This window comes from Agelaius tricolor, unplaced genomic scaffold (genome assembly GCF_023055355.1).
Source record: "Agelaius tricolor isolate 1412-34295 unplaced genomic scaffold, bAgeTri1.0.p SCAF_10, whole genome shotgun sequence".
Taxonomy (NCBI): domain Eukaryota; kingdom Metazoa; phylum Chordata; class Aves; order Passeriformes; family Icteridae; genus Agelaius; species Agelaius tricolor.
The window spans coordinates 8,662,501-8,932,947 of NW_027269270.1; the positions used below are offsets into that span (position 1 = coordinate 8,662,501).

Sequence of the window (270,447 nt, forward strand, 5' to 3'; positions counted from 1 at the left end):
TGGCTGTCCTTTACCACCAGCGATAATCCTTGAGCTACCCTCACATGAAACATTATAAAAGGCACAGCAAAGTTACCACCCCTCTGTCTCTGCTGACCTCGCCACCTGTACAAAAGGCACTGTCCCAGTAAACGCAGCAGCAAACACAAGAAACATATTGAAGCTGACTGAGCAGCTTAGGAGGAAAAAAAAAGTTATTTGTAACCCATAATAAGCTCATAGCAACCAGATGACATACTAATTTACTGGCTGCTTTACACTGTGCAGTCCCCAAAACTAGTGTAAACAGTGCATTGCAGGAATGATACTTGGCTATATATTTTCTCACCAAACAGTTCTGAGTTACAAATGTAGAGGTTGGTTTGGTTTGTTTCTTTAATGTATATTGCCCCAAGAAATATCAGCAATAGTAAGACAAGACAAAAAAGAAATTGCCAAAGACTGGTTCAAACATTTAATTTGACACCTATGCCCCAATGCCAGATGATCTCTTAAGTTTGCTCCCAGCCCCCCCATCCTGACTTCGTTTATACCTTTCCAAACATGTAGTATCTTCCTCTTGGAATGTGCGGACCCTATGAAGCCAGAACTGTTGCCAATTTCATCCAGTTTCATTCAAAGACTTTTCCAGATTCGAGTCTATCTGTTCCCACTACATTGTGTGCTAAACGTCCTTCTTCCAGAGTCCTCATAACTTACATTCTAGAGTTTGGGAAAAGCATCACAGACACTTGGCCGAGAGCAGCAAGCCAGCCCTGCCTCTACCAGGTCTTCCCATATTTAAAGGGCAAATAAATTATAATATTAAAACAACAGGTTTTGTTGAGCCATTTCTAGGTTCTGAGAGAAACTTGCAAAAAATAAACTTATCTACAGTAGTTTGTGGAGGAATTTAAATTACATCTGGCTCTTAGCCAAGTTCTGCCATTAGAGAGCACTACACTTCCTTGTCCTTGTCTGTATGCGTCCAGCAGAGGAAAGCCAGAGGACAGGCACTGCATAGCAACACCCCGAACTTGTGTTCTCCTGGCGAGCCTCAAAAGGGTTCCCTCATCCCAGCAGAGCATCTGTCCCAGACAAATTAGTGCTAGATAGCTTGAAAAGAAACAGAATAACACCTATACCTCCACTTGCCCCACCCAGCACACAAAAAAGCTTTTTTCTGCCTCGCTTGCCTAGAGCATCACGACAGAAGAGGCAGGTCTGACCCTCGCAGGGATCAAACAAGCCATCTCATGCACATTTCCATCTCTTCTGCAGACACACAGAACAATGGCTGAATGGCTGTAAGAAGCAGCACAAAACCCAACTGGCATCTACTCTGCACAAGCTCAACCTCTTACTACATGAGCCACTTCTATGTCCAAATAACTACCCCTGTTTTTCTGCAAAAGGACTCCTTTTCACACCACACGTGCGTAAAGCTGTTATCCTACAGTTTCTCTTCAAATACAGTGCAGCCTTCCAGATTATTCTACCTCCTCCAGAGCACAAAGGACCCACTCCTTCTCCTCTTTTTCCCAAAGAGACGCTACCGCCATCCAGGATATACAATAAATACACAAAAGTACACAAACAAACCAAAATAAAAGACATTTCCAGACTAAGGCAAAAAGTCTTACCTCAGGAAGATAAACGTGCACTGCCACGCTGTGCTCCAAACAGGTGCCTCTCCTCTGCCTAACTCCTATCAGACTCCAGCCAGCCCATTAGCAGCTAATTTAAAAGTTCACAAGTGTTAATAGGATAAGTATCAGAGTATTCTGCCTATTTTGGTGTGGCAAAACCCTACTGCGGGGATATGGTGCACTCCATGCAGAAGAGGTGAAATGTTTTCATCAAACTAGATGAAAAGTATAAGAAAGTATAAGATAAACCTCTCCAGCTCAGAAATCTTTATTTTTCTTGTGCAAATTTTAAAATTTTGAAGCCACTGACTGTTTGCATTCTCCCCCTCAGATGATTAGAAGATTGTGGGGATTTCTCTACTTCATTTTCGCTTGCCCTTAGCTGTCTGAAACATGCACTTTCTAGCTATGCAATTTAGTACAAGTGCTTCCTTACCAAGTTTCCTTTTTTTTCTTCCACCCCCCCCCTTCCCCCCAGTACATATTGCTGTAGTGCTGGTTATGCAGAGGGCCAGAAAATATTTACTTTTTTTGCTTTTGCTTCAGGTTGAAACTTACCTTCTGTTATGATTCCAGATGATGCTGGGAGTAAGTTAGAGACAAAAAGTTAATAAAAACATTATTTTCCGTCTTGATTTCGTTTGCTTGGACAACTTCAACAAAAAGAGGAATTTGCTTAAAAGGTTATTCTACCTGCTTTGGTTTCCCAGGCTATTGCCAGGAATTTGAACTGAAAAGATGTGGGAAGAATATGCTGTATAAAACAAGATATGATAATGAGGAAAATACACTGCTGAGTTACAAATGCAAGTGGTTTTGACAGTTGATGCTAATAAAGCCTTTCTCAAATCTTCTATTGCCTTGTTTGGGCTGTGTGGGCAAGACGAATGAAGAAAGCACAAAGAGGCTTTTGGCCTTTGACTTCCACCCAGGAGATGCTGGATTGTGCTGCTGAAGGCTTCAGGCTAATCTGTGTCCCACGGCTTCTCCACAGGATAGGCTGAAAGGAAAAATGATTCAGCAGGACCAATTTTACATGTGGTTTGCATTGTCATTTCCAGGCAAATCCCGCACCTTTCTTGAGCTCATGTTCAGGCTGATAATGTATCTTGTACCTATGACAAGAACACCTAGCAGCCTGTTTTCTGGCCTCTACCTAGATCTCAGAGAGAAGTGACCAGGTGACACCCCCCAGCACATCCTCCCCAGCATCCTGGGAGCATCTCAGAGGTGGAAGGAGAGAAATAGCACTGTGCAGTTCACCAAGCAACAGCCAGATTATTTCATATGGGTTATTGTGTCCTCTGCCTGTTCCATCTACCCAAAACATGAACTCTGGTTTAGTGGCTGCATAAGCCCAGACCCAAATGTTTTAGATCACCCATATGGAAATGAGTAATAATGTCCTCAATTTGTACTTTTGCACTCACACAACCGTTTTTCACCAGAAGCTCTCAAAATTCAGTGGTTCCCCTTATATGTATTCCATAGAAACAGCCCTTTTGTTATTACCCCAGAAACCATACACGTGTGTTTCTTATGTAGTACAGAATAGTTCAGCTGCACAGTTCACAGCCTAAATACACAGATTAAACAACACAAGGCATGGGAACAGAAAAGACAGGTAAAATCTCTTGCTCAAGACCAGCGATGCTACAAAACCAGTTCCACTCCACCCACCACCCTTTGCTCTATCACTTTCTCTTGCACTGCTTTAATTGCTCTTGATCATTTCAATGAAGCCATATTGAACTGGAAAATGATGATTCCTTCAGGCCATTCACATTATCTTAGCAGACCTAATGGCCTCTTGAAATAGGTTTTTTTTTTGCTTCTACTACTAGGAGGATAAATTCTGGAGACTTGGTCCTGCACACTGTTCTACACCTGGGGTGCTAACACATGAATACTTCAGTAGTGGGATAACACCAGTTCCTGCAGAGAGAATGTGGGCAGGGATCCCATAAGTTATGCTTGAAGAAGAGCTGACAAGGGATGCCAAGTTTTGTCCGTGTGTAAATTTACAGTTGGTGGCATTTCCACTGTAAGTGCCATTGTCAAGATTTTAGGATTGGATCAAAAAAAAAAAAAAAAAAAAAAGCATTTGACTGAAACTTGCCATTCAACTTCTCATCATCAGAGTAAAATACCATACTGTACCAAGAATGAAAAGAGAGAGAGAGAGAAAACAACAACATTTAGCAGGTTTTAAAATTATGCAGATATTTTTAATGGCTTTGGAGTATTCAGACACTCACTCATATGTCAGAAAACAGATTTGATTTATAGGAATGACATTTGGCAGAGCAATTAATCCATACTATGTTCTAATCATGTTTGGTATAGGGAGAGGAAAAAAAAAAAGTCAAACTTAGGTTTAAAGCTGATTGTGCCAGGAATTATTTTCAAAGAAGGCTCATAAGGGTTTTCAGTAAGCTCAAGGACAAAATCTGGTCTTTTATTCCTTCCCCACTCCATCACCCAACAGAAGAATGAAGACTACATCCCACTTGCTAGTTGAAACTCAGCAATTAAATCTTCTTGCCTTCACTACAAGTGAAACAGGAGTACTGACCTCTTTGGCTTTTAGACTCTTCCCACATTATTCTTCAGCTCTAATAAGACTGTCTAACAGAAATCTTGAGAGGGAAACTATGGGTGGTTCATCAAAAAACGTTGAGGTTTCATCCAGCAGAACAGAAAATTGCCTTTGCACAAGCACTCTTTGGTCTGCTTTGTCTTTCCCAGAATGAAACTTTAATTGGTTTCCATAAGGTCCATTTTAGAAACACAGTTTGAGACAGGAATTTGCAGCTCCCCCCCACCTGGCACTGCTTAGATCTCCACTGCCAGAGCATTTACACTTGGCTATGGGGGCTCCTGTGCTGCAGGCAGGAGAGCTGCTGCTCAGGCACCTGCAGCAATTTCCACTGCAGCACAGCACAGGCCAGGGGCAGAGTAGCACCTTCCCATCTGAGGCCCTGGGCCCCCGTGTTCCCAAAAAAGGGTGCTCTGCTGAGACCCAGAACACCTGGGAGGGCACAGCTCCTTTGCCCAGCACCTGTCCTCGCTCCATGAGGTTCACCTGTGGCTGCTGACACCTTCTTGTGCTGTGCTGGGTTTGTGTAACCATGAACCTGTTTCTTTTACTCTGTTTGAACCCCTGGTGTTTCACACCCAGTGTGACAGACCACTAAGGAAAACTTCTCTGACAAATCCATTATGTAACACAAGAGCAAGCACTACATGGTAGTTTTCACTTATGGACTTTACAAAAGCCATGAGTTATCTCACACAGTAACTGCACCATGTCTAACACAGCACTCGTGCCAGTTTGCTGGAAGAAATCTTTCTTAAAGGCTATTTTGTCTTAAATCTATCAAGTTTAAATCTAACAGCTGTTCCACAACGTACCAGAGCTTTATCTGTGCCTGAGGATGTACCCTGGACTGCTCTCCACTGGTGGTTGGACATTTACCAACAAGCAAACAAAAAAAATGCAACACATAATTTGATTTTCCTGTTGCTGGTTTTTTTTTTTTAAATTATAATTTTTAAAACCAGACCTCCTCCCTTTACTAACTCTACTAACTCTCCTTTACACCCCATCTCCAGGATCTCCTGCTTAATTTACTCACAGATGAAAATATATTCCTCTATACTTCTTCCAGGCTAGCTTTAAAAATCTGAGGTTACACTTTCAAGACAAATAAATAATTATTTTAGCATAATGGTTTTAACACCTGCTATGAAGATTGCAAAACCATTCACATTCTACCTATAACTCAGTTTTGTGACACCCATAACTCAGAAAATATTTGCCTCTGGGTTTAATAGCTTCCATACTCTTTTCTGTCTGAAGATGTATCGTTAAATATTATTACTACTGGAGGTATGTTTGGGCAATATCTTTCAGACATTTTTGAATTACAGGGGGAAAAAAAGAAAACTTCTGACCAGATAGACTATTTTTGGAAGATGAGTACAGCAAACAGCTGGCCTGAGCTAGCTTCTACTGAAAATTATACCTCCAGAAAAGAGTAAGATAAGAGAGAAAAGTTCAAAAGACCTTCAGGAGTAACTTTTGTGCCTCACGTAAGAGTTACTGCCTCCTTTTGCAGGCAAACAAGGATTTACCCCTTAGCAGGTTTGTGCCAGCACACACATAAGAGCTTCCTTGCTGCCATACCTGGGCAACTCAAAACTTTTGTCTCAACTAATCTGCCCTCAAAACCCTCCTGTGCAGTCTCGTGCCTGGGAGAAGGGAAGGCAGCACTGGGGCAGCTGCTGAGATTTGCTCCTCAGGCTCTCAGGCCACACTAGCTGGGGGGCAAGAGCACACACACAGATGCCCCAAGGATGCCACCCTTGGGCCACCAGCCAGCCTGGAGTGGAGCTGCTGCTGTCTCAACAGAGACTCATAGTTCTGCCCTGTCTTTCTATTGCCTTTCTGTTGGAAAAGCTCCTACCTGTCCAGATGTTAGTCTCTGTGTGTCAAGGACAGTCCATTCTCTCTTTGCCCCATTCCCAGCAGCCAGCTTTGTTCAAGCCCTGGCTTTGATCTCAGCATGATGCTGTGAGCTGCTTTCACTGTGTGAAGTCAGCTGGAGGATGGGTTACCCAAGGCACGAATTCGCAGATGACTTTTAGCACAAATAGTCTGACACAAAAAACCCCCACAACATAAAATTAAGAAAGAATAACCAAATGTGGCATTTCAAGTTCCCTGCCTTTTCCAGAGGAGCATCCCAGGCTGTTATAATCCCACACAAATTACTCAGATAAAATTCAAACAGATAAAGATCCCAAATCAAGCAATATTTCATGTGCAAGCAGGAGGTCTGGTCCAGGGCTCAGCTGAGTCAAAAGACACCTATTTGCCTCTCCAGGCCATAGTAACCTGGTGTCTGATTTACATATTTTCACATATAACTTGATATTTTACCATGAAAACTTTCCATTATACCTGTCTGAAGCTTTACCTCCTAGATTTACTACTGATCAGTGCTTTTTCCCTGCACTGACAGACAGGCACTGTCTGAGGAGTCATTATTTCTCATACAAGTACACAAAACTGGTGTTTTAGGTTTGATGTTACAAGTGCTCACTGTCACCTTGGTATCTGCTGCTGACAGTTATTCCCTCCACAGAAATCTTTGTCAGAGTGCTTACGTTTTTGCTGGAAGGCTTTCAAGTTCTCTTTGAGAGCTGAAATCCACATCACACGCAGGCATGCACACACACTGCTTTAAATATCATAACAAATGATACCATAAGCCTTTCTGAAGCATCTAAAAGAGCTCTTCTCTTTCACAGGATAATGTATGTGGATTTTTCTGAGGATGATTTATACATTGTTTTTTAGTTGGCTGGTTTGGTTGATTCCTTGTTGGTTTGGGGGCGGGAGGTGGTTGTTTTGTGCTTGGGTGTTTTGTTGGGTTTTTTGGTGTTTTGGTGGGGCTTTTTTGTGTGTGTGGCAGGGTTTTTTGTTGGGTTTGTTGTTTTTTTTTTTTAATAATAGGAAATAAGTGTTTCCTCAATGCCTAGATTTTGAAATCTGGAGTGTGGGTTCTTCAGTAGATGTGGCAGCATGTGGGTATTCTCTCCTGTTTTTAGAACTCAAGTTGCTATAACAACCTACAGCATCTGCTCAGCCCACTACCTAAGCGGCCTTTTTTCTTTCTTTCTCTTTTTTCTTTTTTTTTCTTTTTGGGTCTCCTATTCTTCTGAAGTCAAGTGCTTTGCTTTGATTTTTATTTAAGGAGCTAGCTTATGCTCCAATGTGTATATGCAGAATGAGCTGAAAGAAGCCAAAATCTGTGCTGAAAAGATCACAACTTTTGGAGAGTATCTGGCTGAGTGGGACGAGCTCAGGGCTGGGCCCTGTTCCCACTGAAGTGAAGACACACCAGTTCCTGCTGTGAGCCTGAAATTCACTGCTGCGTCTCATGAAAGTGGGGCTTACTCTGTTGAATGACAGACAAGTGATGGACACTACCAGGGAGCCATTGACAGAACAAGAGCCAACAGATGGACAGTCTTGTATAACTGGCTCCGTATAATTATTATGTTTCCTCCTTATCAACTGCTTTCTTCTCTTCTGGAGAAAATTTTGATTTTTTTCTTGAAATGGATTTTTTCCAGATTGATGGAGGGTGGGCAAGGAAGAAAAAATAAGGAAGATTTTTTTTTTTTTTTTTTATTCATACCAGAGCATCAACACTATATCAGTACTGGGTTTTGGAGGATATCCCACCTCCTCCATGGGTTAGCTGCCCATATTTCATGCTTCATCATAGAACTCTGCCTGTGAAAAAGAGGAGTTTATCACTGCTAGAATCCCTGGCTGCAGTTCATCAAAGAAGATACAGGACAATTTCAAAGTCCTAAGCACATAAAAGAATGGGAACGTATCTACAATTCCCATAAAGAAGATAGACACTGGCTCCAACAGGAATATTTCTGGTTTAGGATGAAACATTTTGGCTGTGAATTTTTAAAAATACTTAGGATTTTCTATCCATATAAAACGCTTTCATTAAAATTTTTCCACAAAAAATAAAAAAGCTTTTCACAAAAGCATTTGCATTTTTCCATCAGTCCAGCTCCAAAATGCCTCTACTGTCAATCAGCAGATAAGCACGGGTGGGCATACACAGGTCTGCCCAGCTCCATAACCATGGCTTGTCAGGAACCAGGAAAGGAGATGGCATTCCTTAGGGGCTTTAGAGCAAGCATGTCAAATGTCTTAGGAGCAATGGAGCAGTGTTCAGAGCAATCTGCTGAGCAGCCAATTCTCCCATTTATAATTCTGCACACAAGTAACTTGTCAACAAACTGAGGTACAAATTGCCCTGTCCTGACCCAAATGCACCTTTGGCTTTGTCCCCAAACTAAGGCACTGCCAAGGCATGTGCTCAGAGCTGTAGAGAAGGAGACAAGGCTCCTTGTGGGTAGGATTTGCAGGCTCTTGGCTGTCACAGGAGTTCTGCAGGGAAGCATTACATGAAAGACAAGCTCCTTGTTATCTCATGCAGCTGTCCCTGCCTGTAAGGAAGCTCTGCAGCATAAGGAGATCACACAGGTGTGAGAAGCCAGGTGTTCTTGAGTGATGTATGGTGTCACTCCAGCCCTACTCATTCCATGCCACTCTTACATCGCATATTGAAGGCAAGAGTTCAGAGGGACTAGGAGGCTCAGCAGCCTGCAGGGCTGAGCCACACAGGTGGGAGATGGTGGCTCTTGGATGGGAAGAAGCACTTCTGCAGGGCAGGAACTACTCAGAGCTATCCCAGGGACTGGGAGCACAGCAAGTTCTCTCAAGACTTGCCTTTCTCCTGTGCTACCACTAAACCCAACCTTCACTTGTACCTAGATACAGTGCAATATGCACATCTACTAAGGGAAGACATAACCAAGGTGTCCTTCACCTCACATAAGGACTTTTAGAGCTAACTGTTAAGTGATTCAGTGCCATGAAAACTCCCATGAGGGGCAATGAACCTGGTTTCCCATTTTTCTCAGGAATCATGAAATAATATTCTCTGAAATCACACCTTTCTCCTTCAAAGCTTCTGTGTATATTTGGTAACTTGTACATATGTCATTTCTGTATGACAGCCACAGCTCCCACCTGGAGTTTTGCAACATTGTCCACATGTTACCTTTCCTGGAGGATATAAATGTGTTACTGATACTATTTTTGCATTACAGAGAGAAAATGAGAATAAAGAAAAAAAAAAAAAAAAAGCAGAAGGAATGAAGTTGCATGCCAGCTACCAAACTGGGACTCATCTTGCCCTGTGGAAGAAAGACAAAGAGGAGACACCACTCCCCTTCACCTTCCAAAGACACAGAGTCTTTCTCTGAGCACAGGGATGAACACCATCTTGATCTTCCAGCAATGCTGTTGCTTTCAGGGTCCTGAGGAGACACGTCTGAGCTGCCACACCTCACCCCAGCAGGTAGCACCGGCCTCTGAGAAGCTACAAGGCTGAGGGCACTGCCAAGATGGGAGCGTGAAACCCATCGGTGCAGGAACAGGCAGTGAGAGAGGACCTTCATTCATCAACAGCCAGCAACAGCCTTGGCCCGAGAAGTGCCTGCTGCTTCTTTCCCATAGCTTGAGGGCAAAAAACCTGTGGGCATCCTCACTGTGATTCCAGCAGGATTTTTGTGGAACTGCTTGGAAAGAGGTGGAAAAGCACAGAAACAATTTTAGATATCATAGAGATCACATAACCCAAAGTGAAAGTGGGAAGTGTATCCCCAAGAAAGATTTCAGTGTTAGGGCAGGAGCCACATTTAAGAATCTAAATAGTGTGCCAGCTCCAGATCAAGAGCCAAAGAGTGACTGCAGATGGATTTATCCTGCAAATGCTTCCTAGTGACAGCAAGTTTCACAGTGCAGCACATGGATCCTCACCTTTGGAGACACTCATGCACACAGACTCCAGAGTAGAACAACAAAACTAGGCTAAGAATTGAAACCATTTTCAACGTGCATATGTTTGGTTCTGCTCTATAGGACAATGACTTCCTCTTAATCTCCTTCAGTCTTGCCCAGGGTTGCAGTAAATGAGCACAAGTTGGCTTTGCTGTGCTAGTTTACATTAGCTGAGGATGTGGCATTCAGTATAAAGGATGTGTGACAAAACTTTACAATGTTCCCAAAAACTGGTTGTTGGAAAGGCAGAAATCTCAAAATTAGTCTAGTGGAGAACACAGCCACACATAAATTTGACTTTCACTCTGAGAAATGCTAGGGTGACCAAAAGATAACATCTGAATATTTTAAACTTACCAATTTATTTCTGTTCTACTTTACCAAGTGTGTGTCTCACTGATTTGGGCAGGGAAGAGGACATGTAGGCATCTGTTCATTCATCAACTTTCTCAAAACTCAGGATTAATAGACTACTACTACTATGAAGCCTGAGCAGGAGATAATATTGCTAGAGTCTGACTTTAGTGTAACTTAATGCCCCAGTCACAGAAGCATGACCTGACCAGAGCCTTAACTCCTGAGTGTAGATTATAAACAAATGAAATAAATATTTCTTTCATTGTAGACATAACAATTTTGATCACAAATGACTAAAGCTCCTTATGAAAAGTTAAGTAAACAATACTATGAAAACTACCTCTTTAAGCTTTGTTTCAAAATTTGATACTTCATTTTCATCCCTATTCTGCCAGGGTTTGAATCCAGACAAGTCAACCAATCTTCTGGTCCTAGCTCTGCACTGATACTTAGAAATTGCAGATATAAAAGAATAGAGCTCCTTTTTTTAATAGGAGTTGCACTAAAGCTTTTAATACGAGCTGGACTAAAGTTCTGATGAGAAACATCCTGATCAGTATGGCTGTCCTCTAAATTAGGATCCAGAACTGGGTCTCAAATCTACTGGATGTCTTTGGAGGTCACACTGGCTGCAGGAGAATGTGTTCCACCCTGACAATCAGGCAGAATTACAAATCCCTCTGAATATTTTGAGTATTTGGTTCTTTGGTACTGTTTTGATTTCCTTGCAGTTCACTTCAGTGGCATTAAAATCTGGACTCTTCCCTATGTGCTTTCCATTTCAGCACTGACCACTTGTTAAAAAATTCTTCAACCTAGCGAGATGAACATAAGAGATTGCCTGTGTTCCTTGGGCAAGTTGTGACCAAACACAGACCAAGAGATGTTTAAAAGTATTTTCATTAGGCAGCATTTCCAGCTGCACTACTAACACTGCTCAAAACAGAAAGCAATTCTCTTCCTGGCACTGTTTCAGAAGATTTAAAATGCATCATTCTAATTACTGCCTGACAAATAATCCCGGAATGCTAGCTGGGAAGTTTGCAGTGCAGACAACAGATATATTATCATCACACTGGTATATTGAACTTTTTATGATGTCTAATATCTCTAGATTATAAATGAGGGAAAGCATCCTTTGCCACTGGCAGTATACAGCCCTCGCACACAAACTGAAGGCTCAAACATTATCGTGACACAGCTATAAACCCAAGGTCATTTTGTGGTAAAACAGTCTAGAAGAGTTGCCAATTCTGTCTTTGGACTACTCTTGATCATTTTGGACAGCGATTTCATTCAGTCATTCTAGGAATCCATAGAATTCCTTCACATTACCCATACTCTTTGCAGTTCTGCTGTTTTTATAGAGTGACTGCCTAATCTCAGGAAGATCAGAGCTTCCTTTATCAAGTCCACAGAAAGACCTGAAACTCTTTCTAGAAGCAGAGCTCAATTCACACCTCTTTGAAGGTCAGAATAAGTCATTCTTTTCCCCTCCCCAGATTTCAGGCAGCAGCTGGGATTTACAGGTTCCAAAATACCAACAGGAACTTTGTTCTCTTCTTATGTACAGCATTGCTGTGGCAGTTCAGGCGATGCAGAAACTTCACTGGGCTATGCATATGCCTGCTTTGGCTACATGTTGAGGAAGCTTCCATGCCAACTCTTCTAAGCACTGCCTGTCACCCACGTGAGGTGCACTAAGCATGCAGAGCTGATTTAAAGTCTAAGTGAATCCAAGTGAACAAGTGTGATTCACATGTCAGGAGATCAAAAGAAATTTCAAGTGGGAAAAGCAGCCATTAGGAGAGGTAAGAAAGTGAAGAGAGATTTAAGTCCCCCACGCCCCTGCAATGCCTATACAGTCATGAACCAAACTGAATAATGTAACTGAAAATTTTGCTAGCTGCCATCTGTAAACACCTCTGGAAGTAACTGCTTATCACTCGGGCTAGCAATGTGGACTCATTAAATGACATTCAATTAATTTAAGCTCCCCTTTCTCTCTGCCTTTTTTTTTCCTTCTCAGAAATAACTATTTGACATAAACATCTTTGTTTGGCATATCACTAGATCTGCTGCTAATTATAATGCTGAACCCAGATGCTTGGTGGAGGAAATTAATCTACGTCCTGCATAGTTTGTTGGGCTTGTTTTAGTAGGTTTGCCAAATATTTAGTGAAACCCTCATATGACTTTTATTATCTGAAGATAGATATTAAAGGGCCAAGTACTATTCTTATTCTCACTGGTATAAACATGGACAGCTCCATGAAGGGAAATAGTTACATTAGTATGGATTTACGTGATGATAGTCTAGATTTGCAGTATTGTAAATCTTCAGCAGTGGAACCAGGAAGCTAAACCACAAATACTCCATCGTGTAAACCTGGGCTCTTCCCTTTACTGAAAAGCACAGCCTTAATCCTAAGAAAAATGACAGTACTCATAATGTATGTTGCTAAATTGGCATACAGAAATCACTCTTTTCTTTTGCAAGTTGGCCTACAGAAAACACCTGTGGAATAATTGGCATCAAAATTTCTCTATTCAGAAAAGCAAAACTGTTCCATTACAAAACAGTTGAAACAGTTCAAGCTATGAGCTGCTTCAGGAGCCAAAGAACTCATTTGCCTGCTTGGCTCACCTGAGTTTCCCATAAAACCCTGTAGCACATCACTAGTGGAGAAAAGCTGCTGGTGGTGGAAGCTGATTGTGAAGGCACAACAAACTCAGGATTAGCACTGGCCTTGGATATGTGGACTGAAGACCTGAAGTCCCAAGGAACACCAAGAGACCACTTGGGCCCAAGAAAACGTCACATTCCCCCAAAGGAAGTTTCACTAGAAAAAATAGTCCAACCATAGAGAATACACATTTCAGCTACAGAAAAATTGACTATATCTCTGCAGAAAACACTGGGGTTTGCTAATCTCTCTTTTCCCCATCCATTTTTACAATATAATATTTTCCTGGTGAAAAAATGTGAGGTAGGCAACCTGCAAAATAACTATTAATTCCCACACAGAAAACAAATGTAAACTTTTGGCTCTAAGCTTTAAAGTAACTAAAAATAAACAAAAAATGCCAACAAGCTTTAAACCAAAACCCCCTGAAGTCAACATTTCCCAGACAGAGGCCAATATATGTAGTGAAAAGTGTATTTTCTATGAGAAACAGAACTGACAGAAAGCTTTCCATTCTATTTGCAGAAAAAACTGAGTAAGCCAGAGGACCACTCCTGTATCCAACTGACATTTGAGGATCAGTATCATTTAGGCAATACAGACCTAAAGACAGGAAATTTCTGAGAGAAAAAAAATTTAAAACCCCGCTGAGAAATTATAACCTCTGGTACAATGAATGGCTATTAGCCCCAGCTGGTCATAGTTTGCAGAAATGCCATATACCTTAGCTGGGGTGATGATTTTAGAAAGAAAATACATATTTTAAAAGTAATAATGTATTTTTTAAAACTTAAATAGATAATTTGGCCTAATCTATAGCATTTACAGTGCACAGTTAATTGTAGTTACACTGTTGGAAAGTCAGTTTTCAGAGAAGCACCAGGAGCTATGATTATGAGTGTGAACCAGACTGCTGCTATCAGAAGGGGCAGCAAGACCCCTGCCAGGAAGGCACGATTTCCCATCTCATGGAACAGGCTGAGGAGCTGAACTCTCACAAGTTAAGAGATCCTCAGGGATCCATGTAGATCAAAATAATTTACAGGAGCCTGAGGCTAGAGCTGTACAAACTGAGCAAAGGCCAGTTCTCAGCCCAACAGTAATTGAGTGGGACAGATTTTAGGCAAAACAAATTCCTGCTTTGTGCAGTACTTAGAAAGCCTCCCCACTTTGTTCCTTCACAGGTACAGTAAGCAGCAGCAGAAAAAGTTCCCTGTTGAGCCGATCCTCTTTCATTGCAGATTTGAAGACACTGCCACCAACTAGTAACTTCAGAACATTTCTCTCTTACATCCTTTTGCTCTGATATTCTCCATTAAGCTGTTTGCCACCCAGGTTTGTTCTGCATTTTGCCCAGACCACACAGGTTTAATTTTCAAGTGTCTTCTCCAAGCAAGAAGGGGAAAAGTAATTTGCTACATTAGCAGGAAGTTAAGTATCTCTCCATGCAGTGGCAAATGCTTACCCTTTTTGATAGATGTGTTGGGAGCAATGGAGGGTAAGTTCATCTTTGATGTGGGTTTGGAGAGCTCCAGTGCTTTGTGTACTCTTTTGGGCTAAAGCAAATACAAGATAATTTGCCTTTCTGCAGCATGGTTTCAACTCAAGCTAGAATTTGGCAAAGAAAAACAATGCTAATAAAGCAAGTGTGAAGGAAATCCAGATATTCATGTTGTGCATGGCAATATCGTCTACACTCCTTTGAACATTAGAATAAAAGCAGGACCTTAGACTTGTAATACTTTGCTAAAAGCCCAGCTACACATCACAGCTTCCCCCTCAGTACTATCCAGAAACCAGAGTTCAACCTTGTTTTCTAGAGGCAGGCCTACAACTAACACCTCATGCTGCAGCTGCTGACAAGATAAACCTTTCTCCCTGCTCAGGGATCTGAGGGACAGAGATTTCCCCCGGAACACCTCTGAGGACAGTAGTAAGAGTACAGAACCCCCAGACTATTCTAAAGTACACTCCATATATGCATGAATGGAGTGAGGGTATAGAGGGTGCAGTTCAAAAACCAGTCCAATTACCAGTCTAAAGGGAAAAAACGAGTTCCAAAAGCAGTCCAGTTATGAGTCTAAAGAGCTGGGAACAGTGCTGTTTCTCCCTTTTAAACTGCAGCAGGGCTTCCAGAAATCTCAGCAGAAATGCGGTTGCCGTACATTTAAGAAACTGACTTCAGGTGGGCAACCTGCTCCAACAGATTTTGCATTAGCACACCAAACTGTACTTGCTAACACTTCCCATGGAAAAGCAGGTGCCTGCGCAAGCAGCAAACCAGGACTCCAAGCCATGATCCAGTTGGAGCTCACTCCAAGGAAGCATGGGACACTGCCAGGGTTCGAACATGAGGCTTGGCTCCAGAAAGGATGGGAACCACTAGACGACACACTCTTTGGCACAGGTGGAGCACAACCCCAGAGATCTGGAAGACAATCAAGTACAGACAAGCCACTGCAGCCAGCACTCAATACAGCTTCACACAAGCGTCCTTCTGTAACCCTCCAGCTTTACAATCCTTTGCACGGTGAAATGGCAGCAGCAAACTGCAATATACAGAGCAGCCATGCTTTCAGAAATCACTGTGATATACGGCCCTGTAGAATAATTCTTCATACAGGTAAATGTTGTCCAGTTATTCCTGTTGCATGCTTTTGACTGTCATTCAATCCATGGTGAGTGCTATCAGTGGAGGAAGGTAATAGAGCTGAAACCTTAACTATTATTGATAGTGCCCTGTATCTAGTCCTTTATAATCTCTGCATAGAGATTGTGGAGTTCATAATAGCTAGCAATAAAATATTTTTGTTCATAAAGCAGGAAGATAAACAATGCACAGATACTTTGCTTAGAAGTACTCAATGTTTTAAAATGTAAAAATATACAGTGCTTGTTCCATCTAAAATGGCATTATTGTTTCATTAAAAATTCACTGTCCTTTTAGTTAGAAATTTTGCTTTTTCAAGGACAATCTAATACAGAGTCATTTAAATTACTGGCACTTATATCTCTCATAAACTGTAACCTGATAATCAAGAACCATAAAGGATTATTTTTTTCTCTTAAATTATTCCAGAGAAGCTGTAAAAGTACAAAATCCATGGAACTGTGTGTACCTAGTCCTAATGATAAACACAGGGCTTCATCCTTCTGGCCTCAGCAAAACCCAATAGACCGGGCCCCTGAAAAGACTAAAACGGTTGTTGCCCTCAAACATTTACTGATACTTCCTCCTTTCTCAAAACAGATGCCAAGCCCCTGCTGCCTCTTCATTTTCAAGAGTGTTTGGCTCTTTGTTTTAACTCTCCTGGTGCTCTGCAGGAGCAGGAAGGCCTGGTGCAGATTGCACCCACTGTCACATTCACACCAGGAAGGGACTGGGAGGAGAGCTGCCGCTTCTCTTTTACGAGGGTGCTCTGGGCGTTGGCATCTACATACACAAAGGGGCTGTTTTACTTCCTCACAAGGATAGATTTTATTGACTTATTTATTATGCCTTCATTTTACTCAAGGTGAACAGAAACACTCAGTTTAGATTCACTTTTACACAGAAATCCAGTAACAGCAGGAGAACTATGGCTCCTGGTACTAATACAATGAGAACCTAAAGATGGCCTCAATGAGTTTACCCTGTGCCTCGGCCTGACTTGGGATCTTTCTCCAAACATTAAATTAAATGCCCTAAACTCTGCATCAGCCAGATACTGATGATTTACTTTGTTCACCTAATTTCCATTCACTCTGAGTTCCAGCCATCAGCACCATGTTCCCCACACCTTTCTCCTCCCTTTCTTGAATGCCCTTTCCCCATTCACTTTTTGTTGCGTAAATTCAAGCTATAGATAAATTTATGAGAAGAAGAAAATAATTTGTGGGCCAAAATAAGCCAAGACAGGTCTGAAAGTAAACAAGGTCCATCCTTGCCTTGGGCCAGTCACACATTCTTGCTAATATGGGGGGAATGGCATTGCTGGCAGGATATCTGTGGGGAGCACGGCTGCCCCATGTGCTGTCTCCCCAGAGACAGACAGCATCACTGCTACCAGATTCTCCTGGCCTTTCCTGTGTTAAAAGGACAGGAAGGAGATGACCATGTACAAGCAATATAAGTAAGTCCAAATAGAGACGTAATTAGCCATCTTTGCAACAATACCAAGAACAGCAAAATCACAAGCCTTTAGTAACAAATGACATTTTTGGTCTTGAACAGATTATAAGTGCTATGGAATTGAAAGTCAACATGTTCCTTCCATTCACTAGCTCACATTTCTCTCACAATGGAGCCCCCTTTATTAGCTAATCACAGTCACCACATCCAAGGAAAGGAAGAAGCAAACTGGCCTACAAGTCTTCAGCTCTGTGAGATAGCAGCTGCATGAAAGATTTCAGGGAGGGGTGAGCTCAGCAGAGGCACACTGGGGACACCAGGGACAGCTGCAGCCCTGGGTACTTCTGCTACTTAACACTCACCAGAGTAAAGGGCTCCGAGAGCCACAGCCATCTAGGAAGCCAATAGCTAAATCCTCTTTCATTGCAGTTTTTGTTACTAATGATTTAATTGTTTCTCCGCAGCAATGCCAACAAGCATTCATTCTTCTTCCTCTTTGTTTCCTTCTGTGCTGGTATCTCTCTTCTCAGTTGCAATTTTCTCTGCCACCCAGAAAAGTGTGCACAGGCTACGTGCAGTCACTCACACCAGTGCACAGCAGATGAAAATTGCTTCAGGATCAGGATGGCATTTGGTACCTTGCTGCACTGCAGGCATCCACCCCCCCTCAGCCAGATGTGGTGCAATGGTGATTCCAGCCTCAGGCCTTTAAAGGCTGCAGCTCTGCTCTGTCCCATTCCCTTGCCAAAGGGCCTGTCTATAAAGTTTTCAGCAAGACACATTTATTGAAACTCTGAGTAAACCAAAGATTCATTAAATGCCCTATCAGATGTAAAATACATTTTTCATGGTCCTGCAAAGGAAATTTAGCAGTAAGATTAAAAGAAGTCACTGCCAAATATTTCAGAAAACCAATGTTTATAGATTGAGACTGATTCTGTCCTCCCTGCTGGAGCAACAGGCACACAGTCAGTGTAAGCCCAAGCAAAACCAGGTTCTGGCTAATTTTAAAGTGATGCATTGCTGAACCTCTAACTAGGCAGGGCAGGAGGGTGGAAAAGCTATTAGTAGCAAACAGATAATTTTGGCTACCTGGGAACTAGGAACTCAGGGAAGAGAAAAGTGGAAGGAAAAAATACATCAAGAACAACCAATCACCTTAAATGGGTCAGCATTTAGGAATGCAGAAGTTTGTCATGCTCTTTTAATTATAAGGGTAAGTTTAAGAATAAAAGACACAATTACAGCTGAAAAAACACCTCACTTAAAGACCAAGGGAATAGTTATGCTTCCTGCAACCTTCCAAAAGAAACATTCTAATACTTATATACATTAAATACCATCAAAAACTCAGTAACAATTCTTTTATAACTTCTGACCCATGCAGGAATCCCTTCCTAAGAATGTACTCTAGGTTTGGAAAGTGACTTTGTAAACACATTATGATTTTACAAAGGCTTTGTGTTGGAGCAGAAGTGTTCTCCAGTCAAGCAAAAGAACAAGACCAATCTGTAGAACTCCCCAGGGACAGTCATCCTGTCCCCAGCCACAGCATCTCTCCATAGACCTTCAGAGATGGACTAAGCAACATGGCACAACATTCATCCTCTGCTAATATCAGGCCCATTATCTAGCCTTCACCTTTTCAAGTTCTGGATCCCAGTTCTGCTCCCTCTGGTATCAACAGATACTAATGCAAAACTCCTTCTCCACTACTTTACTCCCTCGTTTTCTGGCCATAATGCACCCAGCTAACATGGGAGTCACAAGCCTGCACAAGGAACTGCAGCTTTGGGTCTTCAATTAGGTTCTGAGGTTTCCCTTGATTCTCAGAATTTTGTAATTTTAAAGTCCGACCTCAAGGGGGAGATGCCAGAGTTAAGGATTTTCATTGATCAGCATGCGCATATTGCAATAATCCTAAAATTCAGGAAGGCCCAAATTGCATTGCCAAGATAATCCCTCTCCTACAATTTCCCTTAGCCCTTGAGCTGTGCTTTCAGTGACAACTCACACTGACCTTCTGCCAGCTGGATGCTGACCACCACTCCTGAAACGTAAATCTACATGGGTGAGTCAATTCCACAAGCCAGTCTCGAAACCCATCCTTGTAAATGGGTTTCAGGAACTGAAACTGGCCCCATTGCTTGGAGCAGATTTATGCATCAAGCATACACTGATCATAGGAATGCCAAATGTGTTGCAGGATTACATCCTTAGTTTCCATTAATTTGCAGTGCATCTTTCCAGACAGCTAAAGCAGTAACCTTCTGCTTAATTTTCCACAGTTTGAATGAAAACACGGCTATTCAGCATCCTGCTCTCAGCAGCATGGACATCAATCCAAGCCTGGATCGGTTAAATTGATCTATACTCTCAGCTTCATCTGGCTCCCCATGGCACATTTGGCTTTCTCATCAGGACAAACTTGATGCCATGCACTTCATGTCATCTATGGCACAGGGCAGCATATTTACAGCGTTTGCAAAAAAGAAAATATTTACCTTGTTCATTTGATCAGGGTGCCCACAGACTCCACATTTCTAATGACAGATGCACCACTAGGCTGCTTTAAGGAGTCTGAGGTAATAGGGAAGATCCTTGACTCAAACTGAGGTCAAAAACCTGTAGATGGTTTTCGGATAGATTCACTAAACTGGAATGCATTAGGTCAGCAATACCTGGAGAATACTCCTGCAGGGGATTTTGTTACTGAATATGAGAGGGAGTACAGATGCCTGCAGTTTCTGGGCTTGCAGGAAAGCAGTCATGCAGGTGATGAAGCAAGGTGGATCAGTGAATAACAAACAAAGGCTTAAATGTATTCAGAATATCTGGTCCCAGACACTGTCCCTACATCACAAGAGTACATTCAAAAAACAAGGCAGACATTTGTGCATGGGTCAGGACCCTGTCTCAAAACTCACAGAACTTAGATGAGATTCAGGGACAGAAGATTCTGACAGTTGAAGCTGAGTTTGGTTCAAGCCTGATCTCATCCTTTATTAGAAGTTGGACTTTATCCTGTTCATTCAGTATGGCAAAAACATGCACCTTCCTTTCAAACTATGGCCACATAGAAAGATCATATTTCAAAGGTCTTTTGCAAGAGAAAGAAGGATTCTTCTCAACCGTCATAAAGTTATGGGCAATTGTATTTTGTCCTCTACATTTCTCTAACATTCCCTTAAATGTAAATCTGTGCTGTAACCATGACTCATTCTTACTCAGCTTTTCTCAGATTTCCATAAGCAAACACTTGAAGCATTTGCATATTTGTGCACTGAACATAACCTAACTTGCCTAGGTCTAACATCATATAAAAAGCTCAGTATTTGTATCTAGCTCTGACATAACATTCAGATTTGCTGAGGAGGAGATTGGAAGGTAATTCAGGGGGTTAATATTCTGGTGTTTTTCCAGCAGTCCCCTGCAGAACAGGCAGGCTTTCTCTAAACAAAACCAGAAGGGAAGCCATCCATGCTGCAGGCAGCAGCACACACTGTTTGAGGTGTCCCCTCCTGCAGGCAGAGCTGGTGGGGAGCTGTGTGGGTAGAAGGGAAAGGCCAGCACAGGTGAGAATGTGGCCTCTGCCCAGCTGGTCACATGCTGCTCCCAGGCAGCCCATGCAGTCACTCTCAGTGTCCAGTGCACATGGTGAGGGCTGAGAAAGCAGCCAAGCTAAGGGCAGTCTCAATATTGTATCATTTGTCCATTCAAGTTTTCCACAAATATTAATGGGAAGATGGAATAAGTGATTGGTGATCCAGCTTCTACTGGCTCAAACTGGAGCTTGAAGTTAACATGTACAGGCAATAAACTCTTTAAAGAAGATTTACAAAGCAACAAATAATTTGGTTGAACAAAGCTGAGTTATAAGACATTTGCAAAGCCCCAAGCTCACCTAAAGGCACAAAGAACTCAAGAAAGTATCAAAAAAGTTATACTAGGAAAGAGAGAGAATAAAATAAATTCCCCTAATGTACCACAAATATCAACCACCACACACTACCTACAAACCATATGTTTTGCCCATCTGTTCTGTTATCTTCAACTAAATTTATAGTATTTGGGCTATCGGAAGAATTGTCAAGCCTGAGCTGGGCAGGATTATAAAACCTAGGTGTTATTACACTTTAAAAGACATTTTCCCCTCCCCCTACCACACCAGGCACAAGATTATACATTTCTCTTGCTGCCTCCTGGCTCTGGTACTACAGAGGATGCTATGCTTGTTCCCAGCTACAGTAAGCAGTAGGGCATCCCAGCCCCCAACAAAAGAATAGTTCCTCTGCCTTTCTGATTTTGCTCTTTTCCCCATCCTTCACTCCAGGCAGGTCTAAGAAAGAGGTGCCAAGGCTGAGGGTGCAGGGTCACTTCCTGTGGTGCTGCAAACCCCTGAAGCTCACGTTAAGTCAGGAGAGAGCTCCTAGCTCTGCCTCAGCAAGGGTCAGCTCTCTGGGGCAGGGCTCCAGGAGCAACACCTAAATTATCCTGCTGCTGAGACAGAGTTTCAAATTTGAAGCATCAGGGGTTGTAGATCAGGGCTGTGATCATAAAATGGCAGTGCAGGCAAAGGATTAGAGCAGGAGAGCAGCTATTTACTACAAAAGCATATGTGCAGTGGATGTCTCCTTGGGAAGAAAACAATAAGGCCCCCTAAGTGAACCCTTCCCACCAGTCCAGATGCATCATAAGCCAGAGAACATTGTGCTCCTAATACAGAGCCTACTTCCACAGACTGCAAGTTACTGCCACTGAGAAAGCCAACAGCTTTTAAGCTGGTCTAGGAAAAAGCGCTTCTAAACACAGCCTGGAATGGCTCAGTCTACTTCTTCATTGCTGATCCTATACCCAGTCTTTTGGGTAGAGCTCAGCAGGCCAGATATTCAAGACTTCAAAATAGAGCCCAAATCTTGGGGGCCTGCATTTCTAAGTGCTGTTCTCCACTGCATGCTTCCATCCATGGTTTGTTAGCTCTCTTCTGCACGTACAGCAACAGTGCTTTTCAGAGTGTGCACACACAGAGAGAAACTGCTTGGAAAAACTCAATTCTGTCAAGTCAAATAACAGACCTTACTGCTGAACCCTCCCCACCTTGTGCACCAGACCCTGCAGTTAGTGCATCGCTTGCAGCAGCTGTCTACCTCTCGGCACCTCCTTCCAGAACACAAAGTGACTTGCACAGCTCCAAAAGCTTCCTAGGAAGTCCCCAAATAAGTACAGCAGGGAAGATTCCAGTTTGCTTTTTCACTTGCAAGGATTAGGATAAACGTAACAATTTTCCGCACAGAAGGGCTTTAAAGAGTGTGCAGAATTCCAATAGGTGTCTCATTAATGCCAAGCCGTGGAGCACATGGTGCTGCACTCCTGCTGTCTGGTCCACCTGCCCGGTGCCAAGTGGCTCTCTCCAGTGCTGCCTCAACCTGCCCACTGCCAGGTGATGGTATCCTGCTGCCCTGGGCCCTGCTGGGCAACCAGTGCTGCCTTCACCATGTTCCCTCCTTTGCTTCAAGAGCTGATTTCTGAAAGGTGCTAAAGCTCAGCATCGACCCCTGGGAGACTCCAGCTCCCCTTTTGCCCTTAAACAGCATGTACAGAGGACATGCTGGCACAGCATCATCTCCCTTCTGCTTTCCAGGATGGATGGCAGATTGCAATGCAATTTTCCTCCCAGTCCCTCTGTATTCATGATTTCCACCTATTGTAATCAGCAGTCATTTCTGAGCCTGTCACTGTCACAGAAGAGGCAGATGAGTTCAGAAATAAGTGAGAAGTGCTGTTCCATTTTTACAAATATTGCTGCACACAATGGAGTTGTGGATATCCATTCAAACTGCACAAAGTTGAGGAGAGGGTTTTATTTTGTTTTGGAGGTTTTGGTTTGTTTTTTTTTTATAGACCTTTTCAGTAAGGGGAAAGACTTGCATTGTGGACACCCATGTACTAGAAAGGAAGGCTAGGCTACAGAGTGAGTCCTTCTTATACTGTTCAATCAAGTCCAGGCAGGTGGAGCATCAGACACCCTAGAATGCCCTGAAGAGTGGTAATCAGAGCACAGAGGCAATGTGGAACAAATCCTACTTCTAGGCAATAATTTCCCTGGCTTTTACTACAAATAGAGCTGCTTTCAGTGACTCAGAAGAAATAATAAAAAATTAAATTTTACAATGAATAGGAAGACTTAAGAAGATCTGCTCCTGATGAAATGTTCCTTTTTCAGCCCTCTGAGAAAAATCACCTAGGTTTGAAAGAAAAAAAAATTCAAAATATTCTATCCTTTTTCTTTAGACAGCAGGAAAAGATATATCCATTTATAAATCTGAGTTCTTAAGCTTGAATTGTCACTGCAGGAAAAAAACCTCCATCTCTACTTTACAAATGCCCCAAACTGAAATGCTTTGAGAAGTACAGAGCGGAGTTTTTTTTTATACAGGTATAGCTATATGGATATAATACAAACTATTTCAACACTTCTAGCCAAAACTATTAATTTAATTTGATCCAAAGTAATATCTGTCTTTCATTGCTTCAAAATTGCATTTGTGGCAAATGAAATTGATTAGGTAACAAGAATCAATTTTTTAGCTAAGTTGTTTGTCTTTTCATAGGTTTAAATTCAATGTTGTATTACAAACATACTAAGGTCATAAAAGCTGTTCCATCCTTCAAATCTTCCTAAAATCTTATTAGCAGGGTTGGGTCACTTTTTCCTGCACACATCCCCATTAACAGCTCTAAATATGAGTCCAAACTCCATCCCTCATAATATCTGGGCTGAAAAAGTCAACCACAGAGGCAAGAGAAGAGATTTCTTAGAAAGGAATAGCTCTGCTCATCTTTATCCAAGGAAGTGGGCAGAGGGTTATGAAACATCTTCACTTCTGTAAAGCTAAGAAGTCTGACTTAGAACTGGCAAATGTGAATCCAGGAGTCCTGCAATGCCATTTGGACAGAATCACTTTGAGAGTGGAGCAGGGCATGGAAACCACCCACATTTGAAGGAAATAAAAATTTTATTCCAAACTTAATCCAGGATTTCAGAAGTCTTTCTGTATATATGACATGAAAGAGTTCACTGTACGGGATAAGCAAAGATAAAATCTTGCACAAGGGCAGGAGAGCAGGCCTTGGCACACCAGGATTTAGGAGCAGGGCTGTGCTGCATTCATTCCCCTATGTGTGCACACCTACAGCTGTGCTCACACTCTTGCTCTGTCCATCTGAACCCTCTTCTCCTCCCAGGAACTGCCCCTCAGGAGCACCATGTGCTGCCAATGTTGCAAGACAGGACAGTCAGTCTGTGATCAACCAGCCAGCCAGAAAGAACAACACCACTGGGGATGTACAGCTTTGCCTTTTCCCACATTGAATGGGGCATTAACTTCAAAGTCTATGATCCCTTAAATCTTTAACAATAATTAATAGGAGAAAGATGACTAATATTTGTGTTTGCCCTTAAACCTGCTCTTGGGAGAGAAAATAAAAGCTCAAAGAAAGTGACATTTTGTGCAAGCAAAGTCAACAGTATTAGTTATTCCTGAATTAGTTTGTCTTAACTCTGGTGTTAATGCTTTACTTGGCCTTGTGCTCCCAAGTGGAGTGAAGTGCATTTAGCACTTCAGTTCCTGCAGCATGAAATATTTCACTGCATGGATCTCCCAGTGCTAACTAGAGCAACCTCAGGGCTGTAGCAATGTCTGCTGGTTACCATGGGCTACTGCAGCCCTAAGAAACTGTCACAGTCCAAGGAAAACCAGCTCACACTGTCCAGTCCACTGGATTCCAAGCCTAGGGTACTGGACCCTTGCTCCAACACACCAAGTGGGCTGATGCTTTCCTAGCCCAGAGGAAGACTCACATTATCATCTCTAGGCATTGGCTTCAGCACTGCTCACAGCCAGTCAATATTTCACTTCAGAAAGTTTGTTTCCTTAAGATATAAATAGTCTGATGGGGTTTGGGTTTTTTTTCATCCATCAAGACCAATGTATCCTAGTCTAGACTGTAAATTTACAAAATGAATTTAAGAGGACTCTGTGTTCATACCATATCCAAAGTGCCACCTCAGGGAAAACTGTAAAAAATTGGAAAGCTGTTCTTCCAGAAACAGCAACCAGAGGTCTTACAGGCAAAGCCAGGTTTCTCCCACCCTGTGTGTAACAGCCCTACCAAGAGACATATGTGCACATGTAAAGAGTTCAGAGTCCAAACCAATAAAAAAGACAAACTCTCCATTTTTTTCCTGTGCCAGCTTTAAGCAGCCCAGGGAAAGAGAAGTAGTAAAGTTGTATTTTTTTTTTCCTAAGCTTTCACTGCAGATGCACACAGGGCCATTTTAAGATGCTGCCATTGCTGACCAGATCCTGGCATTGCTTTTTGCATACCAGTATGTTAAGCCAGGTCAGCAGATTCCCTCCACTGCTCACTCCTGAGCCAGGGACAGCAGGCAGTGAGAATTTGTTCAAGTCTCCTGCAAAGATCATGGGGAAGTTGGGATATATAGGAATGTCCTGTGGTAAGGAGATTTTCATATCCAGCTCTGCTGAGTGCTCTGAAAGCACAATCTAAAGACATGCCAAAACAAGTGGAGCCTGGGCCAGAAAGCATGGAGCTAGCAATTGCATTCCATGCTCCTTCTGTCCCCTGTTCAGGAAAACTTGCTACCACATTCAAGATTAGGATGAGCCCCAGGATCCAGAAAATAACTGGATGAGTAAACTAGCACTGCAATCCAGCCCATGTTTAAAAGATGTCAACTTCCTCTGGAATTTTCAATCCCACAGTTTGGGGGGTTTTTTTGTTATTTTTGCCCTATTTTAGGCATCACTTTATGCCAGGCTGCCATTTAAAGGCTATTTAAATTACTGTAGGAAAAGAAAATTTAAAATCGATTTTGTCCCATTTCAGATTCCTACCAATCAATAATGGAGAAAAACTGAGATGGAAAATGAATGTCCCTTATTTGAGGAGAGCCCACTGTGAAGGCCTGATCCAAAAACCACTAGGGAGTTAATGGATTATATTCTTAACAAGTTTCAGATGATCAGTCATTTCCATCAGTCATTTGCAGAGATGGGAATGAACTTCAAAGGGTTTGATGTAGAACTGAACTTCCAAGGCTTTCTATCTGAACATCCTGGGACTTATAGGTATGTTTCCAATCATCTGCAGATGCAGCCTGCAATGAAAGGAAACAGAACCCTAAAGGCTCTGTATTTTGCAGACATAGAGGTAAAAAAAAAAAGTGTTTTGTTTGCAGGAGATGGCCAGTTCAATCTCGCACTGATTCTTATCAGGCACTCACCAAAGCTGGCAGTGAACCACAAACAGGAGCCAAACTACTGGAATTTAATGGCTCATTCTCCAAAAACTGTATTGGCTTATAAAGATACACTGTGTTCTCATTCAGTGCTAATTTACTTTAACAATAAACTTATTGTGACTTGTATTCCACTTCAAAGAGAGTTTTTATGTGGCAACTGGGAGGGGCATAAGTGGGAGTTTTCCTCTGTGAATAAAATAAAGATACAGTAAGGTGAAGGAAAAAAAGCTCAGTAATTATCCTCCATAGGGTGTAAGGCTATATAATAGCAATACCTCAAATTATTTGCAGACATGTCCATGTATTTGAGAGAAATAAAAGCTTTCAGAGGATAACACACCTGTGCCATGGGTAATTGCCTTCACTTGCAAACTAGAACTGCCCAACAGATGTTTATTCCACCACACACAGACAGCAGAAGCAGTAGGAAAACCTTACCTCTTTGAGAAGTGGAAAATTATTAAGCTCACCCTAAACTACAGAGCAGCTTTGCCTTTACCTCCTTCTCTGGTAGCTGCTTTAGCCAGAGAGCTGCTCATCCTTTGACAGGACAAGCCCGGGTGCGAGCTGGCCCAGAGGCTGCCCGTGAGGTGGGCAAAACTCCGAGGGGACGAGAGAGGGACATCTGCACCTATGGGAAAGTGCCACCAGGCAGGGACGTGCAGGGAGAGCAGCCTTGAGGTGCCCAAGGAAGAGGCAGGTGCAGGAGGGCTCCAGCATTCCTACAAGACTCAATCAAGCCCATCGTGGAGCCCTGGCAGCAAAGGTGCTCAGTGATTGCTGAGGCACGACCAGCCCACCCCATCAGAACAACTTGGATCCAGCAGCCTGAGCTTAAGGCAAACTGACACTTCAGCATTTTTGAGCCACGGTCCAGGATTTTCCAGCATGTTTGCAACCCCACTCCAGCATGTCTGGCTGGGCTAGTCCTTCACAGCCATGCAACACCGCAACACATTGAGGGATGGATTCCTAAAGGCACCTGCAGCCTACTCCCATTGATTTAGCTCCAAAACCACAGTGTGAATATCTGTGAATAGCAGGGTCTAGCATCTCCCCTTTCCATTATTAATATGCCCAGAGCAAAAGCATTTTGCTCTCCTCTCTCCTCCTAAGCAGTCCCAGCTTCCTTTCACAGCATTTCATTCAATCCAAGCACCCCTGGAGCACAATGCCTCCCCAGGCTTATCAAAAACTCTACTCTGGAAGAGCAACCCAACAGAAGAGCTCTTTGCAGGATGCTGGAAGGGACAAGGTCAGCCTGACTTCTACCCCATGGTCCACAGCTGCCTATAAAATCACTGACTAAAACAGTTTTTCTGGAAAAAGATCAATAACATTTTGTTCAAACCAAAATGTTTGGGGAAACATGTCGATTATGATAAAACTGTAATGGGGAAGAGAGTCCAAACATTCCACTGCAATCATATAATATAGTTTATGCTACAGTAAATATTTACATTGACCCTTTGTAGCCGTGCATTCAATATTTATTATGACTATTACATTTAACATTAAAACGAATAGAACAATTTCTGGGGAAATAATCAACATTTCCCTGAATTTGCTTAACACAACATGCTGAGATTTTAATTTTTCAACTTCAATTACAAGTGAATTTTAATTTTTAGACACTTAGACTTCCTGCCAGATAGGAACTTTGGCTCCTCACCACCAACAGTCCAAGGTCAGAGTAGTTCACTAGAATTGCTGATACACCTCCAGCCTCTTGCTCCTGCAGGAGCCACTGGGAGGTGGTGCACCAAACAGGTTGTCACAGGGCAAAGATGCTGCAGCACAGAGCTGACACGCTCAGCACAAGTGAAGAGGCATTTGTCTCCATTGTAATCACTTAGCCTAGCAAAATATAAAATCTCAGAAGTATCTGTTTCCTCCCTTAATGGTGGGCATGGAAAGGTGCTTAATTAGGGACATTTAAAGCATGTTTAGAGTAGTCTTTGAAGTCAGCCACATTTTCTTTTCTCCAAGCCCATCACCCTTTCTTCCTCTTCCTTGCCTTCTGACAATTTTCTGAAATGCCAAGTGCACTGCCTGGTATAACCAGACTCATTTTTCATCAGAAATGCTCTAACTGATCCTGCTTTTCACATGGAGCTTGTACTAGATGGTCTCAAGAGGGCCCTTCCAGCCTTGCCTGCTTTCCTTCAACACAAAACCAAACCAATGTGGGAGAAAAATCTGAACAATAAAGCATTGTTACTTCCAAAGGAAAAAACTCTGTTCTTCCTGCTTCATTCACAACCTGCTGCTGCAGCCTTTTCCAGAATACCTCCCAATACTTCATATAGTTGAAACCTGATGCATTATCTATCAGCTGGATGCAACTGGGAATCTTGCCAAAATATTTAACAGGTGTCTTGCAATATTTGTCAACCATCTTACAGCATCAACTGTGAGTCAGGTGAATCTGGGAGAATTCTAACTTGCATTTGTTTAAACCACACATTTGCAAGCTGTTCCACTTACTGGAGTGGGTTGTGCATGCTTAAAACAGAAGCCCAGTGCACCTGAAAAAAAAAAAAAAAAAACAACCCAGAAACTGGGAAGCAATTGAGGTTCTTTCACTCTAAACTCTCATAAATTTTACTATTCTATTTGGTGTGCCTGAGTTTACCAATAGCTGGACTTGAGAATATTGATATTATCAACTGAGAATGTTTTTAAAACATTATAATGTAAAATAAATAGCTTTGCCTTATAACTGTCATTTTTGTGAATTGCATGCAGTACACATTATAAAATCTTTCAACTGGATTAGGAAACCCAAGACTCAAAGGAGGCCAAATAAGATGCAGGTAATTTCCTGGTATTTACAGGGTAATTTGAGGAGCTTCTTTTCTCTCTTCTCTTGGTTCACCAAAGGACTGTGACTATGCTGACATGCCACAAATCTAGTACCCTAGAGGGGATTTCTGACCAAACTGTATATGTATAATTCCAATTCTGCTTTGGCCATGGTGAAAGTTAACAATTTTCAGGTTTTTCCAAATGATGCTTTGTTTGTATCTACTGATATTTTATTCAGGGGAGGAATGAAAAGGATACCTTTCAGTTTACGTTTTTTACTCTGCAAATACCTCCATGCCACCTTAGACACTTCTGAAAATGACAATTCTCTTACAGGCAGTATAGATGCCCTCCTTGGCATCCCTGCTGCTTGTGGGTGCAGTCAGGTTGTCAGTTTATCAAGAGAATTTGTCTGCAACACCCTACACTGACCATGAAATCATATTGCACATTATTTTCCTTTCCCTCTGCACTTCCCATGAACCACAACAAGGAAGCAGGCCTTAATACTTCCAATGCATCTTTGCCTGACAGCTCTGTTACTTGAATACACTCTGTACTCCCCGCCTGGTGTCCTCCAGTCCCCTCTCCCTGCTGGCACAGAGCTGCCCACTCTGGTCTGCTCCCTGCCAGCATCCATGGGCAGTCATGGGATGCAAGGGCAGGGATTTGAGGCAGTGAGTTGCCACAGGCAGCAGAAGGAGCACCTCAGACACTGACATGGCTTCACCCAGCACTCACTGGGTGAATTGAGCTGCACTGTGCTTGGGCTTTTCTTGCTCCTGCTCACCCTGTGAAGCAATGCTTATGTTTTGTTTTCCCCCAGGAAGATGCATGCCAGTGTTTGTGTGGGATGGAGCAAAGGCTTTTGCACCCTTGTTCATGCAGTTCACCCAGGCCTGCCATGGTTGTGAACTCCACACTGCTGTTGTTGCTAGTCCTCTATGGCCTTGACCTTACAGTTACTCCTGTGCCATTGAGGTGGCTTGGCCTGAGCAGAGGAGCAGAAAGAATTCCCTAACCTGGCAAATGAAAAAGGGAAGACTTAAATGAGGTGCTACTCAATCAAGGGACTTTGCAAGGACTTCCTTCTGGGAGCTCCAGTCCAGGGGGCACAACTTTCCACAAGAGAGAAGAGGGAATTGCTGTATTCAGTTTAACCTGCTGTTTGTGCTCCCATGTGCTACCACCATGATAAGAGTCCTAAGAAGCTGCTGATAATGAGGGTATGTACATTCATGCTCCTCCTTCAGCTGCAGCATAGAAATACTCTGAGATGCCCTGTGCCTCAGTTTATCTGTAAATATAGCCTACCTAATAATATTTCCCTATACCTTATTTACAGCTGAAAGGTGCTGAGATAGCAGAACATGGGGGGGTGTAGGAGTACAGCAGTGATGTGTTCTACAGCTGACTCAGGTTCTCCAGGTAAAGGTGTGATCCACCACTGATTGAAAGAAGTACCTTATATCAGACCTATTGCTTTAGACAAAAAAAAAAAACCCACACAAAAAACAAACAAAAAAAAAAAAACCCCACCACAAAAACAACAAAACAACAAACAAGCAAACAAAAAAACCCAAACAAACAAAAAAAAACCACCCAAAAACCAAACCAGGAAGAAAAAATAAAAAGGTGTTAATGCTTATAGAACAACAGAACAACACCACCTTCTAACACATCTTCCACTTCCACAGAAAGTTTTATCCAGTTATCCAGCATTAATGTCAGTGATATGAGAAACAGGTGTTCTTTCTAGGAGAGGTCCAGCAGCAAAGGCAATTTGTGTCTCTGCCATTTAAAATGACATGTCTGCAGGAGAGGAGATGAGAGCTATTAGATGAACATTTATTTGCTGCATTTTTAAACTCTGGCACACTGTATCAGAAGACACCTTAGCCTACCTGGGATTCTGGTGTCAAGGAGGCAGCCTGCCAGTTAATGAGTTACTTAATAGCTCATAAAAGTATCCCCTAGACTCCCCTCAAACTATAACCATTCCCATGCAGCAAACCAAGCATTGATCACACACTTACAAGCATTTTCCTTATCAAATGTTAGAAAGCAGAAGAAAGATGGTGCTAAGATCCAAGATTAAATTCTTGATACTTTTTGCTGAGGAGTAGACTCAGGCAGGGAAGACTGGCACCCTGTCTGCATGCTGGGGGATAGACCCTTCCAGGCTGCCATTTCGTTTGGTCACCAAAATGTGGAGAGACAACTACTGTGTAATCACCCCACTTCAGCACAAGCATTATACCAGGATTCTAATACTGAGCTAAATCAAGACACAGTTTCTCTTTTCCTGGAGAATAGGCACAGCCTTTGGTGGCTCACACAGACTGCAGCAGGAGGAGAGTGTGGCAGAAGCTACGCCTGGCTTCCTCTGGATCAAAGGGCACTATCCATTGGCACAATAACCCCAGCTAAAGTGTCTGGATGGACTTTGAAATATGGCAGAAAACGTGAAAGTTTGCAAATTAACTTTTATGTTCCACCCTATTTGGCTTGTGTGAAGTGCATAAATGCTACCATGGAGTGTGTCAGAGAGGATACTGGATGGAGAACATTTAATATGAACATCTGCACTTACAGGGTCACTGGCAATAGCAGTGGTTATCTAAGTGACTGACAAACCAATTCTCCAGCTCAAAGGTTGCTATTTAATTTGTATCTGTGATTACATCCCACTACTAACACGTATTTCTTTCCTCATACACAAATCCTCAGTAAGAAGCCTATTTAAAGTAGAGCATCTGATCAATAGTAGAATATGGTACAGTCATAAACTATAAAAAGTATTAATGAGAATTTGAAACTATCCAGCATGTACTCAGAGAGCTATCATGCTGTCCTAAAGGGTTTTATTCCAGGAAAGGTCTGGGGTAAATGAGTATTCCACATGTAATGGCTTATGGATATGCAATGTATGCCTAAGCTAGTATAGCAAATAATAAATGAAGTCTTAGCAGGAAACACAGGTCATTTAGGGAAGAAGGTTTTTCCAGACAACTGTGATTTCAACATTAGAATTATAAAATACTTCAAAAGTCAACATTTCTTCATAGTACTTGATTGCTATACTTCACAGATTCAGCACTGCATGCAAAGCATGAATCACAAATGATGCCTGCTCACAAGCAAGTAGCTTATCTGTAAACATGCATTCTCTGAACACATGCTCTGTACCTGTGCTTGCAGGCACAGTTTGCAGCATTCAATGTTCCTTAACTTCCAGAGAATCTGTGGGCTGTTTTAACAAGAGAATTAAATACCCTTTTCAGTAATAATCTCTCCTTCCCCAGAGCCTTCTTGAGAATTTTGTTGGTGTTTTTTGATTTTGTTTGCTGCCAAATGCACACAGAGCTGTGTAAGGCAGCTTTTGTCTTCCACAAGAACAAGCTTCATTGACCCAAGAACCTCCAAGGCAGTGTCACTTCACTCGTGTTAGTATGCATGGCTGTGCTGCTGGAGCTGCAGAGAAGGCCTCCAGAGCTTGGCATTTCAGCATGATGCCAGCAATGACATCATCTCTCAGTGAAACCTTGGAAGAACCTCATAAGTTTGGACTGGGCTGAGCAGATCTGGACAGGTGCTGGTGTGTGGTCAGGCAGAGCTTTCCAGGAGCAAGGCAGAACATTGTCCCACCGCAGGCTCACGGAGCCCAGCGTGGCCCTGGAGCCTCAGTGCACCCACTTGGGTGAGCTCATTCCTCTGCTACAGCTCCCAGGAGCCCCTTCTTGCTGCTTCTGCCTTGGGCAGAGTGAAAGGGGTAACTGAGCTGGAGGAGGCCTGCAGAACCTCTCTGTGCAGGGGGACATGCGCCAAGGAAAGAAGCAGGTTGACTTCAAAAGTGTGACGATGCATTTAACCAAGCTGACAGAACAGGAAGAACGAACAAAGAAACAAACTCAAGGCAAACTGCATTTGATCTGGAAATTATTAATATTTGAGACAATAAAGGCAGACCCCCTGAATACTATTTGCATAGAATCCCTCCTCAGAGCCAAACCACACTTTAAAGCACTTCATCTCGAAAGAGCTCTGCCAAATTGAAACTGAACTACTACCATGACTAGAGGGTTTTGGTGCCAAAAGATGTCAGATTGAACACAAAACAGAATTTTCATTCTTTTGTGTCCTCCATAAATATTAACAACTTGACACCCCATAATGAAAGCAAAGTGCACTTAAGCACGGGCAGAAAAACAAAACTAGCCAACCATTCTTCTTTTAGGATTACAATTGGAAATTAGCTGTAGAGGTCAGAGTTTTCCAGCATCACTGTAGGTTGGGATTAACTCCACCGGACATTGAGTGCCCAAGAGGAGAATGTGGCATTGCATGGTGCAAGAGGATTACAATTCCATTAAATAACCACCCCATCCTTCCAGCCCTTAGCTGGATGGAAGCAGCTGCAAAATCCTTGTCTACCAACTGGCCTCAGCCCAGACTCATGGCCAATGGGCAGAGGATGGAAATGCAGCACAGGGGGGCCACAGCACCTCTCTGGCCTGCTCAGGACCCCTCCTGAAGGGACCCAACACTCCCTGTGGCCAAGAGGCAAGAAGTGACAGGAAAAGCACAACAGCCAGGATTTTCTGACACATTGCTTTGATTCACTTTTCTCATGTAACTGATAAAAGTATCTGAGTCTCTTTAGGGGGGAATAACATGTACCTCAATTTAAAGCAGAAAATAGTATTTTTGTATTCGTCTCCATGCCCATTAAAAAAAGGACACTTCCTCTAGGCAAGAACTTCCACTCTCCAAGGCATGCAACAAAACACTAACTGCAGTGAGAAAAATAAACACAGAGTGCCCTCCTTCTCCCAACATCCCCCCCCACCACCAAAAAAAAAGAAAAAGGCAAGAAGGTAAAACCAAATCAGTCTTGGATATCTACAAACCAGAGGATGTTCTCAATTCTGTGTTTCTCTTCAAATATCTCTCAATAATATTTTTCTAAATAGCCCTTTCAGAGAACAGAGGAAGGCAGGAAACTCCCTCTGTAGGAAAATATTGGGGAATAAAAATAGGGAAATATTTGTTTCAGTTATTCCTCCTGCGCAAGCCGACAAAGGCTTTTGCACACACTATAAGGAAAGAAACATTTAAAACACTGAGGTTCTTGACCAGAGCAGCACAATTCACTAAGTATATCTCTGTAGTACCTTGATGTTACTCAAAATAATTTAAAAAGCAGAACATTGCTACTACCATATTTACTGGTACCTTCAGATATTTTCTTCCACCAGTTTTAGAGCCAACTTCAGAAAACAAAATGAGAATTAAAGGAGCACTGGTGCATCAGGCAGTAGAAGTACCCCCCAGCCAATCACAAATATTTGAACTTTTTACTCTTCAGGCTTTGCAAGTGCCCAGAGAGTCTTTTGAATGCCTATCCTGCTTACCACAGAGTTTCACTTGCTGTGTGTGCAGCAGGAGCAAACAGACCTCACTGAAGGCTTCCAACACCAAGACAAAGAGCAGCTTTGCTCAAGGAGAGCTCCTTCTCAATAGTGAGGGCATGCATGAATGCTTTGCCTGCAATGTCCTGCTGCAGGAATCAGGGCCTGCCTTAGCTCCAGGTTATGTTTCCACATTCTCCAGTACCAAAGGAAGGGACTGAGAAGTCTGTTACTTTAACAGTTTCTTTGTGATTAATTTCTACATGGGAAAAGGTAAATTTCTGAACCTCAAACTACATGCTAGAAAGATGGTCCCAGCATTGAAGAAACACAGGAGACAACAAATCCTGTTGTTTCTAGCATAAAATGAAGTTTGTTTAAAGTCTAGGGAACCCAGCAAACAGCTCTGTGAGGGAGATATTTCTGCAGTGAGTCCCTCAAAATTATCTGTGGTACCAGTTACTGCCACTGTCCTGGCTCCTTCTTTAGCACAACCTTGGAAATGCTGACTTCACCCATCAAACACCTTCCGTAGAAATCTCAGACCTTCCTGAAGGGAACCCAGCCCTGCCTGGAAAGTCCTGCTGTCTCCTACTGAAATAAATTTTATTTTCATGCTCCAGTAAATACAAACTGTGGGTGTACCCCCTTCAAGGAAGGGTTAGAGCTCTGCTATGTTCCTAATCTCTAAATTGTTTAGGTAATTTCATTTGGCTTTGCTGATAGATCAGGAATGTATTTTGCAGAATCATTTACTGATTGCCCATTTCATTCCTTTTGAAGTGTTTCCAGAAAGGTAGGGAACGGACAGGGACATTTTTAATATTGTCTTTCCTCCACTTGCACAACTATGATATTTGTTCTTAGGTGTTCAAATATCCTCTCCAAGTGAAAGAGGATGTTCACTCTCTGGCCCCTGGTGCCACCACTGCCTTTACTGCTCCCTGGCAGCTGCTTTGGGGGGATGTGCAGGAGCAGCTGTAGAAGTGCCAGGGGAGCAATGACCTCTGGCAGAGGTAGCTCACACCAATGCTTCTAAAAGGGGCCACAAGCCATCTCTTACACCATCACCCGTTTAAAACTCCTGCCACAAAACTGCTCTGAGTTCCCCCAGCTGCCTGTACAACACAGCCTCCAATGTTTAACCAATCCCAAAAGAGTTTCCCCAGGTCAACCTACATTTATTTAAGATCATTTTGATGAGGTTGTGCAGGTATTTTACTGCACAGTCAGCAACTGTTCAGGTGAGGAACTTCTACTCTAACCCCAGCAACCGGATCCCTGTCCTATCCAGCAGATGCTACTACCCTTCCCAGGTTTATTTGATCCAGGCTCAGGTTTATTTGATCCAGCTTTTATGCAAAAGCACATAAAAACAATATAAACACATTTATATAAGAGACAAATGTGTGTGTTTAAATTAGCTCATTCCACAAACACAGGCTATTGAACAGCCCCATCTGCACATGGGGAAGGCAGCAACGGCCAGGTGCACACGTAGGAGAAAGGAAGGATGAAGCAAGGAGGAAAAAAAACAGGAACAAGAGCTAAGTGCAACATGAGGATGTACAGAGAAGGAAAGAAGATAGACCCTCTTGTGTCTTAGCCACAGATGGGGCTGACCTGTGTCACTACTGCTAAAGCTGATGTGGAAAGGCAATTCCAGGGCTGTGGGTGGGGATCCTGCAATCCCACCACCATCAAGCTTCACTCCTCAAGGGCTTTCTGCAAGATGCTGGGCCTTGGCAAATCTGGCATTCACCTGAGTGTGTCTGGCAGCCTGTGGGCTTCCTATGCTGTGATGGCCGTAGCATTTTACTGGGAATGAACAGGGGTCTGAAAGAGTGGTAAAAGAAGGAAAATATCAAAAAAACCTATCCAAAAATCCTGGTGCACCTGCCTGCCATCTGCTGACATGCAAGTGGCCTGTCCAGAGAAAGATTTATAGTAGCCCTGAGAGTGGCCAGACCCCAAACTTCTCTGGGAACACCAGTTGGGACAGAGTCCCCAGCATTACTTCATGAGTTTGACTTAGATATGTCATTTCAGTTTGAAAGAGGTTTTTTGAAACATGTTAAAGTTGAAGTAGAAAGTTAGAACTTCCAAAGGGGCATCTTCAGCTCTGACCAAGAAGCCAAGATGATAGGTGCTCAAGGGCAGCAGGGCTACACCAGAGCAGAACACCCCTCCTCTTGAAAAGGAAAGCTGCACTGAGACAGAATCCATAAATACTTGATGCCTGGAGTCTGGTCTGGATGAAAACCACAGCGAATGCCCTCAGGACTTAGTGTAACACTCCATACTTTAATGATACATATCCCTGCGTTGTTAAATCTGCTCTTTGCTAAGGTCTGGACTAGCTGAGCACTCCCTTGGAAAACCTGGGCATTACATACCCAAATATTTGAAATTTAATGGACATTGGTCCCTTGACTCCCACAGGACTCATCTCAAGAGCTTATTCTCAATTCCTATGCATCTCCCCCTTTATGTGTGTACTTAAAATGAGCAAATATCACTGGATCATATTATGAGTATCACTGAAATTGACATATTAAACATGCTTGTCCTGAGCTGGCCATAGACAATCCTCTCTTTTTAACAGAGAAAATGTCAGTAATTTTTTTTTCAAAAAACCCTTTAAAATATCCATAGATAAATTATTCTGTTAAATCTTTTGATATGAATTAAAGCCACCATATTAAAAAAAAAATCACAATGTTGCTAATCTAATTTAAACCAGCCATGAAAACAAAAGATTTAACTACAGTGCAGTTAATGATTCCAATAAAAAAACCCAAAAAACTAGCTGTTTACATGTTTTACACAAAGACTTTTCTGGCCCCTTTTAGCTGTCCATACAATACATTGTTAAGTTAACACTTAATAACATCAGCTTAATATATAACAGAGGGAAAGTGCACTGCAGCCTCATTTGCTCTATTTAGCAAGTCCTATTAAATTCTGGTTTTCTCCCTCAGAAGATTGTAAATATACCAATGTTCACCTTTGAGAATGAAAGTCCAAAGTGCAACATAATATGGGCAAATCACTCAACAAGTAATTTGTGACCCTCAATTTGAAACCACATTAAAAGTACCTATTCTGCTAAATAGGGGATCCAAGGCCAACTGGAGCATGAAGCAGAAGAAGGCATAAGTTGCCATTTCCCCTCTCTCCCGAAGCCTGAGAGCCCAACTGAGAGCCAGGCTGACTGTGACACTGCGTGCAAGCCTTGGCTTCCAGAGGAGTATCACTGTGCAGGCTGGCACAAGCCAAATCCCCAAAGAAACAAGTGTAGGAGGAGAAAATACATTCTGGCTAGGACTTCAGCAGAGACACTGTTCTCTTGTCAATAGTTGGTGGAACACCTTCAAATGTATGAAAGAACTATAAACAAAGCTACAAATACATCTGAGTTTGAGTAGCAACAAAAAAGCAGAGCTCCTGCTAGTGCATTCCTGACAGCACTGACTGACACTCAGTGTGGGTTTTGGGTGTTTTTGAGGGTGGTGGTGGTGTGTATTAGCTCCTTTGCTGGAGTCGAAATTCTTTCAAAGGATATTTTACTGCAAAGCACTTAGTGCCTCAAAGCCTTGCCTGAATTCCCAGACAACACAAGCACCCTCAGACAGGAAGTTCCAGGTCCAGCTCTAACATGCATACATTTCTTCCAGTTGTTCAAGGTATAATGTAATTAATTATAACAATTCAGCAGCAATTGAGCATGCATTTTACACAATATTATAATATACACAAATGAAGAGATAATTTCCAGACACATCTTTTCTTTCTAAACTTCAAACTTTTTTGTGATTTGTTCTAAATGAGGCAAATTGATACAGCTGCAACATTACCAGGGCTCTCCTGCCTCATACTGAGGTTTGGCTGGCAGAACCTGCAAATTCCCTTTGTTAGGAAGAGCAGAGAATGCCTCTATGCCCTTTACTTCCTGGTGACTATATTGTAAATGCAAAGCAGAATCTACAGCTACCCCAAACAGAGAAATACAGGACATTTCTAGCTTTGATTCTTCATCACCAAGCTGCACTTGGCACAGGTGGTGACTGAATCATGCAATTCAGTTCAGGGCAGACACCCAAGGTCACTGGGGACCTCAAGTCCAGCAGGGTGCTCTGCCCAGGCTAATTATTTGGTCTGCAAAGGACTAAGGCAGCTCAGCTGCTGTCCCACTCCTATCTCGCTCCAACGAGCTGCTCTGTGCATCTGTTCAAACCCCAGCCAGCCTGCAGGTCAGCTGGGCTGTAACTACGGCACGCACGAAGCAAAACAGAGAGGCAAAAACTGCAAGTTCTCCCTTCAGGAGGCTGTACTGGGTTTGGCTGGGATAGGGTTAATTTTCTCCATCACATAGCTTTATCATGCTATGTTTTTGATTTGTGTTGAAAACAGTGTTTTCATTGCACCCCTGACATCCCTGGTTACTCACTCCTACTAAACACAGGCCTGCTGCAGAAGAGCTGTTCCAGCTAGAGCATCTCAAAGGATTTTTTTGCCTCAGAGATTCCCTGGTGTCCCCTTGTGAGGATTAACTCCTTTTGTAGATGGTACCAGTAAAAGTCACCCCCACTCCCCCATACATGCAGCACTTACACTGTGATCCAGCTCTCTAGAAACTGTTGCACACAGCGTGTAGGGATGCTGTGGATTTCATGAGATGCAGAAGACATCCAGCTATAATATTGATATAGGGTGGATCACTGGGCTGTACATTTGCAGAGACATTCCATAATCAATTGTCATCCAACACTACAAATTGCTGGCCTTCAGAATCTCTGTCAAATGCATAATTGGGAGTTTTAATTAAAAGACTACCCACAGCTTTGTAAAGAGCAAAAGATCAAGAGCCTGCAAAAACTGAAGAGAGATGAGGTTTGTCTTCTTCTTTTTACCCTCAGATTCACTATGAGTGGTGGCCATGTACTAATTACAGGTTTCTTATAACGGCACACTGGGCAGTCTTCCAGACTGGTATCTCCACTGCAAACAGAGCCAAACTGCAGCTTATCAGACTCTGTTCACTTTGTCCCAGCTGGAGATGTTCTGACACCTCAGCTTCAGTTCTGGGGAACTAGAATATTTTATGCTTCAGGCATTTAAGCTCTATAATGGATAAACTGATGGATTGATTTCTCCTTCTGGATGCTCACCAGAGCAAAACTTATTTTGAAGAGGCTAAATGAGCAACAGAACCCACATCAGTAGTGCCAATACACCAGAGGTGATCATGCAGTTCAGAGTGCCTGCACTTGGGGCAATGGGGGCTGAAACCCAGCCTGGCCGTCTCCCAGCTGCAGAGGCATTCAGACAATTTTCAGCTGACAACTTTTGGCATAGAAAAGATTTGTGGAGAAGCATTGATAAGGCAGAAGAAGCCAGAACAGCTGCAGAGACTGGTGAATGGATCGTTCCCTCATGTAGGTGGAAAACATAAGAGTTGCTCCTTTAGGCCTGAGCTCTGTCCCCTTCCTGCTTGGTAGTCCCAGGAAAGAGCTCACTGCCAACTGCAGCATTAGCTGCTTGAAATACACACCTTGCATGCATGTTACTTCCCCCAGCTAATTTGTTCTTCTGCAACTATTTACAATTCCATTGCCTAGGCATCCACTAGAAAAGGAAGGTAGAGATTTACCCTATAAGACTTCAGTGGATTTTCCCCTTTCTCTCACCTGATTCTCCCCACATTTTCCCAAGGCTGGAGACCCAGTGTTATGCCTAGGCTCTGTTCCTCAGCTGCTGCAGCTTTCCTGTACAACCCCTGCCAATTAATTACCAGTCAGTCACACTACAGGATGGATGATGAGAGATTCTCATGGCTGGGCTGGAGAAAGCATGGGCTGCAGAGCAGCACTCATTAGTAAGCAGCACATAAAATACCTGAGAGCAGCACAAGGACATTGGACAAGGCACACTATTTGAGCTGAGTCTAGTTTGGTAAAACCCAAAACATGTTTCATGCCATAGCTTCTTCAGGTTAGTGGACAGCTGCAACAGCCCTGATTGTGTTTGCCTTTCCTCAATTCTATGGTGGCAGCACCAGAGAAAAGGTCTTTCTGTGAGAGCAGAAATCTTGCTGCATTTTGCAAGCTAGCCTGACGTCATACAAGGGAATGCACAGGAGTCTTTTCTAATGGCTGTTGAGCCTCCAGAGTTTACACAAAGTGTGGTTTTCTCTCTACACCCTAAAACATGTCTACCTTTTGCTAACAGTGATGTTCAGAGAGATGTTGGCAGCTGATTGTACCATTTCATATAAGCTTCAGGTGCTATTTGCAGTGGACTCCCAAGGTGTCTCTGAAAATTTTTGTTCAGTTGCCATTCCAGATAGCAGAAATTCTGAATTCTCTGCATTTGGCGCTGCATAATCTGTCAGAGACTGAATCCTAATGCACAAAACAATGACTATACATCCATTTACCAGTGGAAATTACATATTTACAGCTGTTAATACACAAATATAGCTAAATTGCTAATTCTGAAGTGTATCTCTGTTCTCTTGGTTCACTTTGGTCCACTAAACCCTATGCATTTGTGGGCTGCTCAGTAAGGATTCACAAAATGTTCTTCAGAAAAACAGTGTCAGATTTCAGTCAGGATTCACAGCTCTCCAGAGAAAGACTGCTTGGCATTAATAAAGAGGAGAGCTGAGTCTGTGTAATGAGGGCTCATATCACATATTACCATGTATGCTTAACCTACTGTCTATAATATAGACAAGAGCCTGTAGTTCTGGCCACTGCATGTTTGGCAATATATAGGTTTAGATTTTAAGCATTTATAGAACAAAACTAATTCCACTTTGGAGCTAAAAAACTATTATAGGCAAGAGTCTTTCATATCAGAAATCCTTCACATGTTTGTTATTACACGAATCCTCCAGAATATATTCTAGCAGAAATACTTGGCACTATTAGAAAGCTCCAATGTACTTGTTCAGTTTTAAAAAAAAACAAGCTAAGATTGCAAGGCTAGAGATGCAGTCATATCCCTGAATATAACCTGAGATGCAGACAAACCAGTAGTGGGAGGACCATTTATACTTAGTGACTAGGTTGTCAGCGTGAAAACCACAAGTGGGTTGTAAGTGTAGGGTTGGCTGTATTTAGCTTTTTTGTATTTGCTGATTCAGCCCTGACAATCAAGGGATGTTGTTGCTCAATCTGACTAAGCAGACAGTTTTGTTTGCCTTATCTCAGTCCATTTGGCTGATAACTAGGCCTGACAAGAAGCACCAGCATTTTCTTTAAAGATCATCTTCTCCAAATCTGATCTTGCTTGTCTTCACCACCCAGACACATGCAAGAAAGACTCCAACTATGTCCTCTTTATGTCACACAAAACCAGAATTGAAGACACTTGGTTCACAGGAAGGATTTGGATGCTAGTGTCAGTTGTGAAATGCACTGCCAAACAGATCAATAATTTGGGGTTTTTTCTGTTTCAGAAGTGTTTTTTAAAGTGTTCATTAAATGCCAAAACACTTCACACCATGTTATTCTTCAAGCCTGGCTGTATGACACATGTTGACCTTGCCCACAGTTATTGGTCCCTATTAATCAGAAACAGCTCCTCTTCCTTTTCCCCTTCATTCAGCAAACCTTGTTCTCAAGCAGTTTTGGTGCCATTTTCAGAGAGGCAGTTCAAAAAACTAAGGACTAGATTTTTTTTTTTTAAGGTCTAGTGCTATTTTGAAAGTTTATAAACAGTGAGAAGTGACATCACTTTTCTAACATATGTTCTTAAGTGGTGGGAATTTCAAAGCCCATTCAGCATTGGTCTTTTTTTCTTTTCCAACTGAATCAACAGTCAAACTTCTATTGACCCTAATGGTAACTAAATTCAGCAAATACTGTAAAAGCCTCACTCAAAGTAAAGCAGTTAAGGAGTTTGATAAAACCTGCAGTCCTGAGTTTCAGGATTAAAGGCAGCATAGGACTCTTCATGTTGTTCCTCTTCTCCATTCATGGCCAGCACCATCCGGGCTCCTCAGACAGTGTGTGCCTCTGCACAGCCAGCAGACCTGGTCAGAGGCTACTGAAGCTGGGTTGCCTGCCTGAGCCCTCCTGCCTTCATAAGGCTCTCTCACCTTCCTACACAGTATGAAAAAAATAATAAGGCACTGTTTTGATAGAGACAAAATGGTTGTTCAAATACTTCTGCTAATTTCACAAAGATGCATGATAATGTTTCACATATGGCTCTGTGCCTTTTAATAACAGAAATTGAACACACATTTCAAGACACAAGTTTTGTTGATATGCTGCTGATAGTCCAGAGTAACTGTTTGCCTTGTGGTTTTAATTATTCTAAAGACAGCCCAGGGATCATTTACCCAGAGCTAATGGGTTTACAGGCTCTTTAAGGAGCATGATAAGCCCACAGATGTGGCAGGGAATGGCACGGGGGTCAGAGCCACCGTGGGGGCCTACACTCTGGAGGATGAGGAGGTCATAGGGAAGGCTTTATCCAGCAGCCTCCAGCCTCTAATTATCACATGGCCGTTAGGATAGCTGTGTTCTGTGTAAACATCCCTGTTTTCTCTGGAGGGGACTCTGATCTGCAGAGCACAGTCCACAGCCTCCAGAGCCGTTTCCTGGCTTTGCGGCAGCACACCCGGGGACAGGGCCAGAGCGCTGGTGTGGGGACAGCCCTGAGGGCCCGGAGCCCTGAGGGCCCGGAGCCCTGAGGGCCCGGAGCCCTGATCCCTCATGGAGCCCCAGCATCTGCCCCAGCAGCCACCCTCACCTGTGCTGGCCAGTCCCTCACACTGCCACAGTGCCTCAGGAGCCCACGGCTGCTCTGCTCTCCTCACGCAATGCCTGCCTTGCCAGTGCCTCATGCACATCGTGGGCCCTTTTGAGCCGGGGCGGAAGCGGGCAGCTGGAAGGGGACTGGCTTCAGCTACTTGTACCAGCTAAAATGACACCACTTTGGCTACATAGAGAGCTTTGGGTTGCCCTGCACAAGGAGCTAGGCAGTGTTGTCACTATCTTGGTCTTCAGCTGCACAGCTCACAGGGAACACACCTGGGCATCTCCAGAGCCAGGAGGACAACCTCTCCCATGGCTACAGCTTCCTAGTTGCAATGCTTTTACCTGGATAGCAAGTTTGGAGGGTTTAAAACTGTATCAGGATGTTTTAGGCCCAGCTCTCACTTAGCGCTGATCTAGCACAAAGTCATGGCTGCGATTCCTAGATCACACACACAACAGAAAAAGGTGGGTAGGAATCTGGCCTCTTCTATAAAGACTATGTTACACAGCTTCTTTTAGAACAATACTTGTTAATTGTTCTAGATAATGACTTGTATTTTATTAATTAAACATAATGAACTTATTGTATAAACCCTGGAAACATTTTGCAGGCAGAAGATGATTTTATCAAGCATATGAAAAGTACAGGTACAGAATAGATTAAGCCCTAGCAGGTAGACACCAACAATATTTTAGGATTCAAAGTGAAAAACAGATTTAAAGCACTGGAAAATGCAACAGGTCAATTCCCCCTGGACTGGGAGTAGGTAGGAGGTCAGCAGCTTCACAGACAGAACACGCTGATCCTCTTGTCAAGAACAGAAGAGCAATCAGACTTGCCAGCTGCAAAGAAATCTTTGCAGTTCATGTGGACCTTAAGAAAGGGATCAGGCCTGCCACATTATAAGTTTCTCCTTCTTTGCGAGAGACCCTATCAATTTTGCAGAGATTTTCAGCCCATTATCACATTACAGGTAGACAGTTGTCATAAAGCATTAGATCTAAGCAAGGCTGACAGCATAACTGCAGGCTAGCTCCAGGCTTGGCAGTCTGTGCAGCACCTGCAGGCACAGGACCAGAGTGTGCTCCATCAAGAGACAGGCTGGTGTAATCTGCTGTGAATCACTTTGAATCGCTGCCCTTAATTGACAGTGCACTCAAGACCTGGCCCACTACGTAGACAAAACTCTAAGTACGAGTATACACACAGTCTTGCCAGAAACCTGCTTGCCCTTGGATGAGCAATGGCTACAGACCCACCTTTTTCACTAGAGCAAGAGCTCTGTATTTTGCTCTGCTCCTTCATTATTGCAGGCTCATCAGCACTGCAAGAATAAGCAAGAACAATGTTTCTCCTAAAAATTGCTGGGGTTTATGGAGGAAGAGGAGGGTAGGGATTGAGCAGTCAATGTGCTAGTGTATTGAGGAAAAGGAGGCACACACAGAGTTCAGGCAGGATCAGAAAGCCCAGACCCTGGAGAAGTGCACAACCAGTATCAAAGTGCTATAGGACAAGACCCTTGGAGTGACATGACAACCCCCTCTCTCTCTGGGGATATCAACATCCCAATTCAGGTATCTCAGCATCTTTTCTTACAGAATACATAGGGAAAAACACATCCAGACAGCAGAGGACAGAATGCTTAATTGTCATCCTTGCACTTCACCTGAGCCTAATCCTGCTCCCTCCAGATCTGCAAGCATTTGCTAGAGATTTAAATAATCGGGTGCTGAAACTTCCTTGGCCAGGTGAAGAGGATTCCTCTTATGACTGCTGTCTCTAAAGCAGTAATAACAAACTCTCACCTCCTTTTGTCCCAACCTAGGTTGTAAGAGGGACATTTCCTTTGGCTTCAAAGTTTGTTGTTGTCATTGATATCAGAATTTTAATGGTCTTTTAGATCCAAATTCTTACTTGTGCTCTCCTGGAAGCATCAAAAAATTGAAACTGAAAGTGCTTAAATGCCTACCTCTCTGCTGCCAATAGAGGATGTAGAAAGGCCAGAAAACAAAGGCAATTCAGGCCTTAGAAGCCCTTTAAGAGTCTCAATTTTTAAATTGAAGTTCCAAAAACGTTTGCTGAAAAGATAAGGAGGAAACACAGAGCATGCTGGGTGGGACATTCTGGTTGTTGAGCTAAGTCCCTTCTCTGCCATAGATGCAGTTTCTGGCTTCCTGGAGAGAAGCCAGCTGAAAAAAAAGCCATCAAAGATTGCATGGCTGAAGGAGCAGTTTCCATAACCAGACAAACCCTTCTCCTTATTCTCTCAAAGTCTGCAGGGCCCAGCCTACAGTACCTGACCAGACTGGCAGCAGCTTGCTCAGAGCCACATGATCAACCCAGGGCTGCCTGCTGCATCCTGCATAGGCTCTGCCTCCCTCAGCACCCACAGGGATCCCTCAGCATCCAGTCCCATCTCCTTGGCATTTGTTTAACCCCACATGTTCATTTCAAGAGCCAATTTGTATGAGGGACCACCAGCAATAAATGTCAGATCTGGGTTAAGACTTGGTTTGAAGGCATTTAGATAGAAGAATAATCGCACAGGGATGTGGTTTACTCTGGAGAAATAGAGGCTGTGTTTAAATGTCTGAAATTCCTGGTGACTCTAATAATTGTAAACTCCACCTCAATAAAATGCACAAATGATGTTACTGAAACATTTCCAATCAAAAGGTATCATTTTTGGTTTAAAACAGATGCAGTAGCCAGTATTTAAAAGCAAGAGGTCTGGGCGGGCTTACCTCTTTCAGGGGAAGAGAAAACTACTGGAACGCTGGTCTAGTCTATCCTTCTCTGTTTTTATAGCCTTCTTATTACAACATTATAACCTTCATACAGTTCCTCTGTTGCTTTTTCTTACTAACCAGAAAGTAGCTCTACAGTCATCCACTGGAGAGGTTTTTACACTAATATGTGTTTCAGAGCTTGACCTGGGAAGACATTACATCCCTGGAGAAACACTGTCCCTGCAGTAGTTGAGCATCCTCAGTACCACAAACCCCAATGGGCACCAGCAGTGCTCCAAGCCTGGTTATCATGCCAGTCTAGCAGGCACCAAACAAATTCAGGAACCTGAGAGCCCCTTGCCAATTTTGACTTGGCAGATCACAGGGCTACGAAAAAGTGGCTTGTAGGATGAGGATTTTATTTTCAGTGGCATCTTGAGACTTTATGACACCTACAAGGGAGTCTCAGAAGGTATAAGATGGTAAAGTGGCCACCTGCAGCTTTAAATGCTTAAATATCAAGTGCATGTATTCCTTCTGAAAAGAGACTTCAGGATCCCCAGCACTCTTGGAATTTTGCCTTGAGCTCTCTGCTGACCTGCATTGCTCACATGAACAAAGTCAGATGCATCTCACAGAAGCTGGCAGAAATTGGGCCAGTGTTTCATGATTCACATGCCTATAGGATTAGTTATAATTAGTGTCTTCAAGTAAGACAATAACCATATCATGCTATTGCACTCCATGGATGCACTATCAGCACATATGGAAGTCATTTATTGCTATAAATATTCGGGCACTTGATTGTTATCCAAAAATATAAAATCAGGTTAATCGTTCTATCCTACAATCCCTGGCAAGAGATTTGAACTCAGGTTTTTCTGGCTCAGCCTAAAGTTTCACATACAGGATCACTTCTGCCAGCTGGCAGCACTAAAGTCTTAGGCTAAAGTTGTTCTCCAGGAGCCAATCTGCACAGTAAGGTTACAGAGCTTAGCTTTTTGCATGCCATATACTACCTAAAGCTGTCTTGCTGTTGCATGGAACTATGAAAGTTTATGTAGGCCAGATAGAAGAATTACTTTTCTTTTCACAGTTAATCATTAACATCTCTCAGGGAAATAAACAACTGAGGTTATTGTCTTATTTCCTAAGGTTGCCCTGGAGCTAATGAACTTGTCAATTTGCCACATAATACAAGGGTAGCTATGCTGTCCTCACATTTATACATGTAAAATTGTTTTCAAAAACAGAAAGAGAATAGATAAAATGGAAGAAAAAATTTCTGAAAATGTATAGCTACCCATTGGAGCAAAGGCATTGGAGAATAAACGAACAAACTTCCCTTTTCAAAAGCCACCCAGCAACAGGAGCATCAGTGCTTATTTGACTTCCAGTAACACAGCACGCCATCCTTGGACTCACCAAGTCTCCAACAAACGCAATAAAATTCAATGGCCATTTTACAATCTATTAGGTGTTATAAAAGCTACAAGACCCATGTATTCCTCTCTGGTGCTGCTCTTCAAGGGAAACTGCTGGGGTTTCACAGAGTACTCAGCTCATGATTTGTGAAGTTACAGCAAATGCAGGTCCACCCTCAGCCTCTGGACCTGCCTCAGCCCACCTGCAGCATCACTCATGTGTATAAAATAAAGTCACTTCTCAGATACCAAATATTCAGAGGCCTGGCTGTAGTTCATGAGCCCAGTCCCAGCACCACATAACACACAGGCCAGGACAGCTACTTTCACAGGACACAGAGTCAGAGCCAAAAAAAAAAAAAAAAAAAAAGAGGCACTGAAGGATCAGTGCCAGCCCAGCATGGAGGCACTCCTGCAGGGAGCTTCTTGAAGTGGGAGGCGGGCGCAGAACCAGCAGGACCCACACACAGCCAAAGCCTCCAGCAGGAGCCAAGCTGGCTCTTTACAGAGGGTCTGTGACACATCTGTGCCTCATCCTTCAGTGCATCCCAGAGTGGATGTACTACCTAGGTTACTGCATCAGCCATCAGCTTATGGGCAGTTGACAGAAACTGCTGTCAGTTTCTGGAAGTTGCTGGAACCTTATTGCAGATGATCATAAAAAGAGAACAGCAACTGACAGCTGGACAAAGTGATGCTGGTGTCTCCCTGGGGTGGGGATTCCCCCCAGTCACAGATAGCTGCTCAAGTGTTTGCTTTTAAAACTTTTTTTTTAATGAGCTGTGTCAACCTGGCATCCCTGAATACCAAAACTTTCCTGTATCATCAGAATAACAAGGTGCCAATAGAAAAACACCCACCCTTTGAGCCACGTGCAAAAAGGCTGAAGCAAATGAACACATACAAGGTTTTGCACTACATAACATAGGACCTCATGTTCTCTCCATTCACTGGAAAACCTCAAGTAACTCAAATAACCTGTCCAAGGAGGTTCAAGTTTCCCTCTTCCAGCCTTCATCTATTTTACAGCTTAGAGACTCATCTCCACCATCTCACATCCATGCTCAGAGGGCATCCAGGCTCCTCCTCTTTATCCTGTTTGCTTTCAGAATGAACCCACCAGCATTCTCACCTTCTGTAGTCCTTCCTGCTCCTCTATCAAAATGCTGTAGGTAGGTTTCCCCTGCTTGGGGTGGCAGGTCAGCACATACCCACAGGCTGCAAAGATCCCAGGAGACCACCTCTTTCTCTTGCCTGCCACTCTCCTCTGAGCCCTTCATCACCTGCTCAGTAAAGGAGCTGCCTCAAGCCCTGGCAGCGAGGCAGTGGCTGAGCTAGCCAAACCTCCTCACAAACACACCTTGAGGCATTTGAGTGGCCCCATCCCACACACCCACCTGGGTCAGGTCCTACAGCTGAGTGAACCCCTCTCTGGGCTGAGCTGCTCCTTTGAAACACCTCCACCTCCCAGTTCAAGCAATGTACCTCTCCCTGCACACTGCTGCTCTTTGGGCTGGGGGACAAAATACCCAGGGCACTACACTGCAAGTTCTGTAGCTCAGGGGGGAAGGCTGGATCAGCAGCTGGATATTGTAGTGGTTGATGTGTTCCTTTGCATACCATACATGCAGGATATGCTGCATTTTACCACATATATGCATTTGCAAGACAATACATTCTTTTTTTCCATAGAGCCTTAACTAACATTGATCATGCATCATAAAGAAAGAATGATTTGCAGAGGATAAATGCCTGTTAATCATAAGCTAAAGGGGAAAGGAAAAATTTTAAGTGATATATAAAGGGAGGAAGTGACTCAGTGGGTGGGAGGGAGGGGACAAGCATTCCAGACAGATGGGACATGAATAACTTTTCCCTCTCCCTCTCTCTCTTCTCCTTGCAGGAGCTGCTGTGTTGAAATAGTCAGTCATTAACTATTTGATGAGGTTTTAAAATCTGAACTGAATTCTCTGGATGTAACCACTATTATTACAGGGTCTGCATCATAGCAATGCAAGTGCTGGAGCCCTTTGGCAAGGCACAGCACTGAGGGCAGGATGGAGCACTCTGGAGGAAAAGCCACTAAATGGCGTCAGCTGTGGAGCTCTGCACAGCCCTGGGCATGCTGAGGGAATCAGAGCAGTAGTGACTGGTGAGCTGCACTGTGACCAAGCAAGAGGGCATCCATGCACACAGCCAGCACTGCTCATCCCACGGGAGAGACACCCTGGGCACACTGGGTTTCCTCCAGTGTGGAGGGAACTGCTGTGCTCCTCCCAAAACCCTCTGCCTTTTGTTGTCCTTCTGCAGGGCACTCCCTGGGGCAGAGCCTCCCACTTAACAGCATCCACCTTTTCAGAGGGCTGGGGCACAGCAAAAATACCCTTTTGGATCCAGTTCAAGAGCAGGATTCAGACCATGGGGAACCTCTCCTGCTCAGTCCACCTTATGCTACACAAAGAATGTCTGAGAAAACCTGAATGAAGCCTTTCCTTTCATGGATGCCAAAGGCTAATTGACCAGCACAAGACCTGCTGAACTTGGTGGAACCAGGGTGGATATAATCACTCAAGAGAGCCAATAACCAATTAACTGAATGGCTCCAGCAGTTTTGAGGTCTGCCTTTTTATTCAAGAGCAAATCAAAGATCAATTTCCTAATAAGCTTTGTAATATCTGCTATTCCTTCTCATTATTATTATTAGCTTTGCAGCAGTGTTTTGTGCATATAATGAAAGAGTGAGATGAGTTGGAGTGACCTCAGTGGTAGGAAAGGAGTGGGTAAAGTCTCAAGCCAAAAAAACATATACACATCCACACACATATATAAAATCAGGAATGCTGTACAAGCCCTTCATAGCACAGCTCAGGTCATGAGGGGATTCCGACCACAAAATAAGAGTCTACCCCTGCTGATAACTTTTGCCAGTTCACCAGGTTTTGCACAAGGAAAAGCAAAAACCTTGATTACATGCATCAAGTGTTGCAGTGTCATGGTTAGCCTGGCTCTCCCAGCACTGCTGCACTGTGCCATGGGCCTGGTCAGTCGCTGCCAGCAGGCAGAAAGCAGTGGGACCAGTTGGGAACTGCATGGCAGCCCAGAGTCTGGCTGCTCCTGGCCCTGTGGCAGTGACAGAGCACAGCACGCAGGGCACAAGGACATGCTCCCTTCTGCCGCAGGCCTCTGACAGGGGGTGGGGCAGGTAATACCTTCCTCTGTTTCCATCACATCCACCAGAGCCCCAGGAAATGTGCTCCTCAAATCCCATCATTGCATTGCCCTGCAGTTCCCCTATGTGTTTTGCTTTTGAAACTGCAGGTTCCAGTTCTCTCTGCAGCTACACCACCAGCTCAAATCATGTTCCCTTTGTCAGAAAGTCTCCAGCACTCAATACAGTCTTCTCTCTTGCAGTAAGGCAAGAAAAAGTAGCCCGAGGTACAAATTCCTCCCCTGCCTCCCGCTCCCTCCTTTTTTCCTCCAGTGAATTCAGGGCTCCTTGGAGATAATGATCTCACCTACAAAGATCAGTATCATTACATTTTTCGGCATCTCCAATATATTCCATTGTGTGTTATCAGGCAGCCTTCTGGTGAGAATGCAGGTTTCCCTTTTGGCTACATGGCTTTGCATGGCCCTGGGAAAGTCCCCTCCTCAACAGCAGTGCAAGACTGCTTTCATTTCTCTCACATGCATTTTAGCTCAGTGTTTTACTAGACTGCACAATAGGAAAAACATTGCAAAATAAGTCTCTGAGTGAGAAACTGAAAACTCGGGAGGAAGGGGATGAAGCTGGAGCCCTTTTTTAGAGGAGCTGTAGCTGGATAATTGTCCAAGATAGACTGGCTTGTTGACTTTCTCACAGCAAAAGGCACAAGGCTGTTTAATTGATTTTAGCCTGTAACTAAACATATACTTCTTTCAATATAATGAACAACAATGCTACAATACTGCTCTCCTAATGTAAATTGATCCATTACAGATGAGTGTTTAGATCAATGTGTGATGTCCTGATTGAAAATAAAACTGTTTGCTCAAGATCACTATAAAGACAATGGGCACTGATAGATGATATTTATGTGACAAGGAATGGCTCTTCAAAAGGAGATTGCCAAGACCATGTCCATCAATTATGAAACCAGCATTCACCCGGCTGCCATGCAAGTATTTTGAAAGACAAGAAGAAAGAGGAAAAGATCCCAATTATTTCTCTCAGCCCCACAGTCCGGCTCACTCTCCAGCATGGAAACTCCTTAGCTCCAGGCTCACTGGTGTGGGAGCCACAACCGCCTGGGCAGGGCACCCAGCAGCCGTGTCATGTAGGGCTGAGCAATGCTGTTCATCTGCCTGCATTGCACTGGGGCTCATTTCCTCCCAGAGCAGCTGGCTTCCACTGGGGAACTCTGCCATGCTCTGTGCCCTGTATGCTCACAGCCCGTGCTTTGTCATCTCCCTGCATTCAGAGAGAAGCTAATGGCTCCAGATACCTTCCCAGTCCGTGGTGATCAATCCACGTGCCTCTCTTGCTGGTGGCTACTCGCTGTGGTCTTTCATTACCTCCCTTGCATGGGGCACTCCTGGTTTTCCCTTGTGTACTGAGGGGTTGCTGGAACACGGGCTTGCCTGGACTGCGTCCCAGCCATTCATTACCGGGGCAGCTGCAAGCACTTCTCTCTCTCCTGGGGCTGAGCATCTCCTCCTCAGGGCTCTGTCAGTGCTCCTCAGGGCTCTCGGTGGGACGGGGCAGCTCCTGCGCCCCCCGGGGCCCGGCAGCCTCCTGCCCGCAGGCAGCCCCGCCACAGCTCGGGGCCGGGAGCAGCAGCGCCGGGAGCAGCAGCCGTGCCTGTCGCTGCGGGCCCGGCAGCCCCAGATGGCCGTGCTAGGACAGGGCTGGGCTGGCTCGGCGCAGGGACACCCAGCTTGCAGGGGGTGCAGTTGCTGTCTATGAATATATTGGGTGGTGGGTGGCCAGAGGTCAGGAAGGGACGCTGGGTGGGGGAAATTAAATGAAAGGACAATGTTGACACAGAACAAATGATGCTAAATGGCTTGTGAAAATAGATCCATTAAGGGAATGATATTCTGCAACAGCCTTTAAATACAAATAGGGGAGACAAATGGCCTTTAAATACAAACAGAGGAGACTTCGTGGGTTTGAGAAACCAAAGGCTGAACCCTGTGGTGAAGGACTGCATTTGCTGGTCATGTCCTGCTCCACTTCCCTTGCAAGAGTCTCCTTCATGTCAATGAGACCAATCTGCTGCATTTTTTCCTCTCGAGGCTAACACATTCCAAACACTTCTCTAGTCATCTCTGATCATAAATAGCTGAGTCTGTGATGAGTGTAGCATGCACTTCGTCATATGGTAAAGGGGGACCAAGGCTGGACAAGCAGGGAACAGTCTGTTAAGGCATAGAAGAGTGCTCTCTCTCTCTCTCCCCTCTGAAAGCCAAGGGAATGTAGTCCCGCTGACCTGGCCAAACTTGGGCCACAGAGATGCCACCTCCTACATGTTCTTGTAAGGAAGCTGTTAGGGGACATCATGGTGGTTGTTGCTGCTCAGGCATCACAGTTGATGCTCAGGCTACTCGAATATTTCTTCTCCCCAAGAGCAGATGTCCTGAGGCTGAGCATCACCTCCAGCGCTGTGTCCTGCTACCTCCACAGCTCTGCAGTGCACAGAGAAGCGTGACAGGAAACGGATGAACACTGCAATGGAAACAGCTTTTGTGTGAGTGGCTGTGCTTTGGGGCAATGGCAGCAGTTAACTTTGTACTTGCAGTCCTACCATGGCATGGAGCACATCCATTTAAACATGAGACCATGGGTTAAGGAACAGGCAGGCACTGGCCTGCTGACAACACCTCAAACAGGGCTCAGACTGGTGTCGCCTCTGCAGGGGTCGACAGAACTTTCTGTCTCAGAAGGATTGTGGTCCATGCATGTGCACTTAGTTTGTGTTTGGCTGTCCCTTCCCACCCTGAAGGAAGCCAGTTCCCCAGAAAGCCCCAGGCTGAAAGTCGTGCCCAGAGTCACTCAGGAGGGAACATTGGCTGGTAGCACGTTTAGTCTGGTGCTGTAACAGGAGTGAACACCACCTGCATTTCTGCTCTTACAAATCAAAACTGTTAAGATTGGTCATAAAAATAAAGTCTCTTTTCTGAGAACATTTTGTTGGAGATCTTCACCCTATGCCAAGGAATGTCATTCTTCATGGCTATGAGATGAAAATCTACAGTTATGTAGCATTTATGCAGAATAGAACTAAGGATACCTTAGATGTGACAGATACTTTCTGTGAGCATTCCAGTCTCACTAGCAGCAAATAGCCTTTTTTTCCTAAAGCTTTTCTTTCTATCATTATCTCGATGGACTCTCAAAAGGAGTACAAGGGGGAATTCCCTCACCAGCCAAAGCAAATTTTTCTGTGAAACAGCCACAGCTGAACAATAAGGCCTCAGTTCAGGAAAATTCATTTGATCAGGACAGCTACTTCTGAGGGAAACAAATATCCTTCATTACCAGGAACTTTGACCCAGGAGAGAAAAGCCTGACAAAAGACAAAACCAGGAAGGGAAAGCCAAATCCCCCTTAGAATATGGTAAAGATTTAGTAGGGAGAGAAACCACCATTCAAACAAACTACTGAGGGCAACAGTGATTTTCCAGCTCCTGAGGTCTTCAAATCAAGACCAGATCCCTTCTGAAGGGTATATTACACCACTCCTCTTAGGAGGAACCAGCTGTAGCTCCTGAAACTGTACCACGGGACAGAGGGGATGACTCTCTCCTTGAGCGAGCGCTGCCTTGCAGACAGAGCCAGCAGTTGCAGGGCTGGAGCGTGGTGTGCCTGCTGTGTGTTCCTGACCCTGGCAGAGGGGAGTGCTCAGGAGAGCCTTCCAAAGACAGACCTGCCAGGGAGCAGCAGCCACAACTCACAGCTCAGCAGATGAGCTTCACTTTGCTTCCCACCACCTTCCTTCCCCCTGGCTCTAGCGAGCCACCCCTCCCAGTCAAGCAGGACCAGCGTTCCCCAACAACAACCAAAAATTTTGGAAGGAGGGGAGAGCTTGCAGAAATCTGCACGTGAACCACTGCTGTCTGTCCCTCACCCGAATGCTCTCTTTGCCTGAGGTAGGGCTGACTCACCCCGAGCACGCTCTGCTGCTGGCAGGCTCCCACCGCCCGCACCGCCGCCAAGGAGGGAGCACACAGGTTCCTGCCATCCCAGAGACGGGGCTCTCACTCCTGCACTGTCTGTATGCGAGCAACAAACAAGGGGGTCTTGGCAGGGATGCCAGAGCCACCTCTTTCCATCCTTGCTTCTGTGAACTTTCCCAAAGGTTTCAAGGGTATGGCCTGCATTTGCTGTTCCCTGTTGGCTTTGTCACATTGCCTGCTCCCCAAGTCTCAGGCTGCCAGTGTCTCTCCCCTGGATGACTTGGCTTGTGTTATTTTGTGTTAAAACCAGTATGTTTTTTTAATGGCTATAAATAAGTTAAAACTGCATCTTTAATTAATCACTGCACTTTATATTGTAAGTGGAGATTCTTCGTAATGATTCGTTTATGATTTTAAGATGCCATTTGCTTGCTGTCAAATGTATCCAGCTTTTATCCCTCTATGTTTAACAGGTTCAGGATAGAAACAAAATTTCATCATTGAGGGACTTTAATCCATTTAGTCTAGAGCAAATAATTGGTAATTAAGTAAGTGGGAAAAGATTGAGTGGATACTTTTATCTAAGCAACAATGAACTTAAGACACTAGTCAGTATGTTCATCATCTTAAAACATTTTAAACTAATCTTAGTATGTTTATTTTTCACTGACACAGGTTTGAAATTGGAAATACATATGTCTGGATGACTAAAACATGAACAACAAATAGGAGAAGCAGCATGTAAAGTATAGAGAAATAGAAGCATTAATAGAAATATTTCTGCTATAGCAGCTATTAAATGTTTTTTTTCTTTACGGTTTGGAAGAAGAACCCATATGTTTATAGGATTTTCCCCCCAATTAAAATATTTGTGTATGAGTGTGTCTTTCTCTAAATATTATTTAGCTACACACACACACACAGGGCTCATGTATAAAATTCTCTCCCAGTGAAGTGAGTGCTGCTTCTCCTTTAGTTTCTTGTCCGGCTGCCAGGCAGAAAGGACAGACACCCAATCCAACACCATCAGCACCTTCACAGCACCTGCAGGAGCAGTTTTCAAGGCCAATTTGTGCCCTCTGTCACCTCCCATGCCCGCTAAGGCCTGCAGAGCCTTGGGCCACCTGCCAGCAAAGACTGCCCAGAGTTCAGAGCAGAGGCAGCAGAGCCAGGCACCAGATCTGGCTGTGCCAGCCAAGCGCTCCTGTGGGAAGGGCACAGGCAGCCCAGGAGCCCTCAGGGGTGAGTGCAGGGACAGCAGTTGTGCACCCCAGAGAACATCACAGCACTCCACAAAGGCTGCTGCGCACAGCTTCAGGTGCCCAGACATTCCCTGAGCACACAGAAAGATGCTTGGTTTTCCCTGGTCTCAGATTAAATACAAGTGGCACACAGGTGGCTGGGTACACAAAGATGTGGTTACTCTGAACCACCTCTTATTTTTTTTCTCAGGAGAGCACATAGATATTTTATATAGAATATAAATAAGCCACCAAAAAGGGAAGAACTATTGTATTGGAACTACAGCAAAAATAAAAAATTATTTTGAAAATTGCTGTACCTCAATTCCTAGACAACTCAAGTTTGATGTGCGGTATATGATTTGTCTGCTAGGATTGAATCCAGATACTTACCACTTTGTTAGCTTAAGAATTTTGAGCAATTTTTTCCATTTATCTGTATTCTCCCCAAAAACATTTCACACATTTCTCAGATACATCAATCCTTCCGGCATTCCTCTACGCACTCAGTAGGATGCCCTGCTATAAATACAATAAAGCCTTTTATTATGTCCATTAACCATGGACATGTGTGCTCCAAAAGTTTCCTGACACGCAGTCATTTGTGGCTTTTTAATTATAAACAGAAAAAAAATCTACCAGTGAAAGAAGACAGCAGACTGGGAGTGGATCTTTAAGTGTGTGTTTTGAGTATATTCTCCGACAGGCTGAAGGCACCCCCACCCTCCTTCTGACCCCACCAGAAACACCCAGTGCAGGCACCTACGAGTGCACAGAGAGCCACTCACACAGCAGGTTAGTCCTGGTCGTACTCATTTGTCAGATGTGCCAGCTCCAGGGGACTTATGCAGGTTTTCAAGATCCAATAATATTGATCAAAGCTTTTCTCAACATGCAAAAATATGTCCCCTCCATCTTGCAGACCTTGTTCCACTTGAACTCAGGAGAAAAGAAAAAAGGCCCAGTAAATTACTTGACAAATTAAGTCATATTTATTGAATGCGTTTTATTTCAACAACCAAAAAATTCTAACAGCCTAACAATGCACATAAGTTAAAAATTAATTATCACTTAGTGATAACGAAGATAAAGTTGATTTACATGGAAAAATGAACATTTACAATATGTTAATCCTTATTCACATTGTTGATACCGCAATAAAACACAATTTGTTTTTTTTATTTTTTATTTCACAAAAAAGGCGGAAAATTGTGCTTTGTTAAGAGGCACTACAAGAAAAGTTTCTTTCTCCAAATAGATATTATATGATGGATATTGAATAAATAGACATATATGCATTGTAATTCGCAAAGTTCTGGCAAGACCACAGGCTAAAATGCCCACAGATTCACTTAGAACCACTGCAAAATTGGCAGTGAAATTAAAAATAAAAAGGCAAGACTCAGCATTGAAAAAATACCTAATAAAATTTTTGGTTGAAGTGTAAAAGATACCAAATGTCGATGCCATCATCAGATGAACAACTTACATAGCTTGGCAAAATTCAGTTTCCTTTCAAATGTATGGAGTGATTTCAGCTACAGGATAAGAAGACAGTTTTGAAAGCATAGCTCTGAGAGAAACATAAAGCAGCAACCATCGAAATTCTGATTAAAGCTGCAGCATACTACAGAACTAAAGGATGAAGAGCAAAAGGGGCATTAAGTAAGCAACCCACCATAATTTTGCAAAGGTATATGAAATTTATGCAGAGATACTCATGTTTCAAACATTAGCTCTGAAAAAATCTCATAAAAACTCCAGAGGTTACTGAGCAGCTAGAATTAGCTTGTATTGCAACGTCTTCTCCCTGTATATTGTCTGTTCTGAGTAAATATCTACACGTAGAGGTTTGTTTTTCGTTTTTAACTCCTACCTTTTATACCTTTCAAATATATAAATAGTATTAACAGTTATATTACATTGCCTGGTGTAGTAAACAGAAAGTAACTTTCAAAGTAATATTGCATGAGGTCTTTGTCAAGATTACATGAAAAGCCCATGTGAAAAAAGGAAGGAAAAAGCCAGAAGCCTTGTTGGTACCGTTATAGCTGCAGTTAACAGGCGTCTGAAATCAATCCAGCTGCAAGGTGAGGTCTTTGTCTCGGAAATCATTGCACGAAGTGAAAAGTAAATGCTACTTGGCGTCTCTCTCGACAGGGTGCCTCAGAGCGGGTGGATGCTATGGCAGACTGCAGCTTTGGTGCTCAGGCCATCCAAGAGTCAGTCGGGACAGGCTCTGCTCTGTAGCTGCTACCTGGGCGCTGCGGAGCCTCGGCCCGGGCGGGCTGGGACCTGCGGCTGAAAACACTTCATTGCACTGGCACGGAACGCGGGACACGAGGAAGCCCAGCTACAACAGGAACACGGGGAGGCTGCGAGGAGGGCGAGAGGGGAGGCAGCAACGCAAACCCTCGGGCTGTCAGCGATTTACCTGGCCAGGGTTCTCGGGATTGTGGCATTTTGTGTCGCAATGTAACTTTACATGTGTGTGTGTGTGTGTGTGTGTGTGTGTGTGTGTGTGTGTGTGTGTTTCACTTCAGTATAAACAAAAAGCAACAACAAGAAGGAAGCTTATAAATTTTAAGATCTGAAACAGAGAACAGGTAAATAAAATCCACGGTAAAATGTGGTTGATAGTATGAATTCCATACATCAAATCTCAACACATTTATCTTTTTTTCCTCTTTCTATAAAGACCTCATTAATGGACAAGTCTTCTATGCACTGCATTTCTGCTTTAGTCATTCTGAATCCCATGAAAACTCATCTGTTCACTACAGAAAGGACTATCTGGAGAGTGGAACATGCTGTATCCTTTTAAGTGTGCATTGTGTTCAAAGTACTTTTAACTTACTAGTTTTCTTTTTAAGGTGCCCTGATTTGTTTTTCTATTTTCTCTCTTTTTTTCCTCTTTTCTTTTTTTGGCAGTGTTGATTTATGTCTTTAAATACCTCAAAAATTACCCATCAAGTTGCCAGATAGGAAGCCATATAATAATGAAAAAAAAAATCAGGGATAAACATAGAAAATAAATAGGAATTCAAAAATAGTCACCACACCCTGAGAGCAGGCGGCAGTTTATCAAAAAGCCAAAGCAACTCATTGTGAAGTGGTTTTAAAACATAAACAAGTCTCATCTTTAAAGAACTCATTTCACAGTCTATACTTTCAGGTTGTAAAGTTCCGTCCCATGCAATTTAATATATATATATATATATATATATATTATGTAAATATATATATACACACACAAAGTTGTAAATTTCCCTTCACTGATTTCATAGGACTTTTTCTTCCCATTTACTTGCTAGCTGTCCCTTTCATAAGTGCAAGATTGATGAAGGCATAATCCTATGTGACTACAACGATTGCTTCAGTCAGATGTAGCAAGTGTAACACTCGAGTGTCTGTGTCAAGGCGGTGTCTGATCGGGCAATGCTGAATTCATTCGGTTTGCACATGGATCGTGCGCAACGGAAACAAACAAAAAAGGAAAACGAGGAAAAAAATCAAAAATAAAACCAGAAAATCCTTGGATCAATGTATTGCTTTCTGCACTCCTATCTCACATTATCTCTGGTCGATGTCTGCTGGAGCTGCCTTGCTTTTGTCGGGATTCTCCTCCTCAGCCTCCACTTTGTACATTTCCTCAGAGCCTTCCTCACTGTCGTTCTCCTCCGACTCCGTCAGCAGCTCCTCATCCTTGTACTCTGCCACGTCAACCACCGTTCCCAAGTGCTCTTTTAGCTTCCCATGGTGCTTTACGTGGTAGCGCTGGTTCTGGAAGAATTTGATGATGGTGTGTTTGGGGAGATCCAGCTGAGCAGAGAGGGTATGGATGGCTTCCTGATCGGGGTAGAGACCCACGTCATGAATAAAGCTTTGAAGGATACCTAGAGCTTCCAAGGAGATCTTGGTACGGGATCTCGGCTTTTTGGCACAACTGTCCTCAGCAGGTGGAGGAGGAGCCTCTTCTCTAGGTGGGGAATTCTCCTTGGCAGGCTGGGACTGCTGTCTGTGCAGCACCTATAAGATCAAACAGACACACACTTCACATGTTGACCCCCTCGGTGCTTGACATAAGGGCACTTGTACAGGTCTGTACACAGGACATACTTTGTTTTGGTCAAGAAAAGTACAATTAATGTGCATTTTCCACTGCCCTTCTCACCTGTAAGACAGCTACACCTGTCTGCACAACCAGACTGAAAGGAGGAAGTCATGTAAAAGGCAAATGATATAAAATAAATGCAAACCCAAAAATAAGTAAGAAATACAAAATATAAGTAATAAAAAATAAAATAGCCAAAATAAAAATTAAGTCAAAAGGTATTACAGTCTCATTGTCATGATGATTGGCCAGTTGTCCCATCCCAGAAAAGTCATTCTCCTGCTTTACCCCTCTTCTGCCCACCCTTGTTTCCTCTCATCTTTTCAGGCTAGACACTTTGACCATTTCTTTAAGATTTCAAGTACCACAAAGGCCTAGGCACATGTGGGATTGTCAGGTGCTACTTTATGAATAATGCTTTTGCATTAAAATCTATCACAACTACTTTATGGAAAAAAAAAAAATAGAAGTGCAGAGATTTGTTAAGATTTCCCTTCTCTCAAGAGAGACAACAGAGTCAATTCAGTTGCTTGACATAGGTAGCTTTAATGTGTCTCCTGAACAGATTTCTCTGTATTACGTTCTCTATAGTAATTTCACTAGTGGAGGAGTTCTGAGTTCAAATAATAACAGCCCTCCATTCTGAAACACCCTCTGGGCAAACACACTTTGCAGTCTTGTAACAGATTTTCACCCACAGTATCTCCTTTTCGTCGAGTTTAAAGAAAGCATATGTAGCTCTTAATCTTCCTAACAGCCACTTAAAATGACTAAGAAAGGGCCTCGTGCTGCCCTTATTCCAGGGGAAAAAATACCTGCTCTGAATCGTTCAAAACACAGAGGAGCTCCATACGCTTTCCTTAAAACCAAATCTATACAAGGGAGATTAACAGAAAAAATCCCCTACAGGATTGAGGGCTGTATTTGCCCAGGGGTTTCTTCAGATGCAGGGAAATAATTATTAGAGCTTGACACTCAAAAGCTAACAAAATCAATATGGATAACTATTTTCTTCCACAAGTAAGAGGGAATTCTGGCTCTTTATCCAAGAAGAAAATGTCTTTGCTTCAAACTGTAACATCCAGAGAATCAACCCTACATTAAAGCTCTCTAAAGAAAAAACAAACCAAAAACACAAGGATAAATAACGGAAATGTGCTGAGAACTTACACTGAATTTTACACACATACCGAGCCCCCAGTAAAATCCTACACTAGTCAAGTTATTACCGCAAGAGGGAAGTCCACTGTGGAATATCAGCCTGTTATGCAAATAAATGAAAAGGCTCTGGGCCGAAGAGCCCTTTATTCACTTCCTCCATCAAATGTTCCTGCCATAACGATCTGTAACATCAGCCATCTCCAGTCACAGCTTTTAGGAAGCAGATCGCAGCCCGCAGGCGCTGCCCACCGCCGAGGAGCTGAGCCTGCCGGGGATGCTGTGACCGGCCCGGGGCTGCAGCCGGCCGGGGCTCTGCTCCCCGGGGATGCTGTGACCGGCCCGGGGCTGCAGCCGGCGGGGGCTCTGCTCCCCGGGGATGCTGTGACCGGCCCGGGGCTGCAGCCGGCCGGGGCTCTGCTCCCCGGGGATGCTGTGACCGGCCCGGGGCTGCAGCCGGCGGGGGCTCTGCTCCCCGGGGATGCTGTGACCGGCCCGGGGCTGCAGCCGGCCGGGGCTCTGCTCCCCGGGGATGCTGTGACCGGCCCGGGGCTGCAGCCGGCCGGGGCTCTGCTCCCCGCGGGGCTGCGGCTCCCCGGACACGGAGGCAGCACCCGGCACCACGGCCCGGTGCCTCGGCGAGCAGCGGGGGCGAGCGAGGGCTGGCAGTGCAGGAACACAGCTGCACATCCTGCTGTCCCCACGGGCACAGCCGTGCCAGGACAGTGGCAGGAACACCCCAACACGGAGCAGCTCCACACGGACAGCGGAGAGCAGGTGCCAGCACAGGACCTGCCACCCGCGGGTGAAAACTGAGGCTGGGCAGAAACACCGCAAACTTGTTTCGGTGCCAAGGTGAACATTTTCCTCCCAAGCCTGTAAATACTGATGGTGCCACAGAAATGGCTAACCAAGGAGCGGGGGAAAAGGGGGAGCTCAAATGGAAATGACAGATAATCTGGTTTATGTTTTATTACATCTCTTGCAATAAAAGAGCATAATGTTCCAATGAATGGAATCGCTCAGCTGCTCTTTGAGGATTTCTTTTTTGTCCATGGATTGCTTTCAAAGAGAAGGGCTGACGTTTCCAAACAGAGGGTTACAGATGAGGGTGGGATCCGTACCTACGTCAGTGGGGAGCACTGAAAGCAGCAGAGCCAGCAACTCTGGCTCTAGCCAGGGACCAAGCCCCATAAATGTGTCACACAGACCCTACCTAGTCTCTCCTGTTGTGGCTTCTGGCCCTGTCCCCTGACGACGAAGTAAGGCCCAGAGCCGCCAAAATCGAAAGGATTTAACACCACAAATAAACTGCCAGGGAACTTAGAGACAGCGTCACACAGAACGCTGCAAGCAGCATTGCTAATCAGAAGCTGGATTCAAGTAGCATCTAACAGAGATAGAAACACATCCAGAAAGGGTGTGAATTACTCAGTTCATTCTTGTTGGAGTTGGAAAGGGGCTTTTTTTCCCCTTTTCAGTTGACAAATAGCATGAGAAATGATCCAGCTTGAAAAATGTTACAAGACTTCCAATCAAATATAATGATGAAAAAAATCCAACAATACAGGATCAGCAGCAGTAAAATGTTTAATTTGAAGGAGATGAAGAGATGCCTACAGCATCTATAAAGCAATCAACCAAAGAGAGGGCTGAGTGCAGGAGGGAAGAATAATTTCAATTAACCCTTCCTTTTCCATTGTGACCTCACCACCTTCTCCAAAAGGGAAAATGCAAAATGTGTGTGTTATCAGTGTAAAATACTAGAAAAACGTTGTACTTTATTTCACCTCCCGTTATCTTAGGTAATGAAAAAAACTAAATCTGCTCTTATAACAGATAAATTTCATTATTTTACTAATTTCTGGGGGTCTCCCTAGATTGCCAGTAGCATTAACAAAGGATTTCAGCCACACTGTATTTTTCAGCAATAGAACTTTAGCCATGTACAGAGAGATGGATAAATGCACAGGATGTCCTTCAGATTTGGGCTGTGGTCAGTTTTACAGTCCCTTCTGACAGGACAGGCTATTTAGCACAAAAGAGAACACTCTTCTATGCAAACCAGATCAACTGCTAAGCATACAGTACAATAAATATGAAGCCTAAATTACCTTTATGTTAAATATTTGCTTTAAACGACACTTGATTGATGACTATGCTGGCCAGTTTGAGTGATTGGCTTACTTCATGTCTGGCTCTGCATGCCACAGCCTCACAGAGGAAATGGACCATTCTTGGAGTTCCAGATTTTCATATCCTGGGTCATTAATAGGCTCCTACATCTGCAGGTAAAATGTCCAGCAGCTTCACACACTGCTGTGCACACCCTGCCACATCTCTTTGGGTTTTGGGTCAGTGCTGCTCTGCCTCTGCCCTGCCAAGAAGGAAACATCCCTGATCCTCCATGTGTAGGGTGCATTTCCCAGTGACCCCTCAGTGGTGGCCAGACCTACCCCAAAGCACCACGTACAGGATGGGCTTCTGAGATAAGGGATAACAACAGTGGCCCTGCTCAGCTTTCCCTTTCCCAGGAAAGCTGCTGCTGGGCTCAGAATGGTGCATTTTATGGCACAGATGTCCCACACTCCTCTTCCCCACTCCCATTTCCATCCCACATGCCCTTCCCCACTGCTCCCCAGCCACAGGTGGGACAGCCTCCTCCTCCTCCACAGCCAGCACCATCTGGAGCTGACTTCCCTTCCCCTTCCTGACTTCTCATCTACTTTCAAATCAAATGTGAAGATACAGATTTCCTTCCATGCCCAGAGGATTTATTCTTTTCATTCCTTCAAGAGATTTAATTCTTAAACTCTACAGATAGGTATGGCTGCCTTTCAACATTTCAGAACGAAGTATCTGTGGCAGATGCTGCTTCATGAAGGTTCATTCAGGTAGACTTTCTCCTCACAGACAAACTTATCTTTCTGAAACAAATTCACCAGCCCTGGGAGAAAACATGCAAGAAAATGACTGTGATGGAAGTTGACTTTAAATGATAAAGTGACTGGTCTTAGATCGCACTGTACTGAAATATGATTTAAAGGCCACAATGAAAAGCAGCTGGAAGCCATGTGTTAAATATAATAGTACATGCCTACAGGGAAGGAAGTGAGATATTGAATGATTGAATTTAGGAGAGTAATGTAGTGTATCATTACGGGAGTGATCAGGATTATTTGTAATAAGCTAAGGGTTTGTGGTCTATCTAAAATCCAAAGCCAAGAATTATCGGGAGAAGGGACTGTTGCACTGTTTTACATGTATCCACTCCCCATGTCTCCGTGTGCTCCCTCAGGAGAAACCTGACTTTGGTGATCCCACAGAAAAGAGAGGTGAGCAAACCCAGCTGAACATCAAGTTAGATGAACATCAAGTAATTGCAGTCTGTGCCTGTACTGTATTTAATTTTGGCTGGATTCACTATGCCACTGATGTTTGTTTCCATTTCCACCCACTTTCTAGCTGGAGCTACACACATGACATTGGTGAGAGGCTAAGGGAGCCAAGCAGGAACACACACACACCCAGGCACCACCAGCAGTGAGGCACCAGCTGAAAACACCGGCTCTGGGACGTGTTCACCCTCCATTGCTTGGACAGCCTTTTGAGCACACTGGAATCAGGAACTGCATTTCTATGTGAAAACCCCAAGCTCTTTTGTTTCCTAGTGTGGTTCTAGTTTTGTTTCCTAGTGTGCCCTTCCCTTTGCAGAGAGGATCACTCATGTGAGCTCACTTCCACTGGGATTTGCGGATATGAGGAGATGCCCCTTGCTAAGAGAAACACGAAAAATGTTACATTCTTGAAAGACTGCATTTGCAACAGAAACTGCCCCTGCTGAACAGGCACCATCTGCCTCTGTGCACAGCCAGTGTGAGCACTGACAGGTACCTTGATGGCATGAGATAGTCAATATTAATTTTGATAACCCAAACCCACAAGGAGCAAAGTTCAATGGACTGGCCTTCTCTTTGCCAGAGGAGGTTTAAATTGGATATTAGTGAAAGGGTTGTAAAGCATTGGAATAAGCTACCCAGAGAAGTGGTAGAGGCACCATCCCTAGAGGTACTTAAAATATATGTGTAGATGTGGCACTTAAGACATGGTTTAGTGGTGGGCTTGGCATTGGTGGATTAATGGTTGGACTCGATAATCTTACAGGTCCTTTGGCAAACCAAATAATTCTACCAATCTAGTCTCAGTGGTGGGGAGGGGTCTCACCTTTCAGCTTTTCTTCACCTTTACACTGTTCTCATAGCCAACCATAACACTGTATCATATCAAGGACTTCTATGTCAAAGACAGCAAGATTTTAGCCCACTTAAGGACCCCAAAATAAAGGCAGAGAGAACAGACACACACTACAAAACATAGGTCCAGAACCTTCATTTCTTGCACCTAGCACCAGTGATCTGTTACTGTCCTTACAAGCGTTCAGGGCTCATCATCAGGAGCTGCCACCAGTTTTTGCCTCCATGCAAAAACAATTCATCACACCTCTCCTGTCAGCAAGCCACTGAAAAAGCTCCTTCCCCATGGCCAGCTGGGCTCAAAGGCAAAGCAGAAGACAGGCTTAAACAAGGTCTTCAGCTGCATTTTACTGAGCAACACCACACCTCTGTAAGCTGAGAGCCCCTGGGCAGTGCCCAGCTATCCTGGTAAGAGTTTACCGAAGAGACAAACTTCATTTCGTTGCAACAAAATCTCACACTGAGAAGGAGACGCTGTCCCTCTTACCAGAGTTTACAGGAATAATCTGCAGGAGATTATCTATTCAAATAAACAGCCTTACACTCCCTAGCCCTAGTCTCTCTTCACATACAGAAATGTGCAAGAAGAGAAGAGAGGCAGCAGCTGCCATAACCAGGCCTCCACCCTGACAGCCTCCCAGGCTGGGGCTCGCAGGGGTAAGAACATTAATTACACAGCCAAGACTCTTTACAGGTTTCTAGGAATGTCTGTACAAGAAACTGTAGCAGAAGTTACAATTTGCACCTGTGTTCATTTCTTTCCTATTAAAAATGTGGTTCTTAAGACTACTCTTTTTTCTTCCCTTGCAAAAATATATTCATTTGGGTAAACACTGCAGCACTAGTCGCAGCACCAAAGGAAGTATTTTCTTTGGGCTCATTCACAGAGTGATTTCACACCTTGACACCATAAAACTGTGTTAAAGACTGTGGTTTAGTTTCCTTGCTTTTCTTGGATTATACAGTATCCTAAGGTCAAAACTCAGGGAAATCCAAAACTGTTATTAAAAAAGAAAAAGTATCTATGAAGTGATGACAAATTGCAGACTACAGGTGTTAGATTACATTTTGACTCCAGGCAGGTTTAATATACTTTAGTTTCCTTCTACAATTGCCCTTAGCAGGTACTGTTATCGGTAAGGGATTTAAAAAAAGATATGGTACTCAATAAAAGAAGACCGTGTCAAAAGAAATCAATATGAGCGTGCAAAATGGTAGGAAGTCTGACATGGATAAATATGTTCACTTTCATCTAACTTCAGTCTGAGCTTCTTTTAATTTTGTAGCTCAAATGCTGGCTGCACATCCTGTGCATTTTCCAGTGCAGCTTAGTAAATGCTTCACAAGAGCAAACACCCTTATTAGAGGTAATTAACACTTGTCTGTGATGTGATGGACCCCATCTCATGAACACCAGACCAAACCAGCCAAGAAGAACTGGTGGCTACACACCACCTTGTAAGCCAGCAGCCCTGGGTGCCATTCATTTTGTCTGCAAAGACAAAGCAGTCACACACTAAAAAACCCCCAAATATTCAAGCCTTTTCTATCACTCTTCATCTGTTCCTGACCACCAGTGGAGCCAGTATATTGGATTAGACAAACTGTATCCTAAAACTATCGGCTCCAAGGTACAAGTCACGCCAAGCTACACAAAAAGCGACTTAGAGAGGACTCTTGAGGAGAGAAATGAGTTCCACAGGGAACCCAAAGTCAGAGGCAAGTTTGGTTTCCAGGCTGGAATGTAAGCTGGGTGAAGTGATTCATTCCAACATCTTTGGAGCACACTCACCACATGCTTCCCTTTGCTTTATGGCGGCTGCCTTGCTCAAGGGCAGGAAATAGGCAGGGATTTGAAAGCATGGCAAGACACTGAACACACAGCCTCTGAAACAGCAGCCCCATCCTGCAATTCTCCAGGACCGAACTATCAAAAATGGTCAAAAAGGTGACAAAAAAAGGCAACAGGAATTTAAAAAACCCACAAATTTTTCAGCTGTAGATTGCTTTTGGCATCCCACACAGTGATAAGCATAAGCAAAACATAATTAATCTTGACTTGAAGGCAGGGGGAAGGTGTCTCTCCCCCTCCCCAGCACACACTGCTTCCATTAATGCTAACAGGAGCTTACCATGCATCAAAGAGCAAATCCACCACAAAACATTTTTAAGTGCTATCATCACTGAAGATAAAATATAAATTACAGCCTGATTACACTGCGTTGCTAAGAGGCCACATGTGCATCATAGCTTGCAATGACAACTTCAGATGACCAGATAACTTTGGGACAGGTCTGTAGGTTACTGTAAAACATCTGTGCAGTGGAATCTTTCCTTGTCTTTGCTTTCCTTTCAAGAAGCTGTGGCACTGCTGTCTGCACAGTTGTTTGAAGAATGTTTACAAATCAGCTTGACAAAGAGAAAAAAAACTTCTGCCACCACTTGACCACAATCATGATCTTATTCTTCAGTAATGCGTGGTTTATTTCCCTTTCCTGATCTCTGTTAATAGACAGCACGTGCCTACACAATAGCCACTATTTTGTCTGTATAATGTTAAAAAAATAAATCAGAAAACTCTGACAATGCAGAACAGTGTCCCGGTGTTTCCTGGGGTAACTGCTCTCCCTCGAATGCTAACTCAACTCTTCCCACAAAAGCTCAGGCACAACTTTCATTGCTGTGCAAGTGCCTGAGAACTGGCTGATTTTATGGGGCAGCATAAATGAGCTCATGCTGATGAACATTCATGCATTAGCTCTGAATTTCCCATCTTGGGCTGGTTCAAGCCAGATCCTTAGGTTCACTGCAGAGTAACTGCAACCAGCACTGGGTACCTCTTTCTGAAATACCTGGCTGCAGCCTGGGAGAGCTGCCAGCAGCTCCTGCCCAGCCCTCAGGTGGAGCTGGCACGTCCCTCCTGTGCCCACAGGCGACCAGCCAGATCTGCTCCGGCTGCTGCTGGCACAAACCAGGGCGCTGGTGACAGAGCGGCCGATGCGGTCAGGAAGTGTTGCACAACCTCGCTGCAGACTCTCTCCTGAAGGCATCGCTGATGGATGGCTCCATTGTCTGGGGATGGGGCACAGCCAGCACAGCTGGCACAGGGGCCAGTTTGCTGCACCCCTGGCAGGCAGGCAGCACTCTGCTGGCCCTGGAGAAGCCATGCGAGTCTCTCTTGCCTGTAACCTGTGGTAGCGAGGCAACCTCATCCGCAAGGGAAAAAGCAACAGCCCCAGAAACACTGCCCTTCTTCATGGTGATGCTGAGTCCCCTTAAGTGGGACTTTTCACATCTGTGTGCACCTTGAGGGCCACAAACTTTCCAGTTAACACTCACCTTCTCCAAAACTAGACCATAAGCTCTGTGGGCCTCTGACTTGCCTCTTCTGTGCTTTCTCTCACAGCCCCCAGCAAGGCTCCCTGGGGTGCTATGGTGTGCAGAGCTTTGCTTAGCACTTTACACACAGAGCCTGAGCTTGGTTATGGCTAAAGGGAGGGTCTGCCAAAGATTTCAGGTCAATTCTGCATTTCCCCGTCCCAGCCCTGATAATCCTAATGAGGAGCTGGCAGAATGCCACAGGAACTACAGAGGGAACAAAAAGTCTTTTGGTTTGGTTTTCTGCAGACAAAATACTTCGGGTGTCCTCTATGCTTTCTTGTTTAATTAACACTACACACGTTCTCGTCTTCTTTTGAAAATCAGAAGAGTATTTGTGGGCAGTGTGAGCAAGATCGTCCCTGACAAGCCCCAACCTAGAGCCACGCTTAAGGTCAAGCCCTAAACCCCTAACTATGGTGGCACGAATGGCGCCACTATAATCATGTTGTTTTCCAGTTACTCAGACCAGGAGTAGGCACTGCATTATTTCAGGAAGGATATGTTTGGATTAGACACTGGATTCTGGTGGGGGGGTAATTATTTGTCCCATCAAACTGTTTTAGGTCCTTACAGATGGCTATTTGGGGTTTCAAGAATACCCAACTGTACTGCTAATTTTTACAATGGAAGCAGTTAAAAGTCAAGAGAACCTGACTGTTATGGTTAGTGAAAATAGCAGATTTGTGCTGATAAAACACTACTCAGCATGTTTTTTGGCTTTTGAGATGTAACCACCAATGCACTTAATAACAGGACTTGTGCAAACTATACTGTGTGAATCAAACACATAAAAGTATAAATATTCCTTTTTTTAGAAAGCAAGTCTTAAAAAGTGCATTATAATCAACTACCATGGTAAAAGCAAAATATCCAGTATTACCACACACACAACTGGCATAATGTGCTTTATTATACCCTTAGCTTGAAACTGGATAAATTAAAATCAAATGACCAAAGTACAGTCTCCTGCACAGATTAGGTCATTGAAGACAGGACGCCTCAGAGAATTAGATCTGAAATCCTTTGTCTTCCTGGTTAAGCTTTAGAAAAGGTGGGCATGTGCAGAAAACAGAGGAAGCTACCCTGGCATCTCAGCCCGATGCTGTTGAGCTCCATGTCTCACTACTCTGACCTGTACCTATTTTATAGACTCTGGATGCTGGTAGAAAATTACTTTATAGAAAGTCAACAGCACGTGCAGTTTATAGTCACAGGTTTTTAGTTTGTTTAAAATAAAACAGTTTAATGTAAGGCCAGAGGGGTAGTATTAGGACAAAGGAGAAGATGACATGGTTATGGCCCTGGGATCCATCCAGCTTTGCTGCTGACTGCTGTGGGGAACTCCATGGACTGCTCTGTCCATGGCTGGCTGCACACATGTAATCACAGGGGTAAAGCTCACGCTTAACACAAGCCTGCAGCTACTGTAGGTCTGTGTGGAAGGAGCCACAGGCTTTTGCTAGAAATGCAAAACACTATTCTTTGCTTCAGTAAGGTTGGGATTGTGTGGCATTTTTCAGTCAAAAATCTTTTGGTCAAAAATGTCGACTGAGTGACATCAAAGTATTGACTAAGTAAAGTCTACTTTGCCAAACTGTATGCCTGGGGCAGCAGAGGGGTGAATATTCTGACGAAGTTCAAGCAGCTGTTTAGGCATTTTTCATGAAACAGCATATTTTGGTTGCTTTTATTCAGAAAAATTTTTGCTCTTCAAGTTCTTCCTATTTTCCTTCAAAGCATTATGTTGCTTGTTGCTCTAAACTGCCGCAAACCTTTTTTTTTTTATTTGAACTGAAAATAATAATTTAGAAAGGACCAACATATTTTTTTCTTCCAGCATTTCAGAAATGTCAGCAACCCCTTTAACTCAGCTCAAGCAGTTCTATAGCTCTAGGCTGTACCACCCAAGAAAGAGAAGCAGCTCACTACCCACCTACCTCCTTCACCATCATATTTACTAAGGGCTGTGCTGATGGGAGCTCTGAAAGAACAAAATGTAATGCAGTTTATAAAAGGAGATGGATGAGAATCTTTTCGATCTCAAAATCCAATAAAGCTTATGATTTTTAAGTCCTTTGGTCAATGTAACACTGATTAGCAGCTTGGCCAGTAAGTCTGATAAAACCAGAAAGTAGTTCTGAATATATTCTGGCCAGAGACACCTGGGGGCAAAGTGTGAGTGTGGCAGCTGATGGCCTCAGGGTCACACACGTACCTTGGGATTTCTTCACTTGTTCTGTTCTGTCTGGCTATGGTTTTCTTCCATTCTCTCCAGAAATAACTATTCCAAACCTCTCTTATCCTTCTACCTTCCTAAAAAGGGAGTATCATCTCAAAACTATTCCCCCTCACCTTTCCAACATGCATGAATGAAAACAGAAGATTTACAATCTGATCCAGGCAGGGGTCCAGACTGGACTTTAATGGATCCCAAACATAGCAATGCAGCATTCTTACTCCTCATCTCATTTAAACAAGTGAACACCAGGAATAACATTACTTCAAGTCAGCAGTACTTCCCTGGTGCTAATCAGGCCATTAAAAAGGCATAAGCAGTTTGTTTGATGCAGAGGGACAAAGAGAACCACAGAAGTGAATCAAAAACCAGAGATTAAAAATCAGAGATTAAAAGTAATAATACTCCTTCCAGCAAACAACAGTCTGAATGCATGATAAGTGGCTAAAAAAACCAATCACTGCAGATCTAGAGACAAAAACGTGTCTCCTGACTGCATGAAGTGTAAATTAAACTTGCTCTGATACAGAAGCATTTCCTTCACATGGCAGTTACTCACTGCCATCGGGAAATCCAGACCCTTTGCTGCAAACGAGAGCTGCCATAGCTGACCCTCCCTGATCCCGCCTGTGGAAAACACAAACGCTCCGAGTCAACAGTTGGAGAAAAGGAAGAAAAACCCAAATGCGGCAGACTTGCTAGAAGAGATTTCCATGGAGGTTTCCTCCCCAAATAAGCAGATGGTTTCCAGTTAGTCAGGGTCAGGGACTGCCCGTGTGGTTTCCTGCCTGCTTGCCTTTGTAGCTTATCTGGGCCTCATCAAGATATACAGTCCGAAAAAATTAGAATGGCTAAGTACAGGAATTAGGGAAACTAAATACAAATGAGCTCTGGTCTGCACTTGTGCAGAGGAGCAGGGGAATGCGTGCCCGCGGGTGGGATGGAGGCAGCAGTGCCGACCCCTCTGCCGAGGTAGCCACGCTGGGCTGCAGCACTGCACATCTGCAGGGCCGGGTCAGGTCTCGTTAATGCTGCAGTGGCTCTCCAGGCACCAAAGCCGTGCCTGACTCCATCCAAAGCACCCTCGGCAACAGCCCAGCTGCTTTCAAAGTACCCCTGACGTCAGTTTACAACCCTGCCTGCTTTAACTGTGATGCTGCTGCCCGGCGGCAGCCCCGCTCCATGGCGTATTCCCAGCCCCGCTCCATGGCGTATTCCCAGCCCCGCTCCATGGCGTATTCCCAGCCCCGCTCCATGGTGTATTCCCAGCCCCGCTCCATGGCGTATTCCCAGACCAGCTCCATGGCGTATTCCCAGACCAGCTCCATGGCGTATTCCCAGCCCCGCTCCACGGTGTATTCCCAGCCCAGCTCCATGCCGTATTCCCAGCCCAGCTCCATGCCGTATTCCCAGCCCAGTGCACGGCTACGAGATTTGCAAAGCTCCAGGCACACACTGGCTCTCATAATGCTGTGCATGGGAGCAAAGCAAAACTCCACCAGGAATGTATGCACAAGCTGCCATATGGAAAGGGCATTCTCAAATTAAACCCTGAAACCCAGATGAGATCTGAGCGAAGGACAGTTTCACTTAAAGGAAATGTCTGAGGTCAACCAGCAATTAACTGAAAGGTTCTGATTGAATACGCTATTGACTGCGCTCACATCAGACAGCTTCCTGTTTATTATACCTTATGGGCTGTCTAGGTGCCAAGACATTAAGCTGTCAATAATCTATTAATACTAAACAGCTCCTCCCTCCTCACTCCCCCCTTGCAAATCCTCTTAGGCTAAGAAACTGCACTAAAAAGATGGAAATTTTTGAAGTGAGATGGAAATTAGCTTTTTAGGGGATTTCTTTGCTTGGTTCCAGCTGAAAGTACAGCAACATTCATAAACAATATAACACGCAGTCTATAACTACATGGAAAAAATTGTGTTAAAAAAAATCAACCATGATTGAGACCATATCCTGAAATCTGGCTTTCTTTTCCAAGACATCTTTAAACAGTCTAAGTTAAATTTAATTAACAATTTACAACAAGGAGAGAGAAGTTATTTAAAGACAGGCCTACAGGTCCTTAACATTCAGTGTCTGGGAAACAGTTGTATATTAAAAAAAAGTTTTAATGAATTTAATAGAGAAAAGCACTTTAATTAAATGCTGTCAAAGAGGATTGTATTAATGACTGCACACAAAGGAATTTAAAGCAAGCCAAGTATATTTAGCAAATAGGAAGTAGGCTTTCAGAGGCTGCAACTATTTATGTTTCTGCCATTGCAATGCATCTAGGAGATCATGTTGCCAATTGAAAGCAGTTATGTTATTAGATATGATTTTATTTATTATGGATTATTAAAATTTCAAATGCTGCAGGGAATACATTTATTTCACTTCTCAAATGAAAGAACAAAGATATTTCCTCCTTGTTCAGTAAGAGGAAAAATAGGAGAGGAAATAAATAATAAATAATAATAATAACTTAGCACTTAACTAGTAAAGTGCTGTCCAGACAGATCTTTTTATGGGGCTTGTTGAGTCCTGAAATTTTAGCGTGTCTCTTTCTTTCTGCTACAACTGGATGGATTTGCAGTTGCTACCACAGCTTCCCTCAACACAGCACAGAAAGAGGAGACAACTCTTTCTTCTCGTGGGTACAAGGGCCTTCTTTGACACCCTGCACGGTTCAACTCTAAGGTACCAAAACCCCAACAAAATAAATCCTGGCTGCGAAGCTTTAGCAAGCAAGACTGAGAATACCAAGTTTTTTCAGATGTAACCATGAGACTTAGCCACATACTGCTCATAAAAAGCCAGAACAATTATGGCTCTGCACTAAGACTTTGTGCACGATGTGCTCACTTTCCTCAACATACACATGATGGAACTTGTAGCAGGAAGGAAGGGGCTCTTCACAGCTCTCTGTGCCCATGTGCCTTGGATTCAAGTGTGGCACATCAAATGGGCATGGCTTAATAATCTGAGGAAAAAGCAGCTAGAAAATTCAAGGGTGTCAACATTATTTTGGACTATAACGGCACAATAGTATAAAATAAAATTTAGCCTCAACAGGAAACAGAAAATGTTTTTAACACAAATTAAATGAGATGGCTGCATCTGTAATATCCAGGATGTGTTCTATGATTTACCACATCCTTTTTGCCATATGTAATGGTAAAAGGTTAATAATGATTTTAGAAGAGTCAAACTTCCAAATGTTCCACCAGAGGCACCTTATACGTGCTTGTATTCCTTTATTTCTGAACACCAAATCCTTTTTAAGTTAGGCACCACAGTAGTCCTAAATTACTGGTTTTTAAATGTACTTGTTTGTAGTTAAGATTTTCATCTTCTCATTTGCAACGTGAAGAAGAAGTGAGTAGAACTGGGAGAGAAGTCATTGGAAAGGAGGCACAAGGGGATACCAACTTCCTTTCACAATGTGAGTAGCATCATAAATGATGAAGTTTAATTTTCTAAATACATTATCTGATTTTTGTTTAAGACTTTAATAAAAGTCATGTGTGATGTGTGTTGAGAATGTAGCCTTTGTTGTTCCACAGCTAGGGATCTTGCAAACAGCTTCACTTTGTCTGTGCCAAGATATTTTGGAATATTCTTTGAAACACTGTAAGCATAGATGACTGTGAGAAAAAATATGTGCTACTGTACTTCTGGATACTTCATGCGTGAGAATAGTGCATGCACACAAAAACGCTTCTCCTTTCAATCTGCAATTCCTATAAAAGTCCATACAAACATGGAACAACATACACAATATACTGACCCTGAAAAAACCCTTATCTCTGCACACATTACAGTCTCTGGGTATTTCCAACCATTCAGAGGACCAAAAAAAAAAAAAAGGAAAAAAAAAGAAAAAAAAAGAACACACCAAAGAATTTCCAAAAAAAGACTGGCCCTGGGCAAGGAGACTGACCATCTCTGTCCTGCTCTGTCACAGCCTAACTCCCAGCACTGCCCAGAATCTACACCATTTCCCTGGAGGATGCTGTGCAATACAGAAGGAAGAGTAGCTCCTTGAAGGTCAAGCAGTGCTAAGTGCTCTGGTAGCACTATTCTCAATGCTTTCCCTCCCCATGTAATTTTTATAATTGCCTATCTGCAGAAAAAGACCAGCTGAAATGATCCAGGCCTCTAACTTTATCCCAAGATTTTTGTAGAGAGCCTGAGAATAAAATGTTGCATACAGCCAATAACCTATAAACATTTACACATCTCTGAAGCCTGATACTATAATTTATGAACAAGTGTGGGGGACATAGAGTAATTAGGAAGCATTAAAATTAAATTTAAAAGAGCAATATTTTTAACTGCAAAAATTTTCAAATGTAAATGGAACAGAGGCTCATCTAGTGGCTTTTCAGCCTTCAAGGTTTGCCTGCTGGCAAGCTTCAAAGGTTATGTGAATTTAAAGAGCTTTATTTAGTGATCTTGCTCTCTATGTTTGCTCATCCTCGACCTACTACAGCTCCTTAAAACACTAGCAGCTTAGCATTTACAACGGGGCCAGGACTGTAAGAAATGAGGACTAAATCTGGTCAGATTGTGTGTGAAAGGCAAAAGGGTGAGACAACAGGGGCCAGAGCTACAGTGATGTCATTTGCTAAAACGACAACTTGTCAGAGCAACACCAACACAAACCACCACCCTGCTGCTCACTGCCAAGTCTCAGCAGCGCTAAATCTGCACATTCAGATTTTAGGGGAAGCTTCTGCCTGGAGCATTTTGCCATACGAGCCAGGGCAACCCAAGCAGAGCTGCTCTGGGACAGCCTCACAGAAGATGTACCCTCAGAGTCATCTTCATTGTAAGATGCTGCTGAAGAAAAGCACTAGTCATATTCTCAGGGCTCCTTCATGTCCCACCTCATTCCTGCCCTGTTCTCAGCTGATTCTGGACTAAACAAAAGCTGTCTGGGAACAGGTGTCACTGAAATGGCCTCATGGTTTCAGGTTCTGTACAAATGTGAAAAGGATGTATACTATTCTGACAAGACTAAACTTGCCACCACAGGAAAACTTGAAACTGCAGTTTACTTGATCTCCCATTTCTAGGGCTAAATGGAGCAGTACTAAACCTAAACTAATTTCAGAACAGAGGCAGTTTGGCTTTAATTGCAAGTACACTCCCAGCTATCATTCAAGGGGAATAACAGGCCTAACGTTAATAAGAATCAGCAGCATTTTCAGCCACATTAGATATCCACACTAAGCAGAAACAGCTGAGATGGTGCAGTAGGCAGGTTTGGCTGCAGCAGTCACAGCTCAGCACTGTTCCCTGCAACTGTGGCAACTATCAATCACAAGATCATCCGCTGGACACTTCAGAGTCAAATGTAAGGGGGCTGTTATCTGATTTGTGCCTCTGTTGCCTCTGTCAAACTTGTGCAAGGCTCCTGAACTACTGTGACCCATCAGAAAAATGGTGTGCACCAAGAGGATGGAGAAGCAGAGCATGCAGCCACAGCTGGTGGCTGAATGCACCATCTCTGGCTGTAGGGCACAGGCACTGGAGAAGCATGAGAAAGCAGCTCAGAAGTGGAAGATGCCTGCGATTTTTTTTTTGTATGTACCACATGCTTTAAAGACAGTTCCTTTACTCTGACCCAAAAGCAGTCACACACGCAGTAGAGATAAATGCAGTGTGAGTGACATTTGCAATAAATATTACTTTCAGCTTTAACACTGCATAGAAACAGAAGTTACATAGTTTGAGACTTTTTTTAGTAGTTTTTAATAGTTTAGACGGAAAGGAGATACTGAAATTGACTGTTGTCTAATTTCAATGAGAGAAAGAATAAAACTCCAAGTAACTAACAACTAAAAAAGAGAGATATTCTCTACTCACAAAATTCACAGACCTCATTCTGACACACATTTCCCTCTGTAATTCTAAATCTAAGAAAAAAAATAATCAAAGTGCAACCCTCCCAAACCAAAGCTCTAAGCATTTTGAGTGTAATGAATAACCTACAATACAAGTTTCTCTTGAAGTCCACCTGGGTTTGCTGAGTACAAGTTGTGTCACCAGTCTTGACCACTCCTGTCTGAGCAGATGTCACATCCAGCCATGGATTAAAGAACTGGGGAGTCAAACAGCAGTGGGTATCAATCTATGGTCTGTATTTTGGGAGCAGAGAAATGATCAAAAAGCAAAACGATCACAGCACAGCCACTAAGAATGAATCACAGGGCACAGCATCCCCACAAAAAATGTGTATCAAAACAGTAAGGACCAGAGTCAGAGAGCTAGCACGGTTTGGGAAAATAATTTTGTCTAAGTCTCACAGACAACTCAGTCCTAATTTCCAGCATGCAAAATCCCCTGATGTAACTCAGATAAACACAGCAAAACCTCACTGTGCACATCATCCTATGGATCATTGAGCCCACCATGTTACACTGTGGAATAACACAGCTTTGCTTCACTTATCATCTAAGATTTCCAAAGTATTATTAATTAATATTATTTTTAAAAAAATTTCAATTCTCGCTGGTTTATCCATCTGTGTGCTATGCATTATGTGACCCATGAACTCCAAGACATTATTTAGAATCAGATATTTCATTAGGAAGCACTACTGTGGTGTTCATCCCCCTCTTTATTACTTCTAGAAAGAGAATATGAAATTAGTTTCATTGGATTGCCACTGCCACTTGCCTTGACCCATTTTTATGAGGGCTCCATGTTCTGCTCTTTTGTATTTCATTGTTATTTCTAAAATACTCATTCCCTTCTATCCCTCACAAAATTATAAAATTAGTATTTCATTTACTTCTGTGCTGTGTTATTTTCTGCATATTTAAAGAGAGATTACAATGTTTGCAGTGAACACACAATACAGAAGAGCTTTCCTAGAGCTTTTTACTATGCCTTCTTTTATTTACTAATGTTCCTCCACAATTTATGATCTGAACAATTATATACTGCCAGATTTGTCTAAATCAAAGCTTCTGAGAAATAAAAGGGTGGAGGGATGTCATTTTAAAAAAGTGACAAAAGTAACAGTGTATCAGAAAGCAACATTTGATTGCTCTTAAATACGTATGTACCTACTAGCTTCAGATCTACTTGTCAACTTAGAGAAAATGAGAGGCAAGGCTCCCACATTCTCTGAATAGAAGGTCCTTTGCTGCAGTGGTGGCTCATTACTCCAGAGAACCAGCTTACCCACCCGGACACTCCAGAGACAACAGCCTGATTCATGGCCCTCCCAATGGAGTCAGGTTTCTCTGCCCCAGCAATAAACAATGAATTAGCACTATATTAAAGTGCCAGGCAAGATGGTTACTCTCTGGAGTGGTCACCTTGGACACAGCAGACAAACAGTGGGAGAAGGGAGAGAAATTAGATTTACTGTGTCCCAGCATGTCTGTAACAAACACGGAATCCCTGGCTGACAATGGGAAGCAGCTGTAGGCACTTGTCAGCATTAACACTCCAGGAAGGTCCAGTGCCAGCAAACAGCCAGGGAATGGTGGGATTTAGCAAGGGATGGAAAGACAGGGAAGGAAGATTCACCTCTGCAGAGCACAGAGCTAAACACAGAAGCATGAGGACTGCTTGCTGCAAAGGGACTACTTGGCACACTGCTAAAAGCCAGGCCAGATCAAAGGGCCAGCGAGGATCCCACTCCTGCTGGTAGTGGAGGGAGAGGATGAGAATACAGCAAAAATGTAATAATGCTTTCCAGGATACCCTCCCACCCTCCAGGAACCTGTGGCTTAGGCACTGTGTAATTCAGAGGTGATGTCCTTATGGTACCCAGCTAGCAACAACCTCACTGCTCTTCTTCCTACCAGCACTTGGCTATTACACCACTGCATGGAATGGAGGGAGAGCCTCCAAATGGATACCTCAATTTCCTTAAAAACCAAAAGAGAGGCTGTGGCAAGCTCAGCCTGCATGCCCAGCAACATGTAGGTGTAGCATGGATGCCCCGTAACCAGCGTGTGAAGGAAAATCCACACTCTGACATGTCCATATGGCCACACCCAATGCTGCCAGAGAACACAGCCATGTCACAGAGCTCCACAGGGCTCACATTTTACGACTCTTCAGCACAATAACAAACAAATCTAGTATACAGGGAAAAATTTTTAAACACTCAGCTTCCACTATAGACATCATTCATTTCAGAAACAGTAAAATAATTGATTAAATGGATTAATGTATGGCCAATGGAAAAAATGTAATGGAAGACAGAAAAATAAACATGTCTGGTTTTAAAACACTGAACTTGAAGCTAAACAGTGAAGTGCAGGCTAGTAATACCAAACCAGTGAGAGCAAGAATCTCTCACAAAGGAAACAACAATCCCTTAAAACATGAAGAACCAGCCTGTGTCCAGCTGATCTCCTACAGCACAACTGCTCCACTGAGAACACCCTGCCTTATAGAAGACAGAAACCATACCCAGGCCTTGGGGTAATTCCCTCACTTGAAGTGTCCCCAACCCTGTAAGCAGCAAGTGAACTACACAAAACCCATCACAATGATATCTCTGCCATTTCCAAGAAGCCATACTGATGAAAAGGCTGCAGTGTAGCCACATCTTTTGCCTGGTCATGCCTCTTGTGATGATAGCTAGGATATTCATCCAAGTCTGACAGGGGATGTCCTCAGCCCAGACAGGGTTAAGTCACGGTGGTTGGTTAAGTCTGGCAGCAGTGTGCGACAGCCTCTCTGTTTTCAGGCTCTCCCAGTCTCTCAGCTGAAGGAGCAGGACACTCAAGTATCAGAGAGAAGTTACCATAACACACCTAAGCCATCAGAGCAAAGAGAAAGATGGGCTAGGCAGAGAGAGAGAACAGAGGTAAGATCCTGCCTGCTTCTATGTTACAAGTCTGCACCTGCTGCTATTCACAGCACCGCTGCTTGTATCTCCTTCAAAGGGCTGTCATTTTGCTATCAAGGCTGCAGGTAAGGGCTTGACTTACAGCACACTTCTCACCAGCAAACCTGCAAAGCAAAGTAGGTCGGTGACTGCAGCTCTTGGATGTTTTCACCCCCTGCTAAAATGCAGCCAGGCACTGTGGCAGACATTCTGCATCCACCGCTGCTTTGAGAAGGAAATGAGAGTTGCTTTCCCACTTGACACTACAGGGGGAATTTCAGATAGGCAGAATGTAATTACTTGGCCTGGATTTCAGCCAGGAGCAGGGCCCAAGACCCCTACCCTTATGTAAAGTGTCACAAAATCTCCAATGACTGCAAGTGTGAGGACCTCGGCTTTACATCTCTGGCTGCTGTCATTGGTTTTTCATGGCTAATTACCTAATAGTGACCCTTGCAGCAAAGCTAAAAAACAAACCTTACTTCTCAAAACAATTCAAGTCCCAGAGACTGAAAACTATGCAGAAATTACTTAGTCTTGGGTATCTTTTGAAAGTAGGGAGCAGGTGGACAGCAGATCTCCTGTGCCTGGCACTGGTAGCGTGTCACTCAGAAACCTACTGGGGTTTTTGGATGGCCAAGCATAGCTTTAAAATGCAGCACCCCCAAAACACAAGCCTACTGTATCAACTGCATACCAGCCTCCAGAGTTTTGTTGTATGAAGTTGCCAGCTGGTTCCATTTATTTTTCTTCATTTTTCGTATTTTGACTGTAATAAATAATTAATCCATGGCTTTGTAATTTGCTGACAAATACAAATGTGCAGCATTCCAACCCAGTGTAACATGTCACTCACAAAAGCCAACCTGCATGATGCAGAAAAGTGATGTGCAGAAGGCTTTGGAAAGTAGGCTAATCATCAAGGTCACTCACAAGATCCCAGGGAAACTTTTTGTGTCCCTTAGACGATATTCCCACTTGCTGTGGGCATCAGAACTGGGTTAATATGTTTAAGTTTACAGAGGTCTAGTTGCCTTCCCACATTTCAGCTTGGTCCTTTCTTTACCTGCTTGCAGCTTCTTGCTTCCAAGATCCCATAAACTTTTTGGGACGTGGAAGACAAAACTTGCTAAATTAATTACTTAGAGGGCTTCCCCTTCTTTACAGCCCTAAGAACCTGAACCCAAGGAAACAGGTTGTTTTTTTTTCTTTTAGGCAAAGACACAAAGGTGAGCAAGGAGAAAGAAGTTAGCAGAAGAGACAAAAGGGTCTGAACTAGGCAATAATTAATCTGAGTGAGACCTACATGTTTCTGATGGGCAGGACAAGACAGAGAAACCTCTTGCCTTCAGAAAAAAGGGGGCCAGATAACTGGCAGCAGTGGTAGCAGCATAACAGCAGCAACAAAGAATAGAGGCTGAATGCCAAGTTCACAGCAAGAGTAGCAAAGCAGTGCAATCCACCATCAAACAATGGGGAGAGTGAAGGTGGGAGGAGGAACTGCAAGATCATCAGAGAAATGCACAGCACAAACAACCCCCAGAGTGGTCACATAATCTGGCAGCAAGTGAACGGTACTGAGTGCCAGAGGCTGAATTGGAGGGTTGAAGGGAAGCAGGGCTGCTGTGGAAGGTGTTGCCTCAGCTTTTTAGACCGAAGAAATGTCTCCTGAGCCTCTCTTGACCATCTGTAGATGTTTGAGTTTGTGACATGCATTACTAGTTATTAGGAATACACACGAATCTCATTTTTTCTTCTGACTGAAGCTGGAATTGCAAAGAAGAGAGTCTGTATTTTCACTTGGTTTTCTGTACACATATTTATATTTTTTTCTCATTCTACTAATACCTGAGACAAGACTAGAACAAGGGTGTACAACCAAAAATTCATACTAGTCAGAAATGTAGAGAGAAGTAAAACAATCCCAATGAGGCTATAAAACAAAGGCCCATTCCTCACAAAATGCTCAGCATGGTCATTTCAAAAGCCCTTTTAAGGTTCAGTCAATCCATAAAAAGCCCATCTCCGTGCTGCACTCTTGACCCCCCTGTGTTACCCCAGTCCTCCCAGACAGACACGCTGAAGAGGCAGAAGGGCTCTGACCTGCACAGGCTCTGGGGTGAGCTGCACCACGTGCTGCATGCGCTCGCTGTGGTGGTGCCTGGACTCCTCCTCATAGATCACATCCCTCTCGTGCTGGGGAAGGTTCAGGAAGCGGCGAATGGTGCACAGGTTCTCCCAGAGGGTGCGGTTTTCCGGGCTTGGGTTTTCCTTCCAGCGCAGCAGTTCACACAGCCAGCCCTGCGAGGGTAGAGTCAGCACAGTCAATTCACCGAGCACCAAGGAACCAGATGTGAGCGGGAGGTCAGCTACACTTAAAGCTCTGGGCTGGAAGTTTTGCTGGTCTCATCTCACACATAAACCCCCACCACCCCAAGCTGTCATTTGACAAATCCATGATATATTCTCTTTCCTGCAAGTTGGAAAAACTGAAACAAGCAGCAGTGCTTAGCAAAAACCAGCATCTCATCCTCATCATATACACACCATGTTCAAAATGCTCAGATATAAGTATTTTTCCTACAGAAAAGCAAAGATGAAACAGAAATGCATCTTTACTTCCATTTCAGAGCCTCTTCATTTCTTCCTCTAAGCAAAAGAAAAGGAGACGTAACTCCTGAGACTTGCTAACAATCCTCACTGCAACCTGCAGCCACAGAACCAGAAATTCAACACTACTCCAAATGGCTAGTAGAATATACTATCAAGACTTCTGATTTGCTGGCACTGTGTTGCACTGACTCCCCCAGCTCTGAACCCCACTAAAATTTTACATCTTTAAATAATAAAATCTAAGAGAAGATGCAGCCTTACATAAAGGGAACCCTCAAGCATCTAGCACAAAAGCAGAAAACAAGGTCATGCAGAAGTTACTAAAGATTCCAAGACACTAGGCAGAAGTAACTCTAAAACAAACTACATATTGTAATAGGAGCATATTTTATTTGTGCTGTCTTGTTTAAGGCTAGTTTGAAATGCCTTTAAAAGGCCACTGCTATATGGAAGGAGCTGTAGGACCTCTCCACAGGCACCGACTGCTCAGACCTCTGAGGTGAAAGCATCTGCACTCCAGGAAGAGGAAACGACCCTGAACTCCAAGGGCAAGGACAGCCAAAGGGCAAGAGCTGTTGGGGTGAGGACAGCCCCGCGTGTGCCGAGCGTGACCCGGAGTCCCCAGCAGGTGAGCCAGGGATGGCGGCTGCTGCTGCCGCTCCTGCGCGGCCTGGGGACACAGCCAGCCCCGTCCCGCCTGCCAGCAGCCGGCCCACTGGGGGCTGGGGACAGTGGCTCCCCTCCTGTGCCTGCACGGGAGACGCAATGCAAATGACAGAAGATGAGAAGATAATGCCGAGGATGCTGTCAACGCGCCTTACTGACTCCTGTCAAAATATTTTACCTAGTAGCTTTATAACCCATCATTTTCAAGCTACAGCTCAGCATTCTGACACCATTTTGACAGGCACCTTACAATACCTAAAAGATAGCTTGATCAATGTTAAAAATGTTTGGTACAAGAAGTAGCCAAAATTGTTTTTTTCTGAGCAGTGACCAGAGCAAGCTGAACAGCCGGGTTCATTACCAGCCCACAGGGGGGGCTTTTTGGTACTGCTTTTTTGTGTAACAACTTGTAAGCCATTGACAACTTCTACCGTGCACTCTAAACCCCGTGTATAATATCATAAGCCGTTGTTTGTGTTACTCTCCACTGTGTCTTCTGCCTTCACCCCCCCAAAAAAGGCAAGATTTGATTATCTCCGCTGCATCAGCCAAGACAGCAACACCAGCTGTTCTCATTGTGCAGCCTCTTCCTCATGGCCTACATGTTAATAACCTGATCATTCCATTTTCTCCTTCAACTGCCGGCTGCAGCACAGCGAAGAGACAAAAACCCAGGCCCATCTGCAGCAGCTGTAGGCACTGAACTGTGAAGCCACCAGGGATTTATAAACTAATCTGTAACACAACACTGCCTTGTTTTTACAAGTGAGAGGCCACATTTGTGCAGACCTGATCTTTTCTTGCAATAAACTTGGAGGGCTGGGGGGTGGGGGGGCAAGGATGAAAACAAGATATATAATAATTTACTTAGGGAAAAAAAACCCTCTGTGTTGTATTTTCAAAGTGTTTTGATTGGTATTTGGGCAATCTCTCAGCCAGGTAGAGTCTACATTTTAATGTGGTTTGGCCACATCCCTTACCCTCAATTGTCCTCCTTCCACTGCTCAGAAATCTCCCAAAACTTTGTCTCTTTTAGAGAAAATATAGAAAGAAAATCTCCCATCTTTGCAATGTTTTCTCAGGGGTTCCATACCAAGGAAATAATTTTTGAAATGGAAAATAAACCATCTGTAGAAAAAAATCAATTCCTGTTGTTCCCTGTTTTCAGTGATCTGAGTAAGTCTCCAGCTGAACTCTTTCAAGCTGTTTCAAGCAGGTATGTTTAACACCTCCTGGGGGATGCTGCAGCATGAAGACCCATCGTGTAGCAGAAAATGCAGGGTAAGCCCTGTAGCTGGTGGAGCTGGAGCCCATTGCTGGGCAGACCTGTGAGAGGATGGGGTGCCTGGTTCTGGCAGAACCCAGGCCCAGCTTGGCAGGGCCAGCTCCCCTTCCCAGGGCTAGACCGGGCCGCCCGACGGTGACTGCGGTGCTTTGATTTATCTGTCCCGTTATAATCAGCGCTCATTACAATCACTTAGAGCAACACTACAGGCCTCATTACGGACTAGGCACTCGCTGCCATTAGTCTTTTAGAAGGACAGCGCTCAATTTGCCTGGCAACATGCGAGGTCCTGACCTTGGAGCTATTAGGGAAAAGATTAGACTGCAGTGTGACCATGTGTGCAGACATGAGCAAACCAAATTAATTTCTGGCAAAGGGAGGCACCAGGCAAGGACCCCGCCATCCTGAGGACACCTGAGAACTTCTCCATTTCCCAAAGGAGATAAGCTAATGGCACGTTTAAAGGAGCCTGGTTCTGAAGGTGAAGCACATCCATGGTATTTAGAGAGATATTAATCCAGTTTCCCCACAAAGTATTTGCTTGGCTGATCAGATTAAGGGATCTAGCCTTCAACAGCACACCCCCACCACAGCAGGCCCCAAGAAATCTGTGATACTTCACAGCCTCAGACATATTGCACCATGTGTACCCAGCTGCTACAATAATTAGCTTATGAATGTATCAGCTGGTTCTGTGATTTTTATAAATAATAACTAACCTACAGAGCAGAAAGATTTCCACGAGCCTAATATTAGCAAGAAATTGCAAGGTGCGCCTAACTGAATTGTCATTGTGCTAAATGCCCTGTCTTCTCTCATGTTGTGTGAGACTGGATCTCCCCCAACACCATTTTATAAATATTTATTTTTGCAATGTATTTGTGTCAGCTTTCTTCACAAGAGCCATTATTCGCTCACCCCCACACATACACACGCATACCCACTGCGTGCATGTGTACACTTATCTGCATCAAGTCTGTCCTTTTGCTACTCTTTTTCTATCCTTCCCTCTCTTTATTCAAGTATTCATTCAAGACCCTCTCTATCCATCTATGGGGCTGTTTATTAGGCAATAGCTTTGACTAATATGTGAGAAAACACAGCGTGCTGCAGCTTACTCACACGTTCTTTATGGCTGCAAGTAACCGCCTTCCCCATGCACAGATGAAAAGTCTGCATCGGCTTTTTTTAATTATTTATTTAAATAATCTTAGCACGCCATCCAAGAAAGTTTTGCAGTACCAGGCAAAAAAAAAAAAAAAGTGTAAATGTCAAATAAAACAGTGACAGATGACAGTATTCTCTATTGAATAGCACCGTTTCTTCGTGCATGTTCAATGAGAACTCATGAATTATTAATACACAAAATCTCCTTTTACTGTTAAAAATCTCAACTTGGCGTTTTTTGGTTACAATTTTTAAATTTTGTTTTATTTATTTCTTTGGGGTCTGTGTATGTTACACAGAGCTTTCCAGGAGAATTATTTCATTTAAGAAATGCTAACATACAGAAACTTTTGGAGCTACAGCCATTCACAGTGAATTTTCATCTATAGCTACATTTATTGGCATGAAGAAGGAAAAGTGAAGGAGACACTATCTCACCACCTTTTCCCCCACTCACCCACAGCATCTGAGCTCACTGCATTGCAAGCAAATACAATTTCTGTGAACATATTCTGAAAAATCTAACTAATACCACACTCCTCCCCAGACCCGTAATACGCTGTGTTTCTGGTCCTGCCTCCTCTGCACATCACAGGTCTTGCTCCACCACACAAACAGCCCCCCGGCTGCCAGAGCTACCAGAGAGCTTGATACACACCAGTGTCAATATGGGTGGCAGAATCCAGCCCTTAATGTCAGCTTCTAAGGTTCTCAAACGGGAATGTCTTCCATTAAAAATAAGAGGAGGAAAAACAGCACAATTAAAGGATGCTCTGGGCTCTACATTCAGGCACACCCAGGGCTTGTGGTTTCAAGGAATTCTGCTCAGAACTTCCTTTATTTCACCCCAAAACTTCTAGAGGCATCAAGAATGCAGCCCAATTTAGCTCATTAAAGAGAGCTGCAGAGAAGTGGTGGCCTCTGTTTTTGTTGTTCTCATGAGACAAGATAAACATTTTCTAAGCATTTTGTTTGATTAAAAAAATAGTACCATATTAATGTCCTATTTTTAACCTCTCTGTCTTCCAATCAAATACATTTACACATAGCTAAGCAAACAACAAAAATCTGCAGAAAGCCAGCCATTCCCATTGTGCTTATATGCTGCTAAAGAAAAAGCATGCTTAGAACACCAAAGTGTGAGGCTTGGCGCCCTCAAACCCCCTCAAGGACAGCGAGCTGGGTGCAGCAATCCTGAGCCATATCTCTGTCACTTATCCCAGAGCCCTGTTAGCAGCTTGACCCTTTCACTTTTGCTGGGCTTACCCTGGAGCAGGGCAGCCAGATGTACCAGACTACAGTAAGGTCAGTTTTTCCAGCACTCAGTACAGATGTGCACAAACACACTGACCCCCAAAACTGCTTCCCGCAGATCTGCTGTCCTGCAGCCTGCCAAGGACCACATTTCTGACCAAGGACAAAGAAGGCACATGGGAAGAGCTCAGGCTCACAGTCATGCTGGAGTACAGGCCCATGTTTACACTTTGCCAAAAGCCACTGCAGGAGGTGGCAGTTGGGTGTCCACAGTGACTTAGTCACAGGCAGCTGTTCTGCTTTGAGCATGGATAAACCTGCAGCTTAACTGACCTTGTGTTTCCCTGCACTTACATTAAAATTAATAACAATAGTAACAACAATAATAACAATACAGTTAGTTGTCTGCACTGACATTTTCTAGGGTCTCCAGTGAAAGCATGAGTAGGCAAATGAAGAGGTTTTTAGTAAGACTGATTCAGGAATAAATCTCAAAAATAAATGTAAAAGGCCGTTTCCTCACCCACATCATCAGTGCAGAAAATGTCAACATATGTGACAAAAGGAAAAAAAAGCAGCAATGATTGACGCAAGTCTTGAAAGATTAGTAAAGAAATGCACTCTTCAGAGAAGGCTCCCTTCCCACATGGGATCACAGGAGTCCTCTGGCCAAACTTCCCCAGCATCTCTTCTCTCTGCTTAGTTTGGGACTCCACAGTGCAAAATGAGCTAGATAATATTCAGCTCTTGTTCCTTAGTCGCCAAACTCTCTTACCATGAATCCAATAAGTGTCTATTAAAATAAATAAACCCCCTAATGATTCAAGATAACCTAATCAAGAAAGCTGAAATGGATAAAAGACTAACTGTAATGGAGAGTTCTGTCATGACTTCAATGAATTCTTGATGAGGGCCGGGGGAGGGGGACTGAACCTGAGAAGCTTTACTTGGAGAATTTTGATATAGTTCAAGGTTAATCACTCAACAGTCTGGATTTTCTGAAATGCTTGGTACTTTTCCTCCCCAGAAAATGCAAAGCACTTTCATGAGGGCCAGTTTCTCACTAGCCTCATAAAGCATGAAATTGTAAGAAAAAAAAGGGAATGAGACATGAGTCCTGAAGTACCTTAGGTTCATGGGAACACCAAGTCTGCTTAGAGCTCCCGGCTTCAGAGGGAAAGATGCTGTGCACTGAGGAAATATCCAGCATTCCAAGTTCAAACTGGCTTCTCCCCACACTAGAGAGGAAGTGTGGGATTGTGGTTAGGGCAAGCAGCCCACCATCAGCTCCTGGGTCTGCCAAGGGCTCTGTGAGCAAAGTCCCAGCTCCACAACTGTCCCTTATTCATTCAGCTGCTGAGAGGCCAATGCACTGCTGCAGATGCTGTCACAGAATCACAGATAGTTTAGGTTGGAAGGGACCTTTAAAGGTCTCTAGTCCATCCCCCTTAACAATGAGTAGGGGCATTTTCAATAGATCAGGCTGGACTCAGAGCAACCTGAATGTTTAAAGGGATGAGGCATCTGCCATTTCTGTGGGCAGCCTGCCCCAGTGTTTCACCACCCTCATTGTAAAAAGTTTCTTCCTTATATATCTAGTCTGAATTTACTCTTTTTTAGTTTCAAACCATTTACTCTTGACCTGTCACAACAGGCCTGGATAAATAAGCCCCATTTAAGTACTGAAAGGCTGCAACGAAGGCTCCCTGGACCCTTCCATGTCCAGGCTGAACAGCCCCAACTCTCTCTGCCTGACTTCACAGGAGAGGTGCTTCAGCCATTTGATCATTTTTGTGGCCCCCTCTGGACTTGCCCCAACAAGCTGAAGTCCCTCCTGAGCTGGGGACCCCAGAGCTGGATGCAGTGCTCCAGAGGGGGTCTCACCAGAGCAGAGGGTCAGAATCACCTTCCTCAACCTGCTGGTCACGCTGCTTTGACTGCAGCCCAGGACAGAGTTGGTCTTTTCGGCTAAGAGTGCACTTCTATAGCTCCTTATCAGCTTTTCACCTACCAGCATCCCCAAGTCTTTCTCGGCAGGGTTGTTCTCAATCCCTTAATCCCTCAGCCTCTGCTGATACTGGGGTTGCCCTGACCCAGGTGCAGGACACTGTACTTGGCCTTGTCAAACCCCATGAGGTTCATATGGGCCCACTTCACTTGTCCTGGATGGGGTTACACTGTGATATACAAGTCTGTGAAAAATAAGCTCTAGTCTAAAGATACATAGAAGAAATTCTAAGTTCAGTCAAGGAGAGAAATGTCTTTCTGCATTTCCTCCATATGTGACAAGAACATCAACATATCAGCACAACAGATACACCCCAGCTGTAGAGATTCAAAGCATCATGAAGAAGGCACTGAGAATAAGGCTGTAAGAAGTGCCCTGTATGCACACACAATACACACTCCACATCTTCACCACCAGCTGCTTTTTCTAGCTGCTGTTCATCATCACTGGAAGCTAATTAGTTTAAGGCCAATAAAACACCTATTATAAGCTAAATGGGAGAGAGAAGGCATCCCATCCTATCAAATGAATACAAGGGAATGTAAGTTGGGAAGGAAACAGAGGAAGGGATGAAATTAAGGGTTTCTAAAGCTAATCCTTCCTCAAAGTGCCACTGCTCATTCCTCTTGCAGTTCCCGTACTTCCCTTTTGGAGGATGAGCAGGAGATAAGGGCATGGGAAGGCAGCCATGGGGTGGACTCCCACCTAGCCTGGGATCCTGCTGTGGGCAAACACCCTCCTTGGCCAGAGAGCTGGAAATGAGGCAGGAATCTTGACATGAAAAAGGAAAGTCAGAGGAAAGGCAAAGAATTATCACAGTGATTTTCATCCATAGGCCTGGGGTTTTTTTCACCACAAGGGCCTCAACTGAAGGGCTTTTCTGCCCCCAAACTCTTAACTCTCACCAAGTTTATTCTTTGTTTGCTTGCTTTTCAACAGGATAAAAATATAATACAGAGACTGATCCTTGGTAGCTTAACATTTTTTCAAATGTTGCTCCAAGGGGTCTCTCTTGCTTTACTGTGGTCCAACTGGAATAAACTCCAGTCTCTTGAACTGGAATTTCACTTTCAAGGCTATACCTTTTGTTTTCACTGGACTGGTGGAGGTTCCATTTGCCCTTCCCAGGGCTGATCCCCAGCAACATGCTTCCCCCTATGCCACCCCAGGCTGATTAAGAGTCTCTTACCCTGGCAGAGCTGTGGGAAGTTTGATCTCCATGTTCATACAAACTCTGCCCTCCCTCAGACTGTCAACAATGGCTCTGGCCATCAGTGCCCACTATTTATTTATTTTGATAGTCATTGTTTACTACAAACAGAACTACATTCCTACTACCCATTTTGCAAACACTAAGGAAAAAAAAATCTGCTGAGCACAGCACAGTCTTTGACAGGACCCTCACTAGCAGAGGTCAAAGGGGTGATGCTGCTGCACAGCATCAGAGTCACACGGTCATGGGGAAAGGGTTTTCCTGGAGTTGTACTCTAGAGCAGTTGAGGAACTGAATGTAGAAGCCAGCTGTAAAACCAACACTCCAAACACAATCCAAAGTCTCTGCCTGTCCCACTGCCCAGCTCTGCATACACACAGGCCACCAAAGCTCTCTGAAAGAGCACACCAGAAACCTGTCTTCTTGTGAATTAAGTACAACCAGGGCAGCCTGAAGGGTAGACCAGAAACCAAACCCCGGTGTTTCAGCCACACTCAGAAACATTCCCAATGTGCTAATACAGCTCCCAGGTTTAGCCACTAAAAGGGCACTAGCAGGCAGTATCCCCAGACAATCCTGCTGTCCATTGGTACATCCCTAAGAGCTGACAACTAAAATAAGAGGGCAGCTTTGGAGGATGTATTGTGAGGGCACTGAGCTCTTAGCTCTTGCTGGCTTAAAAAATACAAAGGGATGCACAGCACTTCACAAAGGCTAAAAAGATCTAGATATAAGTTGCAAGGAATAAAATGCATATGAGATGAATAAGTGACGAATAAGTCAGTGTCTAAAATGAATGGCTTGAAATCTTTATGAAGGTGTATTCCCTTAAAGAATTCTCACCATACTACCTTGGTACCTCCATAAGGCCCTGAAACTTTCCTTTATGTTGACTTGTGAGCTCTGTGATTTGCAACCTCAGTTTCTAGAAACTGCCTTTCTCTTCAGTTGCTGAGACACTGCCATGACTTAAGAATGAAGATGGTTACTTGTTAAATTAGAGATCAATTAACTCCACCAGTAGATGATGCCTCTTGCAATAACTGTTCTCAGTGGGTACCACTCTTCCTGTACAGAGACAGAAGAGGAAAGGAGGTCTCTGTAGCCTCTGGATGTTCTCTCGGGTACATGACACACAGCCCTGCGTATAAAATGTCAAAACATCCCTGTCGGAGATTCAGTGCCTGCTAAAACTGTGAAGATCTCACAGCACCGTGGATTGCTGTTGACAGAACAGCAGCGCCCAACATAACACATGCCTTGTTAGCAAACTGGAAGCCTCTCAGTAGTCTGGGGTGAGGGAATAATAGAGGAAGCCAACACAACACAAGCCAGGCCTGTGGAGAATAGCAAGTGAACGAACCTTGGCGGAGAGTCCAAGCAAAGCCTCAGACTAGCTCTTTTTTCCCCCCTTTCAAACTCTCTCTTCTGCAAACATGGGCAGTTTTCAATGAGCGCTTCCCACCATGTAACTCAGCTGCTGAAATCAGCAGCATTTGCACCAGAAATTCCCACAACTGGCACAGCTTGGCCTGTGCAAAGCACTGGGAACACCCAACTGCTAGTTTGCATGCAAGCCAGACCTAAGGCTGACCATGCCACCATGGCTCTCCCCCGTGCAGGCAGCTGTGTCCTTGCTTTTTGGCACTTCTCCGGGCCACAGAGCTCCCCAGCCAGCGGCAGGACACCACAGGCACACCAAGCCAGGCCAGGGGCAGGCACACAGGTGGGCTTTGAGGCAGGGGGTGGCCCTGAACACTGTGGTTCTTGGCTGTGACTTCCTCTGTCCCTGCCTTCCAGTGTCCCCATAAACCACTTTCATGCTCCAGCAGAGCGCTATGACATCTCAGCATGGCAAATGCTGGGCCATCCCAGGGAGCCAGAACTGCTTTGGCAAGGCTGCGAAACAAAAGAAACATCAGCCTCAGAAACACTTCTTTATTCGCTGCTGCTGAAGAAACAAAACCTTTATGTGCAGTAACTCTGCTTTAAACAGTAACATTTGTGGATCCTGCTCTTAACCTTTTGCATCTGGTGTTCAAAATCTGCCCTGCTTTTTTTTCCACGTGAAAGACTACAGATCTTATTTTTGTTTTGGCGCTGGTGTGCAATGCTGCCAGAGAAGTGCACTCAAGCTGGCACAGACCAAAGCTGGTGAGCCACCCAAATTATTGTTGGGTGGTTCAGTCCCTCTCTATTTCAAGAAGCCTCTGGGTATAATGACAGGAAGCTTGCAGGCAATTTTAAGCCAAACCTCAGAGAGGCTGGCATTCGGTCTGTGTTAAAACACTCCTTATTAAAAGCTGTCCAGTCCGGATTCTGGGTGGAACTTTGATATCTGCATGGAGCAAAGAATAAGGGGCACGTTTGCAAAATCAATTGTGCAGTTTTTATATTTACTGCACGTTTACCACATATGTCATTTATTACACAGTGGAAAACCGTTAAATGCACAGTAGTTGTGCCAAGTGGCATTATGCTTTTAACAGCTTTATTCGTTTAACAGCTCCAGTTCTCATTATATTTTGCCATGTGGTACATGAGATTTTTATGCATTTAACAGTTTAAGAGGGTTCCATGGTATTTTCCTTTTATGTATTTCATACTGAGCCTGGGATTTGGTTTGGGGGTTAGAGGGACTGTGACCCCTTTATCCTGACAAGAGAAAGTAAAATGCAAAGAAAATAAATTATTACATTAAGAAGGAAAAATTAATCAGCTCTCCATGTGTCAGGACACAAAAAATACCTGTAAGAAGGACAAGGCTTTCCCATGTGCTTTGATAGCCTTTGATGCTTTCTTTATATGCCTTTCAACTGCTTATTTTACATCTGCTTTAATGACTATAATGTTGTTTCCCTGCACAGAGGGAAGTGTGTGTTTTTCAGAGTGCATGCACCTAGATACTTCTATCCCACTCTCTCATTGTCACGTGCACATTTGTGCATTTTCTGTGTGCATACTGATGCCCTCTCCTTGATGAACTGAATCATTTCATCCAGGATCAGAAGCAGCTCTTTTCACTGAGTAAACAATTCCTTCCAACAATCCACTTGCTGCCCTTCAATTCCTTCCAACAATCCACTTGCTGACCTTCAAAAAAATCTGTCCTCCTTTCCACAAAATCCCTTCTGGTGCATTATATTTTTTTAAAGAGCTGGATGAAATTTTTAAATTAATGGATTCTCTTCAAGAATTTCACCCCGACCTAGGTTTGCTCGCATGTATTTTTTACACCCAAGGTAGAAATGAATCCAGCAGAACTCACTGCAGTGCCTTCTCATGCCTTTTTGTAAAAATGATTGGATCCAATGTGAATTATTCACATGGCAATACCGTATGCAGCACATACAACATGCTAAAAAGGAAACACCTGCCTAATATTGCCTTCCCTCAGTTAACCACTTGAGAAAGCAATTTCATTACCTGCTGAATGAGTAGGATACCACCATTTTGGAAGTTCCTTGTCCTACTAGCAGAGGTGTAAGTTATATACCACACATGGGAAAAGACAGACATGTTTGTACAAAAAGGGAGAAAAAGCTTGGCTGTGAACTGACCCTTTCCTCAGCCACTTTTAAAAGGGAAAAGGAAACCACTTAAGCAGGCAAAAGCCAAACATGACAGGTTCCCCAGAGATGAAAATTATTATTATGGTAGGAACAGATGTAATTTTATTGGTAGGAGGAAGAGATGGATCTAGTCCCAAACCCAGCGCTTGCTTTAAAAACAAAACCCCACAAAGCCCCACAACAATGAAATCCCCTATACCACTCACCTGACTTTTGTTGGCAGCCACTTTGGCAAACAGAGCTTGAGATACCTTGGCCCTTTTCATCTCCTGTTGGATCTCATCATAAATGGCAGCTGTGATGTTGACGTTGGCGCTGTCCGCCTTAATGGGGAGGTCTGTTGTTGGTGTCGAGGTTTTGGCCTACCAAGAGACCATGAAAATAATAATTAAAAAAGTGCTGCTTTCAGCCCAGCCATCTGTGCAGAAATTATCAAAGGATTTCAGTCAGCTGATGCCAAACTGCATTAGCTACAGAGGGACACTTCCTGTCCATTATTCTAATCAGGTTAATTGTGATTGGAAATAATTGCAGTGCATTCCTATAGGACATGCAAGGCCCTGTCAAGCCTCCCCCTCTCCCTCTCCCAGCATGTTTATTGAGCAGCTCAACAACAGGATAGGTAGCTGGGGCACTGGGCTGCAGGCACACACTGACATTGGCTTTGCCAGCCAGCTACTGCAGCACAGCCACCAGGCTCTACCTTCTCCCCCTCTCTCTCTAGAAGTGGCCTACACCTTGGAGGAAGAGCCAATTCTCCCAGAAAAAATGAGTAAATGGGTAGAGGTCTCTAAATAATAAATTATTACTCAATTTAATGCACTCCCTCAAGTCTCCCTCATCCTTTATTAAAACTATACGTATGTCACTGGAGTATGTATGGTTTCCCAGCCTTATCATCATTATGCTAGCCAGACAGTCACCTAATTTCACCTAGGAAATCAGTGGAAATGGAAAAAAAAAATCATTTCATAAAGCTGGGCTTTGGCATGCCTTTGATGTGCTGCCCTCATTCTCCTAAACTCATATTGAGATTTTGTGTATTCCACTGCACTCCTTTTAATTGAATGATTTCCCATCAGCTTCTGTGACAAATGAAGGACAATAACAGACGCTGCCAGTGCTTTCCCTGGGCTGGACTACCCCTGCAAGGCTTCTGTCAATACAGCTCCAAAGACTGCTACAGGATGTCCATTTTAAAGCCCCCTGGACTGGTGGTCCCCAGAATGCACTGGCAGGAGAGGGAGTGAGGGCAGTGTGCTGCTGGGTGTCTCCCCTGGAGACAGATCTCATTTACTTTCCTGGGCTGAAAGAAGAGAGATACCAGGGCTGATCACTGCACCCCTTAACATTTTAAGGGAAATGTGGGTTACTGATACAAAATCTCTGTTTTGTCTTGAGACATAGAGGTCTTAGGAAAGCACACAACCTAAATGGCAAAGCTCACAGTTCCCAACAGACCCAAACCACACATACACCCCAGTGACCCTCATATTTGGCCCAATTATGAACCTTTTCAGATGGATCCCGTTTTTGTGTCAGAGTGGACGTTTGCTAGAGTACATCTAATGTTAATTTTTAACTAGGCAGACATGCTCAAATGTTTACTTGTTAATAGGAAGGTTAACTAGGCAAAACCAAACCTTCTGAATTTCTTCTGTTTTGTTTACTCCAAATCTTCTTCTTCCTGACATCTCTTCTGTATGGGGGTCACATTAATAATGGAGCCAAAATCAGTTAAGACAACACACTAGACTAATCACTCTTCCTTACGACTTTGAGATAAAGCCTTAACCAACCTGTGTCTTCTCCCTTTCCAGGCTCAGCAGGCACTGCTCTGGGCTTGCTCCCTGCCTGACACAGAAAGGGAATAAGATTTTCCTGTTCCCTGAGGCTAGCCCCGTGTGCAGGCAGAGGCAGCTGGACACCAGCTGGGGCAGAGCCCAGCCACCACGGCCCAGGAGGCCAGGGCTAAGCCACTGCCAACCACAGGCCATGAGCTGGGTACAGTGCAACACAGGGACCCGCAGGGACACCCTGCTCTGAAATTCAATGCTTACAGATAGGTGAGAGTTAGGGCAATTGTGGGAAATGTAAGAAAACAACAAAGAGTTCATGGAAAGGAGAAGGACTGTCCAAGTCTGTCAGGACTGATTTAATGGAGATTTGTTGGGTATAAAAAAGTCTTCCCAGGCACTGGAGCCTTTGGCTAGCACAGCAGCTGAGGTCACCATGGCCTCAAAGGCTGTTATGGATGTCTGAGATCCTGAGAAGAACAAAATTAGCATGTAAAAGAAAGATTTAAAATATAACTCCATCCTGCATGAATCTCCTACACTTCTAGGTCCACAGCCATATGTCAGGAAAAAGCCTGCCCTGCACACCCCGAAAGCTGCTTTTTTATTTAATCACCAAAATAGGAAGGGCAAATACCAAGCAAAAGTCATTAAAATAAAGTATTTAATGTTAGAAGTCTAGATTCAAAGCTGGTCTTGACATTTCGAAGGAGTTTGACACTACTGATACATCTTATTGACAACAGTGGGGAAAAAAAGATAAAGTGTTTGCAACCACAGTGTCAGAGCACTGCAACCCAGCCCCTTACTGCTGGAGTTCTGTGTGCATACAACAACTCCCAACAGCTCAGAGCATCTTCCCCACAGCAACTGGACCCCATTTTCTGGATTAATCTCTCGTTCTCACCTTGAGGTAGGTCCTGAGCCAGGGATATCACAAAAGGGTGGCTTAGGGCTGGCTCAGAGTCACAGAGAGCTGAGCTGGGTTACTCTGCATGCCCTTACACCTGCCTGCATGACAGCCCCAGCACGAGCACTTCCACAGGTATCTGCCATTCCTCTCCCAGCCAGCACACTCAATCCCAAAAGCCTTGCTGCAGGGTATCGGTATCTATGGAAACCACGTTTCCAATTGCCATTCCATCACCTTCTCTGGCACACTGACACAGTTCCTGCAAGGCTGGTACAGCTCCTACCCCTGCTGCCCCAGAGCACCCCAGAGCTGCAGGGTAGGTTAGGGAGCTGTCTGGGTAGCTGCTGCCTGCGAGGACGGCGTTTGTCTCGTCAGAACTCAGAGCAGGCATATGGGGAAGCACAGTAGCCGTGCTGCCTGCCCGGGAGCTGGGAAGAGCCTCATTTGCAGAGGTGTCTAAGTTGTCAAAACAGCACCTGTGCTGACTGGTGCTGGCCCTCTGAGGGCTGGGGAAATGTTACACAGCGGGCACAAGGCAAGCACTGGGTACACAAACCTTTGTGTGCTGCTTTTGCTGATCAAAAACCTCAGAAAATTCTGTTGGATTCTTCGAACTGAAATAAGGCAAACATGTGCTGGTTTATACTTCTAGACTATGGTTTTTTAGCAACATTTCGCTCTTACAAAGGCAGGCAAAAAAATCCATTCTTTTAAATCATGCTCTGGCTGTGGCTAGAGCATGGGAAAATGGCATATTTCAACACAGGAATAAAATGGGGCAAGAGTTCCCATTTTTTTTTTTCTCACCAGATTGCATCTAAACTCTCAATTTTCTTTTGGTGCTTGATTCTAGTACAAAACCTATTGCAATAAATGTATGCAGGAGTAAGCTATTTCTTTAATGAATTGATACCAATGCAGAAAGTGGCTACACTATTTAAATAGTAAAATAGTGTACCCATTATTAAAATCTCTCTATATGTTTATTTTCACCTAAAGGTAACTATAAAAGATAAGGAGCATACAATGAGTTTCCCATGTAATGAAAATTCAGTGCCAAATTTGGGTTGGCAGGATAAACTTGCTTTCATGAAAACAGTTCTTTACATCACATATTCGGTGAAGTGCACCTACATGTCTGGGTTAAACTGAACAACCTCAACAGTTTCTACAAAATCAACACACCTTCTCTAAGGATGGTCAGTTTGAATGTAAAACTTCACTCCCCCAGCAGTGCTTGATTGCTTACTTTTAGCAGCTGTGACTAGAGAATGCAATGAGAAGTGATCATTGATATTATTAGAAGGGTTACACAGGCCTATTTACTAAAGATCAGTTAAGTGCTAGAGCTGATACATCATGTCTGAACTGTTAGAAACTTAAGTTAAGCAAATGTCAAGATAGGAATTCATCAGCAGCCCTGTACAAGCACCCTCACTTTGCAGAGTACACGTGTGGGGCTGCATCATCCTGGTACAAGGGGTGGGTGACTATTACAGTGTAGTTTGTGGATGCTCCCTCTTAGTGCAAAGAACAACCTACCCAGGGAAGAGTGGGTGGCAAGAGCACGTTAATAAACACATGCAGTTAAGTGAATGAGATAACAGCTGCTTGGGAGCTGTAAGCATCATCTTCCTTCCCAGCACACTGTCCATCTCCAGTTTCTGTACCTCAAACATTTGCTTGTAAAAATTTCTAATGCAGGGACCATGATCTCCTATGCAGAATATGGAGCACAGTATTTTCTAACAACATCCATCTAATGCACTATCGACCTCTGTTCACTAGACACTTTTATGGCAACATATATGAACCAGAAGCCCAGAAATTCCCTGTGCTCTGAAGAATGTAATCAAAACAGGTAAAAAGCTACATGCACTGTCTTTCCATATAATATATTCTATAATAGCCATTTAATGGACATATATCAACAGCCTGCATGTAATGCCCACATGCACTCCTCAGGCACTAATGCTACATAATCTTTTGCCTCATGGTATTGATTAAAGATAGAATGATCATCACAGTGTCTTGCTGACATCCACTAAATGTCTCTTTAACAGCCACAACAAAATCTTACAAAAGATTTTCCACAACTCATGTGGGCAAAGGGAGCAACAGATAGGGCAAGGGTGGACAGAAACTCCTGGAATTATCTGGACAACAAACACGCAGCAAAGGATTGCATCTTACCTGGGGTGTTCTGGAGGAGCTTGGGCTGCTGGCAGCTGAAGACACCATGCTCACGTTTGGGTTCATACTCCTCTCTCTCTCATCCTGATAGATACGATCCCGTTCCGCGTCAGGCAAGTTGAGGAAATTCTGCATTGCCCGTAAGTTTACCAGGAGGGACTGGGAAGCTGTCCTAGGGTCTTCTTCTTTACGCAGGATTTCTGACAACAAACCCTGGTTTAAAAAAAAAAAAAAAAAAAAAAAAAAAAGCCAGTCATGCGTTGATGGGTTTCTTTGGTTTTTAAAAATTTGTTTAGTGTAACCAGCTGGGTTGCAATACTGAGAATCTACATCAGAATCTCATGGGCTCTCCCTGAGGGGATATTTTGTAGGAAAGTGTTTGTCTTCTGGGGGCTGGGGTTTATTTTGGGACTGTCCTATTCTGGCACAGTAATAAGCTTCTGAGTATGGAGATGCTGGATAGGAAGGTAGGTGCACTGGTTAGAAGAAATTGCAGTTATCACCAGGTGCTTGCTGCAAATATTTTAGGAGCTGTTAGATCTTTCTCTCTCTCTCTTTTTCTCTTTTTACTTGAAGCAGGGAACACTTGGCAATCCTGTTCATCTTTGACAAATCTGCCAAGGTTGGTAAATTTAGTTTCGACATTTAAACAGTGCAGGAGGTTTATAAAGAAAAATGTTTGGCTGGGTTTTGATGTTACAGTCCGCTCATTTCAGTTTGGACAGTCATTTCTGAAAGGAGAAAAATGAAGCAATAATAAAACCTTCGAATCTAGCTTCAGGGATTTAACCCATTCTTTCATGCCTCATTTTAAAATACCACAGGCTTCACATTGCAACTGTGAATGAACACCACATTAATCTAGCTTTTACAAAAGCCATTACACAGCATTTCTAAAAATTAAAGAGTAAAAAAATAAAAGAATTGGAGAGATAAAATGTCATTAAAAGAGGCTTACATCTAATGATGGGATTAAATTTATGTGTAAGAGTATGCACTCACACTCAATAGTTCCACAGATTATCTAAAAGTTAAAGGCACAACACACAAGTCTGGATCAGGGCCCACAGAAACTACCAAGGACACAGCATGTGCCACCAGCTTCCCCCCAGGCACTCCCTCATATCCGACACTTCACAAACTGGGACTTCATTCCAAATAGCAGGAACAGCAAATTTCTGAACTATTCCTGTTTTAATGTACTGGGGTGCAAGGAAGCAGAGAGGGAGCATTTCTGTCCATCAAGGCTACTTACATCTTATGGTAACATATCAAAATGATATCTTTACTGTTAACATGCAATTCGATGTGCTCATTATTTCAAAAGGCTATTCTGCCAATCTGCTTCCCTGAGCCATGTGACACTGCTCCTGCTCCCGTGTCACCCACAGGCTGCACTGCTGCTCCCAGGAACGCTGGCCACAGCAGCCCTGTGAAATCCCAGTGGGAGCTGGTGGGCTCACCCTGGAGGGCTCCTCTGGGAGAGGAGCACTTCAGCAGCACAGGGACCCTGCCGGCCCCGACACGGCCCCGCTGTGGCTGCTGACACGAGTGTTTTGCAGTTACTTCACAGCCAGGACCCAGGCAAGGGTCCAAGGACAGGCAAGCCTTACTCCTTTCTTGTCAGAAAAATGTTACTAGAAAGCAGCCACATACCCCAAGCCCTGTAGTATTTAGTTTTCATTTATTTTCTTCCATATCAGACAGCCTCTTTCAAAAAGCCTTGCTAAAAGCACTGTCACTACAGTTGGCCAATTAACCAAACACCAACATTTTTCATATATACTGACCTTATTTACCAGTCTTCCTGAGAAAACCAACTGACCAATAAATGACGTACCTGTACCTGCATTTATCTGCCATTCAACACCTATACTAAAATACACATGTGAAACCTCTACTTCAGCAGAGTTTATACCACAAGTGCTGTGCTCTAAAGCAAGCTCCACACACAACCTGAAGGCAGGCTCCATCTTTTCAGCCTCTCATTTATATAATCAAGCTGAGACACTCCCAATTACGTTTTTCTGCAATGATCAGTGTGGGCACCAGAAGGACTGAAGCTGGGAATGGAAGCATGGTTAGCACCACTCAGAAGTGGGATGTGAGAGAGAAGCTGGCTGGTGAAAAAGGTCTGCTCTCTGGGAACCAGCAGTGCTGGGCTGTCCTCTGGTATTTTGTGTGACCTCAACATAACTGCATGCTCATATCTGGCTTCTTCTTCAGGGTTTACCACCTCTCAGAGAAGCTAAGGACATTTTGAAAAGCTTTGTAAAGTTGAAAGGCTCATAGGCTGGGGGAGGTTAACCAAAAAGTACATACAGGAGCTTGAAGCCGCAACCTGCATGATTCCAAGACCAATGCAAGTCCCTGTTAAAATTTCCCCTGAAGTGAGTAAAAAAATCTTTAAATGAAGTAAATAAAGGAAATATTGGTTCCATTGATTCTCTAAATTTCTAATTCCCTGTGTCTTTGAAAGGATATGTATATAAAACCTTTTTTTGAAGAAAAACTCAACTTCAAAAATTAATGAGTTTCGTATGAAAGAAAGGGACCTGAAAGCTACTGGAGCTGACTCTGAAACAGTTTTTTTCTCCCTCCCATTTCAGCCTCACTAAATTTATGGTCCAATTTCAAAAATGGAGAGCAGAAACATACGTGAAAGCATGCCAGCAATTACTTTTCCATGCAGTCATTGACTCTGTATGTAAATCAGAGGCTCACAGGTACGAGTGGCTTGCTCATGGCACTAAGATGTATCTCACTGCCTGAGATACCAACCCTTGTGCTTGCAGGCTCTGATTTATCACCACAAACATCTTTTCCCGCTGTAGATTTGGTGCCTGCGCTGCTGCTCCCAAGAGGGTCTCAGCCTGAGCTGCTAGAGGGACACAGCAGTATTGTGCAGCACTATTCCTGTTCCATCAGCAGGCTGGGAGCCTCTCCTCCTAAGGCAGGCACCTGCTCCAGGGGGTCTCGCTGCTTCCCCAGCAGCCGCTGGCAGGGGCGAGCCCTGCTCCCCGTGCCCCGCTCCAGGCCCACAGGTAGGAAACCTGCCTGCCAAGAGGGTTTTTCTGCAGCTCCTCTAAGTGCTTTGGCAGCTTAGGAACCATGTAAACAGCAGGAGAGCTAATAAGAAAACTGACTCATGAGGGACAAATCTCGTGTCCTCCTGCAACTGAAGATAAACAACAACAGCGGTAAACAGCAGCAGCAGATAGCTGAGTGATAGGGGAGGATAATAAAATAAAGTGTCTTGAGAGCAATAGCGTTGACAATAATATAATTCTGAGCTACTGAAGTATACGCAAACTAACCAGTGAGCAACATTATAAAAAATAAAGTGATATTAAATAATCTGTTCAGCCTTTTTGTCACCTGCAACAAATTAGGCTTTCAATATGCAAAACATCTTCCTTCCAGAAAAACAAATGATCATGATTTCATTTAATTGTAATTTAATGAGGCATAATGTATTTTTTAAAGTGATATACACCAGGTGTGTGGTGAGGAAACTGGCCCAGCCAGACAAACCCTACTGTTTCTATTTTTGAGAAAGCCCTAAAGCCAGCCAGAGACTGTTTTCATTTCTCCAAATTATGTTTCTACTGGAGGGGGTGAGGGAGGGAAACCCACAGCATTCACAGATTTCTTATAAAATTCCATTGGCTAAATTAGCTCATTCCAACTTACTTACATCTCACGTATTAAAAAATAAAAATAAAAAAATTGGCAGTTTGCAGAGTAACCAATTCTGCAAACCTAAAAGATCATCTTCAGGGACTAGAAAGTCTCAGTATAACTTTAAATAGCAAAACAGATCTTCTACATAGAACACAGCTCCCAGGATACATTTTAGGACATGTAGCTTGATAATATCTTTGCTTTTCCACTCCTCTGCATCATTTTTAAACCGGCTGCTGAAGAGGCAACTGATGAAGTTTAATGTTCACACAGGCTGTGCTTGCAAACGAGGGGTGTGATCGCCCTAAGACAAGGGCTCTGCACAGCCTGGTTTACCCTTGGAACTTGCACTATTTTTAAAATTACACACTGGATCCATAATTGACTTTAAAAAAATAATACCTGTGGTGGAGAAAAAAGCACATATCCAATCAAAACAAAAAAGTCACTGAATCTATTTAAGGCAGGAGTAATTTTGAGCATGTTTTTTCAAACTAGCTCAAACGCAGTCCCCTCAGGCCAGCAAAGTCACTGTCACAGGGGTTTGCTTTGCATTTTTCTATGAAACCCCATTTGTGAACTTCTTTTATTTTTATTAACTACAGCATTTCCAGGACAAACAACTCCAACCTCACTGGCACCTAATCTTTTTTTAAGCAGTTTCTGAGAGATGATGCAGTGCAATGTAGAGCGAGTGTTATTCCATGTGACTCCAACACCCAGGGGACCAAATGACCAGCCTCTGAGACAAACCCAGACTTGACCAAAGCACACAGAAGTTGAGCAAAGCCTCTGTGCCCTCTTCCCAAAGGGCTCCTGCTAAGGCCTGGAAAGGGTTGCAGTGAGAGCTCAGTGGGACAGCAGACTGCACTACCGGTGACCAAAGGCAGGACAATTTTGCAATGGAACTTTTGGAAAGCAATCTGGCTGGGGGCAAGACCATGCTGCTGGAGTGCAGCCCAGGAACTCGTGTCCTTGATGTCCAGGGCCATGGGGCAGCAAGAGACTCACACACATCACATTCAATTACTTGGATAGAAGTCATGCTCTCCCTCTTATAAGCTGACCTAAGCCATCTGACTACAAAACCAGGCACTAATGTTAAAGAGGTTCAGAACAGGCTTTGGACAATCAAAACACTGGCCAAGGCAAAAATTTAAATAAACCCAACTAATGTGCTAAACCTCAGTTTATATGTTCTGGATAAGGAAATTATATATATGAAAGACTGAAAAAGCATAAACACTTTTTCAGACTTTCAGTCTATTTGTGCTTCTCCATACTTCAGCTATGGCCAAGAGCAACAGAGAAAATGCTGAAATACCAGAAAAATATTGCTTCTGCAGTGCCTAAAGTTCCAAGTATTTTTAAGCCCTGCACTTATACTGACAAGTCTCAATAGAAAAGCTATTCTGCTTTCCATCAGGGATAGATGTGACCCTCAACAGGATGAGAAAATATAGAGATTTATTCTATTTCAACATCTGGATCTTAGAGGTCAGTGATGTCAACCTGTCCCCTCTCAGCACACAAGGCCTGTTTCCAGCATGGAAGGCAGCACCCAGGGAACCCCTGGTTAGCTACACGTTTCCACCAAACTACATCATAACTGTACCTTGAGCATACAAAAACAAACTTGATTTTGCCAGGCTAAAATGACTATTTATATTTACAGTTGTCTCCTACTTGCAGTTGCAAGCTGGAGACAGCAGGTAAGTCCAGGAGCTCTGCAGCAGAAGCACTGACTTCTCACAACCCTTCAAGGAATAAAGCATTTCCACCCACTGTGTTTTTCTCACATCAAGGCAGGATTTTACCATGACATCTCTCTGCCTCTGCATTTACTCCAGGTCTCACCTTCAGTATTGTATGCCGGGCTGAACAAGATTCAACAAACATTCAACAATTCTGAAATACTTCTCTTTGCCTTTTAAGTATTTAGCACTCACCAAGAACCTCTATATGAAATACCTGTAGGTTTCTTGGGACGCAAGCTCCTTTTCAAATGCTCACTGCTTTGTTTCCATTCCCTTGCATCTCTTCCTAATTCCAGCTAGGATATGAAGCAGAAGTGCTGGAAGTCTATCAGAAATGCTTATCCTGGCAATGTGTCCAGTCCAATTTTGCTGAACAAAATTGTTTTAGATAATCAGTGGAAAAATCTGAGTGGTTAGCCAAACCAAGCACCTTCATATCCATTCTGTCACTGTTTCCATCAGGCAAAAGTGTTTTTGCACCCTGTTCCCTGACCAGCTCTTCTTTCTCAATAGTCAAAATGTGTGGTGCTACATTTTTATCAGTTTTACAAACCTCAGAACTTGAAGGACTCTGACTGAGACTAACTCTCCATGAATGGGAGACCAACAGTCAGTCACCCAGCACACTTCAGTGTACACATCACATCAGTCCTTCATTTAGAAGAAATCTTCTGATCTTCAGATTCAGTGCCTACAGCCAGAGTATGAGCCTTGTTCTTAAACTCATTTAACTAATGCTAAAATGCATACATCTCAGGAGAGAGCTGCTTAGGCACAAAGCATTTAGAGGCTGATTTGAATAAAACTTATACAGGGTGCAACAATGACAATTTGATTTTTATTATTAAAAATGAAGTGTTTAAATCCTCAAAGAAAACGGCTTTATTGCATTAGTTTAATAAAGCCTCTTTTTTATTATGGTATCTGTTTTTATGAGGGAAGACAGGATGTGCATGCGGATCTAAATGTGGATGCAGGAGGAAAAGGAGGCAGAGAAAGACCGACCACCTGCAGTCACAAAGTGCCACCATTTATATGACATGCATGTCAGACCTTTATCCTGAAATATGCTGGGAAATGAGCAAAGACACACAGCTTGTGCACACTGTAGATCTGTGCCTTTGCTTCCAAGGCTCAGGACTCCTGTGCATCAGCTGAGCAGGCAGCAGCCACCTCCTACAAGCACTCATTCTGAAAGCCTGACTCACATGCTACTTAAGATCTTTTCATTCAGCCTATTGAATACAATTTAGTTAATTGAAACTGAAATTTTGGGCAGTGCAAAACCCACTGTTGGAACAAATATCCCATGTACAAAAAATCTGCAATTTATTAAAGTAAGCACTTCCCTTACAGACTGCCTTCCTTCCTACGAGTACAACAGAGCACTGCTTGTGCCACATTACACCCAAGAATAAAACAAGCAGGCAGCATGAAAGGGTTTCATGCTATAAGAGGGAGTTTTCTATGAGGGTAAAAACCAACAAAAACTCCCCCAAAAACCCAAACCAGAAGCCTGGCTAATTGAAAGTCTGTGCACAATGGGGCAGACACCACAGCAATGAATGCAGCGTGACTGTCTCACTAGATACCAGGCAGAGAATTAAAGCTCCTTGTGTTCCTCTCATTTGAGTTAAAGGGAAAATTATTTGCAAAAGGAATTCTGTCCAGGATTTGGCTCACAAGCAAATAGAGGTGGAAGAGTCAGTTATTTCAACAAACCATATTTCTGGTCTTAATGCCTTGTAGAGGACTCTTTTCTGAACCCACTCCTGTTTGGGGGAATTTTGCCAAAGAAAGCAGAATTAAAACAAGGAGTCACAACCCACAGCCTTACTTCCTTAGCAACCACACTCCTGCTGTCAGAGCCCCCAAACTCTCTTATAGGTGACCAGTAACACTTTTGTATGCCAACAAAGGTGTCACTGATCACCTATAAGAGGGTTTGGAGCACCTATAAGAAGGTTTATAGCACCTATAAGAGCTATTTCCCTCTTCCTCATTGCGGGACCCTGGACTTGCCTGCAGTTTCACCAGAAGTTGGGGCAACACCCAATATCAATCCTGTGTTCCCCTACACCTCAAACCACACCTGCAGCCAAGGTGTGACCAAATCCCTTTACCATGGAGAATCAGTGCAGTTGATTTCATCATAAACTTCACTACATGTGAAGCTGGTGGAGTTTCCTCCTCCTCAGGCTGTTACTTGCTTTAATCCAAAGAAAGTGGTTGGCACCAGCTACCCAGGCAGGAGCTGAGCTGGGTGTGTGCTGCTTTCCCATCTGCAGGCTGGGAAGCCAACGCTCCCACATGGAGCTACTCAGGGCAGGAAGGAGGGAGCAGTGCTCTTTGGGAAGAAAGTTACAAGCAGCCTGGATACGATGATGTTTTTATCCAAACCTCTGTATCTGGCCCCACAACAACTTGATTTAAAAAGCTCAGATTCAAGAATATTTCCAGTTTCAGAGGCTGTTTAGTTAAACAAGCACTGGCCACTCGCCCAAACATTTTACTAGTTTTGGCTATTGTATCACAACATTGGCAAAAAAAAGATGCTTGAAAAAAGAGAAAGATACAAACTGAAACACTCCTCCAGTCTGTAGGCTTTGCAGTCCACTGGGCACTCCCAAGGAGAGCAGCAGTTCACTGATCAAGTGATTTAAATTGTCTGGACTCTTTAGGAAGAGCACAATAAACTGTCCTGACTACAGCTCCAAGAGCCTGCAGCAAAGAGGAATGCTGAGCCAACAAGGACAAGAATAATACGTTCATTTTCTTTATGCAGAACAGGATTCAAATTACCTATTTTCCAGTTTGTATTCTGAAGAGTGGGATCACTTCAGCCCCTCCAGATATGCTGAAAAGCTCTCCAGCAAAGGACAAGGTGCATTTTCATGCATTTCCTTTAAAACAGTCATCTTAGTCCTACTTTTTCCTGTAACCAACATTACCTACCAATTTATCAAAACATTAAAACCTGCAATAAGCAAGTTCTGGTTATTACAACCTTTTGGTTGCAATCTGAATGCTATATTAGGAGACAATAAACTGTAGGACGGTACAAGGACTCTGCCCCGAAGATGGGCCAAACTCCATGTGTGTATTCTCCTCCAGGAAGAAGTTCATAACCTTGGCTATCAGGTCCCCTTGTCCTGCCTCTCATTTCAGAGTATCTCCACTGGCCAACGCACACTTTCAGGGGCCACCCATCTCCTAGAAGTTATCCTGATGTAAAGACAATGCAGGCTTCAGCCAGGCTGGCATTTTTGAGAACTCCAGCCTGCACTGGACCAGGACTGCACTGTACTGACAGCCTTTGACTAAACTGCACTGTTTGAGACCAAGGAGAGAGATCAGCTCCCTCTGTGCACTAAAACCTCCTCACCCTCTACAGTCTGTACATGTAGGACATGTACAGAACTTGTCACACAGCCTGAAGTGCTTGTTTTCATGTGTGCAGACAACATGGCCACAGGTATAAGCAAATATTGCTGTCTTCAGTTATGTATTTCCAACTTCAAGAGAAGATCTGGATGTTTCACAAACCATACAATTTCATCCCTCCATCTTCTGACCCTCCTCACGTTCTCCCTCCCACACACACAAGTGTCAGCCACTTGTTCCGATGGATTTAGCCTAGTTTGGATCAAAGCTTCCTCTACTTCATTTAACAGATTTGCTCAGATGGAAGGTCTCAGGGGAGAAATAATGTTAGTAAGAAGGGGCTTTTCAGCATTGAGTATGTAGGTCATTGGACTTTAAAATAAATTAGAGAATAGTTTATCTATTAAACAAGCCTCACAGTACATATTTCATGAAGATATACTTAATTATAGGCTAATGTGCACCACAGAGCTACCATGAAGAAAAATTAAGCAGTGGCCCATAATGCAGTGATTAATGCCATTATTAGCTGGCTGGCACACAGCATCTATTATTTGGTACCATCAGGAGAAACAACAGACCTCCAGTTTCCAATGCTGGCACTTCTGTAAAATGCAACAAACCCAAACCTTTCCAGAGAGAAACATGCACCTCTCTGTACCTCAGAGGCAGCATGGGGAATGCAAGGAGGTGAGAGTAGACTTAAATTTCCACTCCAAGTGCCTTTTACAGAGTTTGCTTCTCCACCATGGATGTATGGAAATATCCCACACCTTCTATAATGCAGTGCAACACTGACTGCCTGAGCCCCTCTTAATACCCTGAACAGTTCTTTATGTGAGGGGAGCTTGATTTGAGTTGGAATTAAAAGCTGAGGACATGGAAACTTAAGTGTGTATCTACACTCTTTTGCTACAGGGATGGCTCCTGGGGGCATGATGCACTCTACGTAAGACCACTGGTCTTCTGTATTAGGGCACTGTTGACTGACAAAACACTTGTGAGATGTGCAAATCTTCTACGGATGCTGTAAGACCTGCCTGTTCTGGAATCAGGATGTACATCGATTTACTTATGATGGAGGGCTAAGAAGCAGGTAATATCTTTCTTGTTGGGGAACAAGCCCCTGATTTAATAGCAGACTTGGGCATTACCAGCCCAGGTCTCCCAGTGTGGCTGAAGGAGAGCTTCATGTTCCTTGACAGTGACAAAACCCTCACTGGCAATGTTATTGCCGACCTCTCACTCCAGTTCAGAATATGTCATTCTGTCAATACCATCCACCTTGATTATACCAGGCTTTATATACAACAGGTTTATGATCCCAGAGGGATGAAAAGCTTTTTCAAATTAAAAGCAGCATTTTAAAGAGGAAATACTCATGCATTCCTATGTAGTTTTCATTTGATATCCTCAAGGCTAACCCCAGAACTCAAGTGTTTTTTTCTGAGTGTAGCCATCTTATGAATTTAATGGAAGAAGGGAAGTAATAAAATGTGCTCCATACTTTAATTAGTTCCCTCATAACATGGCATTTCCAAAATGGCAGTGCCAAAGAAAATCATTAATCTAGGAGAACAGACGACGGTACTGTATAGGGCATGGGACAGACCTCCTAGAGATATATACTCCCCCTTTTCTTCTCTTACTGGTGAATCTTACTTCAAATAACAACTCCAGCTATTTGTACCAATATTGAATATTAAGCCACATTCTATTTCTTAAGCCTTGCTACAGCGTATCACATTTGAGAGATCACATGTTGCATCCTGTAGGATAAATGTAAACGGCCTGTCTTTCTGAGTACACATTCACCCTGGTACTCCATGTGCCAGGCTTGAGCTGATACTATCATGCAATCATTTCAACATCTGCATTTCACTAGGTGAGGGAGAAAACCTGTGTCAGATGTATGAAAGCAAACACAATCTGCTACAAAAGGCAGACATTTTTCCCAGCACACTTGCCTTACACACTTCTTGTGGGAGCAGCCTCTGGCACTAGTTGTGGCATCAGTTGTACCACAGGAAGGAACTGAGGAAGCACCAGTAGGAATCCCAAAAACACCTCTGACTCTCAGTCTCTCATTACCTCTTCCTGGCAATCAGGCAGGGGGAAATATGGAGGTTTATAACCACAGAGAGGAGCTCAGGGAAGAACTCCCATGAGCAGAATGACTGCTAGAGAACAAAGCTCAAGTAATGGCACAGGAGTGGCCAAATGCAAACAAACAGCTGTTCCGGGAAGAAACAGCCTTGTTCAAAACCGACAGAGACTGGAGAAAAGACTGAGAGTGGTTTGACATGTTTCAATGGTATGCCCTCTTCCCTGACCTGCAACAACCACACAGCCCCACAAGAGCCACAGCTTTGCCCCTTCTTGGTTATAGAATAGAAATTGGTACCTGTGTGCGGTTGAATGCTACTCTTGCAAAGACAGCTTGAGACACACTGGCTCTCTTCAGCTCATCTCTGACTTGCTGGTAAATATCTGGAGAGACTTCCACCGATGAATTTGATGGCTCTGGCTTGACAGCTCTAGGGATGGGTGGATGATTCAAGAACTGCTGGTTGATAGCCTGTGGGTGCTGGTGAGCCAAGAGTCGGCTGACAGCAATCTGCTGGTTTATCAGATGGGCCATGGCTATCTGCTGCCTCACCAGCTGTGGACTGAGCTGAGGAGACAGGAGCCCAGGGTTGATCATGGTTTGCATCGTTGGCACTTGGTTTCGGATTGGAGTACTGTGGTGAATTTGGCCGTGAGGAGACTGTTCATTAGATTTTCCCAAAGTTGCCAGCTGGTTGATATTTGGTAAGTGCATGGGACGTTGACCAAGAACACAATAGTCTGAAAGATTTTCTCTTTCCACTCTTTCCACTGTTAAAAGAGAAAAATTATGTTGCTGTCATTTCAGTTTGCACTTAGGGCAGGGATTATATTGCAGGTGACTGCACACAACAGCATCTGCTTTACTTTGTAAATCTACAATTGTACAGAAGTATCATAGAAACATAAGCAAAAGAAACACAAAGTAAAAGCAACAAGAATAATTAACATTCTTTCAGACTTCTTAGGCTTCATCCACAGCTCATGAAGACTCCCTACAAACCAACAGCAGGAATCCTCCCTAGCCTCCTTTCCTAAAAGAAAAAAGCTTGGACACTTCTATTTATACCATTACTAACATTTGAATCTGTCACAGCAAATTGATTAACCTTTAAAAGTGGTCAGTGTTTCAGAATCCCTGGAATCTAGGCAAAGGAAAGAAACTCAAATTGGTATCCACTCACACAAACTGAATGGAAGCAAGGCCATTCCCTGTGCAGCTCATGGCACTTCTTCCCATTACAAACTTGGCAACTATTATCTTTTCCACATAAACTCTACCTTGCACTGTGTGTGGATAAACCTTTCTGGTACCATCAGCTCACCCAGGTGCACCACAGCAGACTCATGTTGGTTGTGTGAAAGCATAGTACAAAAAAGTGAAATTCATGTTACAAAACAGTGAAATTCACACATGAGAAAAGTTTGAAGCTATGGTTCTTTATAGCCAAAGCCTCATTGCCATGAGTTTGTCCAGAAACTTTTAAAGCACTTTGCACAAATGCCCACTTGAAAGAAAGTGCCTTCACTCTCTTCAAAAAAACTTTGTGTAACACAACAGTGATGTCTAAGTGACATCACATTACAAAAAAATTAAAACAGTACACACTAAATGCATATACTCTTGTTTTATATACTGATGTGCATTGTCCCTATTAAATATCTTATGTCAGCAATATCACAGTATCTTTTCAGGTAACTGCAAAACTAAACACACACATCACAAAATAAAATTTACTCTAAAAGTACCATTTGAAATAGGAAATGGAGTTTAGCAAGTGCATAAATATTATTCCTACCTAGGTTATTTTAAGCAATCAGAAGTCCTTCTACAGTAGGTTGCAGATTCCATAAGCCTCCCTACGCGCAATTGAATAGGCATTTTTATATTGATCTGATATGTAAGTGTTTAGAAACATGTCATCATAGAAAACCACTACCTCATCCCTGTATTGGTCTCAGCAAGTAACAAGATAGGATTTATTTCAGAAAGGTCATAATACTGTTATAACTTGTGCAATGATTAACTGTATGAGGTTTTGAACTCTTTTTAAAAACCTGATCTATATAAAGCTTTACACAGTTAATACTCAGAATGATAGCTTACTGATGACTTGCTCTCTTTTCTTCTAAATAGAAAGAGAGCTCTTTTCTCCTCCCAGAGTTAATCTAAGGCAGAGAGGGTCATGCCCTGAACACATACATACACACAGTAACTATTTTTAGAACTGTCACTCTGGAACATCACAAGTACTGAATTTTATAACTAGGTGAATTAATACCCAGAATTTCCTTGTAAGAAATTTTAACTCATTCTTCCCATTCTTTAAAAGGAAAACACAGTAACATCTTTAGCCTTCTTTAAATAATTGCTTTAAAAAATTCAAAATGAAAATTAATTTCTAAGAAAGCTATGAATCCTACTTTCCCACAAAACCCAATGCTTAAACCCAACTGAATTTATAAGTAAGTCTTTATTTGTATTTCAACTATGAAAAGCAATGCAAAATGTGTGATACACAAATATTATTGTCAGCAAACGACCATTTTGCTCTGTTAGTCACAGGCTGTCAGATACATAATGCAATACTTCATCTTACTGAAAATACCTATTCAAAAGCTGCTCCTCATGATGTCAGAAGGCCTCCATGATATGAGGCACAGAAAGCTCTATACCAGGAGTTCTATACCAGTTCTATATTCAGGAACAGACATGTAATCAATGTGAAATATGCAACAGGAGTAGTGCTAATTCCATGGATGGACCCATCATCAATGCAGAGATGTGGGCAGGGCAGTGAGGGGCTGCTTTGTCACAGCCTCAGACCACGTTCTGCAAAACAGATGATTCAGAGCCAAAATGGCAATACTATCGCCTCCTCAGCCTCTCTGCACTAAGCTGCACCTGAGTAATGCCATTAAACACACACTGTTGCTAGCCAAGTGCAATTAGTCCAAAGGTACAATAGCTACTTGGCAGGTGTAAGTAGCATAAAGCTGTTGTTCAGTATAATGAAATACTTGGACCATCCTGCTACATCACTGACAACCCTAAAAATAAAAGAGTCCTTCCGCTAGAAGTTTCAGAAGAGCTGAAAAAGTTCTGAACTATTTGTAGTTTGAGGAGCACACAGAGAATAAGTCACTGAAACCAACAAATTATTACTTGTTAGAACATAAAAACAGTAACCAAGTGTTTTTGAAAACTTGGTGAGAAATAAATATAAATAACATTCACTTTCTGGGCTGAACCACATTTGCCAAGTTTCCACCCACTCTTGACTTCAATGCCAAGTTATAAACCCCTATAAAAATAAAGTTTAAGATGAAAAGGCTGCCAGGCTGTTAATCTCTGCAGTGCTACTTGGAATTACACAGAAACATCACCTGACTTGCTTCCGCAGGTATATTTTTCCCTTATTATCAGTTTCCTTTTTTGATCACATTAGACTACCCAGCCATGCATGTACTCCCTATAAACAAACCAGATTCTAGTCACTTCGACCACTTCAGTAATAAAAGGTTACCATTAGCAGTTACGCTGGATGGAAAAAATGTGCATTACTCAACTCCTCAAGACTCTTTCCTTCTTTAACACACTGCCTGTATCTGATTCCCTGTTGTTCTTTGGTAACTATGGATTGGTTACCAAATCTGCAGGGCTGAACAGGAGCAAGACTGAGACAGCCTGGAGATGGAGAGTGGCACTGTCCTGAGACACAGGCCAGCTTGCCAGCAATGCTCTAAGAAGAAAGGGATACAGGAGCCACAAAGCTTCTTTGCAATCAGCATTCAGCCTCAGATCTTCCCAAGACAGGGCTTTTACATTTGCATCCTCCGTTTTCCATGTTCGTACCCAATTACAGGGGATAGTTTCAGACCTCTTGTAGTCCTGTACTGATTGGAATACAAAGCTGTACTGATTGGAATATAAATATGTGAGGAGAGAGCAGCAGGACCTTACTGGGAAGGAAGGGGTTCCATGGATATGTACTGTCTACATTCAAGTACTGCTCATAAACTACTTCTGCTAGCAATGCCTGTGGTAGTTAAATAAAAGCTGGTTCAGGAGGCTGTTACCTACCTCCATCTGTGGTGTGACCACAGCAAAAGGCATTGCAGTGTTTTCATTTTCTCTCTGCATCACTCGCTTGGTATACAATTCTGCAGTTCTTTGCTTGAAGAGCTTATTTAAACCAAGTACAACAGCACTGTCATATTGCAGAGCCACCCACCCTTCTGAAGCCCATCACTAGGTAGGCAGAGACTTGTGTCTGGACAACAGGTACTGCGTTAAGCTCGGCAATTAGCCCTGAGAGCACTCTAGAATAGCATCTGCCCTTCTTTTTTCTATACCTCCCTACAACATGTCACTACCTCTGCAAGAGTCAGAAACCAACATAATCCCCAGAATGGGAGCAGCAAATTATTGTATTTGAATATTCCGTTCTCATCTTGTAACGATTACCATGTGTGTCAATGTATTTCAACTCCATACTGAGTTAAAACTTCCTGGATCCAGCACAAAAGGAATTCAGTGCACCCTTCCCCTGTGTGATGCTCTTAACCTCTAGCCCAGTCTTCCTTGCACAGTCAAGCAGCTGACGCAGACCACAGCACAATAGCTTGGGGTGGTCTGCATGCAACTTTCCATTTAAAATAAAACCAGCTCAAAAGATTTAAAATAAGATTTATTTCTCCACCTTCCCTTCCCTTCATACTTTATTTGCACTGAGTTGTTAATAGGAACATTCTGACAAACAGCCCGTGGGGCATTTAGGGCTTATGCGTGGCACTGAATTGACTGACAGCACTGGAAACCAAATTCCTGTGCACAATGAGGGATGCAGCAGGGAGAGCAAGAGTGTAACACGTCTCCCAACACTGCACTGCAAGCAGGGACACAGAGGACCCGCCAGCGTCCATGACCCAGCGTGTCCGGAACTTTTCAGTCCCACAGGCACACAGGCACTTTGCCCCAGAGTAAGAAGAAGCTGGTAAAGAAACGTTTTGTAATAAGTTACTAGCCGGCAGAATTGCCATGCTTCAATTGTGACAGGATGTCACCACCCAGGGCTGTTCTCCAGTGCTTCAGTTTGCTTCTTTGTTTTATTTATTATTTAAAACCTGGTGATCACAAAAGCCATTTCTAGCAGTGGTCACAGCCAAGCCGGGAGAGCTCTGTGAACTCTGGTATACCCTGCACTAAGCTTGAGACAGAAAGGTTTCCACAATTTCTCCTGGCTTGGCACCATCTTGCTCACTGGAGCAAGACCTGAACTTTGGAGTCATGTTTGGGGGACAAAGCACAGCACCAGCTCCACCTCGGAGAGACAGGGCTGCTGCACTACACCCAGAGGGTGCCCTCTTGCTTCTGCTGCATAATTATGAACTACCACTTTGTAAATAACAGAACCACTCCAGAGCACAGGAGGTGCTTTTAAAGTGGTAATTCCATATCTTTTTATCTGTAATTGGGATAATTACTCATTTCTTTTAATCACAGCCCACTTAACCACTTCAGTGCAAAGGGCTGATCTGAGGAGTCTCATTTCAGTCAGCATCTAATCTTTGTATTTACCCATAGTCATTCACTGGCTTCAGTGCCTGATCTCTGCCTAGGCCACTTGTTCCTGCATTCAGGACTGAAGGAAAAGCAGGCTGACCAGAGAGACAGACGTGATAAGAAGCTGTAACTTTTAAAACCTTTCCCCCTACTCCTACAGGACAGCACAGAACCTCAAAACAGCTATAGAGCACATACAGAAATTGTTTGCCCGCCGGCTGTGGGTAGCAAAGGCCTTTATCCAAGCCTAATGGAAAACAGACAGGAAAGGCCATTGTCTGTTCTTTGTTGAGTTGCAAACCATTCAGTTCCCACCATGCACAAATCACTATTTTTTAAATTTAGAATCATCATTAAAAGTGAGCCTTCAACCACCAGTCCAGTGCTCAGAGGTAAACTGAGCAGAGTGTACTAACATTGCTGACTCTCTTTGTGCAGCTGACCTGCTCACCCCTTATCCTCAAGACTAGCTCTAAGTCATCCCTTGGGACACAGGGATGCTAACATGTCTTCTGCCAGTGCTCAAGTATAAGAAGTCATATTCTTTACATGGGCTTTGCCTGGACTGCACTGCTTCCAAAGATGCCTGTCAGAAGACAAGTATCATCATCTCATTTTTAGGTTTTTGGGGTTTTGTACAGGTTCAAGAGGCACACAGAAGTATGAACTCAGTTCTTCATAATCATGTTAAATTGTTTGTCAAAAGGACATGCCAGATCCATCTGGCAGAGAAAACCATGATACTGAAGGTATTCTAGTGACCACCTGCTCTAACCCATGAATACTGGTCAGGTGAAATGGAAAAGGAGAAGCAGCAGAATCATTAGTTAGAACACTGACAGAAACACAGACAGCACTGGTTTAGATGGACTGATGTTACCATTTGATATAAAAGTATCTCCCTTCCTGTCAAAATTTTAACAGTAGACTCAATCTTTTGTGAGAGGTACAAACCTCCTAGATGACCCAGGCAATTGTGCAATTCTTCTGAGATACATACGTGCATATTCCTGATTCATACCACCAGAGATGGTGAAGGGAGGGAGACAGAACACAAACATCACTAAGTCAGAGATACAAATTCATCAAATTTCAAGCGAACAGAATGCCACTCTGCTCTTGGACTTACATATTCTATGAAACCCACAGGATCAGAGAGACACTTTGCAGCTTTTCACATAGGAAAGCTTATGCCTGTACCTAAGCTTCAAGTTATCCTCCTGTCTGAAACTTATCTCCACTAATGCTTACTTTGTGAAAATAACTTTTCTTCTAAGCTAACATGTCGTTGTTTGGCAGCACACAATTTTTAAATATGAAAGAAAATTAATTTTGAGATTCCAAAGGTTAAAACAAAAACATGTTTTCTTTTTAGAAAGTGGAGATGACCATTCTTTACTAAGAATTCAAAAGGGCAGATGTCCCAGCTGCAGCACACAACTGGTCCTCTCTGAGAAAAGCCCAGTACTGGAACAGGAGACATTTAAAAAAAAAAAGTTCAGTGACATCCTTTGAGCAAGACATGGGACAAGTGGCTGGACAGCTTCTCCACAGTAGGGTTTCCAGTCTTTACTGCGTGGCCTGTGTTGCCTACAGCAGTGCTGGCTGCAGCTCCAGCCACACACAGGCACAGGAGATGCCACTCAGCAAATCTCACGTCTCCTCTGCCACAGCACAGGCACTGTGAGCAGTGAGAGCCACTGCCCCAGAACAGCCACAAGCCAAGGAAGACATTCTGAAAGCTGAGATTCATCTATGCATTTACCTTAGATAAAAATTACTCTTAATTAAAGAAATAAACCCAAAGCATGTGGTTTAATTCTCTTTACAGAGAGGAATAGCCAAGAGGGCCACAATTCATATACCCCTGGAACACACAGCAGCAGCTAAATTGGTTTTTAACAACACATGTACAAACCCCCAAACTGGCACTGAACATCACTGACAATGCTGAAATGCAAAACGCTAATGTGGGTGGGGAAAACAGCGGTCAAGTGGTCTATAATTCTTGCTGAATCTTGACACTTTTAACTCATATTTAAAGAGAGAGGCCACTTTTTCCTCATCATTAGTGACAACTGATGAACTACTCTCCTCATAAAATAGCACAGCAGGCTACTGACTAAGAGGACATCCCTGAGTCAAGAGCTGATCTTCAGGTCATGTATGTTACCTAAATGCTGACAAGTTTGCTGTGACTGATGTTATTTTCCTTCCTTTTTATTTAAGAAAGTGAGAAAAGTCCTGGTTTTAGGGAAATGAATACACAGTAAGGAGTATAAAAGTAAGCAAAGAAGTTACAGTAATGTCAAGAGCCTCACAGCTGACCCTAAATGCTTTGGTGCCAGAGCCATAACCAATATCCAAACAAGATATGATATGTACTTCCTTAAAAAACTTAACATTTCTGCAAAAGGCCAAGATATATGCATATAAATACATACTATATATAAACCCCTCTACTTACATAGAGAAAGGTAAATACCTATGCATGTATCAGTAAAAAGAGTATTTTTAAAAGTCAGAAACTCTGTTCAGGAAAGATCTGGTGAGCCTCTTCATGAGGCCTCCACAACATCTGCTCCAGAGGAACAGTTAAAAACTCTTCCTCAAAGCACATAATGACAGTTTTCCCTAGGCTCACACTGGCATTATCACTGTGCTGCAATCCTCAGTTCCTTCAGCGTGGAAATAAGAAAGCTGGGAGCCTTTCTGAATCACGTTTCTAACCTCTCTGAACCTACACTGGCCTCTAGGAACACATTAAAAGAGAAACAGATTGCTCAGTCTATCCATTATTGGACGTAAGCAAACAAACTTTCAAGAATAAAAGAGCACATAAACAACAAATCAGTAATATTGGAAAAATCAAAGAGGAGCCAAAGCAGATTCTCAATTTAAGGAAGCTATGAAAGCTTTTTCTTGCATTCATGATCTGTTGAAACAGAAATAATTGAGGCCTCCTCCTTTAAACTGCAAAGCCTCATCATTCCACAAAAACTTTGAGACAGCCACAGCCTCACATCCACAGAAAGTTATATTTTGACAGACACTGATGGCAGGAGCAAAGATGACGTGTTCTTCATACACACACAAAAAAAAAGTATGTCTTTTTAATTTTAAGTCCACAATGTATTTATTTTTTCCTGCTGCCTTTCTAACTGCCTCCCACTGAGCTAAGTTGTGTCATCAGGCAAAAAGAAAATATTCACACCAGTTAAAATTTTCAGTTGTGAAAGAATTGTGATACAGTGATAGTCCTTCTGATAAAAATAGAAAGCATGACACTTTGAAGTGAAATATCTATTGAGAAAGAGAGCTAAAAAATATTTTAAATGCTATGAACCCAAAGCACTGGGACACAAATAGGTAACTGGTACAAGCTTGATCCCTTGAGAATTACCTGAATTGCATGTTTAAGTTCTGAAATACCTCTCTCCATACATACACATATATATATATATACACACACATGTATATAGTTACTTACAAAGCATTGTTTTTATTCCTGTATCTATTTGTAAATCAAATTTAAAACCAATGCAAACCTTTCAAGCAATTATTAATATCCTGCATTTCAACAGTGTTAAATGCCTTCTCCCAGCTTCAGCAAGTTCAACTTCTAGAGAAATCAGACAAGCATTTCTCAGACTGACAGAAGCATCCCCGTGGGACTGCCCAGGAGAAAGGCAGCTTGAGAACCACTGGAATAAGCCATTGGTCTGTAGTTGTCATTTATTAGTATGTATTCTTTAGTAAAAAAGGGGGATCTCTAATTCTTCAATGAGGCAGGTTTAAACATAATTAAGCCTTGTCATGTATGCACAACTTTGTACTATAAGGTCTTGCATCCCTCAAAAAAAAAAAAAAAGTAAATAAAAAAGGGGAAAAGAGGCTTCACATAGCAATCTTAGATTAATTCATGGTGCATATTTTGAGCAAAATTACAACACACACTAATAGCTTAATTACCACCTCAAGTGATTACAGATACCCTAAAGGCAAAAGGCCCACAGTAGAACTGTTAAGCCTTTTGTTTCCCAACCACTGTACACATTCCATTATAACTGGTTTTAATATAAGCTCTTCTTCAAATATATACGTGTATGCCAGAGAGACTGGAAAGAGCAGACATCCCATTATAATCTCCCTCACATCTTCACACACACCCTAAGTGGCAGACCCAGGGCCAGGAGGAGACAAAAAGCTTCTATCCTCATACCTGAAAATTCCCAAATCTGGCTGTACACTAACTCTTGTGCTGCTGAGTAAACTGTGAACGTTTTAAAACCTTAAGGGGATGGGACAGGGTGGGAGAAAAAAAATTAAAGCAGAATTTTATTCCAGCATCATCTGACATAGGACAAAATTGACATGCTGAGCTGAACTAACTGAAAACTTTTTTAGAATTATGAGCATAAGTAGTTTAGCTGTCTTTTCGGTGAGTTCAACAGAATGCACACTGAGAATGTTTACTTGAGATTTGATACAATTCCATTTGTATACAGCTTTTACATCTGTTGCTAATGATATCAAATTATTGATTGTTCACTTTCTTATATTATTTAAACATTAGCTATGCACTCAGCAACCTGATGCTTTTCTTTTTTTTCCTTTTTCCAGAGAACTTTTTATTTCTGTCTGTCTTTGGTTGTAATTACTTTGATCTTCCAAGGAGTATGATTAATTTACTGTTTATTTATTTCTATGAGAAAGGAAAAAAGTTTGACCTAGTAGATCTATATGTGGCAATTTGTAACAGAATCACATAGCTTATGTTTAGGAAATGATGGTTTTGATTAAGAAGCAACCATTTAGTTCCCACTGTTTTATTAAAACAGACATTAGCAGATAATATGAAACACATTTAACACTGTAGGCTGCATTTAGTTTGCAACATCAATAAAGTTATTTTGAAGCCCCTTCCTATTTTGTATTTACCACAGCTCATGTGAATTGTTTTTTGCTTTTACTTTCTAGTAACCAGCTCTAGAGTTACACGAGGATACGGGTGCTGGTTCCAAGAACTCTAAATCATAGTTTTACCTAATCTATCCAGCTACAGCCCAAAAACCAAATCACTTCATCATCCATTCACCTTCATGGAAGTCCTTTTTTAAAATATTATTAAAAGGAGCACATGATGACTGATGCATGTAACTTGAGTCACTGATTTTTGCACACTGAGCTGTCCTGCAGGACTATCTGGCTATAGAAAAGAAACAAAACAACATTAAATGAGAGATGATGAGAAATTGGCCACCTAAAGCGCAGAAGTCTTCCTGCTTGTAGGCAGTTAAGATTACTGCTCTGAAGTTGCTGTTTATTCTCCATGCACCACTGTACCTGCCACAGACTCTTTGTTTTCTCTCCCACTCATATGGTTGATGAATCAACACTACTTGAACTGCTTTATAGCAGCTTGTGTTTACTTCACACATACCTTAACCTTCCTTTTTCTCCTCCTACTAACACACACACAAACTTCCAAGCAGCAACGACTGGCTATGTCTCTGAATAGCACAGATACAGAGTTATCTGGCAAACTCTTCGGGTTTGGATCCTTGACCTTTTGATTGAGGTTTCATTCTGCTTTTACTGCACTTAAAAATTTAACTGTGCACTTACTAAATAAAGAAAAATTAAGAGCATAAGCTCTAAGAGTGGAAGAAAGTAGAAGACAACAGTGTACTAGAAATACTCAGAAGCTGTAGTAATGTCTCTACAGTTAAGAACACTACAGTTAAGGGCTTCCAGTGCCTCTGCAACCGGCACCCTTGCCCAGTTTTGAAAAAAAAAAAAAAAAGGCAAAAAAAAAGCCTATTTCTGTTCTCCCAGAACAGCAAGTAAAAGCGAATGGTGATGACCTTGAAGCTGTTTGATTCCTTTGATTGCTTTTTAACCAAGAAGATATGTTAAAGTACTTTGAATAAAATTCTGTTATTAAGAGACACCATTTAGAGAAAAGAAACACTTCTCAGTCACACAATGGCAACTTACAGAGAAAAGAAAATATCCAGTTTATTTGGCATGAGGGTAACCACATACTAAAATGTCCAATCAACATTTTTACTTCTAGCCTAAACCATTTTAGTAGGTGAAAAGCTACATCTCCATTTCCTTGCCTGCACTGTTACCCCAATCCTGCCCGGACAATTTTCCTTCTAGACACAAATAATTTCATCACAGAACATTCTTTCTTTTTTCCCCCTACTGAAAATCTAATCATTGCAGAGCCCAGGCGTAAGTGTCTTACAGGTATGCTCTGCACAAGCCAGATGTGCAGAGAAAAAACAGATGCCTCAGAACTTGTTCTGATGTTTCATGCAATTTTGTTTCATGTGTTCCTAACTCAAGAAGCAGACTTTTTATGATATTATTATGCAGATTTCTAGCCTGTCCTAAGGAAACAAAACAAGCAACCTTTTGTGGCTTATGCTTCCCAGCCTTTTATGAGGAAAAGACAGCACTCTTTTTGAAAGATGCTAATCTTCACAGAACTGAAAATACAGCAGTTTCTCAGAAAGGACATGACATTACCCTATTTCTTCATAATGTTTGTGAATTCTGTTATGATTTTCCTGGCTACTGAAAGGATCACAGACAGAAATGACAATAACAGTCTATGCCTTCTTTCAGACAATGAATCTTCCGTTCAGTGGTGTAAGAGAGAGAAAGAGTGGTAAGTGTGGAAAAACCCTACCCCAGCATACAGCTAATGTCCAAGGGTGATGGAGATTTGGAGAGAGAGGTCCCAGGAGGAATTATGGAAAAGCTTTTCACTATACTCTAAGTCTCTAAGTCCTGAGCACATGAATGTTAAAAAAAACCCCAAAAACCAAAAACCTACTAAAACAAATAGTCCGGTGCACACTTAAGTCCCTTGACAAAGGAAAGGAGCAATAAAAGAACAAACCACACACGATGGATGCTTGTCACATCATTTTGTGCACCACTGACAGGTGATCAAGACAGTTCAGTGGTGAGAATGGGATGAACTTAAAATAGTTTTACTGCCTCAGGCACTATGGACCTACTAATACAATTTCAGTACAGAAAAAATACATACAATGGGCTATTTTTCTCATGACTTCAGTGGGTGCAACACCTTGCTATTTATAAATGTCGCCCAACAAGCAGTACTAAATCCTCTGTATCCAGATTCCACAGAATAAAATACAGCAGGAATGCCAGTACATTTCATAGTACTGAGAACAGAGAACAAGGGCACATGTAAACTTAAAAAGTCAGGTTTTTAGCTTTCAGGAACAAAACAAAACTAGGGCAACTTACATAGCAATTTAACTTTTAAATCCTGAGATACTAGAATGTTTTCTTTCCAAAATGTTTTTGCTTAATTCAAAACACAGTTGATCTTTCAGCACAGTGAAATGGGATATTTTAAGCATGTTTTGTGTCCTGTGTTTTCATGCCAGCCTTGTTTGTAAAGTATCAGATTTAATTACAAATGTGCTGTGACTGTGTCCTCTTTGTAGACAAATTCACAAATATTATTATTGCTTATTATTACTTTTATTTAAATCAAATAACCTCCAACTGTGAGCAGAATTTCAAGAATTTCGAAAGCAACAAAAGAAATCAATTTACCTTTAATCTTCTTGTACTTTTTGTACCATCTCCCAAACTCCTGGCACTTGGTTGCTGACACATTGGCATAGTACGTACTATTTACAATGGATGAAATCATACTCTGGAAGTATAGAAAGAAAAACAAAAATGATTTAAAATATCTTCCATGATTAGAAATCTTTTCCAGGGAAAGCAAATGACACGTGAGTGCACAATGATCATCCAACGTGTGACTTTAAACCCAAAAGAACCATCTGATGAGTACAAAATATTCTCCATTCTATATGCCCAGCCATGAATAAAATCACAATAATAATTATTTTGCATAATTACGTAAAAAAAATGTAGTACAAACCTACACTGAGACCTGCAGCTCAGGCTGTGGGGGAAGTTCTACTTTGCTTTGTACTTGTGATACTGCAATAGCCAAACTTCAGTTGCATAACAACAAGCAGAGCTGGGCTGAGTAACACATGCTCACTGCACCAAGCACAATTTAGGAACCAGATCCTAAAGGTAAGATTAGATGCTCCAGCATGCATAATCCCAATAATGCTTTTCAGATGTCTCTGTTCTGCTTCCAAATGCAGCAAGACTGCACAGCCAAGAACTGGAGAACATCCGTGCTACTCGGTGCAGAACAACAGTTAGGCAAATAAGTTAAATTAATATAATTTATAGAAACGTGTGATTAGCTCTTGTGTGAAGAATCACCCAGAAGAGAAATTAGCAGTGCCATTCAGAGCACAGGGAGCTACACATACTACAACACAGAGCAGTCAAAACCCACAAGAAAGCTCAACAAAACTGAAATACCACTTGCCTAACCAGCACCCTTCCCTACTCTGCAAATTCCCCCTAAGCAACTCCATACAAGCTGAATGAAGAGATGGCTGCAGACTGGTTTTCAAGCACCTGATACCAATAAAAAGGGTATTTTATACCTGGGGTGCTTCTGCCCATAGGGTGGCAAACAGCCTCGTTACTGGTAGTTCTTCCCTTTCTCCATGCTATAGAGAAGGCATCCTTTCAACAATATTGCACTGTCTTTTTCTCCTTTCTGAACCCTTCCAGGGTCAAACTGCTCCCAGCACATGTACACTGTCACCAAGGAAATTCAATCTAACAGCACCAAGACATAGGAGTCAAAGAACATTCTCCACAGACTGTATTTTATTTTCGTCATGCCCCCTTTCTGCACTTACAGCAAAGCTCAGAGAAAGCTGGGCCACCTTGTGCAACCATTCTGCACCAAGAGGAAAGAGCAAGATGATCCCAAAGCTCAAACCATGGCTTCAAGCTCTGGCCTACGAGCTCCTGCAGGCTCTTGGCCATCTCTGGAAAGCTACGAGGCTTATGCATTGGCTCACTGAATTTAACAATGCTTTAAAAACAAAATCATCCCATCCCTCTGCCAGATTTACCCAGCCTCCTGTCCTGTTCACTGCAGTATCACAGGACTCTGTCCCTAACTCTTGAGTTTTAGAAACTTAAAAATCATGAGCAAAACTGAGCAACTTAAGATAACTGGGTGATACAGATTACTTTCAGTCTTCAACAGGTAATTTCTCTTTCACTGAAGAGGCCCAACTGCCTTTTCACTCTGCCTTTTCCATTCAAAGAGTGCTATGGTGCAGTGCAGCAGAGTTTGCAGGCTATGAAGTAAGAGCCTTAAGTAGCAGCTCCAATTTCTAAAACTGAGATTCAATTTTCTAATTAAAATCAATATTTTGAGACATAAACCTAGCATTGTGGCAGTCAGCAGCAATTCCCTGCCCATAAATCCTCCCTTGCTCTACAGCATTTTAACAAGCAATAGAATTCTGAAAGCCTGACATGGCGATAGCCTCTGCTGAAGAGGGTTTTTGAACAAAGTTGAGCAAACCCAGGGGTTTTTTTTGTATCGCTTCAGTTAAATTTCCATTTACTAAAGAAGGGTGGGGAAATTGTTGAACTCCGTCTACATATCAATTTGGTTCTCTTAAGTTTGGTGGGGTTTTTGGGGGGGGGAGGGGGGGGGAAGTTTCCTTCTCCAAATCACCTAGCTCTACAAGAAATCAACACTACTGAAATCATGAGGCTATTAAATATCACAGAATATATTAACCCATTAACCTTTATTTGAGAAAACAAAACTTGAACTAAATAAAAAACGTAAAATCAAACAGTAAATCAACCACTGGTGAAAAAATCCCAGGACAGATTCTCTTCTGCAGGGGAAAGAACTATAGCAATTTTCAGACCACATATCCTCACTATTACATGTAAAGGAACACTAGGGGTATTCATCTTAGGAATCTTGTTAAGTCTGAAGAAAGGAAATACCCATTTAAAATAGAGTGGGGGAAAAAAAAATCACTCACTACTTACAAACTTCTAAATAATGCATAATATTTCTAGAAAAATCCTTAACGAAGGAATAAAGCAGCAGATATGTTTGGTATGTGTGTGGCCATGACAGCCATGTGGAATGAATACTACTTAGACCAGGAGCTAAGAAATACCCACACAAAGAAAATCTGGTGCAGTAAGTTCAAGGAGAAAAACATGGGACACACTCACGTCCTAATAAAGCTTGTTCCAGCAAAGAGACAAAAATGCATGGTCAGTTCTGAAATAAGTGATATGGCACAGGAAAGACAGATCTCTATGAAAAGATGGAAATATTGAAATAATTTGATTTCTTTCTGCCACATAGACTCCCCCTACCTACCCTCCTTTTCCCCAGCTTGGTTAACCGGGATTTATTTGTTTGAACAGGAGCCGTATGCTAAGGGTAGCTAAGCTGCAGACATGCAATACAGCTAGCAGAAAAAAACCAGAACAATTTTAAATCAAAGTGAATGATTACATTTCCCATTAGCAGCAATCAGAATCCCCATCTGGGCTGCTTGGAGAGCTGGGGCACTGAGAACCAGAGACAGAGCACCGTGGCTGGTGGGAGCAGCAGCTCCCCACGCTGCCCCTCTCTGCTTCTGTACTTGAGGCACTGTGAACACATTAATAAACAGCAGCATTTACTCTGCAGTTTCACTCCTAAGAGACCACTCTGCAATTTGCTGCTGTCAATAATATATTAACCACAAGGGGGTTGTAATGACATTTCACATTTGGCACGATATTTTTTTAAAACTGATTTGGGAGAAGGAATTGTATTAGAGGCATATTCAGATGATGGTAATAGACAGCTTCTATACAACCTTCCATTGTATCTTCTGCATTTTGTGAGCTAAACCAAAAGAGACTGAAACTTTTTATGGCAATAACAATAACAATACAAGCTGCATTCTGCAGTCTTAGTTGAAGGGTTAGTCACTACCCAAGGTCATTTATACCTGTCCTTAAAAGTAAGCAAGCTCAATTTCCTACAGAAGAATCTCTTTTTCGCTTTTTCCACCAAATAAATACTGGGGCAAGGATTTTGGCTGCTATGCATCTGCCATCAGTAATTTTGTAAATATATGTCAGACTAAGCCTATAGAAGGAGTAAACCAACTGCAGTGTTTCCACCTGGTAGGCTTTGAAACTGAAGTGGGAGGAAACAGACCCAGACAACAAATGAATTCTGCATATGAAATGATGCATAGTTTAGTTATGCTGGATATTGAAGAAGACTGGGCAGAGACAACCATATGCTGCAATCATCATTAGCTGACCAGATTCCACAGATAATTCTATTTTAAAAAATGACACTTAAAACTGTGTGAAAATGAAAACACTTTCGTATTCAACGTGCATTCCACACTGCGCATATCTACAGTGTCTGTTCCTCCTTTACTAAATCAGCAAGTTCCGTGGCTTTTCCTCACAAAACCCTTCCATTCCTGTTAGCTCTGCAGATCCCACATGGCTAAATAAAGTGAAGAATGTGATTCCTACCAGCTCCATATTTTACTTCTGTGCTTTCCCTAGAGTTGTAATCATAACACAGCGAGGCAAATTTGTGGTGAACAGAGAGAATTATCTTGGTTCATGGAGGCTTTGGATCATGAATTGCAGGATGAACATAGAGCGCAATGGAAGACACACAATCACAGGAGAAAAAATGTTGGATATGAGCAAGCAAAGCGCTGGCTTTTCAGGAAGCTAGAATTACCCATGTTTTGACTTTTCAAAGATACAATGGACAGATTAACTTGATTTCAGTACACATTTTAGAAGGCAATATATTTTTCATGCCTAGCAAAGTTACCTGGTCTGGGTGTTAAAGTGTTATTCCGTTTTTTCTGAGAGGCAAGGAAAAGTCATAAAAATTTTATGAATGTCTCATTATGACAATCTGAAGTACAAATAGAGCTCCGTGGCATCTGTAGGAACCCATGTCTTAGACATGACATCAGTGCCGTTTAAAAAGCAGTCATGGAGAATGAGGCTGAGTTTTTGTTCTTTTTTTAACATAATTACATATACATTTCTTTGTTGCTGTTTCCTAGAAATTGGGCCACAACTGTTAAAACTGCATACTTTTTATCATGCTTGCAGGCTGATGAGAGCTACCCATGGGTTAGGGGGGGGAAGGCAAGCCTCTGCTAGTGGGAAGAAGCCACTCGAATCTTGTATTTGAGGATCATTAATCCTATTGCAATAGGTTCAGATAAAAATCTAAATAATGCATTTACATCCCTATGAAATCAATTAATTCATCATTTTTACCTCACAACCCACTAAGAAAACATGGTGTAAAGATACTACTATTTAACATATTAATTAGTATTTCTCCTTTCTAAAGAAAACAAGAAATTTATTTGGTATTTATGGAATTGTTTAGTGTAGGCTCTTTACAGAAGAAACATGAGGTTTACTTCTTGCAAATCTTTCTTTCCCTAAGCCTGCTGAAAGCACTGACCTGTGAGAGAGGGCATTCTTTGGCTAATGTGCTCTGATTCATCTCTTTGAGCAGTTCCTTTAAGGCATTGCGAACTGTGGCATGGTTCCACTGCTCTGCTGGCAAATCTTCCAACTTTGAACAACTGTAAAAACAGAAAGCAAAAAGCAGATAGAAACATCACCTTCACAGATGCTTACTTTTTGCATGCAAGTGCTATAGACCTTTAAGCAACAAGCACAACCCTGGAGCTTCCTGCTTGGCCAGTCCAAGGTGCTTCTACCCTCTATCTCTCTCCCACCAAGGACGATTACCAGAACATGTGCAGTTCAACATGCAGCTGATGATCCTCCTATGGCATGTGTGCATAACCATTCCTGCTGGGGCCTGATGGAGAGCAAAGAAACTGCATAAAGTGAGCCCCAGGAATGGCTGAGTAAAGCCATCCTCTCCAGACAAAGATACTCCTGCTGGGATAGAAAAATAAACATATATGCTGCACGCACTGCCACTAACAAAATCCCTGAACAGTGAGGGCCCTCATTGTGTGGAGGTGAGACTTTGAAAGATTAGTTTCATTTTATACAGGTTCATATACTGCCCTTATCACTGAAGTATCCAAGAGCCTTTCAGAGACACGTCAAGCCATATGCCCAACATCTGTCACGTGCAGTTCGTTCTCACTTTCATTCCACAAGAACTGCATATGTAGTGAAGCTATTGTCTTCATATGACTTGTGCCTCTTTTAATTTAACAAGCTTATGGTTTGTGTCTACATGCATGGGGATAGACCCAAGAAGCACATCAAAAAGATAGGAGAAGCTTGTCACTGCCATTTCTGCTGTAGAGCCTTAATGCATACTCTCCAATGGCCCCAGAAGGTGGTTCTGCCTTCTGCCCTCACAGCCTGGCTTTTGCCTCAGAGCTGAACCTTCAGCTGTGCTTGAGGAGTTCAAGTAGTCAGTGATCATCTTTATGCCAAAGTCATGGACTGTCTTTTATTTATGTGGCATCCAGGCACTTTGAAGATAAAGAATGAGACCTTCATGTCAGGTTCATACCCTTTGCTAATACAGAGGTGACAACAGACTACATGGACTCCTGGTAGCTCTATAGCAGCTATAGGGTCTAGACACTCTTTTACAACTACGTAGCAGAGATGCAGCCCAACTGAAAAATTTTCACAGTATATAAAACCAAGGAAAGACCTGCTCATGGAAACCAGAAAACCCAAGCACCATCAGAGATTCAACAAGAAAGAAATGTTTCTGCTTGGAAGTTTAATGTCAGTGAGGCATCAACTATTTCCAAATTCTAAACTGAACGGAACATTTGGAGGGTATGTACCTGTCACCAAAGGACACGCACAGATCCCTGTGGGCCCCTCTTCTGTTCAAGCCAAAGCTTCAAAGAATTGTCAGTAAGTTATTCCAAACTGTCTGTTACTTTTTACTCTTTGCTCTGTCATGTTCTGGCCACACAGCTACAGGAGGCTGTGCAATGTAGGCTTATCTGCAGCTCTGGCATATGCCATGCACTGCCAGGGACCTTACATTTGAGGACTCTTTAGAGGACCAAGGGAGAAAGGAGAAGAAAAAAGGAGGGAAGAGTGGGAGGAAAGGAGGGTAAATAAGTGTAAAAATGTTGAGAGCTCTTGCTTTGCTAATCAGAACTAGCCCTCAGGGAAGGAAAATATTTTCCAAACACCAAATGGAACTGCAGTGACACTCTCCTTCCTTGTCTTCTGTTTTCTGGAAAGACCACTGGAGAAAAAAAAAAGGAAAGTAAAAAAAGATCCCCTCTTCCACATCTCAGCAACTGGCTGCAGAAGACCTGGATTTTCACAATGCAGCTTCTAGAAAAAGGCAAGGAGTTTATTATTTGATAAAATTAGAATTTAAGAATCCATTAAATCATGGACTGTAGAAAGGTGTGCCACTAAAAGCCCCGTATCTTTACTTGATTGGGGTTCTGCCCTTCCCCTCTCTTACCATATTGCTACTTCAGAGAACATACAGTATCAGTTGGAACACGCACCAAAAAGCTGCCAGGTGACCCACCCTTCTCTCCATTTTCTTTTAATTTCATCAAAAGCCCAGAAATTAATGAAGACAGGATGTGCTAATCTCTGTAGTAATGCTGTAACCAACAGAGCAGCTCAGAGAATAGGGAAGGACAGATGTTCAGAAACACCCACCTTTGTAATTGGATTTTCAATGTCACAACATGATAGACATCTTGTAGCATGTCGGCTACTGTCGCATCTGGTGCATCAGTCACATAACTGAGAGGGAGGGGATTCCACCTCCCAAGCTTGATTATTCCTGAAAAGAAAACAAAAAATCCATACTTTATATTTTATCAGCCATTTATTAAACCCTTCAGAGCAAGGTTGATTGCTCCCACAATCCAAGATCTGCCTTGAGGTTTACTGCAGTCTTGCACAGAAAGACATGTTCTGCTTACTCCTGAGGAAACAGTGGAGAAGAGCAGGAATAGATTCAAAATCTTAAGCAGACAGTTGCTGACATGTTCCTGACTCTTAAATTACTGCAAGGAAACACAGGAGACTTCCTTCACATCCTTCATCAAAGCTCTAAAGCCTAGTTCTTTAAGTTAGAATAAGCTTTAAGCACTTTCTAGCCCTAATTTTGCAGTCTACAAAAACTCTTCAGTAAATAAATGCATTACTATTGACTTGAACAGGAAAATTCCTATGCATGGGCTTTCAGCACTGTTACAATCTAAGCATGGTACGATTCCCAGTGTGGACAGAAACCCACCAAGCAGGAAGAGTTCACTCCCAGATACAAGTTGCACTATGCAGACAGCTGATTTCCTTTGTGGGGAAAAAAAAAATAATCAAACAACTGCAAGCTGCTGACCACAGATCCAAAATAGCTTTTTGGAGGCGGGGGAGAATGCTGTATGTTCTGTTTCTACTTCTGTTCATTCTTTAATAGGGATCATCACCTCTTCTGGATGAGCTTGTCACAAAGACTGTAAACTTGGATGGTAAACCATTTGGTGCAGAGGTATTATTTCTGTTTAGACAATTACAGAGGGCCCACCCACACCAAAAACAATGACTAATCCCGGGAATGACTTCCAGGAAGACACCAAACAAAGAAAGCCACAGTGCCATCTTACATGACAGCAAAGCAGTTCAGTCTTGTTCTGCACTATTGCCACTACTGCTTTTATTCCCTCCTTCATTGTGCTCCCATTGCCCCACTGTTCTGCTCACTCAACTCTCCTCAGCTCAGCCCTACAAGACACCATTCTCTCATTCAAACTGATGCCTTCTGAGGTTTCTTTATATACTGTGTGATCTTTGAAAAGACATCCATAAACTCAACTGCCAGAAAAAAGTAATACACTGATACATGAGAAGACTCCTTCTTCTGAGATAACAGGCACGCCAAGAACTCCTCTTGGGTATCTGGAAGGATGCTGTGGTGCCAAGAAACCTCAACCATCTCCTCCTCACTTTCTAGTCCCGGCTCTTCACCAGCTCTGGAACTAATTGAACTGCAGTAAATGACAAAACCCTGTTATCCTGGTCTCCCAAAAATGATCCTAAGATAACCACCACACTGAAACAGTGAAACAAAGCTTCTTGCAGAGACAATAACAGAATACAAGGAGCCCATGAACTACCTGCTATAGAGTATTTTTCCCCACTCCTACACAGATTGAAGAGGAAGTAATTTTAATACAAGTCCTTTTCTGTAGCACTTAAATCTTTGCATTTACCACCGACCTGCTTTGCAAGGCATTCTGTCACCACACACTGAAAGAAACTGGAAGTGACCTAGCTCATCCTCAGTGGCACAAAGTTTCACTGTAACATACTGGTACAGGCAGGCTAATACTTCAAGAGCAGATTAAGAAGCTTTTGGCAAAGAAATATAGTGTCCAAATGAAACAAAAAGTTACTAAGTGTTGCTTGAGATCCAATGCTTGAAAATGGGACATAAACAGAACAAAAACATTTCAATGATGCACTGTTTCAGTATTAAGATTTAACAATCTGGTGCTGAATATGCTGCAGTATAAATAGTGCCTGGACTCAGATCCAGTAGAGTAACACACAGCACTCATTCACAGCACCGTATGTCTCCAGTGCTGGCTCCTTGAGTCATATTCCACTTGCCAAGAAAAGCTGTTTTTCTTAAGGGGATAGTTTACTTAATGTTATCTCTGGTGACAACAAGAAATGCATATAGTACAGCATATATTAGTCATGAAATGAGCATCAAGGGTCCACTGCGTAAAATACATGCTGGAAAAACACAGTTTAGCTGCTGACTTCCTTTACTTCCTCCTGCTATATAATAATTTAAAGCAAAATCACCTAAAAATCCAGAAATCTATACCAGCTTCACAGAACACTTGGCTTCCTATGTTTAACACCGCCAAGTTTTCATGTAATTGAAAAAATAAGCATCATATGTGCCCCATAAGTCACATCTAAATTGGTAATATTTTACAAGAGGCTTTATTTTTCATTCAATTAAGGAAAGCACTCAGAGAGCACACCATCTGCAAGTGCTCGGGCCTGGCAATGCTGGCAAAGGACAAAGAGATGGTTGGGAAGCACTGAAGTTACTAAAGGTGTCCCCAGACTAAAAGGGTTTAAAGAAAAAAAAAAAACCAGTGGAGTCAGAGTGCACCATGGGAAATACTATGCAAATTGTTTTACAGGAATGTCTGCTACTACTGGAAGTTAGGGAGATTTTTTATTTTTTTTTTAATCCTCCTCTACAACTGGAGAGGAAATTGTTTTGGCTGGATTTAAACAAACACAGGTGTTACCATAATGCTCAGTGCCTCTGCACGTTAACACCTGCTGAGAGTCCTTTACTCTGTGTTACAGCACTGCTGATGCATGCTATTTTTTCAGCCGGTGTGATATGACGTGTGAAATATTTTTTTCCAGAGCACATTAAGCTGGTCCAAACCATAGCCAGAAGCCATGGTTTCCATTCAGCTCCTCAGCAGACTTCACAGGTGCTTATCTCATGGCACCAACACTGTACTTAAGGCAACTCCTAGGCTATGTTTGGGAAGATGATGCCAGCTTGTTGGGCAAATGTGTTCTCAGCATACTGAATGACTACTCAGTAAAAACTGAGCAGGCCAAAATTTTCCCCCTAAAAAGGTTCCTTCTTATCCAGACTGGATGTTTCTAGCCTAACAGCAACCCCAAGATGAAAACAGCATGGCAGCAAGGGGTCACTTCCACATACACATTTTTTATTGTTCCTCTCATTGACTTTAAATGGTACAGCTCAGGCCTTTAAAGAAATCACTTTAACTGGCCTGGCTAAGCTTTTATCCTACCACAACTGAACTTGGGACAGGAGATAGGAATGAGGAAAGGTCACTGTGTTATTAATGAGCATACTACTTCTCTGGGAGTATCGCTTTTCTGTCAGCTCCAGACCTTCTCAAAATTGTGTGAATAAAGCACAGCAGATCAGAAAGCTCAGGAAATACAAAAATACGTCTTCCTTGAGTCCCAAAACTCTCCTGTTAACAAATCTGGCTCTCTTTCCTGTATCTGTTGGGTCTTTTCTCCTGTGAAAGTTTTTTGAAAGGAGAGCTAACAGATTTCAATGCTTGCACCGACTGAAGAAATGGCCATACAGTAGAACAGCTCTCATCTCACCAAGAAATGACTGAATGCAGCCCAGGCCAGTTAGGCAATTAAAGACAATAAAGACATCAGTTTTCTCAAAAGATTTTTTTTCAAAACTTATGTTAGAAGAGATTCTCTATCCACACTGGTTGTTGGTTCTTGAATGCCATGTACTTCTACAGTCAGGTCTTTTATTAACTTTAAGCCTCAGCTTCATCAAAATGCAGACAGGGAAAAAAGACAGAGTAGCTTTGTGTAAAATGGGTGTAACTCCTTTTACCCACCAGAATGGCAGAACACACCAGTGGCAAACTTCTGTGAGCTCAAGTGTCAAGTCTGTACACATAACAACCACTGAATTCACTGCCGTCCCTCCACTCAGGCCAATGATGTGCCACCCTGCCAGCATGTTTCCAATTGAGTTTCATTCAAAAAGCAGCTCCTTTGGAGAAGAAAGTGATAACTACACAAGTGAGAGCAGAACTCTACACTAAACAGAAGCCTTGCCCTGCTATATCACAGCTAACCCATTCTATATCCAGCAGAACTCATCACAGGATCATCACGAGCTTTATTTTATCACCTAAAAAAATGATGCACCTAAAGCACTGGGATAATTCCTAGGACATCACCCTACTGAAATTTGAAATGAATGGATGCAAGGCTGGGGCTAAAGCAGACTTCCAGAATAACTACTTTGATCAGGACTATAAAATTACTAAAAGCAGAAAGCTGCTTTCTAGAAAAACGCTAAGCTGGCAAACCCTTTCCATTATTATGTAGTTCACGTGAAAATTTCAAGTGCCATGAAAATTATTCATCTATATAGAGTAGAAACCTCATTTGTCATGGCAAATGGAATGGTAGCCACATAGCACACTCATTCTAAGAATGCCACATCTGGGTTTTAGAACATACATATCACAGTCTGGCTATGACAATGGAATAGGTCCTAAATGGAATGAAGGTCAGGTCCTGCATCTCCCACTCACATGCACCGGTAACTTTTAATCTGGATAGCCTCATAACAATTACTGGAGCACCTCAGGTACCTTCCAATACATCACTGCTGTAAAATTAAACTCTTCAAATGGGGCATTTTCCAAATTCCTTTTTGTGGCTAAACAGAGCAAACAGTACCAGAGCATACCCTGTCACTGGCTCCCTTCAAACCATCCCCTGCTCCCGCCATGGCTATACTCTTGATTTCAAATTATGAGCACACCTGAATTACAACTTAAATGGATACTTGTAGTATTAATGCAAATGCATATGCAGCATTAATGTAATTTTTAAAAAATGCTAATCTGCCATGGTTAAACCTAGTCAAGTGTCCTAGAATTTGTTTCCTTGCATCTCAGGGATCCCAGGACCACAGCCTGAGACTTGTGGACTGCAAACACAAGGCTGGTAGAAGAACACAACCAACATTTGCTGCTGCCTTGTGAATTCAATCAAGTAGTTTTGATCAAACATCGTGCTTTTCAACAGCAGCTCTTATCAAAACAACAGACACTCAGGAGAAATTGCAGGTTAGCATTAACACCCAAGCACCTCTGATTTCTTTTACAGCTCCAAATGAAAGACCTCAAAGAGATACCCAATAAAAACCCCACTTCTGGGACCACCAAGCCATTTCTTTATCAGCCACTATTGCAGACCTTCCTTCCAAAATGGGTAGGCTCCTACCACTACCACCATGCAGTGGTAGTGACTGCATCTGTTTATCCCCTTCAAAGGAATCTTGTCCCTATGCTTTAGCATGAAATTTTCTTTTGTTGAACTGTATTTTCTACAGAAATTGAAAACTGCCTGTCCCATGTAATAACTACAAAGAATTATTTATTCATAAACCAGATGCAGAAAATCACTACCCTGCAGTATGTAACATCTCAACCTGTGTTTCTTACCTCTACACTGGCTGTAGTATATCATCACACTGTAACAACATAAAGCCATAATTTGTAGTTATTACTGTTAATCCAGCAAAGTGAACAACTTTTCAAGCAGAAAGGATGAAAAAGCAACAGGAAAAATTACCAGAAGATAAACTGATTATATTAATTTTTGTATTATATTATTGAGCCATCTTTTCTAGCTTTTTGGAAAATCTAAGAAAATAAAATACCACCTTTGCCCATTGTTATAAGGGTGCCAGTATTATTCTACTGAATTTCAATCAATGACACATTGGGGTAATAGATGGGAAAAAATAATCAGCAGAATACTCCCCCCATACTTCTAAAGCATCTTGCGTCAGAGGGTCCCAATGCACTTAAAAAATATTAATTCATTAAACTTTGCAACATCCTAAAATGTGAGGTAGACTGTATTCTGCCAATTGACATATCGGTGATGTAGTGATTGAAAGCACATAGTGAACATAATCCTATGCTTATGCCAATACAAAAGAATCCCCCTCCTTCCTCATTTCAGGCCTTAATAAATAATTCAGTGAGAGACCAGGAATAAACTATGCGATTACACTGTGATGTACACAGCCACAAATCAACAGGAACACCCACAACCCTCGAATGACAAATGCTCCACCCCAGCTCATGAGACCTGTGCAACTTCAGGGCTCTGCACAAAAGTGTGACCTTCACCCAAGGGGAAAACACAGCCAAGCCACACAAAGGTCTGCAAGCACAAAGCCCCCTGAACTGCTGCTGCTGGAAGTCTTTGATCTCGCTGTTTAAAAATGCTCTCATAAACTCTGTGTACCAGCGATGGTTTTGAGCACAAAACAACACATCTATGAGCCGGTCAATTTAAACACTTTCTGGCTTGCACATCTCTATCAGTACACAGACTTTAATATAGACTATGCAATTACACTACTACATATGATATTTATATGATTATATATTAAAAATTTTATGGAATTATGGGTGTAGCCATCAATAGAAAGACTGTTAGTGTTACAAGATTTAATGCCAAACTTCAGAGTACATTAATAGATGAAAATCATTTTGATACATGAAGCTTGGTTTTGTGTTTTAAATTTTCTGAATGCGAGCATTGCCCCTTCCTTTCCTCCAGCATGACTGTATTGAAGTATTTGACTTAAGTAACATACACTAAACAGTTTAATGGCTTGTAATTCCACATATCGGGTTTACATTTTACAGTAAAAAGATTGTGCCTTATGTAATAGATGCTGCTTCACATTTGGGAAACATTATGTGAGGACCCTGACTTTTATTAGATTAATTTAATATAGGCACTAAGTTACTAGACTAAATTAATTAAGATCTTCTTAAAAAAAGAAAAAATGAGGTGGGGGAAGAGAGAGTGAACAGAATGAACCCACAAATTAAATAAAATTTTCTGGAGCTTGTTATTTTGGAAGTCTTTATTTAATTTTCCAACCTCTATTCAGTTTGAAAAAACAGTCAATAATTGGTAAGGAAACAGGAAAAAAAAATTGATGTTATTTACTTCAGGGGATTATTTTTAAAACTGTTATATGATAGAACAGGAATACCACAAATAAATAGAAGGGCAAGGAAGCACAGGAAGTACTACTAAAAAAAACAAGACAACGGGCCATTCACTTAAGTTTCCAGAGTGGATTCAATGATCTTTGCAGGTCTCTTCCAACTCAGAATATTCTGAATATTCTGTGATTCTGAAGTATTTTTTACATTTCCTGTATTACTTATAAAACTACCACCTCCACTGAGGAAAACCACATTCAGTCCTGCATAATATCTGTCTTTTGTCATTTTTGGGCTAAGTGTGCACTTGCCTTGGACAGCAAGAAAATGCATAAAGAGAGAGAAACCCACTTCTCTCATCTGAGACACAGAACCACTCCTCTAAGTATCACTTCCAGGGCAGAATACAAAGTCTTTCAAATCATGACAACTCATGACAGAAAGGCTACTGCATCCAGGTATCTTTCATAACCCTGCCAGCCTGGAGTTCAGCTTCACCCTCCACCAAGCTGCCCTTCCTGAGAGGCACCCTCACCCCTAGGGCAGTCTCAGTGGTAATATTCAGTAGACCCAATGCCCACAGGATTGCAGCACCCACTGCATGTCACTAACATCATCCCCACATAATGCCCAGAGCAGGGCACTCACCCAGTTCTACATGAAATTACTGCCTTTTGGGCAATCTGTGCTCTAATGGTAAGATTGTTCCTAGCTTAGCCCTGGGGCACCAGGAGCACAGGCTGCGCCTCCTCCCAGGGAGCAGTGCCCACTGAACACCCTGGAAACCCAGAGTGTCACAACTCAGCTTATTCCTTGATCAAAGATCTTCTTTACCTGCTGCCATGAGTAGAGGTTTGCTTTGGCATCTTAAATCATAGCTGTTCCTCTTGCTTTGGACTTCAGCTGTCTCTCCTTGAGTCCCAGGGTCCCTGGCTAAATGTGCTACTCCTCTGCCATCCCAGTGTGGTACCAGGACTTGTCTCTAATTCAGGGCCTCCCAGAGAGCCAACATAAGCAGATACAGCTAGTGGGGACCTGCAGTGGGCTTCCAGCTCAGCCTTACAGACTGAGAACTGGGGCTTTAGTGCAGTTGCCTCAGTTGCTAAGAAACATGAATGCAAGTGTACTCAACAGGTGGTGCTTTTCTCCACTGCACATGTTCCTGAACAGCCATAAACAACGTCGGGATCATCTCACAACAAATTTTGGACCAGGTGACTGTACTGCCACCTCACCACCTATAAAGGGCTGCTCATGAGTGAAAGGACCAGAGCTTTGCACAAACATTTGCTGTCCAACCTTTTTTGTCAGCTTTCTGCCAGCCCATTGCCACCAAGACAATCTGCCTCACGACACGTTCAGCAAAAACAGGGTATCTGGGCAGACAGCCTTTGGTCCCTACCTTCCTGAAGCCTAGTTTGAATTTTATGTATTTCCCAATAGAGAAGAGGAAGGGTAGAAGACATTCTCTCTCTTTGGGGAAAACCCTGCATCTGTTTCTAAAAAGATGCCAATGCCCCTAACTCCTTCAAATTCACCCAGCTTTAATGCTTGCCTATAAGCTTCACAAGGAAAGTCAGTCTACTGAGCAGAGGAAACAGCACAAAAACGTGGCATTGCAGCTGAATACATAAAACACATTTTAAAGGTTATAAAAGATTATAAAGGAGCATTGCTAACAGGACATTGTAGAGGATAATAAGCTTAGAATTAAGCCTACAGACATTATCTGGCCTTGTATGAATCTGAATATTCTGCCCACTCACAGCAACAGCTACAGAGAGCACAGAAAGTCTGGCTCAGACTGCAAACATACAGTAGCCAACTATCTTTGTGTTGAGTCAACTACAAGTAGATTTGAAAATTCATGGGTCTCAAGTCCAAAGAAAAATAAGGGCATACAGCATGCTGTGCTGCACAAACAATCCCCTAAACTAATGCAGTTTCATATTCTGGCCTATGTAGTTTAACAGCTTAATCTCTTTAGTCTAAGATTTGTGTCTTGGGGTTTTCCTTACTCTGTATAAAGACTAGCAGAATGTTTTTTTCACTAAATTACTACTTTTGGTTTGCCTTCTGTCTTTTCTTTCCTCCCACCAGACATTCAGTTCTTGACTTCTATGAGAAAAAAACAACATGAACAACTGAAAAACTAGTAGGGCAGCATCTAACTATCAGGACAGAAAAGCAAGTACTGCTGAGGAAATAGAGGTATTGAGGACTTTACTGATAATCTCAAATGACTGCTTCCACTAATTCAACATGAATGCAGTAAGTGAAGACACAGTTGCTGTAATTTTTGCCATTCAACTCTGAAGCCCTCTGCTCTTTGTAGCTGCTTTACTGTAAGAGTACAGCCAGATCCATACAGGATCAAAAAATATCCACAAGCTTATTCCCAGTGTCACTAATAACATTCAGTTAAGAACTAATTCCACCACGAAGCAGTTAACAAGGGAGGCAGTAACACCTCTATTTTAGCATTTTTATATGAAAAATTTTTATGGAAGCAGAAGTATCCATGAAAATCTGCATGCATATGTATATTTAAGAACAGGCACTGTTTGTTGATACTCAGGCTCAGATCTCACTCATAGCACAAACAGGTAGAAGGTAAGGGACTAAAACTCCCCCTTGCCTTACAAATTGATCAACTAGAGGGAGACAGGAAATAGTATCTTTAAGGTTATAATATTTCTTTTCAAAATACATTTTAATAACCCTAGTTCTTAGTTTGCACAGCATTGCAAATTCAGATGAATTTGATTAAATTAAATAAGAAATTTTCCTTTACTGATACTTATTTCAGTTGATAATCTGATCTCAAGTCCCCCATCTCTTTCTTTTATTCCCAGGAAGACCAAAAAATTCTGCATTTCTGACAAGTCTAAATAAAGCTCTGCTGGTTACTGAACTATGTTACATTTCCTATCAACAGAAAACAAAAGCAGAAAAAAAAAGACTAGTTCACCACTAGAGGAGATGACTCAGAGCAAGCAGGAACTGTTACCAGACTCAGAAAAAACAGTTTTCCCTTGTACCGTTGATGAGCCCACATTAATGCTGAAATGAACCTAGATTTGTTTTCTTAGCCCACATCTTCCTAGAACTGAACCTATTTTCTTACAAAGCCACCAGATCCTTTTTGGATCCTGTTAGCATTTTAACTTCACGTTAGTCATTTTGTGAAGAAGAGACCAAAAAATAGAAAGACAGAAATAACTATTTTTTAATTTAAATTATAAATTTCTGTGCACATGGTAAAGACTGGAAAGAATTATTAACATTTTGGATCTGGAACTTTGCTGCACACACACATCATGCTCAGAAACATTTCCAGTTCCCCACTTCTTTAGTAGCAGCTAAGATTGTCACGTAATCACCACATATAGAAATTGTGGATCTGCTATGTAGAAAAGTATCTCCATCCCAGCCAAAACCAGTATGAGGATTTCATGGACAGACTCTCCAAGCCTCAAGCACTGGCGGCACTGTGAACACCCTTGTGAGATGGCGTAGAGTTTTAGTACCTCCTCTCACCACTTCTTTCTCTTTCCTAAACTCTACCTCATGTTCAAATCAAAGAGCTAAAAAATGCTGCAGGGTGCTATTTCAAGAGAAAAGGGAGGAAAGACTGTCATTTCTAATCATCTCCCAAAGCCCCAGGTGTCTGGGGCCCACGTATGCACAGCTTCTACGTGCAAAAGCAGAAAAGGAATCTAGAAGCCCATTCCCACTTTGGGGGAATATAATTAAAGAAAGATACAGTGGGATGATGCCTTATTCAGAACATGGCACCAGCACTGGAAAATCCCTGGAATCTATCAGAGATACCATTTCACCATAAGGCACAACCTATACTGCTGCCAGCAATCTCCTCTGTACCACAAATACAGAGTATCTGACTAGGGATTTCAACTAATAGTATCATGCCATAGGAGAAAACAAGATATAAATACCTACTTCACGAAGTCGTATGTAGGAAGATGAAGACTCTGCATACATCTTCTCAAAGAACAGGCTGAACAGCCCTCATATAATCCAGATATATTCTCTTTTCCTTACTGGCACAGGGAACCAGAGCAGACCTCAGCACTGAGGGAGCATTACTAGCCCAACACACCAAGGCAGCTTTGGGAAGTCTATCGTTTTCACAATCTGATTGATTTCAAAGGTCACCCTGGAGGAAAAGCCTCAATCTGGTTCCTGCCGACACAGCCGTTTCCCACAGCCAGGTTCTACTCTCTGCTCTTGGCACTCACTCAGGTGGTGGGACGTGGGTTGCACTGTGGGTATCTGCATCTTAACGCAAGTCTTTTTCACTCCCCCAAAGCCTATTGTTCATTTGGAGGCATGGGGTGTTACCGGTTGTTTCATATCGGAGGTCTTAAGACAGGTATGCACACCAAAGGAATAAAGACTTTCTGAGTAAGAAAAAACTTTGGAACTATAGAATTAGTTTTGGACAACTTCCTTTTGCTTCGTGCTAAACACTCTACAGACCTCCGTACACCTTCTAGAATAAGACTGGGGATGTTTCTGTACTGTGTAGAATTATCCTAAAAATCTGAGCTGCCTACAATACTATAGTAATTGACACTTAAAACTAATTGTAAGTCTTTCTAACCAGCAAAAAAAATACCCTCCTTTCTTCATTTGACATCTGAGTTCATGGTGGATGAAAATCTAATCAGGGGGGCCTATCAGCACTAAAACAGCTCTCATTTTCTCGTGATGACCCTGGTTTACAATTTATCACAGATTAACTCATTTGAAAAGCTCATGCAGTAAGGGTCCCAATCTGTGTGACCAGTCATCACTGTAGTGTGGATGGAAAAGATCACAGCCCCACCATTAAAACTGCAATCTAGAGAGTAAAATTAAATATTAAACAAAATTGATAAATTAGAGATGAATCTATAGGATTTTGTGAGAAATGGCTTAGTCTAGGTAAACTGCTCTAGACTAAACATGTTGCATTGATGAAATTCAAGAGGTTGTCCAGCCAAGCCATACTGAAAATTAAGGTCCACCCAATCTTCATAACCAGGAATAATTTTATTGCTGGAGGCCCAAATTGTTACCTCCTTTACCTACTTCTCAGGTGAAATGTTTTTTGTCACATGTTCAAAGATGTGAACTCAAGACACAGAAGCCTCTCATTTGGAGATGTCTAAAGAACGCCCTTCATTTAGAAAAAGTAAGATAAGAGTTTGAAATCTAAATACTCTGTGTTAAGGCTAAGCTAAAAAGCTCTTTACAAATGAAATGGGGGCATTTAGGGACTTAAGCCAGCTTTTATCCAGGTATGCAGTGTACAAAAAGCTTCATATTCTATTAACTGTGGTGAGTACCTCCATATGCCCTACATAAACAAAAGGAATGTCATACCTGAAGCGTCTTTTGAGTAATTTTTATCTGGAAAAAAAATATTAGCCAATGCAACTAAGTATCACAACCAAAACTTTTGAGCAATCTTGGCAGAACTGCAAAATTATACTATTATTATGGCTGAGGAGTTTTCTGTCAGTAGAGGAAGAGGAATTTGCTGTGTCTCACGAAAGACAGGAAGGCTTGACAGGTTGATGGGCAAGAACAATGCACACTCTCCCTCAGCCTTAGTGAGACAGCAGAACTTCCCACCAGCAACTGCCTCCAGCCAGAAAATGGTCTCAACCTTGTTAACAGCCTTTTAGGCCCTTCTTGGGTACAAAGAACACCATTTCAATTTTGAGCTTGAAAATCAATGAATATGTTTTCTTTCCTGCCAAATCAGACCTCAGATTTGTCATAGTGAATACGATGAAACAACCCTGTCTGAGAATCCCTCATGGCAAGCAACTCTGCTGGTCAGTGCCTGCTCACCCATCCACTCAGGACCACATCACTGTCACCTTCCTCCTCCCACCCACGCCTCGCTGCTCCCGTCTCTGAATGACAGCCAGCACCTCCCAGCTCTACAGGAATAAATCTCTAGACCACAAACCCCAATATCCCTTCCTCCTACCCCCAAGGCAAGAAGTTACACTCTGTTTGGCTGGAGTCATGACTTTTCTTCCCATCTTCTTCCCATGCATTTTACTCAAATTTATAAGCAGAGGAAGAGAGCACTAGAGGTGCCATAAGAGGGATGAGCCACAGATGCCTGTTCCAGAAGAGCCATGCCCAAGGGTGCCTGCTCAGTCCATCCAGAGTGGGGCAGCCCAGAAAACACCAAGGTGCAGTTCCCAGGGCAGGGAAAGCTGCAGTGGTAGATGAGGAAGGAGCAGGGCAGGCAGGCATGGTGATGGCTGCCAGTCAATTCACACCTCGGCATTAGCCCTCTTCACTGTGCTCATATGGGCTGCACAGCCAATGGGCCAGCTGCACACACCCCTCCCTCACTGCAGCCAAGGACAGGAAAACATTCAATTTTTCCACTAAAATGACCCACTTTACTGCCACAACAACTCATTTTTGATACATTTGCTTTGGATCTGCTGTCATGTATGCAATATCAGATATTCAACAGAATAAGTATTTCTAAATAGCAGGTGTGATATTTTAAGTTAATGCAAATATCATGTGCATAGCCGCAGTAAAGGGACAGAACACAGCAGTAAGTTTAAATCCTGCTTCCTTTACTGATTTTCACAGTAGAAGTATTTGTAGGGAGCTGATACAATATAACACAAAGTGAATTAACATTTAAAGGAAAAAAACAACAACTTACTTCAGGAACTAACACTTTTCCCCCTTCCTGCACATAAAGATATGTGTTGTTGTGTTATCTCTGGACACTACAAATTTGATATGTATGTTGTAAAATTAGACACAAGTACACAGCTTGTTGTTATAACTCAAAAATAAAGCACATAAGAAGTAAAAAAAAAATATTGAAAAGCAAACTAGTTTTTTTCAGCCGTTTCTCCAAGAAATGCCAGAAAACTCTGTATTTCAAATTGGAGTATGGACATTCTATGACAATACTTATATGAGAAGCTTTCAAGCTATACAAAGTTGGTTAAGTCATGATTCCTATTGCACAAAATTATGTTCAATCCTTTTTTTTGCCAAACCACCACCAAAAGATGACATTATTTCAGAATATTCCCTGTATAATGCAGAGCAGCAGATTGTGAAAAGTAACAGATATCTTGCTTTGGTGGATAAAAATCAGGGGAGAAAAAGAGAGAGAATCAATTCATAAAACCACAACTTGCGTAACTGGTTTGCTTAAATGAAAAACAAATCAACTGATCATTTCCTGGCAGATGAAGCATTACATTCAAACAGAATTTAAGAATTTTAATCTTTAATTATTTAGCCATACTCTAACTCTCTCTCACGCTATTCCCTTTTTATTTAAAAACTTGTTTTTAAGCAGATAAATTTTGAAGGTGGAACTCGGTCTCAAACTACAAAAAGTTTGAAAAGGAAAACACCAAAACCAAATCATCTCAAAACAACATATTTTTTAAACTTATGTCCGTGCCTCCTCTGCTGTTTAACTTTCTCTCTTGACAAAAATATTCTAAGAATTTTAAAAGACTACTGATATATTTGTTTAATCCCCCAGTCCCAGCCCTCCAGAGACGGTTTTGAGGTGGATTTGTTAATAAATTGTTAATACTTTGTTAATAAGCAGTGGCACAGCCTTGGCGGGGGAGTTTCCCAGGTGAGAGCTGAGCCCTCATGGATCCAAGTTCATCACTCGCCACATTGCTAATGAGACAAGTGCAGCCCAACACGAGGTTAATTGTCAGAAGCAATAATCTAAATTAAACTGGCCAACGTTCAAGTAAAAGGTACCATTTAAAATATCCTTTTCCAATGAAAGCAATCTCAAGAGTTTATTTGCCTACTCAACATAGAATTCCAGGTTTTAAAAAAACCCTTCTTCTTCCCCTCTAAGGAACCAAAGTAATTATTTTTAATACAGTGACATATGTTAGACAAAAGTATTAAGGAGGGGGCTTCATTCCACTCCAAGTCTCAATGGAATTTTCCCTTATGTGATCACACATCTGAGCTCAGATTTTACCCTAACCAATGAAGATTTTTTGTTAAACAACTGCTATTAGCTGATGAGAAATCTTCTCACAAATAATACCAAAACACAGAAGATCTAGTGTGATGTTCCCAGCACTGAGAAATATAATTAAAACAACATGGGGAATTTAAAAAAAAAAAAAAAAAAGTGAGAGTTCACAAAAACATTTGAGAAACAGCTCAAGTCAAGTCCAAGCTCACTTGGTTTTGGCTGGGACTGCAGGCTCACAACAGCTTCAGCCTGCCAAAACAAATATAGCCACCCGTTTGTTCCCGGTGCTTTCACCCAGGGAGGGACCTGCTCCTTTGCTTTCCCCTGCTATGATAATGACATATCTGCTAGGATTTAACTGGGGTCCATATCCCTGCCCACCTCTGACACTAATATTATTCTGTTAATTGTGAGAAGGAAAGGACTTAGTGCCACCTCGGACTAACATAATAACTAATATCTTCGAGATAATTATTATGGGCTGTAAATAAAATAATGCACATCATTCAGGCAAAAAGTTTAAAAATACCTTGGAAGGAAGTAGTTTGGTATATAATTCCACACAGGGAATCTGTTTAATTGTGGTTGCAACCGTAGAGGAAAAATATAGCATTTAAGATAACTATTATTCATTTACAATGCAGAGACAGTATAAAAACACATCTAATAAACATGAATGTTGTGGTTGAAGCCACAACATTTTATGCATATGTTTACCAGTAAGGAATGACTGCAACACATATTAAAAAGTAGTTTTCAATTAACCTTTTTTGTATTTTTTAAATTATTTAGTTGTCATTTTTAAGAAAAGTTGTTAAGTGGATACAAAACTCCTTTTCAAAGCACACAGTCATCTACAACTAATCTCTGCACTAGTGACCATTAGAATATCCAGGTTTTCACAACTCCTTAATTTTATCCTTGAAAATGAGATCATTTTAAGGTAAGGAAGACACTGAAAAATCCCTCAATTGAATAACAACAAATGCAACAAGGAAGAAAAATGCCTCACAAAATACTAGGAAAAACAGTGGATTCAAGTAAGTAATATTAAAAAAAAAAATTGGCTCAGCTTTTAATGATATTGCACAAGTGCCTTCCTTTTTCTAACACAAAGTTGAACTCTTGAATCACTACAGATGCCTTAGTCTAAGAGGTAGCTGGCAAACATAATGGCATGAAAAGCATCTTGCATTAGACACGGCCAGTTCCAGATTAAGACGCTGACATGAACTAGTTAGAAACATTTTTACATTCCTCTTTTTTTAAATTCCCATTTGGGAACCTGCTGGTCCCTCTTCCAAACTTATAAAATTCAATCCACAACACAGAAGCTTTGTCCCATTCCATTCTTTGGATTCATTGGCCAGTCTACTGTCTACTCAAGAACCAAAGGGACCAAGGGGACCAAGGCATTCCAAGGGGAATGTACAAAATGACATTCTCAGGGTAATAAAATGAACTCTGGAAGTTTGACAGCAGCACGTATTTACCTCAGTTAACCAGCAGAACCACCTACAGCAAGCTGTGCTAGTAGTACAGCTAAAGATGACTTTTTGAAGACAAATAGGGAGTGGCAAAACTGACAAGATTCTAGAGTTCCTGAACTTTGATATAGGTACTAATCCTATATCAAAGTGCTCTTCCTGCCCGATTCTTAAGTGCATACAAAAGCAAACAGCAGATGGTCAATTCATAAGGCTGGCGATATTGGCATAACCAACGCAGAGCCACCGGCCCGTGCCCACATTCAGCCAAGCAGAGGCTGATTGATCAGCTGAGATCAACAGAGCAAAGACCAGAGATGCTTGGAGAACACCTACAGAAAGGACTTCGCTCACCAGGGCACCCTGAGTGAGGTTCTTCATGGTCCAAGGTAATGCATCTTCAAAAAACATTGTTCATTTCTTTTTCTATATAGTGGTTTGTTTTCTTTCTCCTTTTAAATCTGAATCTCCTATGTCAGATGTGGGAAACAAGCATTTTAATCTTCATTTCTCCCCAAATATTATCAAAGGACAATAACAGAGACCCACTTAAAAATGTAAGGAAATGCTTTAGTGAGTAACTCTTACAGATATAAGGAGACAAAACTGTTTTGTTTTCAGAATTTAAAGTGAAAAAAAAGTCCAAGCAGCTTTTCTAATTGCACTAAAAAGACACTAGGTAGCATCCATTTTATCAGTTCTGTTTCTGGAGCTTATTCTTCATCACTTCATTGCTGATTTGAAGAAGGGCACAACTGCAGTAAGATCAGACCTGTTAAGTACTCAGGACAGGGCAGCTGAATAAGACAAGCAACGAAAAAAAGCCTTGGTTTTTAACTTTTTCTCTCAAATGAAGTAATGTACCATAGAAGTCTCCTTCTTGCCTGACACTTTGTACCTCCAGCAGCCAAGGAGCAAAAGGCTCATTAGACACTGTAGGACTTCTATCTGGAAGAAACACATTTCCTGTCCAAATCCAAACACAATGATTTCAAACCAGCGAACTATCCAGCAGCTGTGTAGGCCAGATTGGTGAGGTTATAGTTAGCTATTTCTGTCAGTTTAAAGCCCAAACTGCAAATGCTTATTCAGTCTTCTTACAGATTTAACAACTCAATCACACTGGATGATGACCATCTTTGCAAGGCTAAGCTACTATTTATCATTAGTTAGAAATAAATAAAAGCACAAAGACAGATTTTGAAAACCTAGAGCACATTTAAAAAATTACACTCTGCTCCAAGACCTAACACAGTAATAAGACTCTCACAGGAATAGCTATTTCGCTGGCAAGATAGTGCAATAATGCAATTACTGCCATTTAATTAATTTATATTCTCAAAATCTGTCTTCTTACAATTTCTGAGTATTTGACTTTAACATCAAGACAGGATTTTCTGCCCTGGTTTGCCATAGCAACCCTTGCAACAAATGGCAGTTGTCTATAAAGAGGGGGGACTCTGAGTATGCATGCATGGTTTAGTATGGTTTGTTTTAAAGCAGGTCAGAGCACAATGGACCTTTTCTACCGTGTGGGATTGAACACCAACAAATCTCACTTCAAGGGCTGCCACGCTCCTTTGCAAAATGAAATGACACTGCTGCTAAGTCTGGATGTAATTACAGATATGAAAGGATGGCTATGAAAGTTGCTTGTATCTTCCTCTCCCTTCTCTACTCTAGATGCATTTGCCATACAGCTGTTAACATCCTGAACAAGTAACATGCAGCAGACTTAACATTTCCTTTCATTTTAAGTATTAGTATACAGTGGTGGCTATTAAAGCACATTTACCACTAAAGAATGAGACCTTTGTCTGTCTATTGCAAGCAGAGCTCTGCCCTGCCCGTCTGTGCAGCCCAGGGCAAAAGCTGTACCAGGAAGCCTTGACCTCCAGCCCAACAAGGACACTCAGTAGGGCTAAGGGTAATCCCGACTTCTCCTTGCTCATTCAGCTTCTCAAGCTGTTTGAAGTAATCATTACCAACACAGCTACATTTTGCGGTCATATTATAAAATGAATCATTGTTCAACAGTCCAAGATTGCTAAACTTGTTTTATGTGTGGTTTAGAGTAGAGTCACTGGTAGCTCAGGCCCCTCAGAGATGTACTCCGCCAGCCCAGTCGCAGCAGGGAAAGCACTCGTCTTTGGCGCTACCCCAAACATAGGATGGTATAAGCAAGCAGCATTTGGCCTCTAGTGCTCCTTCTCACCAGTTCCTCACAAGATAGTCAAGATTTTTTCCAGCTGCTTCCATAAGAAGAGCCTTCATCTCAAAGAATCTCTTTTCTACAGTTTTAACACAACAACTTCTGGGAATTAAAATATCTACCACTCTTTTTGAGGTACTCTGATTATACCCTGCAAAACATTACTTCTCAGTACATGCTCCTACAGGCACAATTTCTGTTTTAAGAGAGCCTGTGGAATATCTGATGTTGGGATTTGGTAGGAGTGAATGAATGCTCCATTATTCACCCTGGTGGTACAGCAGTGGTTGCTCTGAAGTTTTACAATGCAGCGAATTGCTGTAATGACATCATATGACATCATAAATCTCCCACAATTTCTAAAGCTTCTGATGACTGTTTATCCATAAGCACCTTGTTAATAATTTTTTTTAAAGAGTTAATCAAATAAAAATCTCTTGCATATTATTTAGAAGTCTACAGACAAGTACTAACAACCTTGGGCTTTAAAACTCTTTTACCTTAAGCTTCATAGAAGAGAAGGCACCATCTTGATTTACAGATGCAGTCAGACAAGGTACCCTGCTTTCCACCCTACGTGAAAACCTCACAAAATATATGAATCTTAATTTGAATTAATATTTCTAAAAAGTTCTCTGGAAACAAAAAGTTACTGTATTTCTCCTTGTTTCAATGAAAAATAGCCCAAATTAACAACTATTTTCCCCTTCTTTTAAAACCTTCCTACATACACATACATATTAGTCAAGTTAAAGACCAATTTCTCAGTCCTTGCCAGAACAGTGAGTATTTGCTATCCCCACCTTCAATCAAACACAGACATACATACACAACTATAGCAACACCTTACTCTACTTTAAGGTTCTTAACCCCAGGTTTCATGTGTCTCCCAACACTCTGCAGCTTTTTCCTTCCTCCAATTTTAAGGAAAGTACTTGAAAGCAAATAAAATTTTATATATATTAAGACACACATGGCTCCTTACTTTCAGTCTTAAAGAGTTTCCACACTTCTGGCCTCTGAGGACACAGGTTGTCTTTCTCCATGACTCTGGAGTGGTAAGAGGACTCCTACAGGCAATCCCTATTTTTTTATCCAGTCTTAGTCACTGTCTCAGATATTCACATAAGCAAGCAAGAACCCAAATCCAAACTTTGATGATATATTAGAAATAACAATTAAATTACTTTGAATATAATTAAACAGAAAGTATTCTGTGAAAGGATGGCTTTCATGGAAGGAAAAATGTTCTGTAGTAAAATGGCTTTGGCCTGTATCTCCTGTAGCTAAACAACTCACTCAAGAATAGCTGTATTGTGTTTGGCTTTCCATATTAGGATACAGATGAAAACTTACATGGATGGAAGACCTCAAACAAGCTCTTTGCAAACCATCGAGTATAGGATCAGTAACCACATACTAATATACATTAAATTATGTCAACCTGGGCTGCCTATGATCCCAACCTGCCTCAAAACACATTATTTACTTCTTCATATAAAACAAGTTTGAAATACAACTGGAAACATAAATCATGTTTCAACCTCTGCCCTCCACTGCATCAGTGGAAATCAAAAACTCCACTGACTTCAGAAGCATTTGACTTTATTTACAGTTCTGTAACTGAAAACATGGCTTAATTTTCTGGTAAAGGATCCCTTATTGAAGCTACAGCATCAACAACTATGAACTAACAGCAATGTGTGAGCTGATTTTGGACCCTACATCACAGCACCAGATGCCTATTTAATTTTTCTATTTCACTTAGTCTTCACCCCAAGTCAAAACTTTCTAGTTTAATTTTTGGCCTTATTACAATTGCAGCAGAGCCCTGATTTCAGTTTCCACCATTGTGAGGAGATAGGCACCTCATGCTTATGTTTTAAGAGGTCAGGACATTATCTCTACTACTATCAGCTTTTTCACTCCTGTTCTTAACTCTTCCTACTAAGGATGCAAAGTTCCAAATGACATTGTCAGCCTGGACTCCTCTTGGCTGAAAAAGTCATGTTTGTGATGAGCAGTTCCTGCTTTGGCACTGCTGGTCCTTTCCCATCTTCCCTCACAGTACATCTGTTGGAAAGCACTGCTTTTCCATAACCTTCCCTAAACTCTGTTAGCTCCCTTAAATCACCTTCAGCCCCAGTTTCTGTCAATCCCTGCGCTGTTCTCCCAGAACAACTGTAAGATGCTAAATGGTATGTATAGTTTTAGGGAAATACCTAATCTGCTATTTTTGAAAGTTCAAATTGCTTTGCTGCCAATAGTTAGAAATATGATAACAAGGTATTAGTACTGAAATCCTCTTTTTTCTGGGAAGAATTAGAAAATGTATGAACTGTCCTACAATACTCAGTGGTTTGCTGAGCATAACTATGGTCCAGCCACATGCCATAGTGTATATATAGCCTTACAAGTTTATAACATACTGAGGTTTCTGCTTAATTTAAATCTGCTACTGAATTCTAATATCCATTTCTCTTGTTTCCCCATCTCCACACATCCCCCACCAGCACTCAGGGCCAAAGGCTGAGAAATAACAAAAGGGCCACAGGAGGCCCCAGGATGTTTGAAACCAACCAAGCCCCATGTAGGATCACACTGTCACATGCCTGCATGCCCGCAAAGTAATGTGCTTCAGAGAGCAAGACTGCATCCCAAAGTTACCAACCAGCTTCTTTTTGTTCCCAGCAAATTAAAATGCTTGGATTCTTTTCTCTTCCATATTCTCATGCCAAAGACAGGATCATGCTAACAAGCTTCTGATGGAATCCTCTAAGAATATTTTTTTAATCTTTACAAATTAAATTTTTACAGAGAAGATGAAGCTCCCCTCATCAAGAGCCCCAGAAGTATGGGAAACAAAATGTCAAGAATTAACAATGCCAAAGATTACACTCCCACACGGGGTTAATTTTTTTTTCCAAACAGAAATCTGTCCCACCCATCAGATGAGCTACTATAGTTCTATTAGCGTTCTGGCACCTCCTTCTGTACAAACATAGCCCTTTTGCTATAAAACATGTTATATAAAAGACTTAATCTATCAAGCACAGAAGTAAGGGGGTTTTTTTGCTTCCAGACGTGAACTGATCAGTCCTCCTATAAAACAGTATCTTCTTCCCCCCAAATACTACATCATACAACTAGCTGGATGTAAAAAGACATTCAGTAGGTGCTTGAGATAGGGGAAACCAGGACCTCCAGGGAAACCAGCCTCCCTTTATACAGAGAAATTCCTATGACACAAGGCCTGACTCAATGGGCCTATGCTCCACGACAAAATTAGAACATATTCCATCTTTCTCCCTGTTAAGTGACAAACTGCACCTCCCAACTGTTCTGGGAAAATAACTGCAGGTTTTGTAAAAGATAAATGCTATGCCAATATAAGAAGTTATTTTGTCATAAACCAATTAGGTTTTGTATCTAAAAATATATGGACAAGGGGCTGCCTATCTACTACAGGATACACCATGCCACGGTGACATTGCTGCAAATGCACATTGAGATACACATCCTGCCATACTGCACACATAATGGTTTTAATAGTCCCAAATACAGTTCAATTAACAGCAGCTTGCATCCATACCAAGCTCCTGGATACGTGACCAGATAAAATCTAGAGAAAATGCTAAGCACTCAAAGGAAAACAAAGTACACGCTGTCTATTAATTGCACTGGAGTTAACACTGCCATCACATAATCCTTGGTGAAAACATGACTTTTTTAATGTATTTTTTTAATTTCTTGTGAGCTATTAAAAGACATTCTATTTAAACAGCATTGCACAATTTCCAGACAACTGAATCTGTGAAAACAGCCTTATGGCTTTGTGTCAGGTCTTGCCATATTATTATGGTGCAAAGGTTACATAAATTTATCTCCTTCTAATTCTGGATTTTTTTAAAATATGAAGACACTGGAGGCTTTTTTTTTTCCCCATCTGCAGCTAAGATTTCTCCATCTCCTTCACATTTACATGCAAAATGTGAGTTTGTGCACAAGAGACCCAGATAAAAAAAGATAAGTATTCAGGAGAAGCCTTGAAGATGTATGATGGTAATTTTGTTCTGTAGCAGCCCCTCCTTCCACAAAATTGATGTTGCAACCCTGGGGCATCATAGAGCCATGCCAGTGCTACAGCTGTACCTGCAACTGCATCCCAACTTTGGACAGCAAGGAGAAGAGTGGGACAGGGATTTGCTGGACCTCAGTGACCGGGTGCTGGTGCTTACTACACTACCAAAAATCACACTGCTGTCCCTCACAAAGTCATGATACTGCTATTACACAGAGCGTAGAAAAACCTCTCTGTCTCTCTTCTTTTTTGCTTTCTCTCTCCCTACTTTCCTGTACTGATACACACTCGGAACTGTGTAGCATATGAAGTTCTTGCAAAATAAAGTTTTAATACAGAGCTACAGAAAGCTAAGGGGAAAAAAAATCTCATGTTTGTATGATTACAAAAGTGTTCCTTAACCTTGTTACTGAAACCACTTTGGATTATAAGGCATAATTTTTTTTTTAAAGGGTAATCCACATTTCACCATAAATGCTGAATTTTTTTGTCTCATACCACTCAAAAGAGATTATAGAAGCTCTCTGGCTAAAATTATTACATTTCTTTCCTACTCACCTTTATGAAGTGACATACTACCCTTTTGGCCCCCTTCTAGAAAACTCACAAATCCATCAATACATTGGGATTTAGACAATTTGGCATTGATCTTTTAGTATCTAGGAATAACAATCAGCTTAACAGAAGCAGCTCTGCATTAGTAAACTTCATAATGAAAGTACTTCTGGATAAATAAATAAAAGAACATCTCTATTATGCAATTTCAAACTAATCCTTGTGATAAATTTATTAATTCAACCCTCCAAAGATCAGTGTAATATTAATTTGTTCCTTGCACTAAATAATTATTAGGGTTTAATCTAAGCTGGTTAAACAGACGTTCAGCAACATTCAAACAGCCTTGGCACCAACACTGACACAGGGTGGTACAAAATAGTAAATGTACTATAAAAGATTTTAAACTTTCAGTGCCAGAATACAATTCTATAAGAAGCTACAAAAGACAAATCTTCAATAAATACCAATTTCTACTAAATTCTGCCATAATGTTAATATTCAGTTCTCAGATTACGATGTCACTTGATACTGTTTGACACTCTGTTGTTTCCAAAAGACAACCTCCTGTGTTTTCAAGGCAGGAGGGCAGAGTTGTTCAGGATTCCACCACAAGTCCCAAGGAGGGAGGGACATCCTAATTGTGCAGCAGAATGGCAACCCCTCAGGTTGTGTGACACCAATGGAGCCAGGACAGGACCCACATTTCCCTTTGCATCAGGAAAATGCCCCACATCCAGTAAACTGTTCTATACATCACGCCCAAGAGAAACCAGACATGAAATCCTTCACCTGTGTGCTCCAGTCTACACTGCAGCATCTCTTGCCTAGCTGGAAATCATTTTACATGCAGCAAGTCACTTTTTTGCTGAGCTAAAGCACACTTTTGGAATCAACAGGTCTTTCCTCTGGGAACAAAAGAAAAGTTGTATGTTTGATCCAAGAAGCAGATCCCACTTTTATAAATGCACATAAAATGTATTTCCCTTGGAACAGATTTATCTCATTCTGCATAGGATTTTATTTTATGGGTGGGCCTGGGTTTTGTTGATTTGGGTTTCTTCGTGGCAATTAGCTGAAAAACACCATAAGATGCATTGCTAGAATGACTGCTCGACAAATAGCACTTTGCATCTTATTGTAAAATATTCATACACTCAGCCCAAACAAATGTTGTCTGTAATAAAAATACTGCCATATATCTTCATTTGTACTAGAACAAATCCATTTTATTTGTTCATTCTGTGTTTTAGTGTCATAGGTCTCTTAGAAAAGATAATTTATAATTCCTTACGCAATTAGATATGAAATTAAGTTGTCTTACTCTGCAGAAGAATTTATAATGAAGAGACCAGGTTCAACCAGTTCCACGGAAAATATTTTGATAGCATCAAAAAAGAAAGCATAAAGATCTTTAGTGTTTTAACAAATTAACACATGCCTTTTGGGTAAATTACTGTACATGCTGTTAATCTTTTAATTAGGTTCTCAATTTCACATACACATTTTTATGGTAGGGAGGATTTTTAGTGATCAGAAAATGCAAATATATGGTGTTGCTCTGCTCTTTTAATAGATATATCAAAAAAATAAACAACCTCACCCCCTAAAAGAACCCTAGTAGGTGCAGTGCTTTATTTGAAAGCATTACAAAATATTAATAATACTCTATTAATAATCACTAACAAAATACCACTCTTCATTTCATTATTCAAACAAATACAGCTTTCAGATTGAGAAAAGTAAGACTCGTTCTCCATGGTTATGCCACAGAAAAGGAAACTTTTATGTTTGTAACGTGTGTAGCTTTTAGACACATCATCAACACTTAAATCTATGTAATTGATCTTATCTATATACATAGATATATAAATCCATGTATATAATCCATAAATAGTGATGTTTGAAGCACATTCTGCAGTAGCATTTCACGAAATGCCAATTTTCTCATGCTGACTGCCACATAATACTGCCTAAGCATCTCCTTCCAGGATCTTGAAAAAATACCGTATTATCTATAGCTCATTATTTGATAGAATTTTTTCTTCAAGCATTTGGTCCATCCTCAGTTTCAACACAAGATAAACACACTTTTCCCCCACAGATTATTTCATAGATTCTATAGCTGGTATCAAAGAAAAACATATTCAGAAAGGCAGACAAATTGCCATCAGTTAACGATCCCTATGCCAAAGGACATTTTTAGCATGGTGTTGTCTCTGTAAAAGTAGGAATTATCTACTAGCTACACCACATAATGATTTTTGTTAGAAAAAGGAAAAAGGCCAAAATGTGGCTAAGCAGTAAATATATTATAAAAACAAAGTATGAAAGCAATTTAGCTGCGAACCCTGACTGGCACATGCATCCTCCTCCTAGCTTGTTTGAATTTAACTCTTTGTAACTTGGAAACAGCCAGATGAAGACAAAGGTGCTATACATACAAAACAGTATGGGAAGTAAAAACAGAACAAAATACAGACCCCAGATCCCAGGGTTATTCTAGCTTTATTGACAGTTACTTCATTCTAGAAGAATTATTTTTCATTTGGAATAAGGTCGAAAGTAAAATTGCCCATAAATACACAGTGAAAAATGCCCCAACCTCATCTTATCCAACCTCATGCAATGCCTTTTTTTTTAATCACACCTGTATAAACATATATTATTTTAAATTGTCTGGATAAATCAAAGGTATTTACTGGCCAAAAGATAGAGTATGAGCAATCCTCCATAAGCCCTCCACCAGTAAAGGAAGAGACATGTAGCCTGAACAATCAGGTAGCTCAGTGGATGGGAGGAGGGTACACACACCCACTTCTCCCAGACATAGCTTGAATTTGAACCTTCACCAGTGCTCTCTGAGTGGGTTTCCAGTGAGTCGGATAGTAGGTAAAAGGAGGTCACTAATAGCATTGTCTTCTGCTCATCCTTTCCCATTCCATTCCATTAAATGCAGCCATTTAATCTGTTGCAGACCCCTGATGACAAACAATGCAGGAGGGCAGATTGCCCTTGTAAAATTCAACCGGTATGAAAGGACCCAAATGTCAAACACAGCTGCTGATTGACAGCTTCATTTATATTCCAGCAAGGACCAGGAGGATTAAAGCCAGGTCCTTTCCACAATGCTCATGTACAGCAGTGAGAAACTGTCTGAACAGACCCTTTGCTGTCACTGCCAGGAGGATCTCTCCTGAAGAGACAGAAGACACTGAACAAGGGGTCAGTGTGCTGGCCTCTCTTTTGCCATTTTAAACCATCTGTTTAGCCTCCTCAGATTTTCTACACCTACTTTGTTGGGTTTTCAGTTTAAAACCAAAATGGCTTTCATACTTGGTTTGTCTACATGGTTAAAGGGGACTGAGAAGTATTGCTTTACACCACAAGCTTCCCTGGAGCCAAGAAGCTTTGCTCTCCACATGCTCAAACCAATTTTCCCAAACACGAGCAGCAAGATTCAGAACGGGGCACTGATGATAAACGTGTCAGATCAGAGACCAGCCAGCAGAAAGAGCTCTGCTTGCTCTGCAGCAGCACAGTCATCACAAATGCTGCACAGGGAACCTACACCCAAGGCAAACGAGGGACTCTGAAAGGTGGGATTTACTTCTAAATAAGCAGAAGCTGATCTGGGGGATGTGCCCTACCTCTGTTAGGTTAAAGAAAGAAGCAGCTGGGGGTGGGCTTGGTTTTGTGTGCCTGTGGGGAAGGCAGATGGGGCAGGGCAATCTGCAGCTGGAACAAAAAAACAAGTTCTTCACGCCACTGGGTTAAAATGCTGCTTTCCTTATCTAGAGGAGGGAATGGAAAAAAAAAATTCAGCAGATAAGAATATTCTTAAAAATCTAAAAAAGGAGAAAAAACAAGGAAGGAAGGGGAAAAAAAGAGCTACTCTAACATGTTAACCAGCACCAAGCTTTGCTCATCCTACTGAGTGTTTAAATATTTAGCTTGTTAGCTAGCAGGCTGTTAACTGCACCTCATTTTCCTTCTCGGGACAGGGGAAGACCTAGCCTAACCTAATTTATTCCCACTTTTAAATAGAGCACTGCTTCATATCAGATTCATGAAGAAGAAAAAAAAATGAGATCACAAAATTTTATTTTTAATTAAAACTAACAAAGACCATTTCTCAGTTTTACTCAAAACCAGTAGTGTTTCTTGGACTGTAAGAGGATGGGTTTAGCTGAGAGGTTGGGAAAGGAAACAGGAAAAACCTAAATTTATTATATACTGGTCTAAGTTTTTAATCAAGTACACACAGACCTTTCAGAATGAACTTGATTTTCTTTTCACCCCAAACTACTGTAATGGTTGCTGTGACACAAAAAAGCCTGTGGCTCCATTTCCCCAGCATCTCTTCACTGGTTTATAACACTGACAGAGTACAGGCAAATCTTTCCCTGAAGAGTACAAAGCTTCAATAAACCTCTGTCCTGCAGTGTCACCTTTTTGCACACAGCCTGCAACAAAAAGTGAATGGAAAGCATTAAAGAACGTGGCCCTTACTGAACTAAAGCACTGATTCAGTGTTCAGCCTGAGCAATATTGCTCAGAAACAAAGGAGACAAGAACAAAAGGTTTAATGATTTCTTCCCAGAGCGTAGCCCGAGTTTGATCCATTGTCACCATGGAACAAACAAATTACACACACACCACTGCAACAGGTTCACTGGAACTGGCAGAGCTGCCACCAAAACGTGATGTGCTCCAAAGCACTCAACACCCAAGTCCCTTTGCAGGTATGTGGGATCTCACAGAGACAGGGATGAAAGGGAGTCTCACTGGAACAACCAAAGCCCATTGTGTCCCCTCTGCTCCCTCCTTTCCCCCTGCCCCCTCTCCTGCTTACGAGCCTGCTGTGCTCAGTCACAGACCGCAAATGAGACGGAAAGCAGCATCAGAAGTGCTGAGCTGTTCAGGACTACCTTTACTTACCCTCCTTTAAGCTGTTCAAACACTAATAAATTACCCATTTACTTATACTACCCAGATGTTTGCCATCTAGAAAAATAGATTATTATTTGTAGAAGGTTTTGTTACATCACAAGAATCCTGTAAATAATATATTGGGATCAGAATGTCAATACCACATGCTAACTTTTGTATGCCAGTTTGAGGAGGGGTGGCAGGGAAGAAAAGGAAAGACAGACACTTCCTGACCACTAGTCAGAAGTTAAGAACTTTCAAAAAGAGCTTATCAAAAACTCAAGTATTCACTGGAGATTATGCTGTTGGGGTAATGATGTTTTTTAAAATAACAGCACAAATGGAGAATAAGGATGACAAGTAATCTGAGATTAATTCATTAATTTAATTCTGAGTTTTTGCTTCCACATATATACTTTTATATAAATATATATTTGAATGCATGTATATATATAAAATGTGTGTATACTAAATTATCAATACATCATATAAGTGTTTATATATATACACCAAAGTAAAACTTAAAATATATTCCATTTACGTATCTATAAATATGACATTCTAACATTTCTTTATATGTCATGTTTTCCATAAAAAATGCCACACTAATTTTAGCAAAGCCTACAAATACAAGGAGCCTCAATCTTTGTTGCTTCTTTTATTTTTTATATAAGATTTCTTAAGAGTTCTGAGGAACTCTCAAAGAGAATTGTAGGGCTTTAATTGAAATGGCATGAGATGCTGAATCGTTAACAACAGTGTCTTTCAACCCCTGTGTCCATTATGCACAGAAATGCCTATCAAAACCCACAAAGAACGAAGAGTTTTTCAATATTCTCATTAAAATGTGACTTTGTCTCGTAGTTCCAGCTAATTGAATTTCACTTACAGTTGTCATGAAGTTTTGTAGGGTAGACAAAACAGTGATTTGCTGGTAAATGATGTATATAGGGAGAGAAATAAATATTTGAGAAGTTCTTAGCCCTCTTTTTTCAAACATCAGGGAGAAAGACAAAGAATACAACTCAAGCAATGAACAGTTCAAGAAGGAGCAGCTTTTACAAAGAAAACTTTGATCTGGATGGCTGAGTATCACTGCAAGAAATCCAGTCTGCTTAGCAATCTCAGACAAGTTGTCATGGAATTGCACAGCAGTTTACTGCAAGATGTCAGTACGAGCTGCACCCCTCAAACATACTACTGCTAAATTATTTGATTTGGGCCTTTTATAATGCCACTGCAAAACTGGAGAGAAGAAAGAATTATCCATTATAAATATCCCCAGTAGAGGCAAGGGGGACAAAGGGGATTACTAAAGGTAAGGAGCTGTTAATTAGAGATGGCGTAAAACGAACTGATGGAAGAGGAGTGAAAAGGGTCAGGTGGGTTTCCTTCATTTCTTTTGGGGTGTTTTGTTTTAAATCTTGGTTTAGCAGGGTGAGAATAGTCCGTGTCAAAAGAGTTTGAGCTCAGAGAAATACAGCAGCTTTCCACAGACTGACAACTCTGTTAGGTGAGACCAATACACTGACTCTATTAAAATGAAAAAGTAAAAAGTGGCAGTAAGGCATGACAGTTAGGAAGTGACCCAATATTTAACTGGTTGATCACTGTATCATCTTGTTATTTAAGATATTGTATCACCAATGTCTCTCCTATTTATTAAACTCTTCTCATTTGAAAATCTTTGATCACATAAATAGGGAGCCATGACTCAGACATGAGTGACAGTGGGCTGAGGGGTCAGAACATCTCAGATTATAGCAGCCTTGTAATTTATTGCAAATTACTCACATAAGAAACCTGAACTCAGGTTTCCTCTCATTTTTTCCTGTACTGCTGCCTTGCACTTGTGTAGAATATAGCATATCTGGTCTTCCCAACTATAGCAAACTTGGCTGTATTCATCAAGCACAGTTCAGCAGGGTTTCACCACACTTTTACTGTACCTTTCTTGATACAGAAATATAAAACCAGCTTGTGCGTGTGTGTTGAATACAGTCCCCAGCTGGTATGTTCTCCCTTTACCTGACATTCAGTTGGAAGCTATTGTGGTTCTGGAGACAGCACAGATGGGAATATTTCACAGGATCTTTCCCTACTAATCATCTGCTCAGGTCCTTCCAATTGCCTCAGAGCCCTACCCTCTTGTACCAGCTTAGGCAAATCCATTCTCTCATCGGTATTTACACCCTTCAAATATTTGTACACATGGTTATAATCCCATAAGAGGCAAGATGGTCATGCTGCTCTCACAAAGGCTAGACTGAGTGAAGGAGCACAGCACTCTGGCTGCCACATTCTTACACACAGCAGCCTGGGGCTTGGAATGATTGGCTGAACAACACCGTGTCACACAGATCTGGTCTGTGCTTTGAGGTAATACTAAAAAGCAGGCCACAAGTGCAAGGGGCTTCCAATTAACAGCAGTGAGCAGGGCTGAGCACACACATTTAAACCCTTGAAGGAAACGAACACACTTGCAGCCTGGGTTATTTCCTGCCCCAGCTATGTGCACTATCAATCCAGAGGAGAGTTCTTAACATATCTGTGCCTTGGTTTCCTTCCTACACAGTCAGGAGAGCCACCTTTCTCTCCTACTGCAGCTGACTGCAAAGACAGCTCCCTCAGTGCTCCAGAACACAGTTCTCTGTAGAAGCACCGAAGCCAAGCTGACCTTGTGGCTGAAAGCAATATCAGAGCTTCACAGTCAGGCAGCTGGAGTAGGACTGGAGTAGGTCCTCAGGTACCTCTGGATGTTAGCTACTCTGGCCAGGCACTGACTGGCCCAAAAGAATTCTCCTCTTTTGCACTCCAGTGATGCAAGGCTGACAAGGCTGAGATGTCTATCTCTGCTCACTAAGCCACAGTCCCCAGAGAGCATCACTCACCTCCTGAGTCCAGCTATTGCAATTCCACATGGCACAACAAGATACTTAAAATCTTTTTCCTGTCTTGTTCTTGTGCTACACCTTCTCCACCAACCACTGCTAGCCTCTCCTTCCAGCCTTTCACTCCAACCACCCACACACAGCTCTATGCAAGCACAAATCTTCCTCCCTCTCCAGTGTATAGACAGCATTAGAAGAAACTGGGCACAAGAGAGGTCTCTGAGGCATAAATGCAAGGCACTGCCTCTTGCAATGGCTCTGCTCAAGGTAATGCATTGCTTAAGAACCAGAGCTTGACAATCTCTACAGCGACAGGGATGGGAAGGATCTCTTGCTCTGTAATAACTTCTCTCTGCTATTTTCTCATTCCTCTTCCTCTTCAACTTGACATCTGAGCACCATTTCACTCTTCTGTGCACCCCTTTCCTTGCCATGGGCACACACAGCAACTAACCCAAGCAACCATCCTGCCACTGCCTGGCTAAAGCTGCCCACAGAGAACAGCCAGGGCAGGCACTCCACACTGCCCTGCCAACACACGCAGCTCCAGTACCTGAGAAGAGAAGGCAAACTCCATCTCAATGGCCCATTCAGCTCTGCTAACTTCTGCAGACAATGCTCATCAGTTCCATGTATACACTCAGAACAGCTAACAAGGAACTGGTCAAAAGGAAAAACGTGAATCCACAGGAAATCACACTATTTTCTTTTTCCCACAGATTCTAAGAAAGTAGATACTAAAAGCATCAAACTAACACTGTTCTTCCACCCCACAGAGGAGGGAATCAGCTTTCACAGCAGGTCTCAAAGCCACAGGAGAGCAGGCAGGGTATACCAGATTGCAGCTACTTTCATACTTTGGCCCCAGCACTCAGCACTGCATAATCTATGTACCTCCTACCAGCTCCCTTCTCTTGCATAGCCCCGTTAGAATACCTCACTCACAAGAAAAAGATTTCATCAGGGCACGTAAACTTTATTAAACTACACATAGAACAGGTGTCCCTTTAAAGCACGACTCCCTCTCTAAAAAGCACATGTAGCAGGTTCCCTATTGTCAGGTGTAGACTCAAGTGATGAAAGAAAAATACATAAATGTTTATTAAACCTTTGTTGCCATTTACACCACCAACTTTCACACCCCAGTGCCAAGCTGTTAACGAATTCCCATGCTGTTCCAGAAGACATTTCACAGCTCCTGTCAGAAAAGGGAAGTTTCACGAGGGCAGCACTCACTGGAAAAGTCTCTTCTCCCACCACCATCAACAGAAAAATCACAACCAGCTGTTTGTGGAATAAATGTGTTCTGCCCAAACTGTGTGGGAATAAAGAGCTTCTTCCAGGGAGGCATGGGACCACCTTCATGTATACCACCTGATCTATTTTTGTCCCAACACTGTTTGTGCTAAGACTTATCAATTTACCAAGCAGCCAGGAATAAAAATGATCCATAATAAGCCAAGTGACCACAAGCCAGTACATGAGGCTCAGGCCAGGTGACCACTGTGGGTGTGTTACAGCTCAAATATTCAGACACAGCATCACTCCTAGGGAGCTCTGCAGCTCCAGGCTGCAGCCCAAAAGCAGGGCCCCTCGGGGAGGCACATACCACCTACCACTCTGTGCCATGTTTCCTTTCTGCCAGCCAGGCTCTGCTGCGCTGCTGTACAGCTGGGAAGGGCGAGGCAGGGGCCTGCACACAAGGCACGCACCAACTCCAGCCAGAGCAGCTCTGCAGGGCTGCCATGGGGAACTGCAGCAAAGGTGGAGTGAAATCCTACAGCAATTCTCTCCTCTGACACAGCTCTTCTTTCCCCTCCAACCAGCTCTTCAATCTGCCACAGAAGACCCTGTTCTAAAAAGAACAGGCAAAGGCAAGATGCTTCTTGCAGGATGAAGTGAAATTGCCATTCTCCTCAGTGTCATGGGGCCGAAATAAAGCACTTTCACAACTCAAAAGGTGACAATTGTTACATACTAAGTTACAGCTTAGACAGCTTTTACAATACCAAAGCTTTGACAAACTCATTTACTTTGTCCCTGGAGGACATGGGGACACCTACGCATGTCACTGTTTTGCAGAGCATGATGCTCAGAGCATTTTGAAAAAAATGCACCCGAGGACCTTCAACCTCTCTTGCAGATCCTGTAATTCAGTTGATCATAAAAAAGAACTAAGTAACCGTTTATTACTATGTTTTGCTAATGGAAATCAATTCCAAGAACTAGAACAGAAGCAACTTGTCCTACAACCAAAATGAATGAAGTAAATAGCTTTATTTTTCCTACCTTTTTAATATCAGAAAGTTGTGTTCCCAAATAAATTGTTATAATAGCAATTTAGTAGCACGCTTCTGTCAACTCTAGTTAACAAATTAGGGCCCTACATTCTATAAATTTTTACATTAAACAAAACAATCTCAGAAATCTATTGGCTGTCGCCATCTGTACCTCACCCCTCAGCTTACAGACAGTTCGCACAGAGGCAAGATACTGCAGAACATGCTGCATACTTCAGCTTCATTCCTTAAGATCAGCATGGCCTGCAGTATTTGTTGAAGATGTCTAAAAGATATTGATGGACTGGCCCTTCAGTGGGAAGGTAAATAACCTGACCAAGAGATTTGTTAGCTGATGGATGTTTAAGGTATTTTCTGTCATTCTCAATATAGTACCATGAGATGTTAGAGGAATGTAATAGCTGCCTTAAAGATGAAAATACCTTAGTATTTTCTTTTAGACTAATGGCAATAATTAGAGATTCAACTTCTATTTTCTAGTGGAGTTACTGGAGCAGCACATCAAGCGACAGATCAGTATCTGAACCTGCTCACTATTAAAGCTCAAAAACGCAGTGGCCATTTCCTCCCTGCACAGTGACTAATTTCCTTCACGAGTCAATCTGTCTCCTTCCCTCTATTCCCACAACAGAGCAATGCCACAAAAGCAAGGTTCCCCCAAGTGAGATGCTCAGCCTGTGTGGGTCACTGCACTGGATGACATGCCCCCTTGGAGCAGGTTTTCTGCAAAGCCCGTTCCCCTTCGCAAGTGCCAAGAATCAAATCTTGGCCACCTAATGCAGCATGTTCCACATGTTAGCTCGCAACACGATGAGCAACTGTGTTAACTGAGATGGATAGTGCTGTCAAACAGAAAGCTGGCTCACCAGGATGGAAACAGTGGGATATGCTGACCTTCTACATTCAGGAAAAAAGAGTCCCTAAGATGACACAAAGCATTTTGCATTGAAAACAAAACAACTACCTTCTTGCAGGGCTTTTACTACCGTATTGTGTAAATAAACTCATGTACATAAACTCTGCCTATATGAAGAATCTGAGCCTCTCTCACAGAGCAGAGTCTGACAGAGGAAATGAATCATTATCACCCTGCTTGGACAGAAGTTTGCACAAGCAGCCCATGTGATTAACCACTGCCTGGAACTCCTGGATTCAACACCACCATTGCTCCTTCTGTTCCCATGTTCAAATGCCTAACTATACAAAGTAACTCAAATCACCAGACAGAATTCAAATCCTCAGGCAAATTGCTTTTAAACTACTCTAAATGTGCACAGGTTTTATTGGTGATATGGAGAGAAAACAAACTTACAGGCTTCTCATCCAAAAGAATAAGCACTGAAATAACTTGTTTTAGTATTAAAAATTCTCTTGAAATTTGAAGTTCATTCTGGGAAGATTTTTCCCAACCCACCACCTCCTGCCCATCTCCCTCAACATTATGATTTTAGGTTTGGGTTTTTTTAAGCTTATATTTTGGGCAGAGAGAGGAAAGCTTTGTTTATTTTAAGATTTTGCTGCTAACAGAGAATAACTAGAGTGGAAGGGACTACAGTGCTTTGCAAAAGGTTTTGCAGCAATATAGTAGGTAAGTGAAAACAAAAATCAGCCTGCATATTTAGTCCTACAACTATTTGCCATAAAGACAGCATGCATATATACGAAACCATTATCTACAATGCATAATTTAAAAAAATTAAAGACTACAATATGCCATTCAAAACTGCCCTGATACAAAGAGGAATACTGGATACCATCCGGCTGTACACCTAAAGGTTCTATCTTCTGTGCTGACTTCCTCGAAGCAGCAACCTGCCTTGTGGTGCAGAACAAGTGTGTCATGAATATCCTGACTGATCATTATCAACAGATTTCACACATCAGCAAGATCTAGCTAATGCTTTCTAGACAGGCTAAAAATGTCAGGCTTGTTATTCACCTAGTTTAGGATTAAGCAATTAACACAACTGATATAAACACTTCCAAGATTTGCTACCAATTTTCTTACTTTTTCCTTACATCAAACAACCCCAGGTGCTGTCTTCTGCAGTGCAGAGAAGTGGGGAAAAACTATTGAATACCTTGTGCCTGAGCTGCAGAACTGTGGGAATACCCCAGAGCCAGGAGCGCTGTCTCCACCAGCTGGCTAAAGAGCACATCTTTGCGAACCAGAACGAACTCAGCATGCTCTTCTCGATTATCGTATTCAAGAGAGGCGTCTGACTGCTCCACCACACAAAAGACTGGAATCATCAAACCTACATGGAAAAAAAACACCAAAAAAAAAACCAACAAAGCATCAATAAGAGGAACATGAACTGTGTCATACATGTCTAATTAAACTTGTAAATTAACACACCTCCTAGAAAACTCATCGTAAGTGAAAATCTGCCTTTCTTGTTTGTGGGATAACTTTTGTTTGCTTTCCAAGGAAAATACTAAAGTCTCATCACTTGACTCATTTAAAAACCACACTAAAACCTCTAGAGAATACAGTTCAGGAACAGAATCATAGCCAGCACAAAGATGAAAAAGACTTCCTAATAAGACTTTTTCAACATTGCAGAAGTCTTCTACAGTTCCATGAATGCACCTATTTCTTTCAAGTCATTTCTCCACATTCAACCATATAAAAGCCTGACCCACAAATGTCATTTCTCCTTCTCTCTACACAGTGAATGTATGGAGAAGTCAGCAGAGGCTGGTCCCCTTGGGGGACCCTGGGATATTTGTGCATTTTCAGACCATGGCACATGGTACATTCTCACTGTACAAGGAAAATACTTTTGAACTGATTTTGTTGAAAATTATAATCTTGTGTTGGCATCTGATGGTCACTCAGACCCAGAGAGACCCACGGCTGCCTTTCCACTGCATCCATGAGGAGTGTGAGAACAACTGTTTTGGAAAAAGAATCAAGGATGAGGAGGAACCACAGAAGTGAAAAACTCAGGGGGTGGTCTGGATTCAATTTTGTTGTGTTTTATTGCAAATCTACTTTTGTGGTTACAGGATCAAGTTATCTATGGCATTAGATAAATTGTGAGGCATGAACTTTAAGGGATTCAATACTGCAGGCAGTAGAGAAACGTGCCAATCTGCAGGGAACAGCCCCACAGCACATTCCCAAAAGGAAGAGGGAACAGACTGAAAACCTTCAGCACTGCACAGCCATTTCCACCACCTGCTACAGGCCAGTCTACCTCCAGTCACAGACATTTTTTAACTGGTTACATATCACTTGTTAGTCCCTAGGTAAACTAGAACATATCGGCGCAGAGAACAATCTCAGCCTGAAGCAGTTTTCCAAATGTGCCATCTAAGGCTCAATGTTACCAGCAAGTTCACTCTAAATCCTGCTCTTCAGAATGAAATATAATCATTTCCAGCAGACAATAACTTCAAGAAATATCTGAGTGTATTTGTGAATTTCGGACATAAATCACTGTATTCCTGGACCAGACACTTCTTTAAGGGAAAAAGAAGAAAGAGCCACATTTCAGTTTTCCTTCATGAAGTCTATTAAATATTTTTGAGCTATGGCCAGTAGCTTCAAAACCTAATATCTACAAACCAATACCTATGTATCCCTTCAGAGGAGTCACCCTGTCCTGGAATAAATACAGTCATATTAGTATCTGCTAAGGAACTTAAATACTCCTTATCTTGAATTTTGAGAAACTAGATCTACTTTAAAAAATATTTTAGATACATAATTCTCTGTTAGTGACTTATCTAGCACAGAGTGGCTCTCAATTTGGCATCCTAACTGCAGAAGCTACACACTACAATATCCACTTGACGTGTTTCAGTTCTTTGTTTTAAAACACATCTCAAAGTAACATGAAAGAAGGTTACAGCATCAGATTGATACTGCTCCCTCTTCACTGCTTGATTCTGGGTTAAATTGATGCATTTTGCAAGTTCAAGTAGCCAAATTCTAACACATAGTGCTAAAAAAAAAACTCAGTGAAAAAAAAAATCTCTAGGTGCTTTCCTGAAGAGACGGCACATGGGTAATCATGTTCCTCTGAAATAAGTGACAAAATTTCTTTTCCTATCAAAGGTTAAAATTTGAATTCTATTTGTCCATACACCATTTAACTAGTTAAAACAAAAATAAGTCTCTTTAAGTGACAAACTTCCAGTCCTGTCGAACATACAGGCTGTCACAGCACTTTTGATGGGGCTATTAATGTCTTAGCAAAAGATTAAGATAATTGGCCAAATGCTGAGGCTGTAATATCAGTTGTGTAAATTACATTTTGGCAAGACAGAAAAGGTGGTGAAGCAAACTGATGAGAGGAATGTCACGCTGTCTTTTATGCTCCTGCTGGAAGCTTTCCTTGTCATACAACAGTCTCTCCTTTTCAGCACAGGAGTAGCACCTATTCTCTGCACTCATCCTTTACTGTCTGAGTACAAACAGGATCTCAAAGGCTAGAATGGATGCCATACATTATATCACTTTATGGATAGCACAGAGGACCCCACACAACTCCTGACCATGATGACTTTTCTGCCCCTTCCTGCTGCCCATGCCTGCAGGAACCCTGCTAAAGAAACAGCTTTTGGCAAAACATCTCTGAACTCAGTGACCCAGAGTAACTGATGATAAACTGCTATTAGTACCTTCAAAACAGAGAGCAAAGGGCAGGTTACCACATCTGTCTGATGTGATCTGACACTGACTTATTCTCATGCCTCTCACTATAGCACCTGGAATCTTAATACTGATTTTAAAAATAAAATAAAAAGCAACAGTAATCAAACTTATTTCCAAGCCAATCTCACTCCAAGGAAGTTTCAACTGCTTTGCTCTCTATTTCGCATGAGAGAGTTAAACTGTTGTATCTCCAACAAACTCACTACCTCAAACTTCTCTGTTTCTTAATGTTATCTGAAAATAAATATACTTTCAGTACTTTCAGTTGGAATCAAAGGAAAAACTTCTGCAGATGCCAACATGCTCTTTACATGCAGATATACACCATGGCTTGCTCCTACATGCATATATTACACCTCCAGTTCGCTACAGGGCCCTTAGAGAGCAATACAAGTTAGTCACTACTCACTGTCATTCCAGCTGAAGAACTTGGAGCAGTACTCAGAGAGCTGGAGACCAAGCATCCATAACAGTCTCACATGCGGTGCTACTGCAGCGCAAGCCAGCCTTACTCATAAATCCTGGAGCTCCTGAGCTCTTTCCCTGAGGAGGGATCAGCCAGAATCGCTGTCACCCTCCCTCGCCTGTGCACACACACACTGAGCAGGCTGGGCCCCGGCACTGAACTGGCGCGCACCCGCTCCCCCAGCTCCAGAGAGGCTGCAGGCAGCGATGCCGCACAGCCCGTGCTACATGACACACCACACTGCTTTTCACACAGGGACAAAACAAGCAGTTTTCCGAGGGCTAAAAAGGAAAGAGTTTGTTTCCTTCAAGGACAAACACAATGCTAGTATGCACACAAAACATTACCAGCAGTCGCAAATCACACTACAGGCTTTTACTCCTGGATTTTGATTAACGTAGCTGAATCATGAACAGCTCTTTCATGCTTCCCACAGAGCTCTGACCCCATATAGATGGCATCAGCATAAAATGTCAGGGGAGCATAAACCAAGAGCTACAGAAAGGCTTTTATAAGGACATCCATACACAGCAAGAATTCCATCTAACCAACGAAAGAGAGCAGTGAAAAACTGTTCCCAACATTACCCAGAAGAAGAGAATGGTTAGCAGCAATCATTACCTCTCTATAACATACACATTTAAAGCAAATCAGAGATGAGATTTAAGCTCTGCTGCTGCTTTCATGGAAAAGCTTCAATGCACAGAGAGTCTCTGTAAACACACTTGCACTTTTTGCAAAGATTCTTCTAACGGCCAGAGAAATTAAGAAGAAATTAAATATGTATCAAAGAGACCAAATGCGCATTTTCTCCTCCTTGCCCATTTTAATCTACAGTTTTATTTCACTGGGGAGTAATCGATTCTTTAAAAATTAAGGAAACAGAAACAGATATTTCATTAGAGAAGTGAAAATCCGAGATAGTCTGCTGCATCCAGCATTCATATTTACAAAAAAGGACTTAGAGCCAGTTAAAAGTATTATCAACCTGCAATCATATAGCTCCCTGGAAAACATTTTCAGCTCTAAGACTTCCAAGTAAAAGCTGCAGATTTCTAATGACAAACTAAAAGGAAGAGAAGAAAGCAGGTATTAAAAATTAAAAAAACTGTTTCTTTTGTTTATTTACAAATAATACTTGGTCCAGCACATGCTTTCTTAAGTAATAGATGTGATACTACTGGCACTTAACTTTTATGCATGGTCTGCTTGCACAGCAGCATCACAGGCAGAGCAGAAATCTGAGAGCTCTAACAGCCACCCACCTCTCCAGCCATTAAATAGGGAGCAGTGCTTGTGCATCCTAATAAGTATAAAATGAAGATCAACTAGAAAGAAAAAGCACCAATAAAATTCATGTCTTTTTAGATTAAAATCTCTTTCCATCAGGACAAGTTTTGAGTCCCATCTAGGTGTTATTTAATTTTATCTAATTTGAACAATTTCCAAACATCAAGTTGATTAATTTCAACAGCATGGTGTTATGGAAAGATTTACTGTACAGGGGTTGTCTAGCAGGGAATTAATAAAAAAGCCAGTTCTTTGCCCTGAGTAACATGAGGTTTTAAGACTTCCCAGATTTCTAGTGGGAATACTTCACAGCACAAGCATGTTTTCTTCTGGGAGTGAAACCCACCAAAATTATTAAAAACTGAGATCAAATGGTGGTGTCAAACCCAAAGGAAATCATTCTACAGTGGAGAGATTTTTATCAAGTGAAGAAAGTGGAAAATAAAGTTTTTGTTGTTGCTGTTATGCTTTGGGTTTTTAGGTTTTGTTTGTTCGCGATTTTTTGTTTTGTTTTAAACAGAACAGACACACATGCAGAGTAATCTCCCTCAAAGACAAAGCAAATTTCTATGGTTTGGAGTTCAGAAATCAGGACATCTAATTGAAAATTCATAAACTACTGAAAATTCTTCATTACTTTATGTAGAAAACATTTTGCCTAGCCGAGACTGCAACGTAGGCCATTCTCTAAGCTGGCCTTTCCATCAGAGAAAAAAATAAATCTAGGTAATAGCAAGAGCAGAATCCACAAATGCTTATTTCCACACACACCTAAAAACCATTGAAGTACAAGTAACTTTGGTTGGACTTCTAAGATGAGACCCTTACTCTACAAGGGAAACTAAGAAGCCCAATTAGCAAAGCATGGATTGTCTTGAGAAAAGTATCTAGATGAAGATTCCGTACAGTTAACAATAAAGCATGCTTCCATAACTGGCAGTAACCACAGGAAGCAATCAAACTACAAACATTTCCTAAACCTAATCTGCTTCTGTTTTTTCTTTAGAGAGAGACTTCTATCCAGCAAAGGCAGTCATGGGGAAAGCAGTCCATTTATTTATTTCTCTCTGCACTGCAGTAGAACTGACCTTACATATCCAGATTTGGTATTTTAACTGTCTTTCCCTTTCTTCTAAACAAATTTGAAAAAGAAGCTAAATTGAGAAAAATGCTTTAAAAGGCAGAAATCGGCACAGAAGAGGTTTGCCAGTTCTTTTTCACATCCTGCAGCTCTAATTGCAAAGGCAGAAGCCAATTCAGTTTGACCGCTTGCATTATGCAGAAATACCTGAATTTCTGCAGCAAAGATGCCATCCTGCATCCTGAAGCGTACACAAATCCATAATTTCCTTTTTCAAAAACTTAACCCCACTACTAAGTTCATTCAAAAAAAAGAAAAAGGGAAGCTTTAAAGCCTCAGTGTGCCACTTCTTCAAAACAGTGTAAACTGCAAATCCTGAAGTGATCAGAAATTAAAACCAAGTTAATATATTAATAAATCAGTAGATTTCTACTAAAGACTTTACTAGTTGAGCAAACGTAAAATCAGAGAACCATTTCAGTTGGAAAAGACCTTTAAGATCACATGTAACAATAGAAGATAAATTCATAATTAGAAAAATTAACTGCACTCCAAAATGTGGGGTATTTTGTCCAGTTGGCTGGGGCTTTTTCAAGAGGAAAGACACCAAACAGTATTTGGAAAAAAAAAGGTGTTTTTTTGTTTTTTTTTTTTTGTCTCAACACCACTTCTGTTTAGATCACAGCATAGATCTGCAGCTGATGGTGATGTGAGATCTTCTCCAGAAAATCCTGCAGAGTCCAGCTGAGGGCTGCAGATGCAGGAGATACAAGGACAGGCTAAACAAACACAACCAAACTGTTTCCACAGGGCCACACATACACAACTGTTCACGCTCAAGAAGGATCTGGCTTGAAGCAGATCCCAGGTTCAGCCTATAGCAGTGCAATTCTGTGATAAGGTGGAAGAGACAGAGCTCCCTTATTTCATCAAACATTAGGATGTCCATTAAGGCTCACTTTCAAGTTACACCATGAATTATGAATACAATTAAATCAGACAGAATATAAGTTGATGGCACTTAACTTATTTACAATAAATGCTTGGTTTGGGTAAATGGACCGTATTTCAGCCTTTTACTTATCAAACACCAGCTTACAACAGTCTTATTATGAACCTGAGAATTCTTTCACTGTAAATCTTTTTTAATAGGGACTGAAGGAATGACTCTGCAGTTGTTTGTCACTAACCGCTCGGAACCGCGTGAAGAAAGCTGTGTGCACACACTGACAGGCGGCCAGCGGGAAATCGCTGTGTCAAATACAGGAGACTGTACTCATACCTCTGCAACTGTACAATCCTGTGCAGCATCAAGCACCTCATTACAGCAAAAGGTTTTGTTTAAAACCAAAGACCCTACTTTCTGCTAATCCTCTGCTCTCCAGTGTGTTCTAGACAAAATGCAAGATATCTGATTTTGCATATAAGCAGTAATGTGATGCTGTTAAACTCCTACTCTTCATGGCTTTATAAGCCCGCTGCAAATAATTTGTTCCAGGATGCAATTTAGTAAAGAAGAGCTCAGTCCACAGATGATTTTAATACAGTGTTTGCCAAAGAAACAAAATCATGTTAAATAACATTACACTGTAGAATTTTTCTTCTTAGGAGGGCCAGAGGAAGTAAAACTAAGGACAATATCTTTCTACTCCTCCTCGGCTATTTTTTCTGGCTTTACATATTCAATAAATCTGTAGGCAGGAAATGCATTTCTACATTTTATATTTTAGCCAATGGCAAATGCAAACCACAAGGTATTATTTACATCTTTCTTCAGCTTCCAGTCCTTTCTGTGGCTTCAGTCTCCCAGCCATCGCAGCTATCCCAGATCTCAGGAAGTCTTATAAATAAGTCACTACCGTCTCTGCAGATGTCCTCTGCTTCTGACAGCTTAACTACCCAAAGAATCCTTCTCCTAGCTGAAATAACAGCCTTACTATTTAACACAAAATATTTCAGGCCACTATCCCACCACAGAAACATATTATGAAACTCTTAACTTGATTCGATAATGCTTGAATTTCTAAAAAAATGGTAAAAAAGAAAAGCCACGTTTAGAGCATGTGCTGCGACAAACAAGAAATGAGAAAAAGAAAAACACCAAGCATTTACCTCTGGCACAGCCTCTCCTGCGGCATGTCTGGGATAGAAGTGCTGCTCGCAGGAGATGAGACCTTTCTTAGTCAAAGAGAATCAGCTGTTTCTGGTAACAAATCCCCTTTGCTAAACCAGCTGCACTAACTCAACCCTAAGTTTGAATCTGTCACACCTGTTGAGTTCACTGAGTGGGAGCAGGAGCAGCCCCACTGGGGCTTAGTGCCACCCTGTTAGCCCAGAGGCAGCCACGCACGGGGCAGCCAGGAGGCAAGAGCAATTAAACAGGAGAATAAAGCACTCCCACCTCTCCAATTAAACAAGCAAAACTGAGAGCAATGATAACCCAGAGCTCAAAATACTGCTTTGAGGGAGCCTGAGTGAGAAGGCAGCACAAACAGCTGTCTAGGTTCCTCCAGCAGAAAGCTCAGCCCCCCTGTGCAGCAGCACCCCCGGCATGCAGGAATCCTGGGGATACCAGCACCGTGCTGCCCACCAGAATCCCACAAGCCTTCCAATCCATGGAACAGAACCATAGAATCAGTTAGGTTGGAAAAGAACACTTAAAATAATGAAGTCTAACTATTCCAATGGAAAGGAAAAAGGTGAAGATACTATAGTTACATTTTTCCTAAATAAAACAGCTCAGTTGTTTCAACTTGTTTCCCAGTTACAAAAGAAGAAAAAATACTCCACAGCCATACTTCATAATATTAATTAAATGGAAAATATACTCCTTTCACTCAAAATCAGTGGAATGAACACTTCTAAAATCAGATGATTTTTTGTTAAAAAATCATCTTAAGCCATTAATTTCCTGTTAGTTTTAGGTTTTGGTTTCTTTAACTTAAAAACAAGTATAGGGTTTGTGAGGGGTTTTTAGTCTGGGGAACTAATTTCTGTTCCTTTTCTCTCAAAAATGTAACAGAACTTGCCTAAGGGGTTAAGACTCTCTATGCCAAGTTCCACCCAAAATTATTTTTAATGACCAACATTTTTAAACCCTGAAAACTGGAACCACTAATAAGCCCTTAAATTCAGTGGTGCTAGCAGATGCCACCATATTATGTAATTTTTGAAGCAAAAAAACATCTTCTAGCAAAAGCATTTTAATGAAGGTTCTATTAACTGGTCTCCTGGTACTGGGATAAGTCCCCTGGAATGCAACAGAAAAGCCTTCATAGCTGGCTTGAGGTTTTATTTCTGGAGAAGTGCTGCAGACCACACTCGTGCCTATTTTGGGGTCTCCACTGGGACCCACCAGCAAGTTCTTTTCTCCATCATGTCCATTCCTCTGTGAATCACTCACTGGCAAGCAAAAGAAGAAATCTTATCACCTCTTCTCCGTGTTACAAGATAAATGTCTGCCAACCTATATCTCTGCCTTCAAACCCACTTGCAGGCTCCAACAGAGAGACAAACTGAATTATCTGCAACCACTGTAACCACTGCCTCTTTCCTTGTATCTTAGAGATACTGGCAGCACTAGAAAACCTAATTTCTAAGTGACAATGCCAACAGATATGGCAGAAGTGGCTATGGGCAAAAGTTACAAGTACACACGCAAGAGGACAAGCCACATTAAACTCACTCTGAAAAAATGTTGTCAAACTCAATAGTAACTGATGAAGCTCTTCATCCTGCTTCACTTTCAGCAAGGGTAAGGCTATTGCTACAGCAATATCATTACTAGATGGTATTTTTCTGGTAGAAGAAGACCACAGAAATCTTCATCAAATCTTCAGCGTGAAAATAAGTGAAGGAGAGAATCACAAATGAGAAAACGTAGAAGCCATTCTGTCCTCCAGAAGGCAGCCAGCTTCCCCTTCTGCCTCCCTTTTCACCAGTCAATACAGAGTCTTCAGACAGTCTGCACCTACAGCCCATTATGGGTCAGCAACTGCCCTCTGGGGCTTGGCCTTTACTTCCAACTCCAATCTTTCCCACCCTTGGACTAAGGGTAACTTCTGAGTGGCCTTCTCTTGTACTGTCTTACCGCAGAGTTGTGGGGGAACCACTCTACAAACGTAAGATCACACATTTAACAGCTATCAGTTTGAATATTAGTCCTTTAGGAATATATACATTTATCTGCCAGCAGGTCACATTACTCTAATGGGTTTAATAACTACCAGATCTTGATCAAACAAGTCATGAGGTCAAGGAACAAAAGTCATATACATTCTCTTTCTCAGGTGAGCACAGTATACTTCATCCAGTTAGGAATATTTTGGGGCAAGGGTAGAAAAGACCTACCTATAGGCTGACCTTCAGTGTGTGGATTCACTTGTGATGAGTCAGCAATGCTTTTGGGGCTCAACAAGCTGAATTACTACATTATTATGTACACAGACCTACACCAAAGAATTAGATACTTCTGCTAGTGCAAATGCATGTGCTCACTGAGAGGTGTTAGCCAAAGAAAGCAGATTACATCTGTGCTCCAAAGGCCGAACTGGCTCCCACTTCACTTTTGGATGCCATTCCAAATGTTGATTTCTAAAGCTGTATGATACAGGACTAGAGCCAAGGCTACTGTAGCAAGGCTCTCTCTTCCCATGCAGGGTACAGCAGAAAGGACACTTCTGCTTACAGCTCTAAGAGTCAGAGAAAATGGAGAGCCAGGATCGCTCAACCTCAGGCCTTCAACTACAGTCTGGTCCCTTTGCAAGAGGCACACAGATGCATGGCCCCTTGGTACAGGGCCCTTCTGCCTTTTGGGTTTTAATCTAAATCCTGAGATGGCGAGGGAGCTGAAGGGCCATAGGAGAGTCTCTCCCCGGGAGCAATGGCTTAAGAAACCAAGTACTCTTATATGCATTCAGGTCCACACATTTGAGGAAGGCACAAAAAACCAAAACACTCCCCTTACATGAAGCAGCACAGCTTTCATTCTGAAAGAGAAGGAAGTAGTTTTTACTACTTTCTACCTGTCCATGGCATTCTCAAAGCTCATGTAGCTGGCAGGTCAAAATGACACTGTGATCATATTAATGTCATCACAAAGGCTCAATACATTCATTATTATGCCAGACCCAGACACTCAGATAATGCCTAACTTGAGCATTACTGTCAAGCAATACACCTACTTACTGCATACGTGCTCACAGGAGCTCATATGAAGTCTACTATCCAGATTTCTAGCTTGAGAAACAAACTACTTGAAAAAAAGAAAAAAGGAAAATTTAAAAAAAACCCTCACACTTCTGTTACTCTGCATTTTCTCTAAGTCTAAAAATTGGTAGCATGTATGACAGGTCCACCTCATTTTTCTTAATGATGTTTTTATTATTCTTTCACTCAATTAAAACAGAAATGGATATTGCATCTTCTGACTGTATAATTGTTATTGTAATCTGTTTTCGATCACTGCTTGGGAAATGGGTCCAAAACAACATAAACTATCCACAGCCTCAGAATACAAGTCATTTTCTTTTACTACGATACTTAAAGAGACATCTATCATGTTGCTCCGCTAACATGTTTGTAATATGGCAAAGAAGTTATTTGTAAGTTGGGAAAAGACATTATGAAAAATCACCTTTTACTCCAAAGTATTGTCTAACTCATAATTTATAACTACATTTCTTAATAACCATTCAAAATAATAAGGCTGGAAATTGTGCACATCTAATTTTAATATATAAATAATGGAAATGCACATAAACCAAAATATGCTCAAAATATGAATTTATATTACTCTCCAAAAAATAGCTGGTTATAGTTTTGAAAATAACATGCTTCATTTCCAATATACGCCTGTCAGTTAAATTTATGGCAAAACATTCTCCGTGAGTTTAGATTACCAAGATGGTAAATACTTCTTTGTGAGTTTCCTCACTTATCTGAAGCTTCTGTCCAAATGCTGACAAAAGTCAGCAACTTCTCAAGAGCAAAGTGTTGGTGATACCCAAGTAAAGACAGACTAATCCAGCCCCTTCTCAACATTACAAATAGAATGGAACAGCTGAGAGAGAGAGACTAAGTAACCTTGTGGTTGTATGCAGCCATACAAATCATGTTTTTGATATAAGAAACTTCCCTCCCGACATTTCATGCCAGGTGTAGTATCTTTGAAAAGATCTGCTGTCAATAGTGAGTCTTTTCACCTCAGTGTTTGTCTTTGGGGAACAAATGAGGGAGCATGTTTAAGTGGAAGACATTCCTACTGCATTCTGAAAACGCAGAGGGGGTTATGGTTATCTCAAGAGATGCTGCAGCTTCATATAAAATAGTGTCTGACAGGTATTAAGATTTTTCTGACCTTCTTTACCTTGCTGACATTGCTACTAACAAGGTACAGTTGTGCTTAAATTGTTTAATATTGCATGTCCATCTGATACAAGGACATCAGTTAGAGCACAATGACTAAACATTTCTAGCAAGATAATTACCCAGATAATTTTCTATTTAGAAAACAAGTCATATGCTTAGACTCTTATCTAGAGCTACCTGTCCTTTTTCTTCAAGTTCTTTCTGTTCCCTTCATACAGCTTCTACAAATAATGACAATCTTCTTTTTCCAAACATCACTGCATGAAACACCAATAATCATTTAGCATTCAACAAGAAATTTAAAATATATCTTGAGTTCAGACACAGTATTCCTGCCCTAGCATCCAGTTTACCAGAACATCGATGCAGGGCTCACACTTCATTTTTTAAACAATCTGTAAATTATTTACATTGTTTTATTCTAAGTAGAAGTGCCTTCCGGAAGGAGGTTTTACGTAAGTCCTCAGATACTAGCAACATCAACATTCACACCTTTAAAAATCAGAGTAAGAATTACACTTTAAAAACCCAAAGCAAAACGCAGCACTAACCAACCAATAAAACAAACAAACAAAACCTTTCAAACATCTTTTTTAAGAGTATTTTAATGTCAGCAGCTCTAAACTGCTAATAGACAAATGCCAAAATCTTGTATATTTGTAAATCTTCAGGGGACACTCACAGAGCTATCAAATATATTTAAAAATAAGAAAACAAACAAACAACTGAAAATACTGTTTCATGTTTTTTCTAAAGTTCCCTGAAATAGAAGAAATAACACTGGAAATATAAAATATTTTTTCCTTTACCAATATTCAGATCAATGCAAATGAAGACTAGAACAAAATATACTCAACAGATGCAGTATGTACGTTCATACAAAGCGCAGGGACTCTGGATTTAAAAAAAAAATCCCTAACTATAGAATAGTGACAATATGGACAACATGCTTTGCTGGCTGAGAACATATCACACATTAAAGCAGTCAACACTTGGGAATGGCCATGAGAACCTCAACTAGGTCGGCTAACAAGTGCCCCCAAATGAAATGGCACAGAGTATTTTGTGTCTTTCATAGCACTAATCAATGTAAACTCATTTGTCTTCAGCCCTGCAGCAGAGACGCTGCTGATGAGCATTCTGCAACAAGTACAAAGCTTCTTGGAGGGCAATTTTTTTTAGTATCTCTAGAGGCTAGAAAACATTTCTCAAAAGCCATCAAATACTCAGCTGCCTTTTGTCTACTGTGACTATTTCTTACATCTGCATTAGTGACACATGCCACCGTGGGGACTGATGCAGCTGACCCCGGACATTTGGTACAGTAGGAAACAATTACCACAAGGAGATTTTTTCAGAGCTAGAAAGGGCTCTGGCTCCTTGTTCAACACAGCAGGCTGGTTTCAAAGCCACTGTGAGCTTCAAAAGGAGAGCACGCTCCTTTGGTAGTTACAGAGTATGAATCAGGCACAGGTTATCTCCAACAAACCCCCGTCCTATCAATTCAAAGAGACTTGGTAATACTTTATACCTTGAAAAACTGAGCCTTTAATCTGAAAAACACAGCAGTAGTTACTAATTTAACTAAATTATGAGGGGCAGTAATTAAAGGCCTAACTTAGCTATGCCTTGCAATTTGGGATTCAAAAGAAAATCTTCCCAAGTTTTACAGATTTTCAGCTATTTTGAAAAGTTTAAAAATAAGATTTAAAAGCAGGTTGAGGACTGCTCAATCACAAAAATAAGAATTTTCCTAAACAGGTCACACAGATGTTTGGTGAATATAAATACATGACTGCAATAAAACTTTTCATTTTACAGCACCATAGTTGTCATATTGTATTACCATGTTCTGTGTCAACACGAGTGACAAAAATCTTACTGGTTCAAGTATTTTACTTAAGCTCCAGACCACCATTGTGGCCCTTTTTCTCCCCATTCCACACAGACAGCTCTAAAGAAAACATCAATAATAGAAAGTAACTGCAAAAATAAATATTCAGGCTAGCCTCTCCATGAAGAAAACTAAACTCAAATACTTTTAAAGGAATCCTAAAGTAAGTGATACCATCTGAAAGTCTGTGCTACAAACTAGAAAGTTTCGGTATGACATAGCTGTCTATTGAAATGACGACTTGATTACAGTTACATTATGCCAGGTTTTTTCTATTTTTAAATCAAGGTAAAATATTCAGCAGCAGAAGAGCATTTAAAGAGAATATAAGGATTCCACAAAACTAGATATTTGGGAAAGGAATCTGCAAGCTTTACCTCTAAGTGTTTCTTTATAATACTAAAAGGTTAATACTGTTGGCCTTCCTTTGATATCCGAACTCTTCATCTAAATTGTAAGTGGCAGATAATTCACTATTTAATTTCTTGAAAATATGTTACCTCATTGGCATCTTTTTAGTTTTTAATATGATTTTGCCATCTTCTTTAGGCACAAAAAACAGTTCTGAGGAGTTACTGAAACCTCCTGTTAAGGTGAGTTTGCCAAAGAATTGCCCTATAAATAATTGACAGTAAATATACTATGTTCTATCCCAGTGAGATCAAGAAAAAGCAGGACCCAACTTAAAAAGGGAGGAGTAAACAGAGAATTAATATGGATAATTTCAATTATGTTGGTTGCTTTTTCTTTGCTTTGGTTTGTGATAAGAATAACAGCATGCATTTAACTAACATGGCCATGGGTGTGGAAAAGAAGCACGGAGATGACTTGAAACACTTAGGAACTGTTGCGGGGGAAAGAAAAAAAATCTTACTACCACTAATCTTAAATCTTGAATTCAAAATTGTTGGTGTCTTTCTGCAGATGCAACTTAAGGATTCCAAAATTACCCTAAACATCAAATTATGTCTAAGTCATTGAATGGGTGGATACCCTATATTCTGTTTAATGCGTATGTTCAATTGCACACGCACTTCAACCAACTGTGTCTTTATTTTAATAACAGACCAAGTACCGAAAACACATAAAGAAAGACTATTTTTCTACCTCAGCAAAAATACAGCTGATACACTGCATGACCCTTCAGGAATGACTGCTCTGTTTGTTCTATTTACATGATATAGCCTGACTGGAAAAGGGAGAGAGGGGTGAAGATCAGCAAAAATACCAGAAACTCATTTTTAACAATCAGTCCCGAAAAAAAAAAATCACTGTCTTGCTTTTCTTACTGTTCCTGTTAGAGGTTTCTTCCTCATTATATATCAGAAACATGTAAAATGCAAGATTTTACATTTCTTCCAAATCCCTACTGAATCATATAAAATTAAAAGAAACATTTTCCAACTATGCAGCTACAGATAAAACATAAAATATAAACATAAAACATAAAAATACATCTATGCTGGTTCCTGAAACTAACAAGGGTTTCCGGCTTTCACGCTTCTGTATTTCAGCGCGCTTAATTCTTTCCAACAGCTACATATTTCTTTCAGGCAGCAGGAAGGTATTCTTAATCTAGGATCTGGGCAGGAATCGAAAACTTAAACCTTTCACTTTGCTCAATTCCTAAGGACAAGTGAAACACACTTCCTTACTGTGCTCAGGATGCCATGTTAACTAACCATTTAGAACAGAGGAGCAAATTTGATCAGGCTGTATTCCTCCGTTTGCACAGAAGTGAATTTTTGCTCCAGTCAAGTACATGCTTGTAAAGATATAAAAGGTAGTACAAACCCTATCATATTTTTACAGAAATATATAGAAGGGACTTCGACAAACAGCTCTTTAACCTGTGTTTCTGTCACCCCAGAGATATATTAAAACTGATTTTTAACTACACTTAGGCAGACACGACCACGATACACTGAACTTCAGGGGGCTCACAGCAATCAGCAGCAGCGCTCCGAAGAGTCACTGCATCCACATTTCTGTTACATCTGACTTCATACAAGCTCCCTAAGTACAGCTACTGATTAACATCCTGATCATACACTTTGGTTTGAATTGCCCAAAAGCTTTTCCCTCCATTAATATTTTGTAAATTGAATCACAGTTTTTAACAGTTAAATGAATATGAACATATTATCAGACTGCATCAAACTAATCTAAACAAAAAATGTTTTGCCATCATTTCCTGTTTCAAATTTGAACAAGCTCCCTTGGCTACCATTTGGTTCTATGCCTCTTTTTCAGCAAAATCAAACTTCAGAACAGCTCACTGCATACTGGCATTTTAAGCTGCTTTCAGAAGCTTTTGATGCTTATTTTCTACACTCTTCAAATCAACACACATATATATATATGTACATCCACTCTTACACAAACAGGTTCACGAACTGCAATCAACAATTCTGTAAATATAAGTTTCCTAGTCATTAATCATCCCTCTTTTTTTTAATCCTTATGGAGTGAATTACTAACTGAGAGGAGACGCCAATCCTAGTAAGTGAATGTTACCCAACAGGGATATAAAGCTGTCAACACCATAGTGCTCTTGCTTGCTCTAAACTCTCTCCCAGGCTTCATATGTTTTTTAAAGCGATATTAGTCTTTTTTTCCAAGGAACCTTACTCTCCTTAAAATCTGAGGACTTGTGTTTTATTACATACAGGTTTTAAAACAGACTGGTCAGATAACTGTTGAAATATTTCAGAAGCACTGGGTTAGTCAGGCAAACCAAAACTGGACTCTAATACATTGGGCTGACGCTGACAACATTGTAAACAGTACCAAAACTTTTAAATCCCCTATTAAACACAACCTTTAAGACCTCGTTTATCTTTTTAGTGACCTTCACTAGATTATTATAGCTGCTGTAATAGCCCTCTGAATTAAGGACATTCATGTTAGGAATAAAAAACTAGGAAAGTCATAATGCAAAATTTCGCATGAGAACAATTGATTTTCTGTCTGCATTACACAAGCTTATTTTAAAACACTTTTTCACTCATAAAACTAGTGAGAAAGCTAGAAACACCAATAGCATTATATTTCTCTATTTCTCAGGGAAGTCACTAGAAAAATAATTGCAGCAAACAGTACGATTATAAAACTGGTTACCAAAGGTCATCACACTCATCATAGCTGCAGATAGTTGAGAGCTTATTGCTCTGTTCTCACGATTAACTTCAGAAACTGATATTATTACAACAAAAAGCCACTTGACAAATAGGAAGGAATTTCAGCATTTACATATCTAAGGCCCAAAATGAGATGAGAAAAAGAATTGCTAGCATTTGGCGTTGCTTTCAAAATCTTCAGATACACATTATGGAATTAAAAATAAACCAAAAAAAACCGAAATGGTCTCTAGTTTTCGGTAAAGTATTTCCATTTTTGTCCTAAATACAATTCACATTCAGTAAGTATTAGCACTTGTTAAAGCCCAAGAAATAAGAATAAACAGAAACACTGGCAACTGAAGCCCTGGATGTCACTTCACTATGACTTTCAATAGTTTCCTTTTTGTCAGACTCTAGGCACGATAGCAGGAGAGTCCCTATCAGTATTTACTTCAAATAATTTTTATACTAATTTGCCAGTAAATTTAAAGTAAGCCCATCCACAAATGTCTACAGATGCATTTCACAACTCCAGTGAAAAAATTACTAAGACCACAGTAATCACTGCAAAGATACAGACTTCCAAAAATACCTGAAACAGGTGTGATCTGCATTCAGGAAAAGATCACTTGATCGTAACAGGTTCTTAAAGATCAAACTTGAAAAAGAGCAGAAGGAAAATATCTGGAAATTAGCTATGTTGATTTATTGTAAGAGTATTGCCAGGAGAAAAAAAAATCAATTTTAAACAGCACCATTATCTTATTAAAAAAAATCTGCCTTAACTAATTTAGTATTGAGTATTATAGAACCTAGGTAAGTATCCAGAAAGGAATAATTTTTTTCTTGCTTTCAGTATCAATAAGGAGTAATGAATAACCTTTATTATGAACAGCCTAAATCCAAAGAGACTGAGACTGTTTAAAGAACACCAGCTAAGGAAAAAGAAAAAAATTACTCCTGCATTTCTTATTCCCCTACACTTCTACACTCCAGTCTACAACACCTTTATAAATGAGCTGAAGAGAAATGAATGAAAACTCAGGCTCTTAAAAGTTTGCTTTCAGAAATGAAAGTATTTTTCTTAAGTGGAAGAGATCTTCCACAGCTTAATAGGCCAGATTCAGGCTGAACCACCAATGTAACTATAAAAGCTGCTGAATTTCTCTTGGATAATACAGCTGCAACTAGAAAGCAAACATATATTCCAAAACATTTAAAAGAGTTTTCTTAAAGTACATTTCTATAAATGCCCCAAGGAAAAATATTTCAGCTCTAATTCTAACATTCCTTTAAAAATCAAGCAGCTTTAATGCCCAAGTCTCAAAAAAGGCATGTAAAACTACATACACTACTTTTTATATGATTAACTAGTTCCTTTTTACAATTATTCAACAAATTATTTCTTCACCAATTTCTAAGTGGAATAGTATTACAAGTCTTTCACTGCAAAGCTGCTTCTTCTTTTTCCATACATTGGAAGAACACAGAGAAGAGGATTAAAAACTAGATATAAAGAAACATAAAAAACTAGTGAGCTCTCTTACCCTTCATTAGGTATATAAATGAATCCTACGCTTTTAAAATAAAATCTGCAGCTCCTTAGCAAACTTCAGCAATTAGGAAGCCTATTGAGCCAAAGAGGTCTAAAACAAGCATCTAATGGTAAAATCGCTAAATAAACCTCACGTAATAGAGAGTCATGTGACGACCATTTCAATGTATCTCTCGAAATGCCAGCTACACAAACTCCTTGTGTATAAACAACTACAATTATGTGTTACCGCTCTGCTCATTTTAGAACACAAATACAGAGGGTTTTTCTAACGTAAAGTTATTGGTGGCCTTCCCTGCAGTATTCTGCTCACAATGTCTGGTTAATTTCAAGATTTTTAAATATACTTTTCCTAACATGAGGCTGCACTGTCTTAAACACGACAGCATCAGAGTTAAGAGGAAAAAAGAAGGCATTTAAGAGAAGTGACTGGAAAGTTTACCTGCTTGGAACAAAAGGAGGGGAAAAAGCAACCACGCACTTAACACGCTCTTAACACAAAACTGACCAGCAACGTGATAGCAAAGTAGGAAAGATTAAGTATTCTAGAGAAACGCAGGAAAACTGTAAAACTAATGCTCAATATATTTGCTGAAAGAGCTAAACCTTGCACATGCCCTATCCTCTTTTACAACTCCTACAAAATTCTACTTACTGAAAGAAAAATAAAACCCCAAAATCCAACCATAAACGCTACCATTTTTCCCACCCTGGTGACCCTTTTCTTAAAGCTGTGACGGTGGGTGTTAACGCACCTAACTGGTGTCACCTATATCCGCGAAGGCAGCCCGACCGACCGCCCGCACCCAAGCCGGAGGCGATGCCCTTTGCGGCAAGCGCTGCCCAGGCCCGCCACCCGGCCGCTGCCGTGCCCTGCACGGGGGGCAGGGGGATGCCCGTGGGCTGCCCCAGCGCAATCCGCACCGAGAAAGCGCCAAGCGCAGGACACGCTCTCACCCCGTTACCCTCTCGCCTTTTGAGAGCTGCCCGGCCAGAGCCCGGCCCGGGCTGGCCTCTTTCGGCAGGCGGCCTTCTAACGCCGGAGGGCTGCGCGCCGCACGCCCGGTCCAAATCTTCCCGTGGATCCCCATCACCGCAGCGGTGCCGAGCAGCCAAATGCTTGCCCAGGAAAGCGGGCAGCAGCTCTCCAGCCGCCACTCGGACCTGCCGGCCCCTCCGCGCACGGTGCCGACCCGCCCGCCACACGCTTCCCCCGGGCCCGCCGCCCTGTGCGCCCCGGGCGGCAGAGCCGCCGCGAGCGCGGCCGCACGGTTACCTCCCACGGGCTTGGTGACGGCGCCGTTGGGCCTCCCGCGGGTGCCCATAGGGCTGCCGTTCTGCTCCAGCCTGGCCACCTTCCCGGGGGGGGGCCCTTTGACATCGGGGCTGCCGCTGCCTCTGTCGGGGCTGTCCCGCAGGCAGGGGCTCTCGCTCCTCCGCTCCATGCTCGGGGACGCTGCTCCCGCTGGCAGGTCGCAGTAGAAGGAGCACGGACCTAGGGCGAGAGAAAGAAGGGGCGCTTCAGTGGCCGCTGGCCAGTACCGGGCCCCGCTCATCCGGCCGGGCCCCCGATGCCCGTCTCCAGAGCGGTTCAGCTCCGTGAAGCCGGGCGAGTAGCGGCCGGGTGTGATGCCGCCCCGCTCCCGCCGCCGGAGCCGGCCCCGCTGGAACCGAGCGGTTCGCCTCACCCGCCCGGCGCCAACCTGCCGCGGGCGGGGGCAGGCAGTGCTGCGCCCCAGTTCCCATCGCGCTCGGCAGGCAAGCAGCCCAGCCGCCTGCCGCAGCCAGGTGCTGCGCCCCGGGTCCGGCCAGTCCCGGCCCACCCCCGGGGGCCGCGGGGAAAAGGCTGCCAGTCCAGACGGCCCCGCTGGCACGGCCCCCCCGCGCCGGCCAGCTGTGCAGCCACGGAGTAGCCGGCTGGCTGCTGGCGAGGAAGCCTCTAGCGAGCGGCTCCCGCGAACTGCCGCTGTACTTACTGCTTATAGCCTGTCTGTAAGTTGGCTGAGTTGGGCTCTGTCCATGGATCAGAAGTAGAGAATCCAGGGTGGAAAGTTTTCCTGTTTCCTTCTCCCACGCCGCGTTCTTCGCTTCTACTCCTTCCCCCCACCCCCAGCCCCCTCCTCGCCCTCCTCCGGGGGTGCTGAGGCGGCGGGGCCGGGGCGGTTTCCCGCGGGGCGGCAAGGGTAGAGCCCCGTCCCGGAGGGTCCCGGGTGGCGAGCGGAGCGGAGAGGTCGGGACGAGGGGGCGGGGAGGCGTGGGGCCGTCGGCTGCGGCGCAGAAGAGAAGGGAGAGGGAGCCGACTTCTCACACCTTCAGCGGAGAAAATCAATACCGGGGGAAACAGGGGGAGGAGAAGAGGAGGGAGCGCCGCTCTCCCGGGTTCCGCGGCGGCGGCGAGTGCCTGGCGGCGCGGAGAAGTGGCGGCGGCGGCCCCCCGTGTGTCACTTTCAATCGCTCCCTCCTCTGCCAACGACAGCAGCGGCAGGAGGGACTCGCCACAGAGAGCAGAGAAACGGTTATTAGTTGCGTTGAGTCATCGAGGCAAAGTGAGTCCTTTTTGGGGTTGTCCTTGCTTTCGGGTTTGGTGTATGTGCACGCCTGTGTGTGTGTGTCTGCCTGTCTGTCTGCGCGGCGTTCCCGTCCCAGGGCTGTGCATCCCAAACATCGCCACCCCTCCTTGCCTTGACACCCCTCCCCCTCCCCGCCCCCCCGCAAAAATCAAGTCTCGCTGCTACCTCGGAGTCGGGCACGGACGGGCACGCAGCAGCCCACCTCCTCCCGGCCCGGCCCGCCCCGCGGAGCCCCGGCCCCGCTGCGCGCACGGTGGGAGGCAGAAACCCACCTGGCAGGAAATTAAACACCAATAAATAAATAATACATCTCGCACGCGAAAAAGGAGCGCAGTGCCGCGCGAAGGAAGGGCGTAGGGCAGGCTGGGTGGGGAAGGGGAAGCGTGGCAGGACGACGCGGCAGTGACAGGAGAGACCCAGGGCAGAAAGGCGCAAGGGCAGGGGCAGTCGGGCTGGGGGAGGGCTGAGAGGGAAGGAGAGGAGGAGGAGCCGGGAGAAGGGGAAGGGCGGGGGGGCGGATGGTGGGGAAGTGGGAGTTGGGGACACCGGACCCACCGAGGAGGAGCAAAGCTGCCTCCGGCATTCAGTCCAGACGCGCGGGTTGGTCAGCAGCCCGTGCGGCCTCGCCGCGTCCTGCCACCCGCCCCCCACCCCCGTCCCCCTGGGAACCGACCGACGGCGGGGATCCTCCCGCAACCTCGCCGGGGCGAGGCAACAGTAACTTTTCGCGGTGCTGTGGGGGCTGCCGCCCCGAGGGCCGGTCGCGCTTCCTCCAGGCCTCCAAGAGCCAGCGACCGGCCCCAGGTAGGGCCCCCCCGTCGCCCTGTTCTCCGCGCCCGGCTCCAGGCAGTTACCGGGATGGTCCTGAATAATTGATGGCGGGGGCCGGGAGAAGGTGATAAGCGGGCAGGAAAGCGCTGCTGCTGCCGCCGCTAAATTATTTAATAGCGGAGCTCCGGGTAGGGCATGACAGCGCTACCTAAGTGCAGCCAGTGGTGCGGGCAAAGCTCCGGCCGGGAAGTCGCAGCGCGGCGGGATCGAGCCCCTCACCAGTCCCGGGGCAGCGAGCGGTCACCCGGCAGGCAGGCAGTCCCCTCTCTCTCTGATGCAAGGTGCACCGCGCCTCTCCCTGGGGTCGGCGGCGGCGTGGCCGCGTCTCCCGGCGGGGCCATGCCCCGCGGGCGCCCCGAGGACCCGCAGCGCCCCCTGCCCGGCCCGGGGGGCGCGGGGGAATGAGCCGGCGGCCCCGCGCCGCCGAGCCCTCGCCGCCCGCCCGGCGGCGGAACGAGACCCACGTTAAGGTGGACCGAGGGAATCCCTTCTGGCGGGGGGGGCGGGCGGCGGACGGGCGGCGAGGAATGAGCCGGCGGCGGCGGGCACCCAAAGCGCCCTGACACCCCCCCTCCGCCGCCTCCCCCGCTGCCCGTCCGCGGCTGGCTCCCTGCGCGGCGCCGCCCTCCCCGCCGTGCTCCCTTAAGAGCTCTGTCTTTTACGGTGGCGCCGGAGGGTCAAAAAAAAGGGGGGTTAGTGGGGAGCGGAGCCCCCCGTCCCGGGCACGGTGACACTGGGAACCTGCGGGAGCATCACGGCCACCGGGCAGCCCTGGTGGCAGATCTTCGTTCCCCCCGTAAGCACCCGGGAACAGTAGGGCGGGCAGCGGTGGTTGCCTCGAGCCCGCATGCAGCCGTCCCAGTGCTGCCTCGGGGTTTGCGAGAGGGTCAGGTCCCCACAGGAGATCGGCTGCCGCCGGTCCCACTGCTCCCCTCCTTCCCTCCGAGTGGCAGTGACGGCCCACCCGAGCGCTCGGGTGTCCCGGTGAGCTCCGGGCCGCCCCTGAAAATAGTACCGGGAGAAGCAGAGGATCCCCGGGCAGGGTAAGAGAAATCATCCCTTCGTTCCACATCCGACCTCCGGGCCGGCCCCGAAAAGCAGTGCCAAGTGCGGCTGTCCCCGCCTCGGCCGAAGCACTCGTGTCTCTCCCCGCCTCGGCAGGGACAGCGGGACCCGCCGCCGAAGTCTGGACGCGGTGCCAGCCTGGCCCCGGGACAGCAAGCCGTGAACGCGGGTGGGAGCCGCGTCCCATCGCCGGCTGAAGTCGGAGGGAGCCAGAGAATATACGGGGAGCAGCGGAAGGCCGAGGGCGGGGGGCCGGGATACCGCCGGGGCCGGGGCTCCGGGAGCGGCCGGAGAAACGAGCGGCGGTGCCGGGAACGCGCAGGCTGCGGAGGAGAGAGCGCGGCGGCTGCCGCCAGGCAGGTCTCCTGCTTTCCCTCTCAGAAACGAGCCTCAAAGTTTGGAGAACTCTCTGTTTTCTTTTTAAAAAACCCGATCTAACTTTTCTCCCTTCCCCCCGCCCCCCCCATTTGATAAAGCTCAGCAGTATGGAAGTTAACGTTCTTACATGGAAGTTAACGTTTTCCACCAGCTACTGAATAATTGAATAATGTTTTGTTCTTACCTTTGATGTTGAACTACGAATGCCCGAGGATCAATGGCCAGAAAGTTAGAAGAATTGGTGATTTAGGACTTCAATACTTCTGGAAAAAAAAAATGCCAATGGTTTAGCCAGGATCTTCCCTGTCTGATTCGTTACTATTATTATATCTGATGATGTGGATGGATGGAGAGACTCAATCCAAGCCCATTAATGAGGTATTTTATAAACACCACCGTCTGAAGATCTTCATTTACATTTTGTCACTGATCCTTTCCTTAACAGCGGAGACGTGTGGCGACAGCGCGATTACAGGACTTTAGTAAAGCTCCTATAAGAGTACAACTGGCTTGTTAATCGATTAATATTTTATTAAGTGTAAATATTTTATAAAGTTTTTAGGAAAACTATCGATTCTAAATTATTAAACTAGTCAGAAGGGCATTTGAATAATGCATACAATTAAATACATTTAAATATATATGTAGCGATTGCTTCATTTGCAATGAATCCCCTGCACCTTTCTCTTGCTTTCGTTTTTTTCTCCACCGGCAGCTGGTTTCTCATTTCTGCGTTCACTGGAATATCTGGATTACCGAATATGTGTTTAGTCCGTATGTATAAACTGAATGTTTACATAAAATACTCTAAGAAAATAACTTTGAAATCGGGAGCCGTAATAATTTGAAAATTTTGACGCGAAAGCAAAGGGGCTTGTTAGTGAAACCGAGGGAAACGTAACCGAGTTCGTATAAATGTTGTTTGGTAACTTCTGTTTTGTAAACATCACATAATTTATACGGATTTTATGAAGTATTACGCTTATTTTTCTTTTACATATTTTTTTCCAAATAAAAGACTTTTCTCTCTGTTTCCAATTACAAACGCTTTTTCCCCCCATTGCATGATTTTCACATGTCCTTATTTCCACTGGAAAGAAAAGGTGATTATTTCCCATTGCTTTCCTCACCCGTCTTCAATGTCGCAATTAAAAAAAACAACTATTTGAAAAAATATTAATAATATTAATAACCTATTTTTCTTTTTCTAACACGACCTCCGGTACGAGAATTTTCTGCTCTCTCACTCTGATGGGAGCAGGAGTGGATGAGCTCCGAGTCCCCAGCGCTCCTTGTTACTGAAGTTTGCGGATCCCTTCAGTCGTTGATTACCAAAAAAATTTGAACAAAAACACCTCCTTGGAAAGGTTTGGTTTTCATTAACTACCGCTTTTAAAGCCAAAACGCATGGAAGCGATCGCGGCTCTTGCCCACACAGGCTTCAGAGGCGGGCGGCTGCAGCCGGGGCTGCCGCGACCTCCGGGGCCTCCGCTGCCCGCAATGCCGCCCCCCGGGCCGGGGCGGCTCTCGCCCCACTCAGCCGGGCCGAGAGCCGGCCCCCGTGGCTCTCCCCGTGGCAGGATCCGCCGGGCGCTCTCCTGCCTGCTGCTTTCTCCCCCTTCCACCCGGTATTAGCCAGGAGCCGCGGCGCCCGCGGGACGACAGCCTCACCGCGAGGCTCGGCCGGGGCCGAGTGCTGTGGCCCGGGCCCAGGCGAGGTCCCCGGCGCCGCACGTTGGGGTCCCGGGGGACACCGGCCCACCGCCCGCGGGTACTGCCTCGAAGCGCAGAGGTCCCGGGCTGCCACGAGGGCACAGGGGCCGGCGGGCTGGGAGCGGGATGGCCCCCAGCACCGGCGAGGCAGCTCCGGGTCCCTTCAGGGTGGCGGCTGTAGTCCGCACTGCCAGGACGCAGGGTCAGGAGGACAGCGGAGAGCGGATCCCACAGGCGAGGGCTCCGCTTGGCCCAGGCTCCATCACGGCGACACCCGAGCCCCCGGCCGCTCCTGCGGGCCACGGCCGGGACCACCCGCCCGACCCGTCCCGGTGCCTTCGCCTTTGCACAGCGCCATCGCGCGGGCACTGGCGCCGGCGCAGTCCGAGGCGGCCGCTGCTCCCGCCTGCCCGCGGCCCCGGCGGTGCGGGAACGGCGCAGCACCTGCCGCGGGCCGAGCGGGCCCCTCCCGCCGCCCTCCGCTGCGCCCTCGGCCCTTGCAGCGCCGCTCCGCCCTGCCACCTTGCCCGCCGCGCCACATGCCGTCGAGGCTCCGACACCTCTCCTGTCCCGCGGCTCGGGGGCAGAGCGGCGGCCCAGGCAAACCTGCGATGGGCAGCGCGTAAGGACCGACGTCCTGACCAGCCGCGCCTTCTTCGCGCTCTCCTCGCGGTCCGGGAAAGCCGCTGGGCAGCCGAGGAGCCAGGCCGCCGCTGCGGGGTGGCCCCGCCATCGAGCGCTCGCTGTCGGGGACGAGCCATCTAACCCTGCAGCCGTAGGAGGGGTTCTCGTCCCTCCGCACTACCACGATCCCTCTTTCGGCGGCAGGTTCACGAGGGGCAGCCGAAATAAAACGAAAATGTCCTTTGAGCCCAGTGGCGGGAGGAGCCCGACTCTTCCCGCATCATTTCGAGGGGGAAGCTCTGGCTCCAGCCGACAGTGCCGGCGGGAGCACGGTGCCAGCCATCGTCCTTTCCCAGCCACAATCCTCTGCTTTCCCCCTGCAACCCAAGCCTAAAACGGCGGCTGTCCAGAGGGGGAGCGCGGCGGGCGCGGGGCCGCCTGGGCAGTGCCCTGGCTCCGCGGCATAACGCCTCGGCCCTCGGGAGCCGGCTCTGCATGCCCTGAACACCGCCGGCTGCCTCCAGCCCCTTCGGGATCCACGCGGCTCGTTCGTGCTGTGCCAATGGAATAACAAAAATAATTTTTAAAAAACCAAACCCAAAGAGTCTTCACGGCGTCTGAGCTCCGACCACAGGGTTTCGGGATAGCAGTATCTCTGCAGACCTACCCGCGCTTCCATCCTTTCCCCCAGTGGTTTTATTAATGAGCCTTTTGCTGTTAACGCTGGTTTATATGGAGAAAGAGCTGCGGACAACAGAGAAGCAATCTCTGCAGCCAGACGTACACAGGGAAGGGAACGACTCGGCCGGAGCCGAGTAGCACGTAACAGGCTATTACACCGTATTTCGGTGCCCAGGAGGCAGCGCAGCTCCGGCCGAGGCGGGCGCGGGGAGCGGAGCTCACCGGCAGGCCGGGCCGGCTGGACGCCTGGTGCGGGGTTGAGCTGGCCGCTGCCGGAGTCGTGCTAGGCACTCTCCTAGCACGGAGTCGTGCTAGGCACTACGATCTGCAGCTTCCCGTGTTCCTCATACACGTCTCCAGATCTTGGCTTTCCCCCTGGCCCTGGGTTTGCGTTTTCCCATAATCAACGCTGCAATGCTAACCGCAAGGGATTTCCTCCGTGAGATATCAAGCTCATCGACCTCACCTTAACAGACTTCGAAATACCTCAGTATTGCATGGCGTCTTTAAAATACTTCTGTTTAGATTTGTAAACTGTCAGGAGCAGAGAGCACAGAACGAAGCGTTTGTGCCCTTTGGGTCTTTTCCTTCAAATTAGCAGCTTATAGATGGAAATGAAGGAAGAGTTTTCCCACCTTCGTTGCAATTAAAGAAAGTTCCCTAGATCCGAGAGAGAAGTAGCTAGCAAGCCCCTCCACCCGAGCACCAACTGCGGCTGCTCCTTCGCCGCAGCCTAAGGCCACTACGGTGCCGTTTGCCCCTGGCCGGGCGGTGTCCCCCGCTTCACCCCGAGGTGGCCGCTCCGAGCGGCGCCAGGACGGGAAATGAGCGTTCCGCCTGCCGCGCACTGCCCGAGCTGCGGCGTGAACGAATGCGGGAAGGGGCTGCAGCACAGAGCCGCCACCCTCGGTGCGGGAGCCAGCCTAGCGCCTGCCTTTACACCCCTAATGTGCCTACGGGGCGCAGGGCTCCGGGGAAGCCCGCTCTTCCCTTCCAACCGCGCTCTCGCCCGGCGTGAGAACGAGTGACGGCGGAACTCCGAAGGACATACCGAGCGTGCTGGGATGAGGACTCGTACCCCGAGGCACGAATCGTTTTAATTACAATGATTTATATAAATTAGCAAGATAGCATCCTTGCTGCCCCGCCAGGCTCCGACCTAGAAGCAAAACATCACCCGCCCAGGTTGGACACTATCGCCTCACAAGGGCTCAGGCGCTCTTCGAGTTCCTACGGCCGGCGGAGACACATGAGAGTACGGACCTCAATAGAGCCAGGACAGAGCCGATTCCGAGCCCCCTCCCCGTGAGCTTCCCAACGGGCTGAGCTCAGCCCCAGCCCCGCCGCGCTCAGGACGCGGTGCTCATTAGCGACTGTCCTTTGGACAGAGCAGGGTGTTGTTTTCCTCCTAAATCCAAACTTTGCCTCTCAACAGATACTTTTATCTGCGTACGCCCGTTTTAATTAAAACTCCAGTAAATGCGTAGGGAGAACCCTCTGCTCTAAGGCACAAGGCAGCAGTTCCCGCCGGCTCCTGCCACGCGAAATGGTGCTCAGGGAGCAGACTGGTGGCGGGACCGCACGGGGCCCCGGTGCCGGCCCCCAGCTCCCGCCCTCGCTCCCCGCTGTTAGGCTGAAGCCAAAGGCTGGGGCAGCCTGTGACAAAACAGCCCGGCCGGCAGCTGGGGTGCCCGGCTGAAGGCTTAGAGTTTTCTGAGCAAGTAACTGAAGGCTGTGGATCTGCTTAGAAAAAAAAAAAAAGGCAGATAGTGAAGGGGATTTCGAAGATAAACAACAGGGTTTATTGAACTATAAAGGCTGAAAACGCCTTTGAGCAACACGAGGAAACGCATCCTAATACACATGAACCGCAAATATCCCGCAGCCTGGCTCCTGCAAGAAGGTAGCTCAGATCCTCCCGACTGCGCCACGAACCTGGTTTGTCCCTGGCGGAATCACCGCAAATGGAAAGCTGACAGGGTAATGCTCAGTCTTTCTAGGCTTTCGCAATCCCTGTACTGCTACCTACGGGGCACAGCAAGGCGCTGTCTGCAGAGGGGTCACACATGGGGCCCGGGAGCAGGAAAGGGCCAAATCCTATCGCTTTTCCTCTTGCAAATAAACCTATAGTCTTTTCCTGCGACCTCAAAACTTTGCCAGGCAATATGCGCCAACACTTAAAAATATTTTCGGGGCTTGAGTTCGTACTTGGCCCGTGAAAGGGGCCCGCTTCCAACACCTTAAAGGGTGGCCAAAAAGTGGCCCGCCGCCCGAGGCAGCCCCAGTAGCTTTGCCGAGGCGGCGTCCTTCAACCTGGACGTGGCTTCTGGAAGCAGCGGAAAGAGGCAGAAGCCTAAGAAGCAGATACCGGGGCAGCTGGGAACGGAGGACACTACCCTGAGCCTGCCCGCCTTTCGCCCGCTGGGCTCCGCGGAGCTGATCCCCCTCTGCTTCACAGTCTCTGACGAGGCTGTCTCCATGCCACCCCTGCCCCGCTCCTGAGAAGCAGGCAGGGCGCAGAATGGGCCGGAAGCAAGTGCCCGGCCGCCGGCGGGGGCTGCCACCTCCCAGCCCCGCAGGACGGCCTCAGCCGCCGCCGCCGGAGCCGCCTGGCCTCGGTAGCTGCGCGGCCACCGTGCCCAGGCAAGGCACCGCTGTCGCCAAGCACCGCTGTCAAGCAGCGAGAGCAATTCCACCTAAAGTCTCTTCTTCCTCCAGCCCTTGCGTCTCCCCCGGCCGCCCTGCCCCCTCTCCCCCCCGCCCCCCTCCGCCGGAGGGGCCGCCGGCCTGCGCGCAGCCAGCGCGCTCCCGTGACAAATTTCAGGTTTGTAAAAGGACGGGTGAGAGTTATCCACCGTTTGAAATCCCATCATAAAACCAGAGCAGACGCAGTGCTCGTGTGTTCCCCGTCACGGAATCGCTCCAACCAAATCAGCATCTAACAAGAGAGTTTGTCCCCAGTGGGGACAGCAGCTCTCACTTACTCTGTTCCGTGAGCCTCTGCACTTCTGCCCCGGGAAGAGCCCTTCAGCCGCACCGTCTCTGCGGGAAGACACTGTTATTTCCTCCTTGACAGCGTTCCGCTGGGATCCAGCAGCCCCCCAGTTCCCCGGCCGAACGGGCCCGCGCCGCTGCCCCTCGCAGGGGTCCCAAGCCCCCGCAACCTCCCACCCCCCGAAAGACGAAACGCTCCAAGATCTCTGCGCTTTGTCAACGCAACGAAGTATTTGACAGTCACAATTACCTGTAAATATTCTGATCGTTTTGTATACGGGACACTTTTTGCCTTACGCCTGGCAAGCCTCACACAAGCGGAACTGCAACACTACCGCAACTTCACCGCGGCAGACGGCAAATTCCGCGCTCCGCTCTCGGCACTGAGTGCGATCTTTCTCGGTACCGCAGAACCCAGGAGCGAGAGAGAGAGCTACCGCTTCCCTCTCTCCACACCCTGAAGCGCAACAGCTAAACACTCAATTTAAAACGCTAACATTTAGGCGAGAATTCAAATCAGTCACAGGAAAAAAAAAAAAGAAAAAAAAAAAAAGATGCCTGTTATCAAAACACGCTTTCGGACAGAATAAACGGGTTCACTCGCTGGCAGATAAGGTGCCAGATTTGCTAACATATTGGCATCCGCAGTTTAAGAAAGAAATAATCATGAGGTCTGAGATGGTCACTACTAGCTAAACTGCGAGATTTCATAATCGGTCTTCCCATTTTCCACTACAACCTCTCCCTTCCCTACCCATCACATCACAATAATTAGCAGCGCGGAATTACCTGTCTGCTTCTTTGTGTCTCCTTCAAGTAAAGAAGGTAAAAGTCACTTTACCTATTAGCTTGTATAAGTAATAAAGAGGTGGTAACTTGGAGCTACCACATTTTAAAGATTATGTCACATGCTTTAGCATAAATAAGGGTGTTATAGCCCTAGCGATTACTGGATCAATTCATTTGTGCGACAACCCATGGCGCCTTTGGTTCTTAGCAGGTATTTGTTCTGTCCCTGGGAGTAGTTCTGCACATCCCTCCTCGCTAAGACGGACATAAACAATGGCAGCCTCCTGATTTCTGAGGCGTCTTTGCGCGCGTTTATCGGGGAATGCCTGTTTGTTAGCGTCTTGACTTTGTATCAACCTATTTTGAACGAGATACGGCGGGATTTCTGGGGCTGCAGCATCTCCCTCCGCAGCCAGGACAAGGCGGAGTTGCAGCATCTCCCGTCCGTGCTCTCACTCAAGAGGGGGTCATAGCGTGCGGCTTTTTAGTCTCCCCTCACACAAAAGGGACGAATTTGCCCAACTTTCTCAAAGCTTCTCAGCCCTGTGCTTTTCCTAAGTCGCTTTCACGAGAGCCCTGGCTCCCTGACGGTCAGCCCCGAGGAATTTCACAGAGCTGACTCGATCCGATTGAGGGACCGCAAGTGGGCGCCCAGACGCGAGCGAAGCGCACGCCTCGGAGGGGCGAGCTGACGGCACCCCGCGCCCCGGCGGCTCCGGCCCTACTCGATCCACTCCCAGAGCTCCAGGCACCCCCGCGGGCCAGTCTCAAGCCGAGCCGAGTCCTCGACAGCCGGGCGGTGAGACGGGCAGCGATCCCTTCCTAAGCAGTCACTGCTGCTCCTACTGGCGGGAGCCCACAGCCCTGCCGGCTTGCCGCAATATAAAGGAGGGGACACTGAGCCTCGTCAGGCAGGGCTGACGGGGAAGCCTCCACGCAGGGGGAGCCGGAATTCGACTCCTACGATATGGGGAGAGGATGGACACCCCGGGAGGGAAGTGTTAGTAGCATCCGGATTTTGTTACTTTGAGCTCGGCGACTCTCGGCGGTACCGGCGCGACACGAGTGCCCACGGGAAGCGGAGCAGGGCAGGGCGGCAGGTGCCGCGGAACGAGGCGCGGCCGGAGGCCAGCACGGCCATACACAGGGCTGGAGGCGACTCCTGTGCTTTCGGTGCCGGCGGTGACCCTCCGCTCCGCTTGCACTTAGCATCACCTCTCAGGCAGGAGGAGAGGGTCGGGAGTGGCCCAAGGGTGTGGGCCGGGGCCCGCCGAGCGCCTCTTGTTTCCTCCGCTATTTCCCTTGGACGGGCCGGGCCTGCCGCACTCTTCGCCGCGCACGCCGCCACAAGGCAGGGCCACGGGAGCGGGTCCATCCCCAGCCCCCGCAGACAGGGGATAACCTCTGCCCCCCCGCCTCCTCCAGCGCTCAGCCCCGCCACGGCCGTGAGAAGCCGAGCGCAGGCCGGCCGGCCGGGACAGGGGGTTCTCGTCCTCACTGGCGAGGACGAGAACCAAATAAATAACTTTCTCAATTTTCACCTTGATTATATGGTCCTGCTTTTATAGGCCTGCCCGGCAGCTTGTGCACACACATTTACACCACTTTAGAAAGCTTCGACAGTAAAATCCCAACGAACTCCCAGCGCCTGTCCACTCCCACAAAGCAAATAGGGGAGTGCAGCACTGGCCGGGCCAGCCTGGCCCCACAGGCTGCGCCCTTGATGCCCCAAGTTTTAACTGTCATATTTTCCAGATTTTGTACTGCATTAGTATACAACTCTGAACTTCATATAAAGTGTTAGCAAGTTCTCATTACAGTTTAGTTAGACAAAACAATCCAGCCCGAGAACCAAGGACACCATTGCAGCTTCAGGCCCAAAAAGTATAAACAACAGCGAGCTGAGGAGAGCAATCTGGGAGGATGGGACTTCATACCTGAAGCTGTAATTGGACAATTAACCCCAATATGTAAATGGACCAAAACTTATAAAAGTGTGAAAACGTGTGATCCATCCTCCTGTAGCCTCGGTCAGGCTCTTGTACTGCCCAAGGTGTATTCCTTGAAGGCCTTTTTAATAAATACCTACTTTATTCCTTTAACACTGTCTAGCCTCTGTTCCAGGTACCCTGTCAAAGCATCACCCTGAGCCCCACCACCTCCCCTCTGCCACCCAACAGGCCTCGGCATCACTGTGACCATGGGTGGCTTTCAGCTTGGAAAGAGAGAGGAGAGGAAGTCTGAAGTCTATTTATATTAATATATTTTCAATTAAGTCAATGTACAATGCCTGCACAATGTAGCAGGCCCTTCCTCTTAACTTTTCCCTCATTTCTGCCAAGACAATTCACTCCCTCTAGCTAAAACAAGCTTCCTGAAGCCTTTACAAAAATTAGAAACAACAGCTAACACAGAATCAAAAAAGGAGGTAGGCTTCACGGGAAACCAGGCACGTAAAGTAACTGTGCAATTGCCAGGCTGGATTTCTCTTTCATATATTCATGACTGATGAAAAACACGCAATTCATTTCCACTAGTTCTTAAAGATTTAGCCCAGGCTGCAGCTGGCCATCTGAGTGGGCATGTACAGCAGGATAAAGCCATCAAGTGGCAGTGGGGTGACTTTTTTCTTGGAGATGGCAGTGGGAGCCCCTGGTAGCTTACAATTCAGTCCCTGCCCCCCAGTTCTGTATAATCAAGAATTTCCTAGGAAGATGGTAAAGGGTCTGAGGAGACCTGTGGTATGTGCCCTCTCAGGGGGAATAAGACTCCAACATTTTTTTACTCTCCAAGCACAAAAAGGGTAGAATATACAATAGAAACCTTTTGGTGATTCCCATTGCCACAAAGAGAAACTATGCTAGTGCCCACAAATTAACAGGTTTCTTTCTGAGATAATTTCCACCTATGCCTGCAAATAGCACCAGTGACTTTTTCTGTCCTCTCAGTTTCCTGTAAATCAAATATCACACAGTCATGATACATTCACAACTCCCTCTAAAAACCTGTGGGTGATGGCTCAAACAAGCAATTGTTTAAAATTTACAAGAAAGACCTGAAGTACAGAGTTGAAAGGGATCAGTAAGTTCCTGCCAGCAATGAACAATAAGGAGAAGGGTAGAGGAGGGAAGTCCTGTTATTTCTCCCCCAGTGTGACCTGCCATAAGAAAAGTGGCAAGATTTACTGTCTCATTAGATAAGAACCAACTGAGAAGGAAAGCAGATAGAAATGGGCCACCTGCAGCAAAAAACCTGTCATGACTCATAGTCCGACACCAGACAAAAGCCATGAGAAACCACATGTCACTATTCCTGGTGTTCATAAACTTCAGTGTTCAAGATGCCAAAAGTGATCATTAGTGACTGTAAGAGATATCAGGGGATACTTGAAGTACCCCAGGTTTAATTGTATTCAGAATCCTAGCTCAACTGTTGACTTATGTCCTCCATAATTCAACACCCAACAAAATTTTAGTTGCAGAAAGAGGTTAGGTTTTTTATGGTTTATGGTTTTTACTTTCCTGCCTTAAGCAACAGCTAAGATAGACAATACTAGGCATTTTGCTCCCTTTTCTCTCAGTAGTTCCTGTTCAGCACAAGTTGCAGTTACCACAGTAAATAATTTGTCTCTGGGTCAAGGTCATGATCCTGTGTCAGCCCAAACACAGCACTGCCTTTGAAGCCAACAGGAGTCTTACACAGGCACAGTTAAAGGATCATGCTACTAGCTTGTAATGCAAGCTGGAATGTCTTAGAATGAGAAATTATCTAAGATCTGAAGTTACTGTATTGATACAGCCTATTTGTAAATGGCAAAAGAATTATTGGTACCATGCCTGCTGTTCTCTCTATATTCTCATGAGATCTCTGCTCTAGAAAAAGTGCCTAAAAGTTCTTAGGTAATGGCTGCCTTTATGCAGTTTCTATTGTGCTAGAAAAGTAAGGTTGTTCAAAGATGCATTTGGTGTTCCTTACTGCTTTGTAAAAGGTTTTTGTTTGGTTGTTGTTTTTTTTTTTTTTTAATAAACAATTAAAGCTAGCTTGTCCTCTAAAAACATGCCCTTTCAAAGCACTAGAACAAGCACAAGCAGGGGAAACAGCCTTTGAAAGAAAAATTACTTTGGACAAGTTTCGAATTTCAAACATAGCCTTTGTTTATATGTCACTGACAAAATGCCTCTCAAATATTCTTTGAAAGGTGATTACATTAGGCAGGGGCTATTTTAGCAATTTCACATCTCATAGCACTATTGTATACAGGGATCTGTCCACCCACTTCCTTTGCTGCAGACACAGCTCCTTGAGCCTCTGCTCAGCTATCTTTCATCACTTCTAAAGCCACGAAGACTTTCTTTTCTTGCAAATTGAAGCCAACCTTTTCTGTGCCACCAAGTTTTCTCTATGACTTCTGGTGGGCTTCAGAATCACTTTCAGCTTTTTGGTGATATTCTGCCTAAAGGTTTATCACAATACTTTGCTTAGAGTTGGGCAGAAAATACTTTCCTGGTTTAATGAAGTTTTAGGATAAAATCCCCCAATTTCCATTTCAAATCTCAACAGAAAGTTGAGATTTTGAGTATTTCATAATTTTAAGGGGAAAAAGTAATTTTCACTGCCAGTCTTTTTCAAATCACATATCCTTCCTTCCCCATTAAATTTTTCCTGTAATTTAGGAAAAGAGAACAAAGCTCCTCCTGCAAAGGCAGTGCACAGCTATGATAAAGCAGCACATCTAGTTATTCCCACCATCAGCTCAGGTGGTGAAAGCTTCAATACCCATTTGAGTTCTAGAGTGACAGCAAAGCTTTTAGTATTTTTACTTTTTGCATAGTCTCGATACCATCATATTTCAATTTTCTGGCTACACTTGTTCATCTCCACTGCAATAAAAACTAAATTTGTTGACATGTTTGACATTTTTAAATACTCTTTAAATACTTTTAAAACATCTTTATCTAGAGAAGTCCTGTAGCAGCTTGGGATCTGTCAATGTCAGAAATACCTTGCATTTTCAGCAATGTTCCTAAGCCCCAGAACACAATGGTCTGTGCCACCAGACATTGAAACTGATTCTTGGCATGAGTTTGGAGAAGGCTGACAAGTACTGTCTGAAACAGCTCTTGACCATATCTCCAGAGCTGTCTAAGGCCAGACTTCAATGTCAATAGCCAGTTCACCTGAGGCTATCTTTTTTTGGTGGGCAAGACAGTAGAGAAGGGTCAATGGAGGCTGTTGTGGGCAAGCTACAGAACCTCAGTGGCAGAACCACTCTGACACACCAGCAGACTGTGCTTCTGCCAGTCCTGCATAAGAAAGGCGGAGTAGCACGAGGCAAATGTCAGTGCTGGTTTTTGAACTCCAGGCTCCTGCACAGCGTGTAAAAATGCACAGCACAGTGCCATGCATATAAACTGGCCGAAGATGAACAAAAATGGCCATTTAGTGTGGCTGGGATGTGCTTCTGTATGGCTGCACCAAAGCAGATGAAGTCAGAATTTTGCTCTTTGTTGTGCTATCAATATTTAATTCTTCATGTCAGTACAACATCTGTCCTTTCTCAGGTACAGCAGTTATGTATGTTTAGAGAAAACTGACTACACACCTATTTCAATAGTTTTGTGAACACAGGTAAAACCTCAAAATTTCTATTTTCCATCAGACATGACAAAACAAAGGCTTCATTGGTCTTCACTGCTCTGTCAATGCTCTCACCATTCAGAAATCACTGGCAACCACTCACATAATCAGACCTTTTTTATAAACTGATCCATTCTAAAATTGTCTCAGAGACTTGTGATCTATTATTTCCCCTGTCATACCAGAAGAGACAGACTAATGTGCATTCTTGGGATCTGATTGCAAAGGCTGCAGAAATTTTGCTATGGGTCTTCACCGCATCCAGTTCATTCTGTTCTGTAGTTCATTAGAAGGATTCCAAAACTTGGTGGATGAGGAGGGAGCTGGAGAGAAGAGATGCGAGGTATCTCTGATAAGCACCGAGATTCTCAGTAAAGCAAGATATGCTAAGAATTAGGAACAACACATAAGATGGGTGTATTTTTCCTTCCAGTGTTATAAAAGCAGATGAAATGCATTCCACACATCCAAGTTAAGGCCTATTATTCCCCTCTTTAGCACAAGTCTCTGAAGAAAACAAGCCCACACCAACTGAAATCTGACCTTAAGATATAAAGAGTGACCCAGGGAGCAGTGATATCAAGGGTTGCATATGTCCCACACAAGAAGAGCCAGAGTGGTCTGGGAAAGATTTACTAGATATGGGTTATGGCTTAGTAGGGGTGAAGCTACAAAACAAATAACAGAACTTATCCTCTGAGATGCAGTAGTGATATTTGACAACTTTCACATGAGCACTTACTTATTAATGTCTGGTGGAGCTCAAGCCTCATTAGCTCCTATTTTAAAGATATGGTACAAAGGTCAGTACACAACCTGGCAATTTAGAAGCTTGGGCTACACTCATAGTTTTGCTCTAGTTCTCTTTCTATAGAGAAATTTCTTGAGTGGCATTTTAGAAGTATGTTACTGATCTGGGAGAACAAGACTGACTAATAGTATACCAGACACATCCTCCTAAGACACAAAAGCACAACTGAGAACCTCTCAAGTCACCTCTTGTTTTTTATATCTGTAAAAGGAAGCAAACCCAACCCACTTAGCAATCAGAGAGGGTCTGTTTGCTGGAAATTGTAGTCTTGACACTGAACTTGCTAAGGCAGCTCTTACCCTTTCCCTGCCTAAGGAGGAACAAAGTGCCTGCAGAATGGTCACACTTCTGTTCTGCATGAAGGCAGACTTGAGAAAGTCACCAAGGATTCTGCTGTGCTGCTTCCCAGCTTCTTGCCCTGACATGCACCCAAGATCATTTAATGTGAGAAGGAAAAGAGGTGAGGTGAGGAGCCAAGTGACTGCCCAAGGCTGTGCAGCAGGTCACTGGAAGATTCCCCAGTCATTCCTGATTCCCTGTTCTGTGCATTCTTCCAGACCAGTCGACCTCCCAGTCTGGGAGAACATTTCCAAAATGCAGGGCAGAATTCACTCTCAGAACATTTTGAATGATCTGCAAACTTTCTGTATTTAGGATCTTTTTCAACTGTTCCTTGGGACAAAATATTTGGATTACTATAAAAGGAGACTGATAAAATGTGCAACATAGAGAAATTCCCTAGGAAAATAGTATGTGCTTATTATCTCTTCTTTCACACATTTCAAATATTTTAAAACTTCATTCGTCCCATCACCTGGTTTGAATCAGTGATCAAGTCAACACAGGAAGGAAGCTTCAAAAACAGGGCTGAATCTTACATGTATCAATGCCAAAAGTCCCATTCCTACAGTTGCATTAGGAGCAGCTTCTGCAGTGTAACACAAGTAACCAGGCTAAACTTTGCCTTTCAATGATTTTAAGACCCAATTTACTGAAGGTTTATTGACAATAAATATAGTCGTATTTCCTTTCCTACATTGACAATTGTTGCTGTACAGTGCATTCAAACTTTGAATAAGCATTCAGATGATTCCCTTCTCATCTGTTCTGTTTCCAAAATCTGGAATTTTTGCAGCCTGATACAAATGAAAACAAACTTGTTGATAAAGTCAACTAGAATTTAGAATAAGGAACACTACCAAAAAAGTTTTGCCAAATTTTCTGTCTTCTGTTGTATTTTGGATTACTCCATCAGGCCTCCTTAACTCAATGAGTCATTTCTGTCTAACACAAAAGTACTTTTGCTGTTACTAAATCAAAGGAGTTAATGAGCTGTAGGTTTCACAATCTGCACCCCTTTCTACACAGTGAATAGCAGTAGCCAAAATCAAAGAGGTTTTAAGCAACATTTGCAGGCACATCGACTGCTGTGTCCATCCTTCCTTCCCTCAGCTCATGAACTACAAAGACACCAAACAACGATTATCACTGCAAAAGAAAATAAAAAATAAAAATCAGGTCACCCTGACTACATATAAAGTACTGGGGGGGGAAGGGGGGAGGAAAGGGCATCTTCCACACAATGAAGAAACTCCCACTTGTTTACCAGTCTCTACCTGAAGATGAATAATGTTCAGCTATGAAGGAACTCAGCCTGGAAGAACATAGCGTGGGATCCAAGACTTTAAAAGAGTGGCTCTTTGGCAGACATATGCAGAGTTTCATTCCCCTGGACTATTCAGAAGGGTAATAAGTGAAGCAACTCAGTCACCATTCAGACAGCATCGTCTCACTGTGGTACCTGACTTGAAGATATCACCAATTTTCATTTTGTCCCACTGGCCAAGCTACAAATCTTGGATAAACTCCCCAACATTTGCAACTTTCCAGCTTGTGTTCACCTTGACTTTAGATGGATACTATTGTTTTGCTGAATTATTCTCTTGCAGATCCTGCTGCCTTAGGTATTTGAGACATTCCGTTTAAACAGGTGGCTATAATTAATTATTCAAAATTATTTTTTAGGAATTTGGATTCTTTTTCCTGACAGTGCATTAGTTCTAGGCATTGTACAAAAATAAGGCAATTGCATGCTGTTTGGAGTATTTGTGATTAAAAAAACATGCTCTAGCTCATTGTAATGTTTCTGTAGGCTGGCATTCTTTGTGAGAAATTTATTTCTTGTAGCTGCTTTGGGTTTATGTCAGTTGTATATTTTAAGAACAACATCCGCTAAAGCCGTTTCATATGAAAAATGGAAATATACTTACTTCAAGAAAGTATTTATACTCTCATCTTCTTTCCATTCTCAGTGGGTCTTTAACAAATACTTGTTTGCTAGTGGAAAAAGGTCAAGAAGATTATTAAAAATAATTAGGGAGTCAACAGACGTGGGTGCTGCAATATATTGTTCTTCCAAGCAACAGTATGAGGAAATAGGAAGAATAAAAGAAGAAGCTAAAACACACATAGAGAAACCATTATTCAGAATGCATAATACACTGAATTCTTGAACTTGTAAAGAAGTGGGCTGAATTTAGCCTTCAGTTAAAAAAGTCTTGAAAAAGAGAAGGCAGTAACCTGCAGTGTGCAGGTCAGGAGCCATCAACTTCCCACACAGCTTCTACTGTAGGTAGGAACAATAGGGAAGGTGAAAAGATCTTTGCACTACTGGCCTTTTCCCCATATTCCCCCAGCCAGATGATGTATTTGTAGACAAATACCATTCTAGAAACAACTATTTCTTCACAATATATTCTAGGCATCACTTTTCATTTTGATGTGATTTTTTCAGTTAAAATGTAAACAAATTAAAATCCAAATTATTTAAAAGTGAGGCTAACAGCTACAAAGAAAGAGGGAAACACCCACCAAACAAACCAAGCCAAAAAACCCTACAAAAATATTTACTCTTTTATTCCAGTATATATCACATTTGTAATACATTAGGCTAACATTCTCCATAAGTTTTATTCTATTTCTTTAACCACCACAAAAATCTTTTAATCTGACCTTAAGCACTTCTTTTCCTGGGTGGAGTGTTTGCTTCCTGAATCACAAAATTTATTATTCTCAAGAAACAGCCTGAACTAGCATGAGCTGAGCTTAAACAGAGCCCCTAGCCTATGCTTCTGTGTCTCTATGGGCATGTAAGGGGAAGCCCCAGGTGAAGCTGATCATGGTCCCTAAACCCTTTTGGCACTCACCCCTGGCAATTATTGATCTAGCACTAAACTGTGGAAAGAAACTGAAAAGTAAAATTGAAAAAGAAATTTTGGTGTCCTGGAAACAATGTGTACTGTTGCATTCATGGGGTGCTTAGACCAGGTGAGATGTGGAGTACCTGTGCATACCCACGTTGTGCTTGGGTTGAAAGGCACCGTACAATTTATCTTTAGCCTCAGTGTTAATAAATCTACCTGAAGGATTTTCTTTGGTAATGTGAGCACCTGAACTTCATCCCAATAGATAACAATTGTAAATACTATGGAGGCTGAGACTTTGGTCAGTGGTTCATGATGCCCACTATAATACTGAAAATCTGAGATGAAATCCTGTGTCCCTACACTCATGCAAGATTTGCCACTGCTTTTCATGGAGCCAAGATCTTGCCTCAGGCAAAAGCAAAACTGCAGAGGTTACAATATCTGCTCTTCCACTCCAACTCCCAGAAACAAGACCTGCATGGCAGATGTATTATTATTTATTAATATGCAAACTTGCACAAACCTTATAATCTCAAACTATAACTGAGTGCTTTCCTAGTTGATAAATCACATTTCAAGAGTTTTTCAAATAAAGCTTAAACTATCTTTCTTTCTGGAGTAAAATGGGATGTCAAAGTATCAGCTCAAATAGCAAAAACTGTTCTTTTCAGATATACTGAACATGAACAAACTTCAATTGGCAAAATCTGGTCATTGTTACAAAGCAAACCTTAGCTGGAATTGTATAACGAGTTTGGACTTTCCACCTCAGAAGATGTCTATATTGATTTGTTTATTTGGGAAAACACAATTTCTGAAAGAATTTCTAAAAGAGAATATTAGAAATTTGTTGTGGCACAACAGGAGACAGGGATACCTAACAAAAGAACTGTGGGATAATTATAAGAAAAATAAAATACATCAGTAGAAACAGATTTAATTCACTGCTGAAACTGCATGTAAAAGGTAATTCTACCTTTTGCTTTTCCTTTCTTAATGATGGAAAACCTACTTGTACATTGTCTTGGCCAGGACCTGACGACAGTTTTACCAAGGGAAGGATGAGGCTTTATTCATCGCTGAGGACTGGCCAGCCTGGGACATGGTGTGTGTCATGCAGTGCAGTCAGGACAGTCTTGTCCTGCTCTCCCCACCCTCATTTGAACTGATTTGTTTTCCTCCCAGAACTGCTGGTCAGTTGTTAATTGTAAGACCACAATGAAACCTGACAGTTGTCTCTCACACACTTATATTTTACAGAAAACAAAAGCTAGCTCTTACAAATGCTCTGGGAAACCAATATTCCTCTGTTGCAAACAGGAACTGGGGAACTGAGTCAACTAACACTTTCAAGGAGATGAAAACCCTCATCTCATGGCCACACACCCCCTTCAGTTCAGAGATGTAAATGCCACTGACAGCAATGTCCTCAGGAGGACCAGTACAGCAGAATTAGAAGGTCACTGAAACAGATTACTTTTCCCATCATTTTTCACAGTTGCTTTTTTATTTTTTTAACCTGGCATCTGTTCTCCCATGTGTGCATACATATAAAGGCCGCTAACTCTAGCTGTTTCTTTAGGCACAATGCTGGGAGGGTGATGGAAAAGACCTTTTTGTTGGAGAAAAGGACATCAAGATTTGAGGCAGCAAACCTTCTCTTGCTTTCAAATGCTTTGAACTGCTGCAGTTACATGACACAGCCAGACAACTGGCTTAGCTGGCTCATTACATTCCTTCACAGGTGAGAAGGTAATGGCTTAAAAGAGAGAATAAAATTCACAACTTGCAAAGCACCTTTGGGTCTTCAATATACTGTGTACATCATTTGTACACATGTTTGTGAGATGGGGGAGGCAGGCCTGGGAGAGATATAGAACAAGCAGGAATATAATTAAACCTAAAAACTAATAAGGTGAAAGATCTATAGGAAGCTAATATCACCGTGTAGTTTCACAAGTTATTTTTAAGGACTGTCTAAAATCAGTGAGAATTTGATTGTGGCATTCACAGCTGTGATACTAATCAGTGGGCTCAGCTACAACACAAATCTGGCCTCAGGTTGATATTGATTGAACATCTATTCAATCAATAGAAAGCCATAACTCATTCCTTTATTTCATCTAGTCTCAGAGTCTGCTTTCCCACACATTACATCTGAATAAACTGCAGCTTATGCTGTTTGCAGCAGGAATGACTCAATACTACAAAGAAAAGGTTCTACCACCTTTTCCACACTCTGAGCTGTGCCACTGGTGCTGCTGTGCTAACCAGCAGGGACAGGTGCCGAGTGAGAAATTCTTCTGATAAGAGCTTGTGACAAGCATTTTCCTCCTAGTCAAAACTTGCAACAAAAGGGGGTGGGGAGAACGGGACCAGTAAGGAGTATTTGCAAAGCAGCAAGACTCAACGTCTGTGGCTTTTGGGCCTCGGGACCAGGAATTTACAACCTGGGCTGCTTTTGGATTGCATGACAGGGCCCTGAATTTGGATTTAGTCCCAGCAGGCTAATTAGATATGCATGATAATCCAAACAGATTTTGGTCTTTACTTAGGTCTTTAAAAGGTCTTTATTTAATTAGGCAAACAAAGTACTACTTTCTTAACCTTCTCCAACTCACTTAAGCGTCCAAAGAACTTATTCTCTTATAAAACTAACACACAAAAAAAAGCAGAGGGTGCTTTTACAAGATGTACTTGATTTGAACAAAATGAAGAAAGATACAAAATGAGAGAAGACATAAAAGACAGAGAAACAGAATAAAAACTGCTGTTCCTCCTTCTCTTTTGTGAATATAGCTTATAGTTTATTATTCATATCACTTCTGTGCACCTCAGGAAATGAAATTAAAGTTGGTAGAATACAGTGAATGAAGAACACAACAGCTTCACTTTCCTGTGAAGGTGCATGCATGTACATACCGGAGTGGACATTCCCACACACAGGAGCCCTCACAGGGAAGGGGGAGAAGCAAGGGCTGTGAGCAGGACTCCTACTGGGCAGGGGTCGTCCTTGTTGTCACTCTTACCAAAATTCAAGTATTTACTCAAAGCCTGATTCTTTGAGACACCCTTCTTTAATCCTGCAGTGTAAATCAGAAGCTTGAAGTTCTGACACCCAAAGAAAGGACAGGTAGGGAATAAGGGCAGGTTTCAATGGAAAGATCAGGTTGAAGCAGAAGGCAGGTATTCCCTTTTTTAATTTCCAGGAGTTTTGGCTTTATAGCAAACATTTTAAGGGGCTACTACTAAACGCAATAGAAAAGTACCTTCAATTCTGGAAAACACAATAGGGCAAACAACCCGAGACAATCTGGATTTCCTTTCAGAACTAAGATGCATGGGGTATCTCCCTATAGAAACAAACAATGGATAATTTTAATGGATAAATATTTTTATGGAAGCACTGCCTATATAGCACAGATGAAGCCCTCCATTTTACATCCCAATAACAAGGATGCATTCCAGAGGAAGGTATTCTAGAGACTGCTGTTGAGTCTGCCCTGGAATGCCTTTGTGTAGCAAAGCAAATGATTGCCCTGAGGGGATTTTCCCACTGCTCATAAAAAATGTCACAGCCTAGCCTTGTCCCATCTGTACTGTGCTTTCTCAGGGCAACATCAGTGCAACCCATTTGGAGAAGCTTGTGCTGTAAATAGTGATGTTTAAATGTTACACAGAACAGTGGCAATTTTTTTTCCCACTTAAAATGTTAAGAAATGAATATATAAAAAGCAGAGCACAACGTGGTGTTTTACCAATAAAAACGTAGCAAGGCCAGATCAGCAAAGATTCAGAGCCTGTCTTCATTTAAGGGGGAACGTTCAGGAAAACAGGGAATTGACAGGAGAAATGATGAGTGTACTTTGCACATACTCTCACAAACCATACAGCTTCTACTAGAATTGCAGCCAATAACTCTGCCCTGCCTGGCCCACCTTGTTTCCTTACTGGATGAAGGGAGATCTGAAATTTGGCACAAGAAGTACTTCCAGCAAGAGAGGTCTAGGATGTGGTAGGGTCCAGGCACATCTACATGTGTGCTCCATGGTCTCTCTGTCACAAAACCCACTGGATTTAAAGTGTAAGAGCAAAATAAGTTTTGGTCTGTGTAATCACTTCCAGCAAGCGCTGGAGTGCAGCTTAAGGCTTCCTCTTAGAATAGACTGTAGGATATGGATATGAATTTAGTATGTCTGAAAAGGAGAATAAACTCAAAGCTGTAGAGCACTCCCAGGATGACATGAGAGGCCAAGATCCCCATCAGGCCTCTCTTTTAGACCGAGAGAGGCCTTGAAATGGGATATGGGAACTGTGTCCTGACAAAACCTTCCAGGTCTATCTATTGGCTAAAGCATTGCTCCTACATATAATCTGTGAGGCAGCATGGTTCCCTCCATCACAGTGTCCCAGCCCTGCACTGGGCATACAGAAAAACCCCATATGCCCATGAAACTTTCTAATTTGTAGTGGCACTTAACACAACAAGCCAGACATGCCCACAGGTATCAGAGGAGCAGCCTACTAGAGCAAAACCACTATAATAATATTTACAATTGACTCCTTGCTACAATTACATAGTGGCTGCCAGGAGGCTTTGAGAGGTGATAAGAACAAGGCAATAGTCATAGGTCAAAATATCAGTAAGGAAGATAATGAGGGATTATTTGTTTTATACCCTTTGACTTAAATCTTTTCCCTCCCTCCTTCCCATATAACATAATGCTGTCCATGAATCTCCCCACAGTTATCTTAGAGGTTTCCACTGCACTTCTACAAACATTTCTTCATGGTGTTTCCATTTAGATACAAAATTGTTTAATTGTTTAATCAGAACTGTTTAAGTGGAATGTGACTTACAAAATGGACTTCTGCTTTTGACAAAGTAGAGATAAGCTCATACCTTTAGCCCAAATTCACTCAACAAATTTCTTGTTAGTAGGCAAATTTATCTGGACTTGCCAGACTTGGATCTGTGCAGATGTGAATCTCCAAGGTGAAACTTTTTGATTTAGCAATCTAAAACCTTGGGGAATACAGACACTAAAATACACACTCTCTGATTCTTGGGGCCCTTTTTGCCTTGTCTGAAATCCCTGTTTGTCTCTTACTGTCTGCATAAGAGGATAGAAATCCCTGTAGAAATAGAAAATGGGCAGAACTGGAAACAATGGATGCTGACAAGCACACTATCATTATAGGTATTTATGTGCTGAGCATCAAATTGATAGTACCTTCATTTGTAACTTTTGCTCATCTGTTCACTATTATTAAATGAGCTCAGAAACCAGAGGAGATTTGAGAGCGACAGAGTGTAATTACACACTTTAGAAGAAGATATTTTTCATTGTGGTTTTAGAACATAATAACCTATTTAAAAAAAAAAACAACAGCAGAAAGAATGTGGGTATTTCAATTCAGCTACATTGCTGTCCTCAGAGAGCAGATGCATTTAAAAAAATCTGCTTTTCACTTTGGCTCTAACTAAATGTACAAACAATGCAAAGGCTACTAAAAGCTTTTCCCTTGAAATACACAACTCTACTTGATGTAGAATTTTGAAAATCCTTGTTTAAATAGTGATTTTTTCAATGTTGATTAACAATCTTATTATTTTTTAATTTTGTTGAGTGATTTATTTGCTTACTTTCATAACATCCATCTATACAGGAATTTGTATCATCTAGTTGTAAAGTAGCTGTGTTTTATTTGTTCTATTTGATCTAGCATCAAAAAGCTAAATATTTTATAACATTGAAGTCAGCAGTGGCAAATAGGTATATTGAGGATGAGGATCAGCAACAATGGATAAGAAGAGATATGAGGGAAAACTAGCAATCCTATCCATATGATTGTTTGAAATTACTAGCTTCAGCTTAAAGAGGATCATGTCAGAAATTAATTCTTTAGGAAAAATGTGGCACACTGTTATTCTTGGTCCTGTGCAGTAAGGTTCTCCAGTGGCAACTAACCATTAGTTTGAAGGTTCCATGTCACATGCTGAGCCAGGTTTTACTGTTCATGGGGATCTTGTTGTTCCATGCTGCCACAGAGAGCCAGAGTAATCTGGCTATTGCTTTTTCATACAGAGATCATTTGGCTATTCCTCCAAACACCAAGCCTGCAGTCTATCCAAAAGCCACAGGAAAATATGTGTCGTTGTGCCTGAGAAAGAAACACAGAAGTCCCTGGCCAAGGGAAATTTCACTTTGTATATTTTCCACCCTTATCAAAAGTTTATTGTGTGTGTCTCAGTGTAGGATGTGTTTGCAAAAGCAAAGTATTACAGAACTACTTGAAAACTACCAAAATTTGCCTCACACCTAGGAAAAAAAGAAAGCAACCTCAAGAAACAGACTTCCTCAATTGATTAAGCCAGCACATGACAATCCTGAAATGATTGTCATTTAAGACCCCTCCGGTTACCACACACAGTCTCTTCTCTGCAACCTCCAGTGCCCCCATTTCATATCATGCAGCATCATGTTGCTGAGGCTCTGCATAAGCAGAAGGCTTGAATGGTACCAGTGACCTCAAGAAGATGGTATCTATTTGCCTGGCAAAGGTATTTAGCACCTGTCATTTGAATACTTTCTCATTTTGTGCAGGGTCTAATGAGCTAATGTAATGATTTGAATTCAAGGAATAATCAGAACCATTATTTCAGATAATAACTTTTTAAGCTACAAAACCTTTCTCCCCATTTCTGAAGAATACATGAAAATCTGAATATTTCCAAAGGGAAGGAACTTCTGGGAGGACTTGTGATCAGTGTGTATGGATACTTCTACACAAGTTTGGTCCCATTTCAGAGTGAAGCCAAAAAAAAAAAGTTTTTGGTCTTTTCCTGGTTATTGCTAATCCACTGCAAATGGAATAGTTCATCTTTTCCCATCTCCTGTCCTTTAGAACTCTCCAACCCAATCTGATACTGGTGGCAAACTAACTTAATAAGATGTTATATATGTATTTGTGGATCAAAATAAAGTAAAGCATTAAAAGCATTTATTGTGTTGAAATTTTCTATGCCAATTTTCTGCTAAGAAGCAGAGATTCAAAAGGTCAGGGCTCTTGCAGTACAGAGTTAGTGGTATATTAGTTACAGTAATTCAGCCTGAAAATTCCAGGAGAAACAAACACAATGGAATGCCCTGAATTATAGGAGGCGACCACAGCTTTAATCAGCTCTTGGGAAAAGAGAAACATGCATTTTGTTATTGACAGTTGATAAACTCTGTTATGAGGTTTGAAGAAAAAAGAAGTTCTATGGTTTTTTTCTTTAAGTAAATGAGCTTTTGTTTTCTTGCTTTTCCCCCTGGCCCTGATTACAGATCCTTTTTTTCCTCTTTACTAGACTGATACCCTTTTAAAACTTATGATTGTTCCTGGCATTCAGGATTTTCAGACCCTCACTGTACTGTAAAGTCTGGGATGAGTATGTCTCTAAGTGATGTCTTGAAATAAAGTCCAGGAAGCAGAAGAGATCCTGAGATGATTGATTCTGTACAATGGAACTGTACTGATTACACAAAGGTCTTAAAATCCAAGGTCTGACTGAAGCCTTTGAAAGACAATTTAGTCAAGCTTTCTAAGTCAGCTTAACATGCTTGTTTTCAGGAAACACCTATTGCCACAATTCCATCACTGAGGAAGTTATCACTGAATTTTTCTCTTTGTAAATGCTCCGCTTCAAAATATAAGTAATTATTTAAAAATTAAGATGGAGGAGGAAAGAGTGTACACTGTCATGGCTTTCTCAACAGCATCATTATCATCAATATATTAAGCCAATACAAAATGATCACCAAAAAAAGAAGCAGTGCCTTAAGGTACTATTTGAGTTTGCATAGAGCCTGAAACACAAGCTTGAAGAGGTACAAATGCCCCATTCATTTCCAATGTTTGATTACTCCACAACTTTTAAGTTAGCATGTTGATGTTACAATAAATTACTAATTGTATCAGAGAATTTCAGAAGGTTGAACAACCTCCTATGAGGTTGTTCCTCCACTGTCCAGAGCGAAATATGAGATGTCTAAAGCAAGCAAACCCAACTTTATTTATAAGTGTGGGGGTTTAAAATTTCCTTATTTTCAAGCCCATGGAGTGATATTTCTTCCCTTTGCAATTGACTATATTTCCAAATATTTCATCAACATTTTCTGCCTTGTCCAGAAGCATTAGAAATTCATACACAATACCAGAACAGTGTGAATGGCAGAAAATGAAACAAATAAGGAATTACCAAATCAAGGAACATCACAAAGCCATGAAAGGAGGAAACCAAGGCAGTTTGACCATCTTTTTTTGATATTATTCTCTGGCAATTAATTCGAAAGGACAGGCTCTTTTTAAAAAAATAATGTTTCATTACATTGCCTTGCCAAATAGCAGTGTATACCAGCTGTCAGGTTTTCTCCTCTTTAAGCAATGCTGCCACAATTTCCTATCAAGTAATTGCCCTCACAAGCAGGTACTGAAATAGCATGGGACAAAGAGTTTTGTTGTGTTCCTTTGAAAGACATTTGAGTCAGAGGTTAAAGAAATCACTGCTCCAGAGGCTCTTAAACATGTCATTGTCATAATATAAAAACTGACTTACTAACTTAGATTATTTGGAGAGTTAAGTGCTTGTGTTATTGCAAATTAAACTAATTAGTATCGTTTCCTGACAGCTGCAGTGAGCGATAGCAATTCCATGATTTTTTCTTCAGCCGCTCATGTGGGATGAAGAGAAGAGTGGAGACAGCTTTGTGATTTAATGGAATGGGATCAGTTTATCATCATAAGGGCACATCGTTCCATTCTTAGCACAACTCTGCTGTTTCCTCTGCTCCCTCTCCGTTCATCAGCTATTATTGCACTATTAACTTACTACATGGAAGCCAGGGGAGACAGATGGAAGTTGCTGGGAACTTCACAAATAACCAGACAAAAAACTACACTGGAATTTGCTTGAAGTATTTCCTGCTTTTGGAACTGTAGTAGATTATATTCGCCATCCTTTTAACCAAGATTGTTGCTGCCAGTAGAAGATACAAGAACCCATTTCAATACCATAACTGGTTTAATTGTTATAAAGGCAGAATCGTGAACTAGTGATGATTGAAGTCTCTAGCTTATATGAATAATTGTGTAAAAAGGGAAAGTTACAGTATTTAATTGGCAGGCATTTAGCAAATCACTTACATTTATCATGTGTGGAAAATGTGTACCGATCATGGTGGTAAAACCATTGTGCTTACCGCTGCCCAGAATTTCCATAAGATTACATGAGGAACAATAGCAGACAATCCCAAAAAACTCTAATAAAATGTCATACAGAAAACTAAAAGTAATCTGATCAGTAAGGAAACATCTAAGATTTCTTTAGAAAAGCCAGAATGAAATAAAACTCTTGTCCATCTCCCACTTCACAGAAGCCCACACAAATGGATAAAATTACTCTGAATTCAATTATTTTGGAATTTTAACTTTCTAGAGACCATTGGGTCGTGCTTGAACTTTTCATTAGATCGCTTTGGTCAGATTTATGGTCTACTTATGTTACTAAACTGGCTCCAAAGATTTGCTATATCTTGGAGCCATTGGAATAGACTGTAGCTTTGTGGTTCACAGACTGGATTAATGTTTTCAGCTACTAATTAATTGCTGATCACCAGCATGGAAATTCAATTATCTATAATCATATTAAAATACGGGGTTTTGTTCCTCTCCTCCATGAATCACTTAGCTTAGAAAATCTTGATGGAAAGAAATGCATATTTTTTGAGACAACACAATACTTAAGTAAAACACTAAAAGAATTAGAGAAATAAATCCTCTTCATCATTGCTGAGCAGAAATTTATGCATAATACCAGCTATCTACTGTCCTAGTATGGTCACTGTTTGCACACGGTCTGAGTACCTTCAACTTTTCATGCATTAATTTTCAGAACACTTTACAAAATAGGGAATTTTTATGGTTTCTAGTGACCCTTTGCCAAGGGAAGAAGTAAAGAACAAGTGAGAATTCTTCAAGGCAGCACTGGAACTATGTGAAGCAAGAGGGAGTTAAAGCTGCTTTCTCCATGTGCCAGATTTGTATCTGCAACCGCATGATTTTTCATATCTATAATCCAGATGGCAATAAAAATGTCCATCAAGGGAGAAGTGGCTGTAGATCCAGTTTCCATTCACTGGTTTCAGGGACCTTACACATTCTGAACCAGGAAGAATCTTCCATGGCCACTTAGGAAACAACATTTCCAGTCATTGTTTTTCCATGAGGATTGATTCTCATCAGTTATTTTCCTTATGTTTTACCAGTGTAAAGGGCTACAGTAAAGCTCTGCCATTCTAATTGCTCTGCATCACTGAAAAGGAAAGATACTGTTCATCCTACACCCACCGGGCTTCCTTCTGCCACTGCTCTTGACCAGAGACTTTTCTCCCTCTTGGCCAAGGACCCTTTGGTGAACTCCTTGGTGAGATAATTCACCTTGCTGACCTGGCACTATTTCCCTATATTATTTTCCTTTCACAAAATGCATTCCCAACCACTGTCAACCAATCCAACCCTTCACTTGAGACTGTGTTCATTGCCATGAGATCTGTTGGCTTGCATTCCCACAAAAAAAGTTGAATTCACCTTTACAGGAAGTTTCCTTTGAAAGACAAAAAGCTTGTGCTGTTACACCAGATCTTAACAGATGATACTGCTAAAATTTTATTGGGCAACAGAAACCTTTTTGTCACCTCAATGATAAGCTGATTAAAAATATCAGTTATTTTCAAGTGAAGATCTTAATTAGGAGTAAAGAAAATAATGAGCAGTAATAGTGATTTTTCCAAGATAGTACGGTTCTTCTCTCTGCGTAAATTGCTACAGGATAGCATGAAAAATGCCTGTTCCTTTTCTTCATGAATGAAGGGATTGGTTCAATTAAAGCAAAAGAATATTGATAAAAGAGCTACACCTACATGGAAGCCTTCGGAATGAATTAAAAAATGAAAGAACATCAATATGTTCCTCAGTATTGCCCTGATGTTATTTCATAATCTCTGTTGCATTATAAAAGCCATTTGGTCAAAGGCGCAAGAAAGATATAAGTGCGTAAAAGGGAGATATTGTTACTAGGACCAATATGTACACTTTTCAGGTACACCAAATGGGAGAGATTACACACTTTCAAATTTATAATTGTTTAACTGAGTGGTCCAGCTACGAACAGTCTAGAAATAATCAGCACATTCTAGACTTAACTATTTTAACGGAATATTTATGGTCTTTAGACAACTCTTAAGAAAAACAGTATGTCTCAAAAAGAGGAGATATAAAACATGCACTATTAAAATGCATTGTATATTGTCATCTAGTAAAGCTGTTTCTTTATGAAGTTCTTGCTCAATTTGTCAGCCAGGACACAAACCAGGAACACACTCAGCCTGGACCAACCAGAGCTTTAATATTAGAGATGGGTGAACCTCTAAGTTTGTGATTTTGGGAAATTCTCATGAATCATTTCCATGGCTGACTCAACTACATGGCAGTGGGACTTCCTTTTCCTGTGTTTTAAAAGACATGCACTGAAGGTTTTTTACTCTGTAAAATCACATTTAAACATCTGCATAAAAACTTTCCCTTAGTTAGAGACACCATGAAATCAGAGATGAGAATACTTTACATCCTCTAGGACAATATCTATTAGGTAAAAGGTAAAATCAAAGGTACATAATAACAAATCAGTTTTACAATCAGCCATGTAGAAACAAGTCTGGATTCTAATTGAGTTTTCCTTCATTGTTTCCAGCAACAGGATTCTACTTCAACTTCCTGTCATCAAATTTTACCCAAGTCAAGTGATACATCCCTGCAGAAATTAACTAACAGGGACTTTGCCCCATGAGCTCCTCATGACTGAAGCAGTGATAACAACTGAGAAGTTTGACTAAATGCAGGCAAAGCCAAGTCTGCTCTCTGTTTCTGTCTCCTCATAGGTCTTCAGAACTGTGCCTGTGTCCAATTTGTTTTAGAAATCTACTAACTTTTTGGTAGTTTGTTATTTGGGCCAATCAAGGTGTTTTTTAGTGAGTAGTAAACACATCTCAGTGTTTCCAGACAACAGATAGGAAGTTAACGTCAAATTTCTATGAGACTTTTGCTCATAGAAATTCAGTATAATGCTTTTAAAATTTTAGAAGAGTAGTCTGATTTTAATTTAAATTCAACTTTTAAAAATACATTTTTATGAACTATTGGCTCATATAATTCTAGATGTCTTAAATTATTATGAGCTTTAGGAAGTAATATTTCAACATAATACATCATGGAAAAGCACTCACTGAGGGTCTCTAGCTCTCAAAACTGACTAGTCATTTTGAGTATCTGATATATCTGAAAGGAGACTGATTGTATTATGTTTTAGTATCTATCATCAGAGAGGCAAACTTGCTTAAGACATCTCAAGACAGTCTTTTGCAATCTGATTTCCAAAAGTTCTTGAACATTAGTGAATTGATATCCTAGATGGAGACAGGCACTAAAAACATACAATAATTACTTTGAGATTCTGTGAAAATTCAGACAGAGCAACCTTTCATAAAATTTTTGAGAGACATAATCTCAAGACCGTAGTCTCAAAATTATTGAAGAAGTGAGATCTGGTGGACACAATGTTTCTTTATGGACTGGAAGAAATAAACAGAATTGGGTTTCTTTACCAGAAGCACATTGCCATTTCTTTATTATAAGATAAATTAAAACAAAAAAGTCAGCTATTGACTTCTTAGGTTACAAGGGTTACCACAATAGCAAAACAAAGCTCACACTGCTGATCTATTCCAGGGGTTATGGCCAGTCCTGTCTGGAACAATAGCCACAGCAGAACCCACACAGTGCAGCAAGGATGTGCTACTTGAAAAAATATAGCTTTGCAGAACTCGTCGTGTTTCAGTGGCAGACATTCCTGAGACATATAGTTCCCTCATGACAAATATTGTCTATTACTCAATTAACACATCTTTAAACTGAGAAGACAGGCTCTTGGCAAGAGGCACTTGCATTGTGTAGTTAAACAGATAAAATAGTTGCTTGCCTCATTATAGAAATATTCTCAGCAGAGGCACTGTGCACCCCTCCCAGCTGACAGCATCTCTACACCAGGCTACTACCCCAGCAGCTACAGCTCCCCACCAGCACAGAACATGCCTTGCAGTGGCCTGACACCACTGGGAATGAGTTTGCAGTGTCGCAGTAGTGCTCTCCAAGAGCCAGGAAGCCTCAATGCCTACCAGCTGCATCCACTCTCCATCTGCTTTCCTACCAGCAGTCAACACTGCATCTTCAGAGAGTTACACAAGGCTTTGCCACAGACTCTTCCACTGATCTGAGTTGAGGACCACGTGTCAAAAGTTTATCCAACACAGCTGTCTTAGCATACCTTGCTTTTCCTTTCAGGATCAGAAAATGCTTCACATCATCTCAAAAAAGCAGCACTGCTAGCACACACTAAAAGTGCATGTCAGCATTCAAGAAAGGAAGGAAGGACAAAAAGAAAGTCACAGTAATGAAGCTTCCGCCTATTACTCATCCCAGCCAGTAATTTAGAAATAAGAAAACAGTTGACCAGAGAATTACAGTGTGGTTGTCTGATTCTTAATGAGCATCCCAGGGCCACAGGCTCCCTCACCATCAGAAAGAGCTTTCAGAATCCTCTCCAGGGGAGTCTATTTCTATTACACCCCACAGAAAACTTCCTTTTTGGAAGACCATCATTTAACATCCTGAATTCATCAAGAATAGAACTTTCTCAGCCACTTCTTATTCCTTACACCTTCCCTTATATCTCCCACTGGAGAAAACAGGACCTGCAGGTTACTGCTTTGATATCAACACTGTGAAGCAGGCAAGCCTCAGCCCAGTCTGTGGCCTCCATGAAATGCCATCTGTGACTCCCAGGGAGTTGTTCCTGTCGCTGCAGCACAGACAAGTCAGTTTGGCAGCAATGATCTGGTTTTGTTTGGACATTGCAGGTATGTGGACCAACCACCAAGCTCCACAAACTTAGATTCAACATTTTAAGATTCAGCTTCATTTTGGTCTTGGGGTCAGAAGCCAGTCCTGCAGACTTCCTTTCAAACTCATATTCATGTGCCCTCCCTCTTCTCCAACCCTCTCCTCCCTCAGGCAGGAGATACTGATCTATGACATTTGATCCAAGATGATTGATCAACAGGCTTTTTGATTGGGCTGGAATGGGATCTTTAGCACTTTTTTCCACTGTGAAGCCAAACAGGCTGAGGCAATTGCCATGGATCTAGAATTACATATGAATGTACTCTTCGATGGATCACACCTTCTCTCACACTTCCTTGCAGATTTTCAACTGCTTCCTATTTTATTTCAATATCCTAGAGCCTCTAAATATTTTTGCTGTTAACTAACTTGCATCTTTAATACAAATGAAGAAGTAGTAATAAAATGTCCACCCTTCTAATCTCTAGTTTCAAATTGATTGGCTTGTGCTTAGAACATAAAAGAATGTACACATAGGAGACCTTGATGTCTTATTGTGCTAAGTACACTCCTCCCTAATAGAGGGACTTGGAAATGTGATCATGGATTAAGACCAAAGACTAAAAATATAAAGCCTCCAGGCTGGACAGCAATGTCTGCTTTTGCTTAAACAGTAGACAGGAGGGGGGTTTGAAGGCAGGAGATCAAGTGCTAATTATCAGAATTATTGATGAATACAATGTCTATTTCTAAGTATGTTAGCCATTTATTTAGGCACACAGACCCATAAGCAAACAAATCTTCTGTACTCTTTGCCCCAGGAATGTTTCCTACAATATTAATCCGTGTATTTCTTTGTCTTAAATAGCCACTATCAAGCCAAATGCAAAAATTTATGTAGTTACTTCACAATTAAGTGTTTGTTCAAAAACTCAAAAAAATTACATCTGTTCATCCATTTTGTTATTAAGAAAATTCAGGTTTGCATACACACTATTCCTATGCACGGCTATTTTTGAAATAAGAATCTTCTGCACAAAAGTTACTTTTCTGTGCAAAACTTGGTCAAAAATCCAGAGAATAAAAATTCCTGATGTTCCATCAAACTCCACCAAGCAGAATAATTTTAAATTCTATTCCAATAGAAAAATTTTCGAACCAATCTTCAGCCTGGAGAAAAGACAAACTTCTACCAATATCTTTCTTCTAAGGATCTATAATCTTAAATTTCAGAGTTAAAAGAATCAGAAAAGAACAGATTTCTTCTAGATTTCTATGACTGATTATCTACCTGCTATATACTCAATTTCCTTATTTAAAGAATTCAAGGTTTTGGAATCAGGTGACCAGTCTGTGCTCTTCCTTTCAGTGCTTTAATACTTACATAGCATTCTGCTATTTTAAAAGAGTTAGTGAAAGTGGCGAGAAGGGCAGGTATTTAGGGCTGTCATCTTCATTAGCCATCTCTTGGCTTTCATGTTAGTTACATTCTGCTTACTGGATTTGCTATTTTAATGATTTAAATAAGAATAAATGCTCTGAGAAGAGGAAGGAACTAAAAAGTTAATCGTAGGGGTATTCGCTGATCCTATTCCTACTTGATCACATAGGATTCATTAACCATTTATTCTCATAGTGTATCCAGACATCAGAAGTGGCAGCTAATACAGGAGAAGTGCAATTTAGTCTGGAAGTGTACCCCACTAATGTTCAAACAGCCAACTTAGGAAACGCTGGGTTATTTTTAGAACAACAACAGCAATAATAATAGCTATTCAGAACTGCAGCCATGCAAACTGATTAAAACAGTACTAGTCCTGGATTAGTGAGATTTGACTCTGGTAAGACCACTTTTTGCTGTGGCAGAAAGAGTTCCCTTTTGTGTGTTACTGCTTCAGTACAGCGCTATGCCTTGGGCAGACAGTCCAGGGCAGTGAGGAGGATTACTGCTGCAGGACTCTGCACTCTGGGCAGCATGATGCATTCTAAGGCAGATTACTGTGATTTGCCACCATGCAATCCACAGATATGATTGCATCTCATTTCAGAACTAAGTGGAACCGTCTGCCCCTTTGTGTTCAATCAAAAGCCACGCATTGACTCTCAAATTACATCTGCATTTACCACCTAAAACATTAAAGGGAGCTTGTTTTTTCCAGCAGTATCTCCACTCTTTGTGCACCAAATTCGGTAACCCACCTGCTTCAGTGTGCACAGCAGTTCCCTTCTCCTCCCACAGACAAGATGATGGGATTTATTTAATCCAAGAATCTATTCTCCCATTTTCCCTGTTGGGCAGTTCCAGGTTCTCAGGCCCTGGCTCTGGCCAGTTTTGTAAAAATACAAGTTTCTGAATTGTTTAATAAATCTCCTGCCTTGGGGTCAGTATATACCTTTTTCCTTTAATACACTAAGCTTATATAATAGGACAGCTGTATTTCACAGGTACCATTATTAGTAGCAAAGAAGGACAGCTGTAAGGCTCAGCTGAAATGACCTTCCATCCTAAAGAATACCTTGTATCCCCGTAGGGTGAAGCAAATACCTGCTGTCAAACCTCATACATGGAAACTTAAATAAAAAGAGCCTTATCACTGCATCTTTTTAGACGGGAACAGAGATTAAAGAATGTGTTCAGGTCACCTAGGAATTCTGCAGTGGAACAAAATGGACACAGATCTTCGGAATCCTACCTCAGCAATTTAACTGCAAAGCTTTTCTTCTTTTTAAGCAATCAGAAGCAGTTTAACCAGCATGACTTTTTATCCTTTTACAAACCAACTAAAGTGCTTATATAAGACCATATATTTTCTGGTGGATGAAATACCATTTCTGGGGATGTCTCTGCCATGTTGTTTTGTAAAGTTTTAATCAGTTTGATGCCAGCAGTGATAAGATTTACCCCTACCCAGAACAACACAGAGCTCAGCCCCAGGAGCCATGGATCTGTGACTGACATTTGAAAGACTGTAGACAGTATTTTCTATTCCTAGCATCATCAAGCAGAGCCCTGCAGGAGACTGTGGCTTCCTTGGATTGACAGCTGATGGCTGCCAAGAGGAACAAATACTGGGTATAGATTTTCCTATTTCCTCATGTAAGTCTCTCACCAAGAGAAGGCTCCTTAGGAGGTGGGCGGGAGGGGAGAGAGGGTGATGCAGAAGATAAAAACAGCAGCACAATCCCACTAATCATATGTCTGAAGATAGCATTGTTTGAAACAATGAAAACAGACAGGATAACACCCACCTCTACTCATTTCCTTTTCCCAGAACATCTTCCCCTTGGAATACATGAGTCACCTGGAATAAGTGTCAGGTCCGATTGCTGTTGCAGGCAGTCTTGGAACACATACCATAGTAGAATCAGAGTTGGAAGGGACCTTAAAGATCATTTAGTTTCAACTCTTCTGCCTTAGGCAGGGACACTTTAAACTAGACCAGGTTGCTCAAAGCCTCATCCAATCTGGCCTTGAGCACTTTCAGGGACAGCCCTGTGGGGCATCCACAGTATCTCTGAACAACAATGCCAGTGCCTCACCACCCTCACAGTAAAAAATTGCCTCCTAATATCTAATATAAAAATCTATAGTCTTTCAGTTAGAAGCCATTTCCCCTTGTCCTGTCACTACATGCTCATGTAAAAAAGCCCCTGTCCGGCTCTCTTGTAGGCTCCCTTCAGGTACTGGAAGGCTGAAATTAGGTCACCCCAAAGCCTTCTCTTCTCCAGGCTGAACAAACCAAACTCTCAGCCTTTCTGTGTAGGAGAGATGCTCCCTTCCTCTAATCATCTTGGTGGTCTCCTCTGGACTCACTCCAACAGCTTGATGTCCTTCCTGTAATGCAGGAGTCCAGGTAGCATCTCAAGAGTAGCTGCTACAATAGACAATTTCATAACTGTTTACAATTCTAAAAAGCACTCATTTTAAAACAAAGCAAGCCAAAATTTCCAAAACCAGAGTTTCTTTTGCCATTGCCAGACTCGTTTCTAGCCTTCCATGTCAGTCACTAGGAATCCTCATGGCTTAGCATACTGAAAAACACCTCATGGCTGCTTACTAAAAACCTACAGTCTAGGCAATCTAATCAAGGAACTGGCATGTCCATGTGTTAGTGCCAGCTTTCACCCTCCAGGGGTCAGCCATGCAGATGTGGAATGTGTGAGTCAGTGCACATACAATAACAAGCAATGTTCAAAGCAGCACATGCTGATTTGTGAACTGTATATGCCTGAGACCTCCATCCCAGCACACTGATTGCTACAGCTTTCATTCCCTTTTGTTCATCATCATGAGGCAACAACCTCTAGTGTTTCAGCCCAAGAAATAGTGCTGTCTCCTCCCCACATCAAAGAGACCTCTAATATTAGTGCCTTGCAAAACAGGACTTCAACTGCTATCCAGAACTACTTAAAAACAAACTGAAAACAAAAGCCAAAGCCTCCTCATCATTATACAACTGCAAATGCTTTGGTCCTCCATGTCAAACAAGCTTAGTTTTGACATAGACTTCTAAAGTTTCTGCTGGCTTGGCAATCAACACCCCTGTCTCACAAGCTTCTTAATATCCTAAAATTCCACAGCTGAAGCAAAAAATGATGTGATGAGAAACGGTGGATTAATTAATCTCACATATCTGTTTAAGAAAATGACAGGAATGAAATAATTTAAAGCTAAAACTCTTTGCATATCTTTCTTCTGAAAGACTCTTTGTATCAGATGCTATGAATTCATGTTACTCTGCCACCAATGAGGCTTTTGCAATGTAGCAGTGGCAGCAAATAACATATAATAACCTGTGGTGAACTGTCACCAACAGTTAACTTGATACTAAACACATTTCCAGCAAGTAATTGACAGATATATTTTCTAGGTGCTAAAGTATTTTTGTGTCACTGAATCAGTGTCACAAATGTCTTGTGCCCTCCAGTAGGAAGAAGTATCTGCAACCAAGGGGATTTTTTAAAATCATGGTTTTGGCACTTTCTAGAGGCCTCCTATTCAGCTAATGGCTCTAGCACAAGTTCACAAGCACAGAGGCAGGCTGGATGCTAGGAGAACATTGCCATTCCTCCCAGGGAGCAATTGGAGGTCTGTCAGACCAGCTAGGGGCAATGCAAAAAACTTTCCAGGAAGCAACAGACATTTTTATTTCTCTCTAGCCTTTTAGCTGTCTGGCAAGCATTAGAAACTCCTGCTTGCATCAGCCCTAAAGAGGACTGCCCATGCTACCATCCCATAAAGAAGACTCTGAGGTCCCAAGACCACCACAACATCATATGCTGGCTATGTTCCCTGGTGGCAGCAGTCTCCATTCCATGCAGATATTTTAATTTGCCACTTTCAAAGCAGCTGTGTCAGTACAAGCAAGCTTGGAGGGGGCCACGCTTACCCCTGAGGAACCAGCTGCAGGAGGAATTTGATAAGCAAACTCACACTTCTGCTATTACAGCTGATAACATGGCAGGGGTGCTTTCTTCCCTCCCTGCACTGGCTGTCATCATCATTTAGGCAGTCACAAAGTCCTGCTCCTGCTCGGCTTCACGATGGATTGGAAATGCAAGGGTTTGGTGTAACACAGTAAGGAAGCCACATGCTAAGGCTCTACATCAAGTCATTCAAGAATCATGTTCATGACATATTGTATAAAGAGATAAATAATGCTCTTCTGAAATGCTGGTTTCCATCTACAACAACACTAATAGAACACTTATTAAAAGAGCAGCTCTTACAAACTTTGGAAAAAGGGCAGAGAATAAGCAAAGTGTTGTGTATTTGCATTCATACTGAGATCCTTGGGTATTAAAACTGCTAGAACTTTTTTTTAAGTATCATCTGTTGCATTCTTGAATACAGTCAACCCCTACAGTCCAGGGACTTGAGCAGAAACAAAGCAAGAATATGGTATGTCCCACAGAAATTTATATTATTATTTTTGTGCAGAAGTATAAGTTTTCATGCAATTAAAAAGAATATTTACCATACTTTTACACATATATCTGTACCTCAAATAATCTATGCAAAGTCAGAGGGTAGATGGGAGTCTGATGGGACTATCCCTCTATAGGGAGGACCCATGACCACAGAGAATGCACTGCATTGTTCTAGGAAATAGGGAAGATCAAGAAATGCTATTATAAAATCCTATTTTAGCATCACGATCTGCTTGAATTGCTTAAAAGTGCCTACATACCTAAATACCAGATATATGAAAAGCAGGAATTTTCAGTTGATACTGATGCAGGGATCAACATAGATACATTCACAGGACACCCATCCTCTCCACATTCTGGATTTCTGGGAAGGGATCAGCACCATGAAAGCTGGGAAGGCCCTCATTACCAATGGGACACACACAAGGAAGAAGATTTACAGATGTATAATTCTTAACATATCTGTGTTTTGGGCTCACTTCTCATGGAGTGTTTTCTTCAATTGTGCCTGTTTCAACCATGATTATCCTGAGCCACAGGAGTTTGTTTATGTTTGGAATGTGCCCTTTGCCTGTCAGGGGTCCACTTTTATCTTTTCATTCCAGGTGGACTTTCCAAAGCAAGGCATAGTAGATCAAGGCAAAGTTTTATATGGAAAGTGTATGAAGTGAATTTAGTGTTTCAGTTTCGTGGTGGCTAATCTGAAACATTTTATGTTTCATCAGATTAGGCATAAGTGTTATGATGCTCAGAATCATACCATATGCATCACACTGTGAACCCACCTCTTTCAGATGTCTAAAATCCAGCTTGGTTAAAACAAAAAAATTATTTCAATTATTCCAAAATTAAAGAACAATGTTCATACTGACATACCAAGCTGAAGAGTCAGTCATAGAAGCCAATCTGTGACAGAATAGTGGGAAAACCCTAACATGACTATATCCAGACATCTTAAACACAGGTTTGGCTGGCAGTCTGGAAAATGCTAAGTTTAAATGCCAGTATTTGCACTTGATAGTATACTAAATGCATAAATCCTTCAACATGATACTTTGCTTGAGTCAGAATTCTATGCCTATAAAGCTATTAACACAAAACCACAAATGTCCCAGCAGTTTAAGAGGTGGAAACTGAGTTACTGACATGTTATTGGGGTTTTATGGAAGCAGGTACATTACGGAAAACTATTGGAAAAGAATTAATTTTAAAAATAATGTTTTGTTAATGACATATCATCCAGATATAAAAACTATCATTTGCTTCTAAAGCACTTGGGTTATCATACATGTGGCTGTTGATGATTTTTATGATGAAATAAAGACTTGCTCTCAACACAAAGTAATAGGAAAAGTTCAAACATGGAAAATATTTTTCACGTTACTTGAAGAATCAGTTTTCTCAGGATTTTCACTTCTATATTTCAGGGGAAACCAAAGTATCCAATTTGTCTTTTTTTTATTTATTTAATTTTTCCCCTGAAAAGATTTTGACATTCTGTACTCACTTGTTTTAGAAAAACAAGGATCTTTTTTTTTTCCTTAAACCCACATCTCTTTGGTAAAATAAACAATAGACGTTTAACAGAAACTGGAAATTCTTGTTAAGAAAAAATAGAACATGCTAGGTTTAAAAATCTTTTGACAGAAAACTGTTGGCCAGTTCTACTCCTAGAAGCTTACTGATCCTTTATTTGTGAAGAATTAGCAGCCTGAGAGCTGCCAGCAATTTGTAGTGTGCTTCATTGCCTAATGAGCATCTCAGCACATTTCAGCAATAATATCTGCCTCAAGTTGAGCATTTCAGAAGTGAGAAATTGTTTTGATGCTTCTGATATGCTTTTCCTCTTTGCATCCCAAGAGTAGTGGACAAGAGAAGTTCTGGAATAAACAGATAAGCCAATTTACCTGATGAAATGATGATGGCTCTTAACAAGAGCAGATTTCAAATTCCTCTTTAGAAAGAAGGTGAATTCTTTTCAAACACAAGACAGTGACGTGTCCTGTTGAACTGATTACTGCCTCTGACACATTAGTTCATGTAACAAAGAAAAGGCCACTATATTAGTTAGTACACCTTTTGAGTACAGAATCTGACATTTGGCTCCAACCTCAGACACTGGAGAGCTTTGCTCCTCTCTCCTGCACCACGACTCCAAGGGCAATGCACGTGAGACACTGGGTTTCAGGGACCTGCACTAATTGTGCTCTGCCATTAAAAGACGCCTTAGAAGAGGCTGTGCCTCTGCACTGCAGCCCTGAGGAAACAAAACTGTAACTGCACCAAAACAAGAGGTGAGAGTCTACTTATTAATGTGCCTCTTGGTGTGTGTGATTTATTGTGTGTGCTGGTGCATCTCCATGAAGAAGATGGAGGGTAAATCAGTTCCACTGCAGCTGGGTTACAGCAACTAATGGCATATTCAGGCAGATCCTCCTTTTCCTTAGTGAACATGCAATAGGACAGGCTCCAGAAAATAATCTGTGGAAAAACATCCTTTTCCCCACAGCATTTTGTCATGTTATTCAGGTTCTACTCCCAAATTTAGATAATTACTTTCTCTTTTCTATAACTTTTTTCAGATTCAAATCACTTACTTCACTCTAGTGCTGAATCAGTGTAGTTTTTCTTCCTTTGCAAGAAACATGGAACTGAAAAAGCAAGATTCTTATTGTTGCCAACTGATTCCACCTTCCCTCAGAACAAGGAGAGTGTCCATGCAAGTGAAAATAAGCTTACTGCATAAGGAGCACATGGTACAGAAAAAAATTGTCAGTCTATTATTTTTGTATATTTCCACTGCACCATGATTCTGTGCCAAACTGTGTCTCTTTCTCCTGAAAACCAAATTAAAGTATCCTTGCTGCATGGCATGATTTCTTGGTGGTTTTTATAGGCAGCCACAGGAAAATTAAGTTACGTGAATTTTAGTCAGAAAGTCTTGTTTCAGGTTCAACAAAACTGGGAAGTGATTAATCCTCTTCTAAAATATTCCAGATGAGACCTGACGCATAAAAAACCCCAGTTCCAAAGTAGTTACTCTCCAGATTCCTTGTCTAATGGCTGAAACTGTACATGCAGCAGTGAATAAAGCAGCTAGATTTTTCAGTTCCAGTAGAACAGTACATTAATAAAAGATTTCACCTTATGTGTTTCCTAAAGATATGACAGTAGCAGACATTGAAATCATCACATTTTGCTGAACTTTTCAGTGAGCTTAAGAGGTAATGTAACACCCAGGCCAATTCCTAGAGGCCAGGTAACAAAAAGTAACCATGAAGAACATAGGCCATGAATCCAGAGAATCCTCTTCTTGAGCACTATGTCATATAACCTTTTTGAAGACATCCTTTCAGTGCATGCCCAGCATTAGGGTTTACCTTCAGTGTGGAAAGAACACACCTGCATTTCTGCATTGTCTCTGATTGCAAACATTAAAGTAAATCCTCATGAAGGTGAACAGAGCAGCAGGAGGGAGGGAGGTCATGGTTACACGGAGTGCCTCCTATGCCTCCCTCTAGCTACCTTGCCACCAGCCTGCATTCCTGAGCTTTCCCTGCTGCACAGCACCAGGGGTATAATATTTGCAGTTCACAAGGCCATATTTCTGGTCCTCAGAGCTAACTTGCTATAGCTACACAACGCTGCACTGTGTCATGTCAACATAACTCACATTTCTGGTAATGCAACCTCACTCCTAGATGGAGTTATGATGATTAGGTTTCAGCAATCATGCTGCTCACAACAATCTAATTATGAAGAAGAAACCTGACAAGGCCAAAAAATAGCAGACTGAAAGACACCTCAGATATACAGTTGTAATCCCTGTTCTCAGTCAGCTACCATTGCTTCAGCACTGTGCATTAGCACGCTTTCATGCGTGATCCAGTCACTACTGATCAGTAAGAAAGTTCAGCCAGGCCAGTCAGGCAAAATGGAATTAGAAAGCAGACTGCCATCTGTATGCTGAAAATATTCCTCACCTTTCCAAAGGACTCATATAAGCATTCTGAAGGAAAGAACAGATCTTTTGGAAAGACCTTATTGAAAGAAATCCTTGGCATCTTCATTTTCATATGTGTGTAGAAGATATTGTTTTGTAATCTGAATCTGTTAAAAATGCATAATTGAAACAAATCTCTCATTTTTTCCAAAGGAAGGAAGGACGAAAGAAAACACTAATAGTTTGCTTTCAAAGCTTTGACATTGACTTGGCATTCTGCTGTACTTAATGATAGCTCTACAAAGAAACAAGTTACTGTCTTATGTGGGAAAGCATATTTGTGGCTGAGAAAGTGCTGCAAAAATTGCAGAGAGCTTTGATAATTTTCTGCCACATTTTCACCCCTGTTTTTACAGCCAATTCATTTAGTCAAAAGTCATGTTTTCTGCTACTTATTTTTTTCATTTCATATCTCCCAATTTAATGTTTTAGTTCTGGGTTGAATATCATTTGTGTGATGAAAGGTACCAAGACACAACTAAGGCTGTAACACTTTGTGAAATTTAATTCCTTCAGCTCATTCCATGAGAGGGGTCTTGAATCAAAACACAGGTTACATTGCATTGCTTTTATATTCTCAGCTCTCTCCCAACCCAGTCAGTCCTCTTTCACTATGTAAATACCTTTATCACAGCCACACTTTCTAACAAATCAGTTTTGCACCAGCACATCAAAGTTCCCTTGGGATCCAAAAGGGGGTGTCTGGCTGAAGTTCAGGCACAGCTTGTTCTTGTGTTTCATTCCACTTCACTGCAGACTTTTTCCTAGCAGGAGCTAAGGAAAAGAAAAAATTCCAGCTCCTATGTTTTGGGAAGAAAGACCCCGAGTGATTTTGCACCTGATTCAAGCCTCTGCAGTTTCTCGGATTTTTTTCTCTTGATTTCAGACAGTTCTCTGAGTTTTCAATCTATTTCTAGAAAAAGCCAATAGATTATATTGTCCTCCATTGCTTCACCATTTGAGACTTCTTAATAGAAAACATATAGTAAAGGCCAAACCCTTAAATCATACAAACCTTTTGAGAGGAGCAGCTAAAAGTTGGTCATAAGCTTCTTGATTTTTGTTGTGGTTCAAATGTCATTGTGTTGTTTCTATGGCTGTTGTGTTTCCTATCAGAATGTTTAGTTTTAAACGTGCACATTTCCTAGGATTCCCTATTTCTCTGAATTTCCTCAGAACATATAAAATGAAAGCTTTTACAACTTAGCTCAAGAGATAATGGCTCTCCATTCTCTAACAAGGCCTTCTTTTCTCCACTGTGTTAGCTACTAAAGCTAAATAAATATTAAAAAAAAAAAAACCAAGGAAAACATTTAAAGGGCTCTTTCTTTTTTCCCTTAGATTATATGTAATTACTTTATTCATTTCACAATTATAGCCTTGCCTTCAGGCTGGGTAAGACCTTTTTTTTTTCTTAAATATAAGGAACAAAACCACAACTTTTTGCTTTCTTTACTTTAAAATCTTGCCTTTTCACAGGCCAAGCCTCCTATAAGGGAGAATAAACATTGCTTGGACTATGGGAAAACTGGACCTTGCTCTCTTTTCTGTAGCAAGCAGCTAAAAGCTATCTTTTTTAATTTTTGGCTTAACCCCTAAGCATATTTTTTGCCTCAGTTTAGTAGACACTGACAAGAGAAATCCAGTTGAAAAAGCCCATTATAACCATTCAGTTGTGCATCCCTCTTCCTGTGCTAGTGTGGAGGATATGGCTCCCAGCAAGGTCCAGCAAGGGGAACCACAAGGTTAGTGCTGAGCACTGCTACTGTTCAAGTGACCCTGGCTTTTTTGGGTAACAGAAATCAGACCCCTCATCCTCTTTCTTTATCATCAGGAGTTGCTACTGAGGTCCAGACGTTCAAACATAAAGAGCCGATGCAGGGATTGGATTCCCTCTCTCTCATGGGATTAAAGCTGCATCAATTCTGTGCAGCCTCCAAACTAAGGAGCCCACCAAACTCTGGTGCTTCTTCAGGTAATCTCTCAGGCAGGAAAGAGCTCCACATCCATGCTTTCATAAGCAAAGCCCACATCATCCTGCATTCACTCTTCATGTCTCCGGGAGATTACATGCAGAAGCTGGGCTTGTGATATGACATATTTTAACACAGAATCACTGTGGTATGATCCCCAATGTGATTAGCACAGCTCAGTCTTATTTGGAATAGATTATTCCTATTAGTTTCCAACTGATCTTGGAACACAAGTATTACATCTGATTTTAATGAAACACAAGACTTTGTTGTTTCCAGTCAGCTAATGAAACACTTGAACCTCCTCATGGCTTGCTGTAATTATACCAAAGGCTGTGCATTATCATGAACGATGCCAACCCCTTTACAAGATGTAAAGTTAATCCTCCAGTACTTGTGTATTGATATGTTTAGAAATGTAAACTGAGGAGTAAAAAGAAATCAGTGCTACCCTGGTGAAATGTGACCATACCTGGCACAGAAGCTTTCACACAATATGCTGTTGCAGCCTCTTAGTTAGATGTAATTTTATGTTAACAGGAAAAGTCACTTTAAAATATGTTTTGTTCATGAAAGCCTCAAGCACATACAGAAGTTAATCAGATTTTAGAAGATCATGTTAAAGTACGTGTAAAAAACCAGAAGTGCATTATGAGGAAAAAAATTCAAGGTGGAGACATTATTATACAAGGAATTTCTTGCTTTTGACAGCTTTTTCGAAGACTCTGGCAAGATGCTGTACTTTCAAAACTAAAAGCTATTTGCATTGGGTGGCCTTTTTGGCTTGTAAAACAGCTTGGTGGTCCTGGGACAGCTCTTCCTGGACTAATGTTCTTCTCACAAAAGCCACTAGTCTAATTGGCATTAACTATAATTGGCATTAACTGTTCCCTGCTTTGGCAGTCTCATCTGAGAAACCAAAAATCAAATCCACAATGTAGATTGAATTGCCCTTAATGGCCCCTCCACACCAGGGTTAAGGGCATGCTGAGAGTAAGGAAATGCTTTGGTTTGTTGAGGCAAGCAGAGAACTGCAGTTTCTCCACCTGTCCAGTCTGAAGCAAGATTAAGGATCTACTGAGTGATCAATCAAAAGAAAGAGCACGAACAGATCCTCCTTGGAAAAATGGGGCATTTTAGTGGCAAGCATTAGGAAACTTCCCTCTGCCACTGAGTTGCAAGGTGGTCTTCAGCATATCAATCTCTGTGCCTTCTAGCATGTGTACACCTGTTTTAAAATATCATCTCTCTGGCAAAGTATGCACGGATGGAAAGGGCTGTTTAAATACCAGCAAACTCTAGCACATGGTTTCTCAAAATGTAGAGATCTTATAACCCTTGGAGCCGGGGTGTGGGAATAGCAAGCATCATCCTGTGTGAAGTTACCCTGTTCCTGGTTACAAAGTAATGCAAACTGGAAAGGGTTCACTCTTTGTCTCTCTTTTTCCATTTAATTTTTTTTTGCTTGTGAGCAAAGGTATCTGTGCAGGTCTTTTCCATATATATATATATATATATATATAAAGACCCCTCTGCAAGGGACTACAGATCAAAGGCTGATAAGCATAAGCACAGACCTGCAATAAACCCCTTAATGACAGAAAGAGGAGTGAATGAGGCTGAACTGGGTGCATTCTAGCCAAAGACTGCAGCCACACCTTTTGTAGCTGCTCTGATGGCTGATAGCCACTGCTTCCAATGGCTTGCTTTATACAATAAGAAAACTCTAACTGTGGAAAGCATTTTAAAACCACTGTGACTTTCTCCTTCCTGCCAAGTTGAGTTAGGGAGGAACTACATAGGTTCTGTGACACCAAGGAAGCAGTACAAAACCATTCTGCCAAAATCATGATCTCCATATTAGCTGAAGTCCACTGACTGCACACAGGGCCAAGGCCATAAAATGTTGACCCTGGATTTTGGAGGGTTTCCAGTGACAGCAACAGCCTGTACTCCCAGTTCTCCTTCCATCCAGATAAACAGTTCTATACTAGTAGTTAGTAAGATTTTAACCACAGCCTCATAACTATATCCTTTCCTTTAAAAAACCCTACATTTTTCAACAACAGCACAGTTAAGAACTACTCCTTCAAATGAGTTAAGAGCATTAGCAGATGGAAAATCCAAATGCTGTTACATACAAAAGATAGAGGCAAGGTTCATGCATACTTGCATCAGAAATTTGAGTATATGGCTTTGCTCAGACTTCTTACGCCTTCATACCAAATATCATTCAAAAAATACTTGTAAATGCAGTATGAACAGCTGTCCATCTTGCCTGCCCTGTATTTTCACACAGACAAACATACATACTAACTCCCCAGCCACTAAGTCTAACTACTAATTCCAAATGCAAGCAAACCAGCTGTCGTCAACTATTCATTTGTACGGCCATGTCACCAAGGATCTCAAAGTATGAGACCACTGTTGTGTTAGGTCCTGAACTGCTACAGAAGAAAATAACCTTCTTCAAGGAGTTTCAAGGATGTAGCTATTCACACTTTTAAAACTTCACAACCTCCCAGGCTCACAACAAAAAAACCAATTACTGATAAGCTAACAGTAATAACCAGTATTTAAGCTTCCACAGATGTAACCTTGTGGCTATTTTTTAAGGTCAGTTAACCAACTTCTATCTAAAGCAAAATCACCAGCACAACTCTATAGGCCAAGCTGGATACGCTTTCACTGCTGCTGTCTGTCTCCTGCTGTGTCATCCCACTTGGAAATAAGAAGGGCAGTTGGTCTGGAATAGATCATGTCCCTCTGCTGTTAGTGTTTGGGGTCAATAGATAATTATGAAGGAATTAGCTTCATAATATTACAGGGATCAGAAGACTACAGACAGAAGGTAACTTGTAAATATTGTTGATTTATCAGCACTTAGGATTGCCCTCCTCACCATTAAGTTCATAATTCCCTTTACCCATAATTGAGGACATTATGTTTCTGTAAATTAGTTAAAGTACTCCAGTCATTTCTGTCTTACATTCATTATATTAAAACTATTTATATTCAATCTCTCTCCACAAATGTGGTGGAAGTACTTTTTTTTCAAATTTTCCATAGACACATTTGTGCTGAGGTCTGCTGTGGAAGAACACAAAATTTTCAAAGTAGAATTCTCTCAAACTTTGAAGTCCCTAAAAAAACATCCCCAAACAAATAACTATCTTATGACCTAGACTTTCTTAAACCGTAAGTATTTTCCTTTTGGGATTAGGAATGCTTCCTTTTCCTCCTCCGACCTATTTTACAGTACCTGTTTTGTTGTTTTCTGATAAATACACTGTAGAAATAAAAGCACAGATTTATATTAAAAGGACATACATTTAGCTCATAAAACTAGTACAAAAATGGCAAGCCTCTCATGACACCCTTCAGACACTGGTCTACATACTGATGGGTATTTAGATGGAGCTTTCTGTGGCAGCAAAGCACAAAAGCTGCCATCTCACTGTTGCTACACAGCTTCTAACACACAAGACATCATCATAATAATGGCTGATACTCCTTTTCATCAGTGGCAGACAAGAGTTTCTGCTTTTGACTTCTATTGCTCCTGAGGCTGTGAAGTTCAGCCTTTGCAAGGGTTATCTTTCTATAGAGGAAACAAAGCAACATAAGATTGCTGCTCCTTTGGGGTTTGCTTTTCTCTAGCCAGCTTGATATAGGCCATTTGAAGTTTAATTAAATCTCAAATGAACTTATGGCACTTTGTAGTATAAACTGAATGAAAACATCTTAAGAAACCTGCACCAGAAAACTGGTAAATTAATGAGTGAAGAAAAGCAGCATTTCTGTGTGAAGAAAGGATTCCACTTGCATTATCTGGTAGTCTTGAGAGCTGCAGGTAGTAAAATGTTCTCTTTGCATTTCTCAAAAGCCTGATCATTGCTTGTTCAAAGTTCTTTTTCTTGACTGATTACTCCTACTCCCCGGTAAGGAGTGACAGAATGGGTGAGGTTGGAAGGCACCTCAGGATATCGCCTAGGCCAACACTGCATCTCAAAGCAGGGCCAACAGAGCAGGCTGCCTAGGATCTTTTCCTGAGACAGAAATACTGCCTCTTTTTCTGCCATTAGAACAAACCCCAGGATTCCAATGAGAAGGGAAGAAAGACTTTGTAAGCCTTAACCTTAGCTCTCTTTATGAATCTGTGTGTCCTTTTCCACTCATTCTGCTGCAGGTCAATACTTTGATGTCCACTCCGAACACAGTGAGCACTACTGACAACACAAACGGTGTCAAAGCTGTTAGCCAGAAATCAATAAACCTCCTTATGCTTAAGGCCATGAGAGACACAGAAGTCAAGTGGATAAAGCTGAGCACTCAGAAGCCTGTTGATTAGCGTTCTGTTCACAGTTCATATCAAGTTACTTTAAAAAAATGTGCTGCACTGTAGAGTGTTTTGAGATCCTGTGAATAAAACGGGCCTCAGTCCCATTCAGACACACAGGAATTCACAGCAGGTCATGAAGTGCTGTTAAAACTACTTGCACCCCTGAAATCATGATGCACGTGCCAATTTTTTAAACTGTGCTTATTATCAGATCACACAAAATTACATGCAGAGAAAATTACACTTCATTATTTATTTCTGCATAAATGATGTTGAACTGCTCAGGAAGATAATTCATAAAGAATGCTATGGTTTTTATAGTCCAAAATTAGAATAAACCTAGGAAAGTTCTGTTTTCATGAATGTGGGTAGTTTTTACATCACATCTTATTTATTAGGCAGTTTCACCAAAGATGCATTATAGTGTCAAAGTACCAAAATTTAATGATCCCTATGAATTAACAGTTCATAGGGATCATTAACAGTTACAGAATTGTAACTGACTGGTGATATCCTCATGCAGCATCTGCTGATAGATGATCTACTTGAAAAGAAATGCTGTAGCCAAAAATCTCATATCAACAACTACAAACACAGAAGTTACCATTAGCAAGACAAGCACTTCAGGAAATTACCAACAAGGGGAGAGTTATTACAGTTCTACTGACTCTCCATCAAACAATTCTGGCTTTCTAAAACAATTTGTAAGGAGCTCCTATTCCTCATATTTTCATTAAACTAGATCCTGTACAGCTAAACTGTGTGCTAAGCAAGCAATTGTGGGAAGGTCTGGTTAGGCCAAAGTAGCTAGCTAGATTTTTTTTCTCTCTAGTTTTTAGTTATTTCCTTGAGTACTAAAAAAGCAGAGCAGCTGCTCTTGAAAGAAAATTCAGAGGTCTTTTGTCTGTAAGTGGATTTTCAAGAGACAGAGAAGTTTGACCTTTTTTTAGGACAAAAAAAATGAGCAGGCTGATTTTAGAATTCAAGTCAGTAGCATACAGAAATACGAAGTGATAAGTACTGAACAGTAAACTGATTACATTTCATAAGCTGGAAAATGCTTCCATGTGAATTCCTCCTGCTTTGTTGTGAATGGGAGAAATGGAAAGCTACTTCCAAATTTCATCTAACCTACCAGTTGTTTTAAACATGCTTATGCACAGCCTCAGAGTGGAGCTTACAGTTTTGAAAATTATTAACTTCCTGCCTTCTAAGAAATGCAGCTGAGTGACAAGCAGGCAATTTTCCAAAGACGCTACTTTACTGAGAATGGTCAAATTAAAAAAAAGAATAATAAAAATTCCCTCACTGTAGTTTCTTCTGACAGGCACATCCAAATTGTGATACCAGTATAACCTTTATGCAGAGAGAAAACAGGAGGTCATAATATTGCATTGTTTTTCAGCAAAGCAGAGGATTAAATCTTTCCCTATACTATATCTAACATTTAAATATAAATATGCCAGTTGTGAAACAAGAGTACATGAGACAAGTTTGCAGGGTTTCTGACTTATAAGGAACTCATCTAAATTGATATTAAAGCAGATGATCCTTTTTTCACTGTTTTGTATTGATTCATTCATACAGTACTAGCCTTCACTATACCATTCACTATGTATACTAGCAATGATCAGCACATCTTCCCATGATAAAATATTTTGAAAATAGAAAATTTTATTTCTAAAATAAATCATCCAGAAAGGTATGAAAAAACATCTGATAGCCTGCTTGCTCCTTTGCTTTATAAGATTATTTTTTTCTGAGTAGGTATAATTTTCAGTGTCAAATGATGAGTAGCCTTGTTGGACAATCACAGAATTGCCTTACAGCAGTTCATTTTATTATCATATACTTTAAATAGCTCAAGCTAGTTATCAGTTCTAGCCAAGAAACAATAATGTTCTTTTAATAGGTAACTTCATCAGGTTAAGAGAGTCTGTTGTGAAGTGATTATATCACCTCCAGGGTTCATCACACAAGTTCCACATGCTGGACAGTGTTTCGATACCCACATTTAACAAATACTCATCATGGCTCATCATAAAGTTCAGTTGGGACGTGGCTACAATAGGTCAGGATACACTGGCTTAAGAATCTTAACTAATTGTTTAAAACTGTGGACAAAAATGGGGTCATTTAATTAAAAGTTTGAGGAATTTCAGGTGACTAAGGTCTGATCCTGAAATAAAGTTCATATTGGCACAACCTTTCTTCAAGATAATAGATTTGCAGCATATTTTCCAGGGACTGCAGCACAGAAGAAACACAGTAGTGCTGTAGGAATGCAACAGCTGGACTAAAAAGAAGCTATTAATACTACTATCCTCTGAGCAAGAGAGTTTATTGTACTTTAATAATGACATAAATAGTGTGTTTGAATATTTTGTAATTGATTACTAACAATCTATTATTGAATTCTGTAGCTGCAAAGGGTTGCTGTGAATTACTGCTTAAAAAAGCAGCACAGTGTAATGAGCAAAAGATGGAACAACAACATTGCAGCCACAAGGACATCACATTTTGAAGGCTAACTCATACAGACCCTCAGAACAGTACAATACCCAATGTCAAGCAGTCACAGGATTAAGATAGGCATAGTCAATGGAAGGACCAATGATGAAGGACAATAAAAATGAGTGCAAAAAGTACTGAAAATTGGCATGCCACTCATAAAATCCCACTCTTGCAAAAGCTTCTCTTAGCGTAGGCAATTTTCTCCACTTCAAAGGTAGAGAAAAAACCCCACTTGTGGCAATCATAAGACCATACAGAAACACCAAGAATTTCCAAGTGAGTTAGGCAGCCAAGTGTTATCCCAGCAGTATATGGGAAGAGAAACAAATTACTATCTTACCAGATCTTCTCAAAGCAAGGTAAACCAAATGGCAGTCACCAGAAGACCTCCTTAGAGCTATTGATTGAGTGCTGTTGTAGAATCAGAAGAGTTCAGGCCCAACAGAACAGCAGGTAGGATGCTAAAAGCAGAGAGGTGGTTTTCACTCAAGCAGGGTGAAAAGGAGAGGGAGAAAGAGAAATAGGGTGTGCACATTTCTCCAGCCTGAAGTGCAAGGCACTAGTGGTCTAAACCAATAGAGTAAATTCTGAGCCAGGAAATACCTTGAGTAGGCTACCTAATAGAAATTTGCTGTTAACTACTCCTTTTTGTTTACAGCAAGTAGGGACATGTGTCAGGAGATTTCAATCACAGCACAATAATTGCCTCAAACAGTGGTTGCAGGTTCTTCCATTACCACCCTCCTGCACTGTCTTTTGTTGCATACTATTAGGAAGGTGCTCCCATAACGACAAACCAAGGGTTGATGTTTAGAATTTAATCATATTAATTATAGTTTAAACTATAATGCTAATATTATTTTGTCCATCTCCTTTCTCATAGTACCTTTAAAAGATTTGCAGACTTGTCTCCCCAACACACTTAATTGTTGCCTAGAAAGTTTATTACATAGTTGTTAACTTTCAATGCTTCTAGTAATCAGTTGGAATTTAATTATAGTAACTATCCAAATAAATCTGATTCTGTAGATTAAATAACAGCTACTCTTAAGTAAATAACATTTGAATATCCTCCCCCTTTCTCTGTCATACATAAGCATTACTTGGAATACTAAAAGCCTTGCACAACATGCCATTTCCTAGCTGTTTGTCTCACTAGATACTGCTCCAGCAGCCATTTATTTTATTAGAATCCTAGCATCATTTGGGTTGGAAAGGACTTCAGGAGGTCTCTACTCCAACCTCCTGCTCAAAGCAGGCCGAGAAATGATGAAATCAGATCTAGTTGGGATAGATTCACAGTCTCCCATTTTTTAAATCGTGATGCCTGGAGCCTTGACAGGGGGCAGGAGCAGGGTGACTAATGGCTGATGGCAGTGAGCATTGTGCCTTTAAGCAGAGTGGGTGTTCTAATTCCAACCAGCATGGACTAAGGAAACTGGTGTTATAGAGTGATCATTTGGGGTTAACGTATGATATTTGGAACATCTGAAACCTGTTATTTTTCCTAGCTGAGGTTTATCCTGAAGCTTCATAAACTTTCCATTTTAAATTACAGAGCTTCCTTTTTTAACTATAATAAACTTTTATCTTAAAATGGTGTGTGCCTTTTAATCATTCCAAAGTATTTACTTTAATTAGGTTTTAAAAACCCTGTAGAAGACAGCACTGTTCTTAATTTTGGCTGTGAGAGTTTGCTGTGCATTCAGCTAGCAGCAGTTCCTAATACCCCTGCTGAACTTCAGCCAAACAGAGCATTTGAGGCAAAGCAAGATGGCGTGAATTCAAAGAAGAATACTTGTTTTCAAGAAAACATTGGTCCAGTTTCATGGCATTAGTTGTAATCCACTGGTTTAGTAGAAGAAAAGAGTTTTCATCTTTCTTTCTCTAGAGACATGCAGCATGTGGCATTCTCAGAGTGTCAATGTTTTCCTTGGTTTTCCCATGCATCATTAAAGATTTGAAGCTCAGAAATCCTGTGTATCCCCAGCCTAGCAAAAATGCCTGGGAGCTGCAAACACTTACCCCTTAGCAAATTTGGTTCAAATGATATGTCTAACCAGAAGGAAAAAAACCCAAACAACTTGGGGCTGGGGAATAAAAAGGGTTGTTTTCTGGGGTTGCTGGAACTTCCTGCCCGAGGCTATAATAGCTTCCTACCTGAGACTACAACAGCAGCAAAAACAAGACAACTAAGATCTAAACTGAGGTTATCAGTTCAACTACAGATAATTGAGCAGCTCAAAGCAAGCACTGTCCCAAGATAAAAACCAAGATGCCTTCTTTCTCTGGCACTTTAAATCAAGGTAGTTAACCTGGCTGAGCAAGTCTGAGTTAGCATAGGCTACAGCAGATTTTACAAGTGTTAGAGTGTTAGTCTTTTCTATCCAAGCACTCACAATAGTTCTGTCCCTTTTCTGGTGTGGGATCTTGCAAACAAAGCCTGAGATAGGAGAGAGACTAGGGGCTGAGTTCATTTCTGCATCACTTTCTTACCAAACCTGAGGTTCTCATACTGGACTAACTGCTGGCCACAGCCAGAGGTATAGAGATGAGCACGAAGAGGTGTGGAACTAAAGTTCTCCTGTTCATTCTGCAGAGACATTCTAGCAAAGAAAAACTACTACTGCTTTTTCTTTAGGATACTTTTCAGTGGGCCAGAATAACTGAAAAACATTACTCCTGCAGAGCCATTTTGTAAGGATTTTCTATTACTCCAGCTGTACAAGCAGAAAGTCTTTCCATCTGCAGATACTCTTTGATATAAAAAAAAGAAAATGTTGTTTCCTCCAGTTCTGTTTGGGAATATTGTAAGAAGGGATATCACACAGTGAGGCCTATTGGCTCTTACCCTTCTCTCACTCAATGCATCTGAAACTTCAGAGGCTTCAAAAACAGATTTCTTGTAAACTGGACTGGGATACAGGAGTGTCAGCTTCAAGGACGTGGATGAGGGAGTGCTTGCTTTGGCTGGTTTATAGACCTTAAAAGACCTTATGGCCCTCAAAAGGAGAAAATGGGAATCAAAATACCTTAATTTAAGGACCAGCTTCATGTAAGGGTCACAGACTAATTGTGTTTTCCTGGAATGCTACTGCTTGAAAAATAAAGATGCTTGTAATGTAGATTCCTGGGTTTTAGATTGCCCTATATTCAATGGTATGTAAGACTTCTGCATTAGCATTAGTCTCTTTTTCAGTTAGTCTTTGTTCTTGTCTGTGCTCTTAGATGTCAGTTCTGCACAGGAATAATGAGGCTAATAAACCTCACAGATGTATGCTTGCCTAGTGACATTTAGGAATTCCAGAAAGTGAATCATATGATTTATTAATCTGGCCTCTAGTCCTAATTTAGTCTCAGAACAATAGACTCTGGTTTCCCACCTAAAAAGAGCTAACGTAGCCCTTAGATGAAATGACTTAAAGTAGACTCGTAACTGAAGGGTAAGAAACATCCAAATAAATCACACACTCTGAAAATGCCAACCTGACTTTTTCTTCCAAATTTTGCTGAGTTGGGGCTAAACATGCTCTCACTTCCACTAGTGGAAAGCCTCAGTTTGCACTAGCCTAAGCAATATAAGGACACACTGAATTTTATACACATCATTTACTTCAGCATGCCAGCAGGAACTACTGAAATGCGTAACACTTGCTATGTGCTTAAGCATCTTGCCAGTGCAAGACCCAAAATAAAGCTGCATGCCACTAAAATCACTGCAGACTTTGAAACAGATTCAACCTGATAAGTTGCAAAATCAATTCATGGGTTCTGATTACTTTTTCTACTACATGGATATGCTTCTCTTACAGTGTGCAAACACCTGAAAACAAATAGCTTACCAATAACAATTTAAAACAATTCCTTTACAAACTGGTGCAGCACACCACACACACGGAAAGCACCAACGAGGAAGACTTTTTTGCTAATGACTAGTACCTTCAAACTAACTTAATTCACATCAACCATGCAAAGCTTGAGACAATCATTGAAAAAAATACTGCCATCATGTTTTCTTTTGTGGTTTTTTTCTCAAAATTTAGAGCAGCACTGAGTTACTCAACAGAAAGAAAACAAAGAGAAGATGCTGACAACAGCATGGAAAGAAGCTGAGAGGAGAGTACTTTAGTTTTGTTCTGTGCTTCTGAGAATTAGCAACAGAAGATTCTTAGCTGTAGAAATTAATTTCTTTTTCCTATTTATTATGTAAGTAATCCCAGATTGATCTTCAAAATACTCTTTTGGGTATTTTTTACCTATTGATCTTTCCTGGAGGAGGCAACTGAAACCAGAATTGGATCCTCTCTACAAAAAGAATTCACAGGACTTTTAAGAACAAAAGTGATGGTTTAGTGGCATTACAGTATCTTTCACTTCTTCCTTGCAGACATTTATAGGAGTAAAGCTGTGCTCACAAGAACATTGCTAGAAAGCAACAGGACTAGGAATGCTCAAGTCACACCAGGGTTCAGCAGGTAAATGGTCAGGAAGAGGGAATCGTGCCACATGACTTAGGTGATGAGATACACCATAAATTTCAACTACTTTTAACAGCAGGCATCCCAGGAAATTAACAAGTGATTCACAGGCTGAAACATATTTTTAAAAATCAGTCAGGGAAGTTCAAGTAATTAAAATAGTAAAGTCTGCTCTTAAAAACCTCAAACTGAAGTTACAGAAACTGATGTTTCGCTTGTTCCAGCTGAAGCAGGAAAATTCAAAGGGTGAAATGTCATTTGCAGAGTCTTTTTGCAGGATCCTTAACAACTAGAAAATGTTCATAAATCCAGTAACTTCAGGGAACTCCTAGACTTATCTTGGCTTCCACTGAACCACACAGATTCAGACCAGCTAATCACCTGATCTTACACAGAAGTTGATTCACTGCCAATTTTTATTGTGCTTTTATGAATAATATATAAGCACCTTGAGTTACAAGTCAGCACTATTTGTTACACCGAAATAAATAATAAGAGCAATTTGGCACTTTTTTTTTTTACTATGAAGTAGTATATAATTATAAGTCATTGGGAAATTCTAAGAGAAGCAATTTGGAACAAATGTTGCTTAAACTAATGTTTAATATTTAGACTGCTGGGTCAACAGAAAGAGTTAGAAAAGTCATTTATGGTAGCTAATTGTAGCCTATGAAAAATATATTTATACTCAGTGGTGCTCCCCTTTTTCATCTAATAAACTTACTGATCTATAGATTCACTATTTGATCAGTGCATCTGGCTCCACAGGCTTCAGGGTTTGCAAGCCACAACCTACTAATAAGCACCCTGCTGCCTGTTTGCTAAACAGATCAGTGCTGGCAGGCACCCAAAACTCTAGCCTTTGAAACTTGGAGCTTTTTTGACTTGCCCAACCTATTGTGTGGCAAGAAAGACAATAAACTATGAACCTCATAAATGCTGAGCAATTAAACATAAGTTAGTAATACAGTTGTGGTAACAGAGACTGCTTACCTCAATCCAGTATATGCCTTATTTGTTCTTTGTGTCATTCCTTCCAAAAGCCAGTCATGCTCAAACCCTAATGGTTGAGATTTCCTTGTAAACAAGATGGTGGCCACCTACTAAGGGAACTCCACTATCTAAATAGCAATAGGATTTTGCTTTCATGTTCAGAAGAAAAATCATTCACTCAAGCTCCCAACCCTCATGTTTTAGCACACTGAGAGAACTTCCATTGTCAATGGAAGTTCAATTCCATGAGCTGAACACGTCCCTTTGCTTCTCTAGAGAAAAAGTGATTTACTTATGGAAACAAGTTTTCAGAATCAGCAGCTCTCCTTAAAACCAATGAGCATCAAATCAGCTTGGTTCATGAACGACTCACTCCAATTTGAGAGCAGATAATACAAGAACAAGACTCTGGTTTCACAACTAGGCACTGCTCTAAGCACCCAGAAGTGAAATCTTCATTTCTACCTGAGTCAGTTCTGCCGTGGTCAGACCACTTTACAGCCTAGTAAAAAAGTAATGCAAAATGTTATCCTCAGATGCTCCAGGGACTGAAAAATCATTTAGGGAAAAGCACTCATAGAAAAATTTAATTTATCCTTCATACTTATCAAGATTCTCAACTCAGTAATAATTGTGACCTGTGAATTACATTCAGCATAGGTATTTTGGAGGAACTTCTAGAGGACAGAAAAAGGTAGGAAAATCTTTCTGAACTGTTATCCTTCTAAATATACTTTGTGCTTGATAAAAACAAAAATGGAAGAACAAAGTACAGGAGAGAGGGAAGTCTCCTATAAGTAACAGCTCCATTTCTAAGCATTGAAGTTATTAGTTTTCAGCTGGATATTGGGTCAGATACTTTTCAGATATTTATGAACTATATTGGGTGCTCAGGGAACACCTTTGGAAGCACAAGGGAACACCACTGTGTGCTAGCCTTACTATTTTAAACAAAATCAGTTGAAAATTCTGCTTTCTTCAGACAGGACCAATATGACATGCTCTTTATAAAAAACAATTTTTCATTCAGTCCAAAGTTTTCCTCTGAAGCCAAACAACTACATTTTTAAAGTACAAAGGCAATCTAAATTCTTATTCATAAACAGAAGACCCACTAGGTTGATTTTTCAAACTAAATTACTAAAATATTTTCAGCATCTGTTCATTGAGTGTGGTCAATGAAGAGCCCTCTATCATAGCAGACCTTTATTTATTATATTTGTTCTCTGTCCTGGGCTTTTAGGCTTTGGTGTACAACGGTGCACATATCAAACATGTCACTCTAGGATGAGAGGCTGTTTTGTTTCAGCAATGTCCCTCTGTGGCAAAGTGAGGGGTGTAAAGGTTAGAGCACAGGTATTTTCTCCTAGCTTATACTACAAATCCTATTAGTGAAAAGTCAAAATGAGCTGCTCATTTATATACGTCCCCAAAGTACTCATCATCTGGGGAGCTCTTGGACTGAAATAGAAGATGATTATGTCTCTGTGTGTTGGCAGAACAGCAGTTTATCACATAAGCTTACAGCTCCACAGAGATCATTCATTCTGCCTTTGTATTTCAAATGCTAACCCAGAGAGGCCCCTGCAGGGATGGGGAGGGTGGTGCACATCCCGGATTACTCCATTTCAATGCCTCCTTTAAAAAGGTCAACAGTGCCATTTACGGGGGAGGTTTTAGGGATATACACATTACTGCTAAAAACAGGACAGATGCTATCCAACTACAAGTACCTAATAACCAGTTCTAGCTAGTACTAATCTTGGCTGGATACAAACCTGTAACATAATAATAATAATACCATGCAATATCAACTCCCAGAGACTTTGGACCCTCCCTGAAATGTCTTGTTGGAGTTTGGATATTGCTGATCTAAGTTTTCCTCACAGTACTAGTATCTTTATTTTGATAGAAAGCAAAATTATCTGCAATGCCTTCATGTCTCACATGAAGCAATCTATCCATAATGTTAATTGCTTGGATTTTACTCTGCCAGCAGTCCAGTCACTGGAGAAAAAGAAGTAATCAATTTCCTTATTTGAAAGCCAGAAGCATATAATGTTTATTAATAGAGAGCATGGTTTACAAAGATTTTACTGTTATTGACCATAAAATGTTGTATACTATAAGCAAGGGTAAAATTTCTAACTAATTAGCCTGTGAAGATCATATTTAATGGAGTATATAAACTTGGGCTCTTGACAAATCTTTAGGGTCTTATTCATTAAGCGTATGCATGCATAGACTTTATGCTGAAACAGGATTATGATACAAGGTTAAATAATCCACCTTGAGATTCAAAAAATACAAGAGTTTACATGTTCCAGTTATTTTAGCCTGTAAGAAAGGATTCACGTGAAATATGATGCACCTTCCCTAGCCAAGGAATTCTTAATACATCCAGGGAAAAAAAGCTGTAATCACCCAGATACATTAAAAATGTTGTCAGCAGGAAAAAAATAGTGTTTGCAATATCCAATTGTATCTCCTGGTGCCCTGATTCAGAATACAATATGTTAACTCTCACAAGGAAAGCCCCTGCACATGTTTTGCCTGGGTCACCTATTGCCTCTCTGCAGGCTGACAGCCTGCCTGTACCGATGACCAAACGATCTGCACTTCCCGTTGCAGTTTTCCTCTCAGCAAAACAAGCCAGCATTCACAGAAGCATCACTGACATCAGTGGCGCTTGTGCATTAATTTGCAAGCATCTTGTTTAAGCAAAATCATGTGGTAAAATGGCTAAATCTGATGTGGGCCCATTCCATTGGGACAGAACTTAGTCACGGGCAGCTAGGTGAGGAATAGCTAACCTCATAACTCTGCACTGAGTCCTTGGTCAGTCAAAACTTCAAGCAAATTCCCTTAAGCCTTAGGCCATAGTGTAATTACACAAGTACTTGTCCATTTTAGTCCAAATCTTGCATCTGACTCAGTCCTATATCCAAAGCCAAATTGACATCCTTGAATTTTCCTATTAGCTCAGATCCTCAGGACCAGTGTGCCATCACCTGTATCAATACCTAGTTCATATAAGCTGTGACTTCTGCAGCATTTCAGCCACAAAATGCTCAGAGTTCTGATCCTTTTTTAAATTTTGTTCCATTTTTATTTTAAAATACCTGTAAGTAGAAGGCTGCATGTGTCATAACAACTAAGGTGTGGTAACCAATATTCTGAGAAATGTGTTACTATTGGAAGTTAACAAATATATTACAAATATATTATTGCAGAGACACTATAATGCTCAAATAATTCTGAATTAAGGATATTATTTGTTGTAGTATCAGAATATAAACGAAATTCTGCTTTTAAACTTAACAACTGTATTTGTCACCTTTTGGAGTTTCTCTCGTTTATACTGAAATCCTTAAATTAGATGTGTTCCCACTTGTTTAGGTTGATGCTGCCCTCTTCTGAACATAGCAGATCATGACATTCACTACCCAGAAACTTCAGGACACTCAGAAAGAAGGTGATTAGTTACACAGCAATCTCCAAATAAGAATAAACCAAAAAACTTTTCCTTTTCAATGTCACATACTTTTTAATCTCCCATAAATTTAATCAGCATTTATTAGAAAGGACTAGGCTAAGAAATTATTTTTAGTCCAATCTGCAGTTGGAATGTCAACCTTTGAAACATCCAGAATCTGAGTTTCTCATTCACCCAGTACAAGAATTTAAACTGAAGCAGATCTGTATGAATGCGAATCATAATTTGAGAGTGCCTCACTCAAATTTGTACAGGATTCTTTCCTGACCCCAAATTGACACTATTCCTTCCTTAGTGGTCCTTTGACCACTCAAAGCACATAATTGCATTTTTAGAAGTAATTGCTAATGTCTGTCATTCTTCCCTAAAAAGTACTGTGAAGGGTTTTTTTGTGTTCACATCCTCCAAGGTTTGCTTTGGGTTTCATATGCAAACAAACTGATAATAATCCAAAATCACCAAGGTTCTTATGCCCTGGGCTATGTAGTCATGGGAGCTATTCATGAAACACACAACTGTTTTTATTTTGGTGGACTCAGCCTCACCAATCCCACATAATCCCAAATGCTTCCTGATCTCTTTGGAGCAGTTTCTTCACAGCAAGCACTTGGAGGATCAGACCTCTACCCTGCCAGCAATTGAATATTGTATTTTTAGGGCAGTAAAACAGCAAAGTGCAGTTCATGTGGCCAAATGCCTGTCCAGACCAGGAAAGATAAAAAGGAAATAGTCTTGCTTAAAAATGCTCTTATTTTACTAGTGCTGAGCTACTATCATGTTAAATGTTTTAATATCCTGTTTGCCCCACATCACAAAATTGGTTCTTGAGCAATGCAGTCGAGTATGTCAGCACTTTCTGCCATTCTGCATTAATTTAAACATTAACCTTATGTCTAATTTTGTTTTCTATTTTTCCTAATTAAATATTATTTCAGGATGAAGTATTACCTGCTTCCTTCAGGTAAATTCATCATATATATAGTAATAATTAATATAAATTCTTGAAGTCCACTCCAATGCTAAGAGGCACTAAAACCAAACATTGCTAAGTTGCTTTTGGGGATTAATAAAAAGAGAATAAAGACAGAATAATTACAATTCTTTGATGCTAACAACAGGATTGTGTACATTCAAATGGTTAACAATATGCAGCCAGAAATTTGGTAAAATAACACAGAAGGGAATTGCTTACCAAAAGAAATGGAGCAGAGATCTGAAATTGTTCAGCTATCTGATATGAGAAATAAGTGAAGGTAAGAGTGGTTTCTCTGCTTCTTTACCATGGAGTTAAATGTGGGACCACACAGACTGCCATAATAAAAGCCACCTGATAACCTGGCCTAAGGCACTGATTATTAATATATTAAAGCTCCTTGCCCAAGCAGTAACTCTGTAATAAAGACAGTACATCACTGGAAGTCAAAAGGGCTGACCCATTAGGCAGAGTATGTGGATTGCACAGCCTGCAGTTTTGCACATGTGTTGTGGCATAGCCTGTCTTAACAAAGATGCCAGACTTGGGTCAGAGCCCATTTATTTCCTTTATAATACCTCCTATTATAAGTCTTAATAGGAATGAAAGATCACTTAATATTCAAGACTCTGATTTGCAAGCCATCTACAGTGTTTGGTGCCCAGTTTCTATTCATCTCAATGGGATTTGAATTCAGAAATACTTGCATTGGAAATCTCAGATCAAATCCTCATTTTGGGCCCATTTGAAACTTGCTTCCTCTCCAAAGAGACATTGATTGGGATTTATAATTAATCTTACTACGTGGGCCAAATTACACTGGCAATTTCTCAGACAATTCCCTATAGTTCCTCAAGTTCATCAAATCAGGTCTTTAAACTGATGGTGAGTTATTTAACCACCACACCAGAGCTAGCATATCACAGGGGCTTCAACAGCTTCCATTTGTGTTCTGAATATGCCCATGTAGCAGCTGTTAAAGTGAGAATAATGATTTCCATAGAGACCTTCTTTGCCTTCCTGTACTAAGCAAAAACTGAAAGAATGCAAACAAACTGGGTGTTCTATGATTTGCACATCTCAACCTTGAGTGATAATAATCACCACTGGAAGAATTGCTTCACCAGGGAATGCCATGATCTTACAAGTCCCTGTGAGGAGCCACACTGAGCACCTGAAAAGCAATCAGGTCACAGTGACCACTTTAGCACACTACAATGAACAAGATTTTCAATGAAAAGAGCAATGTCAGTCAACATTTTCAAAATATGCTTCTGCCCATCATGTTTCACTATCATAAAAATTATTTGATGTAGAAGTGCTATTTTTTTTCATTCATTACATGAAAACAGAATAAATTTGGTCCAAAAATATTCATTCAGTGCTAACTAGACTCAAAAATTCAAATTAATTCAAAACTGCTTTGCAAATATGCTTTAAAAGCCTACTGTAGTTAAGGAATAATATATAAAATTAAGAAACTTTAAAGTAATAAAAACACAGTGAGAACAGTGCAAAATTTTAGCAAACATACTTTCGAAGTGGTGAAGTCAGCTCTGAAATACTTTAAAAACAAGAACATGTTAAAAACTTGGATTCATTTTTGCAGTATACTCTGCTGAACAGATAGTCTGAGGACAATAGGAGGTAACCTGGAGCAGTTTTAGAATTCACTAATTCGGATTAATGGTCTGTTTGGCAAAACCTCCCCAGTGCAAACAATGTAACATCTTCAACCGACTGATTGCAGAGAATGTTGCCAGCAAAACTCAGTTCATGGGAACTACATAAATATTGTTCCATTTTGCATGTGCTGCAGGCAGACATTAAGCAAGTTTATAAAAGGTACAAACACTAAAGGTGACACTTTGGCTCTACAGAGATGAAGAGCCAGTTTCATCAATGACTTCAATGAAGGCAAGATTTCTTCAAAGTGATGTATAAATCTCATGATCATCTCTGCTCCTATTGCCATACAGACCTGGACCCAAAAATGAGGAGTGAAAAATACATCCTTTGTCTTTGCCAAGCCACTCGTGAAAATACCGTTATAAAAGTCCTTTTATGAAATCATAAAAAGGAAGCCTCCTGAAGCTCCCAAAGCTATTCCCCACTCCACCAGTACCAGTCAGTCCTTCTCCCACCTCCTCGTTTTTATGAAAGCGGACCGGCAGCAGGAGTCAGAGGGAATTTACCACTTCCTTTCACAGAAATAAAGTTCTGTCTCCAGTCCCCTCATTGCCTGTCAAGTTTTCAAAGAAGTGTTGCTAGAGGGAGGAATACTTTAAAAAAGCCCAACAGATTTCTAAAGTCAGCTTTAAAAGTGTCCTTTAAGAGCCTCCCTGAGGTGTTTATGGCTTATATTGCTCAATTAGCTATTTTATATTGCAGTTTTTTCTTCTAAAGCAATCTTTGACTAATTGTAAATTCTTAGAAATAAGCTTCAGATTTTAAAAGTCCTATTTTTACAGCTGCAATAAAGTCCTCTAGGGCACATATTAGAGGCCATAATGGCATATGACTGGACTTCAGCACTCACCCCATCATCATGATGGGTGTCTCCAACTAATTAGCTGTACCTAGTAACAAGCTGATATTAGCACCTGTTCTCACAAAATGGATTTTAATAGAAATGGGGCCAAGATGAATGCATCTGGGGAAGCTCAGCTCTGAGAGCTGGCTGAGTCCCTCATAAACATGGGAAGATTTTGTAAAATCTCAGTGTGCACAGATCCCAGGGTTTAATAGCTTTGTCACTGACCTTCAGTTAACAAACTGCTTGAATGACAGCCCAAAGCACATTTCATTCTCCAAATACACTGGACAGGTAAGCATGAATGCCATAATACTGGAGGTAGCTGAAGTTTCCAGTCTTTAAAGGCAGTTGGCTGCAGCACCTATCTCTTGGGATAACTGCTTCCAAGCTGAGTTCAGTTTTGAAAGAATTCTATATTCAATTCTGTTTATTTTCTATAGGGTGCTTTTACTTGACTATAATGGAATATTACTATAATAGAAGAACTAAAATTTTATAATGTCTCAATTTGAAAGTAATGTTCTCCCTATAGTCACTTGTGTTACAACAATAGGCAAATATAATACATATTGCAGGAGACTTATGTTCATCTGAAACAGTCTAATTTAGTTTGCATAAAGAAAACTTTTCTACCTTCCTTTTTTCTCCTCACATAAATAAACATTACAATTATGTTTATAGAGACTTAATGAAAGATTTGCCTTGACTGAAATGATTCCTTAATATTTCCATATTGCACTATTTGGAGTATCAACAGATCACTTCTGCTCATGCCTGTTGGTTTCCATTTGATATGCATGTTTGTATTATCCAGACTATACTTCATATGCTCTCCTCACTGAGCTTACAAATGAGAAGTCAACATCCTTCAGCCTGAGCTGCATGGCAGAACTGGGGCTCCCATTCAGTACAGCAGGCAAACACACCCTGAATTTTAAAGCCAAGGGCACTCACACTGTCACAGCTCATCTATTCCCATAGTTTCCCCTTGCTCTGTGTTTTGGTAAAGTCAGATTTGTTCTACACCTCTGTTTACCAACTGACACTGCATAAACACCTGAGCTCTGAGTGCATCTGCTATCAGAATGAAATATTTCTTTAATTTGATTATAAACATTCAGGATACAACTCTAACTATAAGAAGTCTATTAAAATTAATAAACTCAGATTCATTATATGGCAAATTTCCCAGATAAGACCAAAAATTATTTGATTAATAGTACTGCAGCACAGTAAAGCATTTACATGATGAAATATTAATACCCTTCTAAAGAAAAAAGAAAATGGGGAAACAAGGCAAGCCATGATCATGAGGTAATGATCTGTGTTTAGGATTAGTCTAGGATTCAGGGTAGCCCCATAACCTGTATGAAAAGCCAGAGCACTGCAACTGAGAGATCAACACAAAATCTGAAATATCCAGAGCTTTATGCTATCCTATCCTAATTCCTTTCATAAAATCCCTCTTTTCATGAAGTATGTGAGTGATATTAAGAAAAATTGTGAATCACTCACCAATAACCTACCAATTTCCCAGAATCCAGACTTTTAAAAAAGTTTAGTGCTGAAGAGACTAGTTATGAATTTCACTGTTAAGACTATCTATTTATGCAAGACTCCCCACTAATGTTCTATGATGCTCTTTTCTGTAGCAGAGAAGAACAATTCCCATCAGACCATGCACTGTGGTCTGGAAGAAGGCAAAATAAGTAACCAAGATCCTTGCTCCTCCTGCTCGTGAAAACTCCCAAGTGATGTGCTAGGGGTGCTGAACCACACAAACAGGGCAGCACAATCACCCAAACACACACCCCAAGAGAGCAAAGTAATGCTTTGCTTCTCAGCTCTTGTTAACCTGCAGAGATCTGATACAGTAGAAAAAGCTGACATTGATTTTTGCCAGCAGAAAACTGCTCAGAACCCTAAAGTAGCTTGAGAACATGGCTGAATATCAGATGCCTTCAATTTACAGTACCTACCATTGTCCAGCTAAGCTCTTTATTAGACAGACAGCTGTACTCCTTTACTAACTGAACACTGTTTTATAAAACTGATCTATACAGTGGTTGTCAAAGCATAAGCTTTGTGTTTGGAGAGATCTGAACATATTAGCCAACTTAATATCAATGGTCAAAAAGCATGGACTCTCCCTGAAGGTAAAGAACACCTTCTTAATGAAAAAAAAAACTTGCAATAATCTTAGATCCATCTTCAATTTAGACCGTGTATTTTCCCCTGTTGTCAGAGTTTCAATCGCCTTTGCTATGAGCTCTGGGTTTCAATTCACAGAGCATTAGCCCCAGGCTCCTCATCAGCATCTTCAGGTCTACTGGGACATGCATTCCAAAATACTGAGCAGTTGGAAGAACAAATCAAAATTAACAAATCCTAAGTGACAAAGCAGACCAGTTGGTCAAGGAAATAGGGGCTTTCCTCAAAATTTAAGAGAGCCATATATATCCAAAACCATAGAGGCCAAAACAGTCTGAAGATGTTGACAAGAAACTGTCCCTAAGAGAGAATGTCTACCAGTTAATTCAGATAAGCAGCCTGCAAGTCAGGGAAGACTAAAAAACTGAAAAACAAAAGCATCCAGATGTAGGCATCAAAATCATAGGTATACAGAGATTCTATGCATTTTTGTAACTGCGACAATTACAACATGCCATGTAAAGTGAAGAATAACATGCATTACAGTAGGAAACAAACAAGAATCACAAAGGCCACTACAAACAAAGGTGATTAGGTCTCAGCTGGCTTCTATCAGCAAGCAGCCTTTTTAAAACAAAGGTGAACACCCACACATAAACCCTTGCTTTCCCTGTTCAATGTCTCACTCCTTGTTAACCTGTTTTCCAGCCCAGCATAGCAGTCCAAGCACTCAAAGGAGAATTTGAAGTGTGCTCCTTCTTGGCACTGACTGCACATGGCAGCTGCAAAGCTTGTAGTCAGTGAATTTTGCAGCTGGTCTGGTAGCAGTTGGCAAAAACCTAGTGTCCAGATGGACACTAAATTTGCATTATTTATAATGCTTCAAAAGTGAATAAACCAATATGAAAGTGACTTACAAGGACATTTATTTAGGGACTTCCTTGTGACAGTTCTGAAGCCACTTTCATCCAAGCAATGCTTAGATGCTGAAAGCTTTACTGGCCCTTAAGAAAAAGTTCTACAGCTCTTGATCACTGTTACCCTTATACAATGCACATGTGCAAGAACAGGTTAATCCTGTACTATTTACAGATTATGACCTACAAGTTAATAGACCCAGCTACAACCATAGTGCTTGTTTTCAACTGCATATATTGTACAAAGATCTGGCCTGCTGAAGTTTTCCTACTTGCAGTGTGAAAGAATGGAGAAAAAGCAGATTACAATTCGTAGTTTTCAAATTGAAGAGAACAGCCCCTAGAAGGGCAAGCCACTAGGACAGGCATCCTGATTTGGGCTGCAAGAGAGTTAATTTTCTTTTTAGTTGGCACAGAGCAGTGTTTTGAACTCAGTATGACAATAAAACTGATAACACACTAATGTTTTGATTGTTGCTAGGTAGTGCTTACCCAAATCAAGGCCACTTCAGTTCCCCACGCTCCGCCTGTGAGGAGATGTGCAAGAAGCTGGGAGGGAGCATGGCTGAGACAGCTGACTGGCCAGTGGGATATTCCATATCATAGAACACCATGCCTGGTATAGAAACTGTTTGGGTTGGCCAGGAGGGTCTGACCCCTGGCTCAGGGATGGGCTGGGCTTCAGCCAGCAGATGGTAAGCAACTGTGTTTGGCATCACTTGGCTTTTTTGGGTTTTATTCTTCTCTCTCCTTTTCATTGCAATTATTATTATCTTTAGAATAGTTTTATTTTGTTTCAGATATTAAACTTCACATAACCCGCAAGTTGTATATTTTTCCTGATTCATCTCCCCATGGTGGGTGGCTTGCACAGTACTTAGCTGCCAGCTGAGGTTAAACCACCAGAGGCCAGTGCCTGATGGACTGTGTGACAGGAAGAGCTACATTGCACCAGAAAACATGAATGGTTTTCTGTAGTGTCCCCATCTCCCAGCCAACTTCAAAAATGACCCTTCATCACATAGATGGTAAGATCCACAATGACCTTTGTTCTTCAGAATTTATAGAAAACAGTAATTCTTTATGTTGAAAGTCCTTCAGCTGTTTAAACTGGGCCAAAATATAGCAGTGGCGAATGATCAGGCATGTCCTTTTTCTGAACAACTTGAACAGAGAAATATCATCTTTTTTTTTGAAACTGATTGTCTTTAAAAAGAAGGCAATATTCATTTCTATCTTCAGTTCTCAACATTTCAGGACTGTCATCATTCAATCTATTTTACTAATGAAGGATTTCAAAAATCTGAATTAAAACTCTCTGAAAACAGGTCACTTGGGAGATCACTTTTGTTGCTGCAGAATGACAAATCAAGACTTCCTTTGGCCCAAGCAGTAGAACAACCAAGCACATTATCTCTTTCTGAAGCTACTGTCAGATCAGGCCACTGATACTGCTCCAGTTCCTTCTCAATACCAGCTATGAGTGCATCATCATTTGTATCATTTTTTTTCTCTCCTCACTCTGCTGTGGAGATAAAGCTTACTAATAAAAGACTTTCAAGCATGTGAACCAGCCATGTAGAGTACACCACCACAAAACTCTCCCTAGTACTTTGACAGAATAAGCAGCCCATGATATTTTAGCAATCCAAGGTTGCTTGCCTTACAAATTACTCATTCCTACATTCCACATCATTAAACACCTGATTCTGCTCACTGAAAAGAGTGCAAGCTTCACTGGGAGAAACATTATTAAATCAGCCATGACAGCTTTGCTATAGACTTGCTTATTCAGTATAAACAGAGTGCCAGTCACAAGTCCAACAGGATATAGTTGAACAACACATCTCCAGTAGTGGCTGTTAATCACAGTTAAGTAGCTGTTCGATGAAGATGACAGTTCCAGTCTAACAATAAGGCACTTCAGAGGCACATGGTGCTGAAGGCACTGCTGTCTGTAGCATATCACCACAGATTCTACAGCCAACAACAACTATTTCTATCTTCACATTACTGAACTGTGCAGTAACACAGAAAAAAACCTTGAAAATACTTAATAATTATGGTATTGTTCATTGAAGGATACAACACTGGCTTGCTGTTAAGCTTCCATTTGGAAAAATAATGCTATAATTACAAAATGCATACTGAAAAGCACAACTTAGTTACAGTGGTACAAAGGAAGGACCGAGGAGATCTTAAGAATCTGTTTAAACCAGACATCCCAAATTAAGAATTTGCACCAAGCTTCACCCTTCCAAGATACTAAAGTGCATGACCCAAAACCTTCTACAGACAAGTGTTACTTCTTCAAGCTATGTGGCTTTGGATCATACCTCAAATCACAGACTTCAGCAGGCTTTCCCTTAAAACAAAGCTTTGGTTTCATATACAGAAGGGCATTACAGTCTAAAGCAAGTCAAGGCAAACCCCTCAAAAACACCAAATCTCCCATTCTATTTCACACCACTACTGAGCAGTTCCTGCAAAAATACATTGCCATTGTGAGAGATGTGCAACAGTGATGAAGTTAAGACTGCTGCTCTCATGAAACTGTAATGTTTCTTTACATTCGAGTTCAAATGTAATTTCTTTACATTTTACTTTGAAAATTGTTTTCAAACTTTAGTGTACGGTACCATATTGTGCAACAGCAACTGAAAAATTGAACCAAAATTTGAATTGTGAATAAAGGTATAGGACAAGCAAAACATGAAAAAGGAGGAAAGAGCCCTAGAGACAAGTGTAGTCTCAATAACCACTAGCTTCATGATTCTGAAGGGGAAAAAACGTTTCCTTAGGTGGCAGCTAAAAGAAGGTTTGATTAGCTCAGGGAAGCTACTGCTTGTTGTTTGCCTACTCCTGTGTTCTGAAAAGCCAGACTTGCTCTTACTTCTGAAAGGATATCATTGCAACAGGAATTTTTGGGGTTTTTTTGCTTGCTTGGGGTTTTTTTGTCACTTCCAATGCACTAACTACTGATGGTCTCTCTACAGTGCAGAGATAATCTTATGTATTAACTTGTGAATATACAGTTTATTATATGAGACATTTCTTGGAGCTTGCATCTCTGCACAAGAGTTATTTTGTGAGCAACAACCCAAGCATTTGGCATGGCATCAAACTGAAGACAAGGTCTTCAGCCAGTATAACATGTCTCATCTCCATCAGCTTTGTGCTACAGTATCAGCTGCCCTTTGACAGTCTGTATAAATAGAGGAGTACATGATTTCTCATTTGGATTAAGAAAATTGTACTGGATGACTGCAGAGACATTGTCTTATATTTCAAAATTAAACTGTAAGCAGAGTTTACACATAAGAATGTCCTTACTGTAAATGCATCAATTGTCACTCTCCTAACACATGGTTTACATTTGGCACAGCAACAATACAAAAGTGTTTACAAAATGGATTGGAGCCAACAGATGGCTCCTCCAAACCATCAGTATCAGAATCATACTCAGTTCCCACTCCTTCCCAGAAAAAGTCTGGGAAAACAGATTGGGATGATGCCTAAGTACATACACATGGTGATTTATATCTGCTTTTGCATGTATGTGCATATATATGTGTAAGTCTGTGTATAATGGTGCACACATGAGCAATATACAGTGCTCAGGTATCTGGGCTCTTCCGCTCTCTAGGACCTGCCCAAAACCAAACTTTATGCAAAGAATTTTTCTCTGTTCAGTAGAGATATTTTATTAAAAGACAATGTTATTTTGATAAGATGTCCTGTAGCTATTCTGGTTTCTGCTAACAGGGTATTCCACTTTCACAGACAAGTTTTGCTGTTTCATATCTTGGCTGAAGGCCTGCCAGGGAAGGCCTGCAACACCAGCTATGCTTAGGCCAAGCTGAGGAAAGCTGCTAAGCCATTTTCTGGAAGAGGTCAGCAAGAGGCACTTCTGAGCTGCATGGCAAAAGTAGAGGCCACATGATGGAAGCACAGTTTTGAGCTGGTGACTGCCACTTCCCATGCTTCAGAAAAGAATTTCTCTCTGGCATTGCCATGGGGAAATTTCTTCATTCTGACAAAAAAGAGCAGTTTTACTCTTAAAAAAAATTCAGTAGTTGAATTATCCCTTTTTTTTTGGTGCTGATCATCACTCTTAATGCTAGAAAAGAAGTATGTGCCTTATTTGTAAACCAAATATTGTCAGACATAACTTGCTGAGATGACTACTCACATGCCTCCAGCTGGAGCCCATTTCTCTCCTAAATGCCATCAATAAAAAGAGGACCCATCCTATACACGTGATTCTTGCTACAGTAATGTACATATGGTTCTCTTGAAATTAGTTCCTTTCTTGTTTATTTTTGTATCACTGATATTTACAACACTACACATCTGTACCACCAGCCTCCAGAAAAACACTGAGTGTGCACTGCAGATAAGTTTTACTGATAAAATGCATATTAACTCCAAAAAGCCTAACAACACACAAGTCTAGAAATAGGCAAGTGTGCAGGGTTTCCATTACAGACCTTACAAAGAGTTATTTTTAAGCTTACAAAGGTCAACCACACCAACTCACTTTTACTTCTTTAGCTTTATGCATTTACTGAAAATTCATTTTGAGGTGATTTATCCAATAAGTGTCTCCTTAAGAGCAGCACAAATACTGTTTTATCATCATACCATCTTCTTAGGAGGTTGTTGATTACACAAATGACTCAAAAATTGGCCATGTCACTGTTTTCACATGAGGAAAGCAACTCCTCATTCATGCTACAAGCTCTAAATTCTCTGGCTCCTTTTATACCAGGATCAGCCAGTTCACGCTTTCTAAAGATAGCAAATCAGTTCAGAGAGAACTACGTGCATAAACAGTTGGTTAGAAATAGAGCAAGGGAGAGAAAAATGATTGGAATGATCAGATGGTTGGAATGAGAGTATAATTACCTCTGAGCAGCAGCATTGCTTCTTGCCAGCTTAAGCAGTTTGTGGAATTACTAAGTTACTTTGCAGGATGAAGATGTTTTTAGTACTTTGAGAAGCCACCAAAGCCTTGTTCAAACAAATGCAACAGATAACAGCATGGCTATATACTTTGGAAGAATGAATGTCCTTCTAGCAGTAATTGTTTGTCATTAGAAAACCTGTCTATCTGATAATTGCTATCCAGTTATCTGATCTTGGACACAATTATACAAAGCCAATGTCCAGGTTTCAGCACACAACTGGGGATGCCAATTCACATACTTAGACTGATTACCTGGCATGAATCCTGTCAGTCCCACTGCCAAGGTTACCTCAGTGAAACCTACTTCATCATGAGCGGTTCACTGTGTTCCACCCAATAACTCAAATTATATCAGCATCTTCTTAGTCAGAAACCAAACATTAAAAATTGAAAACCTCTCAGGTCTACAATTTAAATGGCCACCTTATTTAAAGTGTCATGGGCTTTGAACCCTCAATGACTGCAAAATGTGCATGATCTGAAAAATAACACTAATGCAAACCTAATGTTGCCCTTGCACGGTTCCTTGAGGAATTCAATGTGAAATAGTCCAAGAATAAAGAAACTTACATTTAAATTTCATTAAAAATTAAGCATCATAACAGAACCAACAGCAAAACAGCATTAACTAAAGGCAGTATTTCTGAGCACATGATGAAGTAACAGTTTTCACTGAAGGAGGTATGCTTGAATATTTGTATGCATACCCATATGCTTTGTATTTATACATATACATAAACTCAAAAGTTCTACTTATACTACACCATACACCATTTCATTAGATTACAAATTTCAAAGAATGCAGCCTTACTTATGGGAAAGTATTGAGATGCTGCATCATGCTTTATTTTTACATTGCATCAGATAAGTATATATTTACTACTGGTAGTCACTCACGAATATCCTATAACTGCCTTGGTTACAGCATCCTTAAGGAAGCAATAAGGCTTGTGTTAGTCATGTAGTATAGCAAATAGATTATTAAAATAATACAGTTTATTTCCCTGTATCAAGAGCAGTTAAAATTATGTGAAAATAGGATCATGCAATTAAAAAAAACCAAAAAAGCACAAAATTTTAGGAACATTAAGTTTTCAATGTCATGAGATGCTGGAACAGTTATTCTACATTTACAGAATTTGTTCCAACTGTGTGAAGGAACCAATTCACTACTACCCTATAAAGAACTGAGGGTGAACTGAAGACTACGTTTAAAAGTAGTTTAGAAATAGTTATGAAATATATTACATTATAATATTAAAGTATTCTGGTGGTTGCCATTAAAAAAAAACACTTCCAAACTCAGCATACAGTAACCAACACACAGCACTGTTGTCTGTTTCAATTCACAGAAACTCTTTCAATGCTTTTCAATGTGTGGTAACATTAAAAAAATAACAGAAAAGATTTCACGTGCCTACTTTAGTGCACAAGATTGAAGTTGTTAGAAGCAAACTTAATATTTACTTCTAAGACACGAAAACTGCACAAAAGCATAAGGTTTATTCTTTATTTCAGCAAATGGACTCACCCCTCAAACACAGAACACAAAATCATTTTAAGATGATATTGAGAAAAGAAGTAGGAAAGCTTTTTTCTTTCCTTCAAGCTGAAGGTTTAACAGCTTTGAATCCCTCTGGAAATCCTTGTAGATTTTAAATTCGGGGGGTTTTTGGGACAAAGAACCTAGACTTGCTGGGAAAGAGGTAGGACTCGGTACGCTGTACCTAATGTAAGCAGAAGAGAGGCTTTACCTAAAAGCAGAAGTCTGATTTCCACATGCTTCAGGCTTCCCCCTTTTGCCAGCAGGTGGCAAGGAGGCAGGGAGAGGCAGGATTGCTAAACCCGTGCGAGCCGTACATGAGGAGCCAGCTGCCGCCTTCTGATGTAACGAAAGGAGAGGCAGCTCCGTAAACGCTGAGAGCCCAGAATAATGACATTTTCTAGGTCCACTAAATGCTGAGAAGCTGAAAGTAATTACAGTTGCACATAGCTCTACAAACCAATTTATAAAATGACTGACAAAGCAAGGGTTTCGTACTGCAGCCTGCATTGCAATTGAAGTTGTACGCTACTCATCTTCCCACATACCGAGTTAAGTGCTCAGTGCTACTCAGCTCCGGAAAAGACACAACGAATGAGCAAACCCCAATTTTTAGGATCTCAATGAAGTCTTACGTATGCAAAAATATTTCAAAGTCTGTCCCAATATTCATTTACAAAAATATAAATGAGGAGGCATTGAAGTCAATTCAATTACAGAAGTAGAACAAGAACAGGTAAATAAAAACACAGGTGACAAAACAGAAGCAAAGTTCAAGTTAAAGGAAAAGATTACCAAAGAATCCTTGCTGAACTTGTCTAAATGCTTACTCCTAGAATGTGGAATTTTATATGAAACCCATGACCATGGGGTCCTATTTTAAGTAAAACATAAGAAAGGATTAATTTTCATTATAAAGGAGAGTATCTGTTCTAAAAGAAAAACAAAACTCCTCTTGCTACTGAAAACTTTAAGATATCTCTTACTAATAATTTTGGGAAATTATTTCAATAAAAAAATTCTAAAATACAATGTTTCTGGTCTAGAGGGCTATCTCCTCACCTATTCCTCCACTTCCCAGAACTGCAGTGTACTGTACCAAAAAAACAACTCCAAGACCCCTGCTACCAGCATTGTTCTGTAAGGTACAACTAATTGAGGTCACAAATCCAAAAAAAAGCCTTTGCAAAAAGTAAATTATATTGGGTTTCAGATGCTTTTGGTCAAAACCTACCTGCAAATAGAATGGAAGAACAAAGAGAGGGCAAACTGATGAACCTCCCTCCAAAGAGATGCTAAAGAGCTACTTGCAGTACCTTATTCTATACTGACTAAGTCAGGCAGCACAGTGAGAAACAGCACTTTGAGTAGTGACCCAGGTCTGATCCCACTGCACAAACCTATAAAGTTTGTGCAGAAATCATTCAAGTTGCACTATTGTAATGTTGGAAACAGCTCTACAGTGCCATTATGCATAACAATGTGCAACATGTGGATGAGACTTAAATATCTACAAAAGATTCAGCAGAGAAAATCTGAAGGACCTGTAAACTGAATAACAATAAAAGGAGTGCCTATACACAAGATTATTTATAACCAAGCCTCTTACTACAACTCAGTGTTAAAATAAGATGTTTAAGCTGGGCATATATTCTTCTTCCACTTAGAAAAATGTTTAATTCTTGCAGTTCAAGCTAGATGCACTACCCTCACAGGCCATAGTATTCCAAGTAACCAGTATATAGAATACAAACATGACTGGCATTCCTCTTGTTCCTTAAACCCTTGATTTCTCCCATAAAGCTCAAGCATTGTTTGCAGTGCAACATGGTAAACAATTTGCTGCAACAACAGTAAATCGAGCCATGTTTAATTCAGACATTGCCATTACATTTCCTTTAACCTCTGCAAAACTGCTCCAACTCTCTGTCTAATCCACATGAAATATTCTAGTGATTTCATAAAGTACAGGGCTGTGCCCAGTGCTTTTCATCTCTTTGTTCCTTACTCCACAAACCTCAAAATTAGTAATCAGAGTAATAGGTAGAGTTGCAAAGCTGGGTGCATCTGATCCTATGCTGATAAGATACAATTTTTGATGACTGGAACTCTGACAATGCAGCTTTAGAGAAAACCACACAGGCCAGGGCACTGGGGAAAGTACTGGAGCAGTTACCAGCACACACTTCGGGCAAGTGTCACCACTTCCTTTGCTTTTCTCTGTATATTTGATTACGCTAGGCAATAAGAGGGTAAAAGCCAGGCTCTGCTTCCCTTACTGAGGAGGCAGAAAAGCTTAAGTGCTCAGGAATCACAGCAACAAATTATGTTTCTGGTCAGGTTAGTTTTAGAAGGAATTTATAACCAATTAAGAGATCCATGCTCCAAGTATAAACTGAAAGAAGACTGAAATTAACATGACTTGCAAACAGGACAACTTTTACGCATGAAATAAAGATTCAGAACATGTAGCACTATCAGAAGGGACCAGTCCTTTAACAAATTGTATTATTAGAAATTTAGGAGCTGCACATCAAAGGTAATAAAAAAAACTCCTCTGCTCTTCCCTCACACTTTAATTTCATTTCTTCTGAGAACCCAACTATCATGCATGTTACTTCTAGAATAAGAATGTCTGACACAAAATGCATCCAGCCCTTGAAGTTAGGGTGATAAAACTCTTGAGATCAGCCAAGTGGTAACAGCTATGACAATACTCAAAGTCTCCCTGTAAGCTGTTCATATGAATTATGCTGCTTTTCACTCACTTCGTCCCAAGTTGTCAAAAAGCACATAGCAGCCTTTGTTCATCTGTGTTAGCTTGTTAACTATTAAACACATGGAGATGAAAACCATGAAGTACACGAAGCTGCATAATATTGTTCAAGGCAATGCTTTTCTAAGAAGCATGATTTCACTAAGAGGTTCATTTGTCCTGAGAAGATTATATTTGCTTCAATGAATTTTGAATTCAGAAGTAAAACTTCAATTCCATGACTTAGATCCATTTTACAACCCTAGCTTTTCAATATTTCTGGTGCTTTTTCACAGATCAGTTTTAGAGCAAACATATAATGCTGTATGAGAAGTGCCTGACTTACCAGACAAGAATAATATTTGGAAATCTGCTCCTCAATTAATGCTAGTTCGGCACTCAAGATGACTCTTGAACTTTAAAATTCTTGGTCTACAATTTTGTCATGAAACCCACATTTTTTGTGGCTTGTTCCACAGTGGCTATGCAAGTTTACAGTGGAAAATATGAGTAACGGCTACATTTAAACAGAATGGACTTCAGGAAAAATACTCGTGTCAGAACTGACAAAACAAAAGCAAACTGCAAGCCAAAATCAGGTTAGTAAACATGTCTCTTACTTTAGCCTTTATTTGGTTCTTATTTCAAACACCCACACAAGTAAAAAAAAAAAAAAGAGTTAGTACCTGTGGCACAGAAACAAAGAAACAGTACTAAAGTAGGTAAGATCAACTGTTGAAATGGTAAGGAACTGAAGTACCCCACATGAGGTACAGCATCAGAGAGCTCAGCATGAGTGGGATCAATGAATTCTGTGCCATGGCATGCCCTAACTTTGCCAGACACCAAGGTGTGCTGGGAGGTTTGCTACACAGCTGTTACAAGGACTAGCTCCACTTGCTATTTATTTGTCTGCTGAATGCTTGCTAAAAAGTAGCTGCAAAGGGATGTGTTTAACATCAAAATACATATAACAAGTACACATAAATAGGTTAAACATTCACAACCAAAAGAAACTAAAGTAATCAATATCAATAGCCAGAGTACTAAAAAGCATAACAGGTACTCAAAGGAAAAGTCAGCAGAATTCCCAGCCATGCTGCAGACTGTATTTTTGTACTACTGGAATCAGCACCTACAAATTCAATGAGGCTGAAGTTTGCTGTACAGATGAAAACAGTAATCCTTAACAGTATTTCAATAGAAAATGTAATTTGGGTCACTGTATCCTTGCTAATACAGCATCCAGTTCACCTGACTTACCGTAATCCTTCTCTGGCTTAGAGGACTACAAAACACAGGATTATTTATAACAAATTTGTTTCAACAGTACATTCAAGAACATCTCCTGCAATAGCTCAATGACAGCAACACAGCATAAAGTCATAAAAGCAAAACCATATTCTTTCACATAGTTTTAGGCAAATAAGATCATTTCAAAGAACTTCAGGTCATTTGGGGCCTAGTTTCACAGATATTCATCCAGAATTCAAAGCCTAATTTTTAGACAGCAGCTTGAATTTGCTGCGCAGCAAATAATTCAGCACTGCTACACAAACTATAGCTAACAAAGGTTCAAAAACATCTCCAAAAAGCATGGATTTAAGGCATAGACTGAGAACCTTACATCCCACAAAGTAAATCATCAATGGAGCTTATTTGAAGAAGGTGTAACTTACGGCGTCCTGCTTTAGACACCCAGAAGAAATATTAAATTTCTTACAAATCTTTCCTAAGAACTCTTCCTGGCCACTGACCCCAATTTCAAGACATGAAGCCATTTATGGCTAGTCAAGGCATTCTATTCCTGGCAAGAAGAACAAAAAAATCCTTTTAATATACATGCATTTCCCTTTTGTTGACTTGCAGTGATGTCCATTTTCTTCTGAAATATCAACAAGAAATGCAAAAATTTTCTTTCAGATTTAAGTTGCCACCCTTTTTATCTACCCCAATCCTCTTCCTCTCAGAAAAAAAGCAAACCAGAAAACTCTAAAGAGGTAGATTACTTACATGAAGAAAGCTCATTGTAGGAAAATATATCTACCCAGTAATTCAGTTCTGTTGACAGCCTCAGTCACTAGTGAGAGCGCCATTCTGTAGACTGATCTGGAAAGAATGATTTAAAAAGAGGGACACAGTCAGGAATTTAAATGCTCTTGACTACTGACACACTTTGCTAATCTATCTTGAGAAGGTCAGTTAACTTCATTGTGTGAATTTCCAAAAGGATATATTAATTTTATCCATCTTTAAATAAGATTTTCATCTCATCTTCAAAGTTGTTCCAAAAAGGACTATGCTTTCATTTGTTACTAAAGCCAAAAGATTGTCAGATGGGGGCAGGTAAATTGTGATATTTTATGGCAATATGTGACACCATTCCCTAATTAAACCATTGGAATAAAACACAGTAATTAACATGAAATTATTCTGGATTCACACTGTTCATTTATGCTTCCACGAACATAGCAATTTAGGACTATTTATGTTCATACACTTCACAATTCAATAACGGAAAGCTTTCAATGCCAAGATTTAAAATCCATATGTTTAAGATATATGATTACACATACATGTATCTTATAAAGTGAGATGGAAATTGCTCTCCCTTTTGCAAAATTACCTAGTGCCTTTCATTAAGGCACACAAAGCTTACAGTCCTTCAGAGTAACTCCAGCTAGAGCCATCCAAGCAGCCGTCTTTCCATGGTCAGGACCTGTTCTTTAAAAGTACATCTCTGCTGACTGAGGACAGACACATGGGAGTTATCTTCAAGAACACAGTATTAAAAATATTCAGTCTTCATGCAAAGTCAGTCTAAGTTCCTTGTCTCCAGGTGACATCTTAATCACAAATATCCAATATGTTCATGCTTAGTTTCTTTTACTTTGCTATCTTTTCCTTTATTGCAGTTGCTAAAAATGAAGGCCTTTTACAAATACAGGTCTTTATTGGAAACAGACAAGACGTACTTTATTAGTCCCCTTTTATCCACCCACATCAGATTCATTGTCCATGTTACAAAGTAACACCTAAATAATAATTCATGTTCCAAAGATGGGCCTCTTGGCCTTCCTGTTGAGCGTTCTGCATGAAAGAGCAAGAAAAATGAGCTAATTTCAGAAAGACTAAACTTTCCACTACTCAAAAATGGAGCCTAAGAGATAACTACACAAATTACTTTCAGCAGCAAGTAATGATTGGCATATTTTTCTTCAGGCAAGAACAATTAATTTAATGTATCATTGTGTTTTAAAATGATCAAAATTGAATCAGTGTTCAAGACTTTAGCTCCAAAACTTTGAAATACAATTAATGAGCACTTCTCTCTCCAAGTCACCAATGCCTGTTGCTCAAGAATAAGATGTTAAAGTTCAGTCTCCTGGACTCAGCTTCACACTGCAGAAAAAAAGGAACTATTCCTATGGCTTTGGGACAACAGCACATTTAACAAAAGTTTCCTAGCTGCACACAAAATGAAAACATCTTGCTTGTAACATTCCTTTTAGTAAGCACTTTAACAAGAGCCTCCAGATTATAATCAAGCTTCTAACTGAAAGAATAAATGCTGACTCCTATTTATATGAAAAGTGGGATAAGTCAACCAATTCTAAATGTTCTGCTGTTCACTGCCAACTAGATCAAATTCATGTTCTTAATTAAATATACTAAAAAAAATTTAAAATATTTTCAACTGTTTATAGTATCGATCCAAACCAAAATACTAGTACCTTAGAAGACCAGATTTTAAAATGAGAGAAAAACAAAGTGGCATTATATAGACCCAAAAGCATACACTGCATTCCTGATTTATTTGCCACAATTCTATTGATAAAGGCCTGTGGTCCTGTATGTCAGGCAATCCTTCCTAGGTTTAGCTGATATTTCTTTTGTTCTGGTTTGATCAGAAGTCCTTGTTGGAGGTTCTCTAAGCACCCCCTGGCACTTAACTCTTACTGGGCCCAATTCTCTTCTTTTTCTACAAATGACATCTGGCCAAGATCTACAATAGAACCTTTTGTGTAACTTTTCTTATCTTTTTCAGCATATAAAGATTTTGTGTTTCTATTGCTTTGCAAAGAATAAATGTCTTTATAAGAGAGTTTACTTATGCTGACATTCAGTACCTCCCACACCTTACAAAATGGAAGAGGAAATAATTATGTGATTCTAGTGATCCATCAAAGACTGATGAATCACAATAATGGTTTTAATAACTGACCAGCAATCCAAAGCTTGAATGACTAATGTACATTTTTTAAGTTTTAAAGCTTATCACTAGAAATGTGCCTAAAAGTGCCAGGAGGAGAGTCCTATTGTGACAGACAAACTTAAACCGTGCTGCAAAGGGCTGAAGATCCACTCATCATGTGTCTGTTCATGAAAAACACAAGAGATTGTATTGCAAATTGACACAATTCTGATCCCTAATTCTTGGCCTACTCACTCCTAATAAATCCCACAGAGGAACACAAAAATTGTTTGCAAACAGTTTGCAAATAAATCAAATTATTTTAGTTAGTAATTCGGTACTAAAGTCCCACTAATTTCCTTATGGATAAAGTAAACACAAAGCTTCAAGTTTCCCTGGCAATCCTGCCACTTAAAAACAGGCAAAAAAATAGGACAAATCCCCCCACCACTGCAAACCATCCAGCTGGTGATCCTGATAGCTACAGACTACAGTTAACTGATAGTGATGTAAACTCCTTATGCCAGCTTGCTTAAGCACAGAAGCACAAATGCACATAATTAAGATCTGATGTTTGCTTTTTCCTCCAAACACAAATGCAGTATTTGTGTTTGAGCACTGGCAGTAACAACTGTGAACTATGCTATTAATGTCTGATTTAAAAATGCTTGTGGCAGAATCCTGTCTAGAGGAACAAAAATAAAATGTATTCAGACAAAGCAACAGTGAAAAGTGCATTAAGAAAATTAAAAGCAGTGATTACAGAAGAAAATCATGTATTCTCCTCTCAGAAAGTTATTTATGTATAACATTTCTTAAAATGGATCCAAACACTGCCATTCTGAATAAAAACTAAATTTCTGAGAGGATATATTTTTAAAGTATATTGGAATCCTTGTTTTCTTAAAAGGGAGAAATATAGTTCAGTACCCTTCTTGTTTATTTTCCTCAAGTATTTTTTAGGTTAAATAAATTAGTACTAAATGGTCCAGGAACCTAGATGCATTTATGGCTTCATTTATTAACTCAGGTTTAAGAATCCATATCTTAAAAAAATACATCATAGAACTTAGGCTTCTTAACTTCAGTAAGGGACACAATGAAAACTGTATGCAGCTTAAAGAAGCATTTCACACTAAACTGAGGCACCCATTTACTAGACAGTCTCCCAAAATGATTTCTGGCTCTAAATCAGTATCTGAAAGTACATCCTTTCACTGAGGATCCATGGATTCCAGCTGTCTGTTGCAAGTGGCTATAGTAGGACTACATGAAACTGTCCTCTCACCTGTTCCTATTGAAGCCTTCTGTAGTTTGCTAATGCTGTATAAAAGCATCCTACAGCTTAGTCTTTTTTGTGAGATATGCACACAAAAATATTCTGGCAATTGTTGTTCTGAACTTTTCAGGCCATCCAAGGCTGAGCACAGCCAAAGCAGAGGCTTTGGAAAGCCATGATCCAGATAGGCAGAAAACATCCACCTTCTTATTATCATCTCACTGTGGGGGGGTTTTGGCAGCCACTTCTGCCAAAGCATCCTGCCAAAATTTGTCAATTCATATTGCTTTTCAGTCAATTGCAATTCAGTCACATTTCTTCCCCTCCTAGATTTAACAAAAACAACTTCTCCCAAGGTAGCACTAAATAAATCTTGGTAAGTTAAGGAGAGTATTTTGTTTGGTGATATGGGATTTTTTTAAATGTTTGTTTGATTTGTGGTTTTAGTTGGCTCTCTTCCCTCAGAAAACCACAAAAGGGCAAACCTATACCAGCTAGAAACACTGAACGTCACTGGGTATTCTGAAGACGGACTTTTATTCCAAATGCAGCTGAGTGATGTCTGGATAGCAACCTCCTAACAAAACAAAACATCATTCTGCATGTACTTCACAAGGCCTTAGAACAACAAGTAAGAAGACTAGACAAGTCTGGTATCACAGGTAGATTTGGCTTTAGGTCAACACGGCCTGCAATTTGCTTTTCAGTCTTAGGTGTGACATGTGCTTGCTTGAAATGAATTAGAGAATTACAGAATGGCTGAAGCTGGAAGGGGCATCCGGAGACATCTAGACCAAGGCACCTTCTGATAGCAGGTTGAGCTTGGGCAGATGGCTCAGGACATCTGAATGTCTCCAAGTTTGGAGACCTGGCCCTGTGTATCATCACCCTTACAGAAGCATTTCCTTATATTTAAATATGGCATCCTGTATATCAGACAAGTGGGAAATAAGCCTCACTTCTAATCACAGAAATTCTTTTTGGGGCAAGAGTTAAAAACTCCTTAGGAACATTAAAAAAAAAAAATAGAAACATTCTTAACAAATCAGAAGGAACTTCTTTAATTAAAACAGATTGTTATGGGCATGATCTGGAGATGTACTTACCACTGCTACTTGACTACTTTTGTGCTCTAGAGGAAGATAAAAATTTGAGATTTTTAGCATACAGTAAACAGGAAAAACTTCAATTCACCATATTGCATAAGCATATACATAATATCTTGCCTGCATATAAAAACAAATCTTTTGATAAAGCTGAACAGAAGCAGGTGCTTAAATACTTTGATTAATAATAATACTTTAACTTAGAGATACCTTTACTTACAGCCTTATATGTATTACATGTGCTGAAATATTCCAAGTCTTTCTACAAATAAAAGAGAAGTTCCTCATCCACATGAAGTACTGCCTGTGACAGGATTATTTGCATTAAGAGCAATGAAGAATTGCCTGATACTGAAAAGTAACAAACATGGCCTGTTACATAATTTCCATTTTCATGACATATTGGAGAATATAACTGGAAGCTGAAGCATCTGTATCCACTGGATATCATATGGCTAAGTCCATTATTTCATATAAACGTATTCTATTTGAATAATTCTTTTTATATCAGCATCCCATAAACAATGAGCTAGCACAGAGTCCTGAGCTTATGCAGTACTCTTCCTAAGAAAATACTGTTCTCTGACAAATCATTTCAAGTTGAGGACCTACTTGCCTACTATTTGTGTAGGGTACCATGCAAGCAGCATCTCAAACCATTTTTTGGAAGGAAAAGCTAGAGTGGATGTGGTATAAATTCCAGAAACCCATGGTGCAAGGACACTGTCTTTGGCCAAATTCTGACCTTATTTCTGGGCATGTGGCAATCCAAGTTAAAAAAAGGAATGGCAGAAGTTAGTCTCATGTTGAATAAGTTGCAATATACCCATCTACAAAGCCAGAATATTATAAGGAAAAGAAGAAAGAAGGGAAATTGGGATACAAGCACACACAAGCCAAAATTTCAAACTTTCGCTGCCAAACCTCAGACTGCAGAAATGATTAGGGGACTGAGCTTTGTCCAATTCTTTAAGCAAAAAAATCCCCTTTTATTACACTCCTTGGGCCACTGTGCATTCTTTTAAATCCCAAACAGATTTCCTAATTTATATTGACTTAGAGCAGGCAACATAGAGCTTCCTTAAACACTAAGTTTTTTTGTACACTTAGATAAATGGCAAAGTACAGAAACTTGTCATTGTTCCATGAACAGCAGAATTACCAATTTTTTTTAGGAATTCCTGCCCTTTGCTCTTAATTTTTCTATTAAAGTAATTCCAGCCCTTTCTACTCGTTGTGCCTTCTGAGCAGGACAGAGACAGCACATGAAGGTTCCAGCATGCAGAGCCACCA

At 41.9% G+C, this 270,447-nt stretch overlaps 1 protein-coding gene across 5 annotated transcripts; it reads right to left on the reverse strand.

Annotated features, from left to right (window-relative positions):
* Positions 1–57,073: 57,073 nt before the first annotated feature.
* Positions 57,074–195,365, reverse strand: SATB2 (SATB homeobox 2). 5 transcript variants are annotated; one of them, XM_071434586.1, is made up of 12 exons: positions 195,349–195,365; positions 188,732–188,810; positions 184,980–185,198; positions 165,342–165,518; positions 129,893–130,019; positions 127,716–127,839; positions 122,888–122,990; positions 110,012–110,484; positions 98,783–98,995; positions 94,087–94,242; positions 82,206–82,403; positions 57,074–60,129 (listed from the first exon to the last, which is right to left on the reverse strand). In XM_071434586.1, the coding sequence occupies exons 3-12, from the start codon at positions 185,146–185,148 to the stop codon at positions 59,674–59,676; spliced, it is 2,196 nt and encodes a 731-aa protein (XP_071290687.1). In that variant the 5' UTR covers positions 185,149–185,198; positions 188,732–188,810; positions 195,349–195,365; the 3' UTR covers positions 57,074–59,673. The 5 variants fall into 5 exon arrangements, with proteins under 5 accessions (XP_071290687.1, XP_071290686.1, XP_071290690.1 ...); XM_071434585.1 differs by lacking the exon at positions 195,349–195,365 and adding an exon at positions 194,550–194,565; XM_071434589.1 differs by lacking the exon at positions 195,349–195,365 and adding an exon at positions 190,867–190,882.
* Positions 195,366–270,447: the final 75,082 nt, after the last annotated feature.

Coding starts and splice junctions, on each gene's coding strand:
- SATB2 (XM_071434586.1), bottom strand. CDS start 185,148: ATGGAGCGGAGGAGCGAGAGCCCCTGCCTGCGGGACAGCCCCGACAGA. Junction 165,519..184,979: donor CGTCACCAAGCCCGTGGGAG/GTAACCGTGCGG, acceptor TTTTCCATGTAG/GTTTGATGATTCCAGTCTTT. Junction 122,991..127,715: donor AAGAATGCCCTCTCTCACAG/GTCAGTGCTTTC, acceptor CTATACTTCCAG/AGTATGATTTCATCCATTGT.